Genomic DNA, 256,849 nt, shown 5'->3' with positions numbered 1-256,849 from the left:
AAAAAATTAAAAAAATATTTTTCATTTTCATTATATTTGAGCTTGAAATTACCTTCTTTTTGAAAAAGAAAGCGGAACAGCACCTCATGCATTATTGTAAAGATACCAACGTTTCTATGGGATGATCGATATTCAATTGATGTGAATTATTTTTTTTTGATAGGCAACAAAATTTTATTAAAACTCGACAAAGGGTATATCGAGGAAGACCAAATATTAGCCCCATGGATTGAAGCATAATATGAGGCCAAAAGAGGCAAAAGAAGGGAAAAGATACATCCAATGAAACATTGAATTGGTCCGAACTTGATACCACAACTCCAAGTCTGAACTTGAAACCGAATGCCCAATCATTTGAAAGGTATCACACTACAGCAGCAGCAGCACGTAGCTTGCAGCAACGCTTCAGCAGCAGCACAGTTCGAAACTAACAGACCCGCAGACTCAAGACACCACCACAGCCCCACCCAGAGAAGCCAAACCCGGACAGTCCAACAAACAAAGCCCAAGAGAGCCCTTATACCTTCAACATATTATTCTAATTTTTTAACGACTTCTATAAAAGGAGTGGTTTTTATTGTCAAAGTCGATCCATAACAGATCCAAAATCAACACACCTAAACCGGTCTATTTTATCAAGTTTAAAAGAATATTTGAAGATCCGTTATTTTAAAGACTCATTGAGTGATGCGTTGTGTGTGCAGGAATTGGTCGGAACTGCTGAAGGATACTTCAAACGCCGTTATGGAAAACCTGCTACAGGTTGAAGGAGAGATAATAGGCAGGAAGCAAAAGTACATAGACTACTGAAGAATATATTTACATGATCAGTGACATAGTTTTTAGAAGAACTTAATTTAAATAGTAAGACTTTATGTATATTTAGGAGATGTGAAATTCTTTTATTTGTTTTTTTTTTTGTTGTTCTTAAACCTTTGTTCATTTTGTTATTTGATTATTTAATTTATTATTTGTTGTTCATTTTGTTTTTTCTAGCTTGCAACCTACGAAAAGTAAATTTTAATGACTATCTCTCACACTTAAACAACAACAACAACAACAACAACAAATGATTGCCAAAAAGTCAACGTTGAATTAGGCCAGAAAAGTCAAAGTTGAATTTGGCCAGCAATAACTTACCTTGAAACTACATTGCTTATTACTTGAAGAATACATTGCTCCAGCACTATTGCAATAAGAGATCGACCAGCACAATTTTACGTAATTGAATTTATCTAGCTATTTCCTATACTTCGGAGTGAATATGCGAGATATTTAAAAAGTCTAATTGTTGTTGGTGCTTGAAACCTTGGTTTGGAGTTTTTATTATTATTATTATTATAAAAATCCACAAAACAAAATAGGGAGACTTAAATAATCATCCTCATACCCCAATTGACTTATGTTTACATCCTGTTCAATTTGAACAGTTATATTTTCATCCTCACTCTTTTTTAATCCCAATAGTACCCTTATATATTACATTATATATATAGCACCAAAATTTCGGATTGAAACATAACTCTACAAAGTCCTCCCAAAAAAAAAGTTGGTCACTGTTTGACCCATTCCATCCCAATCCCGTAAATCAAGCTTCAAACGCATTTTAAGTTTTCCCCCCTTCCTTTCCAAAATCCCATAAATCTAAAACCCATTTCATCCATTCCCCCATTTCATCTCAATCCCTTCCCCATTTCATCCCAATCCCATAAATCTAAATCTCACTTCAAGCCCATGCCCTTGAGTGGCCGTTGCTCACCGTCAAGGGGCTCCCCGCAGACCTCGCTGCCGGGAAAGGACTACTCCGTCCAGAAGATGATCCTGGGGACCAACACCTCCAAAAACAGGCCCAGGTCCAGCTTCCGCTCGAAGACACCGAGAATGATGCGCGGCGTTACGATGACGACTGGGTTGATGTCGGAGGGTTTGGCTGCGGCAGCAGAGAAGTATATGGATTAGGGAATGTTTGTGGAGTGATTTATTTGGAGAATGTTTGTGGGTAATAGGGATGGCTTGGCTTTTGTTGTTGTTACAGTTAGGTTTTTTTGGATGGTGGTTCATTTGGTAAATTATTTCTAGTTATACAAGTTTTCCAATCATTTCATGGTAAATTATTTGTACTGTTTACCATGAAATTTGTTTGAGCATAACTTCAAATTATTAAATTGGTCATGTATGTTGCACACATGTTGCTTGGAATATTTACTAGCAACTGCTTCAGCACTATTGGATCATGGCTGGTCAATTGATCGCAAATTTTACAAAAACTTACGTGGGAAGATCCGAAAGATCTGGGTTTTTGACGAGAAAACATGATTTTGGTTTATTTAGTTTTATTCGATTTCATGGAAAGATCGGAACGGTTAATGATGAAAAGGCCTTTGGCCATCAGCTTTGTGGATTATAGGTATTGGCCAACCAAACATCATAAAGTGACCATGCATGTTTTATGAAATTAACATGATAAGTTGACCACATTTTTGCATGTATTAATCATGTTAAAATGCTCAAGTATTATCCAAAAAGGTCATATTTTTATTTGATCTTATTCCATGAAATATGGTTAAATTACCATCAAAACAAGTATTATTGTGATCAGAGTTTCATGGTTAAATTACCATGTATATTTCAACGTTTCAAGACTGTTCGTAATCTAGCTTGAAACTGATTTAATAAACATGACATACTCTCAAAATATTATCATTGAATATATAAAAGTAATCAATCATATTAAAATTACCAAAAAAATCATGAATTATGATTGTTTTGATGCTTTGAAATATAAAAGTAATAGGATAAAAAAATAAAAGTAGTCAATAAATTTACCAAATCCCACTGAATTAGGAAACAATCCAATCCAATCCCACTAAATTGAGAAAACAATTCAATCCAATCCCACTAAATTAGGAAAATTAATATAACATAATTTATGTGTATATATATACAGTGCTTTTCATATCCGGTTGCCCGGATTTTAGTATGGTCCGGATTTGGGTCTTGGCCATTGGATCTCTTCCATCCAATCCAACGGCTGTGGAAATAAAAGAGAAATAAAAAGGGATTTCCCCACTTCACCCCCCTTCAGCCCATTTCGTTCTCGCCAGAGAAGAGAAAAAAGAAGCGACTGTGTACCAACGACCCACGCAAAGACGACGACTGTATACGAACGACGGCCCAAGGTGTCTCCCTCTCTCTCTCGCTCTCTGCTTGACCGATTTCTAGACCTAAAATAATGGGTTGCCCAAAGCGTAGGGCTGAGACCGATGTAGCACAATACCCGGTAAGATCGGAGTCGAATCCACTAAGGACGGTGAAGTGTGTGCCGTGGAATCTCGGGTTGTAGAATTTAAATTAGCTCTTAGGTAGCCACCCTTTGTCTTTTCGTTGATTAATTAACTAATACTAACAGATAACTTGCTCAAACGATTAAAAAGAGAGGCGCGGTCGTAGGGAATCCGGCACTTGCTACCCAATCAGAATCCGCTCGCTTTTCATAGTTCTAAAAAAAAAGATTAAATTTCGGGAGAATTGGAAACCCTGAAGAATGCGAATCCTAAGGTTGCCGGTTCCGTACATAGCGGTGAACAGGTTTTAGTCCCCCGTTCCCGCTCACATGAGCCCTGGCAATGCCTCGGATCGTCCAACGGACGTAGTTTTCACCAACTAAATTTATTTAATTGAATTAATGTGCAGAAAATTGCGAGACGAATCCTAATTAGGTCGCGGCGCGCCTTTACCCAGCGACCAAACCTCAGAAAAACTACTCACTCATTATTGCGCAAGAAACGAAGGAAACCCTAATTTGAATCATGCTTCTAAATATGAAATAAACAAAAGATACAAATTAAACAAGTATCAAAGAACAACTTTATTGAAGAATGAAAATTAATACGAGTTACCGGCTTGCAAATAATTGAACAAAATTTCCAATAACTTAAAAGGAAAAAACCAAACTTCGAAGAAAATCAATCTGAAACTATATAATAAAATTCGAAGTAAACCTACTGATGGCAGCTTCTTTTTTTTTCTGTTTCATCCGTGGGAATCGTGCGCGAGTCCCAGAAAAAGATCTCGGTAATCCTCCTTTTTTTTTTTTCGTCCGCAGAAAACTCGTCCCCAAAAGTTTTCCCCGTGCGTAGCTCCCTGTCCTTCTTTTATAAACTTCTGTAGTCCCCTTTACAAACCCTATTTTCTCCTTTTTTTAGTCAAAGCCGTGGGCCACCACTGCCGAGAATTTGGCTAGGCCATCTGCTCCTTTTTCATTCCTTTGGTTAGTCTAACCAATTAATACTCCTTTGAAACCACTTTGGGCCCACCAAGACCATGTGTTATTTTGCCACTTCCATGACTATGTGCACACAGTAGAGCAAAAGTAATAAGGCCCAATCCATGATCTGCCAACGTAAATTTACGACTTTAATGCATTAAGCTTCCAAACTTCTACAATGTAAAAAAATAAGGCATTAACTCCGTGTAATAATATAAATGGACTTAACAAAGATAAATTAAAGGGCGCTAATGTGAACATTTACGCGCATATCACTCTCTCTCTCTCGGTCTCTCTCTCTCTCTCTCACTCTCATTCATGTGATTTTCGAACTGATTTTTGTGATTTTTTGTGTGGTTTCAATCGATCTTGGAATAGCCGACAACGAACGATCAGAGCTACGATCGAAGCTACGATCAGTCCTAAGGTCTCTCATTTTCTCTCTAATTCTCTCTCTCTCTCGTTCTCTATTAGAAACCCTAACAGTATATCTTCGATTTTCGAAACCCTAAATGAGGAATAGAGGCTGATTTTTGTGATTTGTTTGTGTGGTGATTTCTTTCGATCTCGGGATGGCTGATTTCTACTGATTGAATGATTTTCGAAACCCTAACAGTATGATATCCGATTTGGGGCATTTATGGTCCGGATTTGTGTCTGAGCCGTTGGATTTTCTTATGATCAGTTGCTATTTGGATTGATTTTTGTGTGTGACTTATGCTGATTTTGGCCAGAGAATTTTGAAGTGGGGTTTGGTTGGTGCTATCAGTGTATCATTTAGAACTGTGATCTGTATATCAGTTCTTTTCAGTCCAGTCGCCCGGATTTTACTATGGTCCGGATTTTCTATGAGTTTGGCTATGATGAAATTTTTTTGAGCCATTGGGAGAGTTTTTGCCCCTATTTCCAGATTTGTTTGGCCCTGTTTATTGGCTATGATGATAAATTAACATGGAATGTGTACTTGGGCCTGGAAACATTAGATGGTCAATTGGCAACTAATGTTGCCGCCTTTGTGCCTAAAAAATGTGGTGTTGTGAACATTTCATTTATTTGAGCCACTTTATTTGGCTATGATGAAAAATTTCTGAGCCATTAGGAGATTTTGCCCCTATTTCCAGATTTGTTTGGCCCTATTTGTTGGCTTTGATGATAAATTAACATGGAATGTGTACTTAGGCCTGGAAACATTAGATGGTCAGCTTGGCAACTAATGTTGCCGCCTTAGTGTCTTAAAAATGTGGTGTCCTGAACATTTCATCTATTTGGCTATGATGAAAATTTTCTGAGCCAAAACTACCTATCTAAATTGAAAAGTTATAAGTTACTTGTAGTTGTGGCTGTGTTGGACATTAGGGCTGATTGTAGCTCTGATCGTTCGTTGTCTTTGTTTTCAACTTGAGCTTGGGTCGTTCGTGTACAGTCGCCTCCATTTCTCTTTCTCCTTCTCACTCTCTTGCAGTGAAACGAAACGCAGAAATGGGGCTGGAGGGGTGGGAAATCCCTTTTATTACCCTTTTATTTCCACAGCCGTTGGATCTCTTCCATCCAATCCAACGGAAAAGACACAAATCCGGACCATAAGAAAATCCCCGCGACTGGACATGAAAAGAACTGTATATATAATGTGTACTAAGGCTTGGAAACATTAGATGGTCAGCTTGGCAACTAATGTTGCCGCCTTAGTGCCTTAAAAAAGTGGTGTCTTGAACATTCGATTTATTTGAGCCACTTTATTTGGCTATGATGAAAATTTTCTGAGCCAAACACTACCTCCCTAAATTTGTTATATTATTTCTAGTTTTTAGCTGTGTCGGACATTTGTGTGAGTGTGTGTAGACATTGTGTGAGTGTCTGCAGTAATCGTGTTAAAACAGTCATGTCCAGTTCAAGCAACAGAAGTACCATTCAATCTCGTCACCTTACATTTCAAAACAAGACATATTGGTGTGGGTTGAGAGCTGCTGTGTATATTTCAGAGTCAGAAAAGAATCCTGGAAGGCTCTTCTATAAGTGTCCAAAGGATGCAAAGGATAAAGACAAATGCGAGTACTGGGACTGGTGCTATCAAATTGGGTATCATGAACCTAGCCCACATGTTGCACCAGAGGTGAAAGTAGTAAAGAATGATGTACGTGTTGAAGTCATGGAAGTCACCGTTGCTAATTTAAAGCACATGCTGATTGTCTTTCAATTCTTAAGTGGGCTAGCCTTGGTAGTGGCTATCATTGCACTTCTTAAGTGAATGTAATATATATTCGTTCGTAGTTGTTGTAACCGGTAGTTAAAACTTTAGTTCTCAAAATGTATTGTACGTTTTGACTGTGATGGCAAATATTGTATTTTTGTAGTCGTTGGTTTTTTTGTTGTTGTAATTCACCAGCAATTGGTTGCTTTCTTTTTACTAGTCAATTTTAGTATCGTTGTAAAGGCTGCTATGGCTGGTTTTGTGTATCAGATTCTAGTAGCATGTTGGTACTCAGAAACATTCTAGTGTGAGCTAGCAAATTCTTCAGATTCATGTTTTCGTAGGTTTTGCATTGTGAGAATAGACATTTTTGAAAGAGTTGTGGTTCGAGATATATAGTTCCGTGCAGTTGGCTAATCATGACCAAGCGTGTTTTTCTTTAATCCACTCTTGAATTCTCAACAGTCTGGACCATAAGCATGGCCAGTATTATAACAAACTCTTCTAACATTTTCCTCTTAATCTCGTTGTATTAATTGATTGCAAAATACCTTGAGCTCTTGTAAATCTATCCACCTAACTTGTTTATATGAGCACCTCATCACCAATCTCTCTGTCCATATACAGGAGTTTAGGTGTCAAAATCTAATGGTATTTCTTGGGCTTCAATTATCTACCATGATACCATCTTGTTGGCTAGCCATGATTATCTACCATGATACCATCTTCTCTTCAACTGATCTCTTTGCCACATTCCATTTCCAGGAGGCAACTATTGACTTAAAATTCGGTATACATTTACTATATACTGGTACTGTGGCGCACATCTGTGTTTGTCGTCCCGTAAATGACTAAAATGGATTGTAAAATTCGGTCTTACATAAAAATCTGATTGTGAGTTGATACTCTTAATTGAGCAATGTTTTAATTTAAAAATAGGGGCAATGTTTTTACTGTAGACCACATGAAAAGCAAGCTACACTACTCAGACAATACAGCCATACACTATGTAGAACTTCAGGAGCTACATAAGATGCATTTCCCACAATATCATTCATCTGCAAAGAAATCTTACAAAATTAGATCCCAATCCAAATTTCTAATAGCTGGAAACGATATGTTTTGGAAACAATAGGAACAATTTTGGCCATCTTCTGACTGCTTCTTTTCGATCCATTATTCAATCATCGCTCTAATAGATCTATTTGAATCACTAATCCATCCTGCAACCCAAAAAAGATAATAACATGAATAGACGAAACAAAACACAAGCACAAGTAAAGAATTAAACGTAGATGTGCCACAAACACTAACACTCATCGTCAACGTCGTCATCGTCATCGTCATCGTCCTCGGCATCACTCAACCTAACATCTTGTGAAGACCTAATAAAATAAGACAACAATTAAGATGTATTCCGTGTATAAACTATAAAATTCATAGTACAAATTAACATCCACTTACATGTTTATAAGCTTTGGACAATTCCTTTTGTCATGTGACTGCCCCATTAACCCACAACCATTACATTTCCTCATCTTCTTGATTACCTTCTCTTTTCCTCATTTCAAACGCTTACCACAACCCTTTGCCCTTACTTGTAGTGGTTCTTTCAAACTATGTTGGCTTCCGAGAGAAGAAGGCACTTGGATACGACTTGTTGAAGCCAATTGGATAGAACTCGGTGAACCATCTTTGCGAGCACTCCTCATCAATGCAATCTTCTTTTGACTAGATTCCAAAGCTTCTCGCACAACTTCACTTTCTTCTTCATCTAAGACAGCCTCATCGATAACTGTACAAGCAAGTTTGATGTAGGACAAAAATGGAGAATTTTTGTATTTTATTTTTATTGTTTTAGAATAAGATTTTGATTAGGAATATTTTTGTATAGGTTAGAATTATTAACTTTTCGTATTCAGTTTGATTTTAATTTCTACCTTTTTTAGGATTCTTGGTCTACAAGAATTAGGATTTTATTTTAATTAATTAGGAAATATCTTTTATTTAATGCCGCTAGTTTTGGCATGATTTATTATTTCTTTTACAGTACGATTTCTAGGGTTAGGGTCTTATAAAAAGGGCTGTAACATATTCAATTATTAAAACTTTTATAACTTTTATCAATAATATTCAGAGATTTTCTCTTTCTTTCTTGTGCGCAAGAATTGCTCGTTGCGACGAGTTGTTTATCTCGTTTGGACTAGTACGCTAACTAGTCTCTCGTGAATTCCGCTGCGTCAAGTGGTATCAGAGCAAGGCTTTGCCTGGTTCGATGTCACCAAACAAAGTTGAAGACACACCCATTGACGTTGGTCGTGGGCTTACTGACCTAAGGAAGATGATGGAGGATACCCGAACACAATTGCAGGATCGAAGCACTCAGTTAGCCGAAATCCGTCAAGATACTCGCACTCAGTTCGCAGAGATCCGTGATTTACTGCATGGGTTGACTCTACAAATTCGCCAAAGGCCAGAAAGGGTTGAGAAGAATCGCGCGTTGGGATTTGCCCATCGCCAACCTCCTAACCAGAATAGGAATCGCGTTGAGGGATTTGCCCGCAACCAACCTATTCACCAAAACGTCTCCGGAGGATATTCTTATTATCACTACGATAGTAGGAATGAATTTGAAGGCGAGTTATTCGAGGGCCATGATGATTATCAGTCGATAAAGCGACAAGCAAATTTCAAGTATTACAATAAGTTGCCAAAATTTAGTGGTCTTGAATTTTTTGAAGATCGTTTGGATTGGATATTGGACATTGATGATTTTTTTGAGTATACGAAAACTCATTTTGAACAAAGGTGGAGGTTTTTATTATTGAAGCTTACAGGCCCGGCGCTACAATGGTGGTTAAAATTACAATCGTCAAGAGATCGATTGGGCAAGCGTCGAATTCATGCATGGTCAAGAATTAAAAGACTTTTGGTGGAGAGATTTTTGCCCTGGAACTATGGGGAATTACTGAAGGAAAAATATGGGCCAAAGCAACAGAATACAATCATTATTGTCAAAGATGTTGAAGAAGTTGCAAAAGAGGAGGGAGATCGGATTGAACTTGGTGACGAAGAAGAAGCTGGTGATGAAGAAGTTGATAATAAAAAAAAAAGTATCGATGTTGGTGATCAAGTTGTTGATGACCAAAATAATTGTCCATTGGAGGTGGTTGATACTAATATTAGTATCAATGAGGAGATTTTGGTTAGCGACATTGACGAAAGTAAATTGGTGTCCGAAAAAGTAGATTCAAAAGATTCAGCCAACGATCATGTCTAAGAATACATTCATGGAAAGGATTCAAAACATGATTGCGGGCAAAGCAGAATTAATGATGCTAATTTTGTCGATTTTCTTGGTGTGCAACAATTTGATTGGGTTCCGAACATTCGTCTAATACATCTTGTTAACAAGTTGAAGTACGAAGAGAAAAGATCATTGCATAAATACTTTTCTTTAAATGATTTTTGGAAGACGAACAAGAGGTTGAAGTATTCCAAATATCTATTTCTTTGGAATGGAAGGTGGCAAGTTTCTAATGAGAACTCGAGGTCGAGTTCTTTTGAAGAAAAGGAGACTGATGTAGGACAAAAATGGAGAATTTTTGTATTTTATTTTTATTGTTTTAGAATAAGATTTTGATTAGGAATATTTTTGTTTAGGTTAGAATTATTAACTTTCCGTATTCAGTTTGATTTTAATTTCTACATTTTTTAGGATTCTTGGTCTACAAGAATTAGGATTTTATTTTAATTAATTAGGAAATATCTTTTATTTAATACCGCTTGTTTTGGCATGATTTATTATTTCTTTTACAGTACGATTTCTAGGGTTAGGGTCTTATAAAAAGGGCTGTAACATATTCAATTATTAAAACTTTTATAACTTTTATCAATAATATTCAGAGATTTTTTCTTTCTTTCTTGTGCGCAAGAATTGCTCGTTGCGACGAGTTGTTTATCTCGTTTGGACTAGTACGCTAACTAGTCTCTCGTGAATTCTGATGCGTCAAAGTTGGAAGAGCCCTTGTCGCCTCACAAGAAGTGAACTGTTACATATTTTTCTCACATCACTACCTAAGTCATCCATCACCCTGCCCGCTTTTGCTGTCTTCATCCACCTTTGCAAGATATATTCAGTAGGGAGTTCCCTAATTTGCATTCGAAACAGGTACGCCAACAGGTGCCGACAAGGAATTCCATCGAATTCAAACATTTTACAACTACAACTGACACGGTTTGATGACTTGTCCACCGAAATCTCATGAATTCTCGCACCTTCCATTTCTTCTCTCTGAACATTCCACAAACACCGATGTTCATTCTCGCGTATGAACGTAACCACATATGCATTAATTTGAAAGATTTCCTCTTGAAACCTCTCAAATATGCTCCATGTATATATTTCACTCATTCCCTTTTCCATTGCCCACGAGGTTTTCAACTGAGGCTTCTCATTTACATCTTTATGGTCCAAATCCAATTCATTATGTCGGACTTTGGCAAGTGCCCTATTGAATCGCATCACAAAATCTATCATTGAATTTTCTTTGGACACATACCTCTTGAAAAACGAATGAGAAATTTCAACCCGTTGATTACTAGTCATATGGGCAGAAAACATGTGGTTTGTATATGCGGGAACCCATCTATCACGAATTTCATGAATGTCCTGCAACCATTTATTACTAGACAGCTTAGAGTTTCCTACAATAGTTGCCCATCTTGCATCGAACTCTCCAGGTGTTTCAGAATTTCATATACAATTCTTCAACTCATCATAATGTTCCTTATACAACAGTGCACCCATTTTTTCAGAAAATTTGCTCACAATGTGCCAAATACAATATCGATGAAACGTATTTGGAAGAGCAGAAGCAATTGCTCTTGTCATTGTCGGATCTTGATCAGTTATGATCAATTTGGGTGGTCCACCTGGCATCGCTTTTAACCATTCATTGAAGAGCCACAAAAATGAATCAGTTTTTTCATCACTCAAGAATGCACACCCAAGAAGTGTTGTCTGTTTGTGGTGGTTGACCCCCAATATAGGTGCAAATATCAAAGAATATTTGTTTGTGTAGTACGTAGTATCAAAAACTACCACGTCCCCAAAATATTGATATGACTTTCTAGAGGTGGCATCCTCCCAAAAACAATGAGTCATTCTATCCTTTTCATCTCTCTCGAATGTGAACCTAAAGCCCAGATTCTTTTGTTGTTCCATCTCGAAGTGCTCATACAACATATTCGCGTCATGACCATGTACTACATTCTTCCTATCTCTTTTATCATTGTAAAGATCTCGTGGTAAAAATCCAACATTTTCAATACCCCCCGCTTGCAACTCAAAAATACTCATTTGTTGGCAAGTTGGTACATTAGCAGCTGATAATTGTTCCGTTAAAGCTTTTTGTGCAGCTAATACTTGGCGATGAGATTTTAACAAATGCACCTTTCTTGGAGTTGTAAGCTCATGGTTATGACTCTCGACAAATTTTGATACAACAAACACTTCACCTTTTCTCACGACAGCAAGTTTTGCACCACATTTGTCTCTAGTTAAACCCCGACGCTGTTTAGTGGCCTTAGAATTTCTCCTCTCCCCTTCTTTAAAACAAACGTACTCCTTCCTCATTACTTTACCATTCTCACCCAACCTACTAGAATTGATTCGGACACTAAATCTAGCTTGTCTAGCATACTTGTTGTAAAATTCCCAAACGTCGTCTAATTTGAGAAATTGTTGGTCAATTTTCGGTATCACTTCATTTTTAACTTGAGGAGTGTAAATTTCTTGACAAGAATTCACAGATGATTGACACGGTTGGGATGGTGACGGTGATACTGCTATGTCATCCAAAGATTGCATTCTAAAAATCAAAATATAAAACAATTATTAACATGCAAACAAACATTTACAACAAATACCAATCTATGTGTCTCCCTTTATGCTATAATATGCAACAAATTTTTGAGAGAGGGAGAGAGATACCTCGGTGGTGGTGCTCGAAACAAGGGGGTTGGATCAACATTGGTTCGATCTTGTTCTTCCATTATATCAAATTGTCAGCTACTTATGGGTAACCTACCAATGGAAGCCAATGGCAGACATTAACTCAAAGATTACAAAAAAAAATAAAAAAATCAATTTAATTGCCCTACCATAAATACTAGAATTTTCCCATTTCTTTGAGATCAAATAGTACAAATAGTAACCAGTTTAATCGCCCTAGCACAAATTATTATCTTTGATTCATATAAACCAGTTCCAACTTCCAACATCAATGAGGACATATCCTTTTTTCCCATATTGCAAAAATAGATTCATTCGCTCGTATATCCGAGAATATGCAAAAAAATCACAGAGAACAAGAATGAGAGAGAGAGAGAAAGAGAGAGAACGAAAGAGAGACCTTAGGGCTGATATCGGCTTTGGATTTTCGCCTCTGTGTACAAATCACAGAAATTAGCCCTAAAATCATTAGGGTTTCGATTCTAATAGAGAACGAGAGAGAGAGAATGAGAGAGAAAGTGAAAGACCTTAGGGCTGATCGTAGCTTCGATCGTTCGTCGTCGGCCATTCCGATATCGATTGAAACCACACAAAAAATCACAAAAATCAGTTCGAAAATCACATGAATGAGAGTGAGAGAGAGAGAGAGAGAGAGAGAGAGAGAGCGAGAGAGAGCGAGAGAGAGGAAGAGAACGAGAGAGAGAGGGAGACACCTTGGGCCGTCGTTCGTATACAGCCGTCGTCTTCGCATGGGTCGTTGGTACACAGTCGCCTCTTTTTTCTCTTCTCTGGCGAGAACGAAATGGGCTGAAGGGGGGTGGAGTGGGGAAATCCCTTTTTATTTCTCTTTTATTTCCACAGCCGTTGGATTGGATGGAACAGATCCAACGGCCAAGACCCAAATCCGGACCATACTAAAATCCGGGCAACCGGATATGAAAAGCACTGTATATGGATATATATATATATATATATATATATATATATATATATATATATCACCGTGAAAATTGTAAGAAAGATAATTCACATACTAAAGCATGAAAAAAGAGTGGGATGAATTTTTACATGACATGGATAAAGATGATGGATATTTAATATTCGAACAAAATATATATTGACAGAAAACTCAATAAGGGATTAAGGGTACATCGATGAGGAAACAACAAAGGGACAAGCAATTGCTTCACTATATTGATATATGAAGTAAAAAGCTAGACTAAATGAACCATCCAACAAGGAATTGAATGTAGGAAAAAAAAAATTACACTGCGAAGCCAAAAATAAGTACATTCTCCTTCAACAGCAGTAATTTTATGCCTTTCAATTCATTTTGTTGGTACGAATAATTAACCTAAAATGTTCCTTTTGTCCTGAATTGCTGGTCTTTTTTTATTATTTGGGACCTCTTAAAAAATTATTTATATCTTTTAATTTGTAAGACTTTGCATATTCAATATAGATCTTGTTTGATAGAATTCAATTAATTTTACTAAACAAAATTTTTGAAACCGTAGAATATATTATAGATTGTGAAAAATAGATAATTGTTTGAGGGACATGACTGTCCAAAAGGACCAGCAATTTAGGACGGAGGGAGTATTTCTTTTTTTTTTTTGAAAAGAGTCATTCATTCATCAATAGGAAAGAACCAAAGCAACCTAAACGTCAATCTCAAGTACCTATTGCTGAAGCAGGCCCTGCGAATACACCGGTAAATAAGAGCCAATCTCAATCTAGATAACAGAGGATCTAAAGAGATCTACAGCTCAAACCCTAAACAATTAAGCATTGCAGAAATTTGAAGGCAAAACAACAACAAATCAACTAAAATCTAACAGGTATCATGCATGGACAAAACCACAAGGGTCACTGGCCTGAACAGGATGAGAATCGAACACCACCGGACCACGGTGATTGGAAACCAGTCTTCTTCCAGTCAAAACTGCTGCGTAGCCCAATCAAACACCACCGGACCGCCACCAACCCCAACAACACCACCGAAACCCACCAGCCCCAAAAACAGACATCCAGAGACACAAAGACCACCACCACCGGACCATTCCTCAATAGGCTCCGGGTTGTTTGTCCACCACCATCACTCACCAGATCTGGAACACCCAGAATGGTAAAGAGTCAGACGGGGGAAACCTGCCGGTTGAAAAGAAAAACGAAAAAAAAAACAAATGAAAAAACGGAAAACCCCCTTACACCAGTCGCACACCTTATTACGCTCGTCGTCGGACCAAGAACAATAGATCTGAAGACGATGGAAGAAGAATTGGCTAGGGAACCCTCACCGTCCTAACGAATCGCCGCTCGAACCTGGTTGTTAAGGAGAACACAACGAAGAGGGAGAGAGGGGGGGTGGAAGGTGGAGGAGGGAGGCCAGGAGAGGAGGCGGCGCCACGAACGATAGCCGGCGAGAGGGTTTTTTTCCTAGAGAGAGGGTTTTTTTTTTCTAGAGACAGAACCTGGTGGCGCTATTTCTCAAAACACATATATAACCAAGTTTCATTCAGATGTATAAAGGCTGTTGATTTTGCCACTCCCTTTTTTGTTAACGTCACTCTCTGCAAGTATATTTTTGATGCAAAAATACACTTGCAGGGGAGTGGTGTTAATAAAAAATGGAGTGGCAAAATCATTTCTCTATATAATTTTAATCTTAAATGGAGAGGCACATGTCATTTTTTTTTGTGGGCCCAGACTCCGTGGTACAATCTCTAGTCAGAGGAAAAGCGATTGCTTCATGATATTGCTATATGAAGCAAAAAGCGAGATCAAATAAACCATCCAACAAAATTTTATTAAAACTTGACAAAGGATACATCGAGAGAAAACTAAATACTAGCCCCATAGATTGAAGCATAATATGAGGCCAAAAGAGGCAAAAGAAGGGAAAAGATACATACAATGAAACATTGAATTGGTCCGAACTTGATACCACAACTCCAAGCCTGAACTTGAAACCGAATGCCCAATCATTTGAGAGGTATCACACTACAGCAGCAGCAGCACGTAGCTTGCAGCAACGCTTCAGAAGCAGCACAGTTCGAAACTAACAGACCCACAGACTCAAGACACCACCACAGCCCCACCCAGAGAAGCCAAACCCGGACAGCCCAACAAACGCCCAAGAGAGCCCTTATACCTTCAACATATTATTCTAATTTTTTAACGACTTCTATAAAAGGGAGTGGTTTTTGTTGTCAAAGTCGATCCATAACAGATCCAAAATCATCACACCTAAACCGGTCTATTTTATCAAGTTTAAAAGAATATTTGAAGACCCGTTATTTTAAAGACTCATTGAGTGATGCGTTGTGTGTGTAGGAATTGGTCGGAACTGCTGAAGGATACTTCAGACGCCGTTATGGAAAACCTGCTCAGGTTGAAGGAGAGATAATAGGCGGGAAGCAAAAGTACATAGACTATTGAAGAATATATTTACATGATCAGTGACATAGTTTTTAGAAGAACTTAATTTAAATAGTAAGACTTTATGTATATTTAGGAGATGTGAAATTCTTTTATTTTATTTTATTTTTGATGTTCTTAAACCTTTGTTCATTTTGTTTTTTGATTATTTAATTAATTATTTATTGTTCATTTTGTTTTTTCTATCTTGCAACCTACGAAAAGTAAATTTTAATGATTATCTCTCTCACACACACACAACAACAACAACAATAACAACAATAAAAACAACAATAACAACAAATTATTGCCGAAAAGTCAACGTTGAATTAGGCCAGAAAAGTCAAAGTTGAATTTGGCCAGTGATAACTTACCTTGAAACTACATTGCTTATTACTTGAAGAATAAGAGATCGACCTGCTCAATTTTACGTAATTGAATTTATCTAGCTATTTCCCATACTTCGGAGTGAAGATGCGAGATATTTAAAAAGTCTAATTGTTGTTGGTGCTTGAAACCATGGTTTGGAGTTTTTTTTTTATTATAAAAATCCACAAAACAAAATAGGGATACTTAAATTTTCATCATCATACCTCAACTGACTTATGTTTCCATCCTGTTTTATTTGAACAGTTATGTTTCATCCTCACTCTTTTTTAATCCCAATAATACCCTTGTATATTATATTATATATATAGCACCAAAATTTGGGACTGAAACATAACTCTACAAAGTCCTCCGAAAAAAAAGTTGGTCATCGTTTGACTCATTCCATCCCAATCCCGTAAATCAAGCTTCAAACCCATTTTAAGTTTTTGCCCCCTTCAAATTCCTTTCCAAAATCCCATAAATCTAAAACCCATTTCATCCATTCCCCCATTTCATCCCAATCCCTTACCCATTTCATCCCAATCCCATAAATCTAAATCTCACTTCAAGCCCGTGCTCTTGAGTGGCTGTTGCTCACCGTCGAGGGGTTTCCCGCGGACCCCGCTGCCGGGAAATTAAAGGACTACTCCGTCCAGAAGATGATCCTGGGGACCAACACCTCCGAAAACGGGCCCAGGTCTAGCTTCCGCTCGAAGACACCGAGAATGATGCGCGGCGTTACGATGATGACCGGGCTGATGTCGGAGGGTTTGGATGCAGCAGCGGAGGAGTATATGGATTAGGGAATGTTTGTGGAGTGATTTATTTAGGGAATGTCTGTGGGTAATGGGGATGGCTTGGCTTTTGTTGTTGTTCCAGTTAGGTTTTTTTGGGTTTTTTTTGGATTGTGGTTCATTTGGTAAATTATTTGTAGTTATACAAGTTTTTCAATCATTTCATGGTAAATTATTTGTACCGTTTATCATGAAATCTGTTTGAGCATAACATGAAATTATTAAATTGGTCGTGTATGTTGCACACATGTTACTTGGAATATTTACTAGCAACTGCTTCAGCACTATTGGATCTAATCATGTTAAAATGCTCACGTATTATCTAAAAAGGTCATATTTTTAATTGATCTTATTCCATAAAATATGGTTAAATTATCATCAAAATAAGTGTTATCGTGATCAGCTTTTTATGGTTAAATTACCATGTAGATTCAACGTTTCATGACCGTTTGTAATCTAGCTTGAAACCGATTTAATAGACATGACATACTCCCAAAATATTATCAGTGAAATATAAAAGTAACCAATCATATTAAAATTACCAAAAAAAATCATGAATTATGATTGTTTTGATGCGATTCAATTTGAAATAGAAAAGTAATAGGATAAAAAAAATAAAAGTAATCAATCATATTTAAATTTTTCCAAAATCCCACTGAATTAGAAAATAATCCAATCCAATTCCATTAAGTTGGGAAAACAATCCAATCCAATCTAATCCAATCCCACTAAATTAGGAAAGTAATATAACATAATATATGTATATCATGGTGAAAATGGTAAGAAAGATAATTCACATATTAAGAGGATGAAAATATAAGTATAAAAAAAGGATAGAATGAATAAACCATCCAACAACAAATATATATTGACAGAAAACTCAATAACAGATTAAGGGTACATCGATGAGGAAACAACAAAGGGACAAGCAATTGCTTCATTATATTGATATAAGTAAAAAGCTTGACTAAATAAACCATCCAACAAGGAATTGAATGTAGGGAAAAAAAATTACAGTGCGAAGCCAAAAATAAGTACATTCTCCTTCAACAGCAGTAATTTTATGCCTTTCAATTCATTTTGTTGGTACGAATAATTAACCTAAAATGTTCCCTTTGTCCTGAATTGCTAGTCTCTTTTTACTGTTTGGGACTTCTTACAAAATTATCTATATCTTTTAATTTGTAATACTTTGCATATTCGATATGGATCTTGTTTGATAGAATTCAATTAACTTTACTAAACAAAATTTTTGAAACCGTAAAATATATTATAGATTGTGAAATATAGACAATTGTTTGAGGGACATAACTGTCCAAAAAGGACCAGCAATTTAGGACGGAAGGAGTATTTCTTTATTTTTTTTTGAAAAGAGTCATTCATTCATCCACAGGAAAGAACCAAAGCAACCTAAACGTCGATCTCAGGCACCTACTGCCGAAGCAGGCCTCGCGATAACGCCGGTACATAAGAGCCAATCTCGGTCTAAATATCAGAGAATCTAAAGAGATCTACAGATCAAACCCTAAACAATTAATCATCGCTGAAATCTGAAGGCAAAACAACAACAAATCAACTAAAATCTAACAAGTCTCATGGACAAAACCACAAGGGTCACCAGCCTGAACATGATGAGAATCGAACACCACCGGATCACGGCGACCGGAGACCAGTCTTCTTCTAGTCAAAACTGCTGCGCAGCCCAATCAAACACCACCGGATCACCACCAACCCCTACAACACCACCGAAACCCACCAGCCCCTAAAACAGACATCCAGAGACACAAAGATCACCACCACCGGACCATTCCTCAATAGGCGCTGGGTTATTTGTCCACCACCACCATCCACCAGATCTGGAACACCCAGAATGGTACAGAACCGAACAGAGGAAACCCGCCGGTCGAAAAGAAAAACCGGGGGGGGGGTTGTTGGGGAAGGAGGGAGGAGAGGAGGCGGCGGCCTCCCCCAAACGGCATCCGGAGAGAGGGTTTTTTCCTAGAGAGGGTTTTTTTTCTAGAGAGAGAACATGGTGGCGCTATTTCTCAAAACATATATATAGCCAAGTTTCATTCAGATGTATAAATTTAATCTTAAATGGAGAGGCACATGTCATTTTTTTGTTGCCCCAGACTCCGTGGTACAATCTCTAGTCAGAGGAAAATTCAACTTTTTTCACAAATGAAGAGTGAAGAAATTAATCTGTAGACGCTTTAGAAAGCGGGAGTTCTCTCTATTACTCTTGTCGTCCCGCAAACAGAGTTTACTATGAAAAACAAATAATTTTCGAATAGAAAATAAATTATGTCCGTGCATAATAATGAAGGTAAAAAACCCGCTTAGAGTGGTGGGATTGGACCGGCACCGAGTAATCAAATGTCGACGATACAACTGACGAACAAGCAAAGTTATTGTTTACACCCATTTTTGACACCCAGTCCTAAACAAGCATTGAACGGTTATTTAATTAAAGCCAATTAAATTGGGCCAAAGTAATATGAACCAGGGCCCAATTAATTTTAATCTATTTCGTCCTGGCGATTGGATTTATGGGCTTTGGGCCATGGTTGTAAAATTCTGAAACGAGGCCCAGTTGGTGTATTATGAAGACAAGGCCTTGCATAAGTTTGATTAATTCAATGGCCCACTATGATGTTAACTGTACAACCATGGAGGTTCAACGAGGAAAAATAGGGATAAGATTGTGGAAGACTTGCCCCATGACTATTTGATTTGGTCAAAATGGCCAATGCCTGTTAACTGCCCACAGAAAAAACGTGGAGAAAGCCCAGTACCCTTTTAACCGCCCATGATCTAGAGTTACCAAGTGGGTAAAAGTTATTCACTTCCAATAACTTCCCACTAATCCATGAAGAACAGTTACATGGGACACATGGCACAAGGAGAAGCAAGGCGGGAATCCATTTCATGCAAACCCACGGCCAATAAATACTAGAAGGCAAGAAGAAAAAAGGGTTCACACACCAATCAAGCTCAAGGCTTAAACCAAAGTCTTTCCAGTGAAGGCGGGAATCCATTTCATGCAAACCCATGGCCAATAAATACTAGAAGTCAAGAAGAAAAAATGGTTCACACACCAATCAAGCTCAAGGCTTAAACCAAAGTCTTCCCAGCGAAGCAACTATATATCTCATTTCTCTCTCATTAATTTCTATCTTTTTTGTACCCCAACTTTGCTATTACGACATAACAAAGTTATTCCTATCTCTCTTGTATTCCCAACTTTATTCTCACGACATAATAAAGTTATTCTACGTTGTTACTTCTTTTCCTACAAAGTTAGGAAATTATTAAGTCCTCGCTCGTAGAGGCAAGACCGCGAACCAACACTGCAATCCAGCCCTTAGATTTGCAACACTTTCGCTCTCACGGTCAAAAAGTCAGAAAAGGGGCACTCAATTCTTTACGTTGGACGCGACAAATCCTGACACGCCCGCTCAGTCCTTGAGCCATTTCAGAACCGAATAGCTATCTATCTATATATCTACATTTTTTGACCAGCACTGAGTAATCAAACATCGACGATACAACTGAGGGACAAACAAAGCTATCTATTTATCTATTAAAGCAAAGTGTCTTATAGTTGGGAGGCCCCTTGATGCAACATGTGGCACCTCCATTTCTAAATTTCTTGATAACAAATTAAAATTATATTTGGTAGAAGCAATGCAATTATTGTAGAAATCAATCTTTTTGTACAATTTTTCCAAAATCGCTCTTGTTGTGATTTAAATTGGCTAGTGCAAAAATGGAAAGTAGATTCAAATATCTTTTTATTCCCTTTTTACTTAAACTAACTAATCTCTGAATAAGAACCATTTCAAGAGAGTTAGGTGCCGTTCCACTTTCTTTTTAAACCTTCATTTTCAAAAAGAATGTAATTTCAAATATAATGAAAATGAAAAATAATTTTTCAATTTTTTTTGCACCGTTTAAAAGATCTCAATGAAATCTATCAAACAAGATCCATATTGATAAAAAAATTATTTGCGTAAATATATAATTTTTGAACTTGAAATTGCCTTCCTTTTCAAATGTATCTAAATGAATATGGAAATAATTACTTTTTCTTATTGGCATTCGAAAATAATTACTAGACTATGCTTTTTTTACCCTTTGAACAGGCCTAGCATAGAGGTCTAATTATTTAGAGAAAATGATTGGCCGGTCCTAAATTTCACGTTTATAGCCGACTGAGTCTTATGCGCTATAAGTGTGATTCTTTTTCTAGATTTATTTATTTTTATTTTTTTCCCGGATTCCTTATAGGTTTAGTGAGTGTAATTTTAGATATAAATAGCTGCCCTTATTACTTCCCGTTCAAGTAACAGGTCAGGGATCTCGTATTTTTCTTTTGGACTTTGTGCGGAAGTCCACTTTTTTTTTTTTATAGGCAAAATTTTATTAAAAATGGAGAGAGGGGAAAGAGAAATCCAACAGAAAGTTGGATAGTACATCACAATGGCCAAAGCCCAGCCCAAAGGTCTAAACAGGAGTCCAAAAATAATACAATCAAGCCCACCCAAACCTCAATAAACAATAAAGCCCAAACAACACAAACAGGCCAAGAAAGACTCGCCCGGCCAACCCAACCCCAAAAACCCTAACTCGTGCCTCACCGTTAAGCAGATCCGATTCCTCCCCAATGTAGATGACCGGTGGCAGGAAGGGACCCAACAAATCCACCAAAGTGAAACAGACGGCCTACAACGACGGCAAGGAGAACAAATACAGGGTAATTGGAGAAAAGATCAGCCGCCAAACTCTGCCTCTCCACGAACCCCCGGGATCATGAACGTGAACAAAATCAGGAACCATCACTGCCAAGTCAACCCCTCGTCCGGGCTGCACCTCCGAAACGATCGCCGGCCGAAAATAGCACACAAAGACGACCAAAAGATGCAGCCCATTGAGGTTGCATGCCCTTCGTGACCACACCTCCAAACCTCCGCCACCACCACAAATCCATTTTGCCTATCGATTTTGTAAAAACTTGCAAGAAAAAATTAGAAAACACAAAATATAGCTCTCTTCCAAACCTTTTCCGATCAAATTTCAATGATCCAAACCGTTCAACATGTTTTTTTTTTGAACAAAATTTCATTGCGTTCAATGTGTTTAAAACATGTTTTTAAGGGTACTCGACAGAAATCGACAAAAAAATATGACCGGAAAAGCTTGATCTGAGCAGGTTTTTCCTAAAAATGCATTCTCTGAAAAATTGTTTAGATCAAGCCCTTTCTGATCATAATTTTTGCTGATTTCTTGCGAGTACCTTTGAAAACACCGTTTTAAACACATTGAACGATTCAGATCATCGAAATTCGATCGGGAACAATGAGGTCTAGACCGTAAGAAAATCCAGGATCATTGACTTGGAGATATATATATATATATATATATATATATATATATATATATATATATAGAGAGAGAGAGAGAGAGAGAGAGAGAGAGAGAGAGAGTGTGTGTGTGTGTGTGTGTGTGTGTGTGTGATTAACGAGATTGCTTCTATCAATAATCTGCTTCGATAATTAGCGAGATTTATAAATTAAGATGCATACATTTCTATCATGAGAGAGAGAGTGATTAACGAGATTGCTTCTATCAATTAGCGAGATTTATAAATTAAGATGCATATATTTCTATCATTCATTCATGAGAGAGAGAGAGAGAGAGAGAGAGAGAGAGAGAGAGAGAGAGAGAGAGAGAGAGAGAGAGAGAGTGAGTGTGTGTGTGTGTGTGATTAACGAGATTGCTTCTATCAATAATCTGCTTCGAGAATTAGCGAGATTTATAAAGATGCATACCTTTCTGTCATGGATGATTGATATTCAATTGATGTAAAATTTTCAATATAATCTGTTGAGGATTTGTGAGGATTTGGACCGAGATCCCACACACACAAGCCAAGTCAGTCTGACGATTGTTAACGAGGTCAGAGCTACCATGGCAATCGGAGGTGAGTTGGATATTAATTTTTTTCCTAATGATAATGAGACTCTAAAGAGAATGATAGAGCTGGAGGTTAAAGAGTACTCTCTTATGAAAGAGAGGGGCGAAAGGAAATAGTGTTTTTAGCTATTTCAGTGGAGTAGTGCAACTGGGTTTAGTTTTTATGCAGATTACAACTTGGAATATTAGAGGCTTGGGGAGTATTGTCAAAAAATGTTTCTTATCCAAACTTATTAAGAAAGAAAAACCGGACATGGTTTTTATTCAAGAGACGAAATTAGAGTCAGTGGAGAGGCTTGTTATCCAGAAAATTTGGGGGAGTGCCAATATGGAGTTTGTGTGCTCCAATTCGGTGGGTGCTTCGGGGGGCCGGCTAATCATTTGGAATAAGGATTTCTTTACGGCTTCTAGTATTGTGGTTCGACGATTTTCATTTTAATGAATGGTATGCTTTACAATGAATTCCCTTGTACGGTTGTCAATGTATACGCTCCAAATGAAGTAGCGTCTAGGCGAGTGCTCTGGGAGGAATTATCGGAACTTAAGAATGGTTCCCTTGTCCCATGGTGCTTAGGGTGGGATTTCAATGAAATCAGGGTAATCAATGAGAGGGTGGGCTGTTCACATCTGGAAAGGGGCATGGAGTTGATAGATATTCCTATGCTGGGTAGGAAATATACTTGGACTAATTATCAGGATCATGTTGTATGTTCTTAGCCGGCTGGACAGATTCTTGTTGTCTCAACAATGGTTTGACAGGTTTAATATCCTACAATGGGGTATACCGAAACCGATATTTGATCATTGCCCAGTTACGATTAAGGATGATAGTAGGGATGGGGATCCTAAACCATTTAAGTTTGTGGATATTTGGCTTTCTAACCCTAAATGCATGAGTTTGGCCAAGGAAACGTGGAATGAGGTTCAAGTGGTGGGGTGGGCTAGATTTATTCTAGTGCAAAAACTAAGGGCCATCAAAGATAGGCTGAAAGTATGGAATAAAGAGGAGTTCGAGGACGTTAATTGTGCTCTACAGGATTATGAAGCTAAACTCCATCAGCTTGATATCGTAGCGGAAGGCAGACCACTTGATCTAGAAGAAAAGGCTTTAAGATGTAGAACAAAGGCAGAATATTGGAGGCTCTATAAGCTTTCGAAATCACTATGGAGACAGAAATCACGGATTAAGTGGTTAGAGTTGGGGGACAAGAATACAAGGTTTTTTCAGATTATGGCCAATAATAGGTTCAATAGGAATATGATAGGATCAGTCAATGTTAAAGGTAGAATAGTGGAGGAGCCCAATGAAATCAAGAAAGCTGCTATTGCCCACTTTCGGAATAACTTCACAGAGGAAAGATTGGTCTGACCGACGTTGGGGGGTTTTTTTCAAAGACAACTGCCCAGAGAAGCATCATGGCAATTGGAAACCTTGTTTGAGGAAAAAGAGATTGTGGTTGCTATCAAAGGGTGTCACAGCTTAAAGGCTCCGGGTCCGGATGGTTTCAACTTCTCGTTTATCAAGAAGGGGTGGGAGTTTATGAAGGACCTAATGATCCAATTTTTCTCGGAATTTCATCAGAATGGAAAGCTCACGAAAGGTATTAATTCTACTTTTGTTGCTTTAATTCGTAAGGTGGATTGTCCTACTTCAGTTAAAGATTTTAGGCCTATCAGCATGGTGGGGAGTATTTACAAAATCCTATCCAAAGTGTTAGCTAATAGGCTTAAAGATCATCTCCCTCCTATTATTGGTGAAGCCCAAGCTGCTTTTGTTTGGGAAAAACAGATATTGGATGGTGTTTTAATTACCAATGAAGCTATTCATAGCTGGAAAAACTTTGCTCAAGGTGGTTTAATTTTGAAATTGGATTTTGAGAAAGCATATGACTGTGTTAACTGGGGCTTTCTGTTGGATATGCTTAAGAAGGTAGGATTTGGGGACAGGTGGTATGGATGGATTAAAGAATGCTGCTGCACAATGTCTATGTCTATTTTGATTAATGGGGCAGCTTCGCAAGAGTTCCAAACATAGAAAGGGCAGAGGCAAGGGGACCCCTTATCCCCCTTTTTGTTCAACCTAGTGGCTGAAGCACTTAACTTTATGCTAGAATGAGCTCGAGCAAAAAATGTCATTAAAGGTGTTCAATTGGGGAATAGAGTGACTATCTCTCATCTCCAATTCGCCGATGATACAATTCTTTTTTGTAATAATAATTTGGAGGAAATGGGGAATATCAAGCGAATCCTCAGGTGCTTTCAATTGATGTCCGGCCTGAAGATCAATTATTCTAAAAGTTCCCTTTGTGGTGTAATAGTCCAACGGCAGGATATTGAAGCACTTACTAAGGTGATGGGATGCAAAATGGAGTCTTTGCCCATTAAATACCTCAGCCATCCGCTTGGTGCTAATCCGAGGAGGGTGAAAACCTGAGAATCAGTTTTAGAAAGAGCTCAAAAGAGGTTAGGTGTATGGAGAATGAAAACTATATCTACTGGGGGCAGGCTTACACTGATCAATCACAACTCTAGCACTCTGTCGATTTATTTCATGTCTCTTTTCAAAATGCATGTGCAAGTCGCCAAATCGTTTGAGAAATTACAGAGGCAATTTTTTTGGGGTGACACACCGGACAAGAAGAAAATGCACACGGTCAATTGGGAAAGGATCATGCTGAAGAAGGAAAATGGGGGTCTAGGGATTAAGCAATTTTTACAACAGAATCTGGCCTTGCTTGCTAAGTGGTGGTGGAGGTTCAGCAGCGATAAAAACTCTTTGTGGGTTAAGGTTATTAAAGGAAAGTATAATCTAGACCGAAGGAGCTGGGTCCCGTATTTGCCTGGCTCTGGGTCGATATCTAATGTTTGGAGGTACATTTGCTCACTTGGCAATGTTGATTTGGAACTTAGATTCTCTATCCGGGAAGGGTTCAAGGTGCAGGTAAACTCTGGTCAAAATACGCCATTCTGGGAACATGTGTGGTTAGGTCCTATAGCGATTAAAGATGAATTTCCCAGGCTGTATAGCCGATCAACCCAACAGAATGAGGTCCTGAGCAGGTTCTGTGGATTAGGGGCCAATAGTGATTGGAATTTGTTGTTTAGGGGCACACTAAGGCTTCGGGAAAATCAGCAATATAAGGCTTTGAAACGTAGACTGGACAGTGTGACACTAGATCCTTCAAAGCCTGATCTGTTACAGTGGATTTGGACAACCGATAAAATCTTCTCTGTAAAATCAGTTTACAGACAGTGGGAAGCCCAGACATAGTCGCAGAATGATCTACTTGGTTCCTTATGGAAGAATCTGAGTCCCCCTAAAGTGAAATTTTTTTCATGGATGGCCATCCAAGCTAGCTAGAGATAGAGTTGCCACAAGGTCGGTTCTTTTTGATAGAAATTTAATCTCCGAGTTTCAATTGGCAATGTGCCCCTTATGTGATCTGCATGTGGAAACACCTCAACACTTGCTCTTACATTGTTGATTTTCGTGGGGGGTGTGGTCACAAATTCTGGCATGGTGGAATATTCAATGGGTATGTTCATCTTCTTTAGCAGAGTTAGCACCTTGGTGGTTTGGGAGCAGGTTCCAAAACTTGGAGAAAGCTATCTGGGAAGTATGTTTTTTTACAACACTTTGGTCCATCTGGTTAACGAGGAATGGGTATGTATTCAATGGGGCAACAACTCAAGAGTCGGAAGTGGTAGATTTAATTAAAACGAGAGTAGCTAGCTATGTGGATGAAGGTTAAGTTTGACATCAAGATCTACACGGTGGAGAATTTCAAAGGTTATTTGGATGAGATTCGAAAAGTGAAGGTGTAGTTTGGTGCTCTATCCAACTTTGGTTGGATATCTTCTATGGTATTAGTTCTATGTAATGTTTGTTTCCCCCTCAATTTACCCCTTCGAGTTTAATAAAACTTCCTTATGCCAAGCAAAAAATTATATAATTCTAACTTTTCGATGAATTCTACTACTCCCTCCGTCCCAAAATGCTTGTCCAGTCTGCAAAACGGAGTGTTAAAAATAATAAAAATTTTGCAAGAAAAAATCAAAAGTTTTTTAATAACTTACTAGATATCAATGAGTATTTTTAATTTGTAAAAAAAGTTTGAATTTTTTCTTGAAAAAATTGAATTATTTTTAACACTCCGTTTTGCAAACCGGACAAGCATTTTGGGACGGAAGGAATAATTAAAGGAGTGGCTTTTGTTGTCAAAGTGGATCCATAACGGACGCAAAATCAACACAGCTAAATCGATCTATATTATCAACTTTAAAAGAATATTTGGTGATAAGCTGGACCCATTATTTTAAAGACTCATTGAGTGATGTGTTGTATGTGCAGAGATTGGTCAGAACTACTAAAGAATACGTCGAACGCCATTATGCAAAATCTGCTACAGATTGAAGGAGAGATAATATGCAGGAAGCAAAAGTACATAGACTGTTGATGAATATTTTCATATGATCAGTGACATAATTTTTTTTAGGAGAACTTAATTTAAATAAGACTTTTTGTATATTTCAGAGGCGTGAAATTCTTTTATTTGTTTTTTTTGTTTGTGTTCTTAAACCTTTGTTCATTTTGTTATTTATTTATTTTTGTTCATTTTGGTTTTTCTATCTTGTGTCTGTTTTGTTTTTTTTTAAATCCGCAAAACAAGATATGTATTGATAGAAAACTCGATAAGAGTACATCGATGAGAAAACAAAAAATGAAAAGTGAATGCTTCATGATATTGCTATATGAAGCAAAAAGCGAGACCAAATATACCATCCAACAAGGAATTGCATGGAAGAAAACAAGAAACAGAAAACATTAATAGTTGTTGAAGCCCAAAATCAGGCACAAAGGCCCATATCCTTGTACATTCTCCTTCAACAGCAGTAGCAAGATTAGCACGCATCTGTATCAATTACAGATTTGCACCATCCAAATATAGTAGGTTCAAATAGCATCAGCATCCATGTAGCAGCAGATTCAATGATAGGGGGCTTGAGAAAACTTAAATTAATTAAGATATGGTGCATGTTAAAGACAATCTTCCATATTATAAGTTTCAAATCCTAAGCAGCAGCACCAGACAATAGGATAGAGCCAGCACCAGACAAAAAGGATAGAGCCAGAGGAGGGTTAGTGGGGGTTGCCCCCCCCTCCCTACAATTTTTTAAACCATATTTTTACATTGAAAAAAAAATTATCATAAAAAATTGCCCACTCCCCACGAAAAGTCGTGTAATTTTCGGTTCAAAAACAAATAAAATACTTCAAAGCATAATTTTTCAAGTTTCTTTACACCAAATGAAAGTATTTTTAATAGAGAATACAGTTATGAGCAAAATACAACTGTGACAGCTACTCAATGGCTACTTGCATGCTTTTGTCTAACAACTAATCGCCTGATTAATTTATAGCTGGTTTAACTTTCAATTGATTTAGATGTATTAAAAAAGTCTCATTTGTGTTCAACAGGTTTTTTTTCAGCTGTACTATACTTCTTGCTCTTCCACCCACAATAATAGTTACTTTAGGAACCATCAAATTAAAACAAATTAAATTTGGTTTACCAGACATAAATCCTAATGAAGTTTGTTCAGTGTTTCTCTTTTGATCTTCTTTTCTTCCTCTCTATTATTCTCTCAGCACACATGTTGTGCACCCATTTTGGGACCCACCTTAAAAAGTCCTATTGTTTGATGTCAACTGTTCATTCTTACATACTATCTCAATGCATTTATGGGGAAAAGAGCCTTAAATGAGAACACTATTGCAACTTATGCAACTATTTTAATCACAAGGAAATGAGAACACTATTGCAACTTATGCAACTATTTTAATCACAAGAACTTATAGCTAGCAGTCAAGTCACACAAATTAGACAATTTCGTAGAAAACAAACCTAGCGTTAATTTAATCGAGGTGCGCCTAAACTGTGCTGCAGCGCTTTCTCCGGTTGAACCCTTTTGAATGATGGCTTGATTGGTGTATCTTGAGTGTGGTAAAGACCTGTGCACTTAGCACCTGTGTTAGTGCCAAATCCGGATCGTGGAGAGTCCGGGATAGGCACTCTGATGGTCAAGTTAGAAAGAGGGAAGTGAAGCTTTTAGGATATGTTTAGGGATTTGGAGAGAGAGTGCATTATCTTATTCTGAAGGTGGAGTACTCCTTTTATAGGCAAAGGTAACTTGGAGCCCAACCCACGCATACACAGCACGAGCTCGGTGATTGGTGCCCATTTGATTCACTAAGTCAGGCCTGCAGTCAAAAGCCTGTTGTGAGCTCTGCGCTCCGTTCGTTCGCTAAGGGGTCACTACAAGAAAAATGGTCATTCCCGGCATTTTAATTAATGCCGGAAAAGCCATTATTACCGGCGTTTGTTTAAAAAAATGCCGGCAAAAGTCAACTTTTCCGCCAAAATAAGTACCGCCAAACTATTACCGGCATTTGTTGAAAAAAATGCCGGGAAAAATCTAAGTATAATATAAATATTTTTCATTGTGGAATGTAACCCAATATAGTGGCTAGCCCAGTTCGTAGCTTCACACGCGCACGGGGCAAAGGTCACGAGTTCGAATCTTGGGGCAAGCAAATTCTTCACAAAATTTGCGCATCATGTGGCGGACACGTGGGCGCCATGTGGACGACACGTGAGTGCCACGTGGCACCCATGAGGCATTTTGTCTTATATGGTACAATTTTTCCCGGCATTTGTAGCAAATGAGTCCAACTATTCTCGACATTTATAGAGACCTTTCCCGGCATTTGTACCTTTACCGACATACTCCTAGATGGCATTTGTTATAAATGCCGGTAATACTTGACAAATGCCAGTAATACTCTTTACCGGCATTTTTTGAACTTTTAGCGGCATTTATGAAATGCCGGGAAAAACAAAATTTCTTGTAGTGGGTGTCACGTCACCTTCCAACCACCTGTTGGCTTCACGCTGTCATGCCACCTTTCACGCCCTCGATTTTCAACATAATTAAGTAATACATTTCAATAAAAAAGAAACCTCGCATATCATATACGTTACCCAAAGGAGTTTCCCACCTGTTTAATTTACAAACAAGTCCTTAAGTTTAGATAATTACAACTTTAGTCAAAAGAAATTCAATAGTAATTATTTACAAAACCATCTGTAACGAATTGAGATCTTCACAAAGATGACGAAATAACCGGTGATGTTAGCTTCCAAAAGTCTTTTACTATCAAGCACACAATGCATGCAATCTATTGCTCGGCATCAAAACCTGAAAAGAAAGATTTGGTTGAGCTACACTAGCCCAGTAGAGAATTCTAAGCCCAAGCTATATGTAGTTTGAATGAATCCTACACCGAGAATGAATGAGTATGGACAGGTACGCCTATAGTACAAGTGACTACCAACAAGCTGCAAATTATTGCCTAAGAGTCCTAGACTTCACATCAATGTCACTAGCCGTTTACTTCTTTAACTAGTTATATTATTAAACTCACGTCATTCCACATTTGCCTATAATCAAATCAAAACATCTTATTATTCTTCGTATGGTAGTACAATCTTTCTCGTGTCCACATTGATCTTCATTAAATCCCTTTGTTGCAAAACCTTTCTTTCCTTTAATCCGGTATTTCCCATCAATAATCACTAGGGTCACCTCGGGTCTAGTTCCCTCGAGCACAGGGTCACCCCGAATCTTTTCCCTTAATAATAATAATCAGATGGGGTCACCTCGGGTCTAGTTCCCTCGAGCGCAGGGTCACCCCGAGTCTTTTCCTCCAATAATATGAATCAGTTGGGTCACCTCGGATCTAGTTCCCTCGAGCGCAGGGTCACCCCGAGTCTTTTCCCTTAATAACGACCACTTGGGTCACCTCTCACACTTTTCATAATCGACATTATTTCATAATCAATTTCATCATCCCTTTGACGGTTATACCACTGAATTTTAATTAATCATTACGTGACTCCACAAATGTACATGTTCATGCCTTTTCACTGGTTTACCCATTCGCATCTGACATAGCGTATCAAGCCCGTACGTATAATCTTACAATACTTTATCCATTAGTTTCTACATGTGAACCTCATAAAGAGAGTGTCAAAAGGATTAAAAGACTTGACAAGTCGTGAGGACACAAGTCATTTCATCATCTCAAACAATTCTTTCTCACATCGATTTTCACTTCAAGCATTCCAAACAATCTACCAATCCACCACGTTGATTACATCTCAAACCGTTCCTAACTGTCATCCATATCAAGACTCTGACTAATTAATTAATACACGCCTTTTTCTTTAAGTACACCATAATCTCACACGTCCTCACCGTACCTCTAAGTACATTTCCCGTACCTTCACAAGCCACATATTAACCCACGACTAGACTCTATGATGCCCGATTATCTAGTTTCTATACTCGGAGTCCGTAAAAGCATGTACTAAAGGAATCTAAGAATTTTACGAGTCGAGAGAGAGAACGGATTGCAATACTACTTGTCGAATCCCTAGACATGTTCACTCTAGTCCATTGGATGCCACTCTAAGTGAGAAACGAGTAATACTTACCAAAACACTTGGAAAGATGCGTAAACAAACTCATTAAAGTCAAAGAAAAGCTTCGACATGTGAGTTGAAAGATATAAGAAAGCAGCTGAAAGATACTGCAGCAGCTCAAAAAAGCAGCTGAAGGAAGCAGCTGAAAAGGAAGCAAGCAAGTCCAACCGGTAGAACTAGACCTACCGGTAGGTGAACAAGTCCTACCGGTAGAAACTGAAGACAGGAAGGCCAACATTCCGAATTTCTGCTTGACCTACCGGTAGGTAAGCAACCCCTACCGGTAGAAGTTAGATACGTTGAGCAGCTTTTGAGCTGCTGCTATCGTTGAGCTGCTTACTAAGAATTTCTCACTTGTTCTACCGGTAGGGAAAAAGCTCCTACCGGTAGAGAATCGATTTTCTGGTAAAGTAACAACGTTCTACTGGTAGAAAGGACGGACCTATCGGTGGAAAAACGAGAAAAATAGCCGATTCTTACAACAACAGTAGGATTTCGATCCAAGCTTAAATATGACATTACAAGCACGATCTCAAGCACAAAATCACCCATACAACATATAAAAAGAGGTAGAATTTCCTACCTCAAGTCGAGAAGCGAAACCCACGCAAGTTGAGCAAGCCCTAGCTCTCCAAACTTCGAAAAACAACTGAATACTCCTCCTCCGTGCAAGACCCACGAGATACGAACCACAATACGCGTAGGGATGAATGATTGAAGATTGATTTGAGTGAGTTTTGAGTTTGGAGGAGAGTTTTTGAGTGAGGGAGTGAGAGAGGTAGAGAGAGAGCCGAGAGGTAGAGAGAGAGAACGGGAGAGAGAATGGGATGGGGTTTATAGGAATTGATTTTCCCCTGGCACACACTTATACACACATGCACCTTATCACACTAACACCCACATATTTCAAACTCTTGCACATTGACCCACAACTATAATTTTCACACTTAACCATTATTTGTCCACTTATAAAATGTTAAAATTTAAAAGAAATTTACGAGTCTCTACACCACCTGCTACGCTTACCCGACTCTAGGGGTGGCAAATTGAAGCCAGACCCATTAACAAACCCATGCCCATCAACTAAAAAATAGACCCAACCCAACCCATTTATTAGTTGGGTAAGAATGGGTCCAAACCAGCTAACCCATTATTAATTGGGTCTTAATTGAGCATCAATTGGGTCAACTTAAATAATCCAATGGGTAATGAAAGTAACCCATCAAATTCCTGCCTCTTTACCAATTACTAGGTTTCCCGTCTCTTTTGCAAATGGGAACCCGAGGAGTATGGCCTTCTCTCTCTCTCTCTCTCTCTCTCTCTCTCTCTCTCTCTCTCTCTCTCTCCGAGGAGCATGGCCTTCCTCTCTCTCTTTTATTCAATTGTTATGTGCTAAATCACACGCGTCCAAAAATGTTTTGGACGGTCCGGATTAAAAACCAATTGTGACCGGTAACAATTATTTTGACCAGTTAAAATTGAAAACACATCTCATCCATTGATTGTGCGAATGGATCGGTGAAATTGTGCTCTGCCGTGAATAAATTTCTCTCATGGTAGTCCCACATAGGGTTTGGATTAAAAAATTGACTTATTTTTTTGTCCTTATTCCTTTTTTTGCACTTTTTTTGTTTTGTGTCAAATTTTTGTGACTTCTTGATTTGTTTCAACGAGAGGAATAGGAAAAATAAAAAAAATTTGATCGAAACTTATAATTTTTTGAATAAAGAAAAAAATATATCAATAAGACAAAAAAATTTACTTATTCTCGTCTTTTTGAAAAAATTTATGAGTTTTGATCATAATTTTTTTTTACTTTTCTGATTTTTCGATCATAAATTTTAGTATATATGTAATTGGGTTAACGGGCGGGTCGAGTTTGCTTTAAAATAAATGGGTCGGGTCGGGTCGGGTATGAGTAATTAGACTCATAGTTAATGGGTCTAAATGGGTTAATGACCCATTAAAGACCCAACCCACTAACAACTTACCCAATTTGGCCCAAACTCGCCTGTTTGCCACCCCTACCCGACTCTACCTGACTTCCTCTTCAAGTTTGGGGACAGGGTGGCTCGGTGAATGACAGTTCTGCCAATCGCTGTACCTCCTCTTATGGTATTTAGTTGATGTGTATACTATAAGTGTCTGTTTTAAAGAGTAGTAGGTCTGTTATGTAATAAATGCTCTGTAAACTTAAAGTAGTCAAGTCTCAGAGTAGTTAGAGTAGTAAAAGTCTTGTAAAGCAAAGTAGTAGTTATTACCTTGTATCAAAAGTCTTAGCTGCAGTAGAAAACTACGGGCACCAATTATGTACCCTTCTGTAGAGCCTCCTTACTCCGTCTATAAAAGGAGAGCTTCACCTCTGTAAAATTCAAGTTAATGAAAACCAGTGTCTTCTTAATATATCCTATGTCTTGTATTCTCTTCGATCCTAACCTACTTAGTGTTTATACCCACTTCGTGTCTGTAAACTTGGTATCAGAGCCATGTCTTCCATTCTAGCGTAAACCCTCTTCTGGGAACTTCTTTTCCAAAACTACTTCAAATCTTTTCTAAAAGAAAAACTTGAAGCGTATGCTCTGTGGTTGCCTTCTAAGGATCTTCCACATCAGAAACTTCATCAACTATTTTGGTTAAAAGAATTTTGTATCAGTGGGTTAAAGTACCTTGAGACTTTTGGCTATTGAGCAGTGTGTCTCGGTTTATGTACCCTGGTATACAAAATTTTATTAATCAAAAATTTGGTTGAAGTCTTTTACGTTGAAAAAGAAAAAGGTTTGCTGTACTTAGGAAAAGGAGAACCCAGATTTTTACTTAAAAAATGAATCACCTGTTTAAAACCCACTCCTCTGCTACGTCATCCTTAGTCCCTTCATGTTCCTCCACCAGTAGAAATTCCTCATCTTCTTCTTCTAATCTTGAATATTTGTATGAGTTTGAATACCTACCTGATGATAGTAAGGTCCCTCTTACTGATCTCTCTTTCCTAAATCCTTATAATGCCTTTGTCAGACCACAAACTTCTGTAAAGAAGACCGTCACCCAACTTTTCTCTACAAAGCGTCCAACCTCTGTAAAAGAATATGTTCAAGCCTCTAAATTTGATCAATGCTTCATAGCAGCTACAGAAGCTGAACAACTTTTACCTTTGGAAAATCCCGGTTGATTTGCCTCGCCTTTGGCAACAACAAGGATTTACCCATCTTCACTTTGGAGCAATCCGACTTGCTGTCACTTTTCATGGTAGAAAAGGTTTGCCTGTTACTTCCAAACTTGCTCTGGTCGATACCAGGTTTTTCCAGTATCAGCACGCATGCATCGCTACAGTCCAAACCACTCTAAATGCTGGAACTGTGATTTTTACCTTCTACCCTAATTTCAACATGCCATTAGCAGATCCTCATCTGCTATCCGCCTTGAAGGTTCAAGTCCAAATTGGTGGTGCCTCCCAAATCTCCTCCACATATGCCGCAACCCTTCACTACCAAATGGCCTACCGTCTCCAAAACCATGCCTTTGACATGTCCTTACCATCCTCCACAGATGAAGCCCTTTTCCTAACCGTTAACGCACCTCACCAAGCTTCTTGTGTCCATGTTCCACGACAAATTTCCCGTCCTGAGCTTCTCAAGCTTCTCCCAGAATCTTGGGTTACAGCTTATGAGAAAAACCAAAACAAGCCCATACCTGTCCAATCCTCAAATCCAACTTTCATCACTAAACCTGATGGTACCGTGGAAATTACTTTTCCAAAAGAAACCTCTGCCTCATCTTCAACCCATCCTATTATTTTTCCCATGAGAATTAACATGTTTGTGGATGGTTCGAGACCTGGCCCTCCAATTAAATATTTTGAACCCAGTGGTCTTCCAGTCTTCTATTTCAAAAATCCAGAAACAGGTCATTGTTATTTTGATACCTGTGACTGTGATGATTGTCTAGAAGACAGTCTCCTAGAAGATGACGAGGATTTTGAAGAACCATGTCCCATATGTCCTTCGTCACCTCCCACTCCTTGTAAATCTCCACCTCCTTCTCAACCTCCATCTAATGGTGGTTCGTCGACTCAACCCAGTGGATGTTTCATGTTCACCTCATCCTCTTCCTGGACAGAAACAGATTTTCCTCCTTTGGAATTTCATAATTCCCAAGAAAGGACGACCCATCGGCATAAAATTCCAGACTCTACTACCATTCTCCCTGATGGTAGTACCAAAGCCGTTTCAGTAGCAGAAGCAGCAATAAATTGGCAGTCAGCAAATTCTATTGCTCAGAACAAAATTCTTCAGAGAATTGCTAACTCCCAGCAAAATTTGGAGAATGCAGTTCATAAGAAGTTATCAACCTTAGAACTTCTTATCAGAGATTTGCAGCAGAAATTTCAGAATGTTCACCAGGAACTTCTCCAGATAGCCTATGCCAACCAAGCATTTTCAGCAGCCTTTTACCATAAGGATGCCGAAATGAAGCATCTCAAGAACCAGCTTCATTCTCTCCAAGCTCAGCAGAATTCTCAACAAAAAAGCCCATTTGACATGTTCACATCTTCTTCTCAACAAAGTTTGTTTGGGTATCCTCAAATGTCTCAACCCTTACCTATAAATCCTACTTCAGGATTTGGTGAGTCCAATATCTTTGGGAGCTCATCAGCTTTTCTTCCTCCACCAAAAAGACCATCTCCACCAAAACTTCCTTTCCCAAAGCCCCAGATAAAACCTGCCCAGCCTCCAACAATTCCGTCTCCACCATCTATATCTACACCTGCCCCAACTACTTCCACTTCTTCTCAACCATCAGACCCAAATTCCAAATCACCTCAGTTAATGGTTCAACCAACATCTAGCCCTACTAAAAATCCAATCTCCACTCTCCTACATACCTTAGCCACTATACCAGAAACCCCATCTCTCCTGAACCAACCATTGAGTTTGATTCAGATACTGAATCCACAAACTCTATGCCAATTCCTACTGTTTTCATGATGAACCCTGAAAACCCAGAAGAACATGTTGAAGATCCCATCATTAAAGAAGGTCCTGAGTTTGATACACCCCCTGAAATTCCTACCTTGGATTCCTTCTCACATTCCAATATGCATACCCAAGGTTTCTCTTTTGACACCATTCCCCCATCAAAATGGTTGGATAAATTTTATGAGATTCATGCTTGGTGCACAGCTGCTATGCTCTCTCCTAATGCTACACTCAGTGATGTCATTACTAAGTGTACAGCAAAATTTCTTGGCCGCCTACGTCAATGGTACTTAGCTCTTGGTGAATACCGACAGCTACAGCTCAAACAATTGCCAACCCTTGATCAATTCATCTCAGTCCTGCATACTGAGTTTCTTGGTGACCACAACAACACAAAAGAGTTTGTTCGAGAGGAATATCTCAGCATGAAGTGTTGTTCATTCAAAAGGAAAGATCTCGAGACTCACTATGACCGTATGTCTCAGAGATTTTATCTTCTCAACGCCATGGATGATATCAATCTCAAGCAAGCCTTTCTCAATTCCCTTCCAGAACCATTGGGAAATGAGACAACAAGATTACTACAGACAAAAGGATTGACGCTGAATGCAACATCTCTTGGTGGTATTTACCAGCACTCTTTGATTGCCTTGGAAAAATTGTGCAATCACCAGAAATTCCTCAGAACTCTTGAAGAACAGGGAAAACTTCTTGGCAAAGCATGTGACCGACCCGACTTATCCATAAAGTGCAAAGACAAGAAGTGCACTTGCCGTCCTTCATACCGGAAGTTCAAACACTTTCAGAAATGGAAGTTTCAATCTCCTGGCAAGTTTTCAAAGTTTCCAAAATCTGGCAAGTTCCCACGCCGGAGAAAATGGAAATTTTTCAAGAAGAAAAAGTTCAGAGGGCAGCGAAAGTCTGATCGCTGCTACATATGCGGAAAGAAGGGGCACTATGCAAAACAGTGTCCAAATAAGGCAGCAAGAGACAAAATGGTGAACTCTTTGGCTCTCATTGATGATGACTTTGAAGATACTGATATCGAATCTCTGTTTTCTATTGACGATGAAGCAACAGATGAAGCAGCTCTTGCATTCACTTTTGATGACTCAGACGATTCAGCAGAATCAGATGACTCTTCTGATGATCCTGACTCATTCCCTTATGAAGTCCAAACAATTGGGTTCCCCAACATCATGCTGGCTCAACCTTTAGCCAAGGTCAAAATCTTGCTTGGAAAATATGAGAAACCTATACCAGTCATCGCTTTCTTTGATACTGCTGCAGCAGCCTCCATTCTCAACCCAGCAATTCTCCCTAGGTCTTACTGGCAGTCTTGTTTCAGACCCTTTAGAGCAGCCAATGGAGAAACATTTGTTATCACTCTGATAAGTAAGCCTGTTTCCATTCAACTTTTTCCTGGATACACCATAAAACATCAAGTCTATGGTTCTGATCTCCCAGGGAAAGATTTATTGTTAGGCTTTGATATTCTCCAAAATCTCAGCAAAGTTTCCTGGCTCAAAAAAGGTTTGAAATACAAAAACTACTTGTTACCCTGGACCACCCAACCAAATCTCTTTTCCATAGAAACTTTCTCCACCATTAAAGAAGCCATAATCCAAACTTCCTGTGCTGAATCCCATTCCCAGTTTCTCACCAAGTGCTCCAACCCACTTTGGAAAAATCCAGATTTCTTCATTTCTCTTCCCTTTAAGAAAAATGAAGACATTAATCCCACCAAAGCTACCCATTATGGAATGAACCCAGAACACTACCAGCTTGCTCTTCAAGAACTTCAGCAACTTCAATAAGAAGGTTTGATTGAGCCCACAACCTCTCAGTGGGCATGTGAAGCATTTTATGTCAACAAAAGAACAGAGCAGATAAGCGGAAAGCTTCGCCTGGTTATCAACTACCAGCCTCTTAATCATTTTTTGCAGGATAACAAATTCCCTCTTCCTCGGAGAAGTGTTCTTTTTGCAAACTTGCCTAAAGCTCAAATTTTCTCAAAGTTTGACTTAAAAGCAGGTTTTTGGCAGCTGGGCATCCATCCAGATGATCGTCCCAAAACTGGTTTCTGCATTCCAGATCACCACTTCTAGTGGTCAGTCATGCCTTTTGGATTGAAAACAGCTTCGTCCTTATTTCAAAAGGCCATGATTCGGGTAGTTGCTCCTATCCTATCCTCAGCCCTTGTCTATATTGATGATATTCTACTTTTTTCCCCAGATATTGAGTCTCAAGTTGTCGTACTACAAATTTTCCATTCCCTAGTCCAAACCCATGGCATCATGCTTTCAGAGAAAAAGATGTTTCTTGCTCAACCAGAAATTGATTTTTTAGGGATGCATATCTCTAAAGGTCAATATACCCTCCAGCCTCATATAGCCTCCCAACTTGACCATTTTTCAGATGAAAATTTCACAGTCAAACAAGTTCAACAATTCCTTGGAATTGTAAACTATATGGCTGATTTTATTCCCAACCTGGCCCAATACCGAACTCCTCTCTCAGCTCTACTAAAGAAAACCCCTCCTCCTTGGTCAGCCCTTTGTACCAAAGCTGTAAAAGACCTCAAAGCCCTAACCAAAACTCTTCCTCCATTAGCCATACCTTCAGATGGAAAGAGAGTCCTTCAGACAGATGCCTCTGATCTATATTGGGGAGCAATTATTTTGGAAGAAAATTCAAATCAAAAGCGCAGAATTTGTGGATACAAGAGTGGTGCATTCTCTCCAGCAGAACTTCATTACCACTCTGCTTACAAAGAAATTCTGGCAATCAAAAGGAGCATTGAGAAGTTTGAATTTCATCTAATTGGTCATCATTTCCTAATTGAGACTGATATGATGAGTTTCCCCAGCATGCTCAAGTTCAAATAGAAGCACCTTCCAAAGGCACAGTTACTCAGATGGGCAAATTGGTTTTCCAATTGGAGTTTTGATGCTGTTCACATAAAAATTAAAACAAATGTCCTCCCTGATTTTTTATCAAGGCTCAAAAAAGAAATCAACCAATTTTCCAAAACAAAACCACATCCCTTTGTTCCTGGTTGTTTTTCCATGATTTCCTGTTTCCATCCGGTCAATTTTCCTGTCCACCTTCAGTGTCATCTTTTAGAGTTAACCCTTCTTTCTAGATGTGTCCAAATGTGTCAAAACCTTCAACATCTTTATATTTTCAAGTATGGTCTTGATGAAGGTCTCATAAAAGGTCTACCCTTTCATCCTGTCTATCCTTTTCTCACTCAGTTTGAAGTGTCTTACCATAATGTTTTCTATTTCAAAAAAGAAGCCTACCTCCTCTTATGGTATTTAGTTGATGTGTATACTATAAGTGTCTATTTTAATAAATCAGCAGTCTTGGTCTATCTGGCTCATGCGGCGTTCAATCAAGTTCAACCACCAGAAATTTTTTTTCTGAAATTTCTCTTGCTCTTTGGTAACATACCCTACTGGCAACAGAAGATCAGACAAGTCACCACAGGTCCAAACGAAGACCTCCAATTTGCATTTTGGACAACTCGCAACAACAGATGTCTTCCTAATCCTGATGGTTCTATCACTTGGAGAAAGGAGTACCACATTATATTCCTTTCAGCATATCAAGAGTCCCCGAGCATTGAGATCCACAAGGGAAATTATCTGGTCATGACTCAAACACTGTGTTCACTCAATGGATTGACACCTGCAGAAGTTCCCTCATCTCTCCTCCATTATGAGTCTGCAAACTGGAAATTCAATGATGCTTATCCGGAAGAATGGCGCCAAAATATTCGCTATCTTCTGACCCAGTATCACTTGACTGACAGAGATGAAGAAAGTAGTTCAGATAATCCTGATCCAGAGTGACAAGGGTGAAAATTATTGGTGTTTGCTGTTTGTTGTTGTATCATATTATTGGTATGTACTGTAATATAAAGTGTGGTAGTATTGTCCTTTTTTCAGAGAGGGGCGAAAGTCTGTAAAGTAAGTAGTAGATCTGTTATGTAATAAATGCTTTGTAAACTTAAAGTAGTCAAGTCTCAGAGTAGTTAGAGTAGTAAAAGTCTTGTAAAGCGAAGTAGTAGTTATTACCCTGTATCAAAAGTCTTAGGTGCAGTAGAAAACTACGGGCACCAATTATGTACCCTTCTGTAGAGCCTCCTTACTCCGTCTATAAAAGGAGAGCTTCACCTCTGTAAAATTCAAGTTAATGAAAGCTAATGAAAGCCAGTGTCTTCTTAATATATCCTATGTCTTGTATTCTCTTCGATCCTAACCTACTTAGTGTTTGTACCCACTTCGTGTCTGTAAACTAGAGCCATGTTTTATATTCTAGCGTAAACCCTCTTCTGGGAACTTCTTTTCCAAAACTACTTCAAATCTTTTCTAAAAGAAAAACTTGAAGCGTATGTTCTGTGGGTGCCTTCTAAGGATCTTCCACATCAGAAACATACCCTACTCACCAAACGGCTAAAGTAGTTTTTCCCTGTTCTTCAAGAGTTCTGAGGCTTTGATATTCTCCAAAATCTCAGCAAAGTTTCCTGGCTCAAAAAAGGTTTGAAATACAAAAACTACTTATTACCCTAGACCACTATATTCCTTTCAGCATATCAAGAGTCCCCGAGCATTGAGATCCAGAAGGGAAATTATCTGGTCATGACTCAAACACTGTGTTCACTCAATGGATTGACACCTGCAGAAGTTCCCTCATCTCTCTTCCATTATGAGTCTGCAAACTGGAAATTCAATGATGCTTATCCGGAAGAATGGCGCCAAAATATTCTGCTATCCGCCTTGAAGGTTCAAGTCCAAATTGGTGGTGCCTCCCAAATCTCCTCCACATATGCCGCAACCCTTCACTACCAAATGGCCTACCGTCTCCAAAACCATGCCTTTGACATGTCCTTACCATCCTCCACAGATGAAGCCCTTTTCCTCACCATAAATGCACCTCACCAAGCTTCTTGTGTCCATGTACCCCGACAAATTTCCCGTCTCCTAATGCTACACTCAGTGATGTCATTACTAAGTGTACAGCAAAATTTCTTGGCCGCCTACGTCAATGGTACTTAGCTCTTGGTGAATACCGACAGCTACAGCTCAAACAATTGCCAGCATCAAAACTCCAATTGGAAAACCAATTTCCCCATCTGAGTAACTGTGCTTTTGGGAGGTGCTTCTGTTTGAACTTGAGCATGCTGGGAAAACTCAACAGCACTTCATGCTGAGATATTCCTCTCGAACAAACTCTTTTGTGTTGTTATGGTCACCAAGAAACTCAGTATGCAGGACTAAGATGAATTGATCAAAGGTTGGCAATTATTTGAGCTGTAGCTGTCGGTATTCACCAAGAGCTAAGCCCATACCTGTCCAAACATCCAACCCAACTTTCATCACCAAACCGGACCTTCTTCAATGATGGGATCTTCAACATGTTCTTCTGGGTTTTCAGGGTTCATCATGAAAACATGAGGAATGGGCATCGAGTCAATGGATTCAGTATCTGATTCAGACTCAATAGTTGAGAGCCAAAGAGTTCACCATTTTGTCTCTTGCTGCCTTATTTGGACACTGTTTTGCATAGTGCCCCTTCTTTCCGCATATGTAGCAGCGATCAGACTTTCGCTGCCCTCTGAACTTGGGAAGGATTGCTGGGTTGAGAATGGAGGCTGCTGCACCAGTATCAAAGAAAGCGATGACTGGTATGGATTTCTCATATTTTCCAAGCAAGATTTTGACCTTGGCTAAAGGTTAAGCCAGCATGATGTTGGAGAACCCAATTGTTTGGATTTAGGAAAGGGAGATCAGTTAGAGGGACCTTACTATCATCAGGTAGGTATTCAAACTCATACAAATATTCAAGATTAGAAGAAGAAGATGAGGAATTTCTACTGGTGGAGGAACATGAAAGGACTAAGGATGACGTAGCAGAGGAGTGGGTTTTAAACAGGTGGCTGCATATGTGGAGGAGATTTGGGAGGCACCACCAATTTGAACTTTGGCAGCTGGGCATCCATCCAGATGATCGTCCCAAAACTGGTTTCTGCATTCCAGATCACCACTTCCAGTGGTCAGTCATGCCTTTTGGATTGAAAACAGCTCCGTCCTTATTTCAAAAGGAGGAGGGGTTTTCTTTAGTAGAGCTGAGAGAGGAGTTCGGTATTGGGCCAGGTTGGGAATAAAATCAGCCATATAGTTAACAATTCCAAGGAACTGTGGTTGCCTTCTAAGGATCTTCCACATCAGAAACTTCATCAACTATTTTGGTTAAAAGAATTTTGTATCAGTGGGTTAAAGTACCTTGAGACTTTTGGCTTGAATTTTACAGAGGCGAAGCTCTCCTTTTATAGACGGAGTAAGGAGGCTCTACAGAAGGGTACATAATTGGTGCCCATAGTTTTCTACTGCACCTAAGACTTTTGATACAGGGTCCAACCAACGTCCAGACTAGCTTTTCTTCCTCCACCAAAAAGACCATCTCCACCAAAACTTCCTTTCCCAAAGCCCCAGATAAAACCTGCCCAGCCTCCCACGTCCCTTTGTTCCTGGTTGTTTTCCCATGATTTCCTGTTTCCATCCGGTCAATTTTCCTGTCAAACGGGCTTTTTTGTTGAGAATTCTGTTGAGCTTGGAGAGAATGAAGCTAGTTCTTGAGATGCTTCATTACAGCATCTTTGTGGTAAAAGGCTGCTGAAAATGAGGTGCGTTTATGGTGAGGAAAAGGGCTTCATCTGTGGAGGATGGTAAGGACATGTCAAAGGCATGGTTTTGAAGACGATAAGCCATTTGGTAGTGAAGGGTGGCTGCATATGTGGAGGAGATTTGGGAGGCACCACCAATTTGAACTTGGACCTTCAAGGCGGATAGCAGATGAGGATCTGCTAATGGCATGTTGGTAGTGTTCTGGGTTCATTCCATGATGGGTAGCTTTGGTGGGATTAATGTCTTCATTTTTCTTAAAGGGAAGAGAAATGAAGAAATCTGGATTTTTCCAAAGTTCTGATCTCCCAGGGAAAGATTTATTGTTAGGCTTTGATATTCTCCAAAATCTCAGCAAAGTTTCTTGGCTCAAAAAAGGTTTGAAATAAAGACACAGGATATATTAGGAAGACACTGGCTTTAAGAAGACACTGGCTTTCATTAACTTGATTTTACAAAGGTGAAGCTCCCCTTTTATAGACGGAGTAAGGAGGCTTAAAGAAGTGGGTACATAATTGATGCCCGTCATCTTTTCTTCTGCACCTAAGACTTTGTTCAGGGCATTTACTACAGGCATGACTTTACTAGGCATGACTTTACCTTACATGCATTTACTACTTTTACAGACTTTATTATCTACTACAAAGACTTAGACTTTCAACAGTAACTTACAATAATTTCACCCTCTCTGAAAAGAGGACAATACTACCACACTATATATTACAGTACACACCAATAATATGATACAACAATAAACAGTAACCACCAATAATTTTCATCCTCGTCACTCTGGATCATCTGAACTACTTTCTTCATCTCTGTCAGTCAAGTAATACTGTTCCAAAAAATAGTGGATATTTTGGCGCCATTCTTCCGGATAAGTATCATTGAATTTCCAATTTGCAGACTCATAATGGAGGAGAGATGAGGGGACTTCTTCAGGTGTCAATCCATTGAGTGAGCACAGTGTTTGAGTCATGACCAGATAATTTCCATTGTGGATCTCAATGCTCGGAGACTCTTGATATGCTGAAAGGAATATAGTGTGATACTCCTTTCTCCAAGTGATAGAACCATCAGGATTAGGAACACATCTGTTGTTACGAGTTGTCCAAAAAGCAAATTGGAGATCTTCGTCTGGACCTGTGGTAACTTGTCTGATCTTCTGTTGCCAGTAAGGTATGTTACCAAAGAGCAAGAGAAATTTCAGAAAGAAATCTTCTGGTGTTTGAACTTGATTGAACGCCGCATGAGCCAGATAGACCAAGACTGCTGATTTATTAAAACAGACACTTATAGTATACACATCGACTAAATACCATAAGAGGAGATAGGCTTCTTTTTTAAAATAAAAGACATTATGGTAGGACACTTCAAACTGAGTGAGAAAACGATAGACAGGATGGAAGGGTAGACCTTTTATGGGACCTTCATCAAGACCATACTTAAAAATACAGAGATGTTGAAGGTTTTGACACATTTGAACACACCTAGAAAGAAGGGTTAACTCTAAAAGATGACACTGAAGGTGGACAGGAAAATTGACCGGATGAAAACAGGAAATCATGGGAAAGCAACCAGGAACAAAGAAATGTGGTTTTGTTTTTGAAAACTGGTTGATTTCTTTTTTGAGCCTTGACAGAAAATCAGGGAGGACATTTGTTTTTCCTTTTATGTGAACAGCATCAAAACTCCAATTGGAAAACCAATTTGCCCATCTGAGTAACTGTGCTTTTGGGAGGTGCTTCTGTTTGAACTTGAGCATGCTGGGAAAACTCATCATATCAGTCTCAATTAGGAAATGATGACCGATTAGATGAAATTCAAACTTCTCAATGCTCCTTTTGATTGCCAGAATTTCTTTGTAAGTAGAGTGGTAATGAAGTTCTGCTGGAGAGAATGCACCACTCTTGTATCCACAAATTATGCGCTTTTGATCTGTATTTTCTTCCAAAAGAACTGCTCCCCAATATAGATCAGAGGCATCTGTCTGAAGGACTCTCTTTCCATCTGAAGGTATGGTTAATGGAGGAAGAGTTTTGGTTAGGGCTTTGAGGTCTTTTACTGCTTTGGTACAAAGGGTTGACCAAGAAGGAGGGATTTTCTTTAGTAGAGCTGAGAGAGGAGTTCGGTATTGGGCCAAGTTGGGAATAAAATCAGCCATATAGTTAACAATTCCAAGGAACTGTTGGACTTGTTTGACTGTGAGATTTTCATCTGAAAAATGATCAAGTTGGGAGGCTATATGAGGCTGGAGGGTATATTGACCTTTAGAGATATGCATCCCTAAAAAATCAATTTCTGGTTGGGCAAGAAACATCTTTTTCTCTGAAAGCATGATACCATGGGTTTGGACTAGGGAATGGAAAATTTGTAGTAGGACAACATGAGACTCAATATCTGGAGAAAAAAGTAGGATATCATCTATATAGACAAGGGCTGAGGATAGAATAGGAGCAAATACCCGAATCATGGCCTTTTGAAATAGGGATGGAGCTGTTTTCAATCCAAAAGGCATGACTGACCATTGAAAGTGGTGATCTGGAATGCAGAATCCAGTTTTAGGGCGATCATCTGGATGGATGCCCAGCTGCCAAAAACCTGATTTCAAGTCAAACTTTGAGAAAATTTGAGTTTTAGGCAAGTTTGCAAAAAGAACACTTCTTCGAGGAAGAGGGAATTTGTTATCCTGCAAAAAATGATTAAGAGGCTGGTAGTTGATAACCAGGCGAAGCTTTCCTCTTATTTGCTCTGTTCTTTTGTTGACATAAAATGCTTCACATGCCCACTAAGAGGTTGTGGGCTCAATCAAACCTTCTGATTGAAGTTGCTAGAGTTTTTGAAGAGCAAGCTTGTAGTGTTCTGGGTTCATTCCATGATGAGTAGCTTTGGTGGGGTTGATGTCATCATTTTTCTTAAAGGGAAGAGAAATGAAAAATCTGGATTTTTCCAAAGTGGGTTAGAGCATTTGGTAAGGAACTGGGAATGGGATTCAGCACAGGAAGTTTGGATTATGGCTTCTTTGATGGAGGAGAAAGTTTCTATTGAAAAGAGATTTGGCTGAGTGGTCCAGGGTAATAAGTAGTTTTTGTATTTCAAACCTTTTTTGAGCCAGGAAACTTTGCTGAGATTTTGGAGAATACCAAAGCCTAACAATAAATCTTTTCCTGGGAGATCAGAACCATAGACTTGGTGTTTTATGGTGTATCCTGGGAAAAGTTGAATGGAAACAGGCTTAATTATCAGAGTGATGACAAATGTTTCTCCATTGGCTGCTGTAAAGGGTCTGAAACATGATTGCCAGTAAGACCTGGGAAGGATTGCTGGGTTGAGAATGGAGGCTGCTGCACCAGTATCAAAGAAAGCGATGACTGGTATGGATTTCTCATATTTTCCAAGCAAGATTTTGACCTTGGCTAAAGGTTGAGCCAGCATGATGTTGGAGAACCCAATTGTTTGGACTTCATAAGGGAATGAGTCAGGATCATCAGAAGAGTCATCTGATTCTGATGAATCATCTGAATCATCAAAAGTGAATGCAAGGACTGCTTCATCTGTTGCTTCATCATCGATGGAGAACAGAGATTCGATATCAGCATCTTCAAGATCATCATTAATGAGAGCCAAAGAGTTCACCGTTTTGTCTCTTGCTGCCTTATTGGGACACTGTTTTGCATAGTACCCCTTCTTTCCACATATGTAGCAGCGATCAGACTTTCGCTGCCATCTGAACTTTTTCTTCTTGAAAAATTTCCATTTTCTCTGGCGTGGGAACTTGCCAGATTTTGGAAACTTTGAAAACTTGCCAGGAGATTGAAACTTCCATTTCTGAAAGTGTTTGGACTTCCGGTATGAAGGACGGCAAGTGCACTTCTTGTCTTTGCACTTTATGGATAAGTCGGGTCGGTCACATGCTTTGCCAAGAAGTTTTCCCTGTTCTTCAAGAGTTCTGAGGAATTTCTGGTGATTGCACAATTTTTCCAAGGCAATCAAAGAGTGCTGGTAAATACCACCAAGAGATGTTGCATTCAGCGTCAATCCTTTTGTCTATAGTAATCTTGTTGTCTTATTTCCTAATGGTTCTGGAAGGGAATTGAGAAAGGCTTGCTTGAGATTGACATCATCCATGCCGTTGAGAAGATAAAATCTCTGAGACATACGGTCATAGTGAGTCTCGAGATCTTTCCTTTTGAATGAACAACACTTCATGCTGAGATATTCCTCTCGAACAAACTCTTTTGTGTTGTTGTGGTCACCAAGAAACTCAGTATGCAGGACTGAGATGAATTGATCAAGGGTTGGCAATTGTTTGAGCTGTAGCTGTCGGTATTCACCAAGAGCTAAGTACCATTGACGTAGGCGGCCAAGAAATTTTGTTGTACACTTAGTAATGACATCACTGAGTGTAGCATTAGGAGAGAGCATAGCAACTGTGCACCAAGCATGAATCTCATAAAATTTATCCGACCATTTTGATGGGGGAATGGTGTCAAAAGAGAAACCTTGGGTATGCATATTGGAATGTGAGAAGGAATCAAAGGTAGGAATTTCAGGGGGTGTATCAAACTCAGGACCTTCTTCAATGATGGGATCTTCAACATATTCTTCTGGGTTTTCAGGGTTCATCATAAAAACAGTAGGAATTGGCATAGAGTTTGTGGATTCAGTATCTGAATCAAACTCAATGGTTGGTTCAGGTGATGGGGTTTCTGGTATAGTGGCTAAGGTATGTAGGAGAGTGGAGATTGGATTTTTAGCAGGGCTAGATGTTGGTTGAACCATTAACTGAGGTGATTTGGAATTTGGGTCTGATGGTTGAGAAGAAGTGGAAGTAGTTGGGGCAGGTGTAGATATAGATGGTGGAGACGGAATTGTTGGAGGCTGGGCAGGTTTTATCTGGGGCTTTGGGAAAGGAAGTTTTGGTGGAGATGGTCTTTTTGGTGGAGGAAGAAAAGCTGATGAGCTCCCAAAGATATTAGACTCACCAAATCCTGAAGTAGGATTTATAGGTAAGGGTTGAGACATTTGAGGATATACCCAAACAAACTTTGTTGAGAAGAAGATGTGAACATATCAAACGGGCTTTTTTGTTGAAAATTCTGCTGAGCTTGGAGAGAATGAAGCTGGTTCTTGAGATGCTTCATTTCAGCATCCTTATGGTAAAAGGCTGCTAAAAATGCTTGGTTGGCATAGGCCATCTGGAGAAGTTCCTGGTGAACATTCTGAATTTTCTGCTGCAAATCTCTGATAAGAAGTTCCAACGTTGATAACTTCTTATGAACTGCATTCTCCAAATTTTGCTGGGAGTTAGCAATTCTCTGAAGAATTTTGTTCTGAGCCAGAGAATTTGCTGACTGCCAATTTATTGCTGCTTCTGCTGCTGACACTGCTTTGGTACTACCATCAGGGAGAATGGTAGTAGAGTCTGGAATTTTATGCCGATGGGTCGTCCTCTCTTGGGAATTATGAAATTCCAAAGGAGGAAAATCTGCTTCTGTCCAGGAAGGGGATGAGGTGAACATGAAACATCCACTCGGTTGAGCAGAAGAACCATCATCAGAGGGAGGTTGAGGTGGAGGTGGAGATTTACACGGAGTGGGAGGTGATGAAGGACATATGGGACATGGGCATGGATCTTCAAGGTCCTCGTCATCTTCTAGGAGACTATCTTCTAGACAATCATCACAGTCACAGGTATCAAAATAACAATGACCTGTTTCTGGATTTTTGAAATAGAAGACTGGAAGGCCACTGGGTTCAAAATATTTAATTGGAGGGCCAGGTCTAGAACCATCCACAAACATGTTAATTCTCGAGGGAAAAATAACAGGATGGGTTGAAGATGAGGCAGAGGTTTCTTTTGGAAAAGTAATTTCCACGGTACCATCAGGTTTGGTGATGAAAGTTGGGTTGGATGTTTGGACAGGTATGGGCTTGTTTTGGTTTTTCTCATAAGCTGTAACCCAAAATTCTGGGAGAAGGTTGAGAAGCTCAGGACGGGAAATTTGTCGGGGTACATGGACACAAGAAGCTTGGTGAGGTGCGTTTATGGTGAGGAAAAGGGCTTCATCTGTGGAGGATGGTAAGGACATGTCAAAGGCATGGTTTTGGAGACGGTAGGCCATTTGGTAGTGAAGGGTTGCGGCATATGTGGAGGAGATTTGGGAGGCACCACCAATTTGGATTTGAACCTTCAAGGCGGATAGCAGATGAGGATCTGCTAATGGCATGTTGAAATTGGGGTAGAAGGTAAAAATCACAATTCCAGCATTTAGAGTGGTTTGGACTGTAGCGATGCATGCGTGCTGATACTGTAAAAACCTGGTATCGACCAGAGCAAGTATGGACGTAACAGGCAAACCTTTTCTACCATGGAAAGTGACAGCAAGTCGGATTGCTCCAAAGTGAAAATGAGTAAATCCTTGCTGTTGCCAAAGACGAGGCAAATCAACTGGGATTTCCAAAGGTAACAGTTGTTCAGCTTCTGTAGCTGCTATGAAGCATTGGTCAAATTTAAAGGCTTGAACATACTCTTTTACAAAGGTTGGACGCTTTGTAGAGAAAAGTTGGGTGACAGTCTTCTTTACAGAAGTTTGTGGTCTGACAAAGGCGTTATAAGGATTTAGGAAAGGGAGATCAGTAAGAGGGACCTTACTATCATCAGGTAGGTATTCAAACTCATACAAATATTCAAGATTAGAAGAAGAAGATGAGGAATTTCTACTGGTGGAGGAACATGCAGGGACTAAGGATGACGTAGCAGAGGAGTGGGTTGTAAACAGATGATTCATTTTTAAGTAGAAATCTGGGTTCTCCTTTTCCTAAGTACAACAAACCTTTTCTTTTTCAACATAAAAGACTTCAACCAATTTTTTGATTAATAAAATTTTGTATACCAGGGTAGATAAACCGAGACACACTGCTCAATAGCCAAAAGTCTCAAGGTACTTTAACCCACTAATACAAAATTCTCTTAACCAAAATAGTTGATGAAGTTTCTGATGTGGAAGATCCTGAGAAGGCAACCACAGAGCATACGCTTCAAGTTTTTCTTTTAGAAAAGATTTGAAGTAGTTTTGGAAAAGAAGTTCCCAGAAGAGGGTTTACGCTAGAATGGAAGACATGGCTCTGATACCAAGTTTTCAGACACGAAGTGGGTACAAACACTAAGTAGGTTAGGATCAAAGAGAATACAAGACACAGGATATATTAGGAAGACACTAGCTTTAAGAAGACACTGGCTTTCATTAACTTGATTTTACAAAGGTGAAGCTATAGTGCCCCTTCTTTCCGCATATGTAGCCTGGCTACGTTCGAGCTTCTCTCGTGTTATCGATTGGTCGGGCGGAACGTCGCCGAACAAAAAGATATATTCGAGAACGGCTGTAGAGACCCGTAATTTATTTAATTACTGAAAATGATTAATTAATGTCTAAATGAGAAAGGTGGTTTATTAGGTGATTGTTTGATTTGGGGATTTAAGTGAATGAATTGAAGTTTGAAGGAGTTTTGGTGTAATAAAATGATAGAGGAGTATATAAGGTGTGTGTGTGCATTGCCGGAGATATTTCATCTCCCATTCTCTCCCTCTCACACCGTCCCCCTCTCTCTCTCATCCGGCTATCTCTCTCTCTCCTATTCTCTCACTCAAAACTCCACTCCATCTCTCAAGATCTTCAAGAAACAACCTCCCTCCGGCCTTGCAATTAGGTTCTCGCGCTTGAAATTCCTTGGGTCGAGCTTAAATCAAAGTTTCGGAGTTCGAGAGGTTAGGGCTCGTTCAAAAACGCTTGAATCTCGGCCATTGTTGCGAGGTAGGGACTTCTTTACCTCTTTTATGTGTTTATATGTTGGTTTGGTGTAGAATCATGCCTTGGATCGTTGGATTTTGGTTTTTGTGCTTGCCTCGAAAATCTGCAGAAATCGCTGCTCATAACCTCGTGGTATCAATACAGCTTAAGTGCTGTATCGATACTATAAACTTATCTTTTCTGACAATTAATGTTGTATCGATATGGATTTCGTGCGTATCGATACCAGGAGCTTAACTCCAGTTTTGCTCTTATTGCCCCTCCGTCGATTGTTTTGACCCCCGATCACTTCTAAACCCTATTGGACACCTCCTAAACTATCTCAAGCATGTCTAATTGACTTCCTATGATGGTTCGACATATTCTTTGGTCCGTTGGCTTTCCGTTAGCTAGAATCGAATAAGGTCTTACTTGATTAGAAAATTTGTTAAAATACGTCTTAATGATAAATTGATTTCTCGGTTATGTTTGTGTCATACTTAGAGGATTGTTAGAACACCATATGATGTTTTCGTGTGAATGTGTGATTAAGGGAAAGTCTTAGTGGGCTTGTAGAGTGCAAGGGTAGGCGAATGAGTCGAGGGTTGGCCTAGGAAGTCTCGTAATGCAAAGGGTGGTAATACAGAGACTTAGGCGGGTCTCGTAATGCAAGGGGTGGTAATACGGTGAACCGAGTTGTTAAGGATCACCGTGACGCTAGGGGTGGTAACACGGTAATCCTCGTGGTGTTTTACGGTAACACAAGGGGTGGAAATACCGATGGTGGAAATTTGGGTTAACGAGTTGGGTTGGGATTGCTTTAGTTGTTTGTGACATATGACCTGTGCACTCAATCTTTATAAAGGCTCATTTACTAGTTGATTGATTACCATCCACCGAGCTGTATTTCCTTGTCCTCTTTCGTTTACACTTGTCATCATATTTACATATAAGATTGGTAAAGATTTTCTTACTGGGCTAGTGTAGCTCAACAAAATCTTTCTTTTCAGGTTCTAATGTCGGGCAATAGACCGCATGCATTGGTGTGCTTGAACATGAAGATTTTTGGAAGCTAATTTCATTTAGTTACTCATTCATCTTTGTAACAGACTTACTTTTGGTCAAAGATGGCTTTATTTATGTTGAAAATCGAGGGCATGACAAATTGATATCAGAGCGTCTAGGTTTGAATACTTTGAGACCGTGGAGAGACTTCCAGTCTCATGGGTTCAAAAATGTAGGGAGGTATTCCTGAACAGGTACAAAACAAGCCCGAGCACGGTCCAAGAAAAGGTCAACACGCTATGGACCAGTGACACGAGAAGTCAATGGTCCAGAGAGGTTGCATGATTCTCGGTGCAATAACACGAGATGTTATTGGACCAAATACAATTTAATGGCATGAGATGCCACTGTTCAAGAGACTTGTTCGGCAAGAGAGAGCCGAACAGGAGGAGAGCTCCTTAAGAAGGATATGGTCCACATTGTTTCCTTAGGACCAGTTACATGTGAAGTAACTGGTCCAGGCCGTCTGTTCGGCCATGAGATGACCGAACAAAGAGAGAAGTCCTATTAGAGGGAACATTCTAGAAGGGTCCAGAATCATTGGTATTCCGTTAAAGGATGAGATCCCAAGAATATAGGATCTAAGAAAGATACCCAACGAGTATGGGATGTTCGGCTTGTTATGGAAAGAGTCCTACAAGGATTAAGGAAATAAACTGATAAAGGAAATGAGAATCCTAGATATCCTGGGTTTCCTATATGAGTTAGGAATCCTAGGGCAACACGGATGCTTGGCCAGCAAGCATATGCAAATCTATAAATATGAGGTAAACCTAAAGGCAAAAGGTACGCAATACACTGCATTCTTATTGCTTTCCTACTGATAATTAGGGTTTGATTGCTAGTACGTGATACTAACAAAGGCATCGGAGGGCCTTTGCCACGAGAGGCAAAGGTGCACTCACTCCTTGTCTGTTTTGCAGGACAAGGGTTTCATTGACAAATTAGGGTTACGTTCAAGAGGCACGTGAAGCCGCTGCATTCCAGTGCTGTTCAGAGCACTACTTGAATTTATCCACCTACACATAACATGAGTGTGCTTGTGTGCATTGATATCATTTGGCTTACGTGGCATGGCATTTCAATACAGTAGAGTGGTGTAGAGTCGCTTTAACTGTGTTGGGATAGTTTGAGGTTTTGACCTCATTTGACAATGTTGTTATTGATCAAACCTTCTCTTTCTTATAACTTGTAGCTAAATACCTCCGAGAACGCGTGCTAGGGCAGGTGAGGTCGAAAGTAAGGGTGGTCGTGGCCGTGGCCGTGGCCGAGAGGTTCCAATTGAGGACGAGGTCAGTCAGCATGGGGAGAATCCGAATGGGAATCCGGGGGAAGGGGCCAGACACGGTCAGGGAGAGGAGGTACCAATCGTTCAAAATCCTTTTTCTAGGGATTTCGTTGCGGCTCTTGTGGCTGCAAACCTTTTAAATCCTGCTCCTAGGGAAAGTGCAGATAGTCGTGCTATGATAGCAATGAGGGAGTGTAGCGTAGAAATCCACCTACGTTTGATGGGTCGAGCAGTGACCCTCTTGTGGTTGATCATTGGCTAGCCCAAATCCGAAAGCTTTTTAGGGCTCTTCAGATAACGGAGGATGACTTGCCAGTCAACATAGTGGCAGTACAACTGACCGGAAAAGCGAATGAGTGGTGGGAATCGGTCTTAGAATCGAGGAAAGACGCAAGGAGAGCGGCAAGGACCGCGGCTCAAGTGAATGAGCCAGATATTGAGAACTTAACTTGGGCAGAGTTTGAGATGCTCTTCGAGAAACAATACTTTCCGAAAACGAGTCGTGACTTGTTGAGGGACGAGTTTGAAAGGTTAGAGCAAGGGGATTTGATAGTGTCAGAGTACGCCTTAAAATTTCAATCCTTGTCCCGTTTTGCGCCGGAGTAAGTGGCAACTGAAGAGAGGAAGTGTAGGCGATTTGAAAAAGGGTTGTTTGAGACCGTGAAGAAGTTTGTTATGGCACAATGCAAAGGGAGATTTTCTGAAGTCAATGAGTGTGCGAGGAGCATCGATACACCGAGGGAGGCACCCAAAAATACTAAGGTTTGAGAACCGAGACAACCAGTGGGGGGTATGAGTTCTTCATCGGGGAGTTTCGGTAGTCATGGAAGGAAGAGACAAAGGGATCAAATGTCGACTTCGCAGGAACTGTCAAATTTTAGGCCTCCACCTTCTTCTTCGTTCGGGACTTGGGGAGTTTCCAATAGACCCTCAATCGTATGCCATGAGTGTGGTCAGGCGGGGCACATTCACGTCCAGTGTCCGCGGCTTTTGGGAACATACTTCACTTGTGGAAAAACCAATCATTTTGCTAGGAATTGCCCGCGTGGGGATGGGCCGCGTAGCGAGTCTGGTTCAGTGCAACAACAAAGGGGTGGACAGAGTTCTAATCGGCAATCTTTTTGGGGTAATCAGAGGCAACAACAGCCTCATTTCCGTCAAACCACTTCGGTTCAGGGATCTCAAGTTGAGAGGGGAGCTAATTTGTCTACGCCTACTCAGGGTTCCGGTCTTCGGGGTGGACATGCTTAGGGTCAGACCACTCAAGGGAGGACTTTTGCTATCACTTCTGCTTTTCCGCCTCCACCACCTCCTATTACTTTTCAGGCCCCGGAGACTTCGGTTGTGTGGGCAGCGTGCCCTTCGAAATTTCCGGATTCCGAGACGCGAGGGGCCCGGGTCGAGGGAGCGCGAGCGGGGAAGCAAGCGCTCGCGAAAGTACAGAGTCGCCACTCGGGTTTGAAGGTCCGACACCCAAGGAACCGTATTTCGAAGCACTTGCCGCGCTGATTGATTTGAAAAAGTTAAGGAACCAGTCCGTCATAACCATATCTGGGTTCGGGAGCCAGGTTACGAGAGGGGAAGGGTTTTATGGCACCCATCTAGCCCAATCCGGAGATCGGTCTCTACTTAGGCATTTGCGAAAATGTTTGTTTGCGATTCTGTTTGATTAATCAATTTTTAGCCAATTAGGGCGGGGGAACAGTTAATCGGGGATTTAAAACTGTAACATGTTTGCAAGATGTGAATGATAGCATGGATGAGCAGTTAGTATAGGATGAGAACAGACTGCTGTGGGAGTTTAAACAAACTGGGAGGCCCCAGTTTTGGAGTGACGTGCGTAGGAAGAAACCAGCATGCACTGAACGAGTCACTGCATGCTGTTTACTCATGCGCGCACAACTCTAAGACACGCGCGCGCCGGTGAGCTCAAACCCACAGCTCTTATTCTCAAACCATCTGGGCTCTGGAAGGACCAGTGCACACCCAGGACAAACCACGCAGTTCATATAACAGCATAATATACAGTTTAAAGGCTGTAAAGCCTTACAAATTAATAAAACACCCCATAAACAGTGGGGACAAAATAATGACCTAAAACTAAGCTACCCGTGCAAGGCCACTCACTGGTCAGAGGCATACTAGCGCGCGACGGAGCCAGTCTGGCGCGCGAGGATTCGCCTTGGCGCACTGTCGCGCGATGGATCCAGTCTGGCGCGCAATGGTGCGCCCTGGCGCACTGTCGCGCGATGGTGCGCCCTGGCGCGGACCAGTATTTGGTTTACACATTTCTGGGTTCTGGGACAGGTCCAGAATGATCCCAGGGGTACTCCAAAACAGAAGACATGCAAATTGAACTACGGCTAGCAATTTCTAACAAAGGAAAGCAGTAAATTGGTTTTTAACATGCTTAACAGTGATCTATATACAAAATAAAGCATAAAACAGTAGGACACCAATCCCCACGTGGTCCATCGCGTACAGCACCGGAGTGTCGCGCGAGAGAGTGGGACCATCGCGCGCTGGTTCCTACCATGACGGTTTTTGAAACCTTGCCAGCTTTAGGACCAGAACTGGTATTGATTACCAGCCTTGGCCCTGCCAGCCCCCCTCAGGGATCAGAACAGAAAACAGAACAAAGGTAAGCTATACCTTCGGTTTTGAGTTTGAAAGGTGTTTGAACTTTGATGTTTGAAGGCTTGATTGAGGAGTTTGAGTGGTAGAAGCAAAGAACAAGCTTTGTTCTTGGATGGTTGAAGTGTGAAAATGGAGGGTTGTGAGTTTGGAAGAAAAGCACTAGAGCTTGTGCTTAGCCTTTTCAATTTTTGGAACCCAAGGTGTATGGATCTTCTAGCCCTTCATATATCAATTTTTTTTGAACCCTTTTAATGGAAGAAGAATGGGGGTATTTATAGGGATGGATGGTGATAAATCTGGTTGGTGTAATGAGAGGAGCTCAACCAGTCCACGAGGCTGGTTGAGGTTTGCTTGGTGGCTAAGCATCCCAGCTGATAAAGGTGATGGGGACAGCTTTGACCATCGCGCGACATAGTGAGTCTGTCGCGCGATGGTGCGCCCTGGCGCACTATCGCGCGATGGAGTGAGTCGAGCGCGCGATGGTGCGCCCTGGCGCGGGATGGTTGCGCCCTGGCGCGCATCAGTAGGGTTTTTGGTTTTTTGAAGTGGCTTAGGCTAGGTTAGGTTCAAGGGTTTTGCAAACACTTAAAGCTCAAACACTCGACATTCCCAGGGTGTTCTTGATCTGTTTCATCATCGGGGAATCAAAAACCGTAAGTAAACTAATCTGGAAGCCCAGATTGGGGTGTCTACAGGTTGTGAGGGGTACATTTCTCTTGTTTAACTCTTTTGCTAGAGTATTATTTGATTCTGGAGCATCGCATTCATTCATTGCTTCATCTTTTGCTTGTGCTTTGGAATTGAAAATCAAATAATACTATAGATTGTGAGCTTATTATTCGAGATTGTCGTTTTACTTTTGACTTTATTGTGTTGAATATGTCGGGGTTCGACCTTATTTTGGGAATGGATTGGCTGTCGACGTTCCATGTTACTATAGATTGCTTCAAGCGTCGGGTCCGTATTTGTCCGCCTGGGGGCGCTTGTTTTGAATTCTTCGGGGAGTGTCGGGAACCAATAGAACCATATCTGTGTGAGTCTCGGGAGCATGAATCAATGTATGCCTTATTAGGGAGTTTGGCGTAAGTAAACTAATCTGGAAGCCCGGATTGGGGTGTCTACAGTAGCCCCCCTTTGACGGCACTTGAAGCACCATTGACTTGGTACAAGTAATGTCAAAGGTTTCTAGACACCCCTCAAGGCAATCCAGAGCAGAACATACTAGCAAAGTAGACAAGCATACTTACAGAACCTAATTGGTTGAATGGACGGACAGACCGTCGCTGGGGATGGAAGTAGAAGTGGACGAATGCATCGCCGCTTGTTGATCGAATTTGGACAGGACAGGCTGTCGCTGCGGATGTTGATAGGACCGGCTGTCGTTGCTGGGGATCAAGCTATCCTCGACACAAAGTATTCCAACAAACATGGGTAGGTTGTGTCAGGCAGGTTGAATTCCATCTGTAGGGAATCAGAGCCAATCTCCTTATCAAAGACCATCCGAGACAGAGCAATAAGCCTGCTGGAAGATGCACTTGCGGCTAGACTGAGGGTGATTGTCGTTCGGGACAGGCCAAGACGGACTCTCCTGGGGAACAATCAGTTGCGGATGAACGGACCATCGAATGATGTTCTGGTCGTTGTTTGTGGATTTGACAGGACCGGCTGTCGTGAAGGCGGACGAAGAGATCAATGTGTCGAATGATCAGATCATTGAGGAACTTTAACAGGAGACGGGCTGATCAGTGTACCGAAAGATCAAACCGTTGGGGGATTTGACACGACTAGCTGTCGTGAATGCGGATGGAGAGATCAATGTGCCGAATGATCAAACCGTTGGGGGATTTGACAGGAAGGATCATCAGTATAAATGATCGAACCATTGAAGTCTGGATAGGAGACGGGCTGATCAGTGTGCAGAATGATCAAGCCGTTGATTTGGTGGAGATAGACGATACGGCTGACCGTCATGGATGATATGGCTGACCATCGTTGAATGACTGATGTGGCTGACCGTCATGGATGATATGGCTGACCGTCGTTGAATGACTGATATGGCTGACCGTCATGGATGATATGGCTGACCATCGGGTTGATTGAGTCGGACGATATGGCTGACCGTCGTTGATTTGAAAGGGCAGATCAGTATGCAGAATGATCGAGCCATTGAGTTTGGGACAGGACCGGCTGTCGTTGATTTGAGAGGGGAAGATCAGTGTGCAGAATGATCAAACCATTGAGATTTGGACAGGACCGGCTGTCGTTGAATTGAAAGGGCAAATCAGTGTGCAGAATGATCGAGCCGTTTGAGAATTGGACAGGACCGGCTGTCGTTGATTTGATACGGGCAGATCAGTGTGCAGAATGATCAAGCCGTTGAGATATGGACAGGACCGGCTGTCGTTGATTTGAGACGGGCAGATCAGTGTGCAGAACGATCGAGCCGTTGAGAAATGGACAGGACCGGCTGTCGTTGACTTGGATGGGCAGATCAGTGTGCTGAAAGATCAAGCCATTGAGATTTGGACAGGACCGGCTGTCGTTGATTTGAGACGGGCAGATCAGTGTGCTGAAAGATCAAGCCATTGAGATTTGGACAGGACCGACTGTCGTTGATTTGAGACAGGCAGATCAGTGTGCTGAAAGATCAAGCCATTGAGATATGGACAGGACCGGCTGTCGTTGACTTGGAGACGGGCAGATCAGTGTGCAGAATGATCGAGCCGTTGAGAAATGGACAGGACCGGCTGTCGTTGATTTGAGACGGGCAGATCAGTGTGCAGAATGATCAAGCCGTTGAGATATGGACAGGACCGGCTGTCGTTGATTTGTTCTGCAGAAGATCGCATCGCAACCCTTGGCAAACAAATGATATGACGGCAACCATGCTGGCCATCTTCCTGCTTTCAACATTTAATACACACAATATGCAAGGGTATGTATAATATACTGAAAATGTAGATGCAAGCTAAGGGCGGCTCCTAGGAGGACAACGACACCTAAGGACTACCACTGAGCCCAAATACTTTACTGCCTTTTGCCCTGGAGATGCGCACCAAGATAGAGAGACATTGAGCGGGCTGGCGTGCCCAATTGACATGTAGCAATAGTAGTGGGCCTGCGTGCCCTTTCTTTGATGCTTGGGCGGGCGAGCCTCATGGATGTGCTTTGCTTGGCCTTGGGCTGACGCGCCCTTGCTGCTTCAAGAGATTCCGCTGCTTGCGGATTACTGATACTAGGGTAGCAATGTAACAATTGCGTTTTCCAGTTTATTGACACTCTTTTACAAGTGTTGAAGAGAATGCAAAAACTAACCACTAATATCTAATTTGCATTGACAAGTGATTTGAATCGACACACAGACGTGCGCACATAAACAGACTCGCCCAGCTCGAATGAAAAGGGAAAAAGAGCCCCAGGGTATAATGCAAACCCTTAGACACACGAAACATAATGAAATTTTTGGGTATTAATGTGCCAAAAACTCACAACATTCCTTAGACATGTGAAACTGACACTTGCGAAAGACGCAAAAAAAACACAAAGACCTGTACAAACAAAACCGAGAAAAGCATCTCGAAACGACAGTTGATTGAAAAGCTGGAAAAATGTCGCAAAAACGGACATAAGACGCAGATAATGACTCGTATAGGCCCGGACTGAAACCGACACCCCCGTGCAGTCACATTAAGTCCATATGACTTGCATGGTATGACAAGACTTGGCAAAAGCCCCTGGAATGACATTCGAGGGTAGTAGCTAACTGCTACTGTCTGTTGCAAGAAGCGTGCGTAGGCTTGAGACCAACGCGCATCACTTCGAACAAACGCGCTGCGGTTGCTTATACTAGACTTCGCTGAGCTTAGAATAAATTGTGAGCCGGTTAAGGCCTCTAGCATTTCGTTCTGTTTTTTATGCTTCAAATATTTTAAGACTTATGCTCAGCCTGTAAATTGAAGAAGTAGTTTGTAATAAAATTGAAAGACAAAAGGTTTTTCCCCTTTCAGATGCCTCCCATGCAGCTTGATCTTCGATCCTCTTCGACCTTTGATGTGTACCAAACGTCAACCATGGATCCAATTGATAGATTGTGACCGAGTCTCAAAGAGAGACTGCCTACGTATCCCAAGCTAGGGAATCAGGTCAGAATGTAGTTCAGGCTAAGGTTCACTCGAGTATTTACCTCACCCTTTTACGCTTTAACTTTTGCCTAGAACCGCCCATTCGGGTTTTCGGTCTAGCGAGCTTTCAAATGTTGCCTCTACTTTTGCCTAGACCTCCTTCATAGGTTCTTGGTCTAGCAGGCTGCTCTAACTTTTGCTTGGAACTGCCCACCCTTGGGGTTTTCAGCCCAACGAGCTTCTCTCAGGGAAAAGACTTTTGAATTGATCCATGTTGACCAAGGTATTTGAAATTGATTGCCATCGAGGTCGTCGAGATCGATGATCTCTGGCCACAGCCTCAGATAAAACGGCTTTGATAGCACAGAGTCCAGTGTGCTTCGGTTGACATGTCTCGTTCCAGGCCAATTTTGAACTTGCTAACTTGTACTTGGTGGAACGCTGTTCCTACAAACTTGAACATGTATGAGGCGCTGGACCTTTTGAGCTTCTGCTTTTTGGCTTGGCATCCGGTAGCAAAGGGATTCGATGTTTCTTTATCTCAAGATCAATACCAGGCGTGGCTTTGTGAGACCATGCCAAGACATCGATGCTTGTTTGACCGGGCGCAATGCTCCTTTGAGGATAGTGTTGAACCAGTTTGAACCATTTGGAGGTCTACTTAATCTTTCAAGTTTATTTGAAACTACTTCACCTTTTAATAGGCTGAGCATGCCTTTTGTCTTCCCTTTCGGCGAGGGAACACATTTCCTTGGGGATGATCCCATCGAAATCTATCCCTTCGTCGTCAAAGTCGACACAGTTTATATAAAAGCCAGCGAAGTACTTAGAAGCAAGATAAAGCATATCATAAAAACCCCCGAGGTTTGCCAAGTACAGCAGACTCGAAACCTGAAACAAAAGCTACAACGTGGAGGGCCAAGAGGCACAACCTCCGACTCAGAGCTAGACTAGACAATTGCAAAAGACTCCGTGTCAGACTCAGACAAAACGCCAATGCAAACTAGACGTGGTTTGAAAATGCAATATTAAAAAAGCTACCCATAGCTTCCACAAAAAGAGGTAGGATCCAGCGGGTGTCAGGCCCAAGCAACAGCACTTCGGCTTCCTTAACTTCTTTGACCAAACCTACTTGGTGCTCCCATGAACAATGGACCTCAGCCCGTCAGTCTGCTCCTTCATAAGTTCCTCATTACTGTCAATCCAGGTGTCGGCAGTGAAGACTTCAATTGCCCAACCTACAGCCATCATGTTAATCTCCGGTTCGAACGGGATGGATATGATTGGTTTGGGTTGGCTTTCTGGGACGATATAGTGGCTAGGGTTGAATATGGTGGAGCTAGGGTTGATTTGAGTGGAGGTGATAGATATTTGACCAACCAGAGGGTCAGAGTTGTGTTGAGGCAAGGAGTTGGAAATGACGTTGGGCTTTGGTGGAACTTGAACCGTGCCGTTGTCGATGAGATCTTGAATCTCATGTCGAAGACGATAGCATGCGTCAGTGGGATGGCCAGGCATTTGGTGAAAGGCACAGAAGAAGTGAGGTTTGTAACCAGAAGGTAGAACTTTTGGCGGGGAAGTTGGGGTCAAGGGTTTGAGATGCCCAGACTTGACGAGTTTTTCCATCACTACGGACAGAGATGCCTCGAAGACAGAGAAATTCCGAGGCTGGGTTCGGGCTCGGTAGCTTTGGGCATTTTGAACCTGGTTGACATCGACAGCGCGATTGGAGTCGAAAGCCGGAGCATCGCTCCCACTTGTAGCAGTATTAGAGTAGTTGTCGTTACCGAACAACGTGCTACTATTTTCAGAGTACGGCCACGGCTTAGCTTTCTGTGAGGAGGACTCTCCCCTAGACAGAATTCCACTCTGCAGTGCATCCTCAATGGCCAAACCAGACTCAAAGAAAGTCTCAAAGTTTGCAGATGCTTGAACCAACACGAGGTGCTTGGCATAGTCAGGCTGGAGATTGCGAGAGATGATGCGAAGTTGATCCCTCTCGCTCGGGCGATCAGTCATTAGTGCAGCCTTGGCTCTCCACCTCTTAACAAAATCTGCAAAGGACTCATTTGCTTCCATTTTGGTGGACTCCAACTCACGAGTAGTCATCTTGAGCTGTGAGTTGTAATTGTACTGCGAGACAAAGGCAGCCCCTATGTTTTCCCAAGTTCTTCTTTTGGAGATGTCAAGCGACAGAAACCAATGGAAGGCAGGCCCAGAGAGAGTCTGTGGGAAAAGCTGAGACATGGCCTCACTTTCCACACCCAACAGCTTCATGGCAGCATGGTAGCCAAAGAGATGAGTCTTGGGATCACCGCTCCCATCGAACTTAACCAAGTCAGGCATCTTGAATTTTTTAGGAAGCCTAGCATTAGGGTACAGGCAGAGACGATCCAGGTCAATTCCTCCTGCGCTGATCTTCTCAGATTTTGAAATAGCTTCTTCCAACTTAGCCATCTTGGCCATAAGAGCAGCTATGTTAGGGTCTTGAACAGGCCTAACAACAGCGGGATTTGGAGCAAGCACACGAGCCTCTTTAGAAGTGGGCTGAACGATAAGCCGGCCTTCACGGTTTGGATCCTCAACAAAGACGGGTTCGGCATGAACATCCTCATCGTCCTCGCCTTCCTCTTCAGCCACTGGTGGAAGACGAGTGTTGATAAGGTCATTTAGGCGAGTGATGTTAGCATCTGTCTGAGTAGCCCTCTGTTGCATAGCAGTGATACTGTTCTGGAGGTTCATGAGCATGGTTTCCAGAGTGAGCGGTTGATCTGTCATCGCAGGTTTTTCAATAGAGCTTGATGAAGAAGCTGAAGATGGGGAAGCCGGCAGCGTGGCTTTTTGCAAAATCGATGGCGAACCCGACTGTAGGGCGGCCAACAGTGATCCTGGAAAAGCCTCCGTTGTGACTGATTGGGAATCTAGCCTAACAAGTCTTTGAATCGGATTCTGAAGACGTTCCCAAGTAGGTTTGGCTCTTCCTTTCGGTACTCTCTTGTTCGGTGCAATGGTTCCAAACTAGACAGCGAAGTAATTGAAAGCTCAGTGGTGTTCCTTCAGCAAAATGCAATGTACACGTCATTGTCGGTGTCAACCCTAGACTCTAGAACTAGAGACAAGTCTGTCTCATGATGTTCGGACGCTGCCAGAATCCTCGGAATTCTTTTTGAGGGTGTATCCTTTGAATAGATCAAACTGATCCTAAGAGATGTCAAAACAGACTAAGTCTTCGACTAGTCCCATTTGAAGATTCGACTTTGAATTAGAAACAACTCGATATTGACGGCGTGACACCTTAACCGGGGTGGCGTGAGCAACGCTGTGCTTTAGCCGGGGTGGTTGTAAGTGATAAGGCACTTGTAACCTGAATGATATCAATGTCACGACATCAATACTTTGTGGTTCCTTATTGTCGGTCGAATCCTTAATCGGGCATGAGCCAAGGACTTAATAAGGTTTGATTTCTCAAAGTCTCGCTGATCTAAGGACTTTGAAAAAAAATTAACAACATGCACCATCGAGATGCACGACTCTTCATCGGGTCTAGCAGCGTCCTAATAAGCATAAGACAGATTCGAAAGAGAGAGACAACCTAGAAGCCGCCCTAAACATGCTCCTACGCAAAACAGAATGTATGTATGTACAGTTCCAGAGACGAGTTTGCCTCACGAGTTTCAGACGTTGCCGGAATCCTCAGAATTCTTTTCGGCGATGTGTCCTTGAGTAGATCGACAGATCCTAAAAGAAGTCAAAATAGACTAAATCTTTGGCTAGTCCCATTTAAAGGTTCAACTTTGAATTTGAAACAACTCGGTAGTGATGACATGGCACCTTAACCTTGAACACGGCGGTGTATAGTGACTTCGCACTTCAACCTGGGTGGCGTCAGTGACATGGCATCACTACTTTTGTTGTTCCATATTTTCGGTTGAATCCTCAATCGGGCATGAGCCAAGGATGTAGTAAATTTTGATTTCTCAAAGTCTCATTGAACTAAGGACTTTGCGATTGATAACAAACATTCGACAGAATGATCGACTCCTCATCGGGTCCAACAACGTCTTAGACAGCGCATGACAAACTTGAAAGACAAGACAACCTTAAGCATGCTCCTATGCAAAATAGTGTATGTACAGTACATGCGATAGGGAAAGCAGTAACACGTAGACAGTATATGGGGGTTAGATGCAAGTAATCTTAACCTGTAGGTACCTGTCCTAGTTTGGAGAGTTCTAATGCTTTGTATATGCAAAGGCTGGTTTTGGCTTGTAACGGGTTCCTCGGACTAGAGCCAAGATATACCTCCCGTTGCCCGCGTAATCGCAGAGCAACAGTCAAATGGTAGAATGACTCATCATCGTCGAAGGTTGTTGGTTATTCGGGGTCCCTGAGCTCCGGTAAACCGTGCCGGATTGCCAAAACGATCCAACGAGGCTTATCCCACATCGATGCAAATGAGAATGCTAAAAGGTTTGATTATTGAAACAGAATTGCAAATTCGCAAATGCCTTTTCAAATTTGGCTCACTTTATTTAATCAATGCTTAGAAGAAACCGTACAAGAGAACAATCGGAAAAGCCCCAGATGGGATTGGCCGGACACGCGGTCCCGTTAAATCACCATTCCAACCTTCGGCAGCGCGAAGCTCACCGTTTTGAAAAACTTTTGTGGGACTGTTCTCAAGTGTATTAAAATCTAAGCATAGACCAATATTGGTTCGATGAGGATCCCCAGCAGAGTCACCACTGTGGGCAGCGTGCCCTTCGGAATTTCTGGATTCCGAGACGCGAGGGGCCCGGGTCGAGGGAGCGCGAGCGGGGAAGCAAGCGCTCGCGAAAGTACAGAGTCGCCACTCGGGTTTGAAGGTCCGACACCCAAGGAACCGTATTTCGAAGCACTTGCCGCGCTGATTGATTTGAAAAAGTTAAGGAACCAGTCCGTCATAACCATATCTGGGTTCGGGAGCCAGGTTACGAGAGGGGAAGGGTTTTATGGCACCCCTCTCGCCCAATCCGGAGATCGGTCTCTACTTAGGCATTTGCGAAAATGTTTGTTTGCGATTCTGTTTGATTAATCAATTTTTAGCCAATTAGGGCGGGGGAACAGTTAATCGGGGATTTAAAACTGTAACATGTTTGCAAGATGTGAATGATAGCATGGATGAGCAGTTAGTATAGGATGAGAACAGACTGCTGTGGGAGTTTAAACAAACTGGGAGGCCCCGGTTTTGGAGTAACGTGCGTAGGAAGAAACCAGCATGCACTGAACGAGTCACTGCATGCTGTTTGCTCATGCGCGCACAACTCTAAGACACGCGCGCGCCGGTGAGCTTAAACCCACAGCTCTTATTCTCAAACCATCTGGGCTCTGGAAGGACCAGTGCACACCCAGGACAAACCACGCAGTTCATATAACAGCATAATATACAGTTTAAAGGCTGTAAAGCCTTACAAATTAATAAAACACCCCATAAACAGTGGGGACAAAATAATGACCTAAAACTAAGCTACCCGTGCAAGGCCACTCACTGGTCAGAGGCATACTAGCGCACGACGGAGCCAGTCTAGCGTGCGAGGATTCGCCTTGGCGCACTGTCGCGCGATGGATCCAGTCTGGCGCGCGATGGTGCGCCCTGGCGCACTGTCGCGCGATGGAGCCAGTCTGGCGCGCGATGGTGCGCCCTGGCGCGGACCAGTATTTGGTTTACACATTTCTGGGTTCTGGGACAGGTCCAGAATGATCCCAGGGGTACTCCAAAACAGAAGACATGCAAATTGAACTACGGCTAGCAATTTCTAACAAAGGAAAGCAATAAATTGGTTTTTAACATGCTTAACAGTGATCTATATACAAAATAAAGCATAAAACAGTAGGACACCAATCCCCACGTGGTCCATCGCGTACAGCACCGGAGTGTCGCGCGAGAGAGTGGGACCATCGCGCGCTGGTTCCTACCATGACGGTTTTTGAAACCTTGCCAGCTTTAGGACCAGAACTGGTATTGATTACCAGCCTTGGCCCTGCCAGCCCCCCTCAGGGATCAGAACAGAAAACAGAACAAAGGTAAGCTATACCTTCGGTTTTGAGTTTGAAAGGTGTTTGAACTTTGATGTTTGAAGGCTTGATTGAGGAGTTTGAGTGGTAGAAGCAAAGAACAAGCTTTGTTCTTGGATGGTTGAAGTGTGAAAATGGAGGGTTGTGAGTTTGGAAGAAAAGCACTAGAGCTTGTGCTTAGCCTTTTCAATTTTTGGAACCCAAGGTGTATGGATCTTCTAGCCCTTCATATATCAATTTTTTTTGAACCTTTTTAATGGAAGAAGAATGGGGGTATTTATAGGGATGGATGGTGATAAATCTGGTTGGTGTAATGAGAGTAGCTCAACCAGTCCACGAGGCTGGTTGAGGTTTGCTTGGTGGCTAAGCATCCCAGCTGATAAAGGTGATGGGGACAGCTTTGACCATCGCGCGACATAGTGAGTCTGTCGCGCGATGGTGCGCCCTGGAGCACTGTCGCGCGATGGAGTGAGTCGGGCGCACGATGGTGCGCCCTGGCGCGGGATGGTTGCGCCCTGGCGCGCATCAGTAGGGTTTTTGGTTTTTTGAAGTGGCTTAGGCTAGGTTAGGTTCAAGGGTTTTGCAAACACTTAAAGCTCAAACACTCGACATTCCCAGGGTGTTCTTGATCTGTTTCATCATCGGGGAATCAAAAACCGTAAGTAAACTAATCTGGAAGCCCAGATTGGGGTGTCTACAGGTTGTGAGGGGTACATTTCTCTTGTTTAACTCTTTTGCTAGAGTATTATTTGATTCTGGAGCATCGCATTCATTCATTGCTTCATCTTTTGCTTGTGCTTTGGAATTGAAAATCAAATAATACTATAGATTGTGAGCTTATTATTCGAGATTGTCGTTTTACTTTTGACTTTATTGTGTTGAATATGTCGGGGTTCGACCTTATTTTGGGAATGGATTGGCTGTCGACGTTCCATGTTACTATAGATTGCTTCAAGCGTCGGGTCCGTATTTGTCCGCCTGGGGGCGCTTGTTTTGAATTCTTCGGGGAGTGTCGGGAACCAATAGAACCATATCTGTGTGAGTCTCGGGAGCATGAATCAATGTATGCCTTATTAGGGAGTTTGGCGTTAGATGAGGATGTGTCCGCGCGTGGGAAGCTATTTTTTGTTGTTTGTGATTTTCCGGACGTGTTTCCAAAGGAGTTACCCGGTTTACCACCCGAGAGAGAAATTGAATTCACTATCGACTTACTTCCTGGTACCGCTCCTATCTCCATACCTCCTTATCACTTCACACCCGCTGAATTGAGGGAATTGAAGGTTCAGTTGAAAGAATTGGAGGATTTGGGGTCTATTCGTCCGAGTACGTCACCATGGGGAGCACCGGCCTTGTTCGCCCAAAAGAAAGATTAGTCGCTTCGTCTATGTATTGATTATCGTAAGTTAAACCGCGTCACCATTAAGGACAAATATCCTATGCCTAGAATCGATGACTTGTTTGATGATCTTCGAGGCGCAACTTGTTTCTCTAAGATTGACTTGAGGTTTGGTTATCACCAGTTGAGGGTTCGGAGGGAAGACATTTCAAAGACCGCTTTTTGTACCTAATATGGCCATTATGAATTTGTTGTTATGCCATTTGGATTGACGAATGCACCGGCGACCTTCATGGATCTGATGAATCGTATCTTTCGTGCTTATGTTGACCGTTTTGTTGTTGTTTTCGTGGACGATATCCTTATTTATTCATCTTCGGAGGAGGAACACCAATTAATGGTTTTTGTTTTCTTTCTTAAAACACAGTTTCTATTAGTCAGGAGATGAAGAAGGAAAATTACAGTTCGCTGTAATAAGATATCTAAAACCAAACAATACTATCAGTTATGTTAAGAGAGTATGAAACCTTAAACGCTAAACACAAAACTTTGTTTACAGGTAATTAATAAGGAATTTAACACTAAATGGAAAGTTGAAAAATCAGTTTTCTTCAACACAGTTCAAGGAATAAATTAAGCTGGGCTAAACACCAAATTAACTTCTACGTTGCAGTAGGCCCATACCTAAGTCCTTCCTTTAGATTTAGAAGCCCAAGCCTGGCCTGTTGTATGGTTAGCCCTTTGTTATCGGATAGATAAGAAGCGTATTAACAAAAGACCACTAAGAGGCCGGCCGGAAAATAGAAAAAGAAAAACCAAGAACACCAGACATGCAGACCAAAAGAAAAAATAAAACGCAAGACGGACGATTTGAAATTATTCTGACCTAATTCTAGTTTATATGATCAATCACATTAGGCCACCCACTATAGTAAGAATAACTAGCCATAAAAACGTCCTCAAACAATAACTTGACTCAAGTCTTTCTTCTGAAATAGGAAGAGAGACGGATGGAAGACATGGTAATTCTAAAAAAATAGGAATACGGACTCGTCGGGTGAAAAAGCATTTAGCACTAGAAGTCCTAGAGAGGGGTGAACATGCATTACTAGCAATTGAAATTCTTTTGATTCTAATTTTATCCTTCTCAATCGTTTTCCATGGCAATTCGATCTAAATGGCGTTATCGAGTATACTTTTAGTATGATTGATCAGAACTGTTAGGATATCAAGTCCTACGATATTCAGCATTGTCACCAAAATTAAAGATCATGATATCGACAACTATATAATAGAAAGACATTTAACGTGTCTGGATGCATTATAGTCTTATAATGCACCACACAAGCCCCCACCTAAGGCATATTTTTTCCGATCGAAACTGTCCATCTTTTACATAATATGGATTATATTATACATACCAAGAATGGAGTTGATCGCTTATCGTTAGACATTTAATCAGAAAAAATATCCTTTAATTATTAAATTCGGTGCCGAGGAAGGGGCTTTCTAAACCCGATCGAGCCAAATATTTACCTAGATGATTTAATCAACAAACATAACCAGATCAACGGTCTTTATTGTCATTGTTGTGTCGCGGTCGCAATGTGATTGTACATTCAACTACGTACAACAGAGGACTTGGTTTCATATCGAGTATACTTTGAGAATTGTCGATCAGAATCGTTAAGATATCAAGTCCTACGATATTCAACATTGTCACCAAAATCAAAGATCATCGAATATCGACGACTACCTAATTGAAAGACATTTAATGTGTTCGGATGTATTAAAGTCTAATAATGCAACACCCAAGCCCTACCTTAGGCCTTTTTTTGATCGGAACCATCAATTTTTTTACATAATATGGATTGGATAATTCGTACCAAGAATAAAATTGACCACTTATTGTTTGACACTTAATTGGACAGAATATCATTTTATTATTGAATTTCCGCACCGATGAAGGGCCTTTCTAAACCCGATCGAGCTCAAAATTTATGTGGATGATTTAATCAACAAACATAACAAAATCAACGGTCTTGATTATCATTATTGTGTCGCAGTCACGTGGTTACCGTACATTCAACAAAAGCAGATGACTTGATTTCATATCAAGTATATTAAATGTACAAATTCTAAAAGTCTTTATCGAGTATATTTTAAAAATTACAGTAAGGATATAAAGTGTTATGATATTCAGCATTGTCACCAAAATCAGAGATCATTAGATATTGACAAGTACGTAGTCGAAAGTCATTTAGTGGGTCCAAATGCATTGAAGTCTAATAACGTCACGTTGATCAAATTAGACTAAAAAATTGATCATATCGAATAGTCGAAATTTATTGCTTACCTAAATTAGTTTCATTGCTTTATCACATTCATCAAACAGTTGCAATTTGATCATTTAACCATCTTAATAAATCAAATGGTCTTTATCGTTGGCTCATTATTGTGGAAACCGGATAACGTAAACATAGTGACTATAATTATTATTATATAATAATGGCATTGTTTCGTGAAAAATATTTGTAACGATCCTGATTTTTGGTAAATAAAAAATTTGTTAAATATTTAAATTTTATTTCAATTACTTGGAATTTGCTTTTAAAATTTCTTTTAATTTCTAATAATCTGTCATAATTAGATTTGAGACTTATAAAATTATATCTTTTCGCACCGGACAATCTAGTCATTTTATAAAGACAAGTATACTTAAAGAAGCACTTGTATATTTTCCTAGTGAGTAAAATAAAATCTTAAAGTTATGTTTCTTGACTAGAAATTCTACTTGGCAAGTAGAATTAGCTTCCAACTGATTAGTTAGGGAAACCTAACTACCATTTCACCTAGTTACATTCTCCTAATCCTAGATGAACATTTTTAATCATCTTTGAGCCTTGTGAACCCTCCAAACCCTAACTGAACCGCTAGACTATAGGAAGTAATCATGATGCTTCTAAAAGTGGTATACTTAGGCTTGCCATGCATGCAAACCTAAGGATTATAGCCCTAAGTCTAATTACCCTCCAAAGTTACTTTCCTAGATATTTCTCTAGGTATATATATACATAAATACATTATAGCCTATTATAAGCATGCCTAAATACTTTCTAGGAAAGGTCTTACCCATTGGACAATAAATTATACTTGAAAGCCTACCTTTAATCATTACCCTTTCCTCCTAGGCCTAATAGGACTACTTAGTACTTAAGTATACTTATATATATATATATATATATAGAGAGAGAGAGAGAGAGAGAGAGTCTGTTTCCAGTGAGGGATCCCGCACGGGCTTACCGTGCGGAACTCCCTTTTCTCGACCGAATGGCGACGATCTGAGCCGCTCAAAGTGATCAGAATGTGATTTTAAGGGTACACGCGAGAAATCAGCAAAAAAAATGATCGGAAAGGGCTTGATCCGAACAGTTTTTTACTGAACTGTTCAATAAAAAACTGTTCGGATCAAGCCCTTCCCGATCAATTTTTTTGCTGATTTCTCGTGGGTACCCTTAAAATCACGTTCTGAACACTGAGCGGCTCGGATCGTCGTCATTCGATTGGGAAAGGGGAGTCCCGCACGGTAAGCCCATGCGGGATCCCTCATTGGAAATATATATATATATATATATATATATATATATATATATATATATATATATATATATATATATATATATATATATATATAAATCGGGGCGGTTTCGGGGACTCTTAGAAAAACCTCTAAAAAACCCTCCAAATCTTAATCGCATAGTTCCCGATCAAACTTTGATGATCTGAGCCGCTCAATGTGTTTAGAACGTGATTTTAAGGGTGCCCGCGAGAATTGGCAAAAAAAAAAAACGGGAAATGGCTTGATTTGAGCAGATTTTTATTGAACCGTTTAAGCCATTACTGGCTCTGATACCAAATATTCTTGTTTCATTTGAGAAGGTCTGGCTTTAGTGCAAGTATTTATTATTCTAACATGAAGATGCCTTTCAAATAAAACCAAAAATTTAAATGAAAGAAACCATTTTAGGTAGTGGGACGTCACCCAAGTCGTGTTCGGATTTGTCCGGCCATGAGGACCCGAGAAGGGTAATTTGGCCTTGCTCCGGTAAATCGTTGACAGACGTGCTATCTAGAATGTTGTCTTCCATTTTTTTTAAAAAAAGGCAAATTTATGGAAAGAATAATATATATGAGCACTAACACAATTCACAATGAGAAGAATATTTAGATCTGATAATGATCGAATAAAAAATTCAGAATTAATTGAATATGCCGATGTGCAAGAACAATTGAACCACTGGACAATTCCTCCAGTACGCCCTTCTAATATTTATGGGTATGGTTTGTTTGAATTCAAAAGTAGCATGGCAATAAAAACCATGGAAAGAACCGAGAGCCTAGAGCTCCAGGATAAGATAATAAATCTTATGGATCGTAGTGATCTTGTTGCACATATGCACATATATAAATATGTTCATATTGGTTTAGTACAAATTGCATTAAAACCATTAACTTTACTTGGTATGGATACATGTCTTCAAGTAACACTTAAAGATGGCAGGTGTAATAATTGGAGAGCCTCAATCATGGGGGCTGTTGAGACCAGTTTATGTCATGGTCCTGTATATTTTAATGCTTATCCAAATTTGACTCTATCTCTTACTGATAGAAATTTGAGTGAAGTTTTGAATTGTAGGATCCAAACTAGAGGCTATGATTTTTTGCCTGGATCTGAAGTAATAGCTGTTGTTTATAGAGTTTGTTATAAAGTTTTGAATACTGTTAATCCTAGGGTTCGTCAATTGAGACCTTTGGATCAAACTGTTTTGGTTGAAACAAATATGTTGACCTCCAATATTGCGACCAATAGGTTGATTAACTGGGAAGAAATTACTTTCCCAGAAAATTGGGTGATTAATAATGCTGTTCCACCTAGACCCATCGTTAATCAAATTGAACAAATAGTTCAAGACAGTGATGGCACTGTATCTTTGAATTTCAGGAATTCCCAACCTGACAGACTTTTAAGGAGTTGAAGTTCTAGTTTTTCTGCGACTAGAGAACCATATAGGGTTAGTATTCCTACCACTAGCAGACACTCTGTTTCAGAAATCCCCGAATCACAACATCCTGTTGAAGATATTAATTTGGCAGGAATTAGAATATCTCAAAATCAAATTCCTTATGGAGTTTATAATAATCCAGTAGAATCGCATACTGCTAGTGAAATGAATTTTACAATTAATAATGATATTAGATCCTCAAATCAGGAAGGAAATCAATAAAGAATTTCAACAGCTTAAATATAAAGAATTTAGGGAATGGTATTTCTCTAAGTATAGCAAAGACCAGTTACAAAAATTCAAAGAAGAATTTTATGATAACATAAGCTATACAAAAATTATTATTCCCTTTATCCACTGGTTTTATGGAAAATATTTTACAGAATTAGATAGACAAATTAATGTCATCCAAGACTACAAAAGGAATTGGAGATCAATGACAGGAATTCCGATCTCCTCTATACATCCTCCAACTATTCCTTTATCAGTCGAAGGAAGTTCAGATTCTGAACCTTCTTTAGAAACTATAGCGTTTGTGAAACCTGAAAACACCGATGTTAATGGTAGGATTCACAAACAGAATAATTATACCAACCTAATTCTTAATACTATTGGTGACCAATTAGTTCGAATTGAGGAGCAGGTTAGCCATATTGATGGTCAAGTTATGGAACTTAGACCCAAGATTAAGGAGAAAGATGAAGTTCCACCTTCTAATATTAGACCACCCGTGTCTATAACTGGATTCAATTTAAAGAATCCAAGTGAAACTATAGACTTAGTTAAAGAGTTGCAGAAACGACTCCAAGGTCTTTCTTTAAATACCATATCTGAGGATATGGATCCTGAGGAATTAGGCGATCAAGAGATTCTTGATTTAGAATTTTTTTTTACCCAGTCACAGCCTGATGCTGTTAATAAAATACAATACCCTACTAAGTTTCCTTATTCAGAAGCTGATAGGTATTACTATCCGAGACCAACTCCCCAAGATATGCTTTATGAGGAATCTGGTTTCCAGAAACAAATGTCTTATAGTGGCAGAACCATCTATGAATGGAACATAGATGGTATGACTGAATATCAGATTTTTGCAATTGTACATCAAATGTTGATGTATAGCACTATTTGTGTTAATAATGACAATGATGATCAAAAGGTGGCTGGCTGGATAACAGTTGGTTTTACTGGAATGATTAAAGGTTGGTGGGATAATGTCTTAACAGCAAACCAACGATCAGAAATTTTAAATGCTGTAAAAATTAAGGAAAATGGTGAACAAGTACAGGATGCAGTTTATACCCTTGTTCAATCCATAATTTTACACTTTGTTGGCCACTGGGACAACCAACGCGAAAGAAGTAGAGAATTACTTCAAAACCTAAAATGTCCAACGTTAACTCATTTTCGTTGGTATAAGGATGTGTTCCTTGCAAAGGTAATGCAAAGAACCGATGCTAATAGTGAGCATTGGAAATCCAAGTTTGTTGATGGTCTACCTTATTTCTTTGCAGAGAAAATAAGGAAGAAGATGAGAGATCAAAATAATGGTTTAACCATCAATTATGATAATTATACTTATGGGCAAATAATTGCCATTATAATCCAAGAAGGATTAACTTTGTGTAATGATATTAAATTACACAACCAACTAAAGAAACAAAACTTGACTGGTAAACAAGAGGTAGGTCAATTTTGTGATCAATTTGGGTATGACATGACTCAATACCCAAAACCGACTAAAAATAAAAAGAAAAGTACTAATAAAACTACTAAACAATATTCTAAAAGAAAAACCCATAAGAGTAAGAAGACTTCTGAGCAATCTGGCTCTAAGAAGTCTACATCAGACAATAACAAAAAGGGTAGATCCCAAAAGAAAACCACAGCAAAATGTTTTAAATGTGGTAAAATAGGACACTATGCTAACAAGTGCAAAACCAAGAAGAAGCTTAATGAGCTTCAGATTGATGAAGGGTTAAAACAACAACTCTTTAAGTTATTGTTAAATTCTAGTGATTCTGAGTCACAGGATGACTCAGAAGGTCAGATAAATGAAGTATCTGATCAGGACCAGGGGGAAGACACTTCTTCTATTTCTGAAGAAGAGGGTTCTAATAATTGTAGATGTAATAGTATTGAATGTTCAACCTCTGATAATTATTGGAAGGCTATTGTTGAAATGAATGGCCTTAGTATCAATGTTCTCACTGATAAGCAACAAGGCTTATTGGATATTATTGATCAAATTGATGATCCACAGTTAAAGATAAAGATCATTGAGACTTGTATCTCTTCTAATATTGAAGAAGAAAGAGAACAACCTCTTATGCCCAATAAGACTTATAGTCTTAAAAATGTTCTAGATAGGATAGAACAGATTGATAAAACAAACCAGTTACAATTCCTGATCTTCAGGGCGAAATAAATATTTTGAAAACAGAAATAAAACTGTTAAAATCTTTTCAAACCAAGGTCACTCAAGAGCTTTGTGATATTAGCAAAAAATTGATTCCTTTAGATAAAGGAGATAAGAGTCAAACTGATGACTCTACTTATCTCCATAATATTAATAATATGGTTTACCAAAAATGGCATGTTAGGATAAACCTTGTAATTCATAAGGAATACACTATTAATAATATTATTGCTCTTGTTGATAGTGGTGCTGACATGAATTGTATCCAAGAGGGTATTGTTCCAACTCAATATTTTGAGAAAACATCTCAAAGCCTCACTAATGCAAGTGGGTCTAAAATGATTATCAAATATAAACTTAATAATGTTTACATTTGTAATAAAGGCATATGTCTGGAAACATCGTTTCTTTGTATAAGGAATCTCCAACAGGAGTTAATTTTGGGAACTCCTTTCTTGACAATGCTTATGCCGATGCAAACCAATACTACTGGTATTACTGCACACATTGATGAGCATGAAATCTTCTTTGAATTTGTTTCTCCTCCTGTATATAGGGAGATTAATGATATTATGATTAAAATTTCTAATAAGGATAAACAAATAAATTTTCTTCAAAAAGAAATAAAACTAATGGGGATTGAAGAAACTTTACGAAAACCCGTTTTGAAAGAGAAAATTTCTCAAATAGAAAAAGATTTTCAAAAGGAAATATATAGTGATATCCCTAATGCTTTTTGGGATAGGAAAAAATACATTGTTTCGCTTCCTTATGAGAAAGGTTTTGATGAAAGAAAAATTCCTACTAAAGCCAGACCTTCTCAAATGAAACAAGAATATTTGGTAATGTGCCAAAATGAAATTGCCAATCTTTTGAAAAAAACAATTAATCAGAAAGAGCTATTCTCCTTGGAGTTGTACAGCTTTTTATGTTAATAAAAATGCTGAAAAGGAGAGAGGTGTTCCTAGATTAGTTATCAATTATAAACCCCTCAATGAGGTTCTAATGTGGATAAGATATCCCATTCCCGATAAAAAAGATTCTATTTAAATTTTCAATAAAAATGGTCTATTTAATGTTTCCGAAAATCGGGACGTTACAATGTTAGTTTAAGATTTTTTTGGCTACTTTTTGACATATGAGAATTATACATAATAGTGTATTTATATCAACTTTGACTATATTTAAAAGATATGAAAATAAATATCAATAAACTACAACAATAAAAAATAGAAAGTATTCATTTATTTTTATAATTTTAAATTTAATTGTTTAGAAAGTAAAAAAAATTCTAAAAACCCCCACCCAAATTTATGTTGGACTGCATGTGAAAGCCCGTTAAAGAGAGAAGAGAGAGAAACTCAATATGAGAGTGAGGAAAGATCGGTTATACAAGTAGCTTTTTCTTTGATTAAAAAATTGAATAGTTAAGATCATTAGATTATCTCAAATTCAAAGAAATATAAATAGGGTGCGTATGGTACACACATATTGTTGGTAATTCAATTAATTTGTGGAACTAAAATGGTTCCCTTATAATTCTCGTACTCTTTGTGAGAATCGACATGGGGGAAAAGTTTATGACTCGGATTCCTTTCGACTAAGCATTTATTATGTCTGGCCTAAGTGTTTAATTGCTTTATATTAGTATATGGTTTTTATTTTTATTTTTATGCCCTGCTTTAAGTTCTAATGTCTCATGATTCGAAGGAAGCCTACTCCAAAAGCCTAATCCAAAAGCTAGCTTGACTAGAATTAGTATTTTATATAGAGAATAAATTCTTTACACCGTCAGTGTAAACATTTGTTTCCTCCAAATCAATTACATTATGCCAAGTCGCTATGTTTTATTAATTGGGACCACTGTTTTAACACGTGTCGCGATGTAATTGATTTGGAGGAAATAAATGTTTACACTGGCGGTGTAAAGAATTCATTCTCTTTTATATATATATATATATATATATATATATATATATATATATATATATATATATATATATACTAGTGGATATCCGTGCCTGAAGGCATGACGCAACGCATTCTAAACACAGTCTAAATGAAGTATCGAATCCTACTTTTATAATATTTTGTTTTTGGATACAGTTGTTGTTTTTTAACTCCATTTCACATGTGGTCAATTCTGTGTGTGTTTATCCCACCTCATGTGAGAGGATGTTACCAATAACTGTTGACTGTAAATTTTTCCCTCCTTCCAACAAAATCTACTTACAAAATTCCAAATTCATAGAATATTGTAACACAACATATTTATTGAACCGGTGTAATTCCAAGAGTTCCATCCGGACTTCGAGTTGGTGCTGTGTAGTGAGGTGCATAGCACCGTGCTGCGCGCCTCTGAGCCGTCGGATCGTGCATCTGACGGCTCAGATCTCATCTTGGCAATCAACGATAGAGAGCCGTTCAATGCCAAGATGAGATCCGAGCTGTCCGATGCACGATCCGACGGCTTGAAGGTGCTGCGCACACCACTGCACAACACCATCCCCAATTCCGTTCCATCCAGGCATAGCAAAATAAGAATTTTAGCAAAACGGAGCCTAACATAAGAGTTTCCCTAAGCTAACATAAACCAAAAATTGTCGTTTATCATAAGAGTTTTTTTAAGCTAACATAACCAATAATTCTCACGCTTTTGACTGTAACCTTCCCAAACAAATAATTGAGGTGAAGAACCTATATTTTACCACGCTTAATAATCGATTTATTAAACCAATCAGAAGACTAAAACTTTTTCGTTAGGTATCCAATAACTAAAGTGTAATTAGTGTTTGTATTAGCATTAAATAAACAGCATTAACAGAAGGAAAAAAAATCCCAAAGCTGGTTGGTTGCATTAGCACGATAGGTGCAACATAGGCAACATAATTTTTCCGCCGGCTGGAAAACTTTAACAAATCCCCAATTTTGGAAACCCTAGTCTAGTGCGAAATTGACGATGGGCTTCAACAAATCCCCAATTTCGAAAAACCGAGTCCAGTGCAAAATTGAGGATCGGAGAGAGAGAACCAAATGGATATCGTGGATATGAAGATGTGTACATAGATTGAGGCGATCGTAGCGAGTGTTTCTTTGTGCGCCGAGGGGAGAGAGAGAGAGAGAGAGAGAGAGAGAGAGAGAGAGAGAGAGAGAGAGAGGAAACACACATAGATAGGCGTGAGACTTGAAAACAGGTTGGAATCAATGATTCAATTCAACGGCTGTAACCTATTGAAAATGTGATCCGACGACTGTAGAGGTGCTCATGTATGTATGAAGAGGTTGGAATCAATGATTCAATCCAACGACTGTAACCTATTGAAAATGCGATCCGACGACTGTAGAAGTGCTTATGTATGTATGAGTAGACAAAAATCGCTATGTTTTAATATATATATATATCAGTCGGGTTCCGGTAAGGGATCCCGCATTTTTTTAAAATGCGGGACTCCCCTTCCCGATTGAATTTCGATGATCCGAGCCGCTCAAAGTGATCAGAACGTGATTTTAAGGGTCCCCGCGTGAAATCAGCAAAAAAAATGACCGGGAAGGGCTTCATCCGAGCAGTTTTCATTGAACGGTTCAAAAAAAACTGCTCGGATGAAGCCCTTCCCGGTCATTTTTTTTGCTGATTTCTCGCGGGGACCCTTAAAATCACGTTCTGCACACATTGAACGGTTCGGATTTTCAAAATTTGATCGGAAAATGAAAGTCCCTCATTTTTTTAAAATGAGGGATCCCTCACTTGATAATTTGTGTATATATATATATATATATATATATATATATATTAAATGCAGGGCGTCTCGGGCTAACTTACACGTATTTCAGATTAATTCCTACAGCCCTTTCCATATCTGTTTGACATGCTTACACTTGGGGGTGAGGTGACCCCAATAGTTATTGGCAAGAAGGATTGAACCTAAAATATTAGAATAGAGCAAACACTCAAGTTGTAGGCTAAAATCACTTGGCCAACTCCATAGGGATGCTAGAATTATCTTAACTGGACGCCCTTGCTTACCATATTCTTTCATTTCCATAGGAGAATGATCTGCCGATTTAACGACAAAACAAGATTCCCTTGCTTCTTTGGAGAATGCCACTTTAACACTTGATTAGCAAGAAAAGAAATTAGAAGCAAACGTTTAGAAGAATCATTGAGTGTGGGGAAGAGTGATTGTGGTATTGAGAGCAGCATTCCAGGTATCAATAGACCTCTTAACGAAATACAATCTACAGTAGTTTTGGTTGGCACAAGATTGGGGATAGAATTCAGTGAAAATCATGTCAAAGCTATGGCACAGCTGATTCAAAAAGAAAAGAAAATGATGACTTTTACCTTTTACTAAGAAACAATAGTTTCTCTGTTCTTGGTTCAAAATGAAGATTACCAATTATGTTTTACATGTTTGGTCAAGTCTGGAAATTAAAGAACCTGCTTAATTGGAAGCTAGTGATATTTGTGTTTTCTCTGTGTTAGGCTTGCTGTTTTTGGAGCTTCTGATGCTATGTCACTCACAATGGGATGATATTCAAAGATGATGAGGTAGTGATCAGGATGTCTCTAACTGGAATGGAAGGCTGGAATTAGATTGTGAAGGGAGGCTTTCCATACTTTCGATTGTGTTTTGGTTCTGATAGGTTTCGAGACTGCTATGGACCTATTGTACTGTGTTTTTGTTTTCTTCTCAACTTTGATCTTGTTGGAAGTTTTCCCCCTTTTTCCCCTTTCTCTTTCTCCCTCGATATACCTATTATCGAGTTTTTCTAATAATATTTTTGATGTTCAAAAAAAAAAAAAAAACTTGATTGTGACTAATCCCTCTCCCTAATTTATTTCCTCTTTTTTCCTCCCTTTAACAACTATTGCTAAATTATTCACATAGCAAACTTCCTACAAGACAACAATTAAACAAGAACAGACTATGAAAATTATCCAACCATTAGAAGTTTAGTTGGTTATCCATTGCCGTTGTATGACTTGCTCTGTAATAGGATTATCTGTAGATGCCGTATGGCAAATAATAATGAACTGGTTTGATTTTTTGATTGACAAAAAAAAAAAAAAAAACTTAAAAATGTCAAAACACATTGGGTAAAGAAAAAGGCGGGAATAGGGTGAGGGATTTGAGGGAAAATTGAGAGAGGGAGGAAAAATTGGAGAGAATTCAATGAACGTGGGTTGCTGAAAAAAAAAAAAAAAAAAACGTGGGTGGGTTTGGGGGTATAAGAGGTATTGATTTTTTTTTTTTTCCTTTTCCCCAAGTAATTAGATTAGCACGTAATTTCGGATTTTCAGGAGTAGGGGAGGTTTGAGATTTCTCCTCTATTTAGGAATCTGATTGCTCCTGGATTAAGAGATCAGTAATTCTATTCCTACTCCATCATTACCCAAACATGGGAATCTCAAGGTTAAAAAATCACATTTCCATTCCCCTTAAAGATGTCTGACATCCAAACACAGCCTAACATATTTAGATTTCTTTCCATTTTTTTTTTTTTTGCCACAACGATAACAGATAGTATTATAAAAACCAATAACAAACGTTAAGCGGAAGACCCGTCCCAACAAAGAGGATCGAGTAACCACAACAGCGGGGATGCAGTCCAAAGACAAGACCCCGAACCATTCACACCTTTTCCAGCCAACACATGAGCAACCTTGTTACTAACCCTACGTACAAAAGAGTAACTACAGCAGTGGAAATTTCTACTCAAAACCTGAATATCATGAATAATGACCTCCACCTCTTGACTGATAGCTACTTTGCCATGAAGCATATTCACCATCAACTGAGCATCACTTTCTATAAGTATTGACCCTAACCCAAGATGTGATCCCAACAAAATACCATGCCGAAATGCCAAAGCTTCTGCAACTAAAGAACTTGCGCACCATGGGAAAACCCCAATCGAGGCAGCAACAAACAAGCCTCTGGAATCCCGAATCACAATGCCATAACCCCCTTTCGACTGCCCTTTCTTCCATGACCCATCCACATTAATCTTGAACATCCCGTGTGGCGGCTTCCTCCATGAGTTAGAGCTTCCTTCCCCATTCAAAATCACAGCTGTAGTATCCATAGAATTTGCAGAAGAAAACTCATGAAAGTACTCAGCCGCCTTCTTGCAAACCAACCAAGGAAGAGAGAGCTTATGTTCAAAAAGAACCCCATTTCTACACTTCCAAATGTACCACATAAGCACTGCCGCCAATGACAGACACCATTCCTTATTTGCATGCCCCTGCCACCATAGATCCATAAAGAATTCCCCGAATTTGTCCCGAGGCTTTTTAGAGTAATAATCATAGTTTAATGCAATAGGTTACAACTTTCTGTTACTTTTACGAGTTTTACCTTTATCTTTTTTAAAGGCAGTTGATTTTGTTACTCATTTTTTTTGTTAACGTCACTTTTCTGCAAGTGTATTTTTGGTGCAAAAATACATTTGCAGGGGAGTGACGTTAATAAAAAAGAGAGTGACAAAATCATTTTCCTTTCCAAATAACAGTTAAGTCCTTGTAGGTGCAAAAATACACTTGCAGGAGAATAATGTTAACAAAAAAGAAAGTAACAAAATCATTTTCCCTTTCAGATTACAGTTTAGTCCTTGTAGTATTGTCTTTCTTTTAAAGCGGTTCTTATATTCTGCATAATAGATCTAAGAGCATGCACACCAAATTAGGTAAATTTTGAGCCAAAATTGCAATTCAACAGTATATTAGCTAGGAGATTTTCAGGCCCTCTTCATAGCAACCTCTGTATACCTTCTTTATTTCTTCAAAATATTGATATAATAATTTTTTCAGATCTTATATATTAAAAAATATGGTTAAAAAATTAAGTGCTCCAATTTTCAATCTGTTTGATTTTGTGTGAAAATCTTATTTTTCTGATTAGTTTATCTTAAAGTGTCAAAATTAATTTTTGTATTTAGGGCTCTCATAATCAAGTATATGCTCTCATAATTTTTTTTTCCTTTTTTGTATATATTTTTTCTATAATATTCTATTGTCATTCTAAGATATTGTTTTTCTTTTTTTAACTTTTTTTTTTGCTTTTACTAACATTTTGAATCTATTTAACATAAATATATTTATATTACCAATGATTTGGAGTTCTTGGTGCTGACCATCTATAAATTGAGTCAAGAAGATTTTCTTTTCTTATATATTGTCCTACTATAGTTGAGGGTGGTAATTTTTTTTCCATAATATTAATTATCACAGAATATTCTTATTTATCCATAATAATATTTTAAATGAACTCTATTTTCTACTATGATTCCTATTTGACGGTTAGTCTCTCTTAATAAATATTTGTGGATTATTTTTCTTCTTATATCTATCTGTATATTAAATCTATCAATTAGATCAACTTTTTCTTGATACCTGGTTCGCCGTAAGCTTGAAAAGGTAAAAAAAATTCAAAAAATTTTCTTAGAATTATTTTTGCTTTAACTTGGTACACGATAGTGTGTTACTGACAAGGTTCTTGATCATACTGTAATTTTGATAAATTTTTTAATATTAATAATTGTATAATGACCTGTTTACAATTTTTGAGGTAAATGCAGTAGATTTATTAAATTGATTCTATTATGTAATGGTTGACAGTGTAAATAGTATCTTGTAATTATTAAATCGATTTTATTTCTTTCTAAAATTTTGTCTTTCAAATCTTTGTATTGTTGAGGTATGGGATTGTACCAATTTTTTCCTTGGTTTCCCTATTTTGAATTGTTACGTACAGACATTGATACCACATATTGAGGGGGCTTTGAGTTCAAAGTATGTGTAAAATTTTGAAGCGTGTGAACTTTTAGTTTCAAAGTGTAAATTGTATTGCTTTTGATAGTGTTGCATTAGTGGTGTATCAACCTCACCTGATTATATGTTCTTGTTTGTCTTTATTCTTTCGGGATAAGTCATGGGTTTTGCTTTTGGGGTTCCTACACTTTCTGTCTATTGAACAAAAGCTATAATACGCATCTTTGTCAAAAGAGATCAATCGCATTGCAGTATTTAAAATTGAGAAAAACTTATTTACGGTGCTCAATAGCGTGCATTTAAAAGTAATTTGAATGATTCGGATTTTAAAAAAATTACGCTAGAATAATTCTAGCGAATAATTTTTTTTAAATTCCGACCATTGATTGCCAAAACGGACAACTAAAATTACGCGAAAACATGAATAACTTATTTCTCTCTTTGAAATTTACTGCTGGTGTTTGTCAAAAGAGATCAATCGCTTGTGATTGACTTTGAAGGATTAAAGCAACGCCCAGATAGTCCACAAAGTCAAAACTTTTTGACTCTTCTTCTGGCCGAACAAATTTTTTTTTCTGGTCAATTGGGGCAAACATTCTTAGAAAGTGTTTGGGCGCCCACTTTTCTACTTTTCACAATCCCATTTTGTTCTGCTTGTTTGGATAATTGGATGCAAAGTTGAAAATCCATTCTGGCAAAATGTGCTTTTCATTTTTCACTTTCTACAACAAAAGCCAAAAAGAAGAATTCATTTTTCATTTTTCACTTTCTACCACTTTTTTTTTTTTTGATCCGCTTCACTTTCTACCACTTGAAATGAAGAATTCATTTCCTTGAAAGTCAACGTCAACTTAATTATAAATAGCCCCCGTGCACTAATATTCCCAAAGTACAACAAAAATCGTTCTAAAGAAGGAAATTAGAAGAGGGAGAAAAGACATTAGGCATGCAACGTTCATCAACAGCCATGAGTTTGCGGGGACAGATTTTCCGGTCCAGGAAAACAACCCAATCCAACTGCCATGTGTTTATCAGCCATAGGCGGATCGATACGAATAAAAATGTCGCAGGGCTTTTATATGATCACTTTTCCAGGCTAAATTTGAGACCATTCTTGGACAACAAGTCAATGAAGCCTGGGGACAAGTTATTCAAGAAAATAGATGCGGCCATACGTGATTGTAAGGTATGAATCACTATGTCTTTCAAACTTTCCCGACCGAATACCCCATTTAGCTGTCAGGAAAAAAATTCAAGTATGAAGTATGGCAAGATTTAAGCTTTTGATTTAACATATCGGATGACGGTTCAAAATTTCAATGAAAGAGAGATATTTTCCTCGAAGTCGACATCATCCTCCAACTCAAACTCATTCTTCAAATCATCAAGAGCTTCAATTTTTTTTGCTAATTCGGCCTCTTGCATTTCCACAAGAGTCTTAAGCATAAAATTCCTCCCCTCTTTATATTGAATGTCCAATCTGGCATCAAGATCCATCATCTCTCGAGCATCCTTGAAAAGAAGGGAGTTTCGGTTCTTGATATCACGGGAAGATAAAAGAGGAAGAAGGGATCATCTTTTTTCTACGACTTACTTTGCCGGCCTTGACCCCAAGCTCGGCAAGAAGTTTCTTCTTCTTAATTTTCCTCTTTGAACTTCTCAACCTCCCTTCCATCTGGACTGGGAGAAGCTGCTATGCAGCTTCGTGCTGCACAGCGCGCACCAGCCGGGGAGCCTTGCCGGCATCGGTCCGGCGATCGGAGACGTTCACTACGTAGAGCTCGTCGAGTTCTACGCGTCTGCCAAAAATAAGCTCGATCAAATATCAATAAGTGCCTCATTCGAACACATATAACTTGAAAAAAATGGATTTAGTGGTTTTGATCCAGTGTTTTGCATCCATTAGGAATTATTTTTTTTCAAGTTATATGTATTCCGATGAGGCACTTAACAATATTTGATTGAGCTGGTTTTTGGCGCGCACGTAGAACTTGATGAGCTCTACGCGGTGAACGTCTCCGATCGCCGGACCGATGCCGGTAAGGCTTACCGAGGGGTACACAGCACGTTGTGCAGCACGAAGCTACACATCAGCTTCCCCAGTCCTTTCCATCTTATTAATAGCCTTAAAAGTTGATCTCTCCCCAAAAGAACTACCACCAGTCCCAATGATGAAAGATTGGGAGCTATCCTCAACAATTCCCAAAGAAGTCACAATGTTATCCTTCTGATAATCATTAATTAACGGACTGATTATGTTCCCTAAATTCACGAACTGATTATATCCCCTAAATTCACAGGATCCCCATTGGCCAGCATAGCTTGAGAGTGAACCTCCAACTGATCCCCTTCTACCATCAAGTTCTTTTCTTTTCCCGTATATATCCAGATTGACAATTGATTGATTATCCGCCTTTTCCTCTCCCAACGAATCACAGACCTTTGTGCTTTCCATGACCTCATCAGCATCCTTCCCACTAGAATGAGAAGAGAGAGACACGTCCAATTCACCCGTTCGAGATCCTTCATTCTTAGGCAAAAGAATCGAAGAAAAAGGTTCTTCGCATTCCTCCTCCCAAACTTTGATTCTGTGGTTTCTCCCGTTAACCGAAACATTAATCCACTCATCGATCTTGTATATGAAATTCTTGGGCGGTGTTACTGGATGGAAACCATCACTTACCTTAGATTAAGGGGTGTTTTCGGTAGTAAAAAATTTATTGATTTTTATTTGTGATTAAAAAATTGTTAAATGTTTCTGGTCATAAAAAAAATTGTTGAGGTGGTAAAAACTTTTTTGTTAGCGAAAACGAGATGGTAAAATGCGTCAAGTTTTTAGTATTTTTTGTTAATGGAAACGGGGCCTAAATTATTGACAGGTGAATGGACGTAACAACGATTCGATGCTTGTTTCGTTTATTTGTTCCTTTTTCCTTTATTTAATTGGCCCCTTTTAGAGTCTATGTCAACAATTTTTTTCCTTTTTTGTCAATACAAAAGGTAGGGATCGCCGTCTTATCGCCGAATTATTGCGACTCCTATTTTTGCCTGCACGAGTTGTACATGATGATCATAGAGTGCAGGAAGAAGGTTATTCCTATTTTTGTTGACGTGAAACCCTCAGAGCTTAGGGTTTTGGATAATGGAAGATGTCCAACAACAGAACTATTTAGGTTTAGAGAGGCTATTGAGGAGGCCAAGAACACTGTTGGTCTGACATTCGACTCATCAAATGGGTGAGCATCATAATATTCTCCATTTTATCTGTCTTTATTATTATATATTTTCAGGACTTATATATATGCACACAAACATAGTACACACTTTGTATTTTGTGTTATCATTTTAAAAATCCCGTAGTGATCAACTAGGTAAAATAACTTTATAAAAGGCACAAAAAAAATTAGGGAGGTCTAGTTTAGGTGTCCGAACAGCTTATACGCGTATCTCGACTTATCACGTACATTAATAAAATTATGTTCGAATCATTATGACATGATCGACCTTCTTGATGAACTTGCAAATAAACGATTGCAATCATAAAAATGAGTTCAAGATGGATTCGTATTGCCAAATTAAACTGGAGTACTAGTCAATTTTTTTTCTAAAACTAGAGAGGGGCTAATTAAACCCATTATCCAAAGACGATCGATAATATAAGCCCATTACTTAAAGGACTGATTGAGTACTGATGTTTGATTAATGTGTGTGCGCGCAGGGATTGGTCGAATCTGGTTAAGAAAGCTTCGGACGGCGTTATGAAAAACTTGCTGGAGGTTGAAGGAGAGACACTAGGTCAGAAGCAGTACCCGAAATATTGATGGATAATTTAATTGCATGAACCTTGGGCTCATGTGCATCGTGCGATTTTGAACGTGTTTTTAGTTAAATAAATATGTGGTTATAACTCTCTGTACACAGACTTTCTCTATAAATAGGACTTTTGTTATCGAGTTTTTGGATATGGAGTTTTCTTATTTAGATGTGGGTATAAGATGGTTTTGGATATTTGGGAAAAGTTTCCCCATAGGGAATTGGCGACCTAGATTTACACGTGGGCACCCTGTGGTTACGTGGATGTATTACATGACAAAGGAGGGTTTATTGGCGCCTAAAAAATCACATACGTACCCTACCACTACTACCACCACCGCATCTTATACCCTATTACTAATACCACCACCACCACATCTTATGAAATACTACTACCATTATCCAGGCATCATTTTTCTAACGTGTATATTAATGTTAATGACACCAGATGATTTGCATTGATACTAATTCTGTACAACAAGGTAATGAGGTTTAATAAATGAATTTTATGTTTTAAACTTAATTGAAAACACAACAAATAAAAATAATAATTGATCTCATCTTAGTTATTACATTTGACAATAACGAAATCAAAAAGTACCAAAAATAAATGTTAAACATATATGTCATATACGGTGTAACAATCTGAAATTTTAGAACATTTCTTTCAATAAATAAATGTCGTAATTCAAATAATTATCGTTTCATTTAGTGTGGATTTCATTTTATAAAATTTTGTCTGTGTACGATACAGGAGTATATGTATGTGTGTATGTAGTTGTCTATATATATACGTATAGATAAATTATTAGAGCATACACATTGCAATAAGCAAATTAGTATGGATAAGCAAACTTAACAACAATGCTAAAAAAATACCTCACATTGTAATACGCAAAGTTACAAGTCTTTTAGCAAATAACCAAATTCCACTCATTCCATAACCAAACTCAACAACTTTTAGCAATAACCAAAACTCAATAATCAAACCCAATAACCAAATTCAAAACTAAAAAACTAAAAAACACCCCACATTAGAATCGTCTCATCGAGAAGAATAATTTGGTGTGGTCGGGTGCGTGGTTAGAACTTGTTTGTTATTGGACATAGGTGCATTGCGTATTGTGGGGGTTTTTTTATAGGGATGCAAAAATAAACAATGTGGAGGTAAAGTTTGTTAAGTTTGATTATGAACTAAATGGATAATCAAATGCTGACGTGACACATTTTAGTTATTAATTTTGATTATTCCCATTACGGATGCTCTTACCTACTGGTCCTAACTGAGCCTGACCCAAACCTTACCCCGCATCTTTGTCACACCCATTCTCTGATTACTTACCTCTGCCTCCAATTCTTCTTCCCGAAGCACAAATGATTCCCAACCTCTTACAAGTACCTCTATCCCCTCCTTCACACTACACACTACGCAAACGAGAGAGAGAGAGAGAGAGAGAGAGAGAGAGAGAGAGAGAGAGAGATGTTGCAGAGAAGCAGAAGGAGTTCGGCCGCCGCTTGACGCCACGGTAAACCACCCGAATCCCTCCGATTCTAGCTTTAATCTGCAGGAATTAAGGTAGGTTTATCCTACCAAACCCTTTTATGTGCTCAATCTCATGATAAATCTAGTAATTTATCAAACCAGAAGCTTCAACCGAACGAAAAAGGAGTTTTTCCGTTGAACACACGTCGGCCACCCCTGTTTCCGGATAACTAGTCGACTCTCTTGTTGACCAACACTAAAATTCTTGATCTTGGTAGAGATGACACCTAAAGTAGTCCTGTTGACTGTTACTGAATGCAAAACGTTGAAAATAGTTTGTTTTTAGCAACAGTCAACAAGGCTAGGCCTTGGTCACTTCACTTGTTAAAATTGTTGCAAGTTTTTGACGCATGTAAACTCTTTCCATTGATCTGTTTCAAGAAGCAAGCTAGGTAATATAATCACGAGTCTATAGAAATTTTGACACTGAATAAATGCACCGATCGAGATTCCTAATTACGCCTTAATTAAAAAGTGGAGTAGTAACATACGATTATCCTAGTCGTCTAACATGTAATTGGTTGATCCTACAATAATTTGAAGTGAACACCGACACGAAGTTAGTACAACTTACTGATGAACTTAACTTACTGTTTCCTTGATCCAATTATTGAAATTACTGAACGACTTATTACCCTATATGCAAATGTAATTAAATCGGTGTCGTGGCAGATAAATAATGTTACTTGTTATTGTTTGTTAATGCAGAACTGTGAGTCGGCTTAATTATTTTTATTGTGTGATGTATTATTAATGCTGTGTACGAGAACCTAGATTGGAAAGTATGATCTTTGGGTGGTTACGGATTGTGAGGCATTCACCGTAGATGCGCTGATTAGAGATTAATAGAAAAAGAAATATGTGAATTGTTAATGAGTAAATGGAGGACATGTATGGGTCGGTGTTGAGAATGACCGGAATGAGTTCGGATTGGAGATAATTAAATTGGATTTGATTATTGAGGTACTAACCCTGGGTAAGGCGTGGTGGTGATTGGCTCTGGGAACGGTTGGGTTATAAGGGTGGAATTGTGCTTGTGTCACAACTCGGGACAGCGTGCTTGTGTCACAACCCGGTGAAGCTTTTGTTTATTCCTTCTGTGGTCGCCGATCGGAGAACTGGGTAGATAACTTAGTTACTCTCATAAGCTTTTGTTTATTCCTTGTGTGGGTTAAGTAGGAGTAGGATTTAGCGTTTTATGCTCATGGTATGAAATTCTAGAGAGAGAACAAACAAAACGTAATTTTATTTCTGCTGGAACTGTTTTTCTGATAACAAAGCACTGTATTCTAAGCTATTTATACAACTGAGATACAAAAGAAATACACGTACATCTGTCTTATCCTTGTGATTGGATGAAACAAGAGCACACGGATTGCTGAGCTGGAAGCAAGCTGAGCTAGAGTTGAATAGAATAACCAACTGCACTGAATGACTTCTAACTGCCTTTTCTAACGACCCTTAATGAGCTTCCTTAACACCCTCCTTCAAACTAATGGGTGGATCACCAACCATTAGTTTGGATTTAAGCAACCTGAACCTAGAAATAGGCAAGCCTTTGGTGAATTTATCTGCAATTTGTGCATCAGTCCCAATGAAGTAAAGTACAATTTCCTTGGCCAAGACTTGTGCCCTAATAAAATGATAATCAATTTCTATATGTTTTGTCCGCACATAAAATATTGGATTATTGGCCAAGGCAATAGCAGACCTATTATCACACCATAAGAAATGAGGAGGTGAAACTAGAACCTTTAATTCACTGAGCAACTGTTGTAGCCAGACCAAGTCAGCAGTGGTATGAGCCATGGCACGATATTCTGCCTCCGTAGAGGACTGAGCAACCGTGTGCTGTTTCTTAGCACACCAAGAAACTAGATTAGAACCAAAATAGACAGCATAACCCGTGGTGGATCTCCTATCAATGGGGTCCCCTGCCCAATCAACATCAACATCAACAAAGGCAGTTAAAGCCAAAGAACCGGCAACAAAATGAAGCCCTTGGTTGATTGTACCCTTAACATATCGCAGTATACGTTTGACAGCCCCATAGTGACTCATTTTTGGTTGATGCATATGTTGACAGACCACATTCACAGGAAAAGAAATCTTAGGTCTTGTTAAAGTAAGGTATTGTAAAGAACCTACTAAGGGTCTGAACAACTGAACATTAGAAAAGAAAGGATCACCGGGATCAATAGGAGATATAGCAGAAATAAGAGAAGAACTAGGCTTGCAGTCTTCTAGAACTGCTTTGATCAAAAGATCAAAAGCATACTTGGCTTGAGATAAGAAAAGGCCTGTCTCAGTGGCGGTCACTTCAAGCCCCATAAAATAATGCAAGGTGCCCAAATCTTTCAGAACAAATTTAGAACCCAAAGACGAAATAAGAGTGGAGATAAAAGCACTATCATTGCCAGTCACGATAATATCATCAACATAGACCAAAACCAAGGTAATACCAGAATCTTGATGGAAAATAAACAAAGAAGTGTCTGCCTTGCTGGAAACAAAACCCAAAGAAAGCAAGTAGAAAGAAAACATGGCATACCAAGCTCGGGGAGCCTGTCTAAGACCATACAAGGCTTTGGTTAACTTGTAAACATGATTTGGATGATTGGGATCCTTGTAACCCAAAGGTTGCTTCATATACACATCTTCCGAAATCAACCCATGTAAAAAAGCATTGGAGACATCCAATTGTCTCAAAGGGGTATCGAAGGAGAAACAGAAGCACGGATTGATCCGGCTAAAGTCAACATTGCAGAGGAAGAAGTTAACGAGCCTTGGTTGCCTTATCCTTAGTTGCTCTGTTTAATTTAAATAAACTTTATTTTGAGAATTCATAGTATTCGAGGATTGTAATAATTGTGAACTTATTATATTTTTTTTATTGTAATATCTAAACCTAAAAATTTGATTCTCGTTATTTGTACTAAATAAATGAGATCATTTTGGAAAAATGCATTCTTTAACGTCTTCGAAAAATCGTGGCATTACCTACGGAGAATTAGATATTCTATATACTGAAAAAGTGTGCGTGGTGCAGTTGGTTGAAACATTGCGCGAGCTGATTTTGGTTGGCCGAAATGCCCAGGTTTGAAACCCAGGAGACCTAAAGAAAGTGAGATTTTTTCCCCCGTACGAAAACGTCTTTAGCGACAATAAAGTTCGTCTCCAATGGGTCACCTTTGGCGAGGGAATAATTGGCCATGAATTTTTTTTTTCGCCACCAGGGTCATTTGCTTGAAACATTTGGCGATGAATTTGCCAATTCGAAATCTGATGCTTTGGAGATGAAAATAATTCCTCGCTTATTTCTTGGTTTCTTCTATTGTACTCTTTCATTCAAATAGATTTTTCTTATGTTTGAAAGGATGTGACATTCTTCAAATTGTTATTTGTTGGTTCTCAAACCGTTGATTTATTGTTAGTGTGAAAATTTCACTGACCTCCCCTTGAGATTTATTCCTGAGGTTTTTGAAATGTCACTAACCACCCCCGGTGGGAATCACTAGGTTTTTCTCTCTCCCATAGCATTCGTGTGTAGTATCAAATGAAAAGTAGAGAAAAACAGCTTTTGTCAACCCAGTTCAAATCGCAAGTGGAGTGGAGCGCAGTTGGTGTCTCTTTATACTTCCATGCACATGGATAAGGTTCGATTCTCGTAAGCACCCATTTCCCTTCCCAAATCTTCTTAGATAGAGTACATTAGAATTAACGAATGGGGAAAAAAAAATTTAACCCAGTTCAAATCTTAAGTTGGTTCAAGTATTAAGCCCAAAACTTTGTTTGATTTACATTGTAGTAGGCCCATATCAAAGTCGAGTGGGAAAATGACGGCTAATAATGTGTTTTGATAATTAATATCTGTCAAGGATATTTTTAACATTAACAATTGTTCTCAGCATGTCCTTAGTGGGTATTAATTATCAAAACACGTCCTAGGCCGTCATTTTCCCAAGTCGAGTCTTGCTACACACACAGCAGATCTGTGCACAGATTTTATTGTAGAGTCCACACGGGTCCCAAACAAATCATCCGAGCCGTTCATTAATTGTAAAACATTTTTTCAAAAGTCCCCATAAAAAATAACCTCAATCCGATACCTATAGGTACTTCATCCAACAATCTAACTTTTCATTCAGATTTCCGGATAATGAAAAGTTATATGGTTGGATCGAATACCTATAGTTATCGGATTGAGCTTATTTTTTTACGGAGATCCTTGAAAAAATGTTTTACATTTAATGAATGGCTCGAATGATTTGCGTGGGACCCGTGGTGGCCCCACAACGAAATCTATGTACAATCTGTACACAGATCTACTGTGTGTGTAGACTTTTTGATCAAAGTCCCTCCTACAGATCAGGTACCTGGTTAGCCCAAGCCTGGAACTTTGTATAATCTGTTACCCCAAAATTACTGTTGATGCATCGAAGGCAACCCAGCAATCCTCCCCAGGTCCTATTGACAATCGTGTTTTAGACTCTTTATAGCAGCCAATGGAGAAACTTTTGTCATCACACTGATTAGTAAGCCTATTACCATCCAACTTTTCCCAGGATACAACATAAAACACCAAGTCTATGGTTCTGAGCTCCCAGAAAAAAATTTATTGTTAGGCTTTGACATCCTCCAAAATCTCAGCAAAGTCTCCTGGCTCAAAAAATGTTTGAAATACAAAAACTACCTGTTACCTTGGACCACCCAACCAAATCTCTTTTCCATCGAAAATTTCACCTCCATCAAAGAAGCCATAATCCAAACTTCTTGTGCTGAATCCCATTCTCAATTCCTCACCAAATGCTCCAATCCACTCTGGAAAAATACAAATTTCTCCATTTCTCTTCCTTTTAAGAAAAATGAAGATATCAATCCCACCAAAGCCACCCATCATGGAATGAACCCAGAACATTATCAGCTTGCTCTTCAAGAGCTCTAACAACTCCAGTCAGAAGGTTTGATTGAGCCCACAACCTCTCAGTTGGCATGTGAAGCATTTTATGTGACCAAAAGGACCGAGCAGATAAGAGGAAAGCTTCGCCTGGTTATATACCAACCTCTTAATAATTTTTTGCAGGATAACAAATTCCCTCTTCTTTGGAGAAGTGTTCTTTTCGCAAACTTGCCTAAAGCTTAGTTTTCTCAAAATTTGACTTCAAAGCAGGTTTCTGGCAACTGGGCATCCATCCAGATGATTGCCCCAAAACTGATTTTTGAATTCCAGATCACCATTTTCAGTGGTCAATCATGCCTTTTGGGTTGAAAACAGCTCCATCTTTATTTCAAAGGCCACGATTCGGGTATTTGCTCTCATTCTATCCTTTGCCCTCGTCTACATTGATACATCCTACTCTTTTCCCCAAATATTGAGTCTCATGTTCTACTACAAATTTTTCATTCCCTGGTCCAAACCCATTGTATCATGCTTTCAGAGAAAAAAATGTTTTTTGCTCAACCAGAAATTGATTTTTTAGGGATGCATATCTCTAAAGGTCAATATGCCCTCCAGCCTCATATAGTCTCTCAGCTTGACCATTTTCCAGATGAAAATCTCACAGTCAAATAAGTTCATCAGTTCCTTGGAATTGTTAACTATATGGCTGATTTCATTCCTAATCTTGCCCAATACCGAACTCCTCTCTCAGCTCTACTAAAGAAAACCCCTCCTCCTTGATCAGTTCATTGTACCAAAGTTGTAAAAGACCTCAAAGCCATAGCCAAAACTCTTCCTCCATTAACCATACCTTCAGATGGGAAGAGAGTCCTTCAGACAGATGCCTCTGATCTATATTGGGGAGCAGTTCTTTTGGAAGAAAATTCTGAACAAAAGCGCAGAATTTATAGATACAAGAGTGGTGCTTTCTTTCCAATAGAACATTACCACTCTACTTACAAAGAAATTCTGGGAATTAAAAGGAGCATTGAGAAGTTTGAATTTCATCTAATCGGTCATCATTTTCTAATTGAAACTGATATGATGAGTTTCTCCAGCATGCTCAAGTTCAAATAGAAGCACCTTCCAAAGGCACAGTTACTCAGATGGGCAAATTGATTTTCCAATTGGAGTTTTGATGCTATTCACGTAAAAGAAAAAACAAATGTCCTCTCTGATTTTCTGTCAAGGCTCAAAAAAGAAATCAACCAATTTTCAAACACAAAACCACATTCCTTTGTTTCTGGTTGTTTCCCAATGATTTTCTGTTTTCACCCAGTTAATCTTCCTGTCCACCTTCAGTGTCAAATTTTGGAGTTAACTCTTCTTTCCAGGTGTGTCCAAATGTGTCAAAAACTTCAACATCTCTGTATTTTCAAATATGGTCTTGATGAAGGTCCCATAAAAGGTTTACCTTTCCATCCTGTCTATCCCTTCCTCACCCAGTTTGAAGTGTCTTTCCACAATATCTTTTATTTCAAAAAAGAAGTATATCTCCTCTTATGGTATTTTGTCGATGTGTATACTATAAGTGTCTGTTTTAATAAATCAGCAGTATTGGTGTATCTGGTTCATGCGGCATTCAATCAGATCCATCCTCTAGAAGATTTATTTTTTGAAATTTCTCTTACTCTTCGGAAGCATATCTTTCTAGCAACAGAAGATCAGATAAATCCCCAACAGTGCAGGCAAAGATCTCCAATTTGCTTTTCGGACAAGTCGCAACAATAGAAGTCATGCCAATCCAAATGGTTCTATTACATGGAGAAAGGAGTATCACACCATATTCCTCTCTGCATATCCAGAGTCCTAGAGCATCCAGAACGACAGTGGAAATTATCTTCTCATGACTCAAACACTGTGTTCACTCAATGGATTGACACCTGCAGAAGCTCCCTCAACTCTCCTCCATTATGAATCTGTAAATTGAAAATTCAATAATACTTATCCGGAAGAATGACGCCAAAATATCCGCTATCTTTTGGAATAGTATTATTTGACTGACAGAACTGAAGACTATTTTGGATAAGGTGGCATAGATGATTCAGAGTAATAACCATGTGCTCATGACAGCTGTCTTTTCTGGAAGGTGGTGAAATAATTGGGATATACTGATGTATCAGTTCTTTGTTTGGAGGTGGTGAAAGTAGGATTGACTAGTAATAGTACTAACCAATTTTGGTTGTACGTAGTAGTAAATATGGCAGAAATAGTACTGCTGTTGTTGGTGGTGTTATTGTATCATATAATTGGTATAGTAATAAAAGTCTATGTAGTAATAGTACGAGACAATTATGTATAATACTGTTCAGTGATGTAAGCGCTGACGCAAGCTACCCCTTCTTACGCCTATAAAAGGAGGGCTCTCCCTTTTGTATTTTGTAAAAACCAAGCAAGTAATCAAGTCAGTGTTTCATAATATTATCATGTGTCTTGTGTTCTCTCCTTGATCCTAACCTACTTTAAATCTTTTTCTAAAAGAAAAATTGAAGCGTATGCTCTGTGGTTGCCTTTAAAGGATCCTCCACATTAGAAACTTCATTAACTATTTTGATTAAAGAATTTTTTGTATCAGTGGGTTAAAAGTACCTTGAGACTTTTGGCTTTTGAGCAGTGTGTCTCGATTTATCTACCCTGGTATACATAATTTTATTAATCAAAATTAGTTAAAAGATTTACATTGAAAAGAAAAGATTTGTTGTATGAGGAAACGAAGAACCCAGACTTTTATCCATAAAAAATGAATCATTTGTTTTCCACCTATTCCTCTGCTACCTCCTCTTTAGTCCCTTCACGATTATCCACCAGTAGAAATTCTTCCACTTCTTCTTCTAATCTTGAGTACTTGTATGAGTTTGAATACCTACCTGATGATTGTAAGGTTTCCCTTACTGATCTTCCTTTTCTAAACCCATATAATGGCTTTGTTAGACCACAAATCTCTGTAAAAAAGACTGTCACCCAACTCTTTTCCACAAAGTGTCCAATTTCTATAAAAGAGTATGTCTAAGCCTCCAAGTTTGATCAATGTTTCATAGCAGCTACAGGGCTGAACAACTTTTACCCTTGGAAATCCCGGTTGATTTGCCTCGCCTTTGGCAACAACAAGGATTTACCTATCTTCACTTTGGAGCAATCAGATTGGCTGTCACTTTCCATGGCAGAAAAAGTTTACCTGTTACTTCCAGACTTACTCTGGTAGACACTAGGTTTCTACAGTACTAGCACGCATGTATTGCTACGGTCCAAACCACGTTAAATGCTGGAATTGTGATCTTTACCTTTTACCCTAATTTCAACATGCTACTAGCAGATCCTTATTTGCTATCAGCCTTAAAAGTGCAAGTTCAAATTGGTGGTGCCTCCCAAATTTCTACCACATATGCAGCAACTCTTCACTACCAAATGGCCTATCGCCTTCAGAACCATGCCTTTGATATGTCACTACCTTCCTCCATAGATGAAGCCCTTTTCCTAACTGTCAACGCACATCACCAAACTTCCTGTGTCCATGTTCCACGTCAGATTTCCTGACCTGAGCTTCTCAAGCTTCTCCTAGAGTCTTGGGTTACAGCTTATTAGAAAAACTAACAAAAGCCCCTACCAGTTCAATCCTCAAATCCAACTTTAATTCCAAAACCTGATGGTATAGTAGAGATTTCATTTCCAAAAGAAGTCTCTGCCTCATTCTCCACCCATCCTGTTATTTTTTCCTCAAGAATTGACATATTTGTAGATAATTCTCGATCTGGCCCTCCAATTAAATACTTCTAACCCAGTGGCCTTCCAGTCTTTTATTTCAAATATCCAGAAACAGGTCATTGTTTTTTTGATGCCTGTGACTGTGATGAGTGCCTAGAAGACAGTCTTTTAGAAGATGAAGAAGACTTTGAAGAACCATGTCCCATATGTCTTCCGTCACCTCTCACTCCTTGTAAATCTCCATTTCCTTCTCAACCTTCATCTGATGATGGCTCTTCGAGTCAACCACATGGGTGTTTTATGTTTACCTCATCTCCTTCCTGGACTGAAGTAGATTTCCCTCCTCTGGAATTTCATAGTTCTCAAGAAAAAACGACCCACCGTCATAAAATTCTAGATCCTACTACCATTCTCCCAGATGGTAGCACCAAAAAAGTGTCAGCAGCAGAAGCAGCAATAAATTGGCAGTCAGCAAATTCTCTAGCTCAAAACAAAATTCTTCAGAGAATTGCTAACTCTCAGCAAACTTTGGAGAATGTTGTCCATAAGAAATTATCATCTTTAGAACTTCTTATCAGAGATTTGCAGTAGAAAAATTCAAAATGTTTACTAAGAACTTCTCCAGATGGCCTATGCTAAGCAAGCATTTTCACCAGCTTTTTACCAAAAGCATGTTGAAATGAAGCATTTAAAGAATCAGCTTCATTCACTTCAAACTCAGCAATATTCTCAGCAAAAAAAACCCCTTTTGACATGTTCACATCTTCCTCTCAACAGAGTTTGTTTGGATATCCTCAAATGTCTCAACCCTTACCTATAAACCCTACCTCATAATTTGGTAAGTCAAGCTCCATCTTTGGAAGCTCATCAACTTTCCTTCCTCCACCAAAAAGACCATCTCCACCAAAACTTCCTTTCCCAAAGCCCCAGATAAAACCTATTCAACCACCAACAATTCCGTCTCCACCATCTGCATCTACCTGTATTCCTACTACCTCCACTCCTTCTAAACCAACTGATCCAAATTCAAAGTCACATCAGTTAATGGTTCAGTCAACTTCTAGCCTTTCCAAAAATCCAATTTTCACTCTCCTACATACCTTAGCCACTATACCAGAAACCCCCTCACCTGAACCAACCATTGAGTTTGATTCGGATTCTGAATCTACTCACTCTATTCCAGTTCCTCATATTTTCATGATGAACCCAGATCTTCCTGAAGAACATGTTGAAGATCCTATTATTGAAGAAGGTCTTGAGTTTGATACACCTCTAGAAATCCCAACCTTTGATTCCTTCTCACATTCTAACATCCATACCCAAGGTTTCTCCTTTGATAACATTCCCCCCTCAAAATGGCTGGATAAGCTTTATGAGATTCATGCTTGGTGCACTGCTGCTATACTTTCCCCAAATGCTACACTGAGTATTGTTATTACTAAGTGCACAGCAAAATTCCTTGGTCGTCTTCATCAATGGTACTTGGCTCTTGGTGAGTACCGATAGCTGCAGCTTAAACAACTGTCAACCCTTGATTAATTCATCTCAGTCCTGGATACTGAATTTCTCGGAGATCATAACAACACAAAAGAGTTTGTTCGAGAAGAATATCTCAGCATGAAGTGTTGTCCATTCAAAAGGAAAGATCTAGAGACTCATTATGACTGTATGTCTCAGAGATTTTATCTTTTCAACGGCATGGATGATGTCAATTTCAAGCAAGCTTTTCTCAATTCCCTTCCTGAACCATTGGGAAATGAGACAACAAGGTTACTTCAAACAAAAGGATTGACGCTGAATGCAACGTCTCTTGGTGGTATTTACCAGCACTCTTTGATTGCCTTAGAAAAGCTGTGCAATCACCAGAAATTCCTCAGAACTCTTAAAGAACAGGGAAAACTTCTTGGCAAAGCATGTGACCGGCCTGATCTATCTATAAAGTGCAAAAACAAGAAGTGCACTTGCCGTCCTTCCTATCGAAAGTCCATACATTTTCAGAAATGAAAGTTGCAGTCTCCTAGCAAGTTTTCAAAGTTTTCAAAATCTGGTAAGTTCTCACGCCGGAAATGGAAATTCTTCAAGAAGAAAAAGTTCTGAAGGCAAGGAAAGTCTGATCGCTGCTACATATGCATAAAGAAAGGGCACTATGCCAAACAGTGTCTAAATAAAGCAGCAAGGGACAAGATGGTGAGCTCTTTGGCTCTCATTGATGATAATCTTGAAGATGCCGATGTTGAATCGTTATTTTCTATTTATGATGAAGCAACGACTGAAGCAGTCATTGCATTTATTTTTTATGACTCTTCATCAGAATCAGATGATTCTTCTGATGATTCTGACTCATTCCCCTATGAAATTCAAACATTTGAGTTCTCAAACATCATGTTGGCTCAACCCTTAGCCAATGTCAAAATCTTGCTTGGAAAATATGAAAAACCCATACCAGTCATCGCTTTCTTTGATACTGGTGCAGCAGCTTCCATTCTAAACCCAGCTATCGTCCCCAGGTCCCAATTATGGTTGTACGTAGTAGTAAATATGGCAGAAGTAGTACGGCTGTTGTTGGTGTTGTTATTGTATCATATAATTGGTATAGTAGTAAAAGTCTATGTAGTAACAGTACGAGGCAATTATGTATAATACTGTTCAGTGGTGTAAGCGATGACGTAAGCTATCCCTTCTTACGCCTATAAAAGGAGAGCTCTCCCCATTGTAAAAACCAAGCAAGTAATCAAGTAAGTGTTTCGTAATAATATCCTGTGTCTTGTGTTCTCTCTTTGATCCTAACCTATTTTGTGTTTGTACCCACTTCGTGTCTACCAATTAATAAGCTTACTAATCAGAGTGATGACAGTAAAGGGTCTAAAACACGATTGCCAATAGGACCTAAGGAGGATTGCTGGGTTGAGAATGGAGGCTACTGCACCAGTATCAAAGAAAGCGATGACTGGTATGGGTTTCTCATATTTTCCAAGCAAGATTTTGACTTTGGCTAAGGGTTGAGCCAGCATAATGTTTGAGAACTCAAATGTTTGGATTTCATAGGGGAATGAGTCAAAATCATCAGAAAAATCATCTGATTCTGATGAAGAGTCATCAAAAATAAATGCAAGGACTGCTTCAACCGTTGCTTCATCATCAATAGAAAATAATGATTCAACATCGGCATCTTCAAGATTATCATCAATGAGAGCCAAAGTGCTCACCATCTTGTCCCTTGCTGCTTTATTTGGACACTGTTTGGCATAGTGCCCTTTTTTTTCTGCATATGTAGCAGCGATTAGACTTTCGCTGCCCTCTGAACTTTTTCTTCTTGAAGAATTTCCATTTCCGGCGTGAGAACTTGCCAGATTTTGAAAACTTTGAAAACTTACCAGGAGACTGGAACTTTCATTTCTGAAAATGTTTGGACTTTCGATAGGAAGGACGGCAAGTGCACTTCTTGTCTTTGCACTTTATAGATAGATCAGGCCGGTCACATGCTTTGCCAAGAAGTTTTCCCTGTTCTTCAAGAGTTCAGAGGAATTTTTGGTGATTGCATAGCTTTTCTAAGGCAATCAAAGAGTGCTAGTAAAAACCACCAAGAGACGTTGCATTCAGCGTCAATCCTTTTGTTTGAAGTAACCTTGTTGTCTCATTTCCCAATGGTTCAGGAAGGGAATTGAGAAAAGCTTGCTTGAGATTGACATCATCCATACCCTTGAGAAGATAAAATCTCTGAGACATACGGTCATAATGAGTCTCCAGATCTTTCGTTTTGAATGAACAGCACTTCATGCTGAGATATTCTTCTCGAACAAACTCTTTTGTGTTGTTATGATCTCCAAGAAACTCAGTATGTAGGACTGAGATGAATTGATCAAGGGTTGGCAGTTGTTTAAGTTGCAGTTGTCGGTACTCAACAAGAGCCAAGTACCATTGACGATGACGGTCAAGGAATTTTGTTGTACAATTAGTAATAACAATACTCAATGTAGCATTTGGGGAAATCATAGCAGCAGTGCACCAAGCATGAATCTCATAAAGCTTATTCAGCCATTTTGAAGGGGGAATGTTATCAAAGGAGAAACCTTGGGTATGGATGTTAGAATGTGAGAAGGAATCAAAGGTTGGGATTTTTGGAGGTGTATCAAACTCAGAGCCTTCTTCAATAATAGGATCTTCAACATGTTCTTCAGGAAGATCTGGGTTCATCATGAAAATATGAAGAACTGGAATATAGTGAGTAGATTCAGAATCCGAATCAAACTCAATGGTTGGTTCAGGTGAAGGAGTTTCTGGTATAGCGGCTAAGGTATGTAGGAGAGTGGAATTGGATTTTTGGAAGGGCTAGAAGTTGACTGAACTATTAACTGAGGTGACTTTGAATTTGGATCAGTTGGTTTAGAAGGAGTGAAGGTAGTAGGAATAGAGGTAGATACAGATGATGGAGACGGAATTGTTGGTGGTTGAATAGGTTTTATCTGGGGCTTTGGGAAATGAAGTTTTGGTGGAAATGGTCTTTTTAGTGGAGGAAGGAAAGTTAATGAGCTTCCAAAGATAGAGCTTGACTTACCAAATTATGAGGTAGGGTTTATAGGTAAGGGTTGAGACATTTGAGGATACCCAAACAAACTTTGTTGAGAGGAAGATGTGAACATGTCAAAAGGGCTTTTTTGTTGAGAATACTGCTGAGTTTGAAGTGAATGAAGCTGATTTTAAATGCATCATTTCAGCATGCTTTTGGTAAAAAGCTGCTGAAAATGCTTGCTTAGCATAGGCCATCCGGAGAAGTTCTTGGTGAACATTTTGAATTTTCTGCTGCAAATCTCTGATAAGAAGTTCGAAATATGATAACTTCTTATGGACAACATTCTCCAAAGTTTGCTGAGAGTTAGCAATTCTCTGAAGAATTTTGTTTTGAGCTAGAGAATTTGCTGACTGCCAATTTATTGTTGCTTCTGCTGCTGATACTATTTTAGTGCTACTATCAGGGAGAATGGTAGTAGGATCTGGAATTTTATGACAGTGGGTCGTTCTTTCTTGAGAACTATGAAATTTCAGAGGCGGGAAATCTGCTTCAGTCCAGGAAGGAGATGAGGTGAACATAAAACACCTACTTGGTTGACTCGAAGAGCCATCATCAGATGGAGGTTGAGAAGGAGGTGGAGATATACAAGGAGTGGGAGGTGACGGAAGACATATGGGATATGGTTCTTCAAAGTTTTCTTCATCTTCTAGAAGATTGTCTTATAGACATTCATCACAGTCACAAGCATCAAAATAACAATGACCTGTTTCTGGATTTTTGAAATAGAAGACTGGAAGGCCACTGGGTTGGAAGTATTTAATTGGAGGGCCAAGGCGAGAACCGTCTACAAACATGTCAATTCTTGAGGGAAAAATAACAGGATGGGTGGAGGATGAGGTAGAGACTTCTTTTGGAAATGAAATCTCTACTGTACCATCAGGTTTTGGAATGAAAGTTGGATTTGAGGATTGAACTGGTAGGAGCTTTTGTTGGTTTTTCTCATAAGCTGTAACCCAAGACTCTGGGAGAAGCTTAGGACGGGAAATCTGACGTGGAACATGGACACAGGAAGCTTGGTGAGGTGCGTTGACAGTTAGGAAACGGGTTTCATCTGTGGAGGAAGGTAATGACATGTCAAAGGCATAGTTTTGAAAGCGATAGGTCATTTGGTAGTGAAGGGTTGCTGCATATGTGGTAGAAATTTGAAAGGCACCACCAATTTGAACTTGCACTTTCAAGGCTGATAGCAAATGAGTATCTGCTAGTGGCATGTTGAAATTGGGGTAAAAGGTAAAGATCACAATTCCAGCATTTAACGTGGTTTGGACTATAGCAATACATGCGTACTGGTACTGTAGAAACCTGGTGTCTACCAGAGAGCAAGTTTAGAAGTAACAGGTAAACTTTTTCTGCCATGAAAAGTGACAACCAATCTGATTGCTGCAAAATGAAGATGGGTAAATCCTTGTTGTTACCAAAGGCGAGGCAAATCAACCGGGATTTTCAGGGGTAAAAGTTATTCAGCCTCTGTAGCTGCTATGAAACATTGATCAAACTTGGAGGCTTGGACATACTCTTTTACAAAAGTTGGACGCTTTGTGGAAAAGAGTTAGGTGACAGTCTTTTTTACAGAGGTTTGTGGTCTAACAAATGCATTATATGGGTTTAGAAAAGGAAGATCAGTAAGGAAAACCTTGCTATCATCAGGTAGGTATTTAAACTCATACAAGTACTCAAGATTAGAAAAAGAAATGGAGGAATTTCTACTGGTGGACGATCGTGAAGGGATTAAAGAGGAGGAAGCACAGGAATAGATGGAAAACAAATGATTCATTTTTTATGGATAAAAGTCTGGGTTCTTTGTTTCCTCATAATACAAATCTTTTCTTTTCAATGTAAAATCTTTTAACTAATTTTGATTAGTAAAATTCTGTATACCAGGGTAGATAAACCGAAACATACTGCTCAAAAGCTAAAAGTCTCAAGATACTTTTAACCCATTGATACAAAAAATTCTTTAATCAAAATAGTTAATGAAGTTTCTGATGTGTAGGATCCTTTAAAGGCAACCACAGAGCATACGCTTCAAATTTTCTTTAAGAAAAAGATTTGAAGTAGTTTTGGACAAGAAGTTTCCAGAGGAAGGGTTTACGCTACAATGAACAACATTGGCTCTGATACCAAATTAGCAGACACGAAGTGGGTATAAACACAAAGTAGAATAGAATCAAAGAGAGAACACAAGACACAAGATATTATTATGAAACACTGACTTGATTACTTGCTTGGTTTTTACAATGGGGAGAGCCCTTCTTTTATAGGCGTAAAAAGAGATAGCTTGCGTCATCACTTACATCACTGAACAATATTATACATAATTGCCTCGTACTGTTACTACATAGACTTTTACTACTATACCAATTATATGATACAATAACAACACCAACAACAGCAGTACTACTTCTGTCATATTTACTACTACGTACAACTATAATTGGTTAGTACCATTACTAGTCAATCCTACTTTCACCACCTCCCAAGAAAGAACTGATACATCAGTATACCCCAATTATTTCACCTTCTTCCGAAAAAGGCAGCTGTCATGAGCACGTGGTTATTACTCTGAATCATCTGTGCCACCTTCTCCAGAATAGTCTTCAGTTCTGTAAGTCAAATAATACTGTTCCAAAAGATAGCGGATATTTTGGCGCCATTCTTTTGGATAAGTATCATTGAATTTACAATTTTCAGATTCATAATGGAGGAGAGATGAGGAAACTTCTGCAGGTGTCAATCCATTGAGTAAACACAGTGTTTGAGTCATGACAAGATAATTTCCACTGTCGTTCTAGATGCTCTAAGACTCTAGATATCCAGAGAGGAATATGGTGTGACTCCTTTCTCCATGTAATAGAACCATCTGGATTGGGATGACTCCTGTTGTTGCGACTTGTCCAAAAAGCAAATTGGAGATCTCCGCTACACTGTTGGGGATTTGTCTAATCTTCTGTTGCCAGAAAGATATGCTTCCGAAGAGCAAGAGAAATTTCAAAAAGAAATCTTCTGGAGGATGGATCTGATTGAATGCCGCATAAGCCAGATACACCAATACTTCTGATTTATTAGAACAGACACTTATAGTATACACATCGACTAAATACCATAAGAGGAGATAGACTTCTTTTTTGAAATAAAAGACATTGTGGTAAGACACTTCAAACTGGGTTAGGAAGGGATAGACAAGATGGAAAGGTAAACCTTTTATGAGACTTTCATCAAGATCATACTTGAAAATACAGAGATGTTGAAGGTTTAGATACATTTGGACACACCTGGAAAGAAGGGTTAACTCCAAATTTGACACTGAAGGTGGACAGAAAGATTAACTGGGTGGAAATAGGAAATCATTGAGAAACAACCAGGAACAAAGGAATATGGTTTTGTTTTTAAAAATTGGTTGATTTCTTTTTTGAGCCTTGACAGAAAATCAAGGAGGACATTTGTTTTTCCTTTTACGTGAATAACATCAAAACTCCAATATAAAAACCAATTTGCCCATCTGAGTAACTGTGCCTTTGGAAGGTGCCTCTGTTTGAACTTGAGCATGCTGGAAAAACTCATCATATTAGTCTCAATTAGAAAATGATGACCAATTAGATGAAATTCAAACTTCTCAATGCTCCTTTTAATTGCCAAAATTTCTTTGTAAGTAGAGTGGTAATGAAGTTCTGCTAGATAGAAAGCACTACTCTTGTATCCACAAATTCTGCGTTTTTGTTCAGAATTTTCTTCCAATAGAACTGCTTCCCAATATAGATCAGAGGCATCTGTCTGAAGGACTCTCTTTCCATCTGAAGGTATGGTTAATGCAGGAAGAGTTTTGGCTATGGCTTTGAGGTCATTTACAGCTTTGGTACAATGAACTGACCAAGGAGGAGGAGTTTTCTTTAGTAGAGCTGAGAGAGGAGTTCGGTATTGGGTAAGGTTGGGAATGAAATCAGCCATATAGTTAACAATTTCAAGAAACTGTTGATCTTGTTTGACTGTGAAATTTTTATTTGAAAAATGGTCAAGCTGAGAGGCTATATGAGGCTGGAGGGCATATTGACGTTTAGAGATATGCATCCCTAAAAAATCAATTTCTGGTTGAGCAAGAAATATTTTTTTCTCTGAGAGCATGGTACCATGGGTTTGGACCAGGGAATGAAAAATTTGTAGTAGAACAACATGAGACTCAATATCTGGGGAAAAGAGTAGGATGTCATCAATGTAGACGAGGGCTGAGGATAGAATGTGAGCAAATACTCGAATCATGGCCTTTTGAAATAAATATGGAGCTGTTTTCAACCCAAAAGGCATGACTGACCACTGAAAAATGGTGATCTGGAATGCAAAAATCAGTTTTGGGGCGATCATCTGGATGGATGCCCAGCTGCCAGAAACCTGCTTTCAAGTCAAATTTTGAGAAAATTTGAGCTTTAGGCAAGCTTGCGAAACAAACACTTCTCCGAGGAAGAGGAAATTTGTTATCCTGCAAAAAATGATTAAGAGGCTGGTAGTTGATAACCAGACGAAGCTTTCCTCTTATCTGCTCGATCCTTTTGTTCACATAAAATGCTTCACGTGCCCACTGAGAGGTTATGGGCTCAATCAAACCTTCTGATTGGAGTTGCTAGAGCTCTTGAAGAGCAAGCTGGTAATGTTCTGGTTTCATTCCATGATGAGTGACTTTGGTGGGATTGATGTCTTCATTTTTCTTAAAGAGAAGATAAATGAAGAAATTTAGGTTTTTCTAGAGTGGATTGGAGTATTTGGTGAGGAACTGAGAATGAGATTCAGCATAAGAAGTTTGGATTATGACTTTTTTGATGGAGGAGAAATTTTCGATAGAAAAGAGATTTGGTTGGGAGTCCAGGGTAACAGGTAGTTTTTGTACTTCAAACCTTTTTTGAGTCAGGATACTTTGCTGAGATTTTGGAGGATATTAAAGCCTAACAATAAATCTTTTCATGGGAGATCAAAGCCATAAACTTGGTATTTTATGGTGTATCCTGAAAAAAGTTGGATGGTAATAGGCTTACTGATCAGAATGATGACAAAAGTTTCTCCATTGGCTGCTGTAAAATGTTTAAAACATGATTGCCAATAGGACCTGAGGAGGATTGCTAGGTTGAGAATGGTGGTTGCTGCACCAATATCAAAGAAAGCGATGATTGGTATGGGCTTATCATATTTTTCCAGCAAGATTTTGACATTGGCTAAGGGTTGAGCCTATTTAACACAACAATAACTGCCGGGTTTTTTTTTTGGGACTGCATGCATGTGTTTGTTTTTTTTATCGGCAAAGGTCCGTATTGTTAGAATAGTTAAATTACGGGGCGGTTCCATGGACAACTATTTACACACCTTAAAAAACACGTCATAATTTTTGATCAAATTTTAATGATCCAAGCCGCTCAATGTGATCAGAATGTGGTTTTAAGGATATTCGCGAAAAATCAGCAAAAAAAAGACCTGGAATGGCTTGATCTGAACAGTTTTTAACTTAGATTTAATGAACGGTTTAATTAAAAACTGCTCAAAACAAGCACTTCCTTGTCATTTTTTTTTTTGCTAATTTCTTGTAGCCACTCTTAAAATCACATTCTGCACACATTGAACGGTTCGGATTATAAAAATTTGATCGGAAATTATGAGATTGAGATTTGGGGTGTTGTTTTAGGTGTCTAAATAGTTGTCCACGGAACCGTCCCGGTTAAATTAATATCTTTGAGGAGGACTTGATCTCCTAAACTCTTTTCTCCTAACACCAAGTGCAACACTAATACCGTTTGGTCAAAGACGTTTTTTTTTTTTTTCTTTTAAGGTCTGTTGGTCTTCTGTGTTATTCTTTTAATGACCAAAAGAAATGTAACATAGAATTGATGTCCATTCTTGTCCCACAAATATGGGAGGGACTAGGAATTGATGTTGGAAAGGTTTTTTCTCTTCTTCTTTTTTTTTTTTTTTTTCGGATGAGTAAGAACATCAATAAATAAATAGTAGTTTAAAGGAAATTAATAAAGACAACACAACAAAAGGCTACATAAAGATACCACAATCAGAACGTACTATGTGGTCTACTCAAAAGGTGAGGCCCGCTTGTAATTGGAAACTGCATAAAAGATGTCAATGCTATCTTAGCTAAGCAGTTGAGTTGAAGGATATTCTTGCGCTGCGCCTCAGAGATCCTACAAAAAGTGAGCTTCATGATCTCCTCACCAATGAAGCACAAAAAAAAAAAAAAAAACCATCAGTGAATTGACCCTTAGTCTGACCTTCTATAGCTGCGTTACAACATTTAAACAATCAGTCCAAATATATGTAACGTCGAGATTATTATGCAATGACCATTTAACAGTAAGTTGGATTGCCAGGATATCTGTTTGTAAGGGGCAAGAGCTATGGCATGATGTTGAAACACATTGGATGATCCGTCCAATTTGGGAGGCTAGCCATGAAACCAAGACCAGTACTACTCCAAGCATGACCCTCTTCCAAGCACCATCCACATGAAGGATAATCAAATCTCTTATGGCTAGACGGGGAACACGGGAATGGCTTGAAATAATGGAGGGAAATTTAGCTTCGGATCTCAGCCAGGGTTGGCCCCGGAGTAAGCCTCTAGATTTGGGCAACTCCCACCTTGGGCCAACCAAAATTTTTTTTTGGACGAGGTGTAAAATAGCTCAAAACTTTGTAAATCTCCTTTGTACCCATGGTTCCACAATTGCTGTTGAGTTCTAGTCTTGGTTGCTAAAAGAAAACTCATTCATGAGTTTTACCCCTATTGAGATTTGAACCCCACATACATAAGTTTAAAGATACAATATGCCCCATGGATAAAAATAAAAAAATAGTACTACTAATACTTTCAACCTTTAAGAGCATGTACATCTGAATCGGGAAAATGGGCATTTTAGCAATTTTACCTAACCAAAACCAAAAACGGGAGGTGCAGCAGATTCGGTAAATGCACAGCAAAAATAGCTCAGCTCTCAAACTTCGGTATTAATACCGAGGTACTGTTCACTCGGAAAACTATTAAAATGATTATTTAATTCTCTCTCTCTAACAAATCAGCCCCCATCTCCAATTGTTTCAGCCCCATCTCAAACCAATCACTTCTCAAAACGAAGAGGAAGACCATAACATTTCTGGTGAATTTTCATCGTCCTCACTACAGATCCCAAACCTCGTGGGGCGAAGACAACTCCAGCTTCGTCGTCTGGTGTCCCCCTGAGTTCACCTGTGATCTCCTCCCCAACTGCTTCAAGCACAACAACTTCTCTAGTTTCTAAGTAAGAGAGAGAGAGAGAGAGAGAGAGAGAGAGAGAGAGACGGGATGGATCTGAATGGGGTTGGGAAGACATAGAGAAGGCCCGAAAGAAAGAGGCCCATCGAATTGGGTGAAAAAGAAGCCCTCCGAAAATATAATTTTATAAAAATTAAGAGGATTAGTGTGGGGTTGAGAGAGATTTGAGTAGGTAAAATAAAAAAAGTAGACTGATGGGTAGGTAAAATGCCTTTTCCTTGGTGTACATGCTCTTAAGATACAGAAATACTCGTTACTGTTTTTTTAATATATTACACCCTTTCATTTAAGTTTTTGTAGATTATCAAGTTAGCTAAAACTAATAAGAAAATATATGTTTTATGTAACCTTGAATTTATTTTCTATTTTTTTGGTTTTTGACTTGTATTTCTTTATTTTTTATGACTAATAGAAAGTGGGTAGCCAAACTTGGAGTCAGGCTAGGACAACTCAAACGTCGAGGCTGACACTGATCTCAACTTGTGATTTACCTAACTAGAACCAGAAAATTAGGTGGAAGCCTTTTTGAACCGCGAGTAACTCATTCACGGTGGAGCTGTGAAGAATAAGCTGTTCACGGTTCCGCTTAATCTATTACTTTTGATAGATTATTTTTTAATCCAGATTGTCCAAAACACTTTTGAACGGCCTTGATTGAGTGTTGTAAACCTTATTCACGGCTCGTCCATGAATAAGATTCTCTCTTTTGAACCAAGCAAAAATAGTGCTTGGCATGCAGTTGGCACAAATTGGTTGGAAAAGACTTTCTGATTTAAACTAAGCTAAATGCTTTCCTGATTTTTTAAAATTTTATTTGATTCGCATCAATAGTATATAATTAATCATTGATCACTTGACGGGAAGAATCTAAAACTAAATAATTATTATCAAAAGAAAAAGGAGACAAAAATTCCCCCTTTTTTTTTTTTGGCTCGTCTGGCTAATACGATTTTTAATCAATTTCAGACAATAATTTTATACTTTTTCAATTCATTTTGTCGGTACAAATAGTTAACCTAAAATGTTATGAAAATATTTAAAAATATTTCTCAAAACATAAATAAAACCAAGTTTCAGTCGGATGCATAATTTTAATTAGTCTTAAATGGCGAGGGACATCTGGACGCCAAAACAAGGAAAGGAGTGAGGGAGGAATGAGCTTGGATGACATGCCACCCAAGTTTCAAATTTTCTAGTGTTCACATGCCATAATTAATGCTCCTGGTTGAGATTGCGCCTGCATTCAAATTCAGATCTGTACCTTTAGGTTAATTGAGTTGTGATTTGTAATATATATATTTTTGGTTGGACGATCACTTGTGTCAACAAGGCCTGCTTATGCTCATCTCAACTATTTCCTCCGGTAAAAAACGGGTCATTCACGCCGGAACTTATAAGAGATTCACAAGAGATCGATTTCTTTCTTATGGCCTGAGCCCCAAGAGTTTCCAAGTTATGGTTTATAGTATAAGTATCCGGCGGTAGGATAAACAAAGCTTTGGCATAGGCCATTAAGAATTTATTATAGGTAATTCAGAGATAAATAACTTTTGGACCCCGTTCCACTAAATTTTTTCAAAAAATAAGTATTTATTTGAAAATTTCAAATTTAAAAATAATGTATTGACAAAATTTTTTTTTTTTTTTTGCATCATTGAAATCTATCAAACAAAATCAATATTGGACAAAAAGTTGATACTTATTTTTGAAGAAGGCTCAGTGAAACACTCCAATGATACCCTCATAATTCTTGTATTCTTTGTGAGAATATTCGACATGCTGGAAAAGTTTATCACAGCTAGCTGGTATTCCTTTCGACTAAGCATATATTATGTCTGTCTGGCCTTTGTGTTTGATTTCCTTATGAAAATTATTAATTAGTAGTATTAGAATCAAGCGGTTACCATCTTACCAAAACCCGCAATTAGTGGTAAAGGCGTAACTCTATTTCTTTGTATTAAAATATAACAAGCCCCAAGTACTACGGTTCGATCCGCTTGAGCAAGATGCTGGCCCGCAACCAACAAGTAATACTGGCTTTGGTGGGTATGAGGTTTTTCTAATTATGATTCGAAGGAGACTTACACTCCAGAAACCTAATCCAAAAAGCTAGCTTGACTAGAACTAGTATCTTAACTGGAAGCACCACGCTCACCACATTCCTTCATTTTCCCATACGAGTAGGATATATATTGTGCCGATTTGACTGTAGAAATTCCCTTGCTAGATCCTTTGGAGATTAATGCATCATTAACACTGGATTTGGCAAATCCTGCGGCATGAGGCCGGGATTTAGCTAGCATATTATCTCAGCGTCAAGAGGATATATGAACAAATCTCGAATAATAATGTCGATAATATTGGAGACAACAGAATCATAACATAGACGATCCTTGAGGAGGGGATCCAATAATGCATGTGTCTTCCATATCCCTAATCTCGTTCAATATGCTTTCCTTTAGTTTATTGACTAAACTTTTGAAGTAGGTAATTGAAAGGAGAGGAATTCACGGCTTCGCGCAGTCGCAGTCATTTCTCTCGGCAATCAATGGTTGTGATACAGTTTTAAACTATTACCGATAATAAATATCTTTTACCTGATACCCAAAGGAAAACGTTAGCAAGAAACCAACAAAGAAAATGAAATTCCTCAGACACAACCACACCAAAGAAAAAACAACAGCCACCACATGGACAAGACTAGAAAAGAAAAAAAACACACAACTACAAGCTGACAACAGCCACTCAGCGCCTACAGCAAAAATAGGAGACGAAGTACCGGAAAACCAGCAACAAACAATCATAGCAACAACAACTACCTTTGACCAACACCAAGCAAAAACCCAGCAACCGCAGCCAAAGAAACAAATTAAACAAAAGCAAAACCCTAGAGACCACAGCAAAACATACACAATAAGCTAACAGCATAAAAAGCAGCAAAAACAGGCAAATTAGGAATACCCAAAAAGAACAGAAGAACATAATCAAAACACCACTGAAATGGAGGCACCTTCCTCCAAATCAGAAGATTGAGATTCCTTTCCACTTTCTCTCTTTAATTCGTTTAATTTAAAAAACAGCCATAATATGTGTCTTTGTCAAAAGATTTATAGTTGAGATTAAGATTGAGATTCCTTTTCACTTTCTATCTCTCTAATTCGTTTTTTTTTTTTTTAAAGTATGTGTTATTTACCCAAAAAAACAAAAAAAAAGTATACGTCTTTGTGGAAAAGAGATCAATCGAAATGCAAAATTTAAAATTTATTTGGCCACCTCATATCCTGGCTCTGTTCTATTATATGTTGTAAAAGTTTTGGAAAAAACTAGGAACACATCAATGTTTCACACCCCAACTACACCTCTCTCACATGCATGTATGGAAATTCCTTAATAAATACTAAGGATCCACATGTATGTGAGAGGGATGTGATTGAGATGTGGCAAATTGATGTATCCCACCTTATTATTGGAAGATGCTACAATACAAACCCTTATTATTTACGGTTGGATGCTTGACACACCCTTATTATTAGTTACGACTAACCAGTGGATTACTGATTACCTGAGCATAGGTAACCCAAGGGGGAAAAAAAAACCCCCAAAACTAAGGTATACTTCTACGTTCTTTCCCCTTTCGAGCAAACTCTAGACCAATTCAAGATTGATTCTAGAGCAAGACTCAAGAGGTCGCTGCCTAGAGCCTTCAAACTTTAGGCCCAAAATAGAGAGCCCTTTACAAGTATATATACTATTTGTTTACAAATAAACAAAACGTCTTTGTTTGGTTCGATGGTAAGTTGTTTCCCGCCAACACATGGTGGCAAAGTCCAAATGCATTGGCACCTCTTTCTTTTAGTGTTTACTCTCTTTGTTCCATATTGAAGTACCATTTTCACTTTTTTTTCTGTTATTTTTATTTTGTTTATATCTTTTAATTTATAATAATTTTTTATGATTTTAAAATTTTTGTATAATAAAATTAATTGAGATCTATCAAGTAAGATTTATATTAGATATTTTTAGCATTATAAATTGAAAGATATAAAAATTTCCTAAAATATTCGGACTAGTAACATGGACACTCAATATGGAACAGATGGAGTATTTGTTAAAAAATAAATTTATTCTAGACATTTGGAGCTATAATGTGCTGAACCTAAGTCAAAGAGGATTTTAAGGCAGCAACACAAGCCACTAGAACCAAACCTACTATTATGCACATTGTGGACTGAAATGATTATAATAGAAACAAATTCCGTTATTTTTGTTTAATTATTAAAATATAGAGGGCCCCGTTTTACAATTTTTTTCAGGGCCCCAAAATACCTTGGGCCAGCTCTAGACCAATAGGTCTATCAATTGCCGTCCCTCTTCTCCACTTGTCGGTCGACGCCTCTCTTACATGCATCATCTCTGTCCCTCATGTCTCTCCTCCTATCATCCTATGGTTGCCGCGTCTCTCTGTGGCATCATCTCCATTGACGGTCCAATTGGATGAAGGATTTGTTTTAGATGGATATAAAATGAGGGTGAATTTGTAATGAGGTGTGATATGTTAAGAAGGGAGGTCCCAATTCTTAAGAAGGGTAGATTTGTACTGAGGTGTTTGGATGATTTTTTGAAAATGAGGATATGAAAGGTGGATATGATGGAATAAGTTATCAAAAGACTTAATTACCCCCATACTTTAATTGCCCCCAGTTTGATAATGTTTTTTTTTATTTTTTATTCTGAGTTTGAGAAGTCGTGTATTGAACATGTGTCACACCATATAATTTTCTCTCATCTCTTGTAAACAACGACCATCGGTTCATCTTCCCCTCTCTCCCATCTCAGCTCCAGCCCTCTCTCTCTCTCTCAAAACTGATCATTCCGGCTAGAACGCATCTCACAGCGTTCAGCCGTTTTGGGCTACAACGCATCTTCTCCAGCCAGCGTACAGCTTCTATCCCATCTCAGCGCGTGTCCACCCGTTTCTTTATATCGGGAAAAAAGGAAAAATTATGTTGATATAGACGCTGAAAGGGGCAATTAATAAAGGAAAAAGGAACAAATAAATGAAACAAGCATCTAATCGTTGTTACCTCCATCCACCTGTCAATAATTTAGGCCCCATTTCCGATAACAGGAAACACTAAAAACTTAACGCATTTTACCATTTTGTTTCCACTAACAAAAAAGTCTTTACCAACTCAACAATTTTTTCACTCACATGCCCAGCAAAAACTTATTTATTACGGTTGGAAACAACTTGACATTTCTCAATGACTTATTCACTACCGAAAACACCTAATAACTTTTCAATCACAAATAAAAATCTACAAATTTTTCACTACTGGAAACACCCCTTAGTCTTAGTCTAAGGTAAGTGATGGTTTCCTATATTCCGATTCTAGGAATCTTATGTTGTCCCCACCTTTACGTGATGGTTTCCTAGAAGAGAGAAATAACTTATTCAGGGCTCTACACAATCTTGGCCATCCATTTTGGTTAAGATCTGTTTTTCAATTTTGACTGGTAACAATTAATTGCGCATCTGGACGGCTAGAATTAATTGCACAATCGACACAACAGTGGTGCGTGTAGCATTTTTGTTTTTTCTATGACTGGATGTTCGGATCTACTTGAGCACACCTCGACTAATTTCGAGATCTTGAAGATAACAACCGGACAAACCATCCAGTAACTTCAGACTTCAAGGGACTATAGCAGCTTTAGTAACAAGTAAATAAACCATCCAGTAACACCGCCCAAGAATTTCATATACTAGATCGATGAGTGGATTACTGTTTCAGTTAACGGGAGAAACCATAGAATCAAAGTTTGGAAGGAGGATTGCGAAGAACCTTTTTCTTCGATTCTTTTGCCTAAGAATGAAGGATCTCGAACAGGTGAATTGGAGGTGTCTCTCTCTACGCATTCTAGTGGGAAGGATGGTGATGAGGTCAAAGAAAGCACAAAGGTCTGTGATTCCTTGGGAGAGGATAATCAATCAATTGTCAATCTGGATATGTACGGGGAAAGAAAAGAACTTGATGGTAGAAGGGGAGTTGGAGGTTCACTCTCAAGCTATGCTGGCCAATGGGGATCCTGTGAATTTAGGGGATATAATCAGTCCGTGAATTTAGGGAATATAATCAGTCTGTTAATTAATGATTATCATAAGGACAACAAAGTGACTTCTTTGGGAATTGTTGAGGATAGCTCCCAATCTTTCATCATTGGGACTGGTGGTAGTTCTTTTGGGGAAAGATCAACTTTTAAGGCTATTAATAAGATGGAAGGGAGGGAGGTTGAGAAGATCAAAGAAGAAAATTAAGAAGAAGAAACTTCTTGCTGAGCTTGAGGTCAAGGCCGGCGAAGTAAGTCGTAGAAAAAAGATGATCCCTTCTTCCTCTTTTATCTTTTGGTGATATCAAGAACTGAAACTCCTTTCTTTTCAAGGATGCTCGAGAGATATTGGATCTTAGTGGCAGATTGGGCATTCAATATAGAGGGGGGAGGAACTTTATGCTTAAAACTATTGTGGAAGTACAGGAGGCCAAATTAGCAGAAAGAATTAACGCTCTTGATGATTTGGAGAATGGGTTTGGATGATGCCGACTTCAAGGAAGATGTCTCCCTTTCATTGGAATTTTGAACCGTCATCTGATATGTTAAATAAATCTTGTCATACTTCATACTTGAATTTTTTTCTTGACAGCTGAATGTGGTATTCGGTCCGGAAAGTTTAAAAGACGTACACAGCGATTCATACCTTACAATCACGTATGGCTGCATCTATTTTCTCGAATAACTTGTCCCCCGGCTTCATGGACTTGTTGTCCAAGACTGGTCTCCAATTTAGCCTAGAAAAGTGATCATATAAAAGCCCTGCAATGTTTTTATTCGTATTGATTCGCCTATGACTGATAAACACATGGCATTTGGAATGGGTGATTTTCCCGCGCTGGAAAATCTGTCCCCGCAAACTCATGGCTGTTGATGAACGTTGCATGCCTTTTCTCCCTCTTCTAATTTCCTTCTTTAGAACGATTTTTATTGTACTTTGGGAATATTAGTGCACGGGGCTATTTATAATTAAGTTGACGTCGACTTTCAAGGAAATGAATTCTTCATTTCAAGTGGTAGAAAGTGAAAAATGAAAAATGAATTCTTCTTTTTGGCTTTTCTTGTAGAAAGTGAAAAATGAAAAGCACATTTTGCTAGAATGGATTTTCAACTTTGCATCCAAACAGGCAGAACACCTAAATGAGAATGTGAAAAGTAGAAAAGTGGGCGCGCAGACACTCTCTAAGAATGTTTGACCCAATTGACCAAAACAAAACAAAAAAAAATTAATGTTTGGCCAGAAGAAGATACTTTGGTACTTTTTTTTTTTTTTTGACGGAAAAGGCCAGAAGAGCAAAAAAGTTTTGACTTTGTGGACTATCTGGGCGTTCAATCCTTCAAAGTCAATCACAATGCGATTGATCTCTTTTGACAAATACCAGCAGTAAATTTTAAAGAAAAAAATAAGTTATTCACGGTTTCGCTCAATTTTAGTTGTTCATTTTGGCAATCAATGGTCCGAATTTTAGAAAACTATTCTACCGAATAATTTTTTTAAAATCTTGACTTTACTTTTGAACATGCTCGATTGAACGCCGTAAACTTTATTTACTGATTGCTCCGCAAAGAAGTTTTTGTCAATTTTAAATATTGCTCTCTTCTGACAAAGACGCATATTATAGCTTTTGTTCAACAGAAAGTCTAGGAACCCCAAAAGCAAAACCCAAGACTTATCCCGAAAGAATAAAGACAAACAAAAACATATAATCAGGCGAGGTTGATACACCACTAATACAACTCTACACTACAAGAAATTACATCATTACCGACTAACAGTTTAGTCGGCAAAAAGTAGGAATTTAGTCGGCAATAGTAATTCCTGACTAAAAACTTTGGTCGGGGATTTAGTCGGAGAATTGCGGTCGGGAAAGGTAATTACCGACTAAATCATATTTATTCGGAATATGTTATTTTTCCAGACTAATTATTTAGTAGGCTAATTAGTATTATTATCGACAAAGTATTTAGTCTGTAAATGTTAAATAAAATTACCGGATTTATTAAATATTTACCGACTAATTATTTAGTTGGTAAATATTTAATCAATTACCGACTAAATAATTAGTCGGTAAATGTTAAATAAATTACCGAATTGATTAAATATTTACCGACTAATTGTTTAGTTGGTAAATATTCAATCAATTACCGACTAAATAATTAGTCGGCAAATTTAACATTTATTGTTCACATATTACAACTTTTACCAACTAAGTATTTAGCCGGGAAATATAATATTACATATTTTAATACTAATTCTAAAATCAGCTTAGATTTTTTATTTTTTTTGATGATTCACAATAAATTAAATTAAGCAACATCTATTCTCCAATCTACTATAATCAAGTGTTGTAATTCAAGAACAATTCATTCATAACTTCCATAAATAAAAGGTGTTCGCCAAATACTTAATAAACAGTATCCAAATTCGCGGAGTACAAAATAACAAAAAATCGTACCATGAAAAGTGTACATAGCATCAAACATATCATATCCAAGCCCTAGAGCGCAAAATAATAGGAAAGTTCAACAGCGAGAAAACTAGATTATGGTAGAATCCACAGCAAAAATTCAACTTCTTTATATATAGTCCTTAACGAGATGCCAGATACTCCAATATCTGTGGAAAGAACAAAACACAATAATAAGACCCATGATATTGGTAATAAATGACAAGGGTACATCAAGGGAAGAAAAGAAACCTAACATCATGATATTGATACATGCACATAAAACAACATTTCTCGAGTATGGATATACACTACAAGAAAAATTACATTGGGTGACGAATGAATATCGTCACAAATTGCTTGTTTTTCGTCACAAATAATATAGGTGACGAAAAAAAATTTGTCGACTAAAAGTTGTCGAGGAATCCTACCTGGTGACGAAATCTATTTTTCGTCACCTATAGTGTCTTTTGATGACGAAATAGTGAATAATTGGTGACGAAATTTTTTTCCTCACTTATTGTGCTTTTTGACGACGAAATTTTTTGTCATAAATTATTCCTTTTGGCAACGAAAAAATTCGTCACTGATGAGTCTCATCGGTGACGAAAATTTTCGTTGCAAAAGACATTTTCATATGGAAAAAAAATCCTTCTTTCTTACTCTTGCTGGGTTTCGAACCCGAGTCTCTTGAGTTTTTCGCGCAAGCTCTAACCAACTGCACTACACACACTTTTCAGTAAATATTGAAATATCTAATATATAACATATATGTTTAACATAAAATATATATTTCAAATGTAATTTTGAACCTTTAAACATTAAAATTAGTAATTTTGATAAACATGAAAGTTGTAGGCAATTGAGTTATTGTTCAAACCCAATTTGAATTATTTTAATCGGAGTTTTTAGTAAAGAGTTATGTTCGAAATACATTTAGTGACAAAGCGCAATTCATAAATTTCGTCAGGAAAGGTACCCATTTGATGACGAAATATTTTTTTCGTCGCTGAAAGCGTTAAAATGGTGACGAAATTATTTTTCATCACCAAAGTTAAGCATTTGGTGACAAAAAAAATATTTCGTTACTAAATTGGTCTCATTTAGCGACGAAATATTTTTGTCACCAAATGATTATTTTTGGAGACAAAAAATAATTTTGTCACCTTTTTTTAAGCTTTTAATGACGAAAAATGTATTTCGTCTCCAAATGGGTACTTTTGGTGACGAAAATATTTTTTTCGTCGCTAAACAGGTATAATTGGTGACAAAATTATTTCGTCACCGAAGTTGTCAAAACGGTGATATTTTTTCGTCGCCAAATATACTCATTTAGTGACAAAATTAAATTTCGTCACTACTTTTTCGTCACCAATTTTCATTTTTCTTGTAGTGATAAGAATGAAGAGAGCCATCTAATTTGTAAGTTCAACAACTATATACGTTAATCTTGCTATTTTATTCTTCCACCAGAAGTAACCAAATGTTTGTTTTATTATATCAAAATATTGTCATGCTCATCTATACTACTTCCTCCGTCCCTTTTTTTGTGTCTAGTATTCCATTTTGGGCTGTCCCTTAATAAGTGTCTATTTTGTAAAGTTAGGGGGTAAAAGTTGGTGTATTGTCTATTTTGTCCTTAAAAGTAGATTTTATTTTAAAAAGTTAGTGAGTAAAAGTGTAATGATGATGGGTAAGTAGGGAAAGTGGAGGAAAAAGTTGATGTGAAAGGTGTAATGATGATGTCTTTTTAATAAATTGGAGTTACGAAGCAGGACACTTAAAAAGGGACGAAGGGAGTACTTTTTTTAAATGTACAAATATATTTTCTACTCTTATGTTCCCAAAAAAAAACCCTTGCACTTGCACACCCCATGACCCTTCCCAAACGACACAAAGTAACACTCCCAAAATTAACGATACAAACCCCATGCCCATTCCCAACCGACACAATGCAATACTCCAACGTAAACAATAGAAAACAACAATGTCTCCCCTGGCATTCGAAAAAAGCATTACAGCCTCCCTCCGTTAGCCCATTCTCCTCAACCGCCTAACTCCGCCAGCCGACAACCAAGGCTCCAACTACAAAAACATAATGGACACAACTCAAGTGCATTCCAACAGAGGCCAAGACAGGTAAGGCATGCATTCAACTTTCCTACTTCCTTTGATTGCAAACACTTACCCCCTTCCACCTTCCAAAGACACCAACTACCGATTTCAACAACTCTGTAGACCATAATTTCACACACAAACTGTTTGACAAAATGAGCCTTCGAGTTCTTCGGGCTTATAGATGGTTTGGTGACAACCAGTTGAAGATGTCGAGCATGACAGGAGCAATTTAACAATAACAGGGAAAGTTGGGATGCTATAATAAAAGTAAGGTGAATTTTGACCTACCTTCGGTTGGTATTAAGAAAAGTAAGGTGAATTTTTATATATATATAACGTGTCCCCCAATGTGTCGTGTCCCCCATTTTTTTAAAATTTGCATGTCGGGGTGTCGGTGTCGTGTCGTGTCCATGTCCCATGTCTGCGTCCGTGAAACATAGGTTCTCTTTATTGAAAGAAATGAAGAATACTATGGTACTGGTGGGCTTGCGAAGACAATTACCCCTACATTTTCAGGTTCATATGAGCCAAGTTGAAGACTCTTTTGCAAGATCCTCTTACATCCCAAGGCGTGAGAACACCTTGTTACTTGTTAGCAAGAATAAACAGTAGGTACTAAAAGAGAGCGCTACACGACCATTGGGCCAAATCCCAAGGTCAATTCAAAGGAGTAAATAACATTAGCTTTCAATTTTAATAGAGTAAATAAACATCTAGTTTCAATTCCAGCAGGATAAATATCTAATCTAATCTAACATAATTGCACCTAATTGTCAACCTTGACTCTTCTCTTGTTACAGACTTTTCACCACATTATGGTCTAAAAAAGAGAGCAGCTCTCCGTTCTCCTGGCAAGAGCTACTAAAAACACCAGGGTATCCATCATGTTCATACACTAAGCCACAAAAACACTAGGTATCCATCATGTTCATACACAAGTTCACAACATCGATTACTACTTTTTCAGAGCTAATAGATAATAATGCAAGGAGTCGTATCAAAATACACTGCAGTTAAACTAAACAATTACGGACATTATAGCAACCACAAAAAACAGTATTCAACTATCACCAAATCCCAAAAATACCAGCCAAGTAAAACAACACCAGCGAAGAGGAAGGAAGATGACAATTGATATGCAACCCATTAAAAGTTAACCCATTAATTCATAGCAAAGAGGAAATTATGTACCGAATATTTCCCACCATCACCTCAATCACACATTGTCTCGTCCATGCATTTGCCTCATCATCATGGCTTTGAGTTCATCAAATTCACGTTGCCTTTGCTCATCTCTTAGCCTTAGCTCCTCATCTCTTTGCTTTTGTTGCTCTTCCCGTTGTTTTTGCTCCTCGTCACGCCAGTTTCGCTCCTCCTCCCACCTTCATACTCCTCCCGTTCTCTTCGTCGCTCCTCACAAAGTAACTCCATCTCGGATTGGACTTTCTGCAGCTCTTGCCGTGCTGAGTTGGAGCTGGATTGGGAATAGAAGGATGAAGGTCTCGGGCCAACCCCAAATCCCCTTACGTAATACTTTGCTTCCCCAAGACAAATCCTTGAAAGTTCTTCGTCCGTCAGCGGACATCCTGATTGAGACGCCTCGTCCCGCTTGGCCACCATCCTCGTTTGTCGTTTGCAAAAAGAAGAAAGGAAACAATGAAAAATATAAGGAATAGACTAATTGAAAAAGAAAAAACAAAATGTCTATAGATATTAGATGCAAACATGTATCTCTTCACATTGAGGATCGATCCATCCACCATCTTTCAATGTATGTGATGCTTGGTATCTCTCACACAAATCTGGCACCTTTCCATTAGGCTTGTCTGCCTAACACATTGAAATAACCATATTCAAATACTGACTGAGGAAGTGCTTTACATCATACATATTCACCAACTGCAAATTGTGGGCCAGGGCGGCCTTATACCGGAGTACATTAAAGCACAATCAGATTCAAGCATGTGTGCACAAATCAGATATATTCCTATCCTAGCTCATCAAGGATAGCATATAAGCTACTATGAGGCATCATGCTCTGTCAAAATTTAACAGACTTAACAAGCAAATCTATAAGGTCTTAATAGTGTACATCTTTAAGACATGGTCAAAAAGCAATAAATGGCAGCACCACATTCAACATCACATAAAAACATCAATCCACCTCACATCCAGTGCAAACAGAATTTACAGGGCCATTTTTCACACTGAGTGTGTCTTTTTCATTCACATGGGTAGCAGTCTCCCGTCATACACAGTTCCTACAAAATATGTTGAAAACTTTGAAAGCCTCTAGCACTGTTCTTCTCGTATTTAAATTGAGATTGATTTCATCTGTCAGACATAAAACAGTGAAAGCACCAGTAATATTGATGACAATTGCTTAACTTAAATGATTTCATGGACCGCCCTTGACTTTCTAGAAGGAAAATTTTTTCAGAATGTTGGAGCTTTGGTGAGAGAACTGTGACATACTCTCATTGTGGAGCTATGACATGCTTTCATTGGTATGGATGTATGTTTACCACAATGTCTACGGATAAAAAAAAAAACACAATGAAGATATCTACATAACAGTAACCGGCCACATTGATGAAGCTCAATCATATGCCCAAATTCTGAACTATTTTCCAACTCTGTTTAATATTTGATGGTATTTAAAAGGTCTTAACAATGCACAAAAAATCTCACCTCAATGGTGATTGCAGCAGCAAATGATCGAGAACCCAAAGTATGACCACAAGAAGCAACAAAGTAACCATCAATCAGAGCATTTCTATTTTTTTTGCCAGCTATTTTGCGGGGCTAAAAAAAAGAACTTGTTAGATATAAGCATAAAATTGGAAATGTAACTCATACAACTATCTGATTAACCTTCCAATCTGGATCGTTGAATATATGATCAATCATGAACTTCCAAGCATCCAGGCTTATGTCTTTGGTAAAAGGAAGCTGATATGGGTTTTGGCCATCTTCCTTCGTCTTTTCATAATGAGCCTTTTGTCTTTTCGTAATGATCATTCATTCTCCATTTCCAGCCTTTGTAGAGTAAGCCGACTTTGTGCTCAAAAACTTTCTCAACTAACGGAGTGAACTCAACATTATCTTCGGTGACTTCAAATTTGTCCTAGAAGCACATAATAAGTGGAATTAATCCCTTACGATATTTCATTATTCACTAGAAATAATCACTACGCACAGTTTGACATTCTTACCCGTACGGCTTGTATTATGGTGATTTTCAGCCCCGAAGGAACACTTGGCCACGAGTGGCAAAAACTGTCAGCAGTAGGGCAGCACATCCTCCTAATTTGTGACCCCAATTCGTTCACCACTTTAGTTGCATTTTTCCCGCAAAAAGCTCTCATTTCCTGTGTCACATAAACTGGGAGCCTCGTCCCATCCTTGCCATCAATCAACCTTCTAACTCTTTTTTCAAGTGTAGGCCCCCGCACACGTCGCTGCGTTCTTGAAGGTGCAGCTGCAATTGAGATGCAGGAATAGTATAAAAGAAGAGAGAGATACACGCAGAATGTTCACAGCAGAATGTTCGACTGATCATATAATACCTTTTCTTTTTATTTTTTCTTTGTTCCTTAACTAGTATGAATGGTGGTAGGATCCTAGATACAAGACCCAATATCAGAGATACTATTGCACATTGGCAACTAAGCAAGCTGCCATCAATCTTCCATCCAACCTAGCAGCAAAAAAGCAGCAGAACTTGCAGGACAGCGGCAAAAAAACATCTTAACAACCAGAGATACAACAGCAAAACAGATGTAATATAGCAGCGACACAGTAGCAAGACAGCAATACAGCAATACATGGCAACAATACAACATCAGTATGATATGCTATATAGACCACAACTGTAACCATATGATACACAACAGAACAGCAGAACAGATCAGCAGTTACTGGACTGTACCCATCAGAACATTAGAAGCAGCCGTATGAAACAATAGTTTGCAATTGTAGAATACACCAACTTGGAGCCTAATTCACTCTACATCAACTTGGATTAAAGACAGTAGCCATATCAGAAAATTATCTAAAAATTTTCAGAACAACAACAGCAGAATAGCAGTATACGTGCCATAACAAGCAGCAGTCATAATAGTCAGCTCCAATACTGGATAGCAGCAGGAAAGTAGGCAAACAGCAATTGGTGGAACAAACATGATGCAATAGACAACAAGGGACATGCCCCCAAGAAAAGCGTAAACAAGCCAAGGGATGTTTAGATTTTTAAAATGATGTGCTTTCAATTTCCTAGACCACAATAAATACTATGAGATAACTGCTTATGTTCAGATTTTTAAAAAATTCACAGAACTCCAAGTTTACTGGATCGCTGGATCGCAAAACAAAGCTAAAAACTAGCAGGATGAACATATGTAAATGTACTTTTAGGATTGTCAGAGAGAGATGTACTTACCTGCAACACTTGTATGGGTAGAAGGAGATGGAACACTCGAAAGAGTAGATGCCACAAAAGGAGGAACAGATGTTGTAGCTTCTGGCTGCGGAGTAGGTGTAGCTACTGTACCAAGTCGTAGTTCTGCAATTTTACGTGATGTGATACTCGAGTTGGAGGATGCACTACTCTTTCTTGATCCAGGACCCATGATGCAATCTGTCAAACGGTGTAATACTACTCCATCAGAAACAAGGATATAAAAGAAGTGAACTATAATGAGACATGTATAGCAAGTGACAGATAATCAATAATAACGAAATGTTTCTTACCAAATGATGTTGCTTATGGCTGATAAAAAAAAATTTGATGGTGCTTATGGACTAAAGTAATAAGAATTCTTCATCTATATCTTCCCCTAAGCATGAATATACACATAATTAGACTCCTTAGATACCATAGACAAGTACAAAAGACACACTCGGCTCTATGTCAGGATCAAAAAGACACACCATAGACAAGTACAAAAGACACTACTTAGTTTACCACCATGAGTACAAAAACATCAAAACAAGGAAAGGATTGAGGCACAAAATATAACATTTCATGCAACAGAACTAGAACTGGCGACAACCCAAAGTCATAGAATTTAAGTGTACAATGTGGAAAAATTCACTGGAGCCTTCACAGCCTAATCGACTTCCACTATCTTGCACCCTCTGATATTCTCATCTCTTTCGTTGCCTATTTTACCCTTTATAGTAAGTTTCAAGAATATCTTCCTTGTTTTTTTTACTTATTCTCCCAACCTTGCACTCAACTTTTTTCGCATCATGATTTAAGAAATTAATTTACCAGAGTAGCCTCGGCCTTGAATAAGCTTTTGCCATTCGACGAGAGAACAAGATAGCGATTGAAGTAAAAATCAAATATTGAACTCCGAGATTATTTATTACTAATTATGAGTGCTCGAAAATAATTCTTGTGTGATTGGAGGTTTACATGTAATAGTTCTTATTTAGCATTTTAGCGTGCTTTATAAAACATAAATTTCAGGTTAAGGCTCATAGTCATGGACTACAACTTAAATGGCCAATACTAATCTAAGCCTCATGTTATAAGTTTTCGATGTTGTACCATTTTTGTTCAGGCTCAAATAATAGGTCAGATAATGCATGAATTCCAATGGCCCACTAAGTATATATTGTGGGGGGTATGGTTAAAGATCAGTGGGTCTAGGCATGGTCCTCCGGTTCGCTCCTGCTCGGCATGTGCAGTAACTGTGTTGGCCGACGTCAGTCATGACGTATTTGAGCCAAGAGGTCAGTTGGGCATGGGTGACCTGTAATCGACACACTGCTCGGGACGCTCTTGGTTGGTTCAGCCGAACCGGGAAGAGACCTGCTATTAGGGACCAAGGATGGTAGAATCTAAACTACTGATATGGTCTAGTAAGGCGGCTCAACGATTAGTCACAAAATACAACATAAGCAAATGCCAAAGGGTGAAAAAAATGGAACCCCTAGTAATCTTACGCAAACAAAAAAACTGTGCAGGCTCACTTGGGGAAGCAGCCTATAGCAAGATGGTATTTTCCATCAGAAGTGGATTATAGGCTTCAGATGTTGCCCCCCAATGCCATAGGACTAGTGGTTTGGATCCTTGAAGCCAAGGTGAATTTGACCATACAACCATTAAAATTCTCTTAGACCGGTGTCCTATTACTAAAATACTGTCCTATTACAAGATTGCATGATGATGCTACTACTCTCTGTAAATGCATTCAGGTACTGTCAAAAGCCGAATTGCAGTTTCTGGTCTTGCTTCCAACCCTCCGGCCTAAAGTCCAAGTTATCGCAGAATGTGGAAACTGGTAAGCCCCCATACCCAGTATTTGCCCTATTTTTCGATTCTGCTTTGTTTAATCCCTTCTTCCACCCGTGTGTAGGAGAAAGTTCATGTTGACACCACTCAAAGAAATTGCATAATTTCCTGTGAAAGAGGGAGAATGATCTGATTGCTCAACAACCACAAGACAAACACCTCTGCAAATATTTCATAACTAGTGGCCCCAATGCTATGCTCTACTTTTCCTCCAAAACATAGGCTTTCATTGTTCATATGACTGAGATAACAGTACTTCCAATTGGACTGCAAAGTGTTCAGCAACAGTGATAAAAAAAATTCTAATCAAGCGACCTTCACTTGCACCATTTTCATGTATAGCACTATCCATCTCAAGTAGTAAGCTGTAAGCATCAGAACCCCTTATAATGGGGTTTTCCTTCCTGCGCTTGTGTGCCATGTTTCCACTAAACTAAATGGACTAAAACTAATGTTTTCACGGATTTCTAGGCAGGTCATTCTCATTATACACATCAACTAAAATACCATTTAGCGGAAACAACTTGACTATTGTCATTAGCTTGAAGTAAAAAAAGTATATCGGAAGCGACCCTTTAACTGGTTATATTCAAACATGACCCAATGGTGCAACCTTCGCATATGCAGCACTGTCGATTTCAAGAAGCAAGCATCAAAATCATTAGAAGAGTGACTTTCCTTCCTAAGTATGTGTACCAATGAGAACAAGCAACTCACTTCATGAAGTTGTAATTAGAAATTCATTATGGTTAATCTACTAATGACGTGTTGTTGTGTGTCAAAGTATCACATATGAATACAGCCGTATCAGTACCATTTACAATGCTGACTAATCCAACAGCTTGTACATCTCCAGGAGCAATTTAAGTTAGAGTAAAGTTTGGACCACGTATATATACAATCGGAAGGTCATTGGACGGGATCAATCTAGTTTCAGGAACTCACACAAACCGATTTCTTTGAAATCTTTAGCATGAAGAGAGGCATCTATCCTAAAATGATTACTATAACTTAATCAAACTGCTAACTCTCAAGCTGTCATTTTTTTTTATAAGCAACTCTCAAGCTGTCTACTCAAATCCCAAAACTCCTTTAAAAAGAAATCAAAATTACAAAATCAATTTCACACATCCACATCAGATAAAAAAAAACCATTGTACATTTCTGTACAGCCATCGTCAAAACTTCAACCATACTCCCACCTTCTAATAAGAAACTAGAACTGAAAACCCAGCCGCCAAATTGGAAAACCAAGAAAACCCAAATTGATTTTTTTGTTTGGAGCACTTAAAATCCAAATCGATTTGTTCATTTGGAGCACTGAAAACCCAGATTGTAGCGGAGAGAGAGAGAGAGAGAGAGAGAGAGAGTACCTAGCAGGAGTGAGCGAGAGAGAGACACAGCGGCTCGACCATGGCTGGAGATGCAAAGTTGGAGGAGAGGGGTTTTCGTCGGGGGGTTTGATTGACAGGAGCAGGAGTATCTGAGACCACAGTCGGAGGAGAGAGGGGTTTTTGTAGGGGGTGTGGCAGCGGCGGTGGTGCTGAACGGTGGAGACGGCGGCTGGAGAGAGGGGTTGAGCGACCACGGCTGGAGGAGGGTTAGAGGGTCGATTGGGAGGGGGATGAACTGAAAGACGATGTGAGGGAGATGGGGGAAGTGTATGTTGGATGGGTTTGACAAGTGCAACGGCGCCGTTTTGTATTATAAAAGACGGAAATTATCTAAATCCCGCCATTTTTTTGGTGAAAATTTTAGATTCGCGCAAATTTTTTTTATCATTCCCGACCAAAAATAAATTAGTTGGTGATTTTTGTGTCTTGGCCAACTAGATATTTAGTCTGGAATAATTTTTTGAGTCGAAATGACTTTTACCGTGTCCAAAACATTAAAGTCTTATAACACACCACCCGAGCCCACTTGAGTTTTTTTTGCACGATCAGAACCATTTATCTTCTCTAAAATTATCAGTTAGATCATTCTTACTAGTGTTACAATTGATTATTTTCCGTTAGACAATTGATCAAACAAAAAATACTATTTTTCTAATGAATTCACGTCTTGATAAAGGGATATTCTTAACCTGATCGAGCCGCAAATTTACGGGAATGAACAAATTCAACAAGTGTAAGAAAATCAACGATCTTGATCGTCAAGATTGTCTCGCGATCTTGTGGCTATTCCAATAACAAGTACAACATAAGAATTAGTTAACTATCAAATGCATCAAACACATATATAGTTAAGGTAACTACCAAATCATTTTTTATAATGATTGATCTGAACCGTTATGATTTCACGTCTTACTTGTTATAGCATTGTCACTAAAATCGGAGATCATTTAGTATTGGTGACCACATTATCGAAAGACATTTAATGCGTTTGGAGACGTTTAAGTGTTATAGTTAACTAACTGAGCCCCGGCTAAGGTATTTTTTTATGATTCAAATCATCTATCTTTGACGTAATACGAATTTGAACATTCATACCAAGAATGAAGTTAACGGCATATGGATATACACTTAATCGGACAACAAAATTCTTTACATTTAAGAATTTTTGTGCCGATAACAGGGCTTCCTTGACCCGATCGAGCCAAAATTTTATGAGAATCTTATGATTAAGAAGGGAACAAAAATGAGCGGTAGTGATCGGAAAGGTTACATCTTGATCAATGTAGTTGGAACAAATATTTACTTCAAAATTTTAAAAAAAGGGGGAAAAGTTGATATTCCATGACTAAATATATTAGTTGGGAGATGCATTTGATTTTTTAATTTGGATTAAATGATATTACCCGACTAAGTTATATTTGGTTGGAAAATGTAATTTCATTTCTATTTTATTAAATTTGAAAAAATTATATTTCCCGACTAAATTACTTTTAGTTGGCCAAAAATGATATTTCTATAAATTACCGACTAAAATTTTAGTCGGCCAAAAATTTCCCCATCTCGCGTGAAATATCTTCCTTCGCGCCACATGTTTACTGACTAAAAAAAAAATTTAGTCGGGAACAATAGTGTTTCGACGACCAAAAATAATTAGTCGATGATATTTTACCATTTGCAGACCAAATAATAGTTAGTTGCTAATTATTTAATTATTGCCGACTAAATATTATTTAGTCGGAAAAATTAGTCGGGAATTGTGTAATTTCTTGTAGTGCTATCAAAAGCAATACAACAATTTACACTTTGAAACTAACAGTTCACACACACTTCAAAAATTTACACATACTTTGAACTCAAAGCCCCTTGTGGGCACACGCCCCTTGAAATTCGGTTGCGCCTTTTTGGAAAAGCACGGCAAAATGCTACAAGTCAGAGTCGCCACTCGGGTTTTAGCGGTGAAACACCCAGGGAACCGAACTTGAAACGTTTGCTACGTTTTGATTGAAAAAGACTTTGTAGACTAGTCTGTCATCACCTTCGATATCTAAGGTTCGGGAGCCATGTTACGAGAGGGGAAGGGTTTTATGGCACCCTTTTTGCCCAATCCGGAGATTGGTCTCTACTCGGGCTTTTTATAAAACATTTGCATTTCTCTCATTAATCATTTTTAGCCAATTCGGGCAGGAGAACAATTAAAAGGGATTAAAACTACAACAAGTTGTAATATGTGACAAGATGGTACGTATGCTCTATCGAAATGATTAGTATAGATTGAGAACAAGCACTTCTGCGAGCAATTTAAACAGACTGGAGAGCACTAATTAGGGGCATCATGCACAGAAAGAAACATGCATGCACTGGTTGAACCACTACAAGCGGGGATTACCTGCGCACGCCACTCACTGACTGGCGTACACCAGTAAGCCTAAACCCACAGCTCTTGTTTTCAACCCTCTGGGCATTGGAAAGGACCAATGCACACCCAGAACAAACCACATAGATAATATAGTAGAATAGATACAATTACAGGCAGCAGAGATGGCTTTAGAGCCATAAAACGAACAGAACACCCCATAAACAGTGTGAGGAAATGAACAGATGCCAAGACCTAGCTGCCATACAAGGGCCAGCCACTGGGCCAGACATTACTGTCGTATGCCAGTACCAGGGTATCGTACGCCGGTGACATCTTTTGTCCAATGCTTGGCTTTACATCTTCTGGGTTTTGGAATATGACCAGAAGGATCCCAGAGGCATTCCAAAGCAAAAAGAAATAATATTAAGAAAGTAAAACCAGCAACTTTAACTATGGAAAGCAGTAAACTGGTTATTAGGCATGCTCACAATGATGAATAGACAAGAAATAAAGTATAAAACAAAGATCCTGACCCCAGTTGACAACTGGAGTACGCGGGTTCTAAAGGGTTCCGAACTGGAGTATGCCAGTTCCGAACTGGCATACGCTAGTTCCAGATAAATCAAGTTAAAAAAAACTGTACGTACTGCCACGGACCGGAGTACGCGTGCTTATGACCGGCGCACGCCGACTCTAGTCAGGAACGGTTTTTGAAACCTTGCCAGCTTTAGAGCCAGGACTGGTATTGATTACCAGCCTTGACCCTGCCAGCCCCCCTCAGGGATCAGAATAGAGAAATATACCCGGGTGGTATACCTTTTGTTTTTGAGTTTGTTGGAGAGTCTGAGCTTGAACTTGGCTTTGAAAGGGGAATGTGGGTGGATAGATGTATGTTGTAATGTATGGGAGAGCTTTTTGTTGTTTCTTTCTCAAGGAGAGGAAAGGAAGAACAAAGAACTAATGGAGAGAGATGACTTTAATGCTTCAAGTTTTGGTAACCCCTTTGCACATGAATGCAAGGGGGGGGGGGGGGTATATATAGAGGAGAGGGATGGGTTATAACCAGTTGAAGGGCTGGTTGGCTTTGGAGGGAGAGTCTCCCATGCATTTAATGAAGATGAGAGGTGATGAGAGATATGTGGGGGAAGGAGGGAACATCCCCTCCACGTATCCACCCACTAGACAAATGTATAAGATTCTGAAGAGCCCAAAAAGTCTTGTGCACGTGGTTGAATAAAGGTGATTTGACTGGGCTTTGACCGGTGTACGCCAGTAGCTGACCAGCGTACGCTAGTCCAAGCTTGGTCAACGGTCAAAGTTGATCGATGACTGACACATGGTAGCAAACCAGCGCACACCAATGTAGTACCAGCGTATGCATATAGGGTTTTGCTAAGGCCATTTGGTTCTGGCTTTGAAAAAGGAGTTCGAAAGGGTTTGAATGAGGTTCAGAATGCTCAAAGCTCAAACGTACTAACAATCTCGGGATGTTCTTGACCTTAATCATCATTGGGGAATCAAATACCGTAAGTAAACTAATCTGGAAAGTCCAAAATAGGGTGTCTACACCCCTCAATATGTGGTATCATTGTCTGCACGTAACGATTCAAAATAGGGAAACCAAGGAAAAAATTGGTACAATCCCATACCTTGACAATATAAAGATTTGAAAGACAAAATTTTAGTAAGAAATAAAATCGATTTAATAATTACAAGATACTATTTACACAGTCAACCATTACATAATAGAATCAATTTAATAAATCTACTATTTTATTTATATTAAGTTAACAATTGTCCTGAAAGATTAAGCTGTTAGAAAATAGGCCCGAAATTGTATATTTGAGCCATCTAACAATTTCGTTATGGAATACTGCTGCATTTTGACTTGAATTACATTATTTATTGCTTAGAGTTTTTGTGCTGAAGACCAATTAAGTTTTGCTCATCAATAATACTCCACTTTTACGTTTTCTTAGAGACCCTCGTAAATAATAAACAAGAGAAGAAACTTTAGTTCAGTAGTGAACAGAGAAGACAAGTTTGAAGAGGAGCTTTCAAGGAAAAGGATAATTCTTCTTCTTCTAAAGAATTGATATGGTGTGATGCAAATCCAAATGAACGAATCGGAAACGTTATTTTCTCTTCTTCTTATAAATCCAAATGAGCTTTCAAGGAAAGGATAATTTTCTTCTTCTTCTTCTTCTAAACCGTTACTGACGAAATTAAAAAGAGAATTTTCCACATAGGCCTCTTCACTAATATCTGGTTACAAATTCCATTTTTCGACTCCGACCAAGCTTGTCTCCAGTCCACTAAGTGGATCGAAGGGTGCTTGCCCGGACTCATGGGTCGTCCGACTCATGGGTCGTCTGCACTTGTGGGCCCCACTCCAACGATATAGTTTGTTCATTCTGTAGATCTCGTGTTCATATCATTTGGGGAAAAGCAAATCACTCCAATAGTTATGACCCCCAAGATTTTAGCACAGTTGTCTTCGAAAGATGGACGACAAATAAGATTTTAAAATTTGACCATCCATTTTTCGAAGACTGTTATAATAAAAGCACATAATCATGATTATCGAATGAAACAGATTTTTTCCACGAACTCTCTAACACATAGGAGAAGAACCTACAAAATGAAATGAATGGTTCGAATCATCTAAGAGGGGCCATAAGCCTACTGGCGGCTCTACCTTGAGCAAACGGTATTCAAATGGAGATCCTACACTGTTTCACACATACATAGTAGTTTATATATTTCAAGTTCAGCCCTTTGTTTGAACAATTTCCCCCTCCCAAGGATAGATCAACTGGTGGATGCAATAGTTGGGTATGGGCGGATGAGTTTCTCGACGCATACCGGGGGTATCATCAGATTGCCATGTATGGGCCCGATCAAGAGAAGACTTCTTTTATCACACCAAGAGAGCTATATTGTTACAATGTCATGCCTTTTGGTTTGAGGAATGCCGGTGCAACATACCAAAGGCTAGCAACGATTATGCTAAAGAAGTTGCTCGGCAAAACTATGGAGGTGTACATAGACAACATGGTTGTCAAAAGCAAGGAGAAGCAAGACCACATAGCTGACTTAAAGGAAGCGTTTGAAATTTTGAGAGAGTACAGGCTCAAACTCAACACCTCGAAGTGTGCGTTTGGAGTAAGCTCAGGAAAGTTCTTGGGTCACCTTGTGACCATAAGAGGGATAGAGGCAAATCTCGACCAAATAACAGCTTTGCAGAGGCTCCAAAGTCCTAGGACCGCGAAGGAGGTCCAAAGATTGATTGGAATGGTAGTAGCTTTCAACAGATTTATCAGCCGATCCAGCGATAAGTGTAGGCACTTCTTTCAGTTGCTGAAAAAGAGAGAAGGATACGAATGGGGAGCAGAATGCGAACAAGCATTCCAAGACCTGAAGAAGAAGTACTTGGCAGCAGCCCCGCCCTTGTCTACTCCTGAACCAGGTGAGTCCTTAATTTTGTACTTAGCAGTCTCTGAACATGCTGTTAGTGCAGTATTACTGAGAGACAAGGGATCCGAGCAAATCCCTGTCGACTACGTGAGCAAGACGTTGTTGGATGCAGAAACGAGATATCTGCCTCTAGAAAAATTGGTCTTGGCATTGAGGACAGCAGGTAGGAAGTTGCCCGATTATTTTCAGAGTCATAGAATTGTGGTTTACACTGAGTTTATGTTCAAATCTTTGCTATGAAAGGCAGATTTCTCGGGACGTATATCAACCTGGTCGATAGAGTTGAGTCAGTACGATATTGACTACCAGTCGCGCACTGCAATAAAGGGGCTGGTATTGGTAAACTTTGTAGTAGAGTTTTCTCCCGTAGTGGCTCCACAGCCTCCTACGAGAATGGAGCAACTAGTTGAGCCATCAACCAGGAAGGGTAAGGCACCTGCCGAACAAGATCTTTTAGAATGAAAACTATTCGTTATTGTTTCCGCATGCAATATTGGATCAGGGATTGGGATTGTGCTTTTCCCCCCGAAGGAGTAATGATGGAATTGTCTGTTCGGCTGGGTTTAAGTGTATCAAACAATGTGGCGGAGTACGAGGCACTCTTAGCCGGCTTAAAGAGTGCAAAGACCCTAAAAGTGAAAAAGATAAGGGTGCACTATGACTCACAGCTTGTGGTAAACCAGTTGTCCGAGGAATATGAAGCCCGGAAGGAAAAGATGGCAGCCTACGTGGAAGCCGCCAAAGATCTGCTTGACACTTTTGAGAAAGTGTACATTGAGCAGATAAGTTCTAGGCAGAATGCCCATGCAAATTCACTGGCTTGGTTGGGTGCAATTGTACCAACAGAGTTCAAGAGAAGAGTGGCAGTGGATTATCTTGCTGAGCCAAGTATTGGAATAAGTGCGGAATTGGCCTTGGACGTGAACCAAGGACCAAGTTGGATGGATCCAATTGTGGAGTTTTACGAGATGGGACACTCTCCACGGACAAAAAAGAGGCTCACAAGATAAAAACAAAGTCTACACGTTTTTGGCTATCTCCTGAAGGGAAGTTGTATAAGAAGTCCTTCACGGGTCTGTACTTACTTTGTATGCACCCCGAAATGGTGCAAAAGTTTCTCCATGAGATCCATGAGGGAACATGTAGAAGTCATGATGGGGGTAGGTCCATTGCCCACCGAGCAACCACCCAAGGATATTGGTGGCCATACATGCAAGAAGATGCAAAGGTGCATGTGAAAATCTGTGAAAAGTGTCAAAAATTCTCACCAATGATCCGAACACCAACCGAGGATTCGGTGCTGTTGACAAGTCCTTGGTGATTCGCTCAATGGGGAATGGACATCGTGGGTCCACTCCACAAGGCAACTGGGAATAGGAAATTTTTGTTGGTTGCAACAGATTATTTCACTAAATGGCTTGAGGCAGAGCAATTGGCCAAAATCACTGAGCCTATGATAGAAATGTTCATGTGGAAAAGCATTATTACTCGATTTAGGGTCCCTTATTCATTGATCACGGATAATGGGTCCCAATTTCAAAAAAAGTTTAAGGTTTTCTGTGCCCAATATGGCATAAGAAATTACTACTCAACCCGAGCCTACCCTTAGAGTAATGGGCAGGCAGACGTGTCCAACAAAACCATCCTTGACGGGATCAAGAAGAGGTTGGACAAAGAAAAGGGAAAATGGCCCAACGAATTGCCACTGGTCCTGTGGGCACAGCGAACAACTCCTAGGAGATCTACGGGAAAGACCCCCTATTCATTAGCATATGGAACGGAGGCTGTTATTCCATTAGAAGTGGGCTTGCCGACCAATAGGACCAAACTAGTTGAAAGTAAAGGCAATAACAAAGCCCTAGAGATCAAGTTGGATCTGGCTGAGGAACGGAGAGAGAGGGCTCTGGTTCATTTGGCCTCGTATCAGGAGCAGCTAATGAAAAGCTACAACAAGCATATCCACCCACGAGAATTTGGCGTTGGAGACCTTGATCGTGTTGATTCTGTATCAGCAATTGATATGTATAAATTAAACAAAATACAAAAAGTGGTAAAAATCAAAAGATGAGAAGTCTAGAGTTTCAAATTCACCATCATCGCATGAACAAGTTATGTATAAACTCGGTTTACTTATTTAAAACAACAATGATTACTGATAGGGCTTGCAATCGCTATCAATAATTGCCAAGAAAACATTCGTAGTTTGTCAATCGGTATAGACTATCTCATCGTACAAACCCTCATACCAGTACGACTTGTCTCTTCTAGTCGTAAATAGTATCATTCATCTTACGAGCATAACCTATCTCAATCCTCCATTACTCTGTATTTTCTCTATCTTGGTATATTTTATTTTTGTTTGTTTTGGGATTTATATGCCTAAAAGGTTCTATCCTAGTTGGGAGCAGGTTCCTTTGTCAATGGGAGCGAGGTTCCTAGGAGAATCAGACTTGGGAGCTTGGAAGCGAGATTCTGAGGTAGATTCGCCACCTATATAGGGTCAACTAAGGACATTATACAATAGGGATTTCAAAGACAAGTAAATGCAGGGAGTTGGACTTTGTTTTGGGTGCATTCATGTTTGGGCGGCAATACCAATATCAAGAGGACGTATCCTACATTATACCTTTTAACAACTCAAAAATAGGATCTCGTAACGCAGATGGCTATGGATAGAAACTCAGTAGGTGGAATCTTTTATTCAAAAGATGTTTGCTTGGGGAGTAGAAACAAGTGGAGAATTTACAATAGAGGCTTTAATGCAGTGGTTTTGTAAAATGATAAGGGAGCTACCGACATTGTGTAGAGACCCGTGCTTATTTTTAATTTATTTTATTGAATACTGCTATTGCGTGTAATTATATAATAAATAATTTGGTGAGCCAGAAATTTTTCTATGTATATACGTGGATATATGTAGAGGTGTTTTTGGTTGATTGGACTTGAGGTTATGCGCCTTGGAGCGAGAGTGTTGGGGGACCCATGTCAAATAGCTTTTAAAATTAGTTAAGATTTATTTTTATAGCACATAGAGTTACAATTAGGATTGTGGTTAAGTAGGACTTAAGAAAGAGTGCTAGTAAGTAGAATGGGGTTAGGGTAATATGTTTACTTATATACTTAATGGGTCCAGGAGAGAGAGAGACAGCTGATCTTTTCTTCTTTTTTTTCTTCTTCTTGCGTCTTCCTCTTCTCTCTCTCTTAAACACTCAACAAACCCTAGACTTCAATCCCAAAATCGGATGCCAAGATTCGAGAATCTTCCAACAAGGCAAGAACAGAACGTGATCTACGGACAGAGGGCTACGCATCTATCCCAACAATGTCGCATTCGGCCAACTTTGGTGTTCCTAGCATTTCGGGATTCAGCTCTTTTGAGGTAGGATTCTTACTAAATGCTTAGATATGGGAAAGTATAGTGAGATACACCTAAAAATCTGTGATTATAGTGTTTTTCTTTTCAATTTTAAGTTAACCCTAATTTGTTCCAAGTAGAGGTGATTTATGCGTAGTATGTCTTGTTCAAAGTATATGTGGACTATGTGTAGCATGTGTTATTCAGGAGTTTTGAATTTTCACGATTGATTAAAGACCTTGATGATTATTTACTAGATTATGTAAATTTTAGTATGTTGGACCGGTTTGAGGATCGTGTGGTTTGAGTAAAGGATGATCTAATATGTGATGATTTGATACATTCCTATAAGGTGTTTGATAAAATGACAGAGAGAAAAGTTAAACCAATTCTTGTAATTAGACACCACAGTTGATAAGGACTCTACTTATATATTGATTTGATGATAATTTTACTACCGTAAATCGGGATTCTAGATTATGACTTTGTTGAGACTATGACTAGATTGTACGATCTTTCTTGTAGTTTTGGATGATTTGGAATTGGTACTTGTTATTTGAGCTAGTGAGCCACGTATTGGAGGTTGACTTGACCATTTTGTACTTGTTGTGTAGCTGGAAGCATATGGATAATGAGTTTATTCGTCGGTGTATAGTCCGTAAACCCACGCGGGATAAGGTGTTCCATAGGCCTTTGGAGCCCATAAATTTGGATGATTAGGGACCTGATCAGTCGCCTAGGATTGGTACACAACTTGTTAATTTGGACTATCGGCCTTATGTGCTCTTATTTTCTCCTATTGACTTATAATTTGATGTGTTTTATGTTTGAAGGATTTTGGATATATAAGATGAGATGAGCTTACGTGGTTTGGTTATAACTTGGTATTTGGAGATTTGGATTATTGTCTGAACGGATTATTTTTATCACTATTTCGGTTGGATGCATGAGAAGTAAACGTTATTATGTATTCATTTGTTCTAAGTTACGATATATCCAATGGTTATCTTTTAAGGCTTAATAAAATGCAAGTTTTCTTACAATATTGCATATACTCACAAATTGATTTGTTCAAAAAGAAGTAGACAAGGAAAATTATTTTGTTTATTGTGCATTTTGCTTGCGTTCTCTTATCTTCGCCTTTAGCACATTTCCTATTGAGTGTTGACTCACGTTGTATAATCCAACATTTTTCAAGTAAGGCGGTGGATTCGAAGGCATGATAGTGTTTGATTTGTTATATATATATATATATATAATATATATATATAGCTTAGTTGATATACTTGTATTCCATTAATTTGATAGTAAGATTTTGGAAATCCTGTGATTTGGTATTCTTTTGGGTTTGTAATAAGTTTAATCACATATTTTGACTCTCTCAAAAACTTGAAACGTGAATATGCTTATGGGTAATTTTTCTATTGTTGGAGAGGTGGGAAGCCTCATAGGTCTTTATGGTAAAACTTCCAGGTTTTCTTTTTATTGGTGTTGACCATTTTGAGAAAGCCCTTGAAACAAACATTCTCTTCCAATTTTTTCTTTTAAAAATCAGGTCACCTTTAGGCGCGATCTGATTTGGTATTATGGCATTTGACTTGGACCTTTCCATAAGGATATTCTTTTATCGTTATTTGGAGTTTTTTTTTTAGAACTCACGTGTTTGGGTCGTGCGAGATCGGGGCGTGACACATTGCGCTTGGAATTCTAATCACAGGTTCTCAATAAGCTCAGCCTTTTCAAAACAAGAATATAGTTCACTTGCTTCCAATAGGATTTTGGGAATTTGGAGGAATTTGAGTCTGCCCAAGGTGAAGATTTTTGTGTGGTTGGCACTTCATGGAAAGATTGCTGCAAGATCAGTGTTTCTTGAGAGAAATAATATCCCCCAAGATGATAAATGGTGCAGAATTATATGTGTTCTGCTCAACAGATTTGGAAACACCAAACCATATGCTTCTTCACTGCCCTTTTACTTGGATGGTTTGGTCTATAACTAATGTCAAGTTATTGGCACAAGCATGAACACAAAAAGTGCCCCTTTGCATCGCCCATCGGCACTAGTCACAAGTTGTTGATCGTGTTGATTCTGTATCAGCAATTGCTTTGAATAAATTAAACAAATACAAAAAGTGGTGAAAATCAGAAGAAGAGAAGTCTAGAGTTTCAAATTCACCATCATCGCATAAACAAGTTATGTATAATCCCGGTTTACTTATTCCATACAACAATGATTACTGAAAGGGCTTGCAATCGCTATCAATAATTGCCAAGAAAATATTCACAGTTTGTCAATCGGTATAGACTATCTCATAGCACAAACCCTCTTACTAGTATGACTTGTCTTTTCTGGTCGTCAATAGCATCATTCATCTTGCAGGCACAACCTATCTCAATCCTCCATTACTCTATATTTTCTCTTTCTTGGTATATTTTATTTTTTTTTCTTTTGGGATTTATATGCCTAAAAGGTTCTATCCTAGTTTGGAGCAGGTTCCTTTGTCAATGGGAGCGAGGTTCCTAGGAGAGTCAGACTTGGGAGTGCGGAAGTGAGGTTCTGAGGTATATTCGCCGCCTACATAGGGTCAACTAAGGACATTATACAACAAGGATTTCAAATACAAGTAAATGCAGGGAGTTAGACTTTGTTTTGGGCGCATACATGTTTAGGTGGCAATACCAGTATCAAGAGGATGTATCCTACATTATACCTTTTATCAACTCAAAAATAGGATCTCGTAATGGAGATGGCTATGGATAGAAACTCAGAAGGTGGAATCTTTTTTATTCAGAAGATGTTTGCTTGGGGAGCATAAACAAGTGGAGAATTTACAATAGAGGCTTAATGCAGTGGTTTTGTAAAATGATAAGGGAGCTACCGATATTGCGCTTGGAATTCTGATCAGAGGTTCTCAGTAAGCTCAGCCTATTCAAGACGAGAAAATAGTTCACTTGCTTCAAATCAGCTTTTTGGAATTTGGAGGAATTTGAGTCTGCCCAAGGTGGAGATTTTGTGTGGTTGGCACTTCAAGGAAAGATTGCTGCAAGATCAGTGTTACTTGAGAGAAATAACATCCCCTAAGATGATAAATGGTGCAGAGTTATGTGTGTTCTGCTCAACAGATTTGGAAACACCAAACCATATGCTTGTCCACTGCCCTTTTACTTGGATGGTTTGGTCTATAACTAAATTCAAGTTATTGGCACAAACATGGCTTTTAAATTCCTCTTTGAACTTGTAGAAAAAATGTTGGGAAATGAGCCTTTCTTTCAAGTTTATGGTCCATACGTATGGGCAGGAATGATGCAATCTTCAATAACAAGATTCTGGAGGCACATGAAGTGGCAGAGCTGATTAAAATAATAGTAGTGTGGCGGATTAAAAGGAAGGATGACATCATTAATTAATCTGTGGCCGGAGGATTTCATTAGGTGTTTAGAAGTGATTAGAATGATGAATATGAGGGATGAGTTTCTACCAAAATGGTTTTCCTGTTTATGGTGTTGTTGCAACTGCAAGAGTTCTTGCAGATTGGGGTTTTATTGGTGCTTAGAGTGTTGGATGTGCATGATGACTAGAAAGGGATTAGGTGGCTGCTGTGGTGATTCAAGGTTGAGACATGATAGATGTTTTGTGTTACATTTGTATATCTAGGTTCAAGTCTGCCATGTTTTGTTCTACTAAAGGCGTTTTACTCACGATTGATAGTTTGGTACTCGATCTGCTGGTTTCTTAGGTGTATAAAGTTTGTTTTTAAATGTTTTTAAATAACCAGTTGTCTGGGTCAGCTTTCTTATACCTCGACTAGTTTTGGGGGACCATAAACTCAAGTTCTCTAACTATTTTTTGCCCTTCTTCAAGCGTGGGTTCTCTAAGGCCTATGCCCTGGAATTCTCTTCTTTGAACATTTTTACTTGGGTTTTACTTCAAATTGGGTCCTTAAATTTTTTAAGTAGATTAACTTAGTTTTTACATAGGCCTCACTTTTAAAGCAGTGGTTGTACGGGTTTTAGCCGGCTTTGTTTAATATGTAAACCCTATCTTTGTGAAGTTTTGATGTGTGCAGATACCTCAATTTGGCCTAACGATTATTTCAAGTCCCACCTTGGGGATTATCCTGAAGATGATATGGATACAATGATTGCTGATTGACTTCTCGTGAACCTTAGGACTTATGGTGAGAACTTCTAGCCACTTAAAGGACCCAATCTAGAGCCAAATAGCCTTTCAAACAGAAATACAGAATCCTATGAGAATCTTTCTATCAGCCGTAACATTGATCTCATGACCTCAACATCATTTCTTCACCCGTGAAGCCTGTTGCTTAAAAATCTCCCTGAGAGATTGATTAGCCGGCCGCCAGATCCATTCCTCGGCCGCAACATCATTTCTTTGGCTGCCAGATCGTCTATTTTCCAGATTCTTGAACGTTCTGTCAATCATTTGATTCGATCACAAAACCCTAGCAGCCTTTTTCCGATGCGTTCGGGCCACGCAATAGATTACTTTTAGAGGTCTTTGAACCCTAGAATTTCTTTTTGATCCACGCCATTTAATTGACCGAAGTGAGTCATCAATTGCCTATATAAAGGGGCCTTTGGGTTCTGAAATTATACACAGATACACCCTCTCTAGCCACGAAATTCTGCCATTATACTCTCTCAACTCCCCACTACAAAAGCCCTAACCTTCCAAAGGCAGTCACTAATCCGACGATTAAACCCCGAAGTTCAAACCTTAAACCTAGGGTTTCGAGGAGCAAAATCAGTCAATCCCACTTAATCCAAAGCAATCAAGCAACTGAGGGATTAAGGTGGGGAGGCCCAGGGGCCTATGGTTTGATTTAATTTTCGTCTATTGCTTTTAATTAGTTCTTTCTATTAACTGTTCGTATTTTAGTGTGAGGAAGAACATCGGTTGGGACATCATTCCCATGGTCGATACATCAATCTAGAAGGATTCCTCGGCCGTGACATCTATTCACTGGCCGAGGGATCCATCCTCTGGGACAGCCTATTTGTTCTCTATTAATTCCTAATGCATGCTTTCATTACTGTTCTGGCTCACCATATCAACTGTTTAACGGCTAAAATCAGTTTATGTGTTTAGAATCAAATAAAGCAAGTACGAATCACGTGTTGGATGATCATGGGCCAGTCTCATGATTGGGCAAAGAGGGGTGCCTAACACCTTCCCCTTATTGTACCCTTGGCTCCCGTACCCGGAATCTCTTTCTGTTTTTCCTAGTTTTTATAAACTAGGTGGCGGCTCTATTTTGATGATGACCGCTACCTTAGTAAAGTTACTCAGATTTATTTTATTTTGGTAGAAAAAAGGTGAGTATTTGAAAGCTCTTGAAAGTCTACTTACCCAAAAAAAAAGCTCTTAAAAGTCCCTCACTTTTCTTTGCATCCTTTCTTAAAACCCCAAAATTTGACCCCGTATGGAGTCGTCACCGGAATCGTATATGCAAGACACAACATAAACTAAGAGATATAGATATAGATATATATATATATATATATATATATATATATATATATATATATACACACACACACATATATATATAAAGAGAGAGAGAGAGAGAGAGAGAGAGAGAGAGAGAGAGTGAGAGAGAGAGTGAGAACCTCACCGGCAGTGGCGATGAGGCCGGGGCGGTCTCGAGAGGCGATGCAGAAAGTGGCAGTGGCGTTGTGACCTCTGAGCCGTCTTGGGTCCCCCACCATACTTGTCGTCTTCTCTTCGGGCCGCCTCCTCCTCCGATGAACTAGGCTTCTGGGTTGCGTGGAAAAATTATTCAATAGCTCTGGCGGTGGCCCAAACTCATCAATCTCCAGCACAAATTTGTGTTATCACCCCCACAAAATGGAATCCACTCAAATATGTGCACCAATATTAAAAAATTAAAAATAAGAGTTTTTAAATATCCATTCCAATAAGACATTCCACGTAAGTATTCATCTCATCCATTTTTTTGGAGTTATGTTTTCATCTTTTCAAATTGTGAAATATCTTTCATACCCTTTTAACAAGATATCTATATGTGAGAATATATTACGTTCCAAAATTAGTGGGATTAAACCATTTCCTAATTTAGTAAGATTTAATCATAATAATTACATAAGATAATTATAAAATAGGATTGCAAAATTTTAAAAATTTGCAATAACCAAATTCCACCAATTTTATTTCCTCCTTTACCACTTATGATTGGTAAATCTGTACATGTAGATTTCAAGTTGAAATGGGTTTCAAATTTACATATGATAAGTTATTCGAAATCAACATGTTTATTGTTTTGTAAATATGCCATGATTTGAATTTCGAACAAACAGTTTCATGGTAAATGGTACAAATAATTTACCATGAAATGATATGAATATTTCAAATGATTTCAAATAAATTATTTTATGAAAAATAATTTAAACGGTTTATCATTTACCATGAAATATTCATATCATTTCAAAAGTTTTACAGTACAAAATATTCCAGCAAACCCACAATGAAAATCAAATTTTAAAACCATGATACCACATATCCATGAATTCAACATGAAAAATCATGGCAAATTTCTCGTACTTCCACTATCACAAATATTCTACGCATGCATTAATTCAATTAAACCATCTATTTTTATGACAAAATATTCCTCCAAATCCTCCATGAAAATCTAAATTCAACAAAATATAAACACGTAGTTGTGAATTAACCATGAATTATAATGGCATATTTGGACATGGTAAAACTTACGATAAATCTACCATGAAACTCTACAAAATTCATCAAAAGTTGAATAAAGAACCCTAGAAATCTACACAATCATACTACTTTGAGAGGCATCCTTGTTTCCCTAACGGAAGGAGTTCAGGAGCTCATGGAGTCAAAACAAATAACCATGCAAGAACAAAACTCCATTGAAAAACAAATTAAAAGCTCATAAAAAATAAAGAATAAACCCCAAAGCCCTTTTTCTTCTTCTGTCGTTTTTCTTCTATTTCAACTGTTGCACTTTGTTGCGTGCATAGTAGAAGTCCCTTTTCCTTCTTCTTTTTCTTTGAGAATAAGTTCTATCCACTGTCGGCGTAAAAACCCATTTTTCCACCACAGCCCATTATGGGCTCCACCAAGTGTCTATTCTTGTGATCTAAACCGTTCATATTTTAAAACCAGCAGTATAGTATTGCCATGCAAAAAAATTTGCTTGATCAGAAGTTGATAGATATATAAAAATTTGAATTTTGGTTTAAAAATTGGTCGATCTGATTTCTATCAATAATAATAAAGATAAACTATCCATTTTACAAAGTAAAATTCAATTTTTGATACTCATATCATTGTCCGATCAAGTTTATTTTTCACATGGATACACTACTATGTGGGGTCTACAAGATGAATGGTTCCGATCAACAATAAACACACTGTATGACCGATAAAGGTGGTGGTGGAAAAGTGGGGTTTTTCACCGTTTGTGGAAAGAATTTAATCTATTTTTCTTTTCTAGTGGTCGACTAAGAAAGTTGTTTATGGGCCAGGATGACGGAGACTAGCGATGAAGGATGGAGGAGGACAGATACTAGCGATAGAGAACGGACGGCGGAAGATGGAGGACAAAGACTAGTGGCAGAGGATGGACGGATGACGGAAGATGGAAAGATGAAACCACCGGAGGATGAGAAATTCTATGATTTATTCTCCGCGAGGGAAGTCCATATCTTCTGGTGGTTTTTCAATCCTAATAATTTCAAATGAACTTATAAATATTTGGAAAGCATGAATTATGGAATTTGATAACAGTTACAATAAATAAATAAAACAATTAGGACCTTCAAGTTTATTTTTCCATCCCAAAATTCTTTGCCTATATAGTATCCAAAAAAACTAGGTAACATGGTGTATTAATGGCAAAATTGGGTTTATAAAAATTCAGGGATGAAAACATAATCCTTAAAAGTGGACGGGATGAAAACATAACTCCTACTATACTGGAGGATGAATATTTAAGTACCCCAAAATAATATACACATGTTTTGGATTAATCTATAAAACAATGAGCAATGGTTTTTGAATCCAATACATAATCAACGGTCCTAATTTATCTCCTCTTAATGGATAAATCTCCACCCTTCATTCTACATTCCTTTCAAGTTTTATACGTTTCAAAGTAACAAAATGGGAAAAGATATTCTAAGTGATTATCCAAACAAAAAAGAGAAAATTAATGTATGCAGTTTTAGGACTGAAGATTTTGAAAAGGAAATGTTAAAATGACTCTCCATACAAATCGGCATATCAGCATTTGCAAGTATAGGATCGAAGTGAATTCTAAAAGACAAAAAATTTTGTCCACTTAATTTAAAATTATGCTCCTAATTAGGAAATGTTTTGAATCGAGCAATGTGTTCGACTGTTCGTAGCTGTCAAGAAGTCTATTGGAATTGGAAATCCATAAAACTAATTAAAGAAATTACCACACCGACAATTACACATGATTGATGGATTTTAAAGGGAACGAAAATGCTATGTACCCCGAAAGAGTATCCAGAAATTACCCCGAATTTGAAAATCAATGGTCTAGATTGACTTTCGCACTCCTCTAAAGGGAAAGACAAATCAACATGTCCAGAACACTATAACTTTTTATTTGCCCTTCAAAAAAAAGAGAAAAAAGAAAAAAAAACAAACAAACGCTAGAACATTGGAATTTCCTCCTCCGAACAGTTTTCTTTAACAGAAATGCTGTTGTACCAGCAGAAGTGGCACAGACAGCGTGTACAACGTGCGTTTGGGCCCATTTCAGGTCCAACAAAAATAATCGGAGCTACTCATTTTGTTCAATATATTTTGCTTAAGGTTCCTGTAAAAAATGAGCCTCATCCGACATTGATAAGGGCGTTTACGAAGCGTCAAAAATCACTTTAGAAATTTTCATAAGCAATTTTGGATGCTTCGTAAACGCTTTTATCGATGTCGGATGGAGCTAATTTTGTACGGAGACCTTAAGCAAAATATATTTAACAAAATAAGCGGCTCCAATTATTTTTGTTGGATCCGAAACGGGCCCAAACGCGCGTTGTACATACTCTCTGTGCCCACTTCTGCTGTGCCAGTAGCATTGCTCTTTGTTTAAATGGTTTGCTGCATTGTTGTCCTTTCTCAAATGTGATGCAGGGTTTTATCATCACGGGTTATATCTTCAAAGTTTAAATTCAGGGCTTTTAATTATGGATGACATCACGTATCTTGGCCAAGTAAAGTCCCTTTCTCTCCTCTTTATATGTATTATTGTTTTTTTCCTAATGTCTACTTTCCTTACATCTATGATCTTCATCGATTCAATAAAAAATTTCTTACTTATAACATCTTTGTGTTGCTATTACTGGAGGTTCAGTGGCGTCAAAATGGAATTTGGGAATTGTTACCCTCAAATGACATTCGGGTTGCTAAGGTAAACTAACCAACCTTTCCTATTGGAGTACTATTCCTTTTACAGCCCCTTACATACTTTGTTAACCTTTTTTTTAAAGGAAAAAGAACAAGGTGGACGAAAGTATAAGGGGAAAGAGAAGGTACGGGCAGATGAAAAGAAAATCCAATTCAAGAGGTATGATTCTACCACACTTAAATGTTTGGAATAGATACCACATCAAAAACAAGTAGCGAATAAAATTAGATTACTAATTCTACGAAATGGGGCGGTTTGTGATATCTTGGACAAAACTGCAATAAATCATTTATTTTTCCTATTTTCTGCAAGCCTCTTCTTCTTGTTTTCAATATTCTTGAGGCGCTGCTATTCGCAGCCCTTTTTTTCTCTCATAACCCACTACATTTCGGTAAATGGTTATTGAAAATCATAAATAACATTTCGGTAAATAGCTATTGAAAACAAGATTATATTTCAGTAACTACATGTCGAAAATATGTTCAACTTTCGGTAAACAACTACCTAACATACATTTTCGGTAAATAGCTGTTGAAAAAAATATTATATTTCGGTAATTGGATGCTGAAAATATATCTCAATTTCGGTAACTAACTATCGAGTATAATTGAAAATTTTTACCGGGCTATGGGAGAAAATAAAAGGCTGCGAATAACGACGCCTTATTCTTGTACTTATAAAATATAGATCTTTGTGTTTATAGGAAAAAATTTTAAAAAGCCCCTGAACTTTTAGAAACTTTACAAAAAAACACCTGAACTTTAAATGATTGAAAAAAAAAAGACAATAGAATATTCCTGCTTCATTTGAACTTTAACTAATAACAAAAAGACACATGAACTTACCATTCCGGTTACCAACTACGATTCTTGATCAGTGTTCAAAAGTCCCATTACGGTTACCAACTACTTATAGCCAATCCTTGAATTTCATTTCCACATCAATCGAATCCTTCAAGGCAATAGATAGCACACTACGTATCTGATCTCAACGATATTCACAAACTATAAAACACACATTAAACCATCCAATTTCCATCTCTATACTTCTCATAGATTTTCTAGCGACACACTAAATGGTGAACTTAGAGACATTCCGGGTATCTAAGACTCCTTATATCCACTGCACGTTCTAGATTGTTATGGCCCCGTACATCCATTTTGCAACTCATAGTCTCATTATGTCAAAAGACTGTTCAACCAAGTTATCACTCTATACGTATTGAATAAGTATTTACGGGCATAATCTTAGACAATTAAGTGAAAACAATCCAAATCGCAAGAACCGTGATCCTAGTAATCACATTGTAAAATTTACATGCACCTCCTTTTATATATTCAAACATTCTTTCAAGAGTTGACCTGAACATTCACTTCAAGGCCAAACCTATCAGGTTCAACATTCAAACATTCTTTCAACATCCCTTCGACATGACACCCATTCATTTCAAATTCAATCACATTCTCATAGTTGTTCTGGTTTGTCAAGTACATCATCGTCAATCATTTCTCGTGTCACAATACATAACAACACATCCATCAAACCAACTCATAGATCACAACAACCAAAGGAATGAGTGGTAGGCTTGTCCAGGTTGGTACCGATACTGAGGAAATAGAGGTACCGGTACCTCTTGGGTTTTTCGAAAATGGTTTTCAAGCTAAACAAGGCTTCACCCAAACAAAGTACGGAGGTTCAAACACCAAAGACATGCCACATCATCACAAAGGGTCCAACACTCATACCTACTCAACACATTTCGTAAAATCTTTCCGTGATTTTCCTCATTTCTTACCAAATTTCTTCACAACCACGATATACCATATGTATAGTCATGAATCCAACACCTTAATCTTCTAGACTCCATCCTTAAGACCATTCGATCACATCACATAAACTCAATAAGCCAATACTCAATCATAGCTAAAATCAACACATCCAAGAATCACAAATAATAATAGAGTTAAAATCAACACATACACAACTCATAAGCATGGAGAGAAAGGAGAAAAATCCCAACCCATAGGGTTTTGAACAAAACCCTAAGCACTCCAACTAGATCTAGCCTATATCCACCCAGAACAACCTCCCTCCAAGCTCTCCTACAAGATCTAGGGTCAAGATCTCCCTAAAAACATGGCACAAGGTGAAGGGAGAGAGAAAAACGTGGTGGAGAGAGAGAAACCAAGAGAAAAGATGTGAGACTTACCCTTTTGCTTACCAAACTCGAAACCAAGAGAGATTGTAGTGTAATACACTTAGATCTTCAAATTTTTTGAAAGATTCACGGAGAAATCAAGAGATTTGAGAGAGAGATTGAGGAGAGAAGTGAGAGGAGTGATTTTAGGGTTTATCTCATGGGTTGTGGGTGAGAAATGATAAGGGGTTCCTTTTATAGTAGTCCAGTTCGCATGCTGAATTTTCAAATTTTTTTGCAGGCTGTACCAGTACAGGTCACGGATTTGTCAAATAGGGCAGCCACTAATCAAGTTGTACCGGTACAAGTCTGGAAAATTTTCAAACTTCTTCCTTCTTCCACAGATTCAACCCCCAATCACTACCAGCACATCTACACTTATTTTTATTGTCACGCCCTCGATTTTCAACTAAAATAATAATATGTTTTCTACAAACAAAAAGTCTTTTTCTCAACTATATCTTCCTTTAAATGTCGTGTAAATCCAAACAGCCAATCAATGTCGCTTCTTCTTCTTCTCTCTAATTTTTTTATTTTTACATAAAGTCTCCCAAACATTTACGATTAAACGGGTTTCATAATAGTCAAGGAGAAGAGTTTATACATGGCTTTACATATATTCTAATCAAAAGGGCACAACCTTCAATTGGGAGTAAAGTACACAACATGAATTGGACTAGCTGATGAACACTTCCTTAATGATACCAATGAAGCTCTCACGAGACGTCTCAATGTGCACTCCATGCAATCCAAGCTAAGTGTCATGACGAGTACCTGAAAGGATAGGGTGAGCTACACTAGCTCGTAGAGATATCCATACCTATATTATATGCAGAAGTGAAGATAGATCCCAAGGAAAAATATTTTCCAAAATAAAAACATATTTGTTTTGGTAAAAGGTGGAACTCAAAATACCATACACATGCTAGAAAAATATTTGACTCCATGTATCAATTTCTGTCGTTCCCACGTGCATACACACACTCTAGTATTTGAAACCTCAGTTCACCCTTGCTGCCAAATCAACCCTTACTTTCTTTCTTTTTTTTACCTTAAAAAATTATCTGAGTTCTTTAATGAAAAGCATAATTTTCTCTCTTGTCTCAAATAACTAGCCAACCTCTCACCAAAAATACACACACTACGCAGGTAAAGTTAGAATATGAATTAACAATGACACATCGAATAATACCGCACCTCGACAATAAGGAAACTCACCTGTAAATCCCAAATCCTTTTCATACACCACGACTCCATATTTTATAGTAAACAAATATAACTCCTCTAGTAGAGAATGACCATAACTCTTTGAACTTCCTCATAAGTTACCAATAAAGTCATTGGTGTTCCCCATTATTTGTTCCTCATTCAAAATCGTCTTTCATTCTCAAACTCTCATTTATGTTATTGTGAGCGAATACTCCTGCCGGGCATTATGGGACCCGCTTCCCCTACCCTAGCGCCACACCCGTTGGTGGGCCTAGTCTGTGTCATGAGCAAGTGCTCCTGCCGGGCGTTATGGGACCCGCTTCCCCTGCCCTAGCACCACACCCGTTGGTGGGAATAGTACTCCAATAGGAAAGGTTGGTTAGTTTTCCTTAGCAACCCGAATGTCATTTGAGGGTAACAATTCCCAAATTCCATTTTGACGCCACTGAACCTCCAGTAATAGCAACACAAAGATGTTATAAGTAAGAAATTTTTTATTGAATCGATGAAAATCATAGATGTAAGGAAAGTAGACATTAGGAAAAAAACAATAATACATATAAAGAGGAGAGAAAGGGACTTTACTTGGCCAAGATACGTGATGTCATCCATAATTAAAAGCCCTGAATTTAAACTTTGAAGATATAACCCGTGATGATAAAACCGCGCATCACATTTGAGAAAGGACAACAATGCAGCAAACCATTTAAACAAAGAGCAATGCTACTGGCACAGCAGAAGTGGGCACAGACAGTACGTACAACGCGCGTTTGGGCCCGTTTCGGGTCCAACAAAAATAATTTGAGCCGCTTATTTTGTTTAATATATTTTGCTTAAGGTCTCCGTACAAAATTAGCTCCATCCGACATCCAAAATTGCTTATGAAAATTTCTAAAGCGATTTTTGACGCTTCATAAACGCCCTTATCAATGTCGGATGGGGCTGATTTTTTACAGGAACCTTAAGCAAAATATATTGAACAAAATGAGCAGCTCCGATTATTTTTGTTGGACCCAAAACGGGCCCAAACGCACGCTGTACACGCTGTCTGTGCCACTTCTGTTGGTACAACAGCATTTTTGTTAAAGAAAACAGTTCGGAGGAGGAAATTCCAATGTTCTAGCGTTTGTTTGTTTTTTTTTCTTTTTTCCCTTTTTTTCGAAGGGCAAATAAAAAGTTATAATGTTCTGGACATGTTGATTTGTCTTTCCCTTTAAAGGAGTGCCAAAGTCAATCTAGACCATCGATTTTCAAATTCGGGGTAATTTCTGGATACTCTTTCGGGGTACATAGCATTTTCGTTCCCTTTAAAATTCATCAATCATGTGTAATTGTCAGTGTGGTAATTTCTTTAATTAGTTTTATGGATTTCCAATTCCAATAGACTTCTTGACAGCTACGAACAGTCGAACAAATAGCTCGATTCAAAACATTTCCTAATTAGGAGCATAATTTTAAATTAAGTGGACAAAATTTTTTGTCTTTTAGAATTCACTTCGATCCTATACTTGCAAATGCTGATATGCCGATTTGTATGGAGAGTCATTTTAACATTTCCTTTTCAAAATCTTCAGTCCTAAAACTGCATACATTAATTTTCTCTTCTTTTTTTTGGGATAATCACTTAGAATATCTTTTCCCATTTTGTTACTTTGAAACGTATAAAACTTGAAAGGAATGTAGAATGAAGGGTGGAGATTTATCCATAAAGAGGAGATAAATTAGGACCGTTGATTATGTATTGGATTCAAAAACCACTGTTCATTGTTTTATAGATTGATCCAAAACATGTGTATATTATTTTGGGGTACTTAAATATTCATCCTCCCGTCTAGTAGGAGTCATGTTTTCATCCGGTCCACTTTTAAGGGTTATGTTTTCATCCCTGAATTTTTATAAACCCAATTTTGCTGTTAATACTCCATGTTACCTAGTTTTTTTGGATACTATATAGGCAAAGAATTTTGGGATGGAAAAATAAACTTGAAGGTCCTAATTGTTTTATTTATTTATTGTAACTGTTATCAAATTCCATAATTCATGCTTTCCAAATATTTATAAGTTCATTTGAAATTATTAGGATTGAAAAACCATTGGAAGATATGGACTTCCCTCGCGGAGAATAAATCATAGAATTTCTCATCCTCCGGTGGTTTCATCTTCCATCTTCCGTCATCCGTCCATCCTTTGCCACTAGTCTCTGTCCTCCATCTTCCGCCGTCCGTTCTCTATCGCTAGTATCTGTCCTTCTCCATCCTTCATCGCTAGTCTTCGTCATCCTGGCCCATAAACAACTTTCTTAGTCGACCACTAGAAAAGAAAAAGAGATTAAATTCTTTCCACAGACGGTGAAAAACCCCACTTTTCCACCACCACCTTTATCGGTCCTACAGTGTGTTTATTGTTGATCTGAACCGTTCATCTTGTAGACCCCACATAGTAGTGTATCCACGTAAAAAATAAACTTGATCGGACATTGATATGAGTATCAAAAATTGAATTTTACTTTGTAAAATGGATAGTTTATCTTTATTATTATTGACAGAAATCAGATCGACCAATTTTTAAACCAAAATTCAAATTTTGATATATCTATCCACTTTCGATCAAGCAAATTTTTTTGCATGGCAATACTATACTGCTGGTTTTAAAATATGAACGGTTTAGATCACAAGAATAGACACTTGGTGGGGCCCATAATGGGCTGTGGTGGAAAAATGTGTTTTTACGCCGACAGTGGATAGAACTTATTCTCAAGGAAAAAGAAAAAAGGAAAAGGGACTTCTGCCAGCACGCAACAAAGTGCAACAGCTGAAATAGAAGAAAAACGACAAAAGAAGAAAAAGGGCTTTGGGGTTTATTCTTTATTTTTTATGAGCTTTTAATTTGCTTTTCAATGGAGTTTTGTTCTTGCATGGTTATTTGTTTTGACTCCATGAGCTCCTGAACTCCTTCCGTTAGGGAAACAAGGATGCCTCTCAAAGTAGTATGATTGTGTAGATTTCTAGGGTTCTTTATTCAACTTTTGATGAATTTTGTAGAGTTTCATGGTAGATTTATCGTAAGTTTTACCATGTCCAAATATGCCAGTATAATTCATGGTTAATTCACTGCTACGTGTTTATATTTTGTTGAATTTAGATTTTCATGGAGGATTTGGAGGAATATTTTGTCATAAAAATAGATGGTTTAATTGAATTAATGCATGCGTAGAATATTTGTGATAGTGGAAGTACGAGAAATTTGCCAAGATTTTTTATGTTGAATTCATGGATATGTGGTATCATGGTTTTAAAATTTGATTTTCATTGTGGGTTTGCTGGAATATTTTGTACTGTAAAACTTTTGAAATGATATGAATATTTCATGGTAAATGATAAACCGTTTAAATTATTTTTCATAAAATAATTTATTTGAAATCGTTTGAAATATTCATATCATTTCATGGTAAATTCTTCGTACCATTTACCATGAAACTATTTGTTCGAAATTCAAATCATGGCATATTTACAAAACAATAAACATGTTGATTTCGAATAACTTATCATATGTAAATTTGAAACCCATTTCAACTTGAAATCTACATGTACAGATTTACCAATCATAAGTGGTAAAGGAGGAAATAAAATTGGTGGAATTTGGTTATTGCAAATTTTTAAAATTTTGCAATCCTATTTTGTAATTATCTTATGTAATTATTATGATTAAATCTTACTAAATTAGGAAATGGTTTAATCCCACTAATTTAAGAACGTAATATATTCTCACATATAGATATCTTGTTAAAAGGGTAAGAAAGATATTTCACAATTTGAAAAGATGAAAACATTACTCCAAAAAAACTGATGAGATGAATACTTACGTGGAATGTCTTATTGGAATGGATATTTAAAAACTCTTATTTTTAATTTTTTAACATTGGTGCACATATTTGAGTGGATTCCATTTTGTGGGGGTGATAACACAAATTTGTGCCGGAGATTGATGAGTTTGGGCCACCGCCAGAGCTATTGAATAATTTTTCCACGCAACCCAGAAGCCTAATTCATCGGAGCAGGAGGCGGCCCGAAGAGAAGACGACAAGTATGGTGGGGGACCCAAGATGGCTCAGAGGTCACAACACCACTGCCACTTTCTGCATCGCCTTTCGAGACCGCCCCGGCCTCATCGCCACTGCCGGCGAGGTTCTCACTCTCACTCTCTCTCTCTCTCTCTCTTTCTCTCTCTCTCTCTCTCTCTCTCTCTCTCTCTCTCTCTCTCTCTCTATATATATATATATATCTATATCTCTAAGTTTATGTTCTGTCTTGCATATACGATTCCGGTGACGACTCCATACGGGGTCAAATTTTGGGGTTTTAAGAAAGGATGCAAAGAAAAGTGAGGGACTTTTAAGAGCTTTTTTTTTTTTTGGGTAAGTAGACTTTTAAGAGCTCTCCAATACTCACCTTTTTTCTACCAAAATAAAATAAATCTGAGTAACTTTACTAAGATAATATCAATTGGTTTTCACCCTATGAAAGGAAAGTGCATCTTAAACCCTATGAAAGTATCTAAATCTTAGGGTGTCTTAGGAAAGTGCCTAAAACCATAGGATACCCTATGAAAGTGCTACAAGATCGAAAAACATGAAAAAAAATAAATATTTTGTGTTAGTCAAATAAGGCCCTTTTGATGTTTCATCTTTGCATTAATAAAAATACCATTATTGATTGAAAAAAAAAAACAAAAAAACAAGGCCCTTGTCTCATTTAAGACAATTAAAATAAAAAAATATTTTTTGTGTTAGCCAAACAAAACTCTTGCCTCATTAATCGTAATTTTGTCTTTTCACGGACTCTAGACTCTAAAATATTTTTATTAATGGACTCTACACATCACAGAAACTTAGGCTGGACTAAAGCTCCTATGGGGTTGTTTCATTTGAACTTTAGACTAATATGCTGTTTCTTATTTTCATTAAACAAATCAAAGAAAAAATAGTATTTACTTAACTTTAGAGAATAAATGTAGAGACCCATAATTATTTCTCAAATTTTAAATGTTTAATAATATGTATTTGGATTATCGAAGTGTGGATAATGCAGAAGATGTGAGTTGGGTCAACGTGAGATGACTTGTAAGTCGTGGGATTTGACGTAACACAATAGGAGTGAAAGGGTGTAAGTGTTATTTGTGCTATATAAGTCAAAAAATGGGGCAGGAAATCACTTTCCCTTTTCCCTTTTTCTTTTTCCGGCGCCTCTCTCTCGGCTCTCACCCCTCTCACCTTCTCTCTTCGATTTCATCTACTACGAATGAGATTTTGGAAAAATCCCAAGTACTAAAGTTGTTCTTTGCGACGAGGGCTTTCTATCCATCCAAGAAAATTCACGATCGGAGTGCTTAGAAGTTTCCTCCATGTTCGGGCTTGCTTCTAACCTTCGAGGTAGGGATCTCCTGCCTTCTTTATATGTGTTAAGTGTTGGTTTGATGTGCAAGGATTAAGTTTGATCATCTATTTTGAGTCTTGAATAAATCTAGTGAATGCTGAAAATTTCGTGGGTTCTGGTAATCTGTCATTTTGGGGCTCTTCTGCTAGGAATCAATTTTTGGTGTCTTCATAACTGTTAAAGTACGTTTCAATACGAAGATTTCGGTACCGAGATCATGCAAAACCGATAATCACACAATTAGTTATGGATTTTTGAATACTGGCTGTTTGCTGGATGTGCGAATCTGTGCGTGGCTGTCTTCTTTTAGCTTTCTGGGCGTGATGAACATTTTGGGTGGCTTTGGGTCTTTTACAGGAGCTGCATATTTAAGTTAAGAAGAGATTGGCGTTGGAATCAAGTAATTTGGTTAAGTATACAATTTTTGGTGAATTTCTAAAGCAGGGTTGGTTGACTGGTGCGAAAATGGTTGTGAATCTGTTTTTCTTTTGATTGTTGGGTTAATCTCCTCTTGTATATGAACCTGGGATTTTTTTTTTATTGAGTGTAGGGTTTGTAGTGGTGCAACTTTTGGCGTTGGTTTCAATATTTTTGGGTTTAAGATGAAAGAGTTATGATTTTTGAATCAATTTTACTTATTCCCGTGTAGAATCTGACAGCATTGGCGGATTTTTTGTGAAATGGGCTTAATAAGGTTACCGGAACTCCATTTTTGATGTATGACCTATGGATCGAAGAAAAAGAAGTATATTTTTCAATGGTTTAAGTGTTGTCCTTGAATTCACGTTGTTTAATTGTATATAGTCTAATGTAAACGATTAACTTCGCCAATTGGACATGTAGGGATTTCTCTCCTCATTTATGTGTTTATGAGTTGGTTTGATGTGTTTAAGAATGTTTAAACGTCTATTTTTGTTGTTGGGAGAAATCTGTCGAAACTAGAATTCGTACGTTGAAAACCCAAGTCCTACCGGTAGGAGTTTTGGCCCTACCGGTAGAGATGCTGTCCAGTGGTGTCTCTATTTGTGAAATTCTGCTCTCCTACCGGTAGGAGGGTTGTGCCCTACCGGTAGGGAATGAAAAATCTACTTTCTAATGGTGGTAGTCTTCTAATCAAATTCTAAACCTATAAGAAGTTATAGTTAAAAGTACGGTAGGTTGGTTGTTGGAATCCATACCGATTTTGGAGGTTATGTCGTGTTTGGATATGACGGGTGATTTGGTACACTCCTAAGTGTTCGAGGTAGATATGTTATATGCATTGGGCATCTTTTGCCCTTAAAATCATTTGGGTGAGACACGAATGTTCCTAGGTGTGTTTAGCTATTTGAATGGTCTACTGAGCCTTAGGGTAGTAGGCTAGCACACTTGGAAGATGTTTGTCGATACCTAGCAAGAGTATGAGGTTGAGATGGTTGATTGTATATTAAAGTTGGATCGGAAATACTTGAATGACGATGATTGATTGTATTTATGAAATGAAAATGAGAGTTACAACTACTAATTTCCTCTTGAACTATAAATCGGAAGGTGAAGTTGTTGTTCCTAGCTATTTGCATGAAGTTGAGTTTGTGATCAATTAGTAAATACTTGGTAGTAGAGTAAATGGGTTGGTGACGAGATTAACAATGAGAATCGTGGGAAATGTGAGGTGAAATGGTTGGCTAAGGATATATATATTGAAACAAGAAAAGGGGAAGCGGGTCCCATAACGCCCGGCAGGAGCACTTGTTAATGACACAGACTAGGCCCACCATCGGGTGTGGTGCTAGGGCAGGGGAAGCGGGTCCCATAACGCCCGGCAGGAGCACTTGCTCATGACACAGACTAGGCCCACCAACGGGTGTGGCGCTAGGGCAGCGGAAGCGGGTCCCATAACGCCCGGCAGGAGTATTCGCTCATGATAACATAAACGAGAGTTTGAGAATGGAAGACGATTTTGAATGAGGAGCAAATAATGGGGAACACCAATGACTTTATTGGTAACTTATGAGGAAGTTCAAAGAGTTATGGTCATTCTCTGCTAGAGGAGTGTTATTTGTTTACTATAAAATATGGAGTCGTGGTGTATGAAAAGGATTTGGGATTTACGGGTGAGTTTCCTTATTGTCGAGGTGCGGTATTATTCGATGTGTCATTGTTAATTCATATTCTAACTTTACCTGCGTAGTGTGTGTATTTTTGGTGAGAGGTTGGCTAGTTATTTGAGACAAGAGAGAAAATGATGCTTTTCATTAAAGAACTCAGATAAATTTTTAAGGTAAAAAAGAAAGAAAGTAAGGGTTGATTTGGCAGCAAGGGTGAACTGAGGTTTCAAGTACTAGAGTGTGTGTATGCGCGTGGGAACGTCAGAAATTGATACATGGAGTCAAATATTTTCTAGCATGTGTATGGTATTTTGAGTTCCACCTTTTAGCAAAACAAATATGTTTTTATTTTGGAAAATGTTTTTCCTTGGGATCTGTCTTCACTTCTGCATATAATTTAGGTATGGATATCTCTACGAGCTAGTGTAGCTCACCCTATCCTTTTAGGTACTCGTCATGACACTTAGCTTGGATTGCATGGAGTGCACATTGAGACGTCTCGTGAGAGATTCATTGGTATCATTAAGGAAGTGTTCATCAGCTAGTCCAATTCATGTTGTGTACTTTACTCCCAATTGAAGGTTGTGCCGTTTTGATTAGAATATATGTAAAGCCATGTATAAACTCTTCTCCTTGACTATTATGAAACCCGTTTAATCGTAAATGTTTGGGAGACTTTATGTAAAAAAAAAAAAAATTAGAGAGAAGAAGAAGAAGCGACTTGATTGGCTGTTTGGATTTACACGACATTTAAAGGAAGGTATAGTTGAGAAAAAGACTTTTTGTTTGTAGAAAACATATTATTATTTTAGTTGAAAATCGAGGGCGTGACAATAAAAATAAGTGTAGATGTGCTGGTAGTGATTGGGGGTTGAATCTGTGGAAGAAGGAAGAAGTTTGAAAATTTTCCAGACTTGTACCGGTACAACTTGATTAGTGGCTGCCCTCTTTGACAAATCCGTGACCTGTACTGGTACAGCCTGCAAAAAAATTTGAAAATTCAGCATGCGAACTGGACTACTATAAAAGGAACCCCTTGTCATTTCTCACCCACAACCCATGAGATAAACCCTAAAATCACTCCTCTCACTTCTCTCCTCAATCTCTCTCTCAAATCTCTTGATTTCTCCGTGAATCTTTCAAAAAATTTGAAGATCTAAGTGTATTACACTACAATCTCTCTTGGTTTCGAGTTTGGTAAGCAAAAGGGTAAGTCTCACATCTTTTCTCTTGGTTTCTCTCTCTCCACCACGTTTTTCTCTCTCCCCTCACCTTGTGCCATGTTTTTAGGGAGATCTTGACCCTAGAACTTTTAGGAGAGCTTGGAGGGAGGTTGTTCTGGGTGGATATGGGCTAGATCTAGTTGGAGTGCTTAGGGTTTTGTTCAAAACCCTATGGGTTGGGATTTTTCTCCTTTCTCTACATGCTTATGAGTTGTGTATGTGTTGATTTTAACTCTCTTATTACTTGTGATTCTTGGATGTGTTGATTTTAGCTATGATTGAGTATTGGCTTATTGAGTTTATGTGATGCGATCGAATGGTCTTAAGGATGGAGTCTAGGAGATTAAGGTGTTGGATTCATGACTATACATATGGTATATCGTGGTTGTGAAGAAATTTGGTAAGAAATGAGGAAAATCACGGAAAGATTTTACGAAATGTGTTGAGTAGGTATGAGTGTTGGACCCTTTGTGATGATGTGGCATGTCTTTGGTGTTTGAACCTCCGTACTTTGTTTGGGTGAAGCCTTGTTTAGCTTGAAAACCATTTTCGAAAAACCCAAGAGGTACCGGTACCTCCATTTCCTCAGTATCGGTACCAACCTGGACAAGCCTACCACTCATTCCTTTGGTTGTTGTGATCTATGAGTTGGTTTGATGGATGTGTTGTTATGTATTGTGACACGAGAAATGATTGACGATGATGTACTTGACAAACCAGAACAACTATGAGAATGTGATTGAATTTGAAATGAATGGGTGTCATGTCGAAGGGATGTTGAAAGAATGTTTGAATGTTGAACCTGATAGGTTTGGCCTTGAAGTGAATGTTCAGGTCAACTCTTGAAAGAATGTTTGAATATATAAAAGGAGGTGCATGTAAATTTTACAATGTGATTACTAGGATCACGGTTCTTGCGATTTGGATTGTTTTCACTTAATTGTCTAAGATTATGCCCGTAAATACTTATTCAATACGTATAGAGTGATAACTTGGTTGAACAGTCTTTTGACATAATGAGACTATGAGTTGCAAAATGAATGTACGGGGCCATAACAATCTAGAACGTGCAGTGGATATAAGGAGTCTTAGATACCCGGAATGTCTCTAAGTTCACCATTTAGTGTGTCGCTAGGAAATCTATGAGAAGTATAGAGAAGGAAATTGGATGGTTTAATGTGTGTTTTATAGTTTTTGAATATCGTTGAGGTCAGATACGTAGTGTGAATATCGTTGAGGTCAGATACGTAGTGTGCTATCTATTGCCTTGAAGGATTCGATTGATGTGGAAATGAAATTCGAGGATTGGCTATAAGTAGTTGGTAACCGTAATGGGACTTTTGAACACTGATCAAGAATCGTAGTTGGTAACCGGAATGGTATGTTCATGTGTCTTTTTGTTATTAGTTAAAGTTCAAACGAAGCAAGAATATTCTATTGTCTTTTTTTTTCAATCATTTAAAGTTCAGGTCTTTTTTTGTAAAGTTTCTAAAAGTTCAGGGGCTTTTTAAAATTTTTTCCTATAAACACAAAGATCTATATTTTTAATATTATAAGTACAAGAATATTGAAAACAAGAAGAAGAGGCTTGCAGAAAATAGGAAAAATAAATGATTTATTGCAGTTTTGTCCAAGATATCACAAACCGCCCCATTTCGTAGAATTAGTAATCTAATTTTATTCGCTACTTGTTTTTGATGCGGTATCTATTCCAAACATTTAAGTGTGGTAGAATCATACCTCTTGAATTGGATTTTCTTTTCATCTGCCCGCACCTTCTCTTTCTCCGTATACTTTCGTCCACCTTGTTCTTTTTCCTTTAAAAAAAAGGTTAACAAAGTATGTAAGTGGCTGTAAAAGGAATAGTACTTCAATAGGAAAGGTTGGTTAGTTTACCTTAGCAACCCGAATGACATTTGAGGGTAACAATTCCCAAATTCCATTTTGACGCCACTGAACCTCCAGTAATAGCAACACAAAGATGTTATAAGTAAGAAATTTGTTATTGAATCGATGAAGATCATAGATGTAAGGAAAGTAGACATTAGGAAAAAAACAATAATACATATAAAGAGGAGAGACAGGGACTTTACTTGGCCAAGATACGTGATGTCATCCATAACTAAAAGCCCTGAATTTAAACTTGGAAGATATAACCCGTGATGATAAAACCCTGCATCACATTTGAGAAAGGACAACAATGCAACAAACCATTTAAATAAAGAGCAATGCTACTGGCACAACAGAAGTGGGCACAGACAGTACGTACAACGCGCATTTGGGCCTGTTTCGGGTCCAACAAAAATAATTGGAGCCGCTCATTTTGTTCAATATATTTTGCTTAAGGTCTCCGTACAAAATTAGCTCCATCCGACATCGATAAAAGCGTTTACGAAGCATCCAAAATTGCTTATGAAAATTTCTAAAGCGATTTTTGACGCTTCGTAAACGCCCTTATCAATGTTGGATGAGGCTGATTTTTTACGGGAACCTTAAGCAAAATATATTGAACAAAATGAGTAGCTCCGATTATTTTTGTTGGACCCGAAACGGGCCCAAACGCACGCTGTACACGCTGTCTGTGCCACTTCTGTTGGTACAACAGCATTTTTGTTAAAGAAAACAGTTCGGAGGAGGAAATTCCAATGTTCTAGCGTTTGTTTGTTTTTTTTTCTTTTTTCTCTTTTTTTTGAAGGGCAAATCAAAAGTTATAGTGTTCTGGACATGTTGATTTGTCTTTTCCTTTAGAGGAGTGCTAAAGTCAATCTAGACCATCGATTTTCAAATTCGGGGTAATTTCTGGATATTCTTTCGGGGTACATAGCATTTTCGTTCCCTTTAAAATCCATCAATCATGTGTAATTGTCGGTGTGGTAATTTCTTTAATTAGTTTTATGGATTTCCAATTCCAATAGACTTCTTGACAGCTACGAACAGTCGAACACATTGCTCGATTCAAAACATTTCCTAATTAGGAGCATAATTTTAAATTAAGTGGACAAAATTTTTTGTCTTTTAGAATTCACTTCGATCCTATACTTGCAAATGCTGATATGCCGATTTGTATGGAGAGTCATTTTAACATTTCTTTTTCAAAATCTTCAGTCCTAAAACTGCATACATTAATTTTCTCTTTTTTGTTTGGATAATCACTTAGAATATCTTTTCCCATTTTGTTACTTTGAAACGTATAAAACTTGAAAGGAATGTAGAATGAAGGGTGGAGATTTATCCATAAAGAGGAGATAAATTAGGACCGTTGATTATGTATTGGATTCAAAAACCACTGCTCATTGTTTTATAGATTAATCCAAAACATGTGTATATTAATTTGGGGTACTTAAATATTCATCCTCCAGTCTAGTAGGAGTTATGTTTTCATCCCGTCCACTTTTAAGGGTTATGTTTTCAGCCCTGAATTTTTATAAACCCAATTTTGCCATTAATACACCATGTTACCTAGTTTTTTTGGATACTATGTAGGCAAAGAATTTTGGGATGGAAAAATAAACTTGAAGGTCCTAATTGTTTTATTTATTTATTGTAACTGTTATCAAATTCCATAATTCATGCTTTCCAAATATTTATAAGTTCATTTGAAATTATTAGGATTGAAAAACCACCAGAAGATATGGACTTCCCTCGCGGAGAATAAATCATAGAATTTCTCATCCTCCGGTGGTTTCATCTTCCATCTTCCGTCATCCGTCCATCCTTTGCCACTAGTCTCTGTCCTCCATCTTCCGCCGTTCGTTCTCTATCGCTAGTATCTGTCCTCTTCCATCCTTCATCGCTAGTCTCTGTCATCCTGGCCCATAAACAACTTTCTCAGTCGACCACTAAAAAAGAAAAAGAGATTAAATTCTTTCCACAGACGGTGAAACACCCCACTTTTCCACCACCACCTTTATCGGTCCTACAGTGTGTTTATTGTTGATTTGAACCGTTCATCTTGTAGACCCCACATAGTAGTGTATCCATGTATAAAATAAACTTGATCGGACATTGATATGAGTATCAAAAATTGAATTTTACTTTGTAAAATGGATAGTTTATCTTTATTATTATTGACAGAAATCAGATCGACCAATTTTTAAACCAAAATTCAAATTTTGATATATCTATCGACTTCCGATCAAGCAAATTTTTTTGCATGGCAATACTATACTGCTGGTTTTAAAATATGAACGGTTTAGATCACAAGAATAGACATTTGGTGGGGCCCATATTGGGCTGTGGTGGAAAAATGGGTTTTTACGCCGACAGCGGATAGAACTTAATCTCAAAGAAAAAGAAAAAGGAAAAGGAAAAGGGACTTCTGCCATGCACGCAACAAAGTGCAACAGCTGAAATAGAAAAAAACGACAGAAGAAGAAAAAGGGCTTTGGGGTTTATTCTTTATTTTTTATGAGCTTTTAATTTGCTTTTCAATGGAGTTTTGTTCTTGCATGGTTATTTGTTTTGACTCCATGAGCTCCTGAACTCCTTCCGTTAGGGAAACAAGGATGCCTCTCAAAGTAGTATGATTGTGTAGATTTCTAGGGTTCTTTATTCAACTTTTGATGAATTTTGTAGAGTTTCATGGTAGATTTATCGTAAGTTTTACCATGTCCAAATATGCCATTATAATTCATGGTTAATTCACTGCTACGTGTTTATATTTTGTTGAATTTAGATTTTCATGGAGGATTTGGAGGAATATTTTGTCATAAAAATAGATGGTTTAATTGAATTAATGCATGCGTAGAATATTTGTGATAGTGGAAGTACGAGAAATTTGCCATGATTTTTCATGTTGAATTCATGGATATGTGGTATCATGGTTTTAAAATTTGATTTTCATTGTGGGTTTGCTGGAATATTTTGTACTGTAAAACTTTTGAAATGATATGAATATTTCATGGTAAATGATAAACCGTTTAAATTATTTTTCATAAAATAATTTATTTGAAATCATTTGAAATACTCATATCGTTTCATGGTAAATTATTCGTACCATTTACCGTGAAACTGTTTGTTTGAAATTCAAATCATGGCATATTTACAAAACAATAAACATGTTGATTTCGAATAACTTATCATATGTAAATTTGAAACCCATTTCAACTTGAAATCTACATGTACAGATTTACCAATCATAAGTGGTAAAGGAGGAAATAAAATTGGTGGAAATTGGTTACTGCAAATTTTTAAAATTTTGCAATACTATTTTGTAATTATCTTATGTAATTATTATAATTAAATCTTACTAAATTAGGAAATGGTTTAGTCCCACTAATTTAGGAACGTAATATATTCTCACATATAGTTATCTTGTTAAAAGGGTAAGAAAGATATTTCACAATTTGAAAAGATGAAAACATAACTCCGAAAAAATGGATGAGATGAATACTTACGTGGAATGTCTTATTGGAATGGATATTTAAAAACTCTTATTTTTAATTTTTTAATATTGGTGCACATATTTGAGTGGATTCCATTTGTGGAGGTGATAACACAAATTTGTGCCGGAGATTGATGAGTTTGGGCCACCGCCAGAGCTATTGAATAATTTTTCCACGCAACCCAGAAGCCTAGTTCATCGGAGGAGGAGGCGGTCCGAAGAGAAGACGACAAGTATGGTGGGGGACCCAAGACGGCTTAGAGGTCACAACGCCACTGCCACTTTCTGCATTGCCTCTCGAGACCGCCCCGGCCTCATCGCCACTGCCGGCGAGGTTCTCACTCTCTCTCTCTCTCTCTCTTTATATATATATATATATATATATATGTGTGTGTGTGTGTATGTATATATATATCTATATCTCTATGTTTATGTTCTGTCTTGCATATACGATTCCGGTGACGACTCCATACGGGGTCAAATTTTGGGTTTTAAGAAAGGATGCAAAGAAAAGTGAGGGACTTTTAAGAGCTTTTTTTTTGGGTAAGTAGACTTTTAAGAGCTCTCCAATACTCACCTTTTTTCTACCAAAATAAAAAAAAATCTGAGTAACTTTACTAAGATAATATCAATTGGTTTTCACCTCTGCCCGAACTCCTCTGATCGTAGACCACCCTCAAGCCTAAGGTCGTTTCCTGTAGTTCTCTCTTTCCTGGCTTTATAGTTGCTAAAGGCCATCCCTAGAGGTACCACACTAACAACATCATCCCGATCCTGACACGGATCCTAACCTCTCTATCCACAACCCACTCATCATTTCGAAAGCTTATATTTATTTACTTGAGGCATAAGCATGGCACTATTTCCAGCCGTTACCTATTTTTTTTAGAATTTTGTTCAAAAGCTTCATTTGGGCATGTCTTCTCCAATGTTATACCTCTTTTTTATTTATTTATGCAAATCAAGTGTTTTTTGTGTTTTCCTCCAAAATATGGATCAAAATCGCATATTTGTAAATAATAAGAAGTGAAAGAGGTGTTTCTATAAATGTGTATGGATTTGGATCTCCCCTTATTGGATCTCCCATATTTTTAACGTTTTTGCCCAAATTTTGGGTTTGGATAGAACTAAGAAAAGCAGAGATGCTACCATACAATTTTGTTTGCCTACCCTTTTTTCACCTGAATAAGGGTGACATTTTCTCAACACATCTTTTCACTTATTATTTATAAATGTGCCATTTTGGCCCAAATTGTGGAGGGAAGCATAAAAAACAATAGATTTTGGTTTAGCATTGGAGAAGGCTAACCCAAATGGAGCTTTGACCCAAAAATTTACCCAAATTTGGATTGAAAAATGGGTCAGGGCTGGCATTTGCATGTTTGGGTGAAATTATGAATGTGATGTGCGTGAAGGCAAACGATAGAGCAAATAAATGTGAGTTATTTTTTTGTACTACAGTTGCATAAGCAGAGGTTAAAGTTATACGAGATTGTTCTTGGATTACGTTTGTTTACCAGCTACTGTGCTCATTCAAATTTTTTGATGCAATGTCCCATATGAAATAAACCACTTTGGTGTGAAACAAAGAGTGAAGGAAGTATGGGGCGCAAATTATTACCAACTAAAAAGGCGGGTCGGGGCTCAAATGTGATTATTATTGAGAAAGGTCTTTGTTAAAGTATGATATCTATCGTTTAATGCCTGTTGAATGATACTACTATACTCTCCATTTACTTACCAATAAAAAAGGACCATACCTCGAATTATCAATTGACCCTAAATGTCAAATAACGTGATTTTTTCCCATTAAACTATTTGTGTCAAAGTAACCAATACTACACTCTCCACTCATATGAAAAGACTAGCATACGTATCCGATTTAGTAGTGCTGCTAGTGTATGAATTTGTTCATATACACAACACACACCTATTCCGTAAAATTTACATCATGTTTAGAAATATATGCTTCCTTGATTGTTGTATTGCAGTGGATGTTGTTATTAGGGTTGCTACACAAAGCAAACAGCTTGAGCTCGGCTCGAGTTTGGCTTGTTCAAACAAAGTACAAGCGCTCAATCACTTTTTGTTACTTGTTTCAAAATTCAAGCCAAGCTTTTTAGCATATGGGTGTTTGGCTTGATAGGCTTGTGAATAGGGGGCATTCCGTAAATATTACAAAGGTAGGGGCAAATCAATAAATATATCCAATATTTATAGGATATTTCTATTGAGAAGTCTAAAACTACTTTTCTAGGTTGGGAAGTTACAGTGAATAGCTTTTCTACCCCAACTTTTGTCACTTTTGGAATGTCGCGAGATTAAGCTATAGCTCGAAATTTCACAAGTTAAAGCTCAAGCTTGAAAGCTCGAGATTGACTTGCATATTTCTCGAACCAAACCAAGCTTATAACGATCACAAAACTTCAAATGTGAGCCAAGTTTGAACAATCAGTCTTCAAAGATTCTCAAGCTCGAGCCAAGCTTGAACATGTGTGATAAGGAATTGAGCCAAGGCCTGAGCAATACTGTGTTTGGCTTGATTAGCTCCCCTAGTTGTTATCCTTAGACACTCCCCCTTTGACAATGGGTTAATATTGTTAAGTTTGAAGATTCTCACTGAAAATTGGTTATTAATGACTCAATTGATTTCGCTTGGTTATGGTGTTTTATTTATTCAATGGAAATCAGGATGGATGTGTGTGCTGGTTCGATATGCGGTGTAAAGACGTGTTATTTGTCATGCTTGTGGGGGAGGATCCCATCTCATCATTATGTTTCAAGCCAGGTGATTTTGTATGTAATGGTTAATTTCTTTGTTTCAAATATTATTCTGTACAAAATCTTTCATACCATAAGGCATGGAGGTTTGCTGAATATGAGACCCATTTTCCTACATTTGGCTGCATTACTTGAGTACTTGACAATGGGCTGTTGAGGCAAAATGTAACACTGTATCCACAAAGGTGGTCAGGATATAATTTACTAGACAAAAAGCACCACATGTACAATAATGACATCAACCAAACAAGAGAATTGATAGTAGCGATTATTCTGCGTTATATTCCCTCCGGCCTCCCCTATTGGTTACACAATTCCCCACTAATCCAAGGAGGGTCTCTTTTACCGGTGACTTGTCTGACAACCTACCAGCCAGAAGATATACAAGTATCTAAGCTTGGGAGCCTCTACAATTTTGGTTAATTTTAGTAATTGATGTAAACTGCAAATTTTCTTGTCAGTAGAAGGAAATATTATGTTCATATTAAGTCTTGAGTTGATACGAGGTAATAATTTAGCAGTATCTTATGACAGCTTTCTATTTTCTTTGTCCTTGCTTCTTTTTTTCCTTTTAGAACTCGTACGGTTTAGAGGTTATATCGTAGTTATTCTCAAAAAAAGAAAAGAAAGAGGCTCTATCTTAGTTGGGAGTGGGCTTCATTCTCGACGGGAGCGAGGCACTTAAGACCTTCTAACTTGGCAGCAATAGCAAGGTGTGGGGCGGATTTGCCCCCTCGATAGTGGATCCTGCAACTAAGATCCAAAGGCCGCCTCTACTTTCTGACCTAAGAACTCACACCTATAGTGATCTTCCAGTTTATCTGTCCCGTTATTATAGAGCTCATTGTGCGTTACAGGGATGTGAACTGTTCTATAAGGCTCAAGAGGTTATCTTTTTGCACTCGGGAGATGATATGATTATCCTTACTTGAAGATACCTTTGCAAGTTACCAATGCAATCATTGCCAAACTCTGTTCATTCTGCACTCTCAAGTCCCAAGTGTCTGTCTGACTCTGAGTGTTTCTTTCTTCCTCTTGTTCTTCTCTATTTTCTATGGGAATTTGGTAGAGTTTTGACTTGAACCATATAATTTGGACATGTACGCCTGTAATAGCTAGGTGAAAATAATGTCCTGATAATGGAGAGTGGTTTACATACTTTTTGTGTACACAAACATGGTGCGAACTCAAATTCCAAGTTGGGCTGATGTTTTATATTTATGTTCCAAAAAAGAAAGAAAAAAAGAAAGAAGGTACTCTCTCGCTCTCTCTCTCTCTCTCTCTCTCTCTGGACAAGGGTGAAGTAAAGCATTTTTTGAGGTGTACACTTTGCCTATTGCATAGGCCCTTCCATTTGAAGTGATTTATCTCTGTCAGATATGTATGTACTTTCAAATTGTGATAGATTCAGGGATGCTTTGATTTTATTTGTGAGAAACGATTGTTGCTTGACACAGGAAATGAAGACATCATTTATGTTTCATCAGGAACTGAAGTCAAGGCGTTTGATGTACATTCGGTAATTATTCATGTTTAACGTCTCTAATATATCACCACGCTTATTGTTGCACTTAGCTTGAATGCTTTAGTGTGGTAGAATACATCAGGCATTATTAGTCTGTTATTTTCCTTCAGTTGATGTGTTTGTGTGTGTGTCTATATATATATATATATTTTACCATAATAGCCTGGGCGGGTATTCTGCCTACTCAGCTAAATTAAAGGAGGTGTGCCCTAACTGTTTGGCTATTCTTTGTAGTTCATTTAAATCATACATACAAAAAGCATGAGAAACTCCATACCTCTCTTTCCTTATTTCGCCCCCATGGTGCCACACGGGCCCCGGGGACATTTTAAGGGGATCCTATCAACTTGTTCCGACCCTACCTCACACGGCACAGCCATCAATTCTGTTGGTACTGCATTTTAATCTGCATTTGGTATATCTGTTAAATGATTACAAGAGTGAAACAAATTAGATTGTCGAGATGTGCAAAATTTTGTGGAAACCTGTAGTGATAACTTTCAAATTTGGTGAAACCCAAGAGCTGAAGTTCCAAAAGGAGAATTGGATTTTTTTTTTTTGGAGTTTTGACTGAGGAGGACATGAAAAGAGAAAATCGAAGGAAATCACTGAAGCGATCATTTTTAGGCATAAGCAAGCGATCATTTTTACCCTTATTATTTTATTTAAGGAGAGTTCAGTTGCCCAAAGTAACATAGACAATAATATGGTGGTTCATTTTTTTGTAAATTAGGTGGGGTTTTTTGTGCACTTAAACCTGTACCTTCAAAGTTCTTAGTTCTACAATTTTTCCCGTTGACTGTTCTGTTAATTTGGTTGATCTAAAGTTGTTTTTTTTCTGTTAGCAGCTAACGGATATGGAGTACGCTTTTCTCTTTCAACACGTTAAACCAAAAACCCAAACATTCGTAGTTTTCCCCTTTTGTCTTCCAAGGTTTTTCTTGAGAGCTTTCAATATTTTCTTTTTTATCAATTTGATATCAAAGAGTTCATTATTTACACATTTCTCCGTACAACACTCCTTTCATTCTGGTTGTTTTGATTTGGAAGCAAAACTATTGCTCAATGATGAAAGTGGAAACCCAAACAATTAACCCTTCAATTATCTTTTCATTGTGGTTGTAATCAAGAAGATATCCATTAGATTCAGTTTGCGCTACAATTGGGAACCACGATCTTGTTGATATGAGCACTTCATGTTCCTCAATCCAAATTCCTTCGCCCTTCCCTCCCTCCTTTACATCAGTGCCATCTTGTTTTTGTTGTGCTTATATGAGATAGGTCTGTGGGACAATTCAGTCATTGTTAGTGTTTTTTTGCCTCCCAGTTTGTATTGATTGCACTGCCTTTTCTTTCCTTGTTGGTTACTTCCCCAGACAACCCTTTGTTTTTTTGTTTCATGCAAGTTGTAACATTGAAATGAGTCTATTGTGGTTACTACTGGCTTATGTGATAAATGTCAATCTTGAAGGCTGCCTCATGGAAGGGGTTAGAGAGTCACAACTATAATAAAGAGGAGATAAATCAGGTGAATTTTTATGTGGTTTGTTATTGTGAAATATGTTCATAGCAATGTTTTGTTTTGGTTTGCTTCACTCTGTTATTATTGATTAACTTAACTTAGCTTTGCTTTACTTTAGTGGTATACAAGTTGACATGATGCAGGAGTATCTTACTTACCACTTGTGGTACTTATTGGTCTCTCTTTATATGACTATTTGAATGCGCTGTTGTGAACATAGAGCTATCAACACTTCTATGTAAATCTTTCAGACACAACCCACCCCCTGTGAGAAGAGGTGTGTATGGAGTTGTAGTCGTATCTTTTTCTTAAGTTCGTTAGTCCAATTAGGAATTATGAGGAGTTGCCAAATTTAGTTATAGACCTCACGTCTCTTTGACTCACTACTGGTGTCTTTGGCTGCACTGTCTCCTATCTATTACCATTGTTAGCTCAAGATCTCGTAAAAGCTGTCAATATTTCCAGAACAAGATACTGCTTTCTTTTTGTTCACGTGTTGCTTTTTGCCTTTTACTTTTTGTGTTAAAGTAAGTATAAAATTTCTTGCCATTGCTCCACAGACAACCTTTTTTACATGCCAATTCATATGGGGGAAAACAACCATGTTTACATGCCAATTCATATGGAGGAAATGGTAGGCTTATGTATAACTACAAAGAAAGATGATGATATTTGAAATTTGTGTATTTGCAGATTGCATGCAACTCTAGGTCATGTTTTCTTGCTGCTGCAGATGATGGTGGCGATGTGAAGGTATGATCACTTAATAAAGCAATTTCTATGACGCAAGATTTTACATATGAGGGAATCAGTGAAATTGAGACTGACTGAGCAAGAGCAGAAGACCAGAGCAGGGGCGGCTTCCCTATTAACCCAGAGGGGTTCAAAAAATGCACTAATTTTTTTTAAAATATAAATTAAGTTTTCCTCAGTGTTGTCTGTTGGCGCTGAGTTACTTGTGCAAGGTTAACTTATAAAAGTCCGACTAAATTTGGACACAAAATTTTATAGCCCAACAATACAAAATAAGCCCAGCCCAAATAAGTTTGACTGTTTGAGAACCTAAAACTTAAAGCGGTGCAAAAATACACAAAAGTAACAGGTGGAGTACTATTCTTCTTTCACGTGAGTAACAAATATCTTTTTTTCCCCTTATTTTTAGAAAAATACATCTAAATCTTTGATCCGATCATATAACATAAGCATGGGTGGCTTTACTAGTGTTTGAGGGGGTTCAAGCAAACCCATTGGGTTAAAAAAATACACTTAAAATTTTTATTTCTTAATATAATTTGATTTTTCTTTGTTATTGTTGCACTGGGTCATTCGTGCATAGCCAATGTAAGTGAAAATCTTCTTAAATCTGTGAGTAAATAGATAGTATATTACAAAAAAACAACTTATCAGGCTCAATTTATCTTTAATAAAATAAAAATTTGTATTGAAGATAGAGTTTGCATTGCAAAAATTTTCTGCACGATTTTGTCACTGCTAAACTGAAATCCTCGAGCCACCGCTTGACCAGAGAGTCCTAACTTCTCTGTTTTTGTGTCGGTAGAAACCCTGATGACGGACAAGAAAGAGGGAGAAGGGGACAAAGGCACACACAAGGGTCAAAACCAATCAACGGCTTTTTCACTCATCAATTCTACGCTTATTGGACCAAAAAGACTTAATTGTACACGTCAGGCCCATGGGCTTTATTAGAGGCTTCCAAAGCGGAGAACTCCGGTCCAACCAATCAACAGCTACGCTATCAATTCTCCTCCGCTGAACTCGACTCCGGCGAGTTAGGTGCAGGACCAAGGATACCATCTGAAGGAGGGATCGGCCTAATCAGCGAGGATGTTGTCTTCAACTTGACGGTGTGTGAATAGGTGGTACCAGTAAGGGTGTATTTTGTGTTACTGTCAATGAAAGAATAAGTATTTGCATGCCCCCATGCTCAACATCGCGATCCCAAATCCATGTGTGGCCCAAAAGAATGTGACAAAGCTTAATTAGGAAGAACATCACACATTGTTGTTTCCTTGAGCTTGCCAATAGTGAATGTCACGGGACATTGCTTGTCAACCTTAAGCTTCGCGTTGGTGATCCGTGCTTACATGATAGGGCTCGGGATGCGGATCAACTGTTCAGCCCAATTTCTTCACGGCTTCTTGTTAGAAAAGCTTAGCCCATAAAGTCTCCTTAAAACCCAGGTATTAAGGAGAGGAAAGCTAGGGCCTTATAACCAGCATAGAGGGGGCTTGTCCTAGTGATGTGGGACACAATCCAACACACCCCTTGGCCCACAAATCGTGGCAACCAGGACAACGGTTCACCAACGAAAGGCCCAACTTGGCTCTGATACCATGTTAGAAAAGTTCAGCCCATAAAGTTTCCTTAAAACCCAGGTATTTAGGAGAGGGAAGCTAGGGCCTTATAACGAGTATAGAGGGGGCTTGTTCAGGTGATGTGGGACACAATCCAACACTTCCTTCGATACGGCATTCGTACAACTCCCGGTATCAAATCACTAATGAGCACACTTGGTCATTACACTTTACCCTTGTATGAAAAATCTGTCCACGTTGCAACTTCTCAAGATTTGGATTATCTCCCTTAGTAGCAAGTAGAGGACGGATAATTCTAATCACATCATTATCGGATTCCTTATCGAAGTCGGGATGAAGAGGCTCAACAATTTGGTGATTAAACTTTAGTTTCTCTGATTTTTGTTCCTTTACATTGTCCTTGCTTTCAATCACAACAATAGACTTAAACTGTCAAATTCTGTTTGGGAGAAGGGCAGTCTTTAGCATGATGTCCAAAACCATGACAATTAAAACAATTGGACTTAGTATTACCTCCGTATAGAGTCGGAGAAGAGAAGGAGAATAAGTAGCACGGGGAGGATGCTTTGGGAACTTGTTACGGATAGGATCCACAAAAGTTCTTTCACCCTTGTAAGAAATTCCACCGAAGGCCGTACTGGAGCCTTCTTATTTTCCTCTTCTTCCATTTGAAGGGCTACTTGGACTGCATCTGCCATGTTGTACAATCTACTAGCAGCCAATCCGCAAGAGATTTGTGGATTCAATCCCTGATGATACATTGAGATCATCACATCTTCATTCCATGGAAACTTTGATCTAGTCTCCAAACTATAGAACAATCTAGTGTACTCTTCCACAGACTTGCTTCACTGTGTCAACTGAGTAAACTGCACACTTGCACTGCTTGTAACTCGGTGGTACTAAGTAACGGGTCATTGTCCTCCCATGCACGCATACCAATATAGTATTCCCTTTGAAATTTAGTCCATCAAATTCTTGTTGTACCCTTTAACTTGGCTTTGGAAAAAAGGAAGGTGGCGTTCTAGTTTTGCCCCTTAAAAAATAAGTACTTATTTGCGATTTTCAAGCTTAAAAATAATAGGCTTACTGAAATAAAAAAAATGTGCAATATGGATCTTAATTGATAGATTTCGATATGATCTATCAAACCCTGCAAAAAAATTAAAAAATTATTTTCGTAAGCCCATTATTTTTAAGTTTGAAAAATAAGTCCTTATTTGAGAAAGTGGAACAGGGCCTAATTTTCTTTCATCTGTCATTTGGTACCAATGAAAGAAACTCTCTATGCTATGCACCTAATCAAAAAATACCTCCGGATTGTGGTCCCCATTAAAGTCTGCAACTTCTAGCTTTGCTCCTCTGTCAACGTCAAACAATCGTGGATTTTCTACCGTGCATTGTTGGCCACGTCCTAGAATTTGTAGAGGAGGAACATTGGAAGACCCACTAGCTTGAGCTTTATCTTTTAAGGTACTTTTTGTTGGAGTTTGTCCTACATTGGTTAATTATCTCCTCCAAAACGAGTATATGAGCCTGGGTATAAAGCTAGGGTTTCGGAGAATTATTGTTCCCCCTTATTTGTGCCATAAGTGCATCATTGTTTATTGTGATCCAAGTGTAATAGATCGTTTGTTATCTCTCCACGTGCGAGTCGGGGATCTCACGTGCGGGAGAGTGTTGGAGTTTGTCCTACATTGGTTAATTATCTCCTCCAAAACTAGTATATGAGCCGGGCGGCCTCTTAACTCCTTGCCAATTGGTTTGGAGTTGGATGCTTTAACACTTTCCAAACCCATGGCTACTGATTATTTCAAAAGAGCTTTTATTTGTGCAACATCTTCATTCAATACTTGTTGTGCCTTATTAATCTCTTCCACTGATTTCTTCAAACCTTATTGTTCTTGATATAGACCATCAAATTTTGAGTTCAACTCAGCATTAGTAACCATGGTTATGGCCGGAGAAAATGATTGTTTTTTTTTTTGGGGGGGGGGGGGGGGGGGGGGGGGGGGGTACTCTTCTACGCGTAGTTTATTCAAAATCAGAACCATGGCAGCAGCAGTAGCAGGCTGTTCACATCATTTTTGTGGAGCAGAAGAGGGTTAAGAATGTGGGACTTTAAGGGTTAATGTAAGGGATAGGATTTTAGGAAGGAAAACCTTGGATTCGGGGCTGTTTTGATGGCTATTTAGGAAAGTTGTCAATCCCGTATCGGCTAGCATACCGTTTTCCCACTGGAATGGTACGTACCGTTACCGGTCTTTTTTTTGCTATTAGGGTTTTTTTTTACTGTTTTAAATTAGTTGATATTATTTAAGGGATAGGATTTTAGGAAGGAAAACTTTGGATTCGGGGCTGTTTTGATGGCTATTTAGCAAAGTTGTCAATCCCGTACCGGCTAACGTGTTGTTTTCCCTACTGGAATGGTATGTACCGGTATCGGTCTGTATCTCGGTACCTTTCCGGATTTACCGCAATTAATATTTTAAATTAAATTCAATATATAATATCAACTGATTTAAAACAGTAAAAAAACCCCTACTAGAAAAAAGAAGAAAGCTTTGCAACTGAGGCTTGAAGTAGACTTTCTGCTTTGCTCAAGAAACCAGACCTTCAATCTTCAAAGGATTCAATTGATTTTTGATAGTTAGGGTAGGAGAAAAGCCGCAAAACAACAAAAAATCATATATAAGCCCATAGCCCATAAATTTTGTCACGGAAAAAAATAAACATGAACTGTAAATCTGTATCGAATGGAACGTTGAGCTTGCCACTCGTACGTTCTATCCAAACTAATCGGCCAGTGGAGGCGACACTGATGGCCGCCTATAGGCAGGAACCCTCACCCTTCCCATGAAATCCATAGGCCGATCTTAAACATAGGGGACTGAATAAAATGTCCGAAACAGGCTGGTATTATCTGGTACATCCGGTATTGCCCGGAACAAGCCGGTATTTCAAGCAGTACGGATTGCCTAGCTTTGTGTTCCGTTCAAGCTCTGGTACGGTACTTACCGGCCGGTACAGAACGGAATTGACAATTTTGTTGTTTAGTGCACTGTGAATAGTACTTGAGAATAGTAACTTGTACGCCCGGGGGGGGGGGGGGGGGGGGGGTGATATAGATATACCAATTGATGAGACATGAAAGAGGGAGGAGGGGAGAGAGGCACACACAAGGGGCAAAACCCTAATTCTCAAATTCTCGTCAATCAAAGTCTTAACGATTACAGCGTTGAACATTTATCTTATCTATAGACTCGTAACCCTAATGGAAATAAAAGGAAACATTTGCCCTAATAGAAATTAAAGGAAAAAATGAAAATAACCTACTTAAAATGCCTCCTATTACTAATTACTCACTCCGTCTCAAATTGTTGTGCCTATTTCTTTCTTGGGACCACTCAAAAAATTGTCTATTTTTCACAATCTATAATGTTTTTTATGATTTCAAAATCTTTAATTGAGATCTATCAAACAAGATCCATATTGGATATAAAAAATATTGTTAATTAAAAGATACAGACAATTTTTTGATACGTCAGAAAAGGAAACAAATAGCAATTTGGGATGGAGGGAGTATTAAATAGTAAAATTACCAAAGACACTTACTGGACCAAAAAGACTTAATTCTATGCATTGGGCCCATGGGCTTTACTTGAGGCTTCCAAAGAGGAGAACCCTGCTCCAGACAATCAACTGCTACGCCATCTAACCCTATCTTTACATAGTGATATTATTATTTACAGAAAATTTGAAAGTTACAGGTTAGCAACCCCCCTGAATGCCAGCCCCTGAATGTTTGTTGATTGACTCAAGAGGGTACTTTTTTAGGTTCAATAATGCTAAGTAGATATTTATGTAAAATTTAAACACTATTTATTATTTTCTATAACGCGCTGCCATACACCCGAATACAAAGATGACATAGAAGCTGTGAGGAAGAGATAATCAGAGAATCGAGAATGTCCAGCCAGAGCAGAAGACTAGTAGTCCGGACTTCTCTATCTTTGTATTAGTAGAAATTGATATCAAAATCTATACATTCGTCGGAAAATTGTAAATGTGTGTACATGCATCTCTCTCTCTCCCCCCAGGCCCCAATGCATGGAACTCCGAAGCTTTTGTGAGACGTCAATTGGCAGAATTGCATAGGAACCCTGCACACCAATGGCCAAAGAGCCCAACCCAAATTGGCTCGAAACTGTTCCACTCACGTAATAGAGATAGGGGTGGGTTCTTTATCGAGTGAGTTTTTTGTTGGCCTTTTATATGGAATGGCTAGTGAAATGCTGGAAGTAAGCCGTCTTCCAATTTGCTTTTCCTCTTAGTTGATGGTATACCACGCTCTTGGTTTTTCCACTTTTTAGTGTGTAGAGTATGGGCAACAGTGAGAAGGGAGCATCTTAGAAAAGGAGTCCAGGATATGACGCAGTGATCTTTTTCAATGCTGACCCTTAGTAAACTTCATGCCTCTATTTAGTACATGCTTAGAGCAACCACACCGGTTGCTTTTTTTGAGAAAATTTGTTGCCATTTCTCCAAAATGGCAAAAGAAATGGCAAGTATCACCCCACACCCACAAACTCAAAAGTTTCTCACATATGGCAAATGCCATTTTATTTGCCAAATTTGAGAAAATATATGGCAAAGTTGTCATTTTTGATTGAGAAATAGATAAAAATGAGAATGACAAAATAGCATACAAGGGTGTACCACCCTTGCCCTTTTTTTGCCAAAATGACAAACACCGGTGTGGATGCTCTTAGAACATGTGGAGGAAATAACCAAATGGGGATAGCTCAGTTGCAAGGACTCATGCATCTCACTAAGAGCTCAGGAGTTTGAATCGCTCCACATGTGCTTGGGTGTTATTCCCCTCATATTTGTTGGGTTTATTCTCTCCTTAATGGGGCTGTCAGTTGGGTTGGGCTTGTAGTGATTGTGGACTTGTTTCCAGTTTGATGTAATAATGATATTTATATTTTTTTACCGCTTGTAATAAAATAAAATAAAAATAAAAAAAAAAAAACAGAAAAGAAAAGAGAACATTTGGAAGAAATTATTTGCCAAAGGTGATGAAAGGGAAGGAAACAAAAACAACTCGCGCAATGGTCTCCGGAAAAGATAGTTTGCATGGAGAAGAGACTTTCTCAAATTTGAACGAAATGAATCAAGTGGAGGGAACACATAAAATGAAGAGTAGTTTGGGACTATAAATTGCTTGTGTACTTTGAAACCAGAATTCATATTAATAGACTTTGCGGTTAATCTTCTCAAATGAAAATTCCCCTGCATTCTATACAGTAGACAATTTCTTCTCCATCTTCGGCACCTTTTAACTTGGTCCGTATATCCTACATCTGTTTATTTTCAGATCTATATTGGCTAATTTGTTGTTTTCCTGTCCACATGCTTTATAATTTCTGATCCATATTGGCTATTCTCTTCCCTTCTCCTTGTCCCTCTCTCATCATTAGCTACGCATTATGTTTAGAAAATCTGTTTCCATCAGTTACTGAGCAGTGCATCTGTGGCAGATCGTTGATATTCGCCAGCAATGCCTCTATAAAACACTAAGAGCTGGCCATACAAGTGTATCCTTTTACATTTATTCAAACCGTTCACGTTGTTACCCTTCAATGGGTCTCGTTCGTCTGAAGAAGTGTAGTATTGTAGTGTTGTAAACGGACTTCTCTCATGGTATACTTCCCGCTGAGAGGTTGAGGTTGTATTTATGTAATCTGTTCTTTCTCTTTCAACTTCGGTTTGGTGGTTGGCGAAATTCTTGATCTCTTTCAAGTATCTTAAGCCTTTTCTCCTTGACTGAATTCTTTAGATATGTACTTGTGTACAATTCCTTCCCTGGAGGCCTTGGGAAGGTATTTATTGCTTATCTATGCAACTCTCTCTCTTTCTCTCTCTCTCTCTCTCTCTCTCTCTCTCTCTCTCTCTCGTGTGTGCTTGTGGGTATGCCCACTTGCACTGTCTTTCCATGTACTCACATTTCAACAGGTTACGCAGCCTTCCACTTGAAGAAGAAGAGACAGACTGATCTCTCTGCCTTCTGATATTACATGATGTTTGTGTTAGAACAATGCTACCAGACCAGATATGGTCATTATGCTATGCATAATGCAACCTTGAATGTGGTTGGCCAAGTAATCTGATGTGGACTTATAGTGTTAAGATCATATGCCAATGCAAAAGTCATTGAAAGCATGCCTCGGTTAACCGAAGCTGTTGGAAATAACAAACATTGTTTCACCTTACTGAACCACCTTTCTTATCAGAAAGAAAAAAAAGAGGTCTGCCTTATTGAACCACATTTCTGGGTCCTGGGACTGACAATTGACAACCTGTTGGAAATATCAGTAAAGGAATCGGAGTCACAGAGAGCTGTATAACAGTTTTTTAACTCACGATTCTGGCTGATCAAAAATTTTCAATTGGTGTTGCGATATGAATGAAGTGGTAAAACCGATCTTCATAAAACTTGATAAACATTTGAGAGTTATGGTGTGGTAAACTTCTCCCTTTCTATGACACATTATTATCACTATTTTCATGTGCAAGATCATGTTGCAAACTATCCGGATTGTTAAGGAACTGTAATTAATTACATAATTTTGTTACGTGCAAGGTTGGTCATAATTGCAATTGTAAATACTTCGGGAATATTAAAATATGCACCTGAAACTTTATTTTATGCCTTACCACTTAACAACTTCTATACGGTTTTGTATTCCAGTGGTCACCGGTGGTCTTGATTCAAAGCTTGTGATGTGGGATTTCTCCAAAGGACGCCCACGCAAAATTGTTGACTTCAGTATGTGTCCTGTTCCATTCTCTCCTTGTCTAATCTCTGTTTCTCTCTATGAAATATCAAAAAGTAGACTTAGGACGAGTTAGGTTTGAAATGCTTGCATTGATTATCTATATGATGGTTGTGCTCAGTGCTGGTCCCGGCATTTGGGTTGCCCAAACCTGACCTTAAGTTTGGTTGCCCACTAACTATCACGTCATAAAAAATAAAAAAACAGACAATAAACAAAAATAAGGTTACATTGTACTTTTAGCTTGAATTACATTAAAAAATCAAAATCAAAATCAAAATGCAACCTTGATTATATTGATTTAGGATTAACATGATCTGATTCAAAGAAAACAACTTCTCGCATTTTTTGAAGCCAATTCTTCAATTAAAGCATTGTACTTTAACTTATCAAAGTACTGTGACATGGTAGTTCTAAGGTAAATTTTTTTGTCAACTTCAATTTCGAAAAGCTCCTCTCCGCCGCCGAAGCAACCATGACCGGTATAGTCAACAAAATTCAATAAACCACCCATACCATTTGAAAACCACCATCTTTCCAATAAGACCTTATAACTTCTCCCAACCATATTGTTTTCAAATGTCTAAGTTCTTGAAAATAACTCTCTCACACATGTTTTTTGTATTCCAAGAAACTTTCTATTTTTTTTTGGATGGAAACTCTACATACCCCTAATTTTTTTCTTTGTTGCATTTATTATTATTTTTATATTTACGGATTTTTTTTGTCTTTTGGTTGCCCCATGCCGAGGGTTGTCCAAGCCCGCCATCTTGCTGGGCTTACCCCTTGGCCGGGCCTGGTTGTGCTTCCAGTTCTTGCTAGAAGTTGCTTGTTTAATAGTAATATACAGTTGAGAATTAGTTGGCAGTATCCCTTGGCACTCATTTGTTCTGTGTACGATTCTGTTAATTTTTCAGAGATGGAAACTAAATCCTGTGGTTATTTATCGGAGCAGGCAATAGTGCTTTCGTTTGAACTTCAAACCTGACCGCCGACCTGATTATTATAATCATAATACTTCCAACGTACTTGGCATATAGAAGAGAGGCTCGCCATACATGCGGGCCTCGTTTATGACATAATAAGTGAAGGTACCCCTCTCTAGTGACTTGAGCGTTCAGATAAGTTGGCAGCTATGTAGCAAAGATATGGATAAGGCCATTGTAGGTGACATGGATATGGGAAATGGCAATTCTAAAAAATGGAGACACGGACACAGTTCCTAAACTGTAGCCACTAAATATTTCGTTATGACTCCTATCGAATGCATTTTCGACCGATAATGTATGTCTATACATATACACATGTTTGATATTTACACTTCTGGCCCAACACTTTTAAAGTTTCAAATATTTTACCCCAGAAAAGCAATCAAAATTTATAAAATCACCTTGCCGTGTCTGCATGTGTCCCCGGCGTGTCCCCGGCGTGTCCCAGTGTAAGGAAAATATAAAAATTTAATGGACATAATATTAAAATATAATGGACATGCTACACATGGCATGTCTCATACTTGTCCCGGAGTGTTTGAGACAGCTATGGCGATCTCTAGAAGTGATAGTGCTTCATAGGTTTGTCGTTTGTAATTTAACAAAACAAATAGGACCTGATGTGGTTTTGAAGTTTTGGTTGGGTCGATTTTTTTTTTATCGGAAGTTTGGTTTGACTGATTGTTGCTTTCATGCAGGTGTTCCTGACGCAGATGGTGGATGTAGCGCAGGACAAAGCTTGAATCCTGCTTTTGTCCATGCATTAGCCGTTCCTGAGGTTGATATGGTAGACAAAGTAGGAAAGGTATGCGTTGTAGCCAGGGGTGATGGTGTTGTTGAGGTGATCGATATTGAATCAGAACTTGCTTCTAGTAAGTCAAAAAATTCCTTAAAGCCCCATAAGGGCGCTCAATCAAAAGCAAAAGACAATGCTTCATCTGTTCAGACTGAAACTCAAGATCAGAATTGGAGAAAAAAGTTGTGTTTGGATAACTCTTTGGGAGGGCACACTGCGTCTGCATCATGCGTGTAAGTACTTATTAGATTTTTACTCTCCGACAAATGGCATTTGATTAGTCACAAATACTATATGATTTAATCAGGGCATTTTCAATGTTTGGGGAGAAAGGAAAACACATAGTGTCTGGTGGAAATGATAAATCAGTGAAGGTTTGGGATTGGTGTAGATATTTTGATGATGTTCAAACCAGCAGCAATCCTGATCTGATGCATTTGAACATCAATTTGAGCAAAAAAGTGAGTTTTCCACAGTCTGTTATCCTCATTTACTGTTTACGCTTCTGATCACTGACCTCATAACCTGGTCAGGTCAATTGGCTCTGCACCACGCCAGCTGATTCTGAAAACCTTATTGTCTGTGACACATCCAAAGTGGTGAAGGTTTATACAGTTGCTTAGCTCACTTCGCGGTTGTCGATCTGGTTTACTCTTGTCCTAAAGCAAGGCCTATTCTGTGGCTTCTAGGAAAATATTTTGGTTGTAAGTCTGACATTCTATCCACAAAATGTGCATTTATTTCTGTGTTTTTGCAGCTGTGTTTGGATCATTAGATTTACGGAAGTGAAAAAACGAAGTAAACAATTTAGCTTTTCTAGGTCAAATATCCCTATATTTTCTCTTGCATTTTTTGATTCCCTCCTTGAATCCCTTCTCCATTCCATGATCCAAACATTGCCTCTCTTTGAAACTCTCTAAGAACCGCACAGTTGGGATAACTGTCTTGAGAAGTGCAATTGTGGAACCTTTGTTTCAGGCACAAGTGAAGAACAAGGAGATGGGAATTTTTGTATTGGGAAGTTTACCAGCAAACATATATTTGTTTTCCTTTGCACGGAGGCCAGAAAGTTTTACTTGAATTGCATAATTGCCACAGGTGTATTTATATCTTCTTCCCATTAAATCAATCTTAAAATGGCACCGGTAGTTGTGTGTCTAATAAATTAGACCGTCAGCATACGGGAAGGTAAGATTGTGAATTGGATGTTGGACAATTATTTCTTTTTAGCTGAAAGATCATCCCAACAAAAACAGATTAAAATAAAATACAACAAAAAAACAGAAAGGTTGTTCCTGGCCATCCACTCGTGGGGTTGGGTGGACAATTGCAATTGGATTTGCTTTTTGTCGCAAGACGACTTCATCGTCCATGTTGGAGAGCTTATAAGTCCATGTTGGAGAGCTTATAAACCCGTTGCCCAAGTTGAGCGGAGTTAAGAGCCAAAATCCAGATTTGGGTCTCTATAGTCCAAATACGATGGGGAGAGTGAGATTTCTCTCTAATAATAGAGTCTTAACCATTTCACAACCATAGAGGTAGGAAGGGAGAAGAAAATGGGAGGGGAGAGCTGGTGGAGCTGTTGGGGAAAGGGTAGAGAAGAAGGGGGAAGCAGCTGATGGGGAAGGGGGCTCTCTCTTGCTAGCTTAGAGAGGCTCTCAAAACTTACTCTCGCTCAACAAATTGGATAGGGGTCGGCTATTTGCAATCCACTATCTTCTTCATACAATCTGTTAAAAAATTTCACAACTAATACACAAATACCCTAATGTGAGAGAGAGAGAGAGAGAGTGAGTATTGGTGGAGGAATCCACCCTCGGCACGACGGGAAAGAAAACTCTTTCCTAGCGTTTTGAGTTTTTCCGAACGAATAGCGTGGACCATTTTTTCGATCATTTCATATTCACATTCCTGAAAACCGGAAGGTTTTTTCGGGTTTTAAAACTCGAAAGTTACATATATTTTTGAATTTTACTGTGTATCTGAAGTTGTGCAGAAAGCAAAACAATTTACTTTGTGAGTTTTCTTGGTCTCATCGGTGGTAGTGATCGTGGTGGTGGAGGTCGTCGAGATTGTGGTGGTGGTGGAGGTTGTGGAGAACATGGTAGTGAAGGAGGATGTGGTGGTTATGGAGATCCTAGTGGTGGAGGATGTCGTCGTGGTGGTGATGCGGGTGGTTGAGGGGGTTTGAGAAGAAGGGGTATGTTGGAAAATGTAGGTAAATTTATTGGGCCGTATAGAGTAAATTGTGTTTGTAGAAATATGTTGTGTGTTGTATGAAGAAATTGAGTAATTAAGAAATTAGTGGGTTGTAAATAGCCAGCCCTATTGGATATTGTCTCAAAAGTACGGATAGAAATCGGACTTGGATCTCAGTTGAAGTATCTTGAAACTCGCAACACAATCAGAATATTTGGCTAGTTTTTATTTTCTTTAAAGATTTTATTGCATTCTCAATTACAAAATTCTTCTCGGAGAAAAGAAGTCATGTCACATAATCTTTCGGTAGGACCCTCCCCTCCTCCATTCTTAATCTTCACTCCCACAAATTTTACTATATTGGAATGTCCCAACACATGCTTACGGTCTAGCACTCCGGCACATGCATTATGTGATTCAAGTTGAATTGCCATTAAAATAAGTTCAAAGTTGTCTCACATTTGACTTGTTTTGTCGATAATTTTATTGATCATACTGTTTAAATTCTGATCTGATAATGGAGGGTGATAATTCTACCACAATATTCTTTTGGCGCCACGATTGCTATGTGTACATTGCCCATTATAACCTTCGCAGTCCATAGTCGATCTGTTATCCACTCTCTCTAGCTACTTTTACCTGCTGCTAGTTTCTCATCGAGCAAACCCCACTTTCCCACCTTGCTTCTCCCTTGTTCATCCAATTCTCTTTTTCTAATAAACTGTTTTATATTTATTGTACAAGAATATTTCAAAACACTTTTTGGGCCAAATATTCTTAATTGGGCTTTGGGTAAATATATGTGTTCTTTAAATTAGGCCCATGTGTAATTGAATCTTGTTTTTCTCAAACCCACTTGAATTTGTTTTAGCCCAAAACAAATTTTTACTGTTACAAGCCGTTGGGCATTTGCCCGTTGCTTTTCCCGTTGGGCATTTTTGCCCGTTAATGTCATCAGTTTTTAGCTGTTGACAGCTAACTCTTGGAAGACTTGGTCAAACAAAAAACTCTATATATATACACATGTGTCTTCCTCCTTAGCAAGTTTTTACTTACTACTCCCACATTCACTCTCCGGAAAACACAGATTGCCCAAAAAATAATCTTTCATTCTTTTGCTTTCAAGTTCTTGTGTTGTTTGTTCTAAAAAGAGGAATCATCAAAGAGGGGTTGTTCAATCCTCTTTCGACTAGTGCGAGTTAGGAGGAGAAGGCTATATAGTTAAATCCTGGGAGGTTGCGTGCCACGAGCTTTACGCACCGAGTCATTGGCTCCGAGGGAGTGCGAATCAATCTTTAAGGACAACGCCATCGGCGTGCTCTATAGCTCGGTGAGATTACGAAAAGAAAAGAAAACATAGCATAGCAGTATGTGAGAATTTCTCCTGGCATATTATATGCAAATGTTAACGTCTCTCCGTACTAGGAAGGCATGATTTGGTAATTAAATATCGAAGTATGATTTAAAATGGAAGTAATGGAAATTGAAGTTCTACTGTTAACAATTATGTAGCAAGATGAAATGCATGTTATTGCATGCCGTTGACAGATTGGAAAAGCATGAAAAATAGGATTTATTTGATTGTCACATGATTTGTTTGAAAGAATAATGTGTTCGCGAAAAAATGATGCATGTGTACGAGACACGAGAACCGAGAAAGCGATATTCGAAAACGAAAAGAGCAAAAGAGGATTTTGAGATGTGTAAACCTGGGAGACCGGAACGGCGGAACCAGAGTTTGGGTGTGCGTGTGTAAACCTGGGAGACCGGAACGGCGGAACCAGTGTTTGGGAATGTGTAAGTAAACCTGGGAGACCAGAACAGCGGAACCAGAGTTTGTAAATGCATGGTTTACCCTCATTCTGAAAGAGGGAGTAAACGAAACCAATGCTAAAGGATAAGAGTTGAAAATAAGAGAAACCAACATTTTGACACGAGATACGATACACTATACGAATTTGACACTTGACACTTTTACTCGTACGATATTGTTAATATTTGTTTTTATTTAAGTTCTGTTTGATGTCTTGTAAACTAGATGTTATTTTTGCTAAAAGTATGAGATATAGGGGTAAGAGTTAGCTACCGAGCTTAAAGGCTCACGGTGTTACTTTTGTGACCCTGGCATTTTATGCCAGACTTAGAAGACGAACAGGAGGCATACTATAACCTGGAGCAGTACGGAGCTGAGCAGAATATTGCTGAGGAAGCCAACCACCTTGGAGAATAGAAAATTTTCTGTAGAACCTCTCCCTATTATTAAAGAAGTGTAATACGGAGTATTAATTTGAGAATAATTTGGAATGTAATGACTTATTATTCTACTTTTAATTGTTAAATGTTAAGTTTGAATAAAAATAGTTATTATTAATGTTCCCAATATTTGGGGCGTTACACTTAGAGCTACAAAACAGTAATAGCTTAAAAAATCATAAATGACATGGAGGAAGCATATACCTGCGGGTGGAGCCATTCATGGACTTTCAAAGTTCTAGGTATTTTGGGTTGGGAGAGAGAATTAACTGAATAAATTATAGACCTTTCCTTCCCTATAAAATCCTTAAGTCATGGAATTATAATTGACCATACCGAAAAAGAAAATGAGATTCGAACAACAGTTTATACACCAAAACATATGAGACCCGAACTCATCTAGCTTTCCGTATAAGGGGTTAGTTCAATACGCAAAATTGAAATGAGAACATGGACGCCTACCGTGTAGGAAGCTTTGAAATTTCTAAATCATATTCCAAGACATGTTCTTCTTATCAAATTTCAAAACATGGGAAAAAAAGAAAAGAAAAGAAGTGTGAGTAACATATTTCTCTCATGACTTTGCACACACCAAAAAACAAAGAACTAATTTTCTAAACAACTAATTTTTAATTCACAGCCGTCAACCATTTAAAAAAAACAGAGAACAAAGAGCTATACCTATGGAGAGAGGACTGGAGGGAGGGCAAGAGTCAAGGAGAACCGGAAAGAGGACTTGTTCAAAAAATGATTAGGGAGAGAGGGAGAGAGAAATTCGTTTACACAAAATTCATTACCAAAAATTGAAAATGAGAATAAATCATTACAGAAAATTCGTTACCAAAAATTCCGCCCAATCAACGCAATTTCCCTTACTCGATTCATAGCATGTCATTGTATTAATTTTCCATTATATTATAGCATGTCATTATATTCAACGCCAATCAATGACAATTTCAGAAATCATTACTAAACTGAATATAATGACTGAAAAAATCAGGAATTCTAGTCCACCCAATCTACGGCAATGTCATTGTATTTTCCATTTTCCCATACTTGTTTAATGCCAAGGGTTGAGATTTATGTAGAGAAATGTCTATTAAATCCAACGGTCAAGATTTATGAAGGAAAAATATGTGGGCCACCACACTGTCGCGATTTGTATTATAGATGATAGGGACAGTTGCCGTGCAATACGGTGGTCAGCGATATGGATCAGTGACATGAGAAGTCATTGATCCAGGAAGTCTGTACAGGGCCTTGGACCGTTGAACATGAGAAAGTATTAGTCCAAGGGATAGATAAAGAACAAGTGACATGCAAAGTCACTGGTCCAAGTAGCCTGATCGGCAATGATAAGGTCGAACATGAGGAGAAATATGGGAAAAACAGCCTCAGGTGCAAGGAACACTCTAGAAGGGTCTAGAAATAGTGGTATTTCGTTAAGGAATGAGATTCCGAGAATGTAGAATCTGGAAAAGATACCCAACGGGAATGGAATGTTTGGCCAGTTATGGAAAAGAGTCCTAAAAGGAATAAGATAATGAATTGATAAGGGAACGAGAATTCAAGATATCCTGGGTTTCCTATACGAGATAGAAATCCTAGGGCAACTGGGATGCTTGGACAGCAAGCATCTATGAATCTATAAATACAAGGTAAATCTAGATGTAAAAGATACTCAATGCGTTGCATGAAAATTGTTGTCCTACTGATAATTAGGGATTTCTCTAGTACGTGATATTAACTTAGGCATCGGAGAGCCTTTGCCATGAGAGGCAAATGTGCACTCACCCTTTGTCTGTTTTGCAAATTAGATTTCCGACGACGAACTAGGGTTCCGGTGAAGAGGCACAAATAGCCGCGCATTGCAATCTAGTGCTGTTCTAAGCACCAATTGTTTTCATCCCCCTAGAATAAGTCTCCATTGTCATCAAACGATGATCAATCGCCACTAGCTTCTAGGATCACTTCCAGGATTATAATAGCTCTGATACCAATTTTTGGAAATTCATTACAGTGGAATATATTGGACTTATACAAAATAACTAAACATAAATGTGGAGGATAACAAAAGAATATAAACATTTTGGAGATGTACGACTCTAAGGCCGTACAAAGCTCCCAAGAAACACAAGTATCTTAAACACTCAATGAGATAATTTTATTTCAATACTCTTGAATATTTCTACATACCATCTCCGTTGATCAATGCCCCTTTATATAGGACATATACATACATCTTAAACTCCTCATACTTAATGCATTCATGTATCTCCACACACACATGAATCTTCCCCTACATGCATCAAGAACGTACATGTGACTCTTCAATAACCTAAGTACATGAACTGTGTTAGACGATCCTATCCTAAACATTAAATTCTAAATTATCTCCAACACACAAGAGCGGAAAGGATTAATGCTCTTGATGATCCGGAGGAATATGATTTTTTGGAGGAAGTTGATGATGATCTCGAGGAAGGAGCCCCTCTCTCTCTCTTGAATTTTAATTCCGGGGTCCGGAGTTGTTTTGGTTTAGTTCTCTTGTTGTTCCTTTTGGTTTCCTTTGGATTTTATTGTGTTTTATGGCATATGTTCGGAAATTTTTTAGCGGGAATGAGGCTTTTGCTTTGCTTGTGATGTTTTGGTTGGCTTTTTGCCATTCTCTTTGGTGTGGTTCTCGGGTGGCTTTTTGCCGGTGTACCTGAGATCCGTTAAATCTTTGAATACTTCTCAAAGATTAATAAAATCTTTTTTGTCGATAAAAAAAAAGTATATGCAATTATATATAGTTGCCACAACAGCCTCAAATATTTAGCAGCAACACTAGGATCAGCTGAAACAGCGTAAACTCTGACTCTGAGAGACAAAACTCAAATCCAAAACTAGGTTATACGTACTCAGATATATATCTAAATAAGAAAACTCAATATCCAAAAACTCCATAAGAAAATTCTAATTGCAGAGAAAGACAATGTACAAAGATTATATGAATTGAAATAAAAACGTGTTCAAAATCGTACAATGCATTTGAGCTCGAGGAACTGTTTATGCAAAAGAGATAGACTTATTGATGGAGCAACTATAAACAGGTTGTTCACGGAGCCATGCAATCTCGGCCGTCCATTTCGGCTTTGGACCGTCCAAATTTAAACGAAATTTTTCTAGGGAAAAGACACCTGAACCGTCCAAGTTGTGATTGGCTCTATAAACAACTATTCATGGCGGAGCTGTGAAAAAGATTTTCACTATGCATATTGATCAATAGTTCGGGTACCCTAGTGTCTCTCCTTCAACCTCCAGCAAGTTTTTCATAACGGCATCCGAAGCATTCTTAATCAGATCCGACCAATCCCTACACACATCAAACATCAATCAAAGATTCTTCAATATATAGGGTTTTTAAGTAATGGGCTTATTTAGAAAAAGTTGGCCTAGTCCATCGATCTTTGATAATACCAAATCCATCTTGGGTTCACTTTCGTGATTGCATGCAATCATTTATTTGTATGTTCGTTGAGAAGTTCAATCATGTAAAAAAATCACGTTTAATTGAATATAGATCAATAACTTATGAGAACATACTTATATTGACTCCCATGATTATTCGAGGTACGGATACGCTAGCCTATACAATTAAATTACACAAAACATACTTATATTGAAATATATGAATTTCAATCCAGTATGGTAGTTTGTTATTTTCTTCCAAGATAAATATGCTTTAAAGTTCAGCATATTAGTTTAAAGTCCAAATGAATTAACCTTATAGGAGCTTTAGTCCAGCCTAAATTTCTGTGATATATAGAGTCAATTAATAAAAATATTTTAGAATCTACAGTCCGTGAAAAAACAAAATTGCCATTAATGAGACAAAGGCTTTGTTTAGCTAACACAAAAATATATTTTTTCATTTAAATTGTCTTAAATGAGACAAGGGCCTTGTTTGATTAACACAAAATATGTATTTTTCGTGTTTTTCGATCTTATTGCACTTTTATAGGGTACCCTAGGGTTTTAGACACTTTCATATATAGGGTAACCTAAGATTTTAAGCACTTTCATAGGGGTTTTAGGCACTTTCAACGCTGATTAACCTTAGTCAATGCTGGTCAATGCCAATCAACTTTGGTTAACACCGGTCAACTTTGGGATGGATTTTTTTGTAAATTATGGACAGAATGTCTTTTAGACTTTACGGAAAAATATTTATGTCATTATAGGAAAAACCCTTATAGTATGTACTCCTACTCAATTTGCCTTTTAAAGTTATATCACCTAATATTTGATATTTATAACTTTTGAATGATTGATTTTCACAATGATTTTCATCAAATTTACAATTTCAATCATCAAGTTTTGTCTGATATAGATCGCAAATTGTTGAAACTAGACTGTTATAATTTTTCTGCTCCATAAGAAATTAAAATTATTATGTACCAGTACTATCGAAGTCTCTTTACATAGTTGAGTTATATTGGATTTTTAAAATTAAAATAAAAAACAAAAAGTAAATTTATAAATTGCCAAAATCACCCCTAAGGTTTTTAAAAATTACAGATTAACCATGACATTTGGAAAATTACAAAATAGCCCTGATGCATAACAAATTGATCCCTTGTCGTGATGTAGCAGCTAGGAAATTCAACTGAATTTATCAGACATCATCAAATTGTTACTCCCTCTGTCTCAAAATATTTGTTCAGTTCACAAAACAGGGTCTTAAAAATAATGCTACAATTTTTGTTAGAAAAATTCAAGTTTTTTTCAACACCTTACTAGATATCATTGAGTTTCTTTTAATTTGTGAAAAAAAATTGAAATTATTTTTTGAAAAAATACGTTATTTTTAAGACATCATTTGCTGACCAGACAAATATTATAAAACGGAGAGAGTATTACAATTATGGACCAATCTATTTTTTTCTAGTATGTGAAAGGTTATTTTTACATATCTGTAGTCTTTCACAAGCTACAATACGAATTTTATAGCCATTACATCACGGCAAGAGGATAGTTTGTTATTTAACAAAGGGTAAATTGTAATTTCTCAAACATGAGGGGCCAATTTGCAAAAACCTTGGGGTGATTTTGGTAATTTTCCTAAACACAAAATGTGAACAATATACATGCATTCATGTCTACAGCTTTGAAAGTCGTCCAGACAATATGATAAAAGACAGACAAAATGGATAATTCTGATGCTCACCCATTTGTTGAGTCGAATGTCAAACCAACAGTGTTCTTGACCTCTTCAATAGCCTCTCGAAACCTAAATAATTCTTTTGCCGGACTGCTTCTATTATCCAAAACCCTAAGCTCTGAGGGTTTCACGTCAACAAAGATAGGAACAACCCTCTTCTTGCACTCTATGATCATGCACAACTCGTGCAGGCAAAAATAGGAGTTGCAGTAATTCGGCGAAAACACGGCGATCCCTACCTTTCGTATTGACAAACAAAATAAATTTTGCTGATACCATAAAAAAGCCAAATAAACGAAAAAAGGAACGAATAAACGAAACAAGCATCGTTGTTGACTCCATTTAGCTGACAAGAATCTTGTGCGGACAATTAGTCTAAGGTAGGTGATGGTTTATTATAATCCGATTTTGTCCCCAGTAATATCAAGATTTATAGCCATCAAAGTGTACGTAGCATAAATGTAATAATGTATACGATGGATTTAGCTGACAAGAATCTTGTGCGTATTGGTTTCTACGTAGCGCTTTTTGGTCTACCGATATCGTTATACGTACTCTGCTTTACCGGTGCTATGCAAAATTCACACCTATCGGCTGTTTTCCACGAATAGCTCCAAAACAGATATTTTGCCCACTTCACGACCGCAACATGATCGCAACGATCATTTCAAGTGCTCTAAAGCTAAAAAAATTATTTTATAATCACTACATCTGATTCTCACCACACTTATCGTTCAATATTCTCTCTACTGCTGCCATGCACGTTGTCCTCCACCGTTACTTATTAATTAAAACCTTTATATGTACTTAGCATGTCTGACGTTTTGGTAAGTTTTTGTAGTATAAATTCATTGTCTCCTAAAGTTTAATTATGGACACGTGGAGCATCTCATAGAGTGTCACATAGGAAGTAGAGCAAAAACAATTGCAACCCGAGTTAGAGGAAAGCCTTGTACTTGATTCTCTCTGCCTTTTGTTTTGCCAAATTTTAATAAAATCTTTGTTGCCGATAAAATTATATATATGTGTGCAAGGAAACCTAATTTTTTTGATACATTACCCTTCTTATTACAACAAAAGCTTAAAACTCGCAATAATTGAATTGTTTTCGTAACTGAATGTGGCCTTCGGGAAAAGTTTCGAAGCTAGCCATGCACGGCGATGCATACCTTACAATCACGTATCGCCGTGTGTATTTTCTCGAATAACTTGTCCCCCGGCTTCATTGACTTGCTGTCCAAGAACGGTCTCAAATTCAGCCTAGAGAAGTGATCGTATAAAAGCCCTGCAACGTTTTTATTCGTATCGACCCGCCTATAGTTGATAAACACATGGCAGTCGGATTGGGTCATTTTCCCTCGCCGGAAAATCTGTCCCCACAAACTCATGGCTGTTGATGAACGACGTTGCATGCCTTTTCGATCTCCCTCTTCTTCTTTTTCCTTCTCTGGAAAGATTTTTGTTGTACTTGGGGAATATCAGTGCGTGGGGGGTATTTATAAGTTGAGATCGATCCATTTTTAAGGGAAGGAATCATACATTTCATGCAAGTGGACGTAAGAATCTTGGACACTTCGAAAATACTTGGGATTTATTCTTGTCGGGAAAGATCAAATTAAAGAGTTAAAAAAGCTTGTGGTCAAAGGCCTGGGACTTAGGAGTTTAGTCAATTCAAATTCTCTTAGGTGTTTCAACTCATTCGGAGCCGATCCATAATTATAGGGCTTTTTTTTACGTATAAAATAATTTTTGAATTAATAAAAAAATTAATGTGAATTCGCTTACCAACTTATAAACGTATATGGCCGGTCTTAAAAGGGTGACTCCTCTATAGATTTTTCCTGAATCCAGACACCTGAGTTAATAATAAAAAAAAGAGTAAAAAAAAGGTTTGCATACTTTTGTGGAATCTCTAAGGGGTTGCTTTAATCTTTCAATCGCCTTGTATTTTTTTTTCAATAAGGGGGTCTTTGGTAACCTTTTCAGTTTTCAATTTTTTGTTTTTAAGAAATTAGAAGTAGAATCAGGTTTATATATGTTTTTGTAATAAAAAAAAAACCATGTTTGGTAATTATTTTTTGTAAACATTAAAAAATAAAAACAACATAAAACATGTTTGGTAATGTCATTTTGTCTTTTGTTTTGGTTTGTCAAAGTGAAATGATTTTTCGTATTCCCCTTTTGTCCTCTTGAACTCATTTTCACTCGCAATCAACCTTCTATACAGGGTCAAAAATTGATTATACACCTCAAAAAATGGTGGATAGGGTCAAACCCAAGTTTAAAGACTAGCCCGATTAAGCTAAAGTCAATAGGGTGCATCATAAAACCAAGTGCTTAACCACATTGGATAATTTCCTGAGTCTTCTTCCACCTTCAGCAGACCCAATAGTAGAAAAAACTCTGGTTTTGGGGTTTCTCTCTTTACAATATCTTCACTCAATTAAGCAATAATTTAAAGTAATTTGAGTTGTTTCCGTCCTAGTCAAAACCTCATCTAAATGGAAGAGTCAGAGAGAGAGAGAGAGAGAGAGAGAGAGAGAGAGAGAGTATTACTCCCCGACAAAATTATTACTAGTATATGGAAGAGTCAACCCCGACAAAATTTGAAACCTTTGTTTTGAAAACCATTTATAAAAAACAAAAAACATAAACAAATTACTGAACATGTTTTATTGTTTTAGTTTTGGAAAAAAGAAAAGAAAAACATAAAAAGAAAACAAAAATGTGACCAAACACCCCATAAATGATCGCGCTCTTCTTTTCATTGATGCATCGAGTATACAGTATATGTTGTAAGCCTTGTGTCATCTCATCTATCACGTTTTTCTTTCTGTCGGTGTCAAGCCAGTCTAGTCTTTGGCTTCACGTCATCTACTATTTTTTACAGTGACATATATAACTGTTGTAATGCTTTCACATATAGCATTCCTTTGATTTCTAATTTAATCTGTTGTATGAAAAATTTCAATGATCAATCATTATTCTGCTGAAGGAAAAAAAAACTCCTTATGGTCATGTGTACACACACATATATAAATATGGAATATGACGCCATATTATTTTTTTTCTAAGCAAAAAGAATTTATTAATCTTTATAAAGAATTACAAAAATTAAAAAGATATATTAACAAAAATGTGACGCCAAATGACACCAAGGGATTTCAACTATGATGCCATATGATGCCATATTGTTGGAAAATAGAATAAGTGATTACGTAATATATTAAAAAAATACTACCCACGTACACAACCATCCGAATATAATATCAGACACAACTCCTCACATACACGTGGGTCCCGTGTGTGGGACCCACGTGTATGTGAGGGGTTGTGTTCGGATGTGTTGAAACCACTCTCTCAAAGAATTGGGTTACATAGAAGGTTTATACATGGTATTAGAGTGTGACTCATATAACCTAACACTTTTAAAAAGTTTCCAATCCAGATCTCACGATAAGAGACCCAACAAAAGGCTATACAATAATAGACGCAAAAAATAATATACACGTGACAAACTTCAAATGTGATTGTATGCTGAGGGGGTAATTTTTGTTTTGTTTTTGTCATTCATTAAACCTAGCTTATAATCTATGTTATCCAAGAGGACTTGGGGAGGAGAATGGGTCTTATAAGAATCGAACACTACCCAGATGCATGAGGGCATAAGGCCTCACCGCTAAGGCAACCAGCCACTTGCGCCGAGGGGGAGTTAAGATATACAATCTCATGTACGTTGCAATTGAGAAGTGAAATAAGTGATCACGCGCATAACATAATTTCGGAAACTTTCCACCTAGCTAGTAGCTTGAGCTTTTATGTGATGATAGTAAATCTTTTTTTATTTATTTATTATTTTCTATATAACTAAAGGTATTGTGAAATATTAAACAAAAGAAATATTTTCAAAAAATATTCCAAAAGAATTTACATAATATATATATACACACACACACTTGAAAAACTCTAAAAATTAATTAGTGACAAAATTCCTTAGCTTGACTTTTTATTACATTCTGACAATAGTATCTTTTTGCATGCCTTAGAAATTATCTTTTTACATTCCGGTTCTCCCTTTCCTTCTACTCGATGTACCCTTTCGAGTTTAATAAAAAAAAAAAAAAATCAAGGCCAATGTATTTCAAAGAAGTAATCCAAAACATTGAAGACCAGTTTTGTTTGTACCGTCCAAACTCACTAATTTACATAAGATGCCGCATTTTTTTTATTTTTTCCACAGCAGAGGCCCAATTCCAAATTTCGCATATAATAAATACAAATAAAACAGAGCGATTTTTGCAAAATGCCTAGGCATACAAACAAAGTAACATTCACGATCGTCAGATCATATTTTCCTATTAAGTTTTAGCCCTAATTAGATCATTTCTATTATAAATATACGAAGAATATTCTCCAAATGGGTATACCAATATTTCTCTCTCCTCTCACTTTTCAATACATCGCTATTTAAACTTTGCCTTTTGTGATCAAATAGGAAAATATCTCAAAATATATGGTAAGTGATACTATGCTTAGATTACATTTGTTGGGTAGAACAGTTGAGTAAAACAGATTGTTTATGCAAATTGTGATTGTATTACGTTATTCGACGTGTCTTTAGGTACAGACATCCACTAGTATAAATACAAATTGGAACTTGGATACAGATGAGCAAATCCACATTCAACAAATCTAAAGCACAGACAAGCTTGCAAGTTACTGCAAATTAAACCCAAAAGTTGGTGACCCATTAGCCTGCAGGATAGCCTATCGATTCCAAATCCATTAGTGAATTCCATAGACTTCGATTTGATTCCGATTCAGAAAAAACATTCAACAACATTTCTTATTAACTACTAAGGGAATCAGTAATATTGTACTCCAAAATGCTCCAATCCTGCCCAATTATGTGAACGGCATAATAAGTCAAATATCTGATCATATCTCCATGGATCAAACAATATATACCCCATGGAAGAGTGAGGCAGTGACCGAAAAACGGAGAAGAGGGACGGCGATTGATAGACCTATTGATCCAGGGTCGGCCCAAGGTATTTGGGGGCTCTAGACAAAATTGATGAACGGACCCTACATATTTTAATAATTAAACAATAATAATGGATTTTTTTTTATTATAATCATTTCACAATGTATTATAACACATTGTTTATAATAGTAGGTTTGGTTGTAGTGGCTTGTGCTGCTGCCTTAATATCCTCTTTGACTTAGGTTCAACATGCATATTATAGCTCCAAATGTCTAGAATAAATATATTTTTTTAACAAATAAACACTAAAAAAGAGAGGTGCCAATGCATTTGGACTTTGCCCCCATGTATGGGGCGGCCGGGAAACAACTTATGGAAAATTAGCCATAAGTACAGTAGTAGTTTTTATTTAGGGAAAGGACGCCAGCAAAATAGTTTTTAGTAGAGGTCATTCAACCTTTTGAGTTGTTGAGCCATAAGGCCAAAACATATTTTCACGGACAAATTACCCTAGGGTACCCTACCGCAGAGTACCATAGGGTAGGGTAGCGCACGGTACCCTAAGGTTTATGCACTTTCATGGGGTTTATGGTGCACTTTCATATTATAGGGTTTTAGTATTTTAGGCACTTTCATAGGGTACCATAGGGTTTTAGGCACTTTCACTAACTTTCAATTATTGGTAAAGTTTCATTAGTTTTGCAGAAAATGTATTTTAGTAATCATGCAGCACACTAGCTTGTTCTTATGTTTGATTGCAAAAGGTGCATGTCCTTGAATTCAAAATATAATTAAGTCTCCCAACAACTTAATTACCATCAAACCAAACAAAGACATTTTGCTTATTTGAAAACCAAGTTAATTATGTGTACTTATTCGAAAAGGGGCCCCTATTCTAGGCCCAAAACTGGAAGGCTCTAGGCGGCGGCCTCTTGAGCCTTGCCCTAGGACCAGCCCTAAATTGGTCTAGAGTTTGCTCGAAAGGGGAATTAAGAGTGTAGAACGTATACTTTAGTTTTGGGTATTTTTTCTTTCCCCAATTTTTTCTTTCCCCAATTTCTTGAGTTGTTGAGCCATAAGGCCAAAACATATTTTCACGGACAAATTACCCCAGGGTACCCTACCGCAGAGTACCGTAGGGTAGGGTAGCACAGGGTACCCTAAGGTTTATGTACTTTCATGGGGTTTATGGTGCACTTTCATATTATAGGGTTTTATTGTTTTAGGTACTTTCATAGGGTACCCTAGGGTTTTAGACATTTTCACTAACTTTCAATTATTAGTAAAGTTTCATTAGTTTTGCAGAAAGTGTATTTTAATAATCATGCAGCACACTAGCTTGTTCTTATGTTTGATTGCAAAACGTGCATGTCCTTGAATTCAAAATATAATTAAGTCTCCCAACAACTTAATTACCATCAAACCAAACAAAGACATTTTGCTTATTTGCAAACAAATAGTATGTGTACTTATTCGAAAAGGGGCCCCTATTCTAGGCCCAAAACTGGAAGGCTCTAGGCGGCGGCCTCTTGAGCCTTGCCATAGGACCGGCCCTAGATTGGTCTAAAGTTTGCTCGAAAGGGGAATTAAGAGTGTAGAACATATACTTTAGTTTTGGGTATTTTTTCTTTCCCCAATTTCTTGGGTTACCTATGCTCAGGTAATTGGTAATCTGCTATAGTCAGTCGTAACTAATAATAAGGGTGTGTCAAGCATCCAACCGTAAATAATAAGGGTGTGTAATATTGTTGGATTTTCTTCATAATGGACATAAATGATGAGGCAGCTAATTCTTCTTCGCGGGTTGAGGCATCAGCTTGGGGAAGTGGAAAGGTCATGGATAGTATGAGAGAGCCAGCAGCAAACAACACAACACTCAATATCAATGTGGACCCTCTATCTTTTGTAAGGCTGAATACGTGCATTCAGATTCCAAGAGCATGCCTACGTAATTTGGTTGATAATCAAGACAGTTGGGTAGAGGATTCAGTTAAGGAAAATCCAGTTATTATTGAAAATTTAAGAGGGGAAAATGATGAGGATGAAATTATTCTTGAACATCATATTGAAGCAGGCCGAACTGAAAATAAAGCTCTTTCTGCACCAATCAAAGCTGTCATAAATGGGATAAAAGAGAAGAAGAAGAGGAAGACAATTGATGATATTCTGAGATTTACAAGGGTCAACTCCTTCAATAACAAGAGTAGAAATAACAAACCAAAGTGTGCGGTGTATAGGTCTGCCGTTGCAGCCCTAGCACTTCTGCATCTATCTCTTCAGCTGGAGTTATTAACAGAAATAGAATAATTCTGGACGAAGCACAAGAAATTTGGACTTGCAACAAGATTATGGGATTGGGGTGTGATGGTGAGGAGGATGAAGTCATAAGCAAAGTTGCAGATATGGTAGCTGAAGACTTGGACAGAGCTGACAAAGTGGCAGGGCAGGCCTAGTTTTCTATTTCTGTGCTTCTTGGGGTAGGGCCTTGGTGGGGTGTGTTTTGGTTTTTGGGTAGGGAGGTGTCTTGTTCTGAGTCGGGGGTGGGGGTGTCTTTGTTTGTGGGTAAGCGGGGGTGTCTTCCTATGGTTTTGGTGTGGTTTCTTTGGTTCCTTTTGGGGGTGGCTCGTTTGGGCATTGTTCGGATTGATTTCTTATCAATCCTTAGAGCTTGAATAGCTTTTAATTGCCGTGGTGTAGGTCTTCTTTTTTAATATATTATCTCTTTTTTGCCGTTCAAAAAAAAATGGACATAAAATTTTTACAACATATAATAGAACGGAGCCAGGATGTAAATGAGGTGGCCAAATACATAAATTTTAAATGTTCCATTTCGATTGATCTCTTTCCACAAAGACACATACCTTCTTTTGTTTTTGGGTAAATAACAAATACTTTTAAAAAAAAAACGAATTAGAGAGATAGAAAGTGTGAAAAGGAATCTCAACTATAAATCTTTTTGCAAAGACACATATTATGGCTGTTTATTAAAATTAAACGAAATAAAGAGAAAAAGTGGAAAGGAATCTCAATCTTTTGTAATCTCAACTCACAGAGGTAACATATATGGGCGTGAAAGGAGAACATACAATTGTACCTAATACAGCTCATCCTATCTAAACTTGTAATTAACTAGTCTAGAATATGTTTATTTAGTTTCTAATTAATTGGTTGGTCCCTCACCAACTCCTTTGGGTCTTTAGAGGCAGATAATTGTCCAGGGCTAGGGTGCCAACTTTGTTGGGATGTTAATTTTTTCTTCATTGTAGCCATCTTTCTTTAGATCCTCGTAATCATTGTAACTTGCTTCAATAATTAAAAAAATCCTTCTTTTGCCGATATATATATATATATATATATATATATATATATATATATATATATATATATATATATATATATATATATATATATATATACACATACATACACACACACACACACTCGGTTTGGTTTGGTATATACACACACACACTTAGGATCCAATGAGGGATCCTGCACGGGCTTATCGCGTAGGACTCTCCTTTCCCAATCGAATTGCGATGATCCGAGCTGTTGCAAGTGTGCAGAACGTGGTTTTAAGGGTACCCACGAGAAATTAGCAAAAAAAAAATGATCGGGAAGGGCTTGATCCGAGCAGTTTTTTACTGAACCGTTCAATAAAAAACTGTTCGGATCAAGCCCTTCCCGATCATTTTTTTTGCTAATTTCTCTCGAGGTACCCTTAAAATCACGTTTTGATCACTTTGAGCGGCTCGGATCGTCGCAATTCGATCGGGAAAGGGGAGTCCCACATGGTAAGGCAGTGCGGGATCCCTTAAGAGATCCAGACTGTGTGTGTATATATATATATATATATATATATATATATATATATATATATATATATATACATAAAACGAGTCCAGAATCTTCAAAGTCTAAGGAGAAATCTGCAGGAGAATGGGGGTCAACGTGAGAAATATGGAAAAGGATTCATCTGATAATGGGGCTGAGGACCTGAATGTTGAAATAAGGAGATCCTTTTTTGCTCTGATGATGTTGAATCTTTAGATGACGTTAGAAAATGTTGTCGAGAACTGTGATGATCATAGAGGGAAGGTTAATGGATTGGTCTCTTAGAGGAACTCTTCCCTCATAGAGTATCAGTCAATCACTATCCCTATTCCTCTTTTGGGGCCTATTGTGAAGGATAGGGGCGATGAGTTTAGTATCACGGGAGAGATCTATTCACCAAACTATTCAAAAATTGGAGAGGATGTTGAATAGATCGAGATGGAAGATTAGAAAGAAGAAATCTCTCTCCGAGTTTGGTTTAAAGGAGGCCAAGATGTTAAAGAATTATGTCAGTACAGTCAAAATCATGACCGCTAACTCAAGAAGAAGTTTGACCGACGACTCACATGACGACATGTGGAGGGGTTGTGAGATTGACATGTGGCTAGCAATTGCTATAAAGAGAGACGTTTGGTGCCACGCAAGACGAGATGGGCCCCGTGCAGCTGAACATGCTCGCGGGGGTAGAGAGGCCCGCGAGAGCCATCGTAGGGTCAGATACGCCCACAAGGGTCCCGCGGCATGGGTCCGCAGAACGACAGAGTCCGCGGCAGTATGGGTCTAGCAGAGGTTTTAGTCTTTGCCTATAAATACTAGTGCTGGTACTCATTGAGGGGGGAAGGATCTCCTCTAGGAGATAGACAAAGATAGACACAAACACATAAATAGACAGAGAGAAAGATGAGAGCATGCAAACAGAATTCTAGAGAGAGAGAGCCATCTCCTCAAGAGAGAAAGGGCAAATAGATTTCTAGAGAGAGAGTCATCTCCTCTAGAGAGAGAAGACAGATTTTCAGAAAGAGGGAGAGACCATCTCCCTCAGAAAAGATGGAACTACGTTTGGCCTGATTCCATGTACGCTGGGATACGTAGGCAGCCTTGATGACTCGGGCTCGGTCATGTTTTATACCTCCTTTATTCCACTTTCTAATCATAAACTAATTGCACCTCTCCCGCTCATGTAGATTCACATGTAAGCACCCCCCTCAATCATGACGAACCTACAAATCATAAGAAGGTTCCCTCTTCTTCTCTTTGTTCTCATGACATCTGCAATAGAAACTCCCTTTTAATTAAGCAAGCTTGTAAGTTTATAGATATATATAGGCGCTACTTTGAGCGTTAAATATTATGGCGGGGATAGAGATAATATTAAGAAAAATATTGAGATGGAGGAAGGTCATGTGATTTCGGATAAGGAGCTTGATGGCATTATATATCGATGGCTTTGATGATTTGGAGGAAAGTGCCTCCATTTCAGTGGAGTTTTAATTTTGTTCTTCTGTTCTTTTCAGGTATTCATCGTCTGCTGTTTTTGCTGCCTTTTATGTTGTTAGCTTGTTGTGTGTATTTTGCTGCGGTTGCTGGGGTTTTGTTTTTGTTTGTTTCTTTGGTTAGTTTTGCCTTGCAAGGATTTTGCTTGGTGTTGTTGATCAGAGGTAATTTGATGTTGTGGTTGTTTGTTGATGTTTTCTCGGTGCTTCATCCCATATTTGGTTTAGGGGATGGGTGGATGCTTTCAGCTTGTAGTTTTTTTTTTTTTTTTTCCGTGATCTTGTCTATGTTGGTTTTTTTTTTTCCCGGTCTTTTCTATGTGGTGGCTGTTGTTTTTTCTTTGGTGTGGTTGTGTCTACTGAATTCTATTTTCTTTGAGTCTCAGCCTCTCAGGTAGCTTTTACTTGTCTTGCCCCCTTTAATCTTTGCATCCGTTTTAAAGATTAAATATAATTTCGTTTGTCGAGAAAAAAAAATATAGAACTGAAATACACTATGTTCCGATCCACTCCTTTCCTCCTGCCACGCTTAACTCATAGATCTAGGACATGACACGGTTCAAGACAAGCATGACTCATGTCATAGTACGGCTCATGAGATCATTTGTCTTGTGTTTATCAATTCTGCGGATTATCTCCCATGCGACGTTTATTAATTAACATAGCGTTGGTTCTTTCTTTTCTTTTTTCTTTTTTGTAACGGAGAATGGAAAGGAATAGCCTTATAGTCAGGCTACTAAATGAACCCAATTGCACAACCAAAACCTCCGAAGGTCACACTAGTCACGACTCCCCACTTACTTTAGGGTATTGATGAACCTAACATCCAACAATTTCAATTACCAACTACAAAAGTTGAGTCAATAAACTAAAGGAAAGCATATTGAACGAGATTAAGGATATGGAAAGACACATACATTATTGGATCTCCTCCTCAAGTTCTATGTTATGATTCTGTTGTCTCCAATATTATCGACATTATTATTCGAGATTTGTCCATATATCCTCTTGACGCTGAGATAATATGTTAGCTAAATCCCGGCCCCGTGCCACAGGATTTGCCAAATCCAGTGTTAATGATGCATTAATCTCCAAAGGATCTAGCAAGGGAATTTCTACGGTTAAATCGGCACAATATATATGAAACTCGTTTGGGAAAATGAAGGAATATGGTGAGCATGGTGCTTCCAGTTAAGATACTAGTTCTAGTCAAGCTAGCTAGCTTTTTGGATTAGGCTTCTGGACTGTAAGGTTCCTTCGAATCATAATTAGAAAAACCTTATATCCATCAAAGCTAGTACTACTTTTTTTTTTTTTTAATCGGCAAAAGATAATTTTATTAAAAAATAGGGAAAGGGGAAGGCGGTCCAGCAAAAAGTTGGATGATACACCGCAAGGGCAAAACCCAAAACACCCAAAGGTCTACAAAAGTCCATACCCAATAAGACATTAAAGCCCGACCCAAAATCCAAATAAAACAAAGAAAAGCCCTAGAAATACACAAACTCGGTCCAAACCTGGACCGACCCACCCAATCCATCCTCCGAAACCCTAACCACTACGGCCACCCCTCTGTACAAACCACCGGCGCCCCCGCCTCGTTGTTAAGCGGAGCCAGTCTCTCCCAGAAGAAGAGACCGGCAGCGGAAACGAAACCGGCCTACAAAAACAGTAGCCGCAGCAATCAGAGCCATGGGTCCAAACCACCACCATCATCAGCACCTCCCAACAGCATAGACATCAACGGCAAGAGCAGCAACCCAGAAGCAGCAAACTGCCAACCCCACGTCCGATTGAGAGCTCTGATTGGTCACCGACCGGACTTCGGCACACAAAATGACTAGAACACCCAGCCATGGGGGCCAGGACTACTACCTACAGGTACTACTAGTTGGTTGCGGGGCAGGATCCTGTCCAAGCAGGTCGAACTGTGACGCTTGAGGCCTGCTATACTTTAGTATAAAGAAATACAGTTACGTCTTTACTACTACTATGGATTTTGGAAAGATAGGAAGCGCTTGATCCAAATACTACTAATTAATAATTATCACAAGGAAATTAAACACAAAGGCCAGACAGACAAAATATATGCTTAGTCGAAAGGAATACCAGCTGTGATAAGCTTTTCCAGCATGTCGAATATTCTCACAAAGAGTACGAGAATTATAAGGGTATCATTGGAGCGTTCAGCATCTTTAAAAATAAGTAATCCTATTTATTTGTAATTTTCAAGCTTAAAAATAATCACTTACTGAAATAATTTTTTTTGCAATATGAATATTGTTTCGTAGATCTCGATGAGATCTTTTGAATGGCGCAAAAAAAAAAAAAAATTTCGTAACTACATTTTCTTCTTTTTTTTTTTTTAAACGGCAAAATTTTTATTAAGAAGAACTCGATAGGGTACATTGAGTAAAAGGGAGGGGGAAATCCAACCAACGGTTAGACGAAGAAAAAGAGATACATGAGCCAAACGACACCACCAACCATAACAGAAACAAACCCGCAACAGCAGCAAAACCACGAACGGAACCACACCCAACAAAGAACAGCAACACAAGACAGCACCCTCAACGAAAACCAAACCACTGAAAAAGCCAAAAGCTCCAACCAGCAAATGACACCGCCCAAGCCTGAACAAAAAAGAAACTGATTCAAAACACACAACCCAAACAAAAAAATGAACCCCTTTTTTTTTTATTAGCAAAAGATGAAATTTTATTAAAAAATCGGGAAAGGGAAGGGGTACGTATCCAACAAAAAGTTGGAAGATACCCATCAAGGGCAAAACCCAAAACACCCAAAAATCTACGAAGGTCCAACAAACGAATAAACAATATAGCACAACCCAGCACCTAAATAAAAATATATTAAAGCCCAAAACCCAAACCTGGTCCAACCAAGGACTGGTCCATCCAATCCAACACCCAAAACCATAAACGCTATATACTCCACCACCGCACAAACCACCGGAAAACCAGCCTCGCCGTTAAGCCGAGCCGGCCCCTCCCAGATGTAGAGACCAGAGGTGGAAACCGGCCTATGACAATAAAGTACACAACACTCAAGGCAAGGGAGCACACCACCACCGAGCAGCAGCCCCAACCAAACCCAACACCACCTGAGAAACCAAACAGCAGCAACAAACCGGAATGATGAACCGCTTGCCCCGCGCCCGAAGGAGAACTGATCAGAATGGCCGCCGACCGGACTTCAACACACAAAACGACCTGAGCAAACCACCATGGGGGCCACAACCACCTCACCACCACCGGACTAATAACCACCGCCGATCCACACCGCCATCTTCACCGATCGTATTGAAAAAAACCTGCAAAACAAAATTAGAAAAACGAAGTGAAACTAACGGGACACCACCCCACCACCGCTCCACCGTCCTCCACCTACAACCACCAGATCCGAACCAACCGCCACCAAACCAGACCACCAAACAACCAATCGAGGCTCCCACGCTGCTAGGCATTCTGGCAGAACCAAGGGACCATCAGTGGAGGCGAAACATCACACCCTCCCACGCCGGGGAGAGCGGAACCCCAATGAGAACCGAGGAGAGGAAAAGAGGTGCGATCCAGAGGAGGAGAGGATAGGAGAGAGAGATAGAGGGGGAGGAGAGGAAATATGACCTGGGGGAGGAGGGAAGGAGGGCACCTCCCCCAGGTAGGTGGCGGAACGATGAAATAGGAAAATCGCCTGGATAGAGAGAAAGTTGGAAGAGAGAGAGTCATAACTCTCAAATATTCCTAATTAATTAGTAAAACTTAAAAAACGAACCCCTTATCAAGCAGATGAGGACCTCTGGCGATTTTGGAATTCCTTAACTTCAGAATCAATCAGCTCCTTCATCATTTTAGCATGACTTTCGTTGAAGTCGATTCCCAACCTCTTACCCATATTCATAGTTAATTCGAACTCATCCTGAGTTGCTTTATCCGGATCACTAGACTCAAACTCAGAAGAGTTCATGCATTCATCAATTGATTGGCTCCTATTAGAGCATCTTCAGCTTTGACTCAAATTTTTACCTAAATTTGGATGGGTATAATTTCATTTTGGGTCAAAGCTCACTCCAATGGCAAAATGATTTCTTACCCAAATATATTGGTTTTTTTATGTTGTCAAGAGTATTTTCCTCCATTTTGGTTTTCTTTGTTTTTTTCACCAACACATCACCTCCTATTTTATTTCCATCTCAATTTTGTCTTATCCAAGACAAACCCTTACCAGATTTATATTGGATAGATCATTTCCTTCCTGATTCCATCTCCCTCAAACAACTGATACCAGATATATGAGGATTCTAAATTAATGCAACCTATTTAGAGAGATAGGGGAATGTGGAAGAGCGGGTAATGGAAGAGCGGGTAATTGAATGGAGTTTGTTCAGACGAAAGCAAAGGAGCTTGAACGGTTGGTTGAATGGAGTTTGTTCAAACACGGTCGAAAGGCTTTTATTATCGGAGAAAGAGCCATTGGAAAGTAGAAAAGATCTGTTGGAAAATGGGGAGAAAAATGGGTAGAGGCTTTCTTTGTCCCAGATTTGAGCAAAGAAATGGGTAAAACCCAAAAATGGGGCAGGGTTTGAGTCATGATTGGAGATGGATTTTTAAGGGTTTTACCCAAATTTTAAATTTGGGTCTTAAAATGGGCCAATATTGGAGATGCTCTTACTACTTCTGTCTAGGGCTGTCCACGGGTCGGATTTGGTCAAGTTCGAGTCAGGTTGGACTCGACCCGACATTTGGTCTGATAGCAGATATCACACCCGAACCCAACCGAAACAATTGTCGGGTTAAACCAAACCGACTGTTAAATATTGGGTCGGGATCGGTCAGACTCTCGAATTGGGCTTTTTTGTTGGACATTTTATTTTGGGTTTTATCCATTTTGTTGGGCCATTTTTTTGACTGATTTGTTAATTGCTTTAAACTTATTTTTCCCTTTCCCAACAGGCCTAATCAAGCCCAATGCCATATGGCCTATATCCTCATTTTGGGCCATATTAAACAACATTTCTCAATTTTCCAGCACCATTTCCAATTTTCTTGTTCCATTTCCAATTTTACAGCAACAATATCACACTTACTAACATTTCCAGCCATAAATCATTAACAAAAACCATAACCAGATTAACAGCCATAGCACACCATAACCACTAACAAAAACAAAACAGAAAATACAAAAACCAAATTACAAGTTCACCACCACCAGTCCACCAGCCAACAGATTACAAGTTTTCTAGACCACCAGATTACAAGTTCTAAGGTTCACAAGTCACAACTATCAAATGACAATGAAAACTGTAACAAAAAACTGCTCTCTCCCATGTGTCCAAACTTGTTATATACAAATAAAATATATACGAGAATAAAAAAACACCAAAGATCACAAAATAACATTAACTTTCAATATTTTACTAACTTCCAAAGCCCCATCACTCAATCCTTAGGAACTTCCGAACTTGCATCATTTTCTAGGATTTCTGGAAAAAATAAATAAATTCAATGCAATGTAAATAGTTAAATACTACCGACAATGCCAAACAACTATCAAGTTCACATTAAATTACCTCATTCAAGATCTTCAACTTTATCCATAGCTTGTCGAAGAGAGATTGGAACCATGCTTAGAAGTCAATTTTGGGTGCATACAAGAGTCTCAACCATTGATGGTTAGAGTGAACTTCGAAATGGATCAACTATGCGACCACCCGTACGAAAGGCCAACTCGGAAACAATGGTAGACATGGGCATAGCTAATACATCACGCGCTACTTGGGACAAGAACATATACTTGTTGGAATTGTTCTTCCACCATAAAAGGATATCAAAATCTGGAATATCCTTACGTTCACACAAATCATTCACACACTTGTCTACCTTCGACGAACAAACACTAGAATACTCCTGCTCCAAGTAAGTGTCAAATTCACTTGCTAAACTCAACCAATCATCAAAATCCTGATCCACCACTGCACTTGGCGTTGCACTTGCCACTTGAACTCTAACTTCACCGTCGTTTGCATAAGCATCATACAACTTGTCCAAAACTCCCTTCACACGTTTCTCTAATCCATTCCCTCAGCCACCTCCTTCCCATTGGTTTTTATATAGCAAAACTTCACCCACTTTAACTTGAACCGGGGATCTAGTGCCACCGCCACGTAAAGTAGAAATTGATTCTGTCTCCCTTCCCCCAATATGTATCAAAAATTTTTTTTTTTTATGTCAAATGCCATTTTAGACAAGAGAGGCTCATTGTTGGTAATTAACTTCTCTATTTGGACTTCAACATTATACATCTCATCAAAGAACACATTGGATGTGAGAAAAAGAGAAGCCGATAATTTCTTGGTTGCATCATAGAAAAGTTTCAAGAACTTAGTAAACATCATACTATGCTTCCAATCAAGCTTCGTTGGAATTCTTTGGACCCTATGGCTCCTAACTTGGCCACCCTCACTAACCAACTCTATGGTCTCCCCACCTTCCAATGACACAAGCTCCCCATCATCGCCTTTTTTTATGCCAAAAAATGTTTTGAAACCATTGTCTTCCTCCGCCATTCTTTAGAATGCCTTCTCAAACTTGACGATTACTACTTCTAACATCAAGTAAGTGGAATTCCACCAAGTACACACATCAAGACACACAGTTTGGTTCGAAACAATTTTCTCCTTCTCCACACACTTCTTGAAACTTTCCAATCTTTGCGGAGAAGATCTCACATACCTCACAACATCACAAACATGGAGAATACTCTCATTCCTGTCTTTGAACCCCTCAAACACAATAAGATTCAAAATGTGTGCACAACATCGCACATGCAAATAATCATGATCCAAGATTGTCCAGTTCCAATCCTTTGTTTTTCTTTTCAAGAACCTAAGGGCCCGTTTGGATGCGGGATAAGGATTGGGGATATTAGTTATGAAGGGGGATAAGATAGTAAAGGGTGTTATGTAAGAAGAGTGGGCCCATAAACCTTCCCATGAATAATCCCTTCGTCGGGGGTATTAGGGGGCACAAGAGAATCAGGGGCTTAGCTAATACCCCGGCAAAATGTGTTCCCAAATCATGGCTTAACTATGGGCCCATGGTCTTAGGAGGGGGTATTACTAATACCCTTCGGTAGCCCCCATCCAAACAAGCCCTAGTAGCCGTGTCATTCGAACTAGTCTACCGTCAACGTAAAATACCATCAATGTTCCAATCAAGCAATAAAGATTCAATTTTCTTGCCAATGGTCTCTCCCTTATGATTTACAATTTGACAAAAGTTTAAAATTCTCATTTGCAACTTCCAATCATCATCAATAAAGTGTGCGGCGAGACAATATAGTTAAGATTTTGAATTGATGTTCATGTATCAGTGGTGAGGCAAATCCTACGACCCTTCAATAATTTTTTCAGTTCTCCCCTCTCATAGTTATGAATTGCACAAACATCTCTAGTTTTCGTTTGGCGAGAAGGGACCGGTGAGAAATTCGGTTGCATGACCTTACAAAACTTTCTAAACACAATCCCCTTAACGAACCTAAAGGATAGTTCATCAATGATGACCATTTCCGCAAGAGCTCTCTTACAATCGTCAAAAGAAAAGACATGAGTGACAATGTCGACACCTCCCCCATCTGCGGGTTTGAATGGAAGGTTTTGTTGTCCATGTTGGTCTCTACTAGGATATAACAGGCAAATGGGGATGTGAGCTTTCAAATTCCTAATGCCATGTTTTTTATTTTCACCCGCATATTGTTTCTTGTAATACTTACACTCAGCCCATTTGGTAACTCCCCCCTCTTTAATTTCGTTGAAGTGATCCCAGGCAGGAGACCTATATCTCTCTTTTTTAGGTTTAGGCGCTTTTGGTGGAAGCTTTCTTTTCAGTCTATTTTCTCCAACTTCAACTATTGTATCATCTTGAACATCGACAACATCGGCATTGGTAGATACAAGAGGATTAGAATTACCTCCAAGTTCAACTTCGTCAGCATCTACCTCATCATCCTCAAGTTCCCCACCAGGATGGAAATCAAAAACTGGATCCATCACCTACAACAATCAAGTGTGACGATCAGATGGTTTTCAATCAGTTAAAATTTTAAACGAACTTAAATAGGAAGCACAGATTTGATTAATAGGCAGCACTACAACAATACAAACATGAACAGATTAGCAGAGAACGAAATAATAGTCATACAAAATCACTTTTCTACATGAAATTCACGAATCTTTATTTTGAACAAGATAACATGAACAGATCAGCAGAGAACTTGAATTTGATCAGCAGAGAAAAAAAAAAAAACTTTACACAGTTTGAGACTTTGAGTACTCGTACAAAATCACAGTCGTAGACAAAATCAGAGGGAGAGAGAGAGAGAGAGAGAGAGAGAGAGAGAGAGAGAGAGAGAGAGAATCACAGTCATAGTGCCCTATCTCAGAGAAAATCATAGTCCTTGACAAAATCATAGAGAGAGAGAGATAGATGTACACTGTAGTAGTTTGTCTCGATTTAGGGTGAGGAGGAGAGGCGGGGGTTTCGTTGTCGATTGGCTGCGAGGGTGGAGAGTGGAATCAATGGAATGTGGAGACTGGAGAGCAGGATCTGGTCGTTTTCCGACCAAGCGATCTGGTCGCCGATCGTATAGAACGAGAGAGTGGGGTGCGGCTGGGTGCTTGGGGGTGGGGTGGGGGTGGGGCAGAGGGAACTTGAGAGAATCAGAGAACCCTAAATGATAAAAAGAGTAAAATCTTATTTATATAGTGTGTAATTCGGTCGGGTGACCCGACATTTATAATTATTCACCCAACACCCGACCGACTGTTCTGTTCGAAACCGTCCGCTGGCTTAATTTTCAGGTCGGGTCGGGTGGCTGGACAGCCCTAGTTCTGTCCTCTAAAGGTCGAAAATCCACCATCACGTTAATCCCAGCAATTTGTGATACTCTGATATTGTTTTCAGAATCAAGGACGAAGGGTTCATTCAATACACCAGTTCCTTCATTACCACCACCATCATCAGCTTGATGGAAGAGAGAAGGGAGACCAAAAGAATCCTCCACAATTGAATCCAAGCCTTGAGTCGAATTCGAATCAATATCATCGGATTCCTCTTCGGTTACACTTTTCCGTAAATAAGTCAACTTCGGAACCGGAATTTTATTTTTAAATTTGAAAATTGCAAATAAATACTTTTTTTTTAAAAAAAAGACTTAGTGGAATGGAAAAAATCATTATCCCTGAATTACCAATAATAAATTTCAATGGCCAATACCAAAGCTATGTTTATCCCGCTGCGGCATACTTATATTACAAACCATAACTTGGCAAACTCTTGGGGCTCAAGCTGCAAGAAAGAAATCGATCTCTTACCAGATTGGGAAGGGAAATAGTTGAGATGAGCATAAGCAGGCCTTGTTGCCGTCACTGATCGTCCAACCAAATATATATATATATATATATATATATATATATATATACTAGTGTTAATCCGTGCCTACGGCACTACGCATCCTAGTTGGAATGGGATGGCAGTTGTGTGATTTAGGTGAAAATCATGGGTACTTAATTGAAAAATGGGAGGATGCATTACAGTCTTTGGATCAAAAGAATTTAAGCCGTTCCAACAAATTTGTCCCCACGCCTTTTTGTTTTATAATAGAGATTATCAATCACAACTCAATTAACCTAAACGTACAGATCTAAATTTGAATGCAGGCGCAATCTCAACAGGAGCATTATGGCATGTGAACCCTAGAAAATTTGAAACTTGGGTAGGGATGTCATCCAAGCTCATTCCTCCCTCACTCCATCATTCCTTTCCTTAGTTTTGGCTGGAGATTGTACCACGTTTGACATGTCCCTCTCCATTTAAGACAAAATTTATACATCTGAATGAAACTTGGTTTTGTATATATTTTGAGAAATATTTTTTAATCTTCTCATAACATTTTAGGTTAACTATATATTCGTACTGACAAAATGAATTGAATAATTATAAAATAATTATCTGAAATTGATTAAAAATCGTATTAACCAGACGAGCAAAAGAACAAAGGAATTTTTTTGTCTTCTTTTTCTTTTGTTAATAGTTATTTAGCTTTAGATTCTTCCCGTCAAGTGATCAATGATTAATTCTAAACAATTGATGCGAATCAAATAAAATTTTAAAAAATCAAGAAAACATTTACCTTAGTTTAAATCAGAAAGTCTTTTCCAACAGAAAGTCTTTTTTAGCTTTGTTGCTAATCTTGTTTTGCAGGTGTCCGTATTTCCAAAATCGATCGGTAAAGTTGGCGATTTTTGTTCGGTGGTGGTCCAGTCTGGCGGTGGTGAGATGGATGCAGCTCCTATGGTTGTTTGCTTTGGTCATTTTGTGTGCCGAAGTCCGGTCGGCGGTTGTCTGAGCTCTCAATCGGGCGAGGGGCCGGTATCTCGTTGCTCTGGAGTGGCGTTGTTGCTGATGAAGATTGTGTTTTCTTTTGTTGTTTGTGTTGCAGGGGACTGTTTTGGTTTGCTGTTGTTTTGGTTGTGGTTGGCCCCCAGGCCCTGCCTGCTCCGACCTTCACTGTCGTAGGCCGGTTCCCGCCGCCAGCCTCTACATTTGGGAGAGGCCGGCTCGGCTTAATGGTGAGGCAGGGCTACGGTGTTTTGTGCGGTGGTGGTTGCCGGTGTAGTTAGGGTGTTGTGGTTTGGTTAGGGTGGGCTGGCCCAGGTTTGGGCCGGATTTAGGCGTTTGGGCTTTCTTTGATTTATTTGGGTGCTGGGTTATGCTGTAGTGTCTTATTTTGTTTGATCCCTAGTAGACCTTTTGGTGTATTTTCCAACTTTTTGTTGGATCCCCTTCCCATTTCCCCGTGTTTTAATAAAATTTCATCTTTTGCAGATCAAAAAAAAAAAAAAAACACCCAATTTGTGCCAACTGCATGCAAAGCACTATTCTTGCTTGGTTCAAAAGAGAAAATCTAATTCACCGAGGAGCCGTGAATAAGGTTTACGGTGCTCAATCTTAGCCGTCCAAAAGTGTTTTGGACGATCCAAATTAAAAACTTAATGGTAATATATAGATCTATTACAGATCTATTAACGTTAATAGATTATTTTTAATTTGGATCGTCTAAAACATTTTTGGACCACTGAGATTGTGCAGAGCCGTGAATAACTTATTCACGTAAGTTTCTCTCGTTTCAAAAAGGCTTCCACCTGGTTTTCTGGTTCTAGTTAGGTAAATCACGAGCTGAGATCAGTGCCGGCCCTGATGTTCGGTTCTCCTAGCCTGACCCCAAATTTGGTACCCCCTTTCTATTAGTCAATAAAAATAAAGAAAAACCAGTCAAAAACCAAAAAAATAGAAAATAAATTCAAGGTCACATAAAACATAATTTTTCTTATTAGTTTTAGCTAATTTGAAAGTGTACAAAACTTAAATGAAAGAGTATATTATATTTATAAAAAAAAAACAGTAACGAGTATTAATTCTGTATCTTTAAAGGTGGAAAGTATTAGTAGTACCATTATTTACTTATTTTTATCCATGGGGCATATTGTGTAAAAGTGATATCTTTGTGGTGCCAATGCTAACTAAACTTATTTACGCGGGGTTCAAATCTCAATAGGGGTAAAACTCGTGAATGAGTTTTCTTTTAGTCACAAGGACTAGAACTCAACAGCAAGCGTGGAACCCATCAGTACTACCACGGGTACAAACAAGGAGATTTACAATGTTTTGGACTATTTTATTCATCATCAAAAAAAAATTTTTTGGTTGGCCTAGGGTGGGGATTGCCCAAGCCCAGAGGCTTACTCCGGGGCCGACCATGGCTGAGATCCAAAGCTAAATTCCCTCCATTATTTCAAGCCATACCTTTCTTCCCCTCCTAGCCATCAGAGATTTGAATCCTTCATGCTGATGTTGCTTGGAATTGAACTCACCCCACCTGGAACTTTAGCAACTCGCAGCGACAACATCACCAAGTCAATCGTTTAGCCTACTATGGAAAACTTTTTAAATATATATATATCCTACTTAAATGTTTTTTTTTTTTTTTTGTTTCCCCAGCCCGGGGTTGTCCAAGACCGAAGGCTTGCGGGGCTTACCCCGGGGCCGGCCCTACTTGGAGTGGTCTTGGTTTCACGGCTAGCCTCCCAAATAGGACTGATCATCCAACGTGTTTCAACATCATTCTATAGCTCCAGCCCCTTACAAACAGAGATCCTGGCAATCCAACTTACTATTAAATGGTTATTGCATAATAATCTCAATGTTTCATATATTTGGTTTGATATTGTTTAAATGTTGTAACGCAGATAGAAGGTCAGACTGAGGGTCAATTCACTGATTTTTTATTTTTTTTTGTTGTTGTTGTTGCGCTTCATTGGTGGGGAGATCATGAAGCTCACTTTTTGTAGGATCTCTGAGGCGCAGCGCAAGAGTATCCATCAACCTAACTGCCTAGCTAAGATAGCATTGACATCTTTTATGCAGTTTCCAGTTACAAGCGGGCTTCACCTTTTGAGTAGACCACAGAGTTCCGACCGTAGTATCTTTATGTAGCCTTTTGTTGTGTTGCCTTTATTAATTTGCTTTAAATTGCTATTTATTTATTGAAGTTCTTTCTCATCCGCAAAAAAAAAAAAAAAAACCCTTCCCAACATCAATTCCTAGTTCCTCCCATATTTGTGGGACAAGAATGGACATCAAATCCAAGTTGCATTTCTTTTGGTAATTAAAAGAATAACACAGAAGACTAACAGACCTTAAAAAAAATTAAAAAAAAAAACCAAGACGTGTTCGACACAAGGTATTAGTGTTGCACTTAAGTGTTAGGAGAAAAGAGTTTAGGAGATCAAGTCCTACTCTAACGATACAGACTTTTGCTGATAAAAAAAACAAACACAGTCCCAAAAAAAAAAAAGGGGCAGTTATTGTTGTGTTAAATAAGCCTCCGATGCATCTACAATAATTTTGGGGTAACAGATTATACAAAGTTCCAGGCTTGGGCTAGCTACCAGGTACCTAATCCGTGGGAGGGTGATATGGGCCTACTACAACGTAAATCAAACAAAGTTTTGGGCTTAATACTTGAACCAACTTAAGATTTAAACTGGGTTTTTTTATTTTTTATTTTTCGCCATGCTAAGAACAATTGTTAATGCTGAAAATGTCATTGGTGGGTATTAATTATCAAAATACATCATTGGTCATCATTTTCCCTTCATATTAATAGGAAAATGACGGCCCAGGACGTGTTTTGATAATTACTACTCGCCAAGGTCATGCTAAGAACAATTGTTAATGCTGAAAATGTCCTTGGCGGATATTAATTATAAAAACACGTTCTGGGCTGTCATTTTCCCATTATATTAATTAATTATAATCTACTCTATCCTAGGAGATTTGGAGAGAGGGATGACTACTTATGAGAATCAAACCTTGTCCATGTGCATGGGAATATATAAGGGAGACACCAATTCTAGTACTCCACTCCACTTGCGATTTGAACTGGGTTGACCAAAGCTATTTTTCTTCTCTACTTTCCATTTGATACTACACGCGAATGCTACAGGGAGAGAGAAAAAGCTAGTGATTCCAACCAGGGGTGGCCAATGACATTTCAAAAACCTCAGGACAGGGGGAGATCAGTGAAATTTACCCACTAACAATAAATCAACGGTTTGAGAACTAACAAATAACAATTTAAAGAATGTCAGATCCTTTCAAACGTAAGAAAAATCTATTTGAATGAAAGAGTACAATAGAAGAAATAGGCGAGGAATTATTTATATCTCCAAAGCATCAGATTTCGTCTCTAAGTGAATTGGCAAATTCATCGCCAAAAAGTTTCGCGCAAATGAACCTGGTGGCGAAAAAAAAAAAATTTCAGCGACCCAAAAAAAAATCATTTATTAAACCTCATTATCTTGCTGTACAGAATTATTATTCCCTCACCAAAGGTGACCCATTGGAGACGAACTTTTTTGTCGCTAAAGACTTTTGAGTATGGAAAAAAAAATCTCTCACTTTCTAGGTGTTTCCTGGGTTTCAAACCCGGGCATTTCAGCGACCCAAAACCAACTCGTGCAATGCTTCAACCAACTACACCAGTAACACCACTGACACTTTTTCGGTATATAGAATATCTAATCTAATTCTCTGTACATAACATATATGTTTAACATTTATTTTTGGTACTTTTTGATTTCGTTATTGTCAAATGTAATAACTAAGAGGAGATCAATTATTATTTTTTATTTGTTGTGTTTTCAATTAAGTTTAAAACATAAAATTCATTTATTAAACCTCATTATCTTGCTGTACAGAATTAGTATTAATGCAAATCATCTGGTACTATTAACATTAATATACATGTTAGGAAAATGATGCCTGGATATATAATGGTAGTTGTATTTCATAAGATGTGGTGGTGGTATTAGTAATAGGGTAGGTGATTTAGGCGCCTATAAACCCACGTAACCACAGGGTGCCTACATGTAGATCTAGGTCGCCAATACCCTATTGGGAATTTTTTCTCAAATATCCAAAACCACCTTATACCCCACATGTAAATAAGAAAACTCCATATCCAAAAACTCGATAGCAAAAGTCTTTTATCTTGTTTTTTTCGCGCATTAGTGTTTTATCACACTACAAGAGTGAATTTTTTTTTTAGGCTTCGGTCTTTTATCTTGTCAAAAGAGCGAGGTCTTTTATCTTGCTCTTTTCTGCATGTCAGTCTTTTATCACACCACAAGAGTGAGGTCTTTTTAAGGTTTCAATCTTTTATCTCACCACAAAAGCAATATCTTTTATCTACAATCACGGTTTTTAAATAACTGAGATAAAATATATTAAGCGCAACTTTTTATCTCAACTTTTGACTTAAACTGAGAGAATAAAAAGTTTAGCTTACAAATTTTTTATCACAGTTTTACTAAAACTGTGATCTTTGTAAACCTCTTTAGTGTGACCTTTATCTATTATTGTAGTAGTGCGAAAAAGTCCGTGTACAGAGAGTTATAACCACATATTTAACTAAAAACATGTTCGAAATCGTATGATATGCACATGAGCCCAAGGTTCATGCAATTAAACGATCCATCAATATTTCGAGTACTGCTACTGACCTAGTGTCTCTCCTTCAACCTCCAACAAGTTTTTCATAACGCCGTCGGAAGCTTTCTAAACTAGATTCGACCAATCCCTGCGCGCACACACATTAATCAAACATCAGTATTCAATCAGTCCTTTAAGTAATGGGCTTATATTTGTCGATCGTCATGGGATAATGGGTTTAGCTCCTCTCTAGTTTTAGTTTGGCAATACGAATCCATCTTGGACTCACTTTTATGATTGCAATCGTTTATTTGCAAGTTCATCAAGAAGCTCGATCATGTCATAATGATTCGAACATGATTTTATTAAGGGAAATTTTTTTTTATAGCCCTTCGACTTTCACCAAAAATTCATTTTGGTCTTTCACCTTTCAATTTCGGCATAAAAATACTTCGACTTTCCAATTTTTTTTCAATGTCATTATGAACACAGACAGTCCGAACCCACGTTTAAGCAGACGACCAAAGTTGGAGTTGAAAGAGGTAGCCGTACTTAATCCTAGGTTTGGCTCATACCGAGGCTTGACAATGAATGATGGTTCACTTACCCGACGGCCAATTCTAGGAGAAAGCCCTCAGGCTCGGCAACCTGCTGAATAGACAACTCATTCAGTTCACCCCCTGCGAGTCACTTACCTTCAAGCTTGGTCATGTGTAGGGCTCCGCCAACCGTAATGTCACGTGCCTCCCCACACGCTGAAGCGGTTACGCCAAAAAATAATGATGGGCGCACATGGGGGTGTGTGGGCTCCCTGATTGTACTGGCGCGCACTAGAAGAGTCGCCACCCGGATTTTTGAAATGGATGATCCGAGAAACCGAGAGCTTGATTTAAAGAGAAAGGCTTTTGATCTAGCGAAAATATTGAGATTTTGGGTTCGGAAGCCACGTTACGAACGGGGAAGGTTTAGTTAAAAAGCACCCCATTCGCCCGGTAAAACCGGTCTCTACTAAACATTTTCAAATGGGGAAAATTTCGTTAATCTTTTGCAGAATGGAACTCTTTAATAGACAAGTAACAAGGGGTAGGGACATGGGAAAATATATCACGTTGACGTGCGCGTGGTGCCGTCTATACAAAAATGGTAAAGATGATGCAGTAAAGAAAAGAAAAGAAAAGAGAAACTTCTCAACAAACTGTCTGGACTACAGCGATCTCCTACACGGCATACAGTAATACTGCGCACGGCTTTATAATACGCCGTGCGGGGTACCTATTCTGTGATCAAGTTGTTATCAGCTTCCAAAACATCATCCAACATATTGCGTATCACGTGCGTGATTTGTAAAAGACATCAGAAGGTGCACAATCACTGGATCATCTCGGGACAGTACCATTTCTTCAAGCCATGAACGTAAAACAACTTTGATGTGTTTAATCACTCGAGATGATCAAGAAAACCTTGTTTATAAAAACAAAACATGGCTTGTAGATATGGTCTTATCCTGAAAGAACTGATAACTGATATCTCAACAACGAAAATAGGCCTCATGAACAATAGCTATGATTCAGATAGTTTGAACGAGAAAATAGTAGCTAATGGAAGGCCATGCGCCTTAACACACTATGCCGTGCGACGCATCAAAGTGTCGCACGGCCTGGTGCCTTCAGCACAGTGGCTGCTTTGTTTTCTGGAAATGATTTTTAAGTGAAAACTTAACCAAAAGGGACTAAGCCTCATGGCAGAAAAGCCCCCTTAGGATCAGGACAAAGCCTAACCCAAGGAAACTTAGTCTTTACCTTTGATCTTGAACTTGAACGGGGACAGACGATGATAAATGATAGCGGATGATGAGTGATGTGGGTAGACGAGGTTGGGTGAGAAAAGACAAGTATGGGTGTGAGTTATGGTTGGTCTTTTGGTGGATATGGTCTCAAAGTTAGTAAGAGACTAACTTTGATGGTGAGGAGAAAAATGGAGTAAAGTGCTTAGAGAATATTTTTTTGGAAATAACATTCTCAAGGTTTGGAAATAGAAAGTGAATGTAAAGGTAAGGAGAGATGAAAGTTGTGAAGCCAAGCCTGGGCTCTTTCTTTTGGAGAACTTGGGACCCCTCTCTCTTGAGTAGAGGGGTGTATTTACAGGCAAAAGTCAAAGATTTTGAATTCAAATGGTGGAGGTATTATCTGGGCGGACCAGAAGTGGTTTTTCAGCTAAGCCACTTTTGTAGCAGTGGCTCAAATGAGCATGGCCGACAGCTTTCTGAGCCAGTCAAAACTTTACTTGAAATGCCATGTGATTAACCTCATGACCTCGTACAGCGTAATAAAGCTTATTATGCCGTGCAGTGTAAAAAGTGTTTTGTGCGGCATTCTGGGTTCAGTCCAGGGCTTTTGGGCTTTTCTTGGCTTTTGGGCTTTCGTTTTTAGGTTTATCCGGGCTCTTTGAGGTAGTCCTTTATTCAAGCTCGCCAAGGCACTGTTTCCTTTATTTCATCACCGGGGCGTCTAAAGATCCTCCGAGGTCCGGATTGGGGTGTATACAGTAGTCCCTTTTTAAAGTAACTCCGACACCATTGGTTGGTGCGAGTGACGCTTAAAGAATAGGCATCCCAATCTGCTACTCCAAGGTCTTTAGACAGAGACAAAAACGCATAAAAAATGAAATGCAAGCAAATGACGACAGTGGTCGCGCTCATGGAGCTGCCTACGTACCCTGTGTGCAGGGATCAGACCAACGTAGTTCAATCGGGACAATGCAAGCGAAATGAGTCCCAAAGGACAAGTTCGCGAAATCATGTAATAAAATTGAAAAGATTGAGTGCCCGTAGTGCCAAGTGTAGTGAAATCTGTGAGACAAACAAGATGAGTCCTTGTGGGACCACAATTTTTGAACGAGTATTCAGGGGACTTAAAATTCGAGACGAGCCTTCAAGGGGCAAAATTCATGGCGAGACGAGCCCTGGAAGGGCAAAAATTTGAGGCGAGCCCTCAGGGAGCAACATTCAAGGCGAGACGAGCCCTGAAAGGGCAAAAATTTGAGACGAGCCCTCATGGGGCAAAGATTCGAGGCGAGACGATCCTTGGAAGGTTGAAAATTTGAGACGAGCCCTTAGGGGCAATATTTGAGGCAAGACGAGCCCGGGAAGGGCAAAAATTCTAGACGAGCCCTCAAGGGGCAAAGATTCGAGGCGAGATGATCCCTGGAAGGGCGAAAATTCGAGACGAGCCCTCAAGGGGCAACATTTGAGGCGAGACGAGCCCTGAAAGGGCAAAAATTTGAGACGAGCCCTTGGGGAGAGAAATTTAAGGCGAGACGAGCCCTAGAAGGGCAAAAATTTGAGACAAGCCCTCAGGGGGCAATTTTCTATGCAAGACGAGCCCTGGAAGGGCGAAAATTTGAGACAAGAATATTGCAAGTCCAGAGGGACGAAAAATTACGATAAACCCAAGAGGTTGAAAAATTTTGAGAAACCCCGGAGGACAAATGCAGCGAAGAACGCGTATATGTCGAGTCCCTGGGGGAAAAAGATTCTACGAGTCCTGGAGGACAAAAATTAGAGAAGCCTTTAATTAAAGCAAAACATTCTAGTAGATTTTTCTGAAAAACGGCTGGAATATGTGATTACCATGGGGATTTTGGTGGCTGGGTTGATTAATTTCCGAGAAAAAGGAACTCATTCATGCAAAGCCAGAATGCCGTGCGGTTGAGCATAACACCGCATGGTCTTTCAACTTCCCATGCAACTCTTCGATTTTCGAGAACAGTCTGCTGGTTTAAGGGTGCCCATTAATACAGGCATGTCTTTTCAACAGCCAACGTTTCTTTATGAAGGGTGGTGGTGCCTCATCCTATGCGCCCTTTGCCAAAACTCTCTAGTTTCCTACTACTTCATCAAAGGCAGATTACTTTCTAGACTTTTCAGGAGCGAATTCGATGGTGGACAACGACTTGGCGGCATGGGTGGTCTCCCTCGAGGCCGAGATGGCCTTTTACCGAGAGGACATCGAAGAACTGAACCGTCAAATTACGCGACTGATTTCTACAATCTGCACCCTCCGCCGTGCGGTTTCCAATCTCCAAGATTTTGCCTTCGACCAGTTGGATGATAAGAATGACCCAGAGAATGCACCGGAGCTCGGGTCCGACGATACTGCGGAGGATTCCGAGGGGAATCCGAACGGTTTTGACAACCGTTCGGACTGAGCGAACGACGCGTCAGGCGAGGGGAGTGACTGAAGGATGAAGAAGAAGAAAAAGAAAAGAGGCAGTAGGATTTTTCTGTTTTTCTTCTCTTTTTTTTGTTTTGAATAAATGTAACAAAAAGTTCCCGGGGTCCACCCCGGTTTATGAATGAAATGAAAGCCTCCTTTTCGCCCATTTCTATCTGCTTTCTTTTACTGTTCTTGCACAGAATGCGAACAAACCAATTGCCACAATTCTCGAATGTTTAAGAAATCTTTCAAAACTTGAACTGTTGAAACAAAAACAATGCCGCGCGGGGCTATCGAACGGCGCGCGGCATACCAAATCTAGCTTGTCTTTTGAAAGATGGACCATTAAATAGGCATGGGGCCCACAAGTAACTTTTAGAGACCTAAACAAACATCGGACAGGATTTAGGACTCGAGAATTCTGCATGTTGGCTTGATATGCTGCACGCTCTTGTTAAAGCGCCATGCTGCGGTATGGGTTTCAAACCCAGTCCAGGTTTAATTCTAGGCGAACCGGTTCAGAGGGGGTATATACGGATGAGGCGTACACAATACGCCCCACCGTTCGAATTTCCCTCTCTCATTCTCTCTCATCTCTCTGCTCTCTCTCTCGATATCTCCTTCTCTCTCTTTCACCTCTCTCTCTCGGCTCCCTCTCTGCTCACTTTTCTCTCTCTCTCTCTCTCTCTCTCTCTCATATTGTGATCATGAGTGACATTGACGTGCCCGGCGGTGATCAACCACCAAGGGTTGAGGCTACATCGGCCCCGGTCCCTCCAGAGAGTGACGCGGTGATTGGGGGTGTTTTGGAGGCCATGGGGGTCTCGGTTTCGGCAGCCTCGGCTGAGGAGGCCACGGCCCCGGCTGCCATGGTGGGTAGTGATGATGGTGATGGAGGTGCGGTCGATAGTGACTGAGTCTCGGGGAATCTGGGTGCAATGGCACCGAAGGGTGAGGACGAGACACCGGCCCAATCGGAAGGTGCGATAGGCTTGGAAGAGAGGGTTGCGGTGGCCCATGGTGGTGGTAGTAGAAGAGACGGAGGCTTCTCCCGTGAGACAGTCTCGAGCTGACTTAGGGAATGAGCCCATTATCGAGGAGGAGCCAGTAGAGGAGCATGAGACATTGGCCATGTTTGTGGGCAGTGGCGCAGGTGCGGGGCCGTCGCGGTCTATAGGTGCAGGAGACTTTTTAGAGATAACGTCCCTCGCAGACCTGGTGGAGACTCTGCGAGGGGTACCTGGGCTGGCTAAGCCTTTGCTTGAGTCCCGTGAGCAGGAATTACGGGCCGAGCTCGAGGCTGGAGCTGCCAAGAGGCCACGGGTTGAGGAGGAGGAGGTTTTGGTTCCACGGAGGACCATGGTGGACGAGGCGACTGCGGTCCTTGGGCGGGATCATCCTTTTGATGAGGTGGGTTACAGGCCTCTTCGGCATGCGGTGGTGCCTTCACTGCTGGACGCTTACAGGCCAGAGAGGATTGTTTACAATAAGGCCTTAGTCCTGAGGGACCCACAGAAGCACTTGTCCTTGCGAAGAGACGAGGTATGCTTTAATACTAGCCTTTCAGTACAACGCACTATGCTTTCTCAATTTCATGCTTTTGAATACCATGCCTATCCTTAGTATTATGCCTGTTTATTGAATGTTATCCATTTGTTGTAACATGCGATTACGATTTCATGCTACGGGGGTGCGGCCGATGTGCCAAAGTTCTGGGAGAGGCTCCCTGAGGCAGCGAGGGAGATGGTGAGAGAAGGCAGGCTTCGGAGATTTTGTTGGAGAGTTGACACGGGCGAGCAATGATCGCCAGGTAGTGAGGGCACTTGCCGAAAGGTGGTGGGACATGACAAATTCGTTCCACTTCTCTTTCGGTGAGATGACGGTGACGCCATTGGACTTTGCGGCGATCATTGGTCTGAGGGTTGGAGGTGACCCTATCCCCTACGATACTGTGGCGGGGAGGGATCTCGAGCTCCAGAGGCGTCTCCTAGGGTACAGGCCGAGGGCAGAGAATGGGGATGCACCGTACGCTCAGCTTCTAGACTTTTGGATTGAGCCTCCAGTGGACAGGGTCCAGGAGGAGCAGATGGCGAGGTGCTTCCTGCTGTACTTACTGGGTGCGTCCCTGTTTCCTAACAGGCACAACCGAGTACACCTTTCTTTCCTGCCAGCGCTGAGGAATATCAGGGAGATTGCCCGTTTTGACTGGGGTGGCGTGGCTTTGGGGGCATGCTATGCCTTCATGGGGTCTCTCTCCCGAGGAGCAGGAAAGAGTCTCAGCGGTTACTGGCGAGTCTAGGAGGTATACTTCGTAACTTTGCCTTTTTCTTAACTGTCGGCTAACCTTTCATTAATCGTCGTATGCCCCGTGTTAACTCTTTAGCCTTTGAACTTTACAGCTTTGGACGTACGAGGTGCTCGATATGTACCCTCCCACGATGTCGTGCCCCGATGACACAATACTTCCTCGAGCCTTTTGTTGGTCAAAGGAATATCGAGGGGTGAAGACAGGAAAGGGCGACCTGAACACCTATCGGCTGTATTTGGACGAGCTGCGTCCTGATCGGGTATCCATGCTTCTTTGGCTGCTTAATTCATACGTTTCATCAATATACAAATATCTCACACTCTTGATTGCAGGTGTACTGGCGTATCTGGGATCGATCCGACATCCAGTATGTGGCTCGGAGCGGGGAGGTGATAAGAGGGAGAGTGCTTTTGAAGTCCCTTACAGTTGGCAGTGGTACCTGGGCGATCGGGTATCACATCAGTTGTTGAGGCTAGACACCTTCTTGTTCCTTGGACCACTCCCTTCCTTTATGCAGAGGACGAGTGAGTACACGTTGGAAGAGGTTGAGCGATTCACACAGCCGGATCCCAAGTTGGAGCCGTTCTTTCAAGCAGGCGCTAACTACGCCGTATACCAGGCTCAGTACTTAATGCAAAGCTTTGGGATACGCGCTGCTTGGGAGGCGATGCAACAGACGCGGGATGGTACGAAAGTGTTTTCAAAAAAAAAATACATGAACAATGTTTGAGCCAGAGGTACTCCATCTTTGAACAAATGAATTTGACATAAATCTTGATTTTTATTAATTCAATATCAAAAGCCCCAGTGCCCTAAGGCTTACAATGAATATAAATAGGGCGATAGAAACCCTAATCAACTTAGGAAACAATTAGGGCTGAGAATCAGTCCCTAGTCGCAGAAAATACGAAAATTACCAAAAATGGGAAATCCTATGTTGACTAGAAAATCAAATGCAAGGAAGAAATCTAAGGTTGCCAAAACAAGCGGCAACTAAAACAGAATTTCCTATCAAAAGTTGTTTGCAATCTAAATATTACTATAAACGGCAAAATAGGCCTTTCGAAAGGCTAGACAGCTTCGAACGGCTGAAAAGTGACGTTGGTCATCTTCCAAAGGAATATGGGTATTGATCAGTGGGCCATTTCGCTTCAACCCTATGGCCCACAGGTCATTTTGCCATTGTCACCCTGCCTCCAGTTTGGTTTGGGCTGTGCTCGGTCCAGTCACTCGAGGAACGTGGACGCGACCCTCTCTACATCATCCTCCCCCTCTTGAAAAGAATTCGCCCTGGAATTACAATCATCAGAAGATGAATTATCACCCAAAAACAGAATCAAATGCTTGACATTGAACACATCCGATGTGTGCACATGACTGGGCAGATTCAAACGATACGCATTCGGGTTAACCTTCTCGAGAATCTCCAAAGGCCTAATCTTCCTGGCCTTAAGCTTGTTGTATTCCCCTTCTGGATAGCAATCCTTGGAAAGGACAGCATACACAAAATCGCCTACCTCAAATTCCACCAATCTGCGCTTCTTGTCCGCAACCTGCATGTATTTATCAGTTGAGGCCTCTAACTGCTGCCTCGTTGCCTTATGCACTATCTTCAACTGCTCAATAAAATCCTGGGCTTTTCTATGTGGACACTTCAAATCAGGAACCGGAGCTAAATCGATGGGACCTCGTGGAACAACTCCATAAACGACATGAAATGGACATCTTCCCGTGCTGCGATTCACAGAGTGGTTGTATGAAAACTCAGCTTGACTGAGCTTTAAATCCCAAGTCCTCAAGTTATCCTCAACCAGGTTGCGTAAAAGATTTCCCAAAGAACGATTCACCACCTTCGTTTGCCCATCAGTTTGGGGATGATACGCAATGCTAAAGTCGAGCTTTGTATTGGCCAACTGCCACAAACAACGCTAGAAGAAGCTCAAGAAGCGTGTGTCCCTGTCAGAAACATTAGATGTAGGCAGCCCGTGCAATCGATACACCTCGGTGAAGTACAACTGTGCCATTTTAACAACATCGGTTGTTTTCTTGCATGGAATAAAATGCGCCTTTTTGGAGAACCTGTCCACTACCACATAAATAGAATCATGGCCATGTTGAGTACGTGACAGCCCAAGAACAAAAATCCATACTCACTTCTGACCAAGGCTGTGTTGGAATAGGAAGGGGCATATACAATCCTGCATTTGTAGCACCACCCTTTGATACGCAACAGACAAGGCAGGCCGCCACAAATCGATAACATCGCGCCTAAGAGTAGGCTAGAAATAAGAACCGCTCACCAGCACAAGAGTCTTATCTCGCCCCACATGCCCTTCATTGTGCAACTCCGATATAATTTTGAGGCACAGGCTTGATTCAGGAATACATAACTAATTCCCTTTGAATAGGAAACCATCATGGATATGAAAAGAAGTTGGTTCCCCGCCTACTATATCAGTCAAGACACTAGAAAAATATGGATCAGCTGCCAATAATTCAAGTAATGAATCAAAACCAAGTACCTCAGTGCGCATGAGAGTAAACAAGGAATTACGACGGCTAAGGGCATCAGCCACCTTATTCAAAGCTCCAAACTTAAGCTGGAGCACAAAAGAGAACTGTTGCACATAAGCAGCCCACTTGCATGTTGATTGGACAACTTGTCTTAGTTGTTGAGATGCTTCAAAGCTTCATGATCAAAATACAAGATGAAGTCGCTGTGAACAAGGTAATGATACCAATGTTTCAGCGCCTGCACAACCGCATAGAACTCTACATCATATGTGCTATAATTCATTTTTGCCCCGTTAAGCTTTTCGCTGAAGTACGTAACAGGCTTTGAACTCTGGGTAAGAATAACCCCAATCCTAACTTTTGAAGCATCACAATGCAACTTGAAAGGCTACGTAAAATCTGGAAAGACCAACAAAGGAGCATTGATTAATTTCTTCTTGATCACCCGGAATGCTTTTGCCACTTCCTTTGACCAACTAAAGTGTCCACCTTTCATATTGGTGCCATGATTGTGCTAAAGTGTGGGATGAAACGTCGGTAGAATGATGCCGATCCATGAAAACTCCGTATGTCAAACAAAGTCTTTGGTTGAGGCCATTGTCTAATTGTCTCAACCTTAGACTCATCAACAGCAATACCATCCTTCGAAACCACATATCCCAGAAATAAGACCAAATTAGACATGAACACACATTTTTTTAAAGCTCCAAACGGCTTCTCTTTTCAAAGGACTTCGAGAACTTCTCGTAGGGGCTGCACATGCAAGTTTGGGGTGGCACTGTGGATAAGTATATCATCAAAATAAACCACAACAGACTTACCAATAAATGGTCGTAGCGCTTGGTTCATCACACGCATGAAGGTGCTTGGTGCGTTTGAAAACCAAAGGGCATAACCAGCCACTCATACAAGCCATCTAGAGTTTTGAAAGCAGTCTTCCATTCATTTCCTGGCCTAATCCAAATCTGATGGTATCTGCTCTTCAAATCTAGCTTGGTGAAAATCTTGGCCCCCGATAATTGATCCAACAAATCATCCAGTCTTGGGATTGGAAAGCAGTATTTCACGGTGATCTTGTTGATGGCCCTGCTATCCACACACATTTTCCATGACCCATCCTTTTTTGGAATTAGCAAGCAAGGAACTGCGCATGGGTTAAGACTTTCTCGGATGAACCCCTTGGACAACAACTCTTCGACTTGTTTGCATAACTCCTCTTGCTCCTTCGGGCTCATATGGAAGTGAGCTCGGTTAGGCAAACTTGAACTGGGCACCAAATCAATCTGGTGCTGGATATCCCGTAGTGGTGGCAGCCCTTCGGGCAGCTCTTTAGGAAACAACTCCCCGAACTCTGCTAACAAAGGTTTCAGAACCGCGGGCACTTTTTCCTCAAACTGGTCCTACCCGATATCCTTCCCGATTAGCACAAACATAACCCCCGAATCAGCAAACTCCTGCTCCAACTACGCCCTTGCTAACAAGTTGGTACTCTCCCCTGCGGGTGGTTTAGGAGCCAATTCCTTTGACGGTAACAGAACAATCTTTGTACCCCTAAACTTTAGGCTGTACGTGTTTGCTCCACCGTCGTGCAATATTTTTCGATCATACTGCCAAGGTCGCCCCAATAAGAGGTGGTAGGCATCCATGGCCATAACAACACACCATACTTTATCTTTATATTTAGTACCAACTGAAAAGGATACTAAACAAAGCTTTGAAACTTTTACCTCATTACCCTTCTTCAACCACCTCAATCTATAGGGATTTGGATGCGCCTCTGTCTTTAAATTCAGTTTTGCACTACTTCTTCAGACACCACATTCTCACAACTGCCCGAATCGATCACAAAGCGACAAACCTTGCTTCCAACCATGCAAGTGGACTGAAAGATGGTGTTGCGCAACCATGACTCGCCCTCAGCCTCCCGCGGAGCATAGCACACCCGTCAAAGCACTAATAAAGGGCCTACGTCTCCCATGACCTTTTCCTCCTCTAATGGCACATCGCTGTCAACATATGCAACCTCCTGCTCATATTTGCCAAGTGTCTTCTCTTAAAACTCATCTGTCTCTATAAACACGGCCTTGCCTTGACAGTTTGATTTTCTATATTCAGAAGCACGATGTCTTGGCTTTCCACACTTATAGCATTTAAAGCCAGAAGTTGTAACTTTGTTTGCTGCCTACACTGCGGGTTGAGGGACTACTGTGCGAACCGGTGGCGCAGCCCCCGCAGGCGCTTGACAACCACTGCCCCAGTTGGCACCTGTTGGTCTCTTGTTGAACTGTCTTTCTAATACTAATGCCCGCTGATGGGCATCTGATACAGAGCTCAAATCATACATATTTAACTCATCTTGAAATTGTTGACGGAAACCACCAACATACCTTGAAATCTGTTGCTCCTGAGACTCTGCGAGATCATTCCTGGCCATGAGTTGGTAATACTCGTGGGTATAATCGTCGACTGACCGTGTGTTCTGCGGAAGATTCTGTAGGCGCTGGTACATCATACGGGTATAGTTATGGGGTAGAAACTTAATGCGCATCTTTTTCTTTAACTTTTCCTAAGCAGTAATCTTGGTTTTTCCCTACCGATGCCTGTTGAGTTTGAGTTGTTGCCACCATGTAGAAGCCATCCCTCTGAACCTGGTCGCTACAAGAGGGACCCTCCTTTCCTTAGGAACCTCTTTGAAATCCAAGATTTCCTTGATAGCATTGAGCCAGTCCAGAAACTCCTCTAGCGACAAATTTCCCTAGAACTCAGGCAGTTCAATCTTCAAACTGCTTTACCAGTGATGCGAGTCGCAGGTGTGAGCCATGACGTCGCTATCCCGCCCCCGCTGATGGTGGTAGCCACCAAAAGGGTTGGAATCTTCATCATCTGTAAAACCATCCTCTGTCGGAGGGTTAGATCTCACACGACGATGACGAGGTTGGTTTGTAACTTCTAAAGCCTCCAAGCATTGGACAACACCTCTAAGTATGGCTTTGATGTCAGCAAACCCTTCCTCTATTCGAGCATCTCGAGCAACCTCATCTCATTCATAGACTTTTTCAACACAAGTTGTTCGACCCCCTCGTCCTCCTCGACCTCTGGTGCGTCTTCCGGCCATAGTCAGGATTGAAACTTGGGCTTTGATACCAACTGATGCAGCGCATCTTCTTTTTATGAAACTAGCTATAAGAAGAGATCACGAAGTTGCTTATGTTAAAGGTTCTCCCTTTAAAACATAAACACAAATATGTATGAAATAAAAGCCCTCCCTCTGAGGTACTATTTTTTTTTGCAAACAATTTTATTTCCTTATGTTTATTTTCCTTTTTAGTTTTAAGAATGCTAGGTTTAGAAATTCTATTAATATAAATAATTGATGTAAGCCTTAGGGCTAAGGAGTTGTTTATTGAATTAAAGAAAAATTGAGAGTTTTCTCATTAGTGAAGAGAGTGGTAAGCAAAAGCTACTGTGGGCTACTAGAGCCCGGGATGGGCCATTTCGGAGGCCATCCCCTGTCGTGCGCTCATTTGAAAATTTTGAAGAGTCGCCACCTGGGTTTTTGTAAAATGGTTTGCTACCCGAGAAAACCTGGAACTTGAAAATGATATTTGAATTTGAAAATAAACCAGAGATTCTGGGTTCGGAAGCCAGGTTACGAGAGGGGAATGTTTTGTTTATAAAAGCACCCTCCTCGTCTGATAAAATCAATCATTACTAATATTTGTGATATTTTGAAATTCATTTCATTGCTTACCTCTTAATGCCATATAAACAGTCATATAAACAATTCATTTGCAACAAACACGAATATATATGCTTTGAAAGGTAAACATTTAATTGCAGAAAATAACTAGAATTAGCATTCTGTTCCACGAAACCACTACCGTACGGTGGACATTTGTACCGTACGGTACATATTTTGTGGTCAATTTGGCATACAATGCAGCTATAACACATGAACATTTTTCAGCAGATATAAATGCTAATAAGCATGCTTTAATTTATCAATGAGCAGTAAGAAGCAAATAAGGATTTTATTTCACATGGTGTACTACTGTACGTTAGATTTATGAACCGTACGGTACATGTACTCTGTGGATAGCAGCTTAAAGTGGGCTAACAGGGTATTCAGAGACCCTAAAAATCATGTAGGCTTATGTATTAAGCAAACGATACTTGTGCCAAAACATGCTACACAATCGAAAAAAATTCATGAATCTAAACATGGCATATATTGTTTAAAACCAAACATGAGTTTAAAACACAACATGAAACAGCATGGTATCTTATATCAGATTACAAAGAGAAGAAGATAGTAGCAACCATGACACTGCTCTCTGAAAACACTTCTACCGTACGGTAGATATATATCCCGTACGGTTGAGTAAAATGGGATGCAAACTTTTATTTCTTCGCAAGGTTTGAACGATTTGTGCCCAGGAATGGTATTAAGAACCAACCTAAACCCGTTGGTTCCCCTTAGGGTATAAGGACAGAAAATTATACCTTTTTGGAACGAATCCTTCTTTGAAAATTAGTCATGATTGCAAGAGCTTTTGGTGTGAATTTGGACTGGCATTGATGTTTGAAAATGGAAGGAAACAAACAGGGAATCTTCAAAACAATTTTCGGTATGCTATCATCTTTTTCCGTGTAATTTCCAAAATGAATTTTTTGGTGTATGTCTTCTGAAAAACCCTAGGGTATTTATAGATGAATTTTTCAAGGGGTTTAGCTTGGTCTTCAAGCACCCACTGACCTGCCGCAGGCCTACGCCGACCATGGAGGGCTATGGGCCAGGCCATGATGGCCTGAGATGCCTTGACCGATAAATCTGAAAAGGTAGTGCAACTTCCGATGTACCGTACGGTACACATGTCTACCGTACGGTAGAGTGTTTTGTATCGTGCAGTGGAAATTACAGCCGCCCTAACTGTAAGGCGATTAGGATGACGTATGAGTAACGCACGGTGGATTTTGTGACGTACGGTAGAGTTGACTTTAGGTTGACTTTTGAAGGATTCATTCCAGAACGATATTAGTTTAATTATAAAATCCTTTTATCATCATCGGGGACTTAAATGATATCGAAGCACCCAAATTGGGGTGTCTACAGATGCCCCTCTTTGACAAGGCTCGTCGACCATCGATTCGATCTGAGTCGTGTCAAAGACATAGACCACCCAATTTGCATATCTAAGTATCCTTTAAGTAGAAAATACGTTTGTAATATACAAAGCCATGTGGTCGTACTCTTTCGAGTTGCCTACGTACCCCAATGTAGGGATCAGACCTGCGTAGTTCATAGGGGCAAATGCGATGAAAACATGATACAGACTATGCAACAATTTAACATAGGAGTGCAAACTTAGCAAGGTTACATTTATCGAAACTGATTTTATACTGCAAGAAGTGTAGTCTTAACGAGGGTGTCTACACTTTTTGAAATTGATCTTATACTGGAAGGAGTGTAGTCTTAGTGAGGCTATCTACACTATTTGATTGAAATTTGTTGAGGATACGATCTCAACAAATCACTTGAAAAGACGGTTATTTGAGGATAGATTTCAACGAACCGTTTAGAAATGAGATCTTAACAAGGTCAGAATTGATGCAAACTTAGCAAGGCTATTTACAATTTTTTTTAGGGGATATTTGGAAGACGATTGATGATTGTTGGAGATATAATCCGAACATGATTTTCAAATGATTTTATTGAGAAAGGACTATTGAGAATGATATTTCCATAATCCAGGATAGAAAACATTGGATAAATACAAATTGGTAAGGCACCAATTATGAGGGTTTAAGAAATAAGGATGTAATTCGTATTTTAATAATTGAATTTCGAATTGCACATATGAATCGTACAGTGGTGTTTGTACCGTGCAGTGGAAATGTTTGAGATTTGTACCGTGTGGGACATCTTTCAACCATACGGTGGATGGGGGTGACGGGATATAAATTTAAAAACCATTTCAGTCGGTTCTTATTCAAAAATTCGAATTCTCTTTCTTCCTTCTCTCGACTTCTCTACAACCCTAAGTTTCTATCTCTTCAATTTCAGTCAAGGAGCGTGATGGAGATAACACGGGTGAAGCCCCAATTGATGGTGATGGTGCGGCGGTACAGGAGGCCGACCCTGGTGCTGTCACAGTTCCAATTGATGCCGAGGAAAGTGACGCATCATTGGGTGAAGGCCCTGTTGCTACGCCCAAGGGTGGTGGTGCCGGCAGAGTAGTGGTCATGCCCATGGATAGAACCGAAGCCACTGAGGGCTTCGTGATCTCGACAGCGAGTGATGGTGCGACAGTAAGTAATTTAACAAGCAAGGGTGATACAGTAGCAGCGGCTGAGAAGATATAGGGGATACCGTGATGGAAGAGTGTCGTACTGTGGATGAGGAGCATCGTACGGTGGAGGTTTTGGCTGGTGGTGGCGATACAGTGATGGGTGAGCACCGTGCGGTGGAGGAGGAACGTCGTACGGTGGAAGAACCAATCGGGGGTGGTTCAAGAGACTTGACTGTGTAACGCCCCGAATTTTGGGTACGTTAAATAAAACATTTTATTGAAATAAAAACTGAGTCTGGCTCTTTTATTACAACAAAAACATGAAAAGGAGTACTTTTATTACAAGCGGAAGGAAACTAAGGTTCCTAACTACAGCTCCGCTTGTTCTTCCATCACAGCTAGCTCCTCAGCTCCGAAGGCTTCCAAGGTGTAAAGCTCGCCCTGCTCATCTATGAGATCTGACATATTATACCCGCGTCGCCACCGGTATAATATGCCAGGGTCACCAAAAAGGCAACACCGTGAGCTAAAAAGCTCAATAGAACTATCCAAACCCTCTAACTCTTAACTTATGAACGTAAGAATATAATAACAACAATTCCACTTAGATCATGCATTTAGTCCAACAAGTATTCAAATCCACATTCTTTACTTGACTAACGTTGTGTTCATCACTTAGACTCATCGTAGACCAAGTTATTACTTCTCTTTCCTTTTTACCCAAAAACTCCTTTTTAACTCACCCAACCTCGGTTCCGCCGCGCCGGTTTCCCGAGTATCCTCATAATGGTTCTGCCGCGCCGGGTTCCCATTGGCACACAACCGCATTGGCTCCGTACCGCGGATAACCAAGCACACACCCAACCTCAGTTCCGCTGCGCCGGGTTCCCGAGTATCCTCACAATGGTTCCGCCGCGCCGGGTTCCCATTGGCATACACACACACAACTCACATAATGCACCCAAAACCGGTCATTATGTAGTTTCAAAATATTTCCTCCCTCGGATACACATTTTTATCTTTGTTAACACACCCTAGGTGTCATATCTCTATTCTCTTGGTTTTCGTGTCACGTTACATGCATAGACTCCGTGGTGTAGGACTTTCCACATAAACAAGCATTTATAAATTTCCAAAATGAATACAACAATATTATCCAACTCTTGAGCACATAACATGCTTGAATCATAATAACAACATCATGCATCTCATACATTCTTAAACAAAGATAACCTTATCCACATAAGCTTAATGATCAAAGTTACTTTCAAATGAACTTATTTTAGAGTTATGATACAAAACTACTTTATACTTAGGATTAGGGATAAGGAATTACTACCGGGATGGAAGTTAAGGAAATCCTACGTTGCTTCTTGGCGGTAGTAGTCGGCTAAGAAGATTTGGTCGTCGGTTTTGGATTCCGGCGGCGTAACGGCGTCGATTTTGCTTCGAAAGGAAAAGAGTTGTACTTTCTTTTCCTAGAAACAACTTTCTAACTAACTAAGCTACTTTAAAAGATCTAACGGTGGTTTTGGGAGGTGGTTTGGTGGTTTCTCTCAAGAACACTAGAAAACTAGAACTTTGAAAGCAAGAACTTTTGGAATTTCTAGAGAGAAGTGAGAGCAATGGTTGAAGGTGTGAGTTTAAGCTTGGAATGAGCTTCTATTTATAGGCAAGGGCTTCTCCTCTCCCTCTCTCAACCGAATCTCTCTCTCTCTCTACATCTTTGATTTCTTTCACTTGTCAAGCTTGATTGAAAGCTTGATGGGTGAAGTTAAGGCTTGGTTGGAAGATCAATGGCTAAATGGTAGGCTTGCATGGCTACTTTGGTCCTTGGATTTGATCTTTGGAAGATATGTTGGAAAGGGGGGAGACATGGGTACAAGATTCATGGTTTAAACAATTGGAATTGGTACAAAAGGAGGACAATGGTGGTAGATATGGAAGATATACATCTTCCAAGTTTGAAAAGATGAAGAATCACCAAGTACAAGTCCCATCTTTCTTCTTCTTCCTTCTTTCTTCCTTCTCTCTCTCTCCCTCTCCCTCTCCCTCTTTCTCTCTCTCGGCCTCTCTCTCTCTCCTCTCTCACGGCTCTCTCTCTCTCCTCTCTCCTCTCTCTCTCTCTCTCCCATGTGCTAGCTATATACATATGTATATATATGTACAAACATGTAAGAATACAAATAAACAATAGGTACTTTTGTACAAAAGGGCAATTTAGTCTTTAAGGGATAATAAGTACCTTGTTTGATGGGATAAGTAATGTACTTTTGTACTCCCGGGAATCTTAACAAAATATTAGTTTAATGGGATAAGTACCTTGTTTGAAAGATGAGCTTATTATCCAATGGTTATAGAATCCCTAACGGTTATTATCCAAGGGATAATAAGGTACGGGTACTTTAAATACTAAACTAAGTTTTTGGAAAAGACTACATGTCCTTTTTGAAATTACACATGTGATATATATATATATATATATATATGTACTTACCAAATAAAATAAGAAAAGGCTTTTGTCCAATGGGTAAAGATTACCCTAATGGTTATTGTCCAATGGTCCATAGTTACTTGGGTACTTTTATTGGAAAAAATAATCAAAAGTACTTTTCAAATGTCATTTCTTTAAAAGATCAAAGTACTTGTTCAAATCTTTCAAAAATCCTTTTAATATAAAGAAATGGGTTTCTATTATCCAATGGATAATAATTCCCCTAACATTTATCGTCCAATGGATAAAGAATAAAACTAAAACAATAAAAGAAAACAATTAAATCCTTTCTAGTCTAAGGTTCAAAAGGTTCAAGATGGGCAAAATGGTCCATCTTTGGTTAGGGAAACGTAACTAGGTGACTTTCTAGTTTGGTTACTCCATCAAGCCGGTTAGAAGCTAACTAGGCTTGCTAAGTAGGGCATATAAGTCAAGAAACGATCCTTGAGGCTAAAGTGCGATTAGGGTTTCTAGTCGAGAAACACGATGATAAGGCGATTGATTGCTTAAATACAAACAACAAGGAATCAAATAAGAAAATCAACGAGCAATTAAGAGAAATTAAGAAATTTCAAATAACAACGAGATTTTTATTGAACGAAAAATCGGAGTTGTTACAGACTGCGAGTATGCCGGCGACGCGGGCCGGTTTCGTTATGAGTACTCCTGTTACTCCCGCTGGTTCGGTCATTGAGATGGAGATAGGGGGGTTAGACGTGAGCGTGGAGCGTCGAGCTATGGAAGACAGAGGAACACCGGCTAGTGCGATCCTACCTGAGTTTCCCTTTACTCCATCAGACACGCCTATCGAGATAGAGATCAGAGAAGTTGAGGATGCCGAGGTTGTTGCTCGGAGGTTGGCGAGGGGGAAGTCTGTAGTTGAAGAGAGTGACAGACAAGAGGCAAGGGATCCATTGGCAGTTCCTTTGTTTAGACCACCCATTGGTTCGTCGGGGGAGCAGGGGGTGAGCTTGTCAGATACATTAGAGTATGCGAACCCTCAGGACTTGAGTGCTCGTTTGGCAGAGACTCCTTTGTTGGTGAGTGTGTTGGCAAGCGAAGGGGTTCTTCGGGAGGTTGAGAGAGAGGAGGAAGAGAGACAGAGAGCGGGAGAGGGTCCTCGGATCACTTTGGTACATGAGGTTGAGACAGCTGCGAAAGGGAGGGTAGCTTTTAGCGAGGCGACCTATGTGCCTCGTGCTCACTTCTTTGTGCCTTTTGGGGTAGACACATACGTGCCTCGGCAGAGCCTTCAGGAGGGGCAAGTGCTGCATGATACCGGGAGCCATTTGGGGATGTCCGGTCTATTGGTAATTTTTAATTTCAATGCTCTTTAGCTTTTCGCACTCAATTTTAGTTTAATGCTTAAAGTATCCTTGTTTCGTACCTTAGCTTGCACATATAATTTATTTGAAACAGGAGGATGCATCCATGGCTTGCTACAGGGGTCCTGCTAGGTCCCTCAAATACTGCGAGGTTTTAGATGCTAGAGTGCGAGATTTAGTCAATGCTGCGGGTTTCGGTCCTTTTATACAAACTTTAGTTACAAGAGGGAGATCAGATCGAATCTTAGTGAGGGCTCTAGTAGGGCGATGGTGGGACACCACAAACTCCCTCCACCTTCCTTTTGGTGAGAGGACAATCACACCGCTAGACTTTGCAGCGATAACCGGTTTAAGGGTAGGAGAAGATCCAATACCATTTGATTCAGAGCTGCACAAAGACCAAAAAGCATTAGAGTTCTATTTGGGACCGAGGTTTAGGGCGTCAGACGTAATGGTGAAATATTCTCAGTTTGAAAAGGGTTATTGGGATAGGACTCCAGTGGATGAGAATGAGGTGGCACAAATGGCCGGGGCTTATCTTCTTTACCTGTTTGGTGCATCACTGTTCCCGAATAGGCGTAACGGCGTACATCTGGGTTGGTTACCGGCGTTTCACCACCTTGAGCAGGCGGGGAGGTTTGACTTTGGTGGGGCTGCTTTGGGGACCCTATACTGTTTCTTGGGGAGTGCGTCGCACCAGGTTGCTACGACCCTAGGTGGTTATTGGAGAGTTTTGGAGGTAAAATATTTGATTTATGCTTATTCCTTCAATCCCTATATTGCTTGCATTTTGATTTCCTTTGATTGATGCAATTGTGTTTAACCTGCAGATTTGGGCTTTCGAGGTGTTGGGAATATATGGACCGGAAAGCACGCACGAAAATCCTCGAGTGCTTCCCTGAGCATTGAGATGGGCGCCAGAGTATCGCAAATCTAGTGAGTTTCAAGGAAATTTGAGGGAATTTCGCCTTTTCTTTGATAGGATGTCTGACGAGGGGGTAAGAACCTTTTAACTTTTATTCCTTTATCATTATGACATTGTTTCTAGTGTTTTTCTAAGGTATTTTTCAATTTTTCACAGGTTCTGTGGAATTTATGGACTGGGCTTCTGGCAGACTTTCTTGTCCGAAGCCGGGAGGTGACTCGCAGCCGTGTTTTATTGGAGTCACCTTTTGGCTGGCAATGGTATTTGGGGGAGAGGGTAACACGCCAATCTTTGGGGCTTACAGAGTTCAGAGTTCCGGTAGGTGTACCACTCTTCATGCTGAGGACTGGCGATTACACTCGTGGGGAGATAGAGAGACACACAAGACCGGTTGAGGACTTGACGGCCTACCTTAGTCCCTCGTTGGATTATGTAGGCTACAGAGAGAGACACCTGGCCTATCGTCTTCGAATGGAGGAGCGACTGTCAGGCGCTTTTGGTGCGGGGGGAAATGAGAGTGAGGTGGCAACAGGGGCCTCAGGGAGTAGAGGGAGTAGGCAAGGTGGTGCCAGCTCACGTCGCAAGTCAATTAGGGGGCGAGGCACCGGACGAGTTGTAGAGGCGGGGCATACTTTCCCAGAGGTAAGTAGGATAGTGTCAGTGGTGACCCAAGAAGGCATCGAAGGAGAGATAGCTATCCCGTCACATTCTACGAGCATTACATTACCTGAGGCCGAGGTATAAGACTTTATTTATTAGTTTCCTTTCTTGCACGGTTATTGATGTGCATTTTATTCTAATGTGTTGAATTTGCCTTAGGTGCCACGAGCATGGGCGGAGAATGTATACCGGCTGCTATTGGACTGTTTTACGATGATTCGCCAAGGGGCGATGGGTGTATCACCTGAGGTTGTGCCATGCGGGGCCACAGCTGCCGCTCAAAGAGGTGGTGCCAGGCGGAGAGGTTCAAGCAGTGGAGCGACCAGCCTGCTGGCCGTGGGACAAGCGTCTGGGTACGTTTTTAAGTTATTTCCTTCGTGCTATTATTCATTTGATTGCTTTCTAAAGGTGCCATATAATGCAAGTTACAAGGCAGCCTAGGGGCGGAGCGACTCAGAGAGCGCGCACGAAGAATGCAAGAAATATCCCGCCTCAGGTCCAGTCACCTTCTACATTGGGGAGAGTTTTATGAGAGAGGCGCGCACGGCCAACAATGGTGGTGGAAAGAGGTGGAGATGATGAGGAGGAGTAAGAAGAAAGAAATAGCCTGTCGAGCAGCTCAGTTTCTGACCCTCGTTACCAACGGCCTCCCGACGAGCGGAGTGATGACGATGATGATGATGGTACCACCTCTCAGTTTGAGGTTAGGGAAGACCACGGAAGATGTCACGTCATTGAGCCTTTGCTATTAGTTCTAACTTTCAGGAGACGAGGCCTGCGTGCCTTTTTTGTTTTGGATGACTGTTTGTCCCATAGACGGGGCTTGCATGCCATGATAGTAATACTTCTTTTCTTGTTTTTCATAGGTTCACTTCCAAACTTTGTTATGTAGATGCTGTTTCGGGTTTATAAATATATCTTGTTCTTTTAATGCATTTTGTTTAAGAACAATTTGTACCACACATGCCTATATTTGAATACTGAATGTTTTGAACCTCGAAAATTGAGAAATGACATGGTTTCAGCTGAATTTATACCAAAACCTATAATATGTGCAAACTGACTCGGAGGACAATGCTATCGAACCACATATACTCAAAATGACTGTTATGACTTGACAAAATGAAGAGATTGGTTTTCAACTTGAAACTTGTAACATTACAATCCTATTGGATTAAGAGTATGGACTTTTGAAATGCCAAATTCCAGATTTTGGGCCCAAAACTCGAAACTGACACCCCCACATGCTCACAACATCATAAGATGACTTGTAGGAGCTGACGAAAGGAAAGAAACCTGTCTTTGAATAATCCCACGTGAAAGAAAAATGAGTTTTTGACAAGAAATGTGAAATTCAGAGCATCAAACTTACGTCTTTTGGTCCGAACTTGAAACCAACATTCTCACAAAGTCATATTGTAGTAATATGACCTATTGGACTTGATGAAACGAAGAAAATGCCTTTAGAACAAATTTTGACAGCCCGTACATGTGATTTTGAACGTTTTTGGGCCGTTTTAGGTACGAAACTTGTAATCCATAGCCCGGAGTTGCAACCAAGTCTTCCCTGAAGTCATTTTTAGACAATGTGACTTATTCATGCAAGCCATGTTGACCAAAATGCCTTAGAACAAGATTTGACCAAAAATCTGTAGATACGTTGGGGACACAGTACCGTACGGTAGACATTTGTCCCATACGGTATATATTTGTAACGTACGGTAGACATATTTCTACCATACGGTAGAGGCCTGACAGAGACAAAACTCCAATTAGGCTGATGTCCACTTGGCTTCCCTTTAAGTTAGTTGGTCGTCTTCCCACTGTTCTTCAGACTGTTTGGGGGTTCTGGACCTGCACCATTGAGTGGTTTGAGGAGACCTTTTCAAAAAGCCATCGCGTTCTTTGATATGGCACGTGTACCGAGATACCCTTTCAAAATTTGAAAGTGTGGCGCGCCTTTACTGATTTTTCCCTATAAATACCCTTCCTCGCTTTCATTCTTTCCATACTCAAAATCATTCTTTTCTTCTAAAGTCATGGATTTTCCCACTTTGATGCGTCCATGGCTTGACGAGCTTGATCGCATAGACTGGCTGAATTGTCGCTCACATAGGCTAGGTTCTCTACGATATGTTCGAGACGTTATCATACGTCCCGAGCTTTTGCATGCTGCCACCCAATTCTGGAACCCAGAAGTACATGTGTTTCGTTTCGGATTTTCAGAGTTATGCCCCACTCTAGAAGAATTCCATGCTTATCTTGGTGGTTTCGACCTGGAGGTTCCTGTTAATCCTTTTCAGAAGATTGGAATAGCGCAGACTTTGTCCGAGAAGTTGGGGATAAGCAAAAATGCAGCTAAGTCCTTAACTGAAGGCAGAGTGCTGAATATTTCTCATCTTATCAACCAATTCAGAGGTAACAAGTTTGCTCTGTGCTTGTGCCTGCTGGCTTCCTTTCTGCTCATGTAGTCTGGTGGCCAAGCAAGTTCTTTATTGGTAAGTGTGGCTGCCCAAATCGATGATCGCAAGGATGTGGCCCCGATGGCCCTGGCTGAAACATTATTGGGGCTAGATGCTGTGCATGCTGTGTAAGCTTCTCATTCAGCTCTCCTTTTTTTGGTTTTTCTCACGTTCTCTTTTTATGTCAACACTCGGTTTGGGTTTTCTATGGTTTCTGACTTGTCTTTTCTCTCATTGTAGTTATGGTTGTGTGATAAACTCAATCTGTTGGAACTTGTTCCAAGGAATCGAGTTCATGAGACATGGGGCTTTGTGAGGAGGAACTTTGTAGAAGTTTATGGAAATGAGCAGCTCTGGGTTCAGCGTTTTCAACAGATTACAGAAGAAGTGATCACATGGCAGACGAATTGGGTTGATCTTCCAGTTATGGCACTTAGCAACATGGGGCGTAGCAGGATGATGTTGGCGGGCATGAGTGGTTGGACCTTTAATATTCCTTATTGCATTCTTCGACAACTCGGTGTTCGTCAAACGATGCCACCGCATGATTACTTTATCATGCCATCTTTTAAATTCTCTACTTGCAGTTTTTATCAGCGTACTTGGGGAGCACGTGTTACCATCCCGAGGGACCCATATCCCAGTGTTCTATTGCCCCAAGATTATGAAAACTGGCTTATTCAGGATGTGGAGACAAGAATTGGATGGAATGAGGGGTGACCCGAGACACAACTTTTGCTTATGCTCCGAGATGAACTTAGGACCCTTAGTGTGTTTGTTTCTTTACTACTTTGTTGGCTTGCTATTTCCTTTTTGTTTGTCAGTGTGCTTTGTTTCTGAAAGCTTTATGCTCAGCTTTGTATCCGAAGAAGTTTGTTTTAATAAAGTTTGAATTATGAAGTTTTTCCCGTTTTAGATTCTTGTTGGTTCCATTGATGTCTTTACGAATTGCTTTAAGAGACTATGAAATAAAGATGACCGAACCTTACAGTAAGGTTGCCTACGTATCCCGAAGGAATCAGGTCATAACGTAGTTCAAGTACATTGTTATTATTAATAATTTTTTTGGCTAGGGTTCACTCGGGTATTTTACACTTTTCTTTTATGCTTTGATTTTTGCCTAGTACCGCCCTTTCAGGTTTTCAACCCAGTGAGCTCTTTTTTTTTTTTTTTTTTAATATTAGCCTTAAATTTTGCCTAGGTCATCCTTTCGGATTTTTAGCCTAGCAGGCTTTTGCTCTAATTTTTGCCTGAAACTGTCGACCCTTGTGGTTTTCAATTCAGCAAGCTTCTCTCAGGGGTAATATCTTTTAAGTTGGTCTAAATTAACCAAAGTAGAAAACTCATTACCATCGAGGTCAATGAGTTATGTTGCTCCTCCAGACCAGATCGTCTTGATGATGTATGGCCCTGCCCATTTTGGTCGGAATTTCCCACGCGGATCAAAGACCGGAGCCTGTATCTCTTTTAGAATCATTGCCCCTTCTTCCAAATCCCTTGGCCTGACTTTCTTGTTGAATGCTTGGGCAATTTTTCGCTGATAACCCTGAATGTGGTATAGTGCCTTGAGACGCCTTTCATCGAATAGCATAAGCTCCTCAAACCTGCCGCTTAGCCATTCCGTCTCACCAATTTCCGATTCTACCATGATTCTTAGTGATGGTATTTCTAGCTCGATAGGGAGAACGGCTTGCATGCCGTAAACCAATGAATAGGGTGTTGCCCCTGTTGGCGTACGGATGGACGTTCGGTATCCCCACAAAGCTAATGGTAACTGTTCATGCCAATTTCTTGCAGACTATGTAGTTCTCTCGAGAATTGTCTTAATGGTTTTATTTGCTGCTTCCACCGCTCCATTAGTTTAAGGTCGGTATACTGTTGATTTATGGACTCGGACTCCAAACTCCTCAAGAACCTCGGCCGCTCGCCCTTTGAAGTGAACGCCATTATCGGACACAAAGGCCTGTGGAACCCCGTATCGATAAAAATGTTCTGCTTGATAAAATGTGCTACTTGTACTGCCGTCAAGGTAGCATACAAGGTTGCTTCTACCCATTTTGTAAAATAGTCAACTGCGACCAAAATAAATTTGTGGCCATTAGAAGCTGCTGGCGTAATCCTTCCAATAACATCTATGCCCCAGACAGAAAAAGGCCAAGGCGAAGCCATAAAATGCAATTCAGATGGCGGAAGATGCATAAGATTAGCATGAATTTGACATTTGTGACACCGTCGCACATACTGAACACATTCAGTTTCCATAGTTGACCAATAGTAACCTTGCTTCAGGATCTTTTTAGTGAGCATTAAGCCATTCATGTGGGGACCACAAACCCCTTCGTGAATTTCTTCCATGATTCTGGCAGCCTCATGCCCATGTACACATAACTTATGCACTCCACAGTGTGACCTTCGATATAGTCTTCCTCCACAAATTATGTATTGAGAAGCAAACTTCCGAAGAAGGGCTTGATCTTTCTCGTCAGTTCCCGGTGGATATTCTCCTTTCTCGATAAAATTCCAGATATCATGATACCATGGCAACCCATCGTCTGGCTCATCAATTGTCATAATATATTCATACACAGGTTTACTTCTTTGCTCAATCATAATCGGTCGCATTTTAACCCCAATTGGTATTTCTACCATGGATGCTAGAGTGGCAATAGCATCGGCAAACCGGTTCTTTAAGCTCGGTACATGAGTAAAGGTTACTGAATTGTGGAATTAAACCTTCAAGGTTCTCGTAATATGGTTTAAGCTTGTCTTCTCTAACTTTCCAATCGCCATTAGCTTGTGACACCACTAAATTAGAGTCTCCGATTACTTGTAGCTTCTGCACCCCGATTTCCAATGCGGCTTCCATTCCCACAATACAAGCCTCATACTCAGCCTGATTGTTAGTAACTTCAAAATTTAGCTTAAAGGCTAACGGAATATGCGATTCATCGGGCGAAATCAACAATACTCCAATTCCAAATCCGCTTTGATTGGCTGCCCCGTCAAAATGCAATGTCCAAACATCGTTGGTTGTTGCCATCACATTCTCATCTGGAAACCTAAATTCCACATCTTCCGGTCCTTCCACAGGGTGATCTGCCAGGAATTCCGCTACCGCTCTCCCTTTTACCAACTTTCGTGTGACATATCTGATATCAAACTCGGAAAGCAAGAGTAAACAATGTGCTACCTTACCGGTAAGTGCTGGCTTCTAGAACAGATATTTGAGAGGGTCCATTTGAGAAATCAACACTACCGAATGAGCTAGCATGTAGTGCCTCAACTTTTTGGTGGCCCATACGAGAGCCCAACATGTTTTCTCTAAAGACATGTAATGTTCTTCACATCCTGTCATTCTTTTGCTTATGTAATAGATAGCCTTTTCAATCCTATCCTCTCTTTCTTGAGCCAACATGCTACCCATTGCCGATGTTATAGAAAGGTACAAGATTAAAGGTTTTTCTTGCACTGGAGGCATTAGGACTGGTGGATTCTGAAGGTAACTCCGAACTGCTTCGAAAGCTTGCTGACACTTATCATCCCACTTGAACTGAACTCCTTTCTTCAATAAACGAAACATCGGCTCGCAAGTTGAGGTCAACTTGGCGATGAATCGGCTTATAAATTGGATTTTGCCAAGAAAGCTTCGCACTTCTTTCTCAGTTCGGGGTGGCTCCATTTCCAAAACTGCTTTGATTTTGGACGGATCGACCTCGATCCCTCAAGTGGTAATTAGAAAGCCCAACATTTTTCCTGCTGTGACCCCAGATGTGCATTTTTCTGAATTGAGATGCAACCTGTACTTCCGAATCCTTTCAAAGAATTTTCTGAGCACAGGCAATTGTCCTTCCCTATTTTTGGATTTTACTATCATATCATCCACGTAGACTTCGACTTCTCTATGAATCATGTCATGTAACAATGTTGTTGCTGCCTTTTGATAGGTGGATCCTGCATTCTTTAGCCCGAATGGCATTACCCTATAACAGTAGGTGCCCCATTCTGTAATGAAAGTGGTTTTCTCACGGTCCTCGGGTGCATAAGAATTTGATTATATCCTGAAAAGCCATCCATAAAAGATAACAAAGCATGTCTCGCAGTGTTGTCAACGAGAGCATCTATATGTGGGAGTGGAAAGTCATCTTTTGGACTAAATTTATTTAAATCTCTAAAGTCTATACAAATTCTTATTTTGCCATTCTTTTTAGGTACAGGTACAATATTTGCAATCCATTTGGGGTATTCTATTACAATCAAAAATCCAGCATCAATTTGCTTTTGGACTTCCTCTTTAATTTTTAATGCCCAATCAGGTCTCATTTTCCTTAGCCTCTATTTAACAGGTTTCGCGTCAGGATAAAGTGGGATTCGGTGTTCCATATTTCAGGGTCAATTCCGGGTATATCTGCGTGGGACCAGCAAAAACATCTTCAAATTCTTTTAACAAATCTGAGAATGCTTTGAACTCCTCCGAAGACAGCCCAGAACCAACTTGAACCATTCGTGGGTTAGTTTCATCTTTCAAGTTTATAAAAACAACTTTTTCTTTTATTGGCTTAGCATAGCTTTCATTTTCCTTTTGAAGTAAAGCTTGAAGTTCTTTAGGGATTTCTTCGTCGTTTTCTATTTCTTCGCCATTAGGATCAACACAGTTTATCTCGGAGACAGCAAAGTAAGCAAAGTTGTCCTCATTCATTTCATCATCAATGGTGGTCTTAGAGGCATCGTACATCAAAGTTGACTCAAACTCAAAATAGAAAGACTGATGTGGAGGGCCAAGAGGCACGAACTCCGACCCAGAATTAGACTCAGATAGGACAGACTCAAATTCAGACTTAGTGTCAGACCCAGTGTTGACATAGCCCATATGTGGTACAAAAGTGCTATTTTTATAACTCCCAACAACATCTACTATGAAAAAAGTGAAATCCTCAGGTGCTTCTTCTCCCACCATCATGACAGCAGCTCCATCTTGAACCGTACTCATCGGACCCTCCTCGAATAGCGATGACAGATAGTTAGAATCCAGGTACTCAATCCAGTCAATGTTGAGTGCCTTCACCAATTCAGTCAATTTTTCAACCTCGTCATCACTATCCCATGTGTTGTTGGCAAAGATCTCGAATCCTGGCAATTGTGTACTAGTTTCAGAATCCCAAAAAGGCTCCGGCTATCCCAGATACCTTTCCTCCATAGCTTTGACAAAACGGATAGGTCCTTTCTGTGCAATCGCCCCATTTTCGCCAGTAGGCACATATCCTAGGCCAAAATGACCATTGTTTGCTGGGAACTTTGGGAATTCCAGAATTCCTTGATTGTGATGCCCAAGTCCCATACCAGACATGTAGAACATTTTCTTTATCATTTTGACAGCCACACAACTTATCACAAAATCCTCATCTATCTTGATAGTATGCACATTATCAGTAATGTCAAAGGAAAATCCTCCCAAGGCAACATCCTCCTCTCCATGCAAAATTTCTAAAATTGGTGCATTGTCTGCAGCATGGGGACGGATCCCAGAATCCCCATATATAGTGAGAGTACCATCAGCCAGGCCTAATTGCACCTTTTGATGTAGAGAAGACGGCACAGCCATTATGTCGGGATGATGGAGCCAAGGCCTTCCGAAGAGCAAATTGAAGGATGCTGGAATGTCCAAAACATGAAACTCCACATTATTACTAAATCCTTCAACAGATATCTCCAATAAAACCGTTCCAACCACATTACGTTGAGTGTTGTCATAAGCACGTACCCCTAAGTTGGATGGCTCAAAATCCTTATTCGTCAGCCCAAGACAATAAGCAGTTCGAAGTGGGCAAACATTTAAGGCAGATCCATTGTCAAGCAAACAGACGGGGATCCATTTTCCTATGCACTTAAAAGTGACATGGAGTGGCTTATTGCGACCGGCTCCTTCGGCAGGTAAGTCTTTCTCGGTAAAGGTTACAGAATGCTTAGCAGGTTTGGGCATAAGAAGAGCTATGACTGCTTCGAGAGTGATATCGGTGGGTACGGTCATACGGGATAGGGATTGGATAAGCTTTTGGCGATGTTCTAAAGAAGTAGATAGAAGGTCCCAAATGGAGATTGGAGCTGGGGTTTTGTTGAGTTGCTTTATGATGGGGTCTTTCTCAGGAGGGGTTATTTGGGTAGGCAAAGTTTGGGCAAGTTTAGGCTAGATAGGTTCAGATTCAGTCTGGATGAGTTCAGATTGGATGATTTCACCCCAAAAGTCATCATTTTGAGTTTGAGAAGGTTGGGTTGGTTTTCTATTTTGGAGACGGTCGGGTTGGTAAACTCGGCCACTTCTGGTTAAGCGGCTCACAGTTTCATTCCACAGGCCTTGGTTGTTTCCCCATATATCCTCACCAACTTTGCATTTCCCCCTCTTGATTTCTTCCATCTTTTGTTTCATATCAAGATCTTCTATCCATATATCCACCAAACTTTCTTTGGCCTTGCGTTTGTTGATGTCAAAGGCTTCCAACCTTTTACTTAAACCATCTATGGCGCCATTCATCCAGAAAGAATCATCTATCATGGCTTTGTTGACTATCCAGACTTCACCATTCCCGACTTGAATATCCATCACCTTGTCTTCATCCCAAAAGTTATCAGAGGGAGTATGCTCCAGCATTGCAACATCAGGCTGCGGGGGAAAGGTGCAGCTGGCCAAGGAAGAGACTCTCCAATGATGTATGCTTGGGGGAACCAATCAGTATCCTCAAAAACTATTTCGACCATAGGTTGACCAGGGTCATCCTTCCAAGGCAAAGGGAGTGTAACTTGATCAAAAGGGTTCATGTCCTCTATTTCACCTTCTTGTTCGTATCCTTCAGGTGCTTGGATGAATTGGTTAGTGTCAAATGCAGCATACTCCTCATGGCCCGTGTGTTAAGGATCTTCGAAGGGTCCACGGCTGGACTCGTCGAAGGCCATGGAGCTATGCGATTTTTCATCCATTTTCTCTTCTTCCATCATAGGCTCTGGTTCTTGGAATAATCCATTAAGAGAGTATCTGCCTAGTGAGTTGGCTTGAAATGACTCCCAATTCTATATAACATCACCCCAATTTTCGTCACCTATGATCGGCTCACCTCCCATTAAAAACTCCACAGTGTCTCTCCCAGTCCAGCCTTCCATAAAATGCCTATTTTCCATTTTAAAGCTTTCGAAGGAAAGCACGTCGGGCTCTTCAGGTACATACACGATCAGCTTAGGCTCTGTATCAGGCACAATAAATTTGTTTGGATCAGAGTTATACTCTTTTCCAAACATATTCATGGCTTGATGTTGCCTATTTATTTCATCGAGCGACAGTTGTGTCTCATGTCCGAAGAGGTGTGACAAAGAGAATGTGTCCAAGGGATCATTCTTCTTTATCAATTGGTATTCCGTTGGCTTAACATCCCATTCAATTTCAACAAATTCTTGTCGCCAAAACTGAACATTTTCAAAGAAATTTTCCAGGTTTTCAGATGGTTGGTCAAATAGCCAACGGCTAGCCTGGTCATCATAGTTAAACTCATATTCATAATTGGTAAAAAGGAAAGGCAACGTGACATAATCCAACGTGTCTGTTTCTTCCAACATTTGCCATTCATTAGGTGTTGGGATTCATTCCCATTCATCTTGATTATTATCATCCGTGTGGTCAACATAGGCCATTAACCACCCATCATGGATCTGAAGGGCACCATGGACTTCATTCCCGGGCTCAAGCTAATTTCGAGTGTGGAGTTCCATAGCTTTTGTTTCCAACCATTCATCCGCAAGGTCACCTCATTTAATCGCCCATTCATACTCCATTTCTTCGAGAAAATTGACTTTGCTATCATTGGGCACTTGCACGACGGGTTTTGGGTCAGTTTCAGGGATAATGTAATGGCTGGGATTGAATTCTGTGGGGTTGAGGCCATTTTGAGTGGGGCAAAAGGTGATGTGGTTGATTTGGTTGTCATGTTTATGTTCGGGCATCGGGTTGGCAACAATGTTGGGTTTTGGAGGAATTGGAAGGGTTTCATTGTCAATGAGGTCTTGGATTTGATGCCGAAGGCAGAAGCAATTGTTGGTATAGTGACCGGGCATTTGGTGGTAGTCACAAAACGCTTTTAGGTTGTGGTTGGCGGGAAGTTCTTTGGGTAGTTCACGAGGTTCAAGGGGTTTGATAAGTTTCTTTTCGAGGAGCTTTTGGTATACAGAGGATAAAGGGTTGGCAAATTGGTGGAATTGTCTTCTAGGCTTATTTGGCTGGGTAGTTATTTGGTTGACTAGTTTGGCTTCATTTGGCTTCTGGTTATTGAAGTTGGATGGATTTTGGTAGTTGCCTCCAAATAGGGCACTACTGTAGCCAGAGTAGACCCTTTTATTTTTAGTTTCGGTTTTTTCAACTTTTTCAAAGATACCCACGCGAAGTGCGTCCTCAACAGCAAGTCCAGCTTCGTAGAAAGTTTTAAAATCAGCAGTGGTTTGAAACACCACTAGATACCTGGCAAAATCTGGTGCCAAGTTTCTAGTAATGATTCTCATTTGCTCTTTTTCGGATGGTCGGTCGTTCATTTGAGAAGCCTTTCCCCTCCACCTTTTAACAAAATCAGCAAAAGACTCGTTCGCCTCCATTTTGGTAGATTCCAACTCCCTCAGAGTCATTTCCAGCTGAATGTTATAATTGTAATGAGCAACGAATGCCGCCCCAATATCATCCCAACTTTTCTTCCTTGAATAATCTAAAGTAAGAAACCACCGGAGAGCAGGCCCCTTAAGTGTTTGCTGAACATTTGCGCCATTGCATCCTTTTCAATTCCATACATGGACAAAGTGCCCACGTATGTTTGTAAATGAGCCTTTGGATCCCCAGTGCCATCAAACTTTTCCCAATCAATAGGTTTGAAACGGTCGGGCAACTTAGCATTCGGGAACAAGCACAATTTCTCCATATCTACCCCGGTGGCAGCCATTTTTTTTTGCTTTTTGACAGACTCCTCTAACTTGGTGAGCTTGGCCATTATCGCATCTGTAGTAGTGGGTTTGCTGGGAATAGAGAGATCTTGGATCATGATCATTAATTGGGCAATTTGGTTGTCATATCGTTCCTTTTGCTCCTCCATTTCCTCCTTGAGGGTTTCCAGTTCGGTCTTTTCCCCCTTTTCTGATGATTTACCTCCCAATTCTAATGGCTTTGACATTTCTGACTAAACTGGCAAAGATTCTAACCTTGTCAATCGCTTTTCGGGTCAAGTCCAACCGAGTATGTAATGTTGCCTTCTCCTTGGACCAATTGCTTAGAACTTCTAGTAAAAACAAAACAAAAGACGAATTTTAGTAATCGGAGGTTTTACCTATTATGGTACCGTTACTCAAGACGCTCACAAGCTTAGCAGAATTGCCTTAATCCTCAGTTATTTGGTAATGTATCTTTTTATGGAGAGCATTAAAAAGGGAAAAACTTTGTCAAGCCAATAACTTTGGATAGATTTGAAAAACTGATCACTAGGAGTTAGGTCCTAGTGGATTAATTTTGAAAAGTTGGTCATTAAGAGTTAGGTCTTAATGAACTAACTTATGGTTTGAGACTCTTATTATAATTTGAAAAGAAACTAATTATTGGAAATTGAGTTCCAACAATTAAATTTCTAATTTCGAAGGGAAATTAGTCATCAAGAATAAGGCCTTAATGAGCTAATTTTCAACTTGAAAAGCTAGTCATTGGGGGTCAGAACCTCAACAAGCTAGTTTAATTTGAAAATTATAGACAAGATGACGTTTTAGTGCTTGATTTTGATTTTTCCCCAAGGTTTTATTGCTCCTAAAGAATCAAAACATACGTTTTCCATCATGCATGACTCTTCATTGGTTGAGGCAATTCTTTTAAGCTTGATAGGATTAATAACTTAGGGTCAAGCTAATATGCATGCAGCATAATGGTAAGTAAAGAAAACTTTTAAACACGTTGGCAGGATATAAGGAAAACGGTAAATACATAAGCAAGATATATCACATAATCCTAACGTTAGGGCCCTGTCCTAGTTTTGGCAGAAGTTCTATGTCTTTCTATATGCGGAAGACCGGTTTTGATTTAGAGGGGTTCCCCAGACTAGAGCCAATAATATGCCTCCCTATTGCCAAGTGTACTGCATGGCAACGGTCAAATGGCAAGCCGACTCATCATCGTCCAAGGTTGCCGAGCATTTTGGGATGTCCTAGCACCGGCGAGCCGGGTAGGGTAACCCAAATGTAGTGGTGGGGCTATCCAACATCGATGCACGTGCAATGCAAGAGTTAAGCAATAATATGAAAAATTCCACCAATATGTTCAAGCTTGGCTCTCAAATTAAATCATATTTTTAAGAAAAATTACACGAATGAAATAACCGCAAAGTCTCAGGCCGGGTGGTCGGGCAGAGCTGTAACGCCGCGATTTTCCAAGGAATTTCGAAAGTATTAACCCTAAAATACACTGAATTTTATAAACTACTAGGCCCCTATTTGTCGTTATACAAAATGTACATTAAAAAAAATACAACAAAAAGAATCCAACATTTTATTTAAATATCTTCAAAGCAACTCTAGTCTTGATTCAAATCTCAAGCATACTTGGTCTCCGCTCTTGGTATTCTTCCTGTGACAAACAGCTCCACCGTTGAACCCTGCACCCTCTGGCAAATTGATCGCTGAAGCAAACGATTTACCAGGATACAAACGTATCCGTGAGTGATAATTCACCCAGTAGAATAATCTCAATCCTACCAACCCCTTACTCTACATTTAGCAGGTTAACAATATATCAATTCATAGGAGGTACAGAATAATAACACATCGCCCTTTCCCTTACTATCCATTATCTTACATGAAATCTAAGGATCCTTTCCACAAGGTCCTTTCCTCCCATATCCACTAACTTTGACCGTCCCATGAAATAACTCTCCCTTTATTTGTCCTGCACCAGGGTTCTAAGCGAATACTACTAAATTATGTATCCAGTCTGGATTCGCTTACAACCATAATAAAGGAATAGCTCACCATGACAACTCAGCATTAGCGGTCGCACTATCTCATTGTCAGGATCCTTTATCGTCTCCCAACTCTACACACTGGGTACTTTACCATACCCCTAATCTACAAACTGGGTACTATACTGTATTCAAAGATCCTTTACCGTTTCCCAAAATACTGTACCCGGAGTCCTTTACCGTCCTCCACACACACACTGGGTACTGTACCGTATTTAGGATCCTTTACCGTATCCCAAATACTTTACCCGGAGTCCTTTACTGTCCTCCACACACACACACTGGGTACTGTACCGTATTTAGGATCCTTTACCGTATCCCAAATACTGTACCCGGAGTCCTATACCGTCCTCCACACACACACTGGGTACTGTACCGTATTTAGGATCATTTACCATATCCCAAATACTGTACCCGGAGTCTTTTATCATCCCCCACACACACACTGGGTACTGTACCATATTTAGGATCCTTTACTGTATCCCAAATATTGTACCCGGAGTCCTTTACCGTCCTCCACACATACACTGGGTACTGTACCATATTTAGGATCATTTACCATATCCCAAATACTGTACCCGGAGTCCTTTACCGTCCTCCACACATACACTGGGTACTGTACCGTATTTAGGATCATTTACCGTATCCCAAATACTGTACCCGGAGTCCTTTACCGTCCTCCACACACTGTGAGTACTTTACCGTGCTCGGGGTCCTTTACCGTTCCCCAACTCAACTAAAGGTACTTTACCGTACCAGGGTCCTTTACCGGCACCCAACATCCTCAATCAACTTTACCATTTAATCATTTACTTAACCACGTCTACGTGTTCACTACTCGAAACCACCCATGAACCCAAGCCCATTCCAACACGAACAACATGATACAATCAATAACAGCTCGATTCATAACATAATACATTTCAATGAGATAAAAAGTACATATCAAATAATATTGTGCGAGTAAGTAAACACATTATATTTTATGATTGGACCGATGCCGTTAAGATTCGTTCAACAAGTAAATTAATTAATTATAGCATGCGCTTATTCTACTAAAAATAAATCAACCACATAGTTTAGGTTCAAATTGAGAACTAAAGTATATTCAGGAGGCAAACTGCAATTTCATAATATCTCACTTTAAAAGAAAAACGTGCATGCTACAGTAGCCTTCGGTTTTCAATTTTTCAGGAAACAGAGTACTTCTGGTTTGATTCACGGGTATGATAAATCCCATTATAACTTTTCAAATTCATCATATAGAAATTATTTAATACTTAGGAGAAAATAGAGAAGCAATTATTCTACCTTAAATCCGGCCGAAAGAGCGGGTACTAGTTTGCGGACGATTTCGGTAAAATGAAAAAGACGGCGGCGGCAGCAGGGGACTCGGGGCTAATTGGAAGGTGGTTTGTGGATACTTGGTGATGTAGTGGTTGATTGGGAACCTGAATATGATGTACAGAGGAATTTTATGTAGAAATCCGCCTCTCTCTCTCTATTCTAGACTCAATAATAGAATTGGGAGTGAAATAATATACTGGTGTTCAATTTTTGAATTTATGTGGGTATGTATAATGGGAGAGAATAAGGTGGTGAAAATGTGAGAGGATAAATGTGGAAGTGATAGAATGGGGAAGGAGAGTGAATGAGAGTGATACAGATAATGATAAGAGAGATAGAGGACAAATGCCACATTTGGTGGGATTTTCTTTAATCTAATGTATGTGGACGCATATATGTATAGGATGAGAGAGAGAGAAGTAGAGAGTTAATTTGAATAGAGTTCTAGTTAGGATTTAGATAGGAAAGATAAGAGATGAATATGAATCCCTAATTTCCTGTATATCTAAAGTTTAAATATATATCTTAAACAATAGCGCAAATAATATTAATTGTACACGTAATAATATATTTTAATTATTCAATCTAATTAATTATTGAATTAGAAATTTAACAATATAAATTTGTATTAAAAAAATTAGGTCAAAAATCCGGGTCGTTACAAGAGCCCTGTTAGAATCACCACACCTTTCTTAGACAGCGCGAAGCTTATCTTTTTGACAAACTTTCAAGATGGGTTATTTTCACAAGTGTACTAATTCTTAAAAATATAAATTAATATAATCCCCAGCAGAGTGGCCATTATGGGCTACCAGAGCCTGGGATGGGCCTTTTCGGAGGCCATCCCCTGTTGTGCGCTCATTTGAAAATTTTGAAGAGTTGCCACCCGGGTTTTTGTTAAATGGTTTGCTACCCGAGAAAACCTGGAACTTGAAAATGATATTTGAATTTGAAAATAAACCAGAGATTCTGGGTTCGGGAGCCAGGTTACGAGAGGGGAAGGTTTTGTTTATAAAAGCACCCTCCTCGTCCGATAAAATTGGTCTTTACTAATATTTGTGAGATTTTGAAATTCATTTCATTGCTTAACTCTTAATGCCATATAAACAGTCATATAAACAATTCATTTACAGCAAACATAAATATATATGCTTTGGAAGGTAAACATTTAATTGCAGAAAATAACTAGAATTAGCATTCTGCTCCACGAAAACACTATCGTATGGTGGACATTTGTACCGTACGGTACATATTTTTTGGTCAATTTGCCATACAATGCAGCTACAACATGTGAACAGTTTTCAGCAGATATAAATGCTAATAAGCATGCTTTAATTTATCAATGAGCAGTAGGAAGCAAATAAGGATTTTATTTCACATGTTGTACTACCGTACGGTAGATTTATGAATCGTACAATACATGTACTCTGTGGACAGCAGCTTAAAGTGGACTAATAGGGTATTCAGAGACCCTAAAAATCATGTAGGCTTATGTATTAAGCAAACGATACTTGTGCCAAAACATGCTACACAATCGAAACAAATTCATGAATCTAAACACGGCATATATTATTTAAAACCAAACATGAGTTTAAAACACAACATGAAACAACATGGTATCTTATATCAGATTACGAAGAGAAGAAGAAATTAGCAACCATGACACTGTTCCCTGAAAACACTTCTACTGTACGGTAGATATATATCCCGTACAGTGGAGTAAAATGGGATTCAAACTTTTATTTCTTCGCAAGGTTTGAACGATTTGTGCCCAGGAATGGTATGAAGAACCAACCTGAACCCGTTGGTTCCCCTCAGGGTATAAGGACAGAAAATTATACCTTTTTGGAATGAATCCTTCTTTGAAAATTAGTAGTGATTGCAAGAGCTTTTGGTGTGAATTTGGACTGGCATTGATGTTTGAAAATGGAAGGAAACAAACAGGGAATCTTCAAAACATTTTTCGGTATGCTATCATCTTTTTTCGTGTAATTTCCAAAATGAATTTTTTCTTGTATTTCTTCTGAAAAACCCTAGGGTATTTATAGATGAATTTTTCAAGGGGTTTAGCTTGGTCTTCAAGCACCCACCGGCTTGCCGTAGGCCTACGCCGGCCATGGAGGGCTACGGGCCAGGCCATGATGGCCTGATATGCCTTGACCGATAAATCTGAAAAGGTAGTGCAATTTCCGATGTACCGTACGGTACACATGTCTACCGTACGGTAGAGTGTTTTGTACCGTGCGGTGGAAATTACAGCCGCCCTAACTATAAGGTGGTTAGGATGACCTATGAGTAACGCATGGTGGATTTTGTGCTGTACGGTAGAGTTGACTTTAGGTTGACTTTTGAAGGATTCATTCCAAAACGATATTAGTTTAATTATAAAATCCTTTTATCATCATCAGGGACTTAAAAGATATCAAAACACCCAAATTGGGGTGTCTACAGCTACCCGTCAGAACTTAAGACAATGGGGTGCCCAACGGCTCAAGAACTGGGTCCCAAACGGTGCCACACATATCCTCTACTGCAGGCATGTCCATCAAACTCCATACCTCAGGAGAATCTAAAAATGACGCCTCCTCAGCGGTTAAGGTTATCTCTAGAGGATCTTTATACAAAATACTATCAACATGCTTTTGCACCAGCGTGTCGATCAAACTCACCTCATACACCTCCTCATTACCCTCGACTTGACTATCAACATGAAACACATTCACTTCCATTTTCAAGTCACCAAACGAGAATTGAATTTGTCCAGTTTTGCATTTCATGACGGCACTGGAGGTGGCTAGAAAAGGACGGCCAAGGATGATAGGAGTCTTCTTAAAGACCTTTGGTATTGGCCATGTATCTAGGACAATAAAGTCAACTGAAAAAAGGAACTCACCCACTTGAATTAAAACATCCTCCACCACTCCCTTGGGAATTCTCACACTCCGGTCAACCAATTGTAGCGTGACTAGAGTGGCTCTCAAATCGCCTAAGCCCAGCTTAAAGTATATTAAATAGGGGAGCAAGTTGACACTTGCTCTTAAATCCAGCAAAACCTTATCAAACTTTTGGCTCGCGATCGCTATAGGGATGGTGGGACAACCAGGGTCCTTACACTTTGTGGGGATCTCATCCTGAAGGATGGAGCTCACCTTCTCCGTCAGGAGCACTTTGTCCTAACTCTTAGTCCTCCATTTTGAAATGCACAAATCCTTTAAAACATTCACAAATTGAGGAATAACATCAACGGGTTCCATCAACGAGATTGGGAACTAAACTTTCTTGAATAACTTGAGAATCTGAAAGTTCACATTGGCCTTAGGTTTCGCCACCAAATGATTTGGATATGGAGCAATGGGTGGCGACAGAGTCATAGGAGCTGCAGCTGCAAGCACCACCACTTTAGGAGATTCCGCCTTTTTCTCTTCCTCTGGGACACTACCCAAGTCTGGGATAACTGTTGGTGCAGCTACCGGTACAGGAGGTGGAGCCCCTTTTTGCTTTAGAGGTAAGTCCTTGTCGATCACCTTCCCACTTCTGATAGTGGTGATAGCCTTAGCCTCTTCCAGACTAGGACTCAAACTACTTGGGCCAGAGGAATCGCCCACATAATGAGTACCGGTGGCATTGACTAGAGGTTGAGAAGGAAACTTTCCCTTGTCTTGTTGGACTTGGCCAACTGCCGCTGTCAACTGGGTCAATTGGGTCCTATGTCACCAATTGTCTGCTTGGTCTGCTCAGTGAAGCTAATTTGAGACTGCATGAGAGTCTTCATCATCTCATCAGTCTGCTTATCCCGTGGGAGATGGTTAATGCCAGGGGGTGGTCCAAAAGATGAAGGACCGAACCCTTGCTGCTGCTGAGGTGGGCAACGAAACTGGGTCATTTGGCCTTAAGGAGGCCGAAATTGCTAGACTGACTACTATTGAGGTGGTGCCTGGGGTTGCACCAGGGCTTTTTTATCCCGCCAACCCAGAAGTGGGTTTTGGGCCCATCCTGAATTGTAGGTGTTTGAGAACGGGCCCCAATGTTGGTTAATTGCGTTTACCTCAGCTTGATTACTATGGTAGGCTTTCTTAACTATGGAAAATGCGGGGCAAGCAGTAACAAGATGCCCCGGACACTCACATAATGCACACACCTCATCGACTCTCACCTCATTCACCTGATGGACTTGTTTAAACTTCAAGTCCTCTAGTTGTGGAGCCATCTTGTCCAATTGAGACTTAAAATTGTGTTCTCGCACATGCGAAGGAAAAACACCGGACCCACTGGGTCCCTGTGCAGCCATGGCTCTATCACCGAGGTCGGAAGGTTTCGAACTTCGGTGCTTCTCGGCCAACTCGTCAAGAAAGTCTCACGCATTGTCTGAGGACTTGTCTAGAAAATCCTCTTTCTTACAAAGGTACTCAAGTTGTTGGGTCATCACAATATTCAAACCCAAATAGAAAAATGACACCAACTGGTGTTTCACACACCCATAATGTGGTAAGGACAACAACAAGTCCTTGAACCGCTCCCAGTACCTTAAAAATGACTCGTCATCTTTCTGCTTATACGACTGAACTTGGTGAGTCAGTGTTTGGCTTCGAAGTGGCTCAAGGACTGAACGACGCGTGCCAGGACTTGTCGCGTCCAACGTAAAGGACTGAGTGCCCCTTTTCTGACTTTTTAACCGTGAGAGCGAAAGTGCTGCAAACCTAAGGGCTAGATTGCAGTGTTGGTTCGTGGTTGTGCCTCTACGAGCGAGGACTTAATAATTTCTTAACCGTGTAGGAAAAGAAGTAACAACGTAGAATAATTTTATTATATCGTAATAATAAAGTTGGGGATACAAGAGAGATAAGAATAACTTTGTTATATCATAATAACAAAATTGGGGTACAAGAGAGATAGAAATGAGGGAGAAATGATATAGTTGCTTCGCTGGGAAGGCTTTAGTTTCGAAGCGTTGAGCTTGATTGGTATGTGAACCATTTTTCCTTCTTGAAAACTAGTTATTATAGGCAAATACTGCACTGGTCCAGATCTGGGCTAAGTTTCCCACCTTCATCACGAGCTAACATGTGTCCCGAGTACGCTTCATATGTTGCCAATTGTCTCAAATAACTACTCACTAACATATTTAATGGGATCATGGATAGTTATTGGAGGTAAATGATAATTACCCATGTTTACTTGATCATGGGCAGTTATTGGGGTAATGGGTCTATTTCTCCTCCTTTTTCCGTGGGTCAACAGGAACTACTAGCCATTTGACCAGGTCAAATGGCTCTTTGCAAGACAACAAACATTTACCCACCTTCCACTTTCCATGGGACTCTCGGGTAATGGCCCATTTAATTAAATTAAATGGCCTATTTATATGTTTAAACCACAAAAATGTTTCCAAAGACATAACCAATTCCCATGGGCTATGGGCCTCGGGGTTAAGAAATCAAACTAGAAAAATAAAGCCCAATAGATCTTACACCCATTATTGGGCCGTACTAAAATTAATCGGGCCCAATAAATATTATCTTGGCCCATTAATTTTAACCCAATATATCTCTATTTTTTGCCCAATTTAATTAAACGATAATTAAATGGCCTTCCAACGCTTGCCCAGAACTGGGTGCCAAAAACGAGTGTAAACAGTCAGGTATTTCGATTTACTCTCCGAGACATATTTCTTGTAAAATAGATCTCGGATAATAGCCCACGTTGTTAGAGACTGTGGCTTCTGCATTCGCAACCACTTATCCGCACTATCGTTAAGCGAGGATGGGAAAAACTTAAGGCAAACATTCTCCCATTCGGTAGCGGTGGCAAGGGTCTACACCAACCGCTCGAAATAGCGGATATGGTCATATGGATCCTCATTCTCCTTCCCGTAGAAGAAGGGAAGAGCATTATGCGTACCAGGCTTTATGGTAAAGGCATTACGTGCCTCCACCGTCTTGGTCGGCAGAACTATTGGTCCGAGAGGAGTGGTCCTCTCAGGATGCATGTGCTCACTCATCGACTTTTGCGCATGTGCCATCGGTGACTCGATTATTAAATCAACGAAAAAGCCACCGATATCAAACGACTCACCACTAAAAGAATCTTCCTCTACGGTTACTCTCGTCTCTCTCTCAATGGCTGCGAGATGCCTGATATTGTCTCACTAGTACTTAAGCTTTAGTGGTGATTGCTTTCCTACGATGGAGGATTGCTTACCTCTATCTATGTTGACTCGAAATAATTAAAGAAACTACAAAAAAAATAAAATGAAAATAACTACCCAAATTCTTAACACACATT

The 256,849-nt window shown here is 39.1% G+C and overlaps 8 protein-coding genes across 11 annotated transcripts; 2 read left to right on the top strand and 6 right to left on the bottom strand.

Annotated features, from left to right (window-relative positions):
• Positions 1–8,017: 8,017 nt before the first annotated feature.
• On the bottom strand, positions 8,018–11,064 carry LOC131317283 (protein FAR1-RELATED SEQUENCE 9-like). The gene is made up of 3 exons (XM_058346842.1): positions 10,525–11,064; positions 8,788–8,980; positions 8,018–8,250 (listed from the first exon to the last, which is right to left on the bottom strand). The coding sequence occupies exons 1-3, from the start codon at positions 11,062–11,064 to the stop codon at positions 8,018–8,020; spliced, it is 966 nt and encodes a 321-aa protein (XP_058202825.1).
• Positions 11,065–11,211: 147 nt separating this feature from the next.
• On the bottom strand, positions 11,212–12,561 carry LOC131317282 (protein FAR1-RELATED SEQUENCE 5-like). Its single transcript, XM_058346841.1, has 2 exons — positions 12,451–12,561; positions 11,212–12,328 (listed from the first exon to the last, which is right to left on the bottom strand). The coding sequence occupies exons 1-2, from the start codon at positions 12,510–12,512 to the stop codon at positions 11,212–11,214; spliced, it is 1,179 nt and encodes a 392-aa protein (XP_058202824.1). The 5' UTR covers positions 12,513–12,561.
• A 66,289-nt stretch (positions 12,562–78,850) lies between these two features.
• Positions 78,851–81,278, bottom strand: LOC131317281 (uncharacterized). Its single transcript, XM_058346840.1, has 3 exons — positions 80,602–81,278; positions 79,036–79,124; positions 78,851–78,933 (listed from the first exon to the last, which is right to left on the bottom strand). Exons 1-3 carry the CDS (start codon positions 81,276–81,278, stop codon positions 78,851–78,853), a joined length of 849 nt encoding a protein of 282 aa, XP_058202823.1.
• A 2,474-nt stretch (positions 81,279–83,752) lies between these two features.
• Positions 83,753–89,267, top strand: LOC131317280 (probable 2' cyclic ADP-D-ribose synthase BdTIR). The gene is made up of 6 exons (XM_058346839.1): positions 83,753–83,971; positions 85,786–86,021; positions 86,504–86,590; positions 86,724–87,004; positions 88,850–88,853; positions 89,123–89,267. The coding sequence occupies exons 1-6, from the start codon at positions 83,753–83,755 to the stop codon at positions 89,265–89,267; spliced, it is 972 nt and encodes a 323-aa protein (XP_058202822.1).
• On the top strand, positions 88,049–180,817 carry LOC131309619 (uncharacterized). Of its 4 annotated transcripts, none has more exons than XM_058336230.1 (12): positions 88,049–88,124; positions 163,372–163,519; positions 165,877–165,973; positions 167,424–167,485; positions 168,963–169,019; positions 169,707–169,766; positions 176,893–176,949; positions 177,192–177,234; positions 178,104–178,181; positions 179,876–180,206; positions 180,281–180,434; positions 180,507–180,817. In XM_058336230.1, exons 2-12 carry the CDS (start codon positions 163,421–163,423, stop codon positions 180,594–180,596), a joined length of 1,128 nt encoding a protein of 375 aa, XP_058192213.1. In that variant the 5' UTR covers positions 88,049–88,124; positions 163,372–163,420; the 3' UTR covers positions 180,597–180,817. The 4 variants fall into 4 exon arrangements, with proteins under 4 accessions (XP_058192213.1, XP_058192218.1, XP_058192225.1 ...); XM_058336235.1 differs by having other exon boundaries at positions 88,107–88,124; positions 163,341–163,519; XM_058336242.1 differs by lacking the exon at positions 88,049–88,124 and adding an exon at positions 88,150–88,174.
• Positions 120,433–127,285, bottom strand: LOC131309646 (uncharacterized). Its single transcript, XM_058336255.1, has 6 exons — positions 127,000–127,285; positions 123,764–123,961; positions 122,538–122,803; positions 122,197–122,449; positions 122,014–122,127; positions 120,433–121,152 (listed from the first exon to the last, which is right to left on the bottom strand). Exons 2-4 carry the CDS (start codon positions 123,951–123,953, stop codon positions 122,309–122,311), a joined length of 597 nt encoding a protein of 198 aa, XP_058192238.1. The 5' UTR covers positions 123,954–123,961; positions 127,000–127,285; the 3' UTR covers positions 120,433–121,152; positions 122,014–122,127; positions 122,197–122,308.
• Positions 180,818–186,369: 5,552 nt separating the features above from the next.
• LOC131317279 (probable 2' cyclic ADP-D-ribose synthase BdTIR) lies at positions 186,370–191,019 on the bottom strand. The gene is made up of 7 exons (XM_058346837.1): positions 190,801–191,019; positions 189,638–189,870; positions 187,706–187,783; positions 187,225–187,287; positions 187,063–187,132; positions 186,622–186,724; positions 186,370–186,473 (listed from the first exon to the last, which is right to left on the bottom strand). The coding sequence occupies exons 1-7, from the start codon at positions 191,017–191,019 to the stop codon at positions 186,370–186,372; spliced, it is 870 nt and encodes a 289-aa protein (XP_058202820.1).
• Positions 191,020–240,828: 49,809 nt separating this feature from the next.
• Positions 240,829–241,785, bottom strand: LOC131317278 (uncharacterized). The gene is made up of 2 exons (XM_058346836.1): positions 241,462–241,785; positions 240,829–241,416 (listed from the first exon to the last, which is right to left on the bottom strand). Exons 1-2 carry the CDS (start codon positions 241,783–241,785, stop codon positions 240,829–240,831), a joined length of 912 nt encoding a protein of 303 aa, XP_058202819.1.
• Between the last annotated feature and the right edge of the window lie 15,064 nt (positions 241,786–256,849).

Source organism: Rhododendron vialii, chromosome 2a (assembly GCF_030253575.1).
Source record: "Rhododendron vialii isolate Sample 1 chromosome 2a, ASM3025357v1".
Classification (NCBI taxonomy): Eukaryota; Viridiplantae; Streptophyta; class Magnoliopsida; order Ericales; family Ericaceae; genus Rhododendron; species Rhododendron vialii.
The sequence above is the reverse complement of the archived record's forward strand: the minus strand, read 5'-3'. Positions and strand labels throughout refer to the sequence as shown.

Bases quoted from the DNA above. Each gene is read 5' to 3' on its own strand.
- LOC131317278 (XM_058346836.1), bottom strand. From the start codon at position 241,785: ATGTTTCGTTTATTGAAGAAAGGAGTTCAGTTCAAGTGGGATGATAAG. The intron at 241,417-241,461 runs GTAGTGTTGATT...TATCTGTTCTAG, and splicing joins ACTACATGCTAGCTCATTCG to AAGCCAGCACTTACCGGTAA.
- LOC131317279 (XM_058346837.1), bottom strand. From the start codon at position 191,019: ATGAGTTTGTGGGGACAGATTTTCCGGCGAGGGAAAATGACCCAATCC. The intron at 186,725-187,062 runs GCAAAGCAAAAG...TGATGCATGTAG, and splicing joins AGCCAACCAAAACATCACAA to GGGAAGATTCATGTGTGTGT. The intron at 186,474-186,621 runs GTATGTAGAAAT...ATTTATGTTTAG, and splicing joins GGCATTGATCAACGGAGATG to TTATTTTGTATAAGTCCAAT.
- LOC131317282 (XM_058346841.1), bottom strand. From the start codon at position 12,512: ATGGAAGAACAAGATCGAACCAATGTTGATCCAACCCCCTTGTTTCGA. The intron at 12,329-12,450 runs GTATCTCTCTCC...TTTGATTTTTAG, and splicing joins TTTCGAGCACCACCACCGAG to AATGCAATCTTTGGATGACA.
- LOC131309619 (XM_058336230.1), top strand. From the start codon at position 163,421: ATGGTGGGGGACCCAAGACGGCTTAGAGGTCACAACGCCACTGCCACT. The intron at 176,950-177,191 runs GTATCCTTTTAC...TGAATTCTTTAG, and splicing joins TAAGAGCTGGCCATACAAGT to ATATGTACTTGTGTACAATT. The intron at 178,182-179,875 runs GTATGTGTCCTG...GCTTTCATGCAG, and splicing joins ACGCAAAATTGTTGACTTCA to GTGTTCCTGACGCAGATGGT.
- LOC131309646 (XM_058336255.1), bottom strand. From the start codon at position 123,953: ATGGGTCCTGGATCAAGAAAGAGTAGTGCATCCTCCAACTCGAGTATC. The intron at 122,804-123,763 runs GTAAGTACATCT...TCTCAATTGCAG, and splicing joins TACCCATACAAGTGTTGCAG to CTGCACCTTCAAGAACGCAG. The intron at 122,450-122,537 runs GTAAGAATGTCA...ATGTGCTTCTAG, and splicing joins CCATAATACAAGCCGTACGG to GACAAATTTGAAGTCACCGA.
- LOC131317280 (XM_058346839.1), top strand. From the start codon at position 83,753: ATGAGTTTGCGGGGACAGATTTTCCGGTCCAGGAAAACAACCCAATCC. The intron at 83,972-85,785 runs GTATGAATCACT...TCAATACAAAAG, and splicing joins CGGCCATACGTGATTGTAAG to GTAGGGATCGCCGTCTTATC. The intron at 86,591-86,723 runs GTACCCGAAATA...CTCTATAAATAG, and splicing joins GAGACACTAGGTCAGAAGCA to GACTTTTGTTATCGAGTTTT.
- LOC131317281 (XM_058346840.1), bottom strand. From the start codon at position 81,278: ATGGATCTATGGTGGCAGGGGCATGCAAATAAGGAATGGTGTCTGTCA. The intron at 79,125-80,601 runs GTTACTCGATCC...TTGCTAATCAAG, and splicing joins ACTGCATCCCCGCTGTTGTG to TGTTAAAGTGGCATTCTCCA. The intron at 78,934-79,035 runs GTAAGCAAGGGC...CTAATATTTTAG, and splicing joins TATGGAAATGAAAGAATATG to GTTCAATCCTTCTTGCCAAT.
- LOC131317283 (XM_058346842.1), bottom strand. From the start codon at position 11,064: ATGACTAGTAATCAACGGGTTGAAATTTCTCATTCGTTTTTCAAGAGG. The intron at 8,981-10,524 runs GTGAGAAAAATA...TATTCTGGTTAG, and splicing joins TGGATGACTTAGGTAGTGAT to GAGGTTGGCGATGGGCAAAT. The intron at 8,251-8,787 runs GTCAGTAAGCCC...TTGCTTGTACAG, and splicing joins TCCTCCATCATCTTCCTTAG to TTATCGATGAGGCTGTCTTA.